This window comes from Rutilus rutilus (assembly GCF_951802725.1).
Source record: "Rutilus rutilus genome assembly, chromosome: 13".
Lineage (NCBI taxonomy): Eukaryota > Metazoa > Chordata > Actinopteri > Cypriniformes > Leuciscidae > Rutilus > Rutilus rutilus.
This window is the reverse complement of record NC_140218.1, coordinates 22519799-22807111: the sequence shown is the minus strand read 5'-3', so window position 1 is coordinate 22807111 and position 287313 is coordinate 22519799. Positions and strand designations below refer to the sequence as shown.

General features: G+C 38.0%; 19 protein-coding genes across 38 annotated transcripts in view; 15 read left to right on the top strand and 4 right to left on the bottom strand.

Annotated features, from left to right (window-relative positions):
* Nucleotides 1-3270, bottom strand: part of LOC311302464 (phosphatidylinositol 4,5-bisphosphate 3-kinase catalytic subunit gamma isoform) — a 10440-nt gene extending 7170 nt beyond the window's left edge. Inside the window, exon 1 of the mRNA XM_084428369.1 lies at nucleotides 3166-3270. The gene's annotated coding sequence lies outside the window, so the exon portion shown is untranslated. The remainder of the gene's footprint in view (nucleotides 1-3165) is intronic.
* Nucleotides 3271-6022: 2752 nt separating this feature from the next.
* Nucleotides 6023-7117, bottom strand: LOC311302982 (olfactory receptor 2AG2; the record flags this gene model as incomplete). The annotated part of the gene is made up of 1 exon (XM_084429185.1): nucleotides 6023-7117. The coding sequence occupies one exon, from the start codon at nucleotides 7115-7117 to the stop codon at nucleotides 6023-6025; it is 1095 nt and encodes a 364-aa protein (XP_084285311.1).
* Nucleotides 7118-16499: 9382 nt separating this feature from the next.
* On the top strand, nucleotides 16500-22996 carry tnnc2.1 (troponin C2, fast skeletal type, tandem duplicate 1). Its single transcript, XM_084428374.1, has 6 exons — nucleotides 16500-16642; nucleotides 18878-18932; nucleotides 19099-19242; nucleotides 19661-19775; nucleotides 21696-21832; nucleotides 22334-22996. Exons 1-6 carry the CDS (start codon nucleotides 16640-16642, stop codon nucleotides 22363-22365), a joined length of 486 nt encoding a protein of 161 aa, XP_084284500.1. The 5' UTR covers nucleotides 16500-16639; the 3' UTR covers nucleotides 22366-22996.
* Nucleotides 22997-24250: 1254 nt separating this feature from the next.
* On the top strand, nucleotides 24251-27600 carry tnnc2.2 (troponin C2, fast skeletal type, tandem duplicate 2). The gene is made up of 6 exons (XM_084428375.1): nucleotides 24251-24360; nucleotides 25498-25549; nucleotides 25630-25773; nucleotides 26415-26529; nucleotides 26617-26753; nucleotides 26840-27600. The coding sequence occupies exons 1-6, from the start codon at nucleotides 24358-24360 to the stop codon at nucleotides 26869-26871; spliced, it is 483 nt and encodes a 160-aa protein (XP_084284501.1). The 5' UTR covers nucleotides 24251-24357; the 3' UTR covers nucleotides 26872-27600.
* A 148-nt stretch (nucleotides 27601-27748) lies between these two features.
* taf13 (TATA-box binding protein associated factor 13) lies at nucleotides 27749-29105 on the bottom strand. The gene is made up of 2 exons (XM_084428377.1): nucleotides 28999-29105; nucleotides 27749-28885 (listed from the first exon to the last, which is right to left on the bottom strand). Exon 2 carries the CDS (start codon nucleotides 28882-28884, stop codon nucleotides 28510-28512), a length of 375 nt encoding a protein of 124 aa, XP_084284503.1. The 5' UTR covers nucleotide 28885; nucleotides 28999-29105; the 3' UTR covers nucleotides 27749-28509.
* An 881-nt stretch (nucleotides 29106-29986) lies between these two features.
* Nucleotides 29987-40369, top strand: LOC311302459 (solute carrier family 35 member C2-like). 2 transcript variants are annotated; one of them, XM_084428356.1, is made up of 10 exons: nucleotides 29987-30067; nucleotides 31263-31410; nucleotides 31556-31706; nucleotides 32090-32153; nucleotides 33087-33159; nucleotides 34652-34820; nucleotides 34963-35046; nucleotides 36722-36897; nucleotides 37074-37203; nucleotides 39493-40369. In XM_084428356.1, exons 2-10 carry the CDS (start codon nucleotides 31300-31302, stop codon nucleotides 39618-39620), a joined length of 1086 nt encoding a protein of 361 aa, XP_084284482.1. In that variant the 5' UTR covers nucleotides 29987-30067; nucleotides 31263-31299; the 3' UTR covers nucleotides 39621-40369. The 2 variants fall into 2 exon arrangements, with proteins under 2 accessions (XP_084284482.1, XP_084284481.1); XM_084428355.1 differs by having other exon boundaries at nucleotides 30022-30860.
* A 1358-nt stretch (nucleotides 40370-41727) lies between these two features.
* LOC311302083 (collagen alpha-1(XX) chain-like) lies at nucleotides 41728-67789 on the top strand. Of its 2 annotated transcripts, none has more exons than XM_084427671.1 (42): nucleotides 41728-41851; nucleotides 42791-42912; nucleotides 45963-46067; nucleotides 47758-47901; nucleotides 48951-49106; nucleotides 50416-50604; nucleotides 51219-51386; nucleotides 51707-51826; nucleotides 52953-53117; nucleotides 53636-53794; nucleotides 53890-54059; nucleotides 54344-54473; nucleotides 54894-55039; nucleotides 55142-55271; nucleotides 55609-55748; nucleotides 56316-56442; nucleotides 56526-56665; nucleotides 56786-56918; nucleotides 57005-57147; nucleotides 58921-59050; nucleotides 59185-59301; nucleotides 59416-59562; nucleotides 59655-59711; nucleotides 60026-60064; nucleotides 60584-60722; nucleotides 60807-60949; nucleotides 61064-61173; nucleotides 62594-62752; nucleotides 63313-63390; nucleotides 63495-63581; nucleotides 63708-63761; nucleotides 64235-64330; nucleotides 64416-64469; nucleotides 64558-64611; nucleotides 64706-64759; nucleotides 64851-64922; nucleotides 65059-65094; nucleotides 65175-65241; nucleotides 65374-65562; nucleotides 65661-65738; nucleotides 66198-66356; nucleotides 66464-67789. In XM_084427671.1, exons 2-42 carry the CDS (start codon nucleotides 42816-42818, stop codon nucleotides 66490-66492), a joined length of 4710 nt encoding a protein of 1569 aa, XP_084283797.1. In that variant the 5' UTR covers nucleotides 41728-41851; nucleotides 42791-42815; the 3' UTR covers nucleotides 66493-67789. The 2 variants fall into 2 exon arrangements, with proteins under 2 accessions (XP_084283797.1, XP_084283798.1); XM_084427672.1 differs by having other exon boundaries at nucleotides 41754-41851; nucleotides 42850-42912.
* An 88-nt stretch (nucleotides 67790-67877) lies between these two features.
* Nucleotides 67878-72835, top strand: dpm1 (dolichyl-phosphate mannosyltransferase subunit 1, catalytic). Its single transcript, XM_084427593.1, has 9 exons — nucleotides 67878-68092; nucleotides 68289-68388; nucleotides 68481-68514; nucleotides 68589-68665; nucleotides 69365-69390; nucleotides 69518-69613; nucleotides 69827-69895; nucleotides 69996-70110; nucleotides 70551-72835. The coding sequence occupies exons 1-9, from the start codon at nucleotides 67962-67964 to the stop codon at nucleotides 70653-70655; spliced, it is 753 nt and encodes a 250-aa protein (XP_084283719.1). The 5' UTR covers nucleotides 67878-67961; the 3' UTR covers nucleotides 70656-72835.
* Nucleotides 72836-73440: 605 nt separating this feature from the next.
* Nucleotides 73441-85800, top strand: adnpb (activity-dependent neuroprotector homeobox b). The gene is made up of 4 exons (XM_084427592.1): nucleotides 73441-74043; nucleotides 77127-77242; nucleotides 81659-81751; nucleotides 81860-85800. The coding sequence occupies exons 2-4, from the start codon at nucleotides 77135-77137 to the stop codon at nucleotides 84671-84673; spliced, it is 3015 nt and encodes a 1004-aa protein (XP_084283718.1). The 5' UTR covers nucleotides 73441-74043; nucleotides 77127-77134; the 3' UTR covers nucleotides 84674-85800.
* A 21459-nt stretch (nucleotides 85801-107259) lies between these two features.
* On the top strand, nucleotides 107260-152320 carry camkvl (CaM kinase-like vesicle-associated, like). Of its 2 annotated transcripts, XM_084427851.1 has the most exons (12): nucleotides 107260-107459; nucleotides 135223-135247; nucleotides 141704-141810; nucleotides 142003-142134; nucleotides 142523-142597; nucleotides 144156-144294; nucleotides 145148-145268; nucleotides 145360-145435; nucleotides 147052-147188; nucleotides 147303-147381; nucleotides 147460-147547; nucleotides 149933-152320. In XM_084427851.1, exons 2-12 carry the CDS (start codon nucleotides 135242-135244, stop codon nucleotides 151256-151258), a joined length of 2286 nt encoding a protein of 761 aa, XP_084283977.1. In that variant the 5' UTR covers nucleotides 107260-107459; nucleotides 135223-135241; the 3' UTR covers nucleotides 151259-152320. The 2 variants fall into 2 exon arrangements, with proteins under 2 accessions (XP_084283977.1, XP_084283978.1); XM_084427852.1 differs by lacking the exon at nucleotides 135223-135247 and having other exon boundaries at nucleotides 107300-107459.
* A 3118-nt stretch (nucleotides 152321-155438) lies between these two features.
* uba1 (ubiquitin-like modifier activating enzyme 1) lies at nucleotides 155439-176076 on the top strand. 4 transcript variants are annotated; one of them, XM_084429096.1, is made up of 26 exons: nucleotides 155439-155698; nucleotides 161677-161793; nucleotides 162032-162090; nucleotides 162200-162368; nucleotides 163074-163208; nucleotides 163357-163463; nucleotides 163545-163635; nucleotides 163754-163886; nucleotides 167947-168044; nucleotides 168140-168286; nucleotides 168445-168621; nucleotides 168745-168852; nucleotides 169015-169095; nucleotides 169417-169569; nucleotides 170284-170449; nucleotides 170558-170754; nucleotides 170859-170923; nucleotides 171014-171209; nucleotides 173023-173097; nucleotides 173194-173383; nucleotides 173487-173575; nucleotides 173661-173753; nucleotides 173843-174034; nucleotides 174123-174224; nucleotides 174887-174987; nucleotides 175076-176076. In XM_084429096.1, exons 2-26 carry the CDS (start codon nucleotides 161677-161679, stop codon nucleotides 175209-175211), a joined length of 3177 nt encoding a protein of 1058 aa, XP_084285222.1. In that variant the 5' UTR covers nucleotides 155439-155698; the 3' UTR covers nucleotides 175212-176076. The 4 variants fall into 4 exon arrangements, with proteins under 4 accessions (XP_084285222.1, XP_084285220.1, XP_084285219.1 ...); XM_084429094.1 differs by having other exon boundaries at nucleotides 155457-155698; nucleotides 173194-173395; XM_084429093.1 differs by lacking the exon at nucleotides 155439-155698 and adding an exon at nucleotides 159121-159472 and having other exon boundaries at nucleotides 173194-173395.
* Nucleotides 176077-177838: 1762 nt separating this feature from the next.
* Nucleotides 177839-190802, top strand: arhgef3l (Rho guanine nucleotide exchange factor (GEF) 3, like). Its single transcript, XM_084428354.1, has 13 exons — nucleotides 177839-178357; nucleotides 178558-178615; nucleotides 178732-178794; nucleotides 180195-180239; nucleotides 180488-180595; nucleotides 183153-183317; nucleotides 183795-183857; nucleotides 183931-184027; nucleotides 184106-184182; nucleotides 184353-184610; nucleotides 187552-187722; nucleotides 187834-188026; nucleotides 189398-190802. Exons 1-13 carry the CDS (start codon nucleotides 178302-178304, stop codon nucleotides 189643-189645), a joined length of 1602 nt encoding a protein of 533 aa, XP_084284480.1. The 5' UTR covers nucleotides 177839-178301; the 3' UTR covers nucleotides 189646-190802.
* Nucleotides 190803-193662: 2860 nt separating this feature from the next.
* On the top strand, nucleotides 193663-200636 carry usp21 (ubiquitin specific peptidase 21). Of its 2 annotated transcripts, none has more exons than XR_014629704.1 (13): nucleotides 193663-193843; nucleotides 194425-194617; nucleotides 194995-195048; nucleotides 195145-195262; nucleotides 196758-196872; nucleotides 197016-197138; nucleotides 197224-197288; nucleotides 197830-197933; nucleotides 198014-198100; nucleotides 198181-198259; nucleotides 198932-199062; nucleotides 199143-199257; nucleotides 199510-200147. XR_014629704.1 is itself a non-coding variant. In XM_084429348.1 (13 exons), exons 2-13 carry the CDS (start codon nucleotides 194462-194464, stop codon nucleotides 199598-199600), a joined length of 1215 nt encoding a protein of 404 aa, XP_084285474.1. In that variant the 5' UTR covers nucleotides 193663-193843; nucleotides 194425-194461; the 3' UTR covers nucleotides 199601-200636. The 2 variants fall into 2 exon arrangements, 1 of the variants encoding a protein (XP_084285474.1); XM_084429348.1 differs by having other exon boundaries at nucleotides 198932-199039; nucleotides 199510-200636.
* A 1014-nt stretch (nucleotides 200637-201650) lies between these two features.
* Nucleotides 201651-219890, top strand: ccdc30 (coiled-coil domain containing 30). Of its 5 annotated transcripts, XM_084427847.1 has the most exons (30): nucleotides 201651-201704; nucleotides 201832-201924; nucleotides 202206-202349; nucleotides 203503-203682; nucleotides 203849-203969; nucleotides 207009-207199; nucleotides 207548-207616; nucleotides 207803-207877; nucleotides 208358-208511; nucleotides 209435-209506; nucleotides 209647-209762; nucleotides 209860-209934; nucleotides 210056-210120; nucleotides 210214-210406; nucleotides 210492-210581; nucleotides 210685-210810; nucleotides 210963-211100; nucleotides 211232-211410; nucleotides 211522-211744; nucleotides 212022-212144; nucleotides 212306-212476; nucleotides 213123-213332; nucleotides 213411-213568; nucleotides 215177-215342; nucleotides 215427-215548; nucleotides 216629-216770; nucleotides 216849-216985; nucleotides 217072-217189; nucleotides 217275-217339; nucleotides 218848-219890. In XM_084427847.1, the coding sequence occupies exons 3-30, from the start codon at nucleotides 202335-202337 to the stop codon at nucleotides 219059-219061; spliced, it is 3708 nt and encodes a 1235-aa protein (XP_084283973.1). In that variant the 5' UTR covers nucleotides 201651-201704; nucleotides 201832-201924; nucleotides 202206-202334; the 3' UTR covers nucleotides 219062-219890. The 5 variants fall into 5 exon arrangements, with proteins under 5 accessions (XP_084283973.1, XP_084283975.1, XP_084283974.1 ...); XM_084427849.1 differs by lacking the exon at nucleotides 207803-207877; XM_084427848.1 differs by lacking the exon at nucleotides 201832-201924 and having other exon boundaries at nucleotides 201658-201704; nucleotides 215430-215548.
* A 1969-nt stretch (nucleotides 219891-221859) lies between these two features.
* Nucleotides 221860-230885, bottom strand: znf362b (zinc finger protein 362b). The gene is made up of 9 exons (XM_084427587.1): nucleotides 230752-230885; nucleotides 228859-228925; nucleotides 228362-228593; nucleotides 226114-226218; nucleotides 225713-226034; nucleotides 225381-225605; nucleotides 225211-225289; nucleotides 224523-224681; nucleotides 221860-224447 (listed from the first exon to the last, which is right to left on the bottom strand). Exons 2-9 carry the CDS (start codon nucleotides 228919-228921, stop codon nucleotides 224331-224333), a joined length of 1302 nt encoding a protein of 433 aa, XP_084283713.1. The 5' UTR covers nucleotides 228922-228925; nucleotides 230752-230885; the 3' UTR covers nucleotides 221860-224330.
* Nucleotides 230886-233979: 3094 nt separating this feature from the next.
* LOC311302042 (tumor necrosis factor receptor superfamily member 1A) lies at nucleotides 233980-239568 on the top strand. Of its 4 annotated transcripts, none has more exons than XM_084427588.1 (10): nucleotides 233980-234218; nucleotides 235315-235390; nucleotides 235482-235589; nucleotides 235695-235817; nucleotides 235940-236084; nucleotides 236894-236949; nucleotides 237035-237214; nucleotides 237391-237431; nucleotides 237532-237661; nucleotides 238946-239568. In XM_084427588.1, the coding sequence occupies exons 1-10, from the start codon at nucleotides 234189-234191 to the stop codon at nucleotides 239248-239250; spliced, it is 1194 nt and encodes a 397-aa protein (XP_084283714.1). In that variant the 5' UTR covers nucleotides 233980-234188; the 3' UTR covers nucleotides 239251-239568. The 4 variants fall into 4 exon arrangements, with proteins under 4 accessions (XP_084283714.1, XP_084283716.1, XP_084283717.1 ...); XM_084427590.1 differs by having other exon boundaries at nucleotides 237056-237214; nucleotides 238946-239431; XM_084427591.1 differs by having other exon boundaries at nucleotides 237056-237214; nucleotides 237394-237431; nucleotides 238946-239406.
* A 5133-nt stretch (nucleotides 239569-244701) lies between these two features.
* On the top strand, nucleotides 244702-251567 carry ttc34 (tetratricopeptide repeat domain 34; the record flags this gene model as incomplete). Its single annotated transcript, XM_084429182.1, has 7 exons — nucleotides 244702-246359; nucleotides 247242-247464; nucleotides 247576-247768; nucleotides 248116-248282; nucleotides 248666-248939; nucleotides 249094-249308; nucleotides 250750-251567. The coding sequence occupies 7 exons, from the start codon at nucleotides 244702-244704 to the stop codon at nucleotides 251284-251286; spliced, it is 3267 nt and encodes a 1088-aa protein (XP_084285308.1). The 3' UTR covers nucleotides 251287-251567.
* A 1510-nt stretch (nucleotides 251568-253077) lies between these two features.
* Nucleotides 253078-258171, top strand: LOC311302230 (putative oxidoreductase YteT). 4 transcript variants are annotated; one of them, XM_084427934.1, is made up of 15 exons: nucleotides 253078-253303; nucleotides 253554-253620; nucleotides 253743-253847; nucleotides 253947-254031; nucleotides 254125-254198; nucleotides 254355-254414; nucleotides 255517-255624; nucleotides 255714-255770; nucleotides 255856-255986; nucleotides 256310-256364; nucleotides 256482-256574; nucleotides 257014-257152; nucleotides 257246-257343; nucleotides 257432-257593; nucleotides 257690-258171. In XM_084427934.1, exons 2-15 carry the CDS (start codon nucleotides 253618-253620, stop codon nucleotides 257825-257827), a joined length of 1308 nt encoding a protein of 435 aa, XP_084284060.1. In that variant the 5' UTR covers nucleotides 253078-253303; nucleotides 253554-253617; the 3' UTR covers nucleotides 257828-258171. The 4 variants fall into 4 exon arrangements, with proteins under 4 accessions (XP_084284060.1, XP_084284058.1, XP_084284059.1 ...); XM_084427931.1 differs by having other exon boundaries at nucleotides 253098-253303; nucleotides 257014-257148; nucleotides 257242-257343; XM_084427932.1 differs by lacking the exon at nucleotides 253554-253620 and having other exon boundaries at nucleotides 253084-253303; nucleotides 257014-257148; nucleotides 257242-257343.
* Nucleotides 258172-269345: 11174 nt separating this feature from the next.
* Nucleotides 269346-275469, top strand: errfi1b (ERBB receptor feedback inhibitor 1b). Of its 3 annotated transcripts, none has more exons than XM_084427312.1 (4): nucleotides 269346-269520; nucleotides 272420-272612; nucleotides 272715-272797; nucleotides 273093-275469. In XM_084427312.1, exons 2-4 carry the CDS (start codon nucleotides 272557-272559, stop codon nucleotides 274037-274039), a joined length of 1086 nt encoding a protein of 361 aa, XP_084283438.1. In that variant the 5' UTR covers nucleotides 269346-269520; nucleotides 272420-272556; the 3' UTR covers nucleotides 274040-275469. The 3 variants fall into 3 exon arrangements, with proteins under 3 accessions (XP_084283438.1, XP_084283439.1, XP_084283440.1); XM_084427313.1 differs by having other exon boundaries at nucleotides 269348-269520; nucleotides 272715-272801; XM_084427314.1 differs by lacking the exon at nucleotides 269346-269520 and having other exon boundaries at nucleotides 272389-272612.
* The last annotated feature ends 11844 nt before the right edge of the window (nucleotides 275470-287313 follow it).

Below are 287313 nucleotides of genomic sequence, written 5' to 3'. Positions count from 1 at the left end.
TTGAAAAATACCCAACTGTGTCGGATACGGGTGCGGGTCGGGTCGGACAAGGGGGAAACACGGGTCTAAACACGGGTTTAAAACAATCACATGCAAACGTAAAAAATATATGCATATTTTTAGGAACACAAAAATATTCCTGTATTTCAAGTTGATAAAATAATTTAAAATCCACATCAGTTTATTTGTGCCCACGCGCCACGCCCTCCCAGACTCTATAACGTTACCTAGGTTACTTTCACTTTTAAAAATTCCTCATAACCGCGCGCGCGCGATCTGCTTGCAGTCGTCGAGATGGATGCTGAGGAGTTGAAGAAAAGAATAGCTAGTGGAGATTGTAAAGTTGTCGACAATACGTCATCAAAAATCAAGTCCAGTGTGTGGGAGAAATTTGGAGTTATCTGAAGAAAACAATATTGTGAAAGGCTTTGCTGAATGCATTTTCATGTTGGATAGCCGCAAATGTGGAACTTCATTGCCGAGGAAGCACGCAGATAACTGGTAACAAACCAAGCAGTTCTATCGAGCAGTATTTTTCACATTTAACACTGTTCAGTAACTTATGTGTGGTATGCAGGGCGTGTTTGAACCCAAAATTGTCAGATGTAGGCTAGACGAAATTGCGTGGCAAATATAGTGTTGTAGCCATAGATATCATATAAAGGCTAGATGTCTTAAGGCGGAGTCACTTCCGGCATCACCGGCGGCCATCTTTACCACAGGGCTCTGTGAATTAAGGTAAGTGAGCAGCACGCACACAAATCCTCTTATCTCTGTGAAATCTTGACGGATTTACAAACGGTTTGGTTTCTTACAAACGTCATTACCGTGGCTATAATTCTTTCATACGGAAGTCCATTTGTATAATTATTCATATGTATGCAGTTTCATAGCTACATCTCTGACGTTAATAACAAACCAAACCGTTTGAAAATCGGTAGAAAAGTTATGGTTATTTAAAAGTACATGCACCATGTTACGAGTGAGTGAGCACCCTGTGGTAAGATGGCCGCCGTGTGCGGACGTCGACCTCCATTGGCCAGCAGCGCGGACGAGACATCTAGCCTTTATATGATATCTATGGTTGTAGCCGCGTACTGTTACTCAGTTTTGTGGTAACGTTAGCCATGTTCTTCATGTAACGTTAGCCTACCGGCCTTTTGACAGCTTCGGCTGAAGTTGTCCTTGTGTTAATTGTCGTTATAACTTCTGTATGACCTGGCAATAAACATTTTTGTAATTGTGTCTATAATGTGATTGGCTAAACTGATTTTATTTCGGGTGCGGGTCGGGTCGGGTGCGGATTTGAATTAGTGCTGTTGACGGATAACAGGTCGGATGCGGTTTGAAACACTGCGGGTACGGGCGGGTGCGGATTTACAAAATCGGACCCGTGCAGGACTCTGCGTCAGTATATGACGCCCTAAGATGAGAATGCGTTGGCTATTCCGCCATACATTATATAGTTATAGTTATCCTTTTTACCTGCTTAGAAAAGCGCCACGTTTTATTTTGTGTCACCATACTTGGTCGTGTAACTACTCGTGTAACTGTATTTAAATAGGGAAAACGTGGAGGTGTTTGGTCGCTTCTAGCTTCATCTCTGTTTGGATCCTAATGAATGAACTGGGCTAAGCTAAGTGCTATCAAAAAAGTGTGCCGCGCGCCAGAGCGATTGAGTGCACGCACTGAGACGAGAGAGGTATGTATCAACTCGCCTTAGTTAAGGGAATAACATAGTTTAAGATGAAAAAAACGGTGGAATGTTCCTTTAAGGTTAGTCTTTTCAAAACAGGGAGTGGCTTGTGCTTTTTGTGGTACAGAAATGAATTATATCAACTAGCATCCAGGTTGGGATGAGGGGTAAGTTGAGCCAATTGTTTCAAAGAAAACGGTGAAGTGATTGCTTGCACTTGTTAAACTCTCTCTCATGATGCTAAGGTGCTTTGAAAGAGCAAAGGCCAGGGCTGTTTCTTAAGTTGATTTTAGGGTGTATTCACACCTGTCTTGTCTTGTTTCCTGCGGATCTTTTGGGCAGATTGTGAATACAACAATCACACTCAAGGTGCGGACCAAACAAACATACCGAGACCCAGCTGAAGAGTTGGACTAGCGGACTTTCCTGGTGTGAATACACCCTTAGTGTTTTGCTATGCAGTTACAATATTGAGCTACTGTAGAAAGTTAAAGGGACCAACAAATCTGAGTTTCAAAGAGAGTGACTTCTGTAATATGATCACGTGTTTTAGCATGTTTTCATAAAATAAAATATTTTAAACCAGTTGTTGTTGTCTTGGTGGACTATTTTACATTCCTACAATGTTGCTGGTAAATATCAGTGTTGTTTCCTCCTTGCATTTCTCTATCTTTGTGAAGCTAAATATTTTTTTGTTGTTGTTAAAAGCAAAGTTGATTTTCTGTATGATGTAAAAAAAAAAAACATTATATTGGTAAATTGCCAACACACACATACACACACATGTCTTGTTCACTATCTTTGTGGGGACTCTCCATAGACTTAATGGTTTTTATACAGTACAAACTGTATGTTCTGTCCCCTTACACTAACCCTACCCCTAAACCTACACATCACAGAACACTTTCTGCATTTTTACATTTCCAAAAAAACTCATTCTGTATTATTTATAAGCTTGTTTACCCATGGGGACCTCTATTTAGGTCCCCACTGTGACACGAGTCCCCATGAGTCTGTGTGCATTCAGGTTGAAGTCCCCACCGGGATAGAAAAACAGATACACACACACACACACACACACACACACACACACACACACACACACACACACACACATACACAGTATATATATATATTGACAATTTACCGATATGAAAAAAAACATCATACAAAAAAAAAATATATATATATATATATATATAGGCTATACAGAAAAAAAATATATATATATATGCATATATATACAAGGAAGATAGCTACAAAGGTTTTGCAACACACAAACTAGTTCTGCTAGCCATTCAAGAAGAATGTATCAGTCTTGAGCATTTTCTCGCTGAGCCAAGCCAAGAGAAGCAACAGTCATCTGTAAGTACTGTATATTCCTCACAAAAGGTTTTATAACATATTAAAAAATACCAACTAAATGTCAACTTATGTTGCATATAATGAATCAGTCAAATTGCACTTACCTATACAGTCTCTGTGTCTTTGGTTTCAGATCAGTTTCTGTGGCTTGTGTGTGAGTGTTTGAGGAACAGTTCCATTTCCCTTACTACAATGCATCAATGTGAAGTGACTGATTGCACAACGACTCATCACTTCCTCATTCCTTTGTCTTTATGCACCTGAGAGGAAGAAAGTTTTAATCATTCCAGACTTGTTTTCTCTTGTGTATTTAATTTAATTAAGAATGGATTTCCCATGACCAAATAATTTTTATGTTTAGTAATTTTTATGACATATACCATCTATCTGTGCATAAACCAAAATTTAAATATTAGTTTTAAGTGTTTGTCAAGAACTCTTATCATTAAAAAGCGCATCTGAAATGCTTAAACTGAGCAATGACTCGATAGTAAAGACATGTTACTCTTTTGATCCACTAGAGGGCGAATAAAAATATTAGTAGCCTAGTTGGTCAGCAAGACCAGATGTAAATTACAAAGAAAAGTGCAAAAGCAATTCTTTAGTCAAGGTTTCTCTATTCTCTCTCATTTAAATGAAAGAGTTAGATTTCATGAGCTACTCACTTTTGTTCTTTTTCCTATTATATGCATGCTTCTGTAGTGCATGTAGAAAAAGAGAATGTGGATTTACTCTTTCGGTTTTCACACATTTGCCAGAATGATAATGGACTTTCAGTATATATAAATTTGATTTATTGCAATTTTATTGGAAAAAAAGGTTTTAAAAAGTGTCAAATGCTGCAGTAATGTAACATGTTGCCGTACAGGCTGTGGACACAGTAAATAATGACAATTATCAAATGTTCCAGTAGATCAAATTAAAAGAGTTTTACATTTCTGAAGAAAATGTGGGTGGTAATTGGAGTACAAATGTATGCCATGCTAGGTGTTATGAATGCAAGTACCTTGCTATGCAATTACGGCAGAAGATTCCACACGCTATATGATGTCTTTGTGATTTTCACAGGTTCCTTTTTTTAGTTGGTGGTTTTTTGCAGGTTTATTAGCCATCAGGCAAAAATTGTACGTCTAACTGCTTAGAAAAGTAATAGCACAACTCTCCTCAACAAGTCACACATGATCATTCATGTATGTAGAACAAATGTTATTGGGACAGGTACAGATCAAAGTTGAATATATTCTTCATGCAGTTCACATTGGAAACAATTTGTCTAAGGACCACTTTAGTTACACATGGCCTAGAATATAAGGTAATAGTCTGAAAAGTAGGAAGGTTGCTTTTAAACACTCACTATATAAAAAGGAATAAAAGGAAAGGAAAGGGATGTGACATAGTCAAGTATGGTGTCCCATACTCAGAATTAACCCATCCAAGTGCACACACACAGCAGTGAGTATTGAACAAACGCACACACGTAGCAGTGGGCAGCCATTTTGCTGCGGCGCCCAGAGAGCGATTGGGTGAAGGTGCCTTGCTCAAGGGCACCTCAGTTGTAAAGAATCTCATTCACTCCCCCCATACAATTCCTGCCGGTGCTAAGACTCGAACCCGACTCTCTTAGGCCACAACTGCCCCTGTATTCATACTAATATTAAAATGGATAATATATGGACAATTATCCATTTTATCTTAAAATCCAGATCACAAAAGAAGCAGCAGGGCTTTTGGTTGTTGATGTGTCTATGCTATTTGTACAGTCATTAGGATTTGGACACCATTTCCAACAGTTTATTAAGCACAGGAACTAGAACTGTAGATTTCTGATGTATTTTAATAAGATTATGAAGTTGCATCACATACTTTTATTACTTTGCACCAAATGATAATATCATATCTTTTTATTTCTACTCAGATTTAAAGTTGAAAGGATCAACAATGTATTCATAATACATCGTTAAGCTTTTTTCATAGATGGCAACATTGAACTTGACTTAAATTCACATTTTTGTCACAATAAATATAAACTAAATAATACATATACATACACAAATTTATATAAATAAATACATCCATACATATAAATACACATACATTCATATAAATACATAAAATGTCATATATTGCATATACTGCATATTGTATTCATTTATGATCAAACTCACCTGCCTTTAGCTCTCTAGTAAACCTGAAGAGCTTAATTAGCTGGTTCAGGTGTGTTTGATTAGGGTTGGAGCTAACTCTGCAGGAAAGTGGCCCTCGAGGACCAGTATATGCATTCTTCTGCATTAAGGCTGTTAACACTGTATCCCTTCAGATCCTATTTTAAGAGTGTGATCATGATTATATTTAACTTTAAGAATATGTTGTACCTTGTCATGGTTATATACCATCTGCTCAAAGCTGTTGTAGATTTGTAATTTAAAAATTGTAAAACCATCTGTAAAATTCAGACTTTGAGAAGCTAGTTTAATTCCTTTCTCATAATAGTAAGCAATCAATGATATATCGTATTTAAATATATAAGGTGATAGGCCTACTTTACAATGAGCCTCAATTTTACAGAATTTTCATTCGTTAATGCTGATTATCTAACACATTTTTATAAGTAAAAAAAAAAAGTATTATGAATTTTTGTTAATTGTTTGTTCCTGATACCTAATGCATTAACTAATTTTAACAAATTGTTATTTACCTAGAAACTAGGCATGTTTTATGTTGAACAAAAGGCTCGTTAAATCTGAGTCAAATTTACTGTTTTGCATTCAAAGCATTTTGCATTAAAGTTTTGCATTGTGCGTTATTATAATCTCACAATAAACATTCACAACAATACATACACATCCCATCTATCCATCTTCCTTCAGAATGTTGCCTGCCACTGAATGTAGACTGAAAATTCCCTGAAACATCTCGCAGGAAAAGATGAAACGACCTGCATGGCTTTAATCACGGGCTCACTCAGCGGTTCTCCCTCCTCCACCACAGCAGCCTGGGCAGAACTTCCCTCACCTCCCTGTTGCGCAGACCGTAAACGAGTGGATTAATGCAAGGAGGCACCTGAAGCATCACCAGCAGCATGATGTGGAGAGTCCCAGCTGACGTCCAGTCTCCAGGATGATCCAGCGACTGGATCATGGCCATGTTGCCTTCGAGTTCCCACAGAACATCCGAGGCTATCTTCAGCAAGATGGGGAGCAGCTGAAGCAGCAGCATCGAGCAGTAAAACATTACGGTTTTGCGCGCCCTCACATTGACCTGCTGGAAAGGCTGAACGGCGTTGCGCGCCTCCTGATACATGCGCAGGTATGAGAACGAGTAGGAAAAGATGCAAAGCAGCGTTACCACTAGCCCAACCACTTTGCGAAACACCGCAACAGCCCGTGGAAAGCCCAGATGGGACTCCAATGTGTCCGGCTCACAAAGGAGTCCTGTAATGGGTTTGCCCAGCAGTGAGTTATTGTGCCCTAAACTGAGCAAAGCTGTGATAATTGCCGATAAACACACTGAAATAAGCCACGTGAGCCCGACTATGAGGTAAAGGCGCTTGGTGGTTAGTATACTGATGTAGTGGATGGCCAGGCACACGTACAGGTAGCGCTCCAGAGCCATGCAGGTTATAGTAAGCATAGTGCAGAAAACACAAATGGTGTTAAGAAAGAACTGAGTGACACACCAAGCTCCGTACGACAGCGTGGTCTTCTGCAACAGGCAGTATATCACTGTTGGACCTTGGGTGACAATGAGTAGAACATCACTCACTATGAGGTTTTTCAGCAAGGCAAAGCGTGGCTCCCAGGATAAGTCTTCTGAACTGCCGAGACTAAACAGAGTGCACCCATTGATACCAAGTGAGATAATGGTCATCACCACAAAGACGCACACCAGTACCTTCACAGCTGTATCTGAAGGCAGGATGAATCTGAAGAGGCAGCGTCCATGGTCCAACAGCTGGAGGGTGTCTAAAGTGATGTTGCGCGCATCCTGGTTTGGAGCCGGACACGCGCAGTCTGCAGTCCATAATATGATAAATGGTAAAGCACGCGTGAAACGCATCGGGACGAGGACGAGAGCATTTATGGCAGCTTCGGGATTTTGACAACTCTGTGGCTGAAGATCGCGTTTGTTGCGTCTACATGTGATTTTACAGAACATAGCCTATGTGGGCAGGCGAGTGACTTAAATAAAGGTGGAGCTTAAGTTAATTCAAAGAGACATATCTCTCGTAAAAATAACCAGTAGAAAGAGTGCCTTGACTGCACTGTAAGTTAACCGTTCAAACTCATTTTTTAACCATGAGGAGCCTATTAGAATGGATTGTAATAATCATGGATAATTCCTTTCTGACCTAGTAAAATAAAATAAATAGGCCTAGGTCTAAGTATTTAAATGTTTTAATGTTATTCGGTCTGTGGGTGTTTGTATGGGTAAAATAGCTTCAGACATATCAATATATATCCCACAACTGTTGCATAAACCACTGATGCATTTTCGAATGTACCGTTTGCACACACACACCTTAAGTTTTTTTTTTTTAAACACCAAATATAATCACATCTTTATTCAACCTCTATTTCCGTGAGCGCTAAGCAAGGTGACACATTAGTCAATGCTCATGACAGTCAATAACAATTTAGCCTACACTTCGTGTTTTTTCAAGAGTGCTGGGTTTTTTTCTCCTTGCAATGGTGCAAGCTTGATGAATTCATTAGGCCTACTCAAAAGTAATAAGTGTCTTGCGAAGAGAAAAATACAGACTGCATTGCCATTGCCAACCAAACAAAAACACTTATTATTTCCAAGTCGCTATCTGGCTGATATCATATCGGAGTAACGCGGGGTGACGGAGTTCAGGAAGTGAATTCCGAAGGCGTTCCAGTTCATATTGTAAAATAATAATAATAATAATAATAATAATAATAATAGGGAAATTAAGGGATTTCTATAGCCTATGTTATTCTCTCAATAGACTACAAAAGCGATACGAGTTCAGTATAAAAACATAGCGCAATTAAATTGCATAATTAATCCTTGAAATATCGCGATCTGGTTCCAAACACCCACGCGATCAGTGCTTGAAGTGGGCCGGTATCGCACCGGTATCGCAGTACCGGCACTTCTATTCTAGACTTTAAAAAAAATAAAGAAAAAGTTCAAATGTGAGCCATCAATGGTCTACCTGTAATAATATCCTTATTGTAACAAATGCTATAGCCTATTAAACAACTACAAGAATCAAGAGCTTTAAAGTATGGACCTTCTTGAATTAGGCTATTGACTAATTGGTTTTCCTCATGTATAAAATGTGTTCTGCTAATATGAAAGATATGCCTTGGGAAAATAAAAGATCATCTAATTAATGACAGTAAACTAACATTAAAAAATAATAATTAAGCACATTTAGAAAATTTTAAGCAATGATAATTTGACTATGGCACTTTGTAAACAGGTTATTGTTATCAACCAACTTTGCATGTGTGGGTTGCATTGATTTTGCAAAAATAAAGCAAAAAACAAATAAATAAACCTCATGAGGGAGCATTTTCTGGTAACCTAATTTAAACAGTTCACACTTTAACCCCCCAATGTTCAAACCCAAACTACAGCCTTGCAATCTAGGGGGACAACCAGTTCTCTCATCTCAAACAGAAGTGAACAAAATAAGAGCAAATCACCTTTTGAAAGTAACTTGATGCTTCAAATAAAGATTGTATCATTACATTGTTACACCAGTAGGTGGAGACAAGTGACTGTTAAAAAATTTTTTTTACTTGTCATTGAACCATTCATTCAAAAGATTTGTTCAAAAACGCTGATTCATCTAGTAATGAAACAAGTGGCATCTTTATAATTGAATCCTTAAATCATGTATTTAAACCGATTAAAAAAATTAAATAATTACAAATGTTTTTGTACACTGTTAGACATTTTATTGTATTTTTGCAGTAATTTACTGGCAGCACTATTGCCAGTAAGTGACTGTAAGTTCTCCTTTACAGTACCTTACCTGTAAATGTGTTTTACCGTATGAAGCCCTTACTGCAATTTAATTTTACAGTAGCCTATGATTCCCTTAATGCAATTTCATTTTACAGTATGATGCCCTTACTGTTACTTATTTTTACAGTATAAAACAGTAATTTTACTGTAATTTATTTTACACTATTTTATTATTTATATTTTACATGAATGCTATTGAATTTAATAAATTCCCAAAAAAGTGCCTTGTGTCCATGTACATCAGCATATTCTTTATTCACTGTCACAATCAATTACATCCATTTTATTTATTTATTGTGAGGCAACATTAGGCAAGGCAGTTTTATTTATATAGCACATTTCATACACTTTGGCAATTAAAAGTGCTTTACGCAGTAAGGAATTAAAATAATCACAAAATAAAAGCAAGGAAAATTAAAGTGCCCCTATTATGGATTTTTGAAAATTACCTTTCATGTAGTGTGTAACATAGCTCTAAGTGAATGAAAACATCCTGCAAAGTGCACCGCATATAAAGTTATTATCTTTCAAAAGTAAGAGTCGACTCTGAGTCAATGAAATGAATCGTTTTTCGTTGTGACGTCAAGACGAAACATAACCCCTCATTGGCCTCGAACACTGCAGCTGATTCCTGTGGGTACTGGACTACTGTCTATGGTACTGGACAGCATCATGTTGAGAAGACACTGTGCTCTACAATGTGAAGGTAAAGTCCGTAAGGTAAAGTTTTTTTCACTGCCCAAGGACGAGCATGTGAAGAATCAGTGGTTAAAATGAATTTTTACCATGATGTCACAGCAGTATCAAGGCTTGAAATTGCGACCATTTTGGTCGCATATATGCTCCTGAAATTTAATCTGTGCGACCTAAAAATAAATGGTAGCATTTGGGAGTATTTGTGCGAGTGCAGGTGCGACCTGTTCTCATTTCTCTAAAAAACATTTGCAAATTACTTCAGTGTGTGTGTAGCCTACCTTATGTGCGCTGGCTGATACATAAGCACGAGAGAGAGCCCTGGCCGCGCGCGCGCACTCTCACGTCTTCAAACAACACGAGCGCTGTCTTGCCCTCTCTCCCTCGCGCTCTTGCCGGTCTTCAAAACTTGAGAGCCCTGTTTATTATTTACTTTCTTCAAACATTTAGCTATATAACTGATATTGGTAATGGTTTACTTTGTAAAAGTAACTTATAAAAGCAATTTGTTCAGTAAAAAGTACTTACCTCAGAAAAACTCGCGATCCACTCTCAGCAGGGACGTCCGTTATCCAGTAACCTCAGTGTACATTCTGCCAGGTTGTTGCGCCGGGCTTTGCACGCGATCAACAATTTAAATTTTGTGAGGTGTAAGCAAAGTATATATATATATATATATATATATATATATATATATATATATATATATATATATATATATATATATATATATATATATATTGTCTTTCTAAAAAAAAAAAAAAAAAAATTGATCACAAAAAACTTTTAAACATCCAGCTTGTGCATAGCTTATAAATGGGAATGCAGATTCATGATTTTCAACTGCAGAACAAGATGGGGAAAAAACTATAAAACACTATCATATGACATTTTACTATGCCTAAAACAAATACATTTACCAACACTGCTCATTTCAGATTAGATTTGAAAACACCTGATCGCTAGTTTTTCCACAGTCTGAGGTTTTCTCAGAGAGGAGAGCTAAATTTGTCAATTTTGAGCTTAATCAAAAATTATCAGCTAATAATGGTAAAACGTATTATCATAGTCTGAGTTGGGTTTCCACTGAGTTATCAGTTCCACTGATAATTGATGGAATCATGTCCTCATGTACTGATATCAAAGACGTGATATTCAACTTGTATGAAATTAGTTTCTGTCTGCTGGTCGAACGGGGACAAACTCAATTGCGTTTGCAATAGGCCTATTTGAAGCTGTATTATATATTTTTTTAAATAAATGTTATATAGTTTTATTAATTGGGTTGTTAAATACACACAGTATGACTGTGCTATTACTGTATTATGTTTAATATAGTATCTTCAGTTAAAAACAAACGCATACTGTCCACTCAAGTGGACATCTGAAAATCTAAAAAAAGTAAAAAGCTGAATGCATAATTCATGCATGAAAGGGTTAAAATGCCAGTACACTTGACTTTATTTAAGCACAATGTCCATTCAACATCAAAGGTAGACTATTAAAATAAAACACAATTAAGATAAAGTAAAATAAAAAAAATAATGCCTCTATATGTGAACAGCCTAACGGAATAAATAGCTCTGTAAATACAGTTGTCATTGCAAGCGTTGATCACATGCATATTCTGAACATGTGGTTGTGGAAAGATGCAGAAAGAGTTGTTACAGCATGAGGTAAGGGATTGTTTATATTCCTTTGAGTTGTGATTGACAGGAGTAGATGAACATGCCCCTCCCAAACTCCATTAGAACTTCTTTTGTCTGCATGTACACACACACACACACACACACACACGTTTACTTAGCTAAATGGGGACATTCCATAGACGTAATGGTTTTTATACTGTACACTGTATATTTCATGCCCCTACACTAACCCTATCCCTAAACCTAACCTTCACACAAAACTTTCTACATTTTTAAAAAACCTTTAATTACTTTATTTGTATACCAGATTTTCAAATGAGGACGTCCCTAAAGGGAGGGTTTTGGAGATTTTGTCAGGGTTTGGTCACTTCTGGGTGCAAATTTGTCCCCAAAATATAGTTAAGTTGGCACACACACACACACACACAATAATTCTGGTTCGAAGGATGTTGATCAAACATAATCATATAGGCCTATTATTGACTGGCTTGTATTAGCATTCAGTTGTGCAGTTGTAGAATCAGTGACCACTCTGGATAGTTTTGAGGAGAGGACAAGAGCGAGGGTGTATGCTCTCTCCTTATTTAGCTTGCTACACTTCTAGTTGTTCTCGAAGATTCAGCTGCTGTCATTAAGAATGTCCAAGAATAGAGCGAAGAAAAAAGGAGGAGTATTAGGCAGAGAGACAGGAATGAGAGGTTGACAGTTGCTGCTGTCATTTACCTCAGCTTAAGTGTCTTGGAGAGCTTGTGGTGACATAAGGCACTCACAGAGAATACATGCTTTTTAACTTAGCTCCCAGAGATGACCTATATGTGCAGGTATGGTCACCGTGATTTTGCCAAGTAAGACATGTTCCTGGATCAACATATTTTGTTGATCCTGGAATAACATTCCTGTCCCAAAATTTAGTCCTTACCTGTCATAATTCCTGTCTTGTATTCCCCTTGTCCTGTGTGGCCTTTTGTCATTTCCTGTCCTGTGCCATGATGTTTTGCAGTCCTTTGTAGTTTTTCTTGTTTATTAGTCTTCCCAGGTGTTTCTGATTGGCCCTTGTTATCTTGTTAAGCTTGTTTGCCCATCATTTAAACCCTGTGTCTTGTTCCAGAGTCTGAGTTTGTCAAGTTTTGAGTTTATTTAAAAAAAGACAACTGCACGTGGATCCTGCTTCCTCTTATGTTTCAACCTCATCGTTACACTACCCCTAAACCTAACCATAACTTTTCCCTAAAATCAGAGGGAAATGATAGCTGAATAACACTGATGTTGAAGCACCTCACCCTGGTTCCAAGCCTAAACTTGACATAAACTGTAAACTTGTCCCTCAAATCTGATTGGTTGATTGGAAAGTTGTTCTAGGATCAACAAAGATGTTGTTTTAATTGTTTTTGTTTGTGAAATTTCTGCCTTTATGTGAACAAAACAGATGAATGTGGGAATGTCTGTCTGTCTTTCTGTCAGAGTTTGGTGAAGGGATGAGGTGAGGACTCAGTGATGCAGAGAGATGGGCTTTATTAATCACAAAATAAAACAAAACAAACCCTATGGGGGGAAACATGACTGGACTGGACTGGACTGGACTGGACTGGACAAGGCTACAGATGACTGGAACTTTTGACGACAGACTGGCACAGGACTGCAAACACAAGGAGAATAAATAGGGAGCAAACAAAGCAGGTAATGATGAAGGACAGGTGGGACAAATTAACCAATAATCAGATAACAAGAAGGGTGGGGTTACACAATAGACATGCGAGCACATGGCACACCCAAACAGACATGACAAGTCGTGCTCAAACTAAACAAAACAAAAACAAGAGCACATGGCCAGCGAACATGTGCTCAAACAAAACAAGACACAAACACACAGCTAATGAGAACACATAAGCATGCATCTGATGTAAACGGACAGAAGTGGACAGAAGAGTATACGGCCTGAGTGAACAACTAGACAGAGTGCACAGAGAATGAGCGAATGCTCATCCCATGGGCTCACAACAGAAGACAAACACATTATGAAAGTCCGAACCCCGACACAGAACCTAAACCAAACTAGACCGAAGTGCCAGGATCCGAACACCATGCTCTGCGCACAGAGTAATTCACGTGGCCAGAGGAGGGCAGGCCCAAGCTAGCTTGGAACCGCACACTCTCACCATGACAAGACAAGACAAGAAGAGTGTCAGAGCCCTGTCACCAAACCAAGAATAAACAGACCGAAGTGACAGAACCCTGACAGTCTATCTATTTGTTAAATGCGACCAGATAAACAGATTTGTGAACAGGTTTTTATTTTTATTTTTTTTATTTAAATAATATAAGTTTATTTGTTTGATTTCTTTTACAACTTTGGCAACTGCATTGACCACATCTGCCTCTAAATCAGCTTGTTCTTTCTGATGTCACAGAAGAACACGTGTGTCTGATGCCTGACCCTCAATTAGTCAAATTTAGTTAATAATAGATAATAAGAAGAAAACCGCATGGCCGTGAAATAATGGACAGCCTTCCTTACAAATGCGATTATAAAAAAAGTGGCCATTCATCACCTTTTTTGTCGGAGGCATTGTTGCTGGATGAGCTCAATGAGACATACCCTTTTCTTAATTATACCTAAATGAAAGGGGTCCTTGATCATGATTTAAATTTAGCTTGTGTAATGTTGCTGTTTGAGCATAAACAACATCTGCTATGACGCTCAAAGTTCAATGTAAAATGAGATATTTTCTTTTACACACAGCAAAAACTCCAGTGTTAAATTAACTCTCCTGGGAGTTTATTTGGCTCCACGCTCAAGAGTGTTAAAGTGTTTAAATATGAGTGTTAAATTAACACTCAATAGTGTTAAAGTTAATGAACTAATTAAGTGATTCATTGTGTGATGATTGAGCAGAATCACCAAAGGAGAAAATCAGTTTTTTTACGCCACCATTATGGTGATCGGTGTTTGCTTTAGTTGGGCTCTTGACCCTTACACTATTAACTTTACATTTTGTTTGGCTGTTGTAACTGAGTTATAACGGTCAGATGAACAAAAAGAAAAGGTTATTAGTTGGTGTTGGTTATGTTTTGTATTCTTGAACATTATGACCTCAACATTTGTCTGTATGCTGCACATTTTACGGAGAACAGCTTCCAGAGGAAAGTACAATGCAGGCTATACGCACAAAAGCTTCTCCTGAAAGACTTAGCCATTCCCATTTTGTTGGGACAATCTGTTTTTTATCACAACTTATATGTCTTATTATTTGTATTTGTAACAGTTCCATTTATACGTTTTATGTAGTTGCTATGATAGATATGATGTAAACGAAGGGCAAAGCTTTGTCTCCGCTAGCCTTCTAACTAACGATACAGTATTGATGTAGTGTTTACTTTAGCTTTTGTAAGGCTGTTCAAAAAATAATAATTAGCCATGGTTTTGCAATCGATTACTGTTTGTATTACCATCGTTTTCCGACAAATATGATGAAATGGTGGTGATGGTTGTGATCTATCAAGAAAATTACACACAAAAAAATTTCACTCTGAAACATCCTGTGAAATCCATGCTTGCAAAGTCCATGCTAGAAATCCGTTCTGGACGATCCTCTTGTTCATTAACATTGTCAAGTTCGAAATGGTTTGAAATTGACGCCATCGTTAATATTTACATCTAAGTAGAGCTTGCGGTTATGAAGGGGCGTGACATTTTCGAACACGCGCTAAGCAAATTTGTCTGATATCCAAAAGCAAGGTTTCAGTTTGTGACTTTAACTGGGACCATGACACAAGTCTACTTTTGGCAATGACATCTTTACACATCATGATGACTTGGATTTTACTGTATTACAAGTTGAGTTACAAGTGTTTTTAAGTTATAGTGTGTAGTTGTGTTAAGCATGTGGTTCAAACTACTCTGACTTGTCCTGGGAGTAGATATATTTGCAAAGCCTATGTAACTCTAGCAGTCACAGGATTATTAGGAGAAACTGGATAAGGCATGGAAGAGTAATGATGACAAGCCTCGAGAATCTGACAAGGTCACTCCTTGTTCTGTTCTGTCACATCAAAGAAAATACAAACAGTGATTTTCTATCATACAACTCTTTACAGCAATTCAGTAACATCAAGGCTATAATGTGATTAGCTATCAAGGCATACGGGATCCAACACTCTTTTTTGGTTCACCAAAGAACCTTGAGATCAGTTCTCAAAACAACCATTTTGTCTTTAGTGTGAAGAATATTTTAATACAATGGAAAGATTCCATGGATGTTAAAGGTTCTTTATGGAAACATAGATGCCAATGAAGAACCTTTATTTTTAAGAATGAAGTTGACTGTTAAGCTTCTTTAAGGGTACAGGCATTTTATTCTATTTTAAAGAATCTTTGGTAGTACGTCCAGATTTCATTCATAAACACATTAAAAGCATCCAAAATCATATACTGTTTGAGTAGGAAGACCTTCTGCTGTACATTTTATAAAGAATGAACTTCACAACCCTTAAAAAAAGTAGGTTCTAGTAAAAATGAAATCAGGATTTCTTATAAAATTGCAATATTTTAGGTGTAAAGTAAAAAAAAAAAAATTCTGCGAAAGTAGTAGGTTTCAACTCAAAATTTCAACTCAGTAGTTAAAAAAGGTAGTCGGATTGAAAAGTTAAAAATCAATACTTTATGTCCACATGTTATTTATTTGGTGAGTAACAGTGTAACAAACTGATACAATGACTGACTTGCTTGACACATGCAAAGCCACCTCTCATTGTCTTTGTTTGGATGGACAGATTGACAGATAAGGGTGAATGAGGGTGAAATGTGGATGAGGGCACAAATCCTACCCTTTATGTGGAAGTGAGTTTAGCCTACATCTGTTTCTGGAAGCTGTTTATAGACTACCTAAATAACCTCTCATTATTATTATTATTGATTTATTTTGGAAGGGAAATTTGAGACCATCCTTCAGCTAAATATGGGGCAATGGAGGGCAAATAGAGGTGGCGATGGATTAGAAAGGGATGAAGAAGAGGGGTGGAGCTTTTTGAAGGCTACGCAGACATTGGTTGACAAGTTCACTGTCTTGAGTTTCTTGTCCAATCCTGGCCATTTTCTAGAAAGGTGAGAATAATATGAGGTCTTATTAGAGGAGTCTGGAGACATTTGTCCATCAGCGCACATTTAGGAGAAAGGCTGCTGGACAGAAGACCAATACTGTTTTCAGATACACACTGATCTCACTAACAAGCTGTCAGTATGGTAAGATATCTGGAAAGTGGATATGGACAAGATGCTTCAGTCAGTCAGTGATCTTTATATGGATGCATACTTATGACTGGAATATGTTCTAGAAGATCTAATGAAAAAGTAGATTTGTGCAGGTTTTACATTTTACAAGGAGTAATTTTTACTTGATCTAAACCTCTAACCCATATACTTGCTCTAACTTAATGGCATCAAGCTGATTCAGTCATATTAATTAATAGTCTTACTTCTTACATATACATATGTTACATATAAAGCACATTTTTTGAAGTGTAGAACGGTATGTCAAAACTAAGCCTGCGGATTATAAGGCTTGAATTTGAGTTGTTTGGCTTGTTGTGTTTGCAGGTATGTTTACAGTTCAAGTAAAATTCATAGCAGCGCAGTAGTAATTTATTAGTGAACTATCACTACTGTTAAGTATTTAATTCACATGCTACAAGTGATTGACTCCTCTTCTTTGCCTGTCATCTTTGATAGTGTTTGGCCTTGTTTGTGGATGTATTGCGGATACATGTGGTAATCCGCATTATCAAAAAGAGGGAACATACAGAGTTTGTTCAAATTGCTGAGACTGTCACGGTGCTTTGATATTTGCAATGCCATGTTGTGGTTCCTCGTAATCGTTTACAGTACATGTGGACAAAAGGGATTCTGGCTCTATATAAGAGGGCTGTATGTTCATGTAGGTGTTAGTTTTTTACTTAAAACCAATGACCAGACAAGAGAGACAATGGGTATTTGCTCCACAAGATAATAAGAAACAATGCTTATTTGATTAGAGCTTTTGTGCCCCACCAATTAAAAGACCAGACACGAAAAAAGACCAAGAGAAGATAGCGACGGTGAACATGTGTGATGCAGGAGGTGTTAGTTAATGACATTTTTCCTTCGTAGGTATTTGTTACTGCTATATTTAAGCACTGTGTTGTTCAGAGATGTTCGGCAGATGTCTTGTAGTTAAGTAGTTCCACTTCCATTTCAAAGATCTGTACATGAATCTCACATGGTCCAGAATACATTTGATAAAGAAATATTCCCAGTACAAGAACACATTATTGCCACTAAAAAAGAGAGATCAGGTGCTTATTTTGTATTCCAAGAACATAATATTGAATCTAAAGTGTATACATTTTATACAATTATATTTAATGTTAGTGTTTAATAACCTCCTAAAGAAGGCAATGTAAAAATGACTTTTCCATACATGAGATGAGATGTGATCTATGGCTACAATACATTACTGAATTTGTCATTAATAATGTGTTCTTGTACTGGGAACATTTGCAATATTTCTTCATCAAATGTATCAAATGTATTCTGGACCATGTAAGATTAATGTACAGACCTTCATGAAATGTCACATTCACATTTCTTTGTGATGCTGAGCACGTCTTTATTTTATTAAATCAAGGAGTTCTATACATGTTGTTTCATTTATTTAATTTATTTACTGCATATCCATAACCACAGTTGCTTCAGAGATGTTGAAGGAAGGAATCTGCTTCTCACATTTCTCTCCACATTAGTTCAATAATATTCAAGTCAGGTGATTTAAGCTGACAGGGTAGAAGTACATCTTGGTGCTCCAACTGTTTATGATCACAACACCATCTTTTTCACATTTTAGCAGTGGTGTCTGAGATTTGTAGCAATTGGAGCACTTTCATTGATGTTGGCTTTGTGAAGTTTTCTGTGGAAACACATGGTCTTAAGGGTGAATATTGAGGTTTGCTGTCACTTTGCGGCAGTTGTTCTGTGTTGTTATCCTTAACTACAACATGAGGCATAAGGATTCATGCATGGATAACAGCAGCCTTAACTGTTTGTACATGTTTGATAGTTAATGCATTAATTAACATTTAGGGGTAAACTAAAAATGTATAAATGTGATTGCATCCAATAACAAAATATCAAACTAGTTAATTCGTTTAGCTAATTATGATAAAAGCACGAGTATCATTTGTTTGCAAATGCCATCTGATTTGATATGTTAGTTAATTGTGTTGATGGTCATATACTTTGTGCTTAAAAAAAAATAGAAAAGAGTTATCAAGTTATAAAGTTATCAAGGTTTTCATCTTGTTGTTCCTGTGTCTGCTCTTTATTTGTCATGAATATTTCTGGAAATATATTTTATATCTTTATTTCCAAAGTCATTTTAATTTTCAGTCTGATGTGTTAAAGCCCCATGAGGTTCATATTATATAGTAATCTCTTTCTTATTAGCCCACTGATGCCCAGGCAGATGCCCGGTCTTTCCTCAGTGAGGAAATGATTTCTGGTGAGTGTGTGAAAATTTTCCTCATTAAAGTTGACACATTTTATTCACACTGCTTGCTTTTCTGAGGTCAAGTGTTAAAATAAAAGGTTCTGCTCACACAGCCTTTCACGTCCTGTTTTGAATTGAATTACTATTATTTGTATCTTTTTATCATCTGAAATCAAAGAATTCAAGGCTGCCTTCGACATGTTCGACACCGACGGTGGTGGTGATATCAGCACCAAGGAGTTGGGTACCGTCATGAGGATGTTGGGTCAGAACCCAACCAGAGAGGAGCTGGATGCCATCATTGAAGAAGTAGATGAAGATGGTAAGTCGAGCCCGATCTCACGGGAAAACGTACAAATTCTACAAGGTGGCTTATTCGTACGAATTCATACGACCTGACTCGTACGAATTAGTATGATTTTTTCAAAATCGTACATATTTTACGAATTGGCCAATTCGTATGAATTCATATGAATGACCTACCCCTGACCCCGCCCCTAAACCTACCCATAGACAAATCGTACAAATTCGAGGTCGTACGAATTAGTACGAATTAGCCAACTTTTTATCATTCGTACGAATTCGTACGAATTGGTCGTGAGATAGCGTTGGAGGTAAGTCGCAACACAAAAATGCTTTGTGCCAACCACACTTCAGAAACCAAATGCTCAAAATTGTTCTCTTTTTATTCCTCTATGCATTTCAGTCTGTCCCATCACATCTACGTTTTGCATCCTCAGGCAGTGGCACTATCGACTTTGAGGAGTTCTTGGTCATGATGGTGCAGCAGCTAAAAGAAGACCAAGCTGGCAAATCCGAAGAGGAGCTATCTGAATGCTTCCGTGTCTTTGACAAGTAGGTCACCCTCCGGTCCTACTCGCCCTTATTGATTCTCTGCAAATGCAAATTCATAGTCCATTTCACGCTTTAATTAATTTTTTTTTATTTTTTTATACTGGTAAATATCATAATTGGGCAGTTGTGGCCTAATGGTTGGAGAGACTTGTGAACTTAGCCTTCACATCATGTCAATTGTCACTTAATACATTTTTGCCAATTAAACAAATAAATTGCCAAATTGTCAGAATACACATTCATTTTTCAGTGCTTTTTGCTCCCAGATGGTGTAGTTACAATATCTTGCATTGTTCATCTAGCTAGCAAGAAGTCAAGCAGTCACTGCAGTGAAACCTCTACATGCAAAAAAACGTAATCTATAATTTTATAGAAAATTGCAACCAAGAGTCAAAACCACTTGTGTCTGGGGAAAAAAGTCAGGAAAAGGGGGAAAAAGACATCACTTTCTTATTTTATTTATCTTAGTTTTCTTATTATTCTTCCTGAATGGGAGTCTATGGCACCCCTATCAGCTGTAAAATGATGAAGGGTATTGATAGAGGTGGTCCTGAATACTAATCTGACCTACTTTGGGGGCTCTATGACATTGGCACAGAATTTGATTCCCCTTGTGTTGCAAATCAAGTTTTTAATGTTGTTTGTATGTCTATGTGGTGTTTTTAATATGCTTTAAGACAAACCATGTGCAAATTCATAAGTCAGCACTAAGTTTGCTGAGTATTTTCTTCTTAAAACTGCAGTGAACCAAAGACGGTCTCAAAATCGCGGTTTGAAATCGCTGGTGTTTCTGATGTCACAAACTACCTTGTTACCAATCACGTCAACAAATGGGTATCTGGGCTGCTGTGAGTGGGTGGAGGCGGGGCTAATTTGCATATTCATAGATCCACCTATACTAAATGAGGCAAGAGTGTAGAGTTACATTCAAGCTATTTTAAGGCCTGAATAATTTTTTTTTTCAAGGAAAAAACATTTAAATATGTAATTTTGGTGATCAAAGATGAGTTTTAAGGGATGCAATTATTGACTACAGGGGGGCTTTAAGGTACCTGAAATGTTTGAACATGGCGCCACCTAGAGTTCAGAAGATATATCTGAAAAAATACCTTTTTTGAAAATGATGTCTGAAATTCATTTTCCTGATGTCTTTACGTTCCTTGGTTCATGACAATTCCATTGATCTCAATTGTCAATTTTTTTCTCCAAAATTTTGCTGTATATTTAAAACTGTTTTTTTTTTTTTTGTTGCTGCTATTCCTCCTCCTCCAAATTTTGTCCAAGTTTGTCCCAAAATCATCTCAGATGAACTTTGGACCAAGCCACACAGAAATTACTGAACAGATATTTTTTAATATTCACTACTGTTTTCGAGAAAGTCTTTCAAAAGTCAACCGTGCCTGTGTTTGTTGTCTTATACACTAGGCTACTATGTTATCTTTACATGCTGGTTGGTTAGCATACTAACCATTGATCATTCTTTCTAATGTTGCTCTTTGGCCATCAGGATGAATAAAAGATAAGTTTGCAGCTAAGTTAGCTTAGCATTTTAATCATTTAGAGTGCTTAAGACAGTGCTTATTCGTTTATTCTCACACTGAAAGCTCATCCTCGGGATTAGCACAGACTTGTGTCCTCTACGTACCCGTGTGGAAAACACCTCAGACTTCACATCAGAGTGTGATGTATTCTGAGCTTAATGAAACAGGCCTTTGCATATGGATTCAAACTTATAATTAAGTTATAATAAAGTTATATTGATATGTATTTTTTGTCAAATGTATATGGTTCAAAATGATGTGCTTCTATGTATGACACAAAACACATTAAGTCATCAGTTTAATAGAGGAACAAACACATCCTGACAACACAAGACAATAATGTTATTAAAATGTTTTTAATGTATATTTTTTTTAACAGGAACCAAGATGGGTTCATTGATCGTGAGGAGTTTGGGGATATCATGCGTGCCACTGGCGAGCCGTTGGCAGAAGAAGACATAGATGAACTCATGGCAGATGCAGACACAAACAAAGATGGAAAGCTTGATTTTGATGGTAAAGCAAATCTTATTTATTCTATTTTTATGTGCTACTGTCTTGTGGTAAATAAAGGATCCAAAAGCTTAAAGGTTTTCTGTAGCGATGCAATAGAAGGACCATTTTGGATTCCCCAAAGAACCTTTCAGTGGACAGTTCTTTAAACAGCTGTTTTCCTCTTTAAATAATCTGAACCTTTTTCATTATGAAGAACCTTTTGTGCAATGAAAGGTTCTATTAATGTTAAAGTTTATTCATAAAACAATCGATGCCAATAAAGGACCTTTATTTATTTTATTTTGAGAGTGTATTAATGCATATATAAATACAATACACGGATACTCATTGTGATTCTCTTTCTTGACCTTCGAGTTCTTTTGAATCCCAAAATTTGAGGGAAGAAAACTTTTAATCACAATAACTGAATGCTAAGGATGTTCAGATTTGTGGAGAGTGTGTGAACAATGCCAGGAAATGTGTTTGTATGATACTTCATCTCTTTTTCCATTTTCATTCCAGAGTTTCTTAAAATGATGGAGAACGTCCAGTAAGAAAAACATACATTCCATCCCCTCCAAATCTTCATGAAAGCAAGTCAAGATGTTGAAGAACAATTCACACTGAGATCTTTCAAGGAAAAGAGTGCTGAGGACACAACAACACCCTAATTTAAATCACCAACTATAAAAATGGGCTGTAATTTGCGAGGGACAGAGAATATTATAGATCAGTGCCCTCTCCTTGGCGATGTTCCTGAGGGACCACAATATGATGGTCTCTATAAATAACTATCCAACCCTTTTAAGAGGAAACCACTTACCCCCAGCTGTCCCCTACCACACCTGCTTCTTCCCAAGACATTCTCCAACCTTCCGTCAAGCCCCTTCCCCTCTCCCTTTACAGTTTCAAAATAGCCCTGCTACAGTATTTACCTTAGAAACTGACTTAATGTTGTGTTGTCATAGAGATAAGAAATCTCTTTCCTTTAGCTCACATGTTAACAGTGTTTCTGTAAATCTATTAAAATGGCATGTTTTGGCAAACTACCTACTTGTTCATTTGTGATTGTATTATCTAAAATGATCTCCTTGTGTTAATATTATTAATCTCCTTGTGTGTGAAAATTTCAGCTAATTTACAGATAAAAGGAATTTCAGGCTAAATGTTTCATTTCAAGCTATGACTGAGACTCATGTGATCTTATCAGCCACCTCGCCTATAATTTCACTACACCCCATCAGAAAAACAAGATCATCCCAGCATGTTGGTTTCCAGTACCCCATGTCCAAAATAGACAACATTTTGGCCATCTAGTAGATCCATAGTGTTGCAGTTTGTATTTATCTTTTCGTCTGTTAGTCTCTTCCGATATTTTTCATACTTACCCTGCGTTTAGGACAGAGTTTTCCCATGGCCAAGAAAGGTCATGAAAAAGATCAATTTAGAATCCTTAAGACAATCTTTTGTGCCAGGAGCATGCAAGTTATGCATCATTTATGTTCTGATCAGAGACAGAAGGTCAGATTTCCATGTTTTCTTCTCATGGTGGATGATCCTTTTACCTCGTTGTCTTCAGGTCATACTGATGGAGGTATTATTTCATGCCAGTGCTGTAAATGCAATTCTCCAGAGCTGCACTCATATGCAAACTGCACACCCGACCTCTCTGCTCTCCTCAAAATCTCTTTATAAATCACTCCATTTCTGCCTGAAAGTATATAGTCTGCAACCCCCTCCTCCGAGATCCCCCACATCCTTCTCCAATCCACGTCCTTACGATTCCTCGCTCAGGAAACACATGCTATACATGGAAACTCGAGTTTAGTTTGGGGTACCTGTGTCGCCATTGCAGACTTTGGGTGGGGTAGAGTGGAGATCTAAATCATCTGCTATTCAGGGCGCACTGAAGATTTGCAACACAGCACCTTCCCAAGAGGTTTAGGATTTCTCGGCTTGACTAAAAGGGGGGCGGGGGGTGCAGAACGCTATTGGATCTCACCATTTTAAAAATGAATTTCCATCTGTACAATTAAGAAAAAAAGATGACTTATTTTAAATTATTATGACATTATTAGCTTTAGTTCATTTAATTTAGTAGACTTAGTAGGAATTCTGAGGGGAAAAAGCAAAGTCTCATGATGAAAGACTGCTAGGAAATCATGCTCCAACATTAGTGTGGCCAACATTAACATTTCCACAATTACTTTTTACCAGACACAATAAATAATTATGTAATTGTGTCTTTTATCAGTTCTTCCAATAAATACAGGCTTTCTGATAGTAAACACGGCCGAATAACCATTTTCCTGAATTCGTGCAGACTGTTCTTAAAGTGTACTCATTTCTCATTTCTATTGGCTTATGGGAGCAGCCGAACCCTAAAAGTTCAGGATTCTAAATCTGGAGGCCTGTGGGCGGGTCTTGGGTGGCCTGTTTAAAGTGTGTCAGAACTGTCACTTGATGTCTAGTCTTTCTGTTGGGGTGTGAGTGCATTGACCACTGCTTTTCTCGTGGATATAAGTGAGGGAGACTAATCCACAACCATGGTAAGAGTTTAAATAATCTAAGCGGTCAGTTTTGCTAATAGACGCATGAAAACGAAAAATGTGCAGATGGCCTATTAGTCAAAAAAGTATTTCAAATGACATCTATAAGTAATATATATGTCATTATTAAGAAAGGATATTATAATATTACAGTAGGCTATTATTAATAGTTCCCTTGCATTTATTATTTTTTTTTTTGCAAGCATTATAATAAAAATAAAAATGGGTCATTCTTCAGGTAGGGTAACTTTTCTTGTCCATAATGATGATTTCAAAGAAAACAATAGTACTGTAAAAAAAAAAAAAAAAAAAAAAAAATCATTCTAATTTTGAAGAATAGATTAAAATATAATAAAAACTTTTTTTTTAATGTACTTTTTCTCATTTTAAAGAAAAATTGCTTTATATTGGGCTCATGTCTGTCTGGGCAGAGATGTCTGACATAATCTGAGAGTAACTTTATTAGGTGTATTATTTTAGATGCTATTTTATATACTTTGAAAGTTAATTGACTGCTAGTTAACTTTTGCTAGCAGGACCAAAGCTTATTTGGTTTAGTTTTAGTTTTTTCAGTACCATCCCACAGCAGAATCCACTGTAAAGTAGCTAACGGCCATGATTTTTTCTTTTAACTATGCATTGTAGTTTTAACATTAATAAGTTGCCCCGTTTAATTACGTAAATATAAAAATAAATATATATATAAGAGTAGAGTGGTAGGCCTACTAATGGGTGTTTAAAATAAGGGATGGTGGTCAGAAATCAGTAAGTGTGTGGAGATTAACATCCTGCTATTTGATATGAAGCTGGTCAGCAGGTTAGGTTAAATGGGTTACCTTAAAGCTGAGGCGACACATTCCAAGGATCCTATTTCGGAATTACCATGTACAGTCACTGACTGAGGGGATAACGTGTTGAGTCTTAAAATAGTTGCAAAATTGTCCTGGAAGGGTGTTCTGGGCACCATCTGCTGTTTGCAAGGCCTAAAACCCTGTCTTAATTCATACAGATTAGTAAAACAAAAACAAATTACTCTCCAGAAGAACCAGGATTCCTTATTTATCAAATGAACACGTTGTAGCCTACTGTCCATGTCTGAAACTAACCGTTCCTAATGTAAGCGCTTTCACTTCACAGACTGACGCGCAACAAGAGGCCCGCTCATATCTGAGCGAGGAGATGCTTGCCGGTGAGTGTACACTCAGAAAAATGATATATCACCAATATCCACGTCTTTCTGTCCTATTAAACTATGCGTCTATCTTAAAGAGTTCAAGGCTGCCTTCGACATGTTCGACACCGATGGTGGCGGTGATATCAGCACCAAGGAGTTGGGTACCGTCATGAGGATGTTGGGTCAGAATCCAACCAGAGAGGAGTTGGAAGAAATCATCGAGGAGGTCGATGAGGACGGTAAGCAAAATGCCACAGATACATTGCACAATATAACTCACAATGGACCGAAATATACTACGCGCAAGCTTATTTTTCGTGCGTTCTTGTGTTTCGCAATTTGCTGCATTCTCAGCTCTGCCACAAGGGGCGATACAGTAGACACTGGTTTAGGCCATAGACGGTTTAGGCATAATGTCTTTTACGGTCAGTTATTTCTTTCAGGCCAAATGATTAGTTCACTCCAGAATTAAAATGTCCTGATAATTTACTCAACCCCATGTAATCCAAGATGTTCATGTCTATCTTTCTTCAGTCGAAAAGAAATGAAGGTTTTTGAGGAAAACATTCCAGGATTAAATTCTGGAGTGGACTAATCCTAAAGCAGAGCAACAGTTTGAAAATAATCTTGCTGACTGAAAATTAACATCCCGTTTAAAGTAAAAAATATGTGAATGATCCTTCACGCCAATGGAAGAGAACACATCAAGTAGGCTATGTTCAACATCTGTGTTTGCATTCTTGCGTAAAGTATTTTTCAGGTCCATGTGATGATGTCTATACATTTTGACAGATTAATTATAAGATCTGTTTGGTTAGAAGCATAAAAATGTAAAAATATTGATTGTAATAACTAAGGTACTTAATACTGAAAATTGTAGGCAGCGGATCCATCGACTTTGAGGAGTTCTTGGTCATGATGGTGAGACTCCTAAAGGAGGACCAGGCTGGCAAGAGTGAGGAAGAGTTGGCCGAATGCTTCCGCGTACTGGACAGGTATGTCATTTGATATCTTCCGTGTACACCTGTTTTTTTAATGTGACCTAGTCTTACTTTAGCATATGAAATGCTGTCAATCTGCAGGAACGGTGATGGCTACATCGACAGAGAAGAGTTTGCTGAGATCCTCCGCAGCACTGGTGAAACCATCTCAGAGGAAGAGATTGATGAGCTGCTTAAAGATGGAGACAAGAACAACGATGGCATGCTGGACTTTGATGGTATGATGCGGTTTATACATTTAATTTCATTTTACTTGTAAACTCTGATCAGATACTGAAGTAACACAATGTCTCTTTCCCCCCAGAATTCCTCAAGATGATGGAGAACGTGCAGTAAAACAGAGACTCACGGACATTCCTCTCCCCTCTCACCCCTGCCCACTGAAACCCTGCCCCCTCAATGCCACTCAAACTCACTTTCCCCTTTTGTCCTCTTTCTGCCTCAATCTCACCTCTTCAGCAGACAGACAGATAAACACCTGCGTGGGGTTTGCCAAGGTTGGGCTCCCACTGACCCTCATGCAAGACCCAAGGAGCCAAGCTGTGGTGTGGTTCACAGGTTCATCATGTTATGATGGCGCTCAGTTTGCTGGAAGCATATGACATGGTAGACCCCACGTTTGTGGGTGTTTAGTCTAGATCAGCAGCTTATTATCGCTGCGTAGACCAATGCCAAACCCACAACCACTTCATTGTATTTAAGAACACGTGCTTGAAAACAGAATAAAAAATAAAAACACATTGTTTAGTTGGTCTGACATTTTGATTTGTATGGTTTTGTTTTGAGTTGATCAATTAAACATTCTTTTTTTTTTTCTCCAGAGTCTCTGACCCCAATTAGTTGACAATTTCTGTATATACTAAAGACTATTACTGTTTATGTAGAAGCAAAACCCAAACCTTTTACAAATATAAACATGATAATTCACTTAAAATATGCCGTTCAGCGTTATTCGACAAACTGTAGGAATAGCTTTGCTTTTCTATTGCACATTTAGATTTTTAACATGACATTCTTTGTGTGCTACAAGTGTGGAGATCAGTAAATTGTGTCTTGTTTATCTGGTCAATGACTGCTGAGTATTATTTGCAAATTAAATGGCTGAACACTAATAATGCAAATAACTGAGAATTGAAAGCTGGTAAATTAAATCCATCCCTCATTTCTCTGACATGCACTGGAAAAAACTAGAAAAAGTTAAAAGAACAATGAATGAGACAAATAATAATCCAGTTTATACTGCAAGATGCATTAATGTATTGTATACACTCATGTCTAAGCTATGAATAGAATGCATATAATGTGACAAAAATATCCAAAGCAAAAATCTCAATTAGTTACATTTACATTATTAACAAATTGCAAATGCTTTTTTATAGGCTACTTCTAAACACTATCAGGCACAATTTACCAAAGCAATTCCTTTTACACTTAGATTAACCCTTCAATTTGCAATAATTTCAGTTTTTCTTCAATATTTAATATTAAAAACAAACAAAAAAATTAAATCACACACAATGTATCTTCATTGTAAAGGGCACATGATGGTCTTCTCATCACATGCTATAATATTTGTAGGACTATCTTGCAGCATACAAAACATTTTAAGGGAAATTAACATTAGCATATGCTAAACTATCATTAAAGATGGTATTAAGGTTGCTTTACATGTCATCTTATAAATAAGAAATTGCCATGTTTATTGAAATTTCAAGATGTACAGAAATGCTTCTTAAAATAATAAAACCTTTTGTCTTCCATTAAAGGTTTACTATATATTTAATGTTCAACAACTGAAAAACTATAATGATGTTACAAATCATCTTTGAAATGAATTGTGAACTGTCTTGCAAACGCAAAAACACTGAGAAATTAGAAAAGTGGGCTTAGGTTTATAACAGGTCCATAATTTACAGTCAAGAAGAAACGCTTTTATCGTCGATTGAACAAATAACATAGCAACCGATGGCCTTTTTAAGACCCATAATTGGCTTCGTCAAAGGCTTTGCGAGCCTTTTTCAACTCCTCGTTCATGGTGAGCAAGTCCTTCACTCTCGCAAACTTTCTAGGGTCCTTGCGGATGAGAAAGACGATGTCCTCCACCTGCACACGGCCCTGACGTCCTATAGACATCGCCTTGTGTGTCATCTCCGTGATGAACTCGATGACCAGATCCTCCAGTATGTCCACTGATTCGGTGTACGGATTTTGGTCGTCTCCAAACCCATACATCATGCAGCGAAGCTCCTTCGAAAAAAGCCGCTTTCTTTTACCTTGGCCCGAATCTACCCCGTTACCTCCGTCGTCTAAATCCTCGTCAAAACCAGGATCTTCCTCTTCCTCAGCCATTCTTTAAACGAAATGCAATGCGCTAATTAGAAACAGCCATACAAACACAAGAGTAAAATATTCTATTTTATAAAAAGACTAACAGGCACCGTGTTAAGGTATAATATAACTTACATGTGAAAAATCGAACGGCAAAACAAAACACCCCAACCAGCAAATGCAAAGACAGGAAATTTTGTTCATTCATAGAGCGCCTAAAAGTCCCTCCCCTCCGCTTCCGGCTCATGGGACCTTATTTCGGAAAAAATATGTATGGTGAGAGACAACTTATCTTTTTATTCCGTCTGAACTGTGCCCTGAATTACACATATGATGTTTGTCAATTTAAAAGATAATTATGAAAGTCAAGAAAGTCGCAGTTTGTCATAAAACAGAAGAGTAACATTTAGTTTTATGTGAAAATCGCTCAATGAACTACATCTCTCGTCTCGCACTATGTACGTCACCAACATGCATCGTATGTGTGCAGTCTGGTACAAAACACTCAGGCATGACGGCGTAACGTTACGATTATAACGTAAGACTATAGAAAAAATGACAGACGTTAGCTTCAGTAAAGTTAGCTTCATTCATTGAAAGAAAAGGTATGACGTCACATGTGCGCCTTTTGGGTTTGTAGTCTTTGTAATTACGTATTTTCACAGTCTTATACCTCAACAGTTTTACATCAAACTGCGACTTTCTTGACTTTAAAATGTATCTTTTAAATTGACAAACATATGTGTAATTCAGGGTACAATTCAAACGAGATCAAAATATTTGTGGTCTCTCGCCATTGACTACCATACAATATTTTTCCGAAACAAGGTCCCGTGGGCGATATTTTTTTTTCCGAGGATGGTAGGGGAAGACTCGTGAATATTCATTAGGGAAGTCATCCCTGATTGGTCTGATGACCTACCCCTAACCCCACCCCTAAACCTACCCGCCACTGAGGGTCTGATGACCTACCCCTAACCCCGCCCCTAAACCTACCCGTCACTGGGGTTAAGACGAATCAGGGATGACTTCCCTAATGAATATTCATGAGTCTTCCCCTACCATCCTGGGAAAAAAAATATCGCTTCCCGTGCGTTTATATCGGAAGGGGAGGGACTTAGGCTCTCTATTTACATCTAACACGACACTGATGGAGACATACAACCGCCAGCGCCAACCTAGAGTTCTGGATGACGCATACAGTGTAAAGGCCGAAACATTTCCCGGAAAAGTGTTTCTTTTACGTCACAACGTGGCATTCTTTCTTTGTTCCAAACAAAGTGAACCGTAAATTTCACATGCACAAAAGCAAAAGGAATCATTTTAAACTGTTTAAAGTTATATACGGTTGTATGTCTTATTCAGTTTATTGACTCTATGTGTAGTGATAAAAAAGTCAATTTTATTTTTCTTGTATTTGCTAAAGAGTTAAAGACAATTGTATAGTAAAACAGTGAACTGGCTTTTTTTATTTAATCGTATTTTAGATTTTTTGATGAGTTGTCGGCTCAGTTTGATTCAGTCCGATTCGAGAACAATTTGTTTGGGTCTAGACCGGTTCAACTGATTCACCAAAAAGATCCAACACTAAAGAACGAATCTAACAGAGCTAACGCGTAGCTCATAGCAGCATTCTGCGATATTACTCGCTCAGTTCACAGTTGCTTGGGCAAATAATTGGAGATTTTGAAGAATATGATATGAATAAATATTTGATTTCAAAACATCTCGCGTAATCTGCTTGGATTTCAAAATTTCCCGGGATTGCAGTGCATGTGTCAGCAGAGCAACGTCCACGTCATAGCAGAAGTAACTACACAGGGGTGTTTGACTGACTGACTAGGTTAGGTTCACAAACAAGTTATTTGAATCGCACAATTCTATGGCAGATTCGCGCGCTAATGTCACCCTGGTGCTGTGAGAAGAAGCACGCCAGCAAATGATGGTTACATAGTGTTTAATGCTACCAGCTTTACAAGGACTATGTAAACAGTGAGGTAAGAACATATGTGATCACCGACCTTAGCTAGTACTGGTTAGCTGTAAATGGCACAGTCAGCGTGCTCAAACTGTCAAAGCATCAGTGAGGTAACAGGGTTTTAAGTGCTCGCGAGGGCTTAGGAAAACATTTTATTAAAAAAAGAACCCTAGCATTTATTGCTTAAATATCTAACAAAACAAGATTTGTTTCAGCAGGCACTTTACCAGTCATTGTAACGGTACAGCTGTTGCACTCTTCAACAAGTGCTTCTCTGATCAATACGACACAATCGCGCACATTGAGAAATGTTGGCCCTGCATGTTCTTATCAACCTACTCAGAGTTAGATTTTCCACATGTTAACATACTTAGTGACTGGCTCTGGTTAATTCTTATTACCTTCCTTTCTTTTTTTACAGTGCCTAGCGGCGCCTTGTTGTATCCGGGTTGTCCAGGATGGCGTGGCCGATGCAGTTCCTCTGTAGGGCGCTGCGCACTGTGGGCCTGGTGCTTTTCTACTATGTGTTTTCCATTGGCATAACTTTCTACAACAAGTGGCTCATGAAGGTGAGTTGTAGTTCATTTGCATAAAAATCCGCCTTTTCCTTCTTGAAACTTGAATTTGAGTTGTTTTGTTTTGAAGAGAGCACTCTTATTTGTTCTGTTTGGTTTTGTATAATGTCTGTTTTTATGTTTTTGTCATTTGCCCCAGGACTTCCACTTTCCTCTGTTCATGACCCTGGTCCATCTTGCTATAATATTCTGTTTCTCTACACTGACACGCTTTGCCATGCAGTGCTGGACGGGAAAGCCTCGAGTTATCCTTCCTTGGAAGGTTTACCTTTCTAAAGTAGCCCCAACAGGTGAACATATTTCTTTTTTTTTTGTTTTGGAAAAAGTCCAAAGTCGTCCAAAGACCAAAAATGTGTTTGAATGTGTGTCATAATGGTTGCTGAAGAGATAAACAAAAAGATAGCTGGTTTTATCCAACACAGTTTGGGAGGGTGAAGTCCACATTGATTGTGTCAAGAACGGAGAGAATCTAATTGCTTGGTTTTCTCTGCTTGAATATTCGGGGGTCCATTATCTTTTGCTTGCTATTGATTAACCACGCCCTCAGCGTCATACATTCATGATCAGTTCATGTTCAGGTTTTAATATAGATTATTTCATCCTGGCTAAAATTTGTATTATTGTGAGATAGTGTTTCATAATATCTATTCAACTGTTTGTCTTTGTCCATCAGCCCTAGCGACAGCGCTGGATATTGGACTGTCCAACTGGAGCTTCCTTTTCATCACTATTAGTTTGTAAGCATGTTGTTTTATTATTACCTACAAAAAAAAAAATCCCGTAACACTATGTACTACAGTCACACAGACAATCAAACATTTTTTGTAGATATTCTTAGTCTTAGATGTGCAATCATGCTTTTTTTATTGCATTCTTGATTCTGATTGGTCGGTCATTTGATTGTGCAGTCAAATATTTCGTGTAATGACCATTAAAATTATAAAAATGTATGAATCAATGTATATATTAGTGTTGTTTCTGACAATCCATTATCTCGTATGACACTTTTTCTCACAAAATCGGGTAATTTAAAATAAATTCATTTCATTTATTAATATATTTGGTATTAAGTAGTTCTATGATTAATGAGAAAATGTAAAATCAGCTGGTCATTATTGCAAAATAATCCTCTGACATTGTCTGATAAGATTGTCTTAAAATTTGCATACTAAATTGTGATTGGTCTTCTGTGCTTATATTTAAACAATTCAGATCCACCTTGTATGGAGGTAACAAGAAACTAAATGTGTGCTGAGCGCCATGACAGCGGTAAATCGGCTCTGATGTAGCATTTATTTTAGAATCCTGAAAGATTTTTAAACACTAGGCATCATACAGTTGCCATCTTTGTAAATGGTTACAGAGACAAACTGGGCATCACTAAATGACTGAGTATCACGTACTACCAGACATTTAAGTCATTCCAAATGAAACAAACTCACGAAGAAACATGCGTCTCATTGTTAGGAGATGCATGACCATGAAAACTTTAAAATATCGAACATTGATTTTCCCTGAATGGATGGGATCAAACTCTGAAGCTAAAAAACTGAGTCATGTAGTTTATTCCATGTAGTATGCTATTCTTGACCTGTGTTACAAGTTCTGGCGTTTGCTTCAGGAAATGCAAGTTAAATTAAAACTACTTGGGATTTTTGGGTTTCCTGTAGGTACACCATGACCAAGTCTTCAGCTGTTCTCTTCATTCTCTTTTTCTCCCTGGTCTTCAAACTCGAGGAGCCGGTAAGTGTGTTTATACACTTGATTCTTGAATAAAGGAGTAAAGAAAAGGAAGCTATCGTTCATAAGAAGCTATCTTTACTTCAGACACATTAAACATACATTTTGCATATGTAAAGTTTTCATCAAGGTGCAGCAACGACAACGTGCAGTATTTCAGACATTTGAAGACTTCACATGCAAAAAGTCCATCTGACATTTTTCTTTTAAATGAGCATTTTTATCAGGCTCTAAGTTTAGGTTCAGTAATTTCACTTTAATGGCAATGAAAAGGTCAATTATTGAAATGGCTTATTATGCTCATTGCTCTTATTATGCTTACAATCATATATTATAACCACTGATCTATATAGAATGACTATAGTCATGAATGAATGAATATATAAGATGTAAGAGCTTTTTGAGTGGTCACACTGAGAGTGTTACCCCCTAGTGTGTTTTTCTTTTCATATTTTTCTGCATTTGGCTGAGCAGTTTGAATGGCAAGAGTTAGATCCAAGCTTAATTGTACAGCTGTATACCTAAAGAAAAAAGGGACTGTACTTTACCACCCACTTTTCATATGTGAAAGCAAAAACAAATGAACGAACAATACCTGGACCGTAGGCCAACCGGCAGTTAGTATCACACTGGTTCCCTTTGTAAGAGCACAATTATAAGCATATTGAGGTTGCAAACGCAGACTGAGCTAATGATGTCGTAGAATAAACCGTGAAAGTGTCTTGAGCTAAGTCTTGGTGTGAGGAGATCATTGAAAGTTTCTGAAAAGTTCACTGAACTGTGTTAGCATTCACAAAGTAAACGGATGCCCGTTCTATTTACGATGTACTACTTTCCGCTCGTTACTTCTGATACGAAGGTCAAATGGATTTGCATGACAACAGTCACGTCCGGTGTATAGGGTGACCACCTGTCCCACATTTTGCTTGAGCCGGTCAAAATTAACTGTTTATTAGCGATTTAAAAATGTTATCATCCAAATTGAATGGCAAATATACTTTCCAGCTAATGTAATTCAGTCTTTACATAAGTAATAATAGTAGTAAATTTATCTCTCACACGTGTCCCGCATTTTCCTGCTAAATCACATGGACTGTCCTGCAACTGAGCAATAACCAGGTGATCACCCTACCAGTGTAGACGCGGTGTAAGGCTCCAGTCACTGCCACAACTGAAAATACACATTTTTTTTTTAGTCTGGACAGTTTAATAGGATAATAATAATATTTGTAGCTTTTTTATGGCAAGCAGTCAGTATTGCTTGCAGGTGCCAATCCATCCAAGTGTTTTAAGGGTAAAATCATGTCAGTATATGTCAGTATAAATCAGTCCAAGACCGCTTTTGATTTTAGCTGCATTGAAGACCCCATGAAATGTCATGAATGCAGTTTTATTTTTTGTTGAATAAATTTTGGGATGTTGGGGCGAGAGATATCGAAGGACTTGGTGTTTGTTGTAGGTATTGTGTATTGCCTTACTCTTTTGAACCCAACAGAACCCATTCCTGATCCTGGTGGTGTTGCTGATAGCCAGCGGTCTGTTCATGTTCACTCTCAAGTCAACTCAGTTTAATCTGGAGGGTTTCCTTATGGTCTTGTTGGCCTCTTTTATCGGAGGGATCCGCTGGACTCTCACTCAAGTGCTCATGCAGAAAGCAGAGCTTGGTAAGTCTTGGTGTGAGGAGAACATTGAAAGTTTCTGTTAAGATCGCTGAACTGTGTTAGCATGTTGTTATGACCTGTGTTTGGTCTGCATGGTGAAGTGTTGAATTCTCGTGACTCTTATGTCCTTCTCTTTGCCACACAGGGCTTCAGAACCCCATAGACACCATGTACCATCTACAGCCCCTGATGTTCCTGAGCCTCTTTCCTCTGTTTCTTCTCAATGAGGGTCAGTCAGCTATTTTAGGGTTATCTCACAAAGAAACGTCATGGTTGTATTTCACCTCAGAATAAAAAATAACACATTATGTTATTGTAATGAGCAAAAATCTCATCCTGTCTCTAAACTATTTTTTAAACTAAAATAATCTTACAGGGTTTCTGCCGGTCTTAAAAAGTCTCAATTCATCCTTGCACAAATGAAGGTCCTAAATTCATAAAGTCATGGCATTAAATGTAGACTGGGTAAACCCAGCCCGATCTGCTGGCGATTTGATTTCGCCCTGCAGCTCAGGCTGGAGACCTGTACATTCTTCTATCCTGCTTTCGTTACAAATTTGCGGGGACCAATCACAAACTGGCTTATCCACCTGGCGCGCTATTGCCGGGTTTAATCCAATCCAGTTCCTTTTAACTTCTCGACAATGCTCAATGGCTTCTTTAGTTTAGCGAACAAATCGCTCGAGTGGGTGTAAATACCACTCACTTTCATGGTTTTTTTGCACAACCTGCAAAAATCGCTCGATGCCATTGCTGCTTCTGCAAACAGCTAATCAATGCTCCAAACCAACACGTTTGTTGACACGTTTCCTGTCTGGAGTTTTCGCTGGATCGTTGGTCTGATTGGTTGAAGGACTATCCAATTGCGTTCAGAGTAATTTGAACTATGCCTGTTGATCACGCCTCTTGTGCAGTAGAAAATACAGAGCAGACTCCCCAGACTAATGTTCAATCTTAAAAGATTGAGCTTGGTCTGGTGATAGCCAGACTAATTAAATGTTGCATGCATTGCAAAAAAATGTATATCTTCCTCAGTATTTTTACCTAAACATCTTTAAATCAAGATACATTTACTTGAGATGCTAATGTAAAATGTCTAGAAACATTTAACCGAATTAAGTGAGTTTTTGCTTCAAACAAGAACAAATATCTGTCAATGAGTTACGAATTAAAAATATAAATTAATTAAAATGAGTTCCCTTAAAATTAAGTCGATTTTTCTGAGCCCATTGGTAGATATTTGTACTTGTTTTAATCATAAACTCAGTAATCATAGGAAATTTTCACAGGAAACAAGAAATCATCAAAAAAATATAATTTTGCATCTCCTGTAAATGCATCTTGATTTAGGAATCTTTAGACATTTGCACTGGAAAACAAGACACGAATACTGAAAAACAACATCACTTTTTTGCGGTGTGATCAGAAGGTACTGTAAAAGTTTTTTTCATATTCTAGTGGTTGGGAGCAGAGCGTTTCATGCTACTTTTTTTGTATAATGAATTAAAAAGCAGTGGATGTCTGGATATCCACATTTACATTTAGAGAACATATTGACGTATTGGGTTCCCTTCAATTTATTCCTTACGTTTTCTTTACTTGGTCTTAAAAAGGTCTTCAAAAACATTTTATGAACCTTGCAGAAACCCTGAGCTTTGATTCAGTGCGACTAATATTACCGTAACATATACTTATAGTTATACTTTACAATACCCCCTTTGAAATGAAATTCACAAATACATCTTAATGGTTCTAAAATACGTTTCAACTACGTCATTCAATATATAATTAATATTTTCTCTTGGGGTAAAATAAATAAATCACCTGGACCTTTTTTGCCAGTGCATTTGTGTCTCAAGTAACCTGTTGCTTGCCTGTTTCTTCATCTTGTCATTCATGAGTAGGACTGAGTGTGAGCACCACAGAGAAGCTCTTCAGGGTCAGTGAGCTCTCACACCTGCTTTACACTCTGGTGACTCTGTCTGTGGGCGGCATGCTGGCGTTTGGACTGGGCTTTTCCGAGTTCCTGCTGGTGTCCCGCACATCCAGCCTCACGCTATCCATTGCAGGCATTTTTAAGGTGAGAATACATCTTAAGGATTTTCTTATTTGCTTTTACATACCTATAAGTAATATAAAAAGCTGCAGAAGCTCTTTGCTTCTTCATCTTAATGTCCATTTCTCATTAGCTCTGCTAGGTTTTCAAGCCTTCATTCATATTCTTCACAAAGACATTCTCTCTGTCTCTCTCTGTAGGAGGTGTGCACTCTGCTGCTGGCAGTGGAGTTCATGGGGGATAAAATGAGCACAGTGAACTGGTTGGGCTTTGTTGTGTGTCTCTCTGGCATAACACTACATGTTAGCCTCAAAACATTCTATAACAAAGGTAAGACATAATCATAATCCTGATTATGCCTGTAGATGTTTGTAATGCAGTGATTCATACAGGCGTTTGGGTATAATGCTAAAGGCAACTTTAAGTCGCAATGAAATGGAAGTAGCAACACATGTTTTCTTCCCTATTTTGACATACATTAAAGTGTAACAGATTATGTGAGCGTTTTGACATAAGAGGTCATAGTACTATAAAAATATACTATAAGTTTCAAAGCTCAGAACCTTATTTGTACAAAAACAACTTTTAGTGAAACCAAGCTCAGAAAGTGGCTTGTTTGGGAATTTTCACATTGTTACGTCATCGTGTTACGAAAGACCGCCTCTGCAGAAGAACATCATTGCCTCTTTAGCCCCGCCCACCGATTTGCGCATGTCATGTAGTAGAAATACGAGACAGAAGAAAACACAGGATTACTCCAGCATCAAAACGATAGAGATGCCTCTAAGGATTACAGTATATTTTGAAATGCCAAGTTGTGGAAAAACATCCTTGTGATCTTAACATTAAGAAAGCATGGATTAATTTTATTTTTAACAAAGTTCCAGTCATGTCACGTCAGTCGTTTGTCCGGATTTGTTTTTAAACTAGACACAGTTTGACGCAGGCTTTTCAGAGAGACTGAATAAAAGCTTCAGTGAGCAACATCTGTTTTGTCATCAGTAAGACATTATAACACGTTTCATTTGATTTAAAACACTACACTGCATATGACAATGTATACGTTTTCACTTTCCAAGTACTTAAACTTTATTTGCCACAACCAAGACTTATAAATATCTCTCTCTCTCTCTCTCTCTCTCTCTCTCTCTCTCTCTCTCTCTCTCTCTCTCTCTCTCTCTCTCTCTCTCAAATTCAAATTCAAAGGGGCTTTATTGGCATGAAAGTTTTTGAAACAATGTTGCCAAAGCAAATACAAAATATTCAAATAAAATATATATGTAATATATACAAATATAATAAAACAGTTGTATGAACAACAATAAAAAAAAAAAAAAAAAACCTTTACTATATATAAGTTATGAAACTTAACACAATGTTTGGATATATTGTGTGTGTGTGTGTGTGTGTGTGTGTGTGTGTGTGTGTGTGTGTGTGTGTGTGTGTGTGTCGGTCACTCACTGCCCCTCAGGTTGTGGCATGTTTGTACATATTGGGCAGCAAGATAAGTTCTGTCTCCTTCTCCCAGGAGAAAGTTTAATTTAGAACTTTCATTCAGGTCACATTCTCTCTCTCTCTCTCTCTCTCTCTCTCTCTCTCTCTCTCTCTCTCTCTCTCTCTCTCTAAAGAGAGGGTCAAAAACAGGATAGAATATAGCCTATTACTTATATATTAGGATTTTTTATTTTTTATGTAAACATCTGGGTAACATTATAAGTGGACCTCAGAGAACAAAATTAAAGAAAAATGCAGTTCATGACCCCTTTAACCATGTTGTCGCACACCGTTCTCATTTCTGTAATGTACATTTTTTACTATTACTATATTTATTTATTATTATCAGCACATTTTAAGAGAGACTTTCACATATAGCCAGTACAACAGGACCTCTTCTGGCATGATTGAAGGCGGAACTATCGCCCGACAGGTGTTGTGATCGTAAACAAACAATGTAAACAAAAAAGCAGCATGTTTTGCACTGGATGTCTTGTCCTCAGAAATGCCCCAAAAAGAAAGAAAGAACCTGACAGTTGACACGTTCCTAGATTGCATGAAGAGAACAGTATAGAATCCTCCAAAGAGAACTTGAGGTAACATATTTTTATTTTTAGCCAGCAGTAAAAATAAATGGAGCCTAGTCACTGGATTGCTGAAGCGTCTCCGCTATCGTTTATCTTTTTTCACTCTGTCGTGGTAGTCCCTCAAAGAAACATCATAAAGGCAGGAGTACTGGCATAGCTCCACGAATCTTTCCTCCATTGCACAAATACTATCGTCTCTTTCGTTTCGGCATGTTTGAAAGCTGTGGAAGACCGAAAAATAATGTAACATACTAGTCTTTCGGTTGTGAAGCATCGCAGCAACTATGACACACTATACAAGATAAAATGATCGATTTTTGCGTCCCGACGCCCATTGTCGTAATCCCCACAATACCCTACATCAAACGGATCATGCCAAAATCGGGCTAAAATCATGTTGTCTGAACCAGGCGTTAGAAGGCGCCAAGCTTCTAGAAGAAGAAAATGCTCAAAGCTTGTTTTTGAAACACTAATTGTTTTGTTGTTTTGAAGACCAGGTATTGGTTGCTCTAAGTGTGTATCTCTGTCTTTTTTTTAGGAAATGGCCCCATGGTGAGACAACTACCTGTCAGAGACAACCCAGACCTTGAGCTTCCACTTCTGCAAACAAAAGACGACTATTGTGAAGACACCAATGATGAAGAGGAGCATGAGATTCTTTACTAGTTTGAGAAAGACATGAATGTCCTAAATATACTCATGGAATGTTCTGCTATAAAGGCTCATATCGATGGTCACATTGACCACAGGTATTGAACAAGCCTCAGATATGTAATGAATAAGCATGAGAAGAGACTATACAGCTAATGTATGGGGGATACATTTGTGTTGTCTGTCTCTCCATGATGCTGAGAGGACACTGCTCTTGGGAAGAGAGGACTCTTAAAAGCCACTGGGTGATTAAAAGGATAGTTCACCCAAACAGTTCACTTCTGTTGTCATTTACTTACCCTCTTGTCATTTCAAACCTGTATGACTTTTCTCCTGTGGAACACAAAAGGAGATGTTTTGAAGAGTGTCTTACATAGAATGACAGTGGATGGGGACCAGGGACTATCAAGCTCCAAAATTGTAAATCCAAATGAAGTGTGTGCAATATTCCAAGGCCCCTGAAGCCGTTTGATTGACATTCTACAATAAATAACTGATTTAGCCTTTGAAGAAAAAGTCACACATGTTTTGGAAGACACTAGGGTGAGTAAATTAGACTAGTTTAATTTATAGGTATATGTGGCATCAGTCGCAGCACAGGACCAATCTCCAAGTGGCCTTATACATTTGTTTACATGACTATAAAGGATTTATTGTGTTGCCCACAATAATTGTGTTGCCCACAATAATGATTTCACTAATTATGACACAGAATGTGTTGTGTTTTTTTTTTTTTATTAATAAAATGAACTTGATTTCTTCTATCATGAATTCCTTCCCTTTTAACTTTCTGATGGCAGCTTTATGAATGACATGCATTTACTTCATCGCTGAGCAAATGTTATCAACTCTTAGAGAGGGAGGCAGAATTCAGCAAAGCAGATTATATAGCCTAATTAGATTTGTTTGGAGTTTTCATTCAGGTGGAGGGAAGTCTATAAATTCATGAACCTGATTGAGTTCGAGTTTGTTTAGTGGATCAATTATGAAGTCAAAGAGGGCCTGTTCAGTTCCAAATAGTCTGAAGATCAAGAGAAAGTACAGTTGTTTCAGGAGATGGAAATGAATTTGCTTAAGTGGAATTTATCCTTTGGTCTTGCGCACATCTACACGTACAGCCCAAGTAAACTTTATTTAATTATTTTTAAACACATTATGCAACACTCATTTACATTCGGCACCTCATGGTTGCTTTACTGACTGACTGATTTTTTTTTTTTGGTGGGATTATCTACGTGTTCAAAGCTTCAATAATTTGGTTAAAGACTGGTACAGTTTCCATTGCTAGTCCCCTCCTCTGATTGTTACTGCCAAAAATGGCAGTTCCCTGACAGTTCCATTATAAGTGCAGTAGGGCGAGACCGGGTATGGTTGTAACACTTTTTGCTTCGGCATCTGTAACTCAATAAATTTATGAGCTTGAGTGCTCAAACTTTTATAGAAAGTAGGCACATTTGTTTACTACAAAGCCTGTAAAGAACATGTAGGACTAACAAAAAAACAGTGTAAATTTGTGTGTCTATGTGTGAATATTCTCAGTCAGAGAGTAACAATAGTGAAAAATCTGTGTTTTTAACAGAAACTGCATGCATAGGGCATATTTTACCCACACATCCTTTGGCTTTGAGTTGCTAAATGGCTGCATACAGGCAACATAAAAGTTTTCATTGTCTGAGGTCTCAGAATCCTCACCACTGGCTTTCAACATCGTCACAACTGATCTGACTGACCTGAAACCTCTTAAAAAAAAGAAGAAAAAAAAAACACTGGCAGGGACACATCTGTCTTTCTTTTCCACCTTCTATGCATTCTGTAAAATCATTAAAAATAAACTGGTTTTAGTTATATGTTAGGTGGGATGGTTGTTACACTTTTTAAAGATCTGTTACTGTTACCTACCCCACCCTGTCAGCCATGACCTGAGCTAACTGTATTAGCATAATGGTTTGAAATTGGCAGGTTAAAAATGCATCACAGAGAAACTACAATTTAATCGAAGTTGTATGATTTTATTTGCAAAAGTCTTTGCAGAACAGCTGATATAGGCCTACCACCCTGAGTATATGTATATTCCCCGCCTCTATTACTAGAGGAGGGCACTGCACCCGTATCAGATTTCACACCTAACCCAACCGAAGTAACGTTAGAGCCATAAACGGGAGCGAATGGGAAGTGAGTGACCGGGACTCAATGTGTTAACATCCCATACCTGTGTGGAATGCGTCAGGTACACGCTTCAGCTTCAGGTAAACTACTTTATTTCCAATAGACCCTTATCAGAGTCAGATATATATTATGAGTGTGTTTCCTAATGCTTTGCTGGTTAAAAATGAAAAATGAAAAGTTGAATTCGCTTTGACGCGCTGTAATTGCCTCTAGTGATTCAGGTATCTAACTGAGTTGAGTAAGTTAGCCTATCTAACGTTAGTCATGTAATGCTTGAGTTAATGAGAAAGACAGTAGAGTAATACGCAGTTCATGCAGGCTGCTTCAGTTCTAGGTTTCAAAATGCGCTTAGCGGTAAAAGCTTTCGACAGCTCACTTTAGGTGTGGTATCACAACAGATTCGACGATTCGGAGCTTTAAAGTTCCCCATATCATCTGTTTCTATTGTATTCAGTACAACAAGCCAATGCATGTAAATGCCGTCTATTATGGCAAAAGCACGGGGATGGAAGGAGTCCAATTAAAATAGGTGTCAAATAATTGCACTTCTCACACAAAATATTTGTGTGAATCAGACCAGCACTACTGAAAAGATTTGCTGTTCTCTCCATTGATTTTTTGATGTGGACAGGTGGGATTTTAATGAGTCGGTTCACTTGCTGAATACATGCTTTACTTTAAGGTTTGCAGACATGTCTGGTTATAAATATATAACAGGTGTTCAGCTTTCCCTCCCTCTTCTTGTAATTGTCTTCAATGGGCCTGTAATGACCACTTCTGGTGCAGCCTTTTTTGTAAATGTCCCATCTCTTTCTGTCTCTCTTTCTCACCCCCCTTATTGTTTAGGAGGGTATATTTAAAGCTGTGTTACATCAGGGTTTGGAATACTCTCTGTATGCAGCTTCATCAGAGAACATCAGCTTTACGGTTATTATGATCACCTCGCTTTGATGTTTATTTGAAGTGAATGAAAGTTACACTCATTTTTCGCATTGCTCACAGTGACTATTTTCCCACAGGTCTTTAACTGATACCAGCACAATCATGATGGCCCACATATCTCTTCTCGTCCTCCCAGAGCGAACGACACTCACCCTGGTGACGGTTCTCCTTATGCTGGTTTCTGAAGTTCATACCCAAGGTTAGCCTATATGTTGCCTTTTACCTATACACAATATTACAATTCTGGTTGATGTTGGGAATGATTTTGCATGTTGTGACTGATAACAGAAAAATGGCTGATGTACTATCAATGGCTTAATACTATTTTGTCGAAATATATGAAAAGTAAAGCACGGAAAGGTAATCGAAATGGTCATGCACAATTAAAAATAAAAAAACAGCAGATAATGATAAACTAAACATAATCTATTGTAAGTCCCTAACACTTAAAATTCGGCAGTTTCTGTTTGTTTGTTCCTGTATTTTTACGTATGTCTCTGCATCCTTGAAAATGTTCAGAATTTAAGAGCCATGGATAATTGCTGGTGCCTGGTGCTTCCATAATTAGATGTCCTCTTTTCTAACCAAAATGCAAGGCCTGTGCACTTCAAAATTAAATAAAGGGTCAAGTAGCACTGTAGCCTTCATGCCCACAATATAGCAATCCATATATAGCTCTTTTTGTGGGACAGGAATACATTCGCTTTTTCATTCATTCAAAGGTCAAGTGTATAATTTTATAAAGTTAATGTTTCTTACATGGTAGTTATATTCTTAACCGTTAATTCAGATATTAAAAGGAAAATCATCTTAATTATATCCCCTCATAATTGTGTCTTTTCTGAATGGTAATAGTTATAATACTAATAGCACTAATACTATATCATATTTGCCTTAAAGAAATAAACTATTTTTAGTAAACTATTATTAGTAAAGGCATTCTCAAATGATTTGTTCTGTCTTTGTAATTATGATGGTATCTGAAATACTGCCAGAAAACACACATCTTTTGTTTCGTTTGTGAAAGGTCAACTGCATTCCTAAAAGTCTATCTAATGGGACCGAATTTACAACCCACAAAGTGTGTTGTAAGTAACCCCACAAAACAACGAAAAACCTATAAAAGTCAGAAAGACATATTTAGACACTAAAGACACCTTTAGCCAAAATCAAATGATACTGATTCAACTCTGTCTAAATTGTAACTTTCCCCAAGGAAAGGAAATCTTTGGTTAGCAGCACACCAGAATAGAATAGTCTTTAGAATGCAGAATTCCTGCCCGAGGCCCTTGTGCAACATTGCGGAATCCTTAGACAACTTCACATAGCTCTTGGTGGACATTGCTACATTTGGGAAAGAAATTTGCCTTAAAATGCTTGGAATAATTTATGTCCTTTCTAGGCCTCTTGTTATCTCTGTCTTCCCTAGAGGATACATGCTGTGCGTGTGTTTTCCACACTTTTTTTTGTCTGAACGTTTGGCCGCACATTTGTTGACTTCTGGGTTGGTGGTGCTGCTGTGTTCGGCCAGAAAGCTTCCTTTTGCCTTTGATCCACTGCCAGTTAATGCAGAGCATGGATATTTATTTGTTGCCACTGTAAAAATGTTGTTACCTTAAAGGAGCTATTTCTTCCAGATTTGACCCTTAAAATGGATGTTTATTTGTGTTATCTAATGCAGTTATTGCCATATTTAATAATAATGATATTGTATGATAATAAAATGATATAAAATGATAAATAAAATAAATGACCTTTACCTCATGAAGCATATTTTTTATACCTCATATTTTTTTTCTTCTAATGCATAATGCCAAGCATTTCACCATTCATTAGAAATGAATGAATTCATATTTTTTATTTAAAGTTAACCTGTTCATTTAGATTTTACCACATGAAGCATAATTTGTATACCCGATAAAACATGTTTTACAGTGCATGAAAGCCAATGCTCCCCTGGTTTTATAATAATAATAACATCAATGATAATAGTAAATAAAATATCTAAATTAGCAGGTTTAATTCAAGTTGAAAAAAAAAAAACCCACATGATTTTTTTATTTCTTAAAATTTTTATTCTTGATAAAACCTTTTTTATAATGCATGAAACCAATTATTTGACCATTCCCCTCATTTTATAATAACAATAAACTAAATATTTTGGCTTAAAATTAAACCTGATAATTTAGATGTTACCACATTAACCATCATTTTTATACCTGATAATATTTTTACAGTGCATGAAACCTAGGAATTCAACATTCCCTCATTTTATAATAATAATAATATTAATAAATAAATGAATACCTGAATTAACCTGCTAATTTAGATATTTATTTATTGTTATTATTGATGTTATTATTATTGTAAAACCAGGGGAGCCTTGACTTTCATGCACTGTAAAAAAATGTTTTATCGGGTATAAAAATTATGCTTCATGTGGTAAAATCTAAATTAACATTATATATATGATATCTTATATATGAAGCATATTTTTTATACCTGATATATATATATATATATATATATATTATAATTTTTTTTACAGTGCATGTAACATTCATCATTTCCCTGATTTTATTCCCATATAACATAATCCGGAGCTTAAAGACACTACAGTAAGAGGGGACAAAGATCTTCATGTTTTTGGGGTCATACCCATTGTAAAACTCATCTGGGCTATGACGTTACATGCATGCATCCCCTTCAGGCTGACCTTCAACCCCACCGAAAAGCAGATTTCCTGTGGTCCTCAACCTCCTGTTACCCTGCGGGGCATTACAGGGCCTGCTTTGAGCGCTCGCGGACAGCTGGGGAGAGGGAAAGACGGAGCAGGAAACATGAAAGAGGGGATTGTGACAAGCTGGCATGTGGAAATTATGCAGATAAGCTGAAGACAAGGGCAGAGTTGAGCAAGAGAACAGTGATGAAGGAAAAGGAGGAATGAATAAAAAAACTTCCCGTTCAAATATTAGATGGGTGAAAAAAAGCCATTGAGAAGCTTTTAGAGGAAGACTTTGATCTTTCAAGACGTACATATCTTAGTCCCACATACAGGCCTCTTTTCCCATGATTCTCTCTAGGAGTTACATGCTTGTCCCTCATCTGACTTCTACATGGAGGACACAAACTTATCAGGCATTTCGATTGTCTATCAGTCGTAATAGATCTGTTTCTTTGCTAATAATGTGTTGTGAAGTTGCATTTCCACAATGCTTGTTTTGTTAAGTCTTTGAATGCAATTTCCAGCCCGGCTGAAGCTGACTGTTCTGTCTGAAGATCGACTGCAGATGAAATGGAAGGAGGCGGAAGGGCCAGTGCAGGGTTACAAGGTCCGTGTGCGGCCCATCACAGGTGAGACCGCTTTAGGTATTGGTATTGATTAAGATTACATCATTACTTCTTACTAAAAGTACTATGTTAATTTACCTTTTTGTTACTTTTTCTCACTGTCATATGCTTGACTTGATGGCATTTTTTACATTTGAAGTGCTTTTTTGTTGTTGCTGTGGACAAAAACTTTGCATGCAATAACACAGGTACACCCCCGTTCAACAGTTTGGGGTCAGTATGATTTTTTTATGTTTTGAAAGAAGTTTCTTATGTTCACTGAGGGTGTATTTATTTGATCAATACAATACTGTGAAAACAGTAATGTTGTGAAATTTTATTACAATTTAAAATAAGTGTTTTCTATTTGAGTTTATTTTAAAATGCAATTCATTACTGTGAAGGCAAAGCTGAGTTTTCAGCTGCCATTATTCCAGTCTTTAGTGTCAAATTTCGTATTACCAATATTGAAAACATTAGTGTTTTCTGTCATTTTTTAACATTTGAATGCATCCTTGCTGAATAAAAGTATTAATTTCTCTCTCTCTCCAAAAAAAAAAATCTTACCATAAACTTTTGAACAGCATTGTATGCAATGTGCATTCATAATGTACATCATTTCTTAAAAAGGTGCACACTGATTGAACAACAGTGAGGCGTATAGCAGCCATACCTGCTGGCTCCAGGGCACATTAAATACTCCGCTGCTCTGAGGAAACACCCAAATTTTGGCCGCTACACATAACAGAAACTGGATTCCACTGAAGCACTGACTCACCAGCAGCATTTTGACACTTTTGAAACAAACTTTTCAGTAAATAAATCAAATTATGTTACTTATTTTTAAAAGTCGTCATGAAACGGAAGTTTCGATTCCCTATTGTGCCGTGTAAACAAGTAAAACGGCTTCTCGAACAAGATTTTTTTTTGTCCATCAGGAATTGATTGGATCATTGTTTCTATTTTGATTAAAGAATATGAGGGCACAGGAATTAAAAAAAAATTGGAACGTTTTAGTACATTCTTATCTCACTGAGTAAGCATTCAGAACAGGTGAGGAATGGGAAAACAGGATTTTTGAGAGATGATGGAATGAGGATAGTCATAGCCTTTGCTCATATCACCTCTGTCTGACATTTCATCTTGTTTTTTACCTCTCTGTATTTGTCTGTGAAACCCCTTCTCTCTCTCTCTCTCTCTCTCTCTGTCTTTATCTCTGTCTCTCTTATCTACTGTTCCGCCCTTGTGCTCAGTTAGGTGAGTCCAGACAGGTCTGTTGCAGTCTCGAGAAAGTTCACACAGCAAAACAAACAGCACGCATGCCCCACAGTGCTCCAGGCAGAGACAGACAGAAATAGGCAATCATGTTTCGTAATAAACTCTCACACCCTGCCGTCTTTTGATATCAGTTTTATAATGGTTACTTTTCTGGAATGAGACACCCTGACATCCCGGTTATTTATTTTTTTAGCCAAAAACTATTTTTTTTTCATATTTTTTTTCCAGTTTCCACCCTCTGACCAATAGTGAATTGCAGGTTTGATGTGGAGTCCAAAGTGAACTGTATTTTAATAACCACGTACTTCGATATCAGCCACTTTGCAAAGCTGCGTTACATCGTGAATTTACAAAATAATCTTCACCGACACATGCTGCTCCAACTGTTAAGATCTGACTGAAATGAGCTTTAAATCTAAATCTTTTTCTTTTCCAGAGGTTCAACAGCCAGAGCTGATGCTGACGACTACACGCGGCCGGGCCACGGTAGCGGGCCTGGACTCCAGACAGGAATACCTCCTCCAAGTCCTGGTGCTCAATGGGACACAGGAGAAACTCGTTGCAAAAAGACGTTTTACCAGTAAGAGTGGAGGATGACAGAACGTTGCTATGTGGTTCCTGTAACTTCTATTGAGTTTTTCACCCATTTTATCATCTGCCAGGCTGAAATAATAAGTGTGATTACTTTGGGAAACTAATTATACATCTCTGCACATCAAGCCACATGATTTGAGGAATCATTCATGTCTGTATCTAAAAGGGTAGAGTACACCTCAAAGTTTAATATCAGAATTAGCGGTTTCCCATCTAATTGTTGTTGGAGGTAGGGGAACTTTCTGCGAGAAAAAGAAATCTTTATGTCATAGTTCCCAGCGGTCAGAAGCTGTCAACACAGACCCAAAGTACAGAAAGCATTCCTTGTTTTAACACATCACCAACTACACACACACACAGACAGTGTTCAGGGAACTGTCTGTAATTGACACTGTCAAATGGTGGATTCCTGCTGGATTACAGGCTGGGACTTACTCTTGTGTCTTTACAGGCACAAAACACTTTTGGAATTCCCTTTAAAACACAGTAATATTCCACCGAAACGACCACCCTGAAAGAAACCTGATATCAGATGATGAAATGCCTTAGTTATGAACCTGCCTTTGCATTTGAAATTGTGAATGTGCTAAAATAAGAACGTAGACTGGACTTTATTTCATAATAGCTTGGTGTTGTCAAAAGATGCAGACTATGCCAAATATCTGTGAAACGTTGGGATTAGAGGTTGGGAGAGTAGGTTACTATGTCGAGCGTGCAGGTCTGGACAGGTTTGGATAGAGGGTCATGCTTGCTTGTCTGAGGGGGATTATTCCATTGTTCCCTCATAAAAGCCAAAGCATCCACTCAGTTTTTCTATGTGGATCTGCTTATATATCAAAAAGGTCTTGGTGTTAACAAAATAGTGCTTAAACGCGTTTTACTTGTTTTATGTAATCTGATTTGCCCAATAGTTTCCAATAAATAAGCAAAAAAAATGATCATTAATTTGACATTTCACGTATACACACGCTTTATCTATTTATTTTCATATCCTCCCAGTCATCTTAACTTTCCCTGTTCCTCATTGTCTCACAGTCGATGGATTGCGTGAGGAAGAGTTGATCCGCAGCGGGAACAGGGAGCAGAAGAAGAAAATTCCCTCCATTGGCTCTGGCTCTGGAGAACTGGATGACGTGACGGAGGCTCTAGCGGCCCTTCCCACTGTGCTCTACCGAGAACCAACGACTACAGGTAGAGGACCCGCAAACATTGTCTGCCAGTTATAGTTAACCATATATGTGTTTGTCAATCACAACCGTTTCAGCACTGATAATAATAAGAAATGTTTCGTGAGCACCAAATCGGCATATTAGAATGATTTCTGAAGGATCATGTGACACTGAAGACTGGAGTAATGAGGCTGAAAATTCAGCTTTGCCATCACAGGATTAAATGACATCTTAAAATATATTAAATGAGAAGTTATTTTAAATTGTAATAATATTTCACAATTTTACTGGCTTTACTGTACTTTTGATCAAATAAATGCAGCCTCGGTGACCATACCTTAAACCTTAAAACATAGTTTATATTTCTTAATATTGTGTTCTTGGCCTAATTATGCACCATTATCATAAATAAAACATTTTCAATATATTTACATTGAGGACGTCTGTTAATAAGTAATTGACATTAAAAAAAATGGCATTTTCAGTGTGAAATATCTGTGTATGCCTGCTTTAGCAGTTTTCACTCTAAGCTCCAGATGTGTGAAACGGTGTTACTAAAATGATGAAAATTTCTTAGACAAACCAAACATGCTTCTGCCCAACCAGGTGTACAAAGCCAAGGCACTCTGTGCCGACCTTTTGTCCCACGGCCTCTCTGTCATTATGCGTTTTTTACTGGCGGGGCTACAGATAGTTGAACTGGCACCAGCTCCTTCACTAACCTATTAATAAGAGTCCATTCACCCCCAAACACCTGTAATCAATGGTGCCTTAATGGGACAGGACAGGACAAGGAGGGGATTCTGTCCACCTGTGCGGGGTGTGGGAATACAGACACCATCACTAGCTCTACTATGTATTTTGATATCCCTCAAATATTCTTCTGAAACCACTTAACATACATTCAAATTTTGGTTTGCAGATAATTTAAGCTTTTGATATTATGTAACTGTTTTTTTTTGTGTGTGTGTAAACTTTACTTTTAAATACATTTAGGATTAAAGTTTAAAATTCTCCGACTGTGATGGTGTCATACTAATAATTGTATACTGACTTGCATATGGTCTTCTTGCATTTCTCGTATACTTCATTGTGATTAGTCTCGCATCTATTTAACCATTTATAAACACAATTATATGTACAAATGTGTTGATTGTCATACACATTTCTGAGTCAAATTCACCCACTTTTAAGGTAATTCAAACTCAGGTTCACAGTTATTGTGAATTTTGGATCAATCTGAGACAAGATTGCTTTTTTTAGCTGCAGTACATTTAACATTTTTATTTAGCTATCTATCTTTCACTCGTAATGTCTTTCTGCTACTATAGAGCCTCCTGCTGTACCTGAGCTTGAGCCAGAAGTTGACAGAAGCCCTAAAGAAAAGAAAAAAAAAGACAAGAATCGATCCAAGACTGAGGATAAAAATGATCAAGAAGATAATGGAGGGAAGTCAGTGAGAGAAGAGGTTACCAACACCAACAAACCAAGAAAAACCACCCCAACCCAAACGGTCACAGGTAATAGCACTCACATTTCAGATGGTTTAAATCAACCAGATGGACAAACAGCTATTGCAAAGATAATGTACAATGTTATTGACCTCATACATATGCAAATATACATGTCAAATGCACATTGACTCAAAGAGTCTCCCGTGGTACAGGAACATGTTATGGTCAGTGTTTAACAGAGTTAATGAGCTGTGTTGATGTTTCCTGTGTCTGTATAGTGAGGGATAATAACAGAATTAGGGACAAACTGGAGTTAATGACACTGTAGGTTGTTATCAAGGCCCCTCATGTGCCCTCAGGACTGAAATTTGTTCCCTCCTTCCTACCATCTGTAAAAAACACACGCATAGATTGGAATGCACTGGAGGAACACACACATACTGTATATGAATTGAAAAAAAAAAAAAAAATCTTGCAAAATCATTTCACAAAGTGCCTGATATAGGAGCAGAGAGGATTGCTTAATGTTTGCAGGTGTGAAAAGACTCATGGATACCCCTCACAGCAAAATATAATTGCAAACATGCACAGGCTAAGAGACATTTAAAGACATTCTCACACTCAGTTTATGTTGCCTTATTAAAATAGCAGAGTTTGAACCTTGCCCAATGTGTCTTAAGCTGTTTCCACACGAAAGCCGTTTGAATGCAGTGCTGGCATTCAGGCAGATCTGGTCCTTCTGGTGGACGGATCCTGGAGCATCGGCCGCACAAACTTCAGAAAAGTGCGTGACTTCCTGGAGGGCCTGGCTGTCCCCTTTTACATCGGCCCACAGGGCGTGCAGATAGGTGAGATGCAGAACAAGGCTGCATTTATTTGATCGAAAATACAGTAAGAGCAGTCATATTTGTGAAATATTATTACAATTTAAAATAACTGTTTTCTATTTTAATATATTTAAAAATGTAATTTACTCCTGTGATGGCAAAGCTGAATTGCTGGCATCATTACTGTCACATGATCCTTCAGAAATCATTCTAATAAGATGATTTGCTGCTCAAAAAACATGTCTTACTATTATCAATGTTGAAAAAATTTATTTACTGTCACCTTTGATTAATTTAATACATCATTACTGTTTAAAAGTATTCATTTGTTGTTGTTTCAGCATTATCTCAGTACAGTGGAGATCCACGCACAGAGTGGCATCTTAATAACTTCACCTCTAGAGAACCGCTTTTGGAGGCCATCAGGAACTTCAGATACAAGGGAGGAAACACTTTCACTGGTAACTGTAGATATTTTACCCTTAATATTTCTTACTAACCTGATATTAATAAATATTATAAAAAGAAAAGTTTAGACTTAAATGCACCCCTGTGAATGCACATTATATAGTAATGTATTATGATGCTGGGCAACCATAAATACCCATGAGCATTTGTCTGTAATTTATCGGTCTAAATACACTAAACGTTTCTCAGTGATACGCTACTCAGTTTGAGGTACATGTTTCAACTGTAATTCCTCACCACATAACAAGAGTATGTCCATCAACAAACCGACATGTATTTTTCACATTTATGCTGCACATGTGGGAACTGTATTAACTGTATTAATAACGGTGTATAAGTTTGCCCAGCACCAACGTGAATGACTGATGTAACAAACGCTTTTTTTACTCAAAGTAGAAAGAAGGAAAGACAATAGACACAGTTTTAGGTAATAGCTGATTAGCAGAGGTATTTCAGTACTTTCAATACAGAAACTTACACAAGTTGTGATTCTGAGGAGCAAGCTGGTCCAAATAAACTGGGCACTGACCAATCTTTCAGGAGCAAGTGTTTTGCGGATCCCACGTTGAACTGACGTTTGAGGGCAGGTCAAGTTGTTTGCAGGCGGACAACGTACAACATAGGTGGGCATTATGCAAATGTATCTTCTAGTGACGAAAAACCGTAAAGCAGTGGGATTCGAAACCCAAACGACTCGTAAAGGCGGTTCAGAGTCGATTCTTTCTTTTGGGAGACAATAACTCTATTTATCGTGCACTTTCGACTTTACAACTTTGCAGAAAGTTTACATTCACTAACAGCTTTATTACACACTGCATGAAAGGGAATATTTGAAAAACCATAATAAGGGGCACTTTAATATCTATTGAACATTTATGTCTTGTATCATATTGTCATTGTCACCATTTATAAGCAATTATGTTTCCTGTGGTAAAGAGGGTTTCATCATTCCAAAGAACACCTCTTGCCCATTGTAAAGTCACTGAAATGCACAGCATCTTGTGTCTTAATGTTTTTTGTCTAATAATCTTAGTCCGCTTAGTCCAGATTCTTTTATGAAACCAATAATTGAATTTGCATGCAAATGTCCATTTTAACATCATGATGTCTGTACCTAAGGTCAGGCTTTAATCCACGCTCTTGAGAACAATCTAAAGGAGGAGGTAGGGGCACGGCCCAACACCCCACAATTCCTGCTGCTGTTGACTGATGGGAAATCTCAGGATGATGCCATTGCTGCAGCCAATAGGCTGAAGAATGCTGGCGTGGAGATCATTGCTATAGGTGAGAGCCTCTCTTAGCAAATCGCACATGGAGTGTAATGAATTTAAGAGAGGCTATGAAGATGAACACTGTTTGCTAATGAATACACTACCGTTCAAAAGTTGGTGGTTGGTAAGATTGTGATGTTTTTTTTTTAAAGTCTAAAGACTGCATTTAATTGATTAATGCAGTAAAAACAGTGATATTGTGATATATTATTACAATTAATCCAGTCTTCAGTGTCACATGATCCTTCAGAAATGAATCTAATATGCTGATTTTCTCCTCAAGAAATTGTATTCACTATTATTAATGTCTTAACTGTCACTTTTGTTTTGATCAGTTTAATGCATCATTGCTGAAAAAGTATCTTTTTAAAATAAAATACTGTCCCCAAACTTGTGAATGGTAGTGTGTGTATATGTGTATGTATATACAGTATATATATGCTATTACATATTTAAAATGACCTTTGTTGTAGTTATGTATATATACACATATTTATGTTTTTATTTTATTTCTTTTTCACTCATGTCCAGGTGTGAAAAATGCAGATGAGGCAGAGTTGAGGCAGGTGGCGTCTGAACCACTGGAGTTGAATGTATATAACGTGAATGATTTTCCTCTGCTCAGTAAACTGGTGGGCAGACTAGCACGCATCCTCTGTGGCAAGATTGAAGACCGTATAAAAGCGAAGAGTAGGTCAATCACACACACATTTGTTTTCATTATTTTGATCCTACAAATTTCTTCTATGTACTTAAATGAAACGTCATGCATCTTTTGTAAAAAGGAATGGAGCGACCCACTGAGGACCCAGTTCTGTCCTATCCCAGCCCATCTGATCTGCAGTATGTAGGACTAGGCTCGCGAGAGGTGCGTCTGCGTTGGACGGCTCCCAGCAGAGGTCCCCAACAGTACAGAGTCGTGTATCACACAGCTGAAGGACAGAGTCTGAAAGAGGTGAGCCAAGTGTCCAGCACTAAAATGTCTGCGTAGGTTAGACTAAGAGTTGGCATCTACCGGCCATTGATACACACTTGAGGCTGTTTTCCTGTAAATATGTAAAAAGCTATAATTTCTTGTATCAGATGGCAGTGTTTATTTTGTCTTTGGAGCACTAGGAATTGAGGAAAGGTTGGTTTGTTGGCGCCACCTACAGGACATTGTCTCTGCTGTAGTTATAATTGCATTCAGAAAACTCACTTGCATGCATGCATGGTAGTCATGTTGTTGATTGATCTCAGGTGGTGGTGAATGGAACGGACTCCACGGCACTGCTGACAGGACTGTCCTCACAGACGCAGTACCACCTGTCCATCTTCCCCGTCTATGAGAACAATGTGGGCTCTGCTCTCAGAGGCACATTCACCACGTGTGAGTTTCAGCATTGAAAATGCTCATTGATAACATTTCCTTATATATGCTGTTCCAAGACCACATTGAAAATCTGGGATTCAAAACGTGGAAATAAGGAGGAAATTGAAATAAATAAATGATATGATAAAAATGTATTCTGCACTATATCTAGGTCACTGATCAAATAAGCACATTTGTGACATTGATCATGTGAGCTTTTGAACCTTCGGTCAGATATGCTTTCTTCTACTGAAGCTTCTGTGGATCATCTCAAATCATTCTGAAGAACATGTCCATCAGGTTCCTCACAAACTTGTGGAGTTCACGCAGTTCTAGTTCATTAAAGTTGTTCTGAAAATTCATGCTGGTTTTTCTGAAACTTTTTGCTCATATTTTTATGCTGCTAGTTTGGTTTAATGAATGCTCTCCTTTTTAAAGTACCATTGGCGATACCTGAAGCTCTAGAGGTCACCGCCTCCTCCCCCAGCAGTCTGCGGGTGCGCTGGCAACCAGCCGCAGGAGCCACACAGTACATGGCCTTATACTCAGCCCTTAATGATGGAGAGCCTGATGATGCCAAAGAGGTGTGAGTCTGGAATCCTGTGATGTCTCACCATGTGGCTCAGGGTCTCTAATTATGTTACATTGTTTTGATGCCTTTCCTGTGCTCTTGTATTTTGTGCCAGGTGAAGTTTGGACCTGCTCAGACGGACGTGGAGTTGGTGGATCTGATGCCGTCCACAGATTACTCAGTCACACTTTATGCTTTGTATGATGAGGACCCTAGTGACCCAATCACAGCCATCGGAACCACGTGTAAATATCGATTCATTATCAGCATTTACATAGAAATGTATCTACTTCTATCTGAGGTCTGTGCACAACTGATTTTTTTCTGCTCACACACACTTTTATCCTGTTCCCACAATGAATTTTTTTTCTAGGGCGTCACAAATATGGTGTGACAGGTCTTTATAAAATGCTAAATTATATAAACATTTACTCACCATCATGTCATTCCAAATCTGAATGACTTTCTTTTTTTTTTTGTGGAACATAAAAGAAGATATTTTGAGAAATGTCTTAAACCAAACTGTAAGGAACGTCTCATTCCATCTGTTCTTTCTCTCATCTGTCTATTTTTTTTTTTCAGTCCAATTGCCATCTCCTCTCAGTTTGCAATTTCCCATGGTCAGTCATAGCACTCTGAAGGTCACATGGGTCCCTGGAGCTGTCGATGTTCCTGCCCACCGCATCATCTACAGCACCAATCACGGCAGTGATGTCAAGCAGGTAAGCAGATCCCAAAAGTCTTTTGATGAGGTTCTGATGTCCCAAACAGCTTTGAGTCTTTCTTTCTTGTCATGTTTTAGTTACACTAGTACAGGCTAAACTACCATTTAATAGTTTGTGGTCAGTAAGATTTCTTTTTTTTCTGGAAATATATATTTTTTTATTATTCAGCAGGGATGCATTAAATTGGTCAAAAGTGAGAGTAAACATCATATTGTTACAAAAGATTTCCATTTCAGTTTCCACAAAATCGACAAGAAATATTTCTTGAGCACAAAATCAGCATGTTAGAAAGATTTCTAAAGGATCATGTGACACTGAAGACTGGAGTAATGTTGCTAAACATTCCATCACAGGAATAAATTACTTCAAATAGAAAACCGTTATTGTACATTTTAAATTGTAATAACATTACACAGTATTACTGATTTTACTGTATTTTTGATCAAATAAATGCAGCCTTGGTGAGCATAAAAGACTTCTTTCAAAAACTTTTTTAAAAAATGTACCAAACTCAAACTTTTGAGCTGTAGTGTACAGTATGTACTCATTCTCTCTGTTTCTCAGGTGGAGGTCAAAGGTGTGAACACAGTGTTGCTGCAGAATCTGTCTTCCCTCTCCAGGTATCTGGTATCAGTCCAGTCACTCTATGAAAAGGGCCTGTCCACTCCTGTCACAGCCAATGTCACTACCTGTAAGTTACACACATTTTTGACTAGTTTCGTTTTTTATCTCCAGTTTGGAAGATTGTTGCTTAAATGCTCTTTGATATTTCAGTGAGGGTCCCGGCTCCCTCAGATCTGAGAGTCACTAACTTCTCCGGCAGTGACATAACAGTGCGATGGGAAGCCGCGGCGGATGATGTGGTCTCTTATCTCATCAAATGGATCTCCCTCAGTGGAGGAGACCTCAGGCAGGTTCGCTCCAACTCTAGCTACTAGAGATTCTACTGATTGAAATAGTTTTGATGACTACCTGAATTTAGTAAGAGGCTAGAGTAATTTGGTAATAGATGGTCATTCATGGGTATATTCCAGCTGACGGTAGATGGAGAGAGTGAGGGGGCAATCTTGGAAGAGGTTGAGGAAGATAAGGAATATCAGATTTCACTCTCTGCATTATATGCCGATGGGGCTCAGAGTGAGGCTGTGGCCATACGATACAGCACCTGTAAGTATATAAACTCATACGCATATAAACAAAACTTTGACTACAATATATAAATAACTTTGTTGCATTTTTTTGCACTGCTTTAGTGTCTGGAGGTGGTCCGAGCAGTTTATCCATCTCAGAGGAGACAGCAGTCAGTATGCTGGTCACCTGGGTTCACCCCAACGCCCATGTGCTTCAGTACCGTGTGTCATACACTCCCATCAATGGGGAAACGAGGGAGAACACAGTGAGTGCTTTTTGAGGAGTGAAACATTTTATTTTGTATTGCCTTTGTGTAGTTGAATTGCTTTCTCTCCATCGACATACACCTTATTGAGGGACCTGTCATAGTGTTTACCTGCTGAGCGACCTGCTGTAATTTGTATTATACAAATGGCTATTATAGGAACCACTCAGAACAATGTAGTAACCATTTACAAAAGGCACTTAAAGGTGTATGTGACAAAAAATGTTTTGGCCTAAAAAACACGTGACATCACTTAGAGCACCTTTAAAACCACTTACATTGCCTGAGCAACCGCATAATAATAATAATAATAATAATACATTTTATTTGTGAGTGCTTTTCTGAGCTTTTCTGAGATCATGTGACACTGAAGACTGTGGGTGCTATTTTAAAGATCTAAGCCGCAAGTGCAGTTAGGGGTTGTCCGAATCCAATTTTGCTAGTTTAACAATGGGAAAAATGGTCTGCGAGCCCAGCGCATGGTCTGTCTTTATTCTCTTAATGAGTAATTGGTGTGTTTTGGGCGTAACGTGCAATAAACCAATCAGAGTCTCATCTCCCATTCCCTTTAAAAGCCAGTTGCGCTAATGCCATGGTGGATTAGCTATTTACATGACGAATTTACAAGCGGAAAGACTGAACGCTTCTCCGGAGAGCAAACGGATCTGTTCGTGCACGAAGGTTAAAAGTTTTAAAGGTTAAAGCGCGCAAGCAGACCATCTATGGGACAAGCTGGATTCCACCATATCATTATGTACACAATATTAATACATTGTAATCCTTTTATTTTTAATATTTGGCAATTGGCATGTCTGTGTGCTGCTGCGCGTCCATGTATGTTTAATAAGCAGAGTGTACGCGCATTTTGGACCCGCCTATAGGCGCATATTACTAACGGTACTACAGTTTATTTCAGTTGCCTCAAAATAGCAACGCACCAACAATGCGCCTGAACACACCTCGTTTTCAGACCAGTACACCCATGGGCGCACAAATGGGCGCAAATGCATTTGCTATTTAAACAACGTGGCGCAGGACGTGAAAATGATAACTGCATCGGGCTGAAACTAGCAAAACACTTGCGTCGCGCATGGCGCTGCATTCCGCCGGGTGTATGATGGGGCCCACAATGTAGTAATGATTTTGAAAATTCAGCTTTGCCATCACAGGAATAAATTACTTTTTAAAATATATTCAAATAGAAAACAGTTATTTTAAATAGTAATAATATTTCACATTATAACTGTTTTTACTGTATTTTTAATCAAATAAATGGAGCCTTGGTGAGAATAAAAGACCTCTTTCAAAAACATCTTACTGATATGTTTACTCTACTATACTCAGTCTAAAGTATTACTCTACTATACTTTAGTGTGTGTATATCATATATTAGGATATTATTATTAAGATATTAGATATTTTTTAATATTTTAAATCTATTTAAATTGTATAACTTAATATTTTATCATTTTAATTTTATAATTATAATTATAATTGTATAACTTTTGCAGCTCTAAAATACTAAAAATAAAAAAACTAGAAAAGCATTGATTAGACTAAACTGAACCAACAAAATCACAAATTAAAATAAAAAATAGAAACAAATAATGAATAAGTATAATCAACCAAAGAATAAATAGATTTAAAAATAGAGGTAAAAATTAAATTCAAAATAATATTAACAACCCTGGAACTTCTCACTATTTCTTAATTTGTTTGTTGTGTTATAAATATGGTGCAGTGTAATGTTGTCATGTTGGTTATTTTTAATAGGTGTCATTGCCAGGCAGCTCTAGGCGCGTCCTCCTGCAGAATCTGCAGCCTGACACTCGTTACAGTGTGCTGGTGACTGCTGAGTACCGCAGCAGAGAGGGCGGCAGTGCCTCAGCCCAGGGGAAAACCAGTGAGACACACAAACACACACATCAAATACAGTATCTTTAGTGTGTTCTGACCAAGTATGTACTTTGCACTTCACACTGCACTGCCAGACAGTGTCTTGTTCTTAATCTCCTATGTGTTTCTCCGCGCAACCAGCCAGCCTGCGGGTGAGCAGCGTGAGCGTGGTGCGGTCTGACCACTCCAGTATATGTGTGTCCTGGAGGCCCGTACCAGCAGTCAGTGGTTATCGCGTAGTCATCCAGGCCCTCAGAGGTACCAGCTCTGAAATGAACCATCATAATGCATCATGAACTTTTTTTGTGTGTGTGGAAAACTAGGCAGTTTGTTTTGTGTCATTTATTTCTCACTCTGTACGTTTGTGCTCAGATAAACAGACTAAGGAGGAGATAGTTGATGCTACCAGCAGCAGTCACTGTTTCTCTGAGCTGCAGTCTGAGACGGTGTACCGCATCAGTGTGCACTCCCGTCTGGGAACAGTAGAGGGCGCTGCTGTCACCATCCTTCACCCCACAGGTCAGAATCCTGTGTGACACATATTTTAGCCCCAAAAAAGAACTGATGTTATTTTTGTCTCAAAGGTAATAGCATTTAATTCTCTCATAAAGCAACTGCTCCGGTGAGAATTCAGGTTCCTCCTCGTCTGCATCCCATACAAAGAGAAGGTAAGAGTTAAGGGCAATTTATACTAAACACAAATATTTTCATTAATATTCAGTGCAAAGAAGATTTTGAATAGAAACAGTGCATACCTTTTTGATCTATTCATATTAAACCAATTAATTTGACATCAGAACAACGCTATTTTTCTTTGGTGAGTGGATTATTCAAGCTATGGAAACTTACTACATGCAAATGTACCGCAAGCAGTTTGCTTTGCTTTTCCGCTTCACTTTTGGTGTGAACAGGCCTATACGCTGCCTTTGGTAAAAATGCAGCTTTCTTTAAACATAACATGCTGTATTTCTTTCTTTCTCAGTGTGTCCTGAGATGACAGTCAGAAATCATGTGATTAAAGGTATATTCATATTTTTGCATACTTGCATTGAATTTTTGGTGTACATATGATCAATTCATACATTTCCTGAGAACCAAATTCATGACCTCAACAACCAAGAAAGAAGCCTACTGCCTTTCTCAGAGAGCAATATTATGCTAATGCAGGGCTCAACAGTAAGATTTTGTCTGTTTGCCCAGTCAGGCCAATATTTTAGGTGCAATATTTTTTTTCATTTCTCATTTTAATATAACTCATTTTTTTAATAGATTAATATAATATTTTGTTTTAAAAAAACTAAATACTTTAAATACTTTAAGTATTTTTAACACTTACTTAATTTGATCAAATATAAAATTTTCTTTACAAATAAAATTAGCTGGAAATTATAGTTCTTTTCATTGTTTTAACAGGAAGCTCCATCCTTATATTCATAAACTCTCTCATACAAACCTCGACTTAACAGGCTATCCTTTTTGTTTAGCCCTGAACTGTGTTAGAAAACATGAATTTGTGTGTGTGTGTACATGTGTTTTCTAGGTTTCAACATGATGGAAGCATTCGGCCTTACTCCGAGAGCTCACTCTACTATTGAGGGTGTGGCAGCTGAACCTTTCATCTTCAGCACCTTGCCCAGTTACACCCTCTATAGAGACGTACAGCTGACCCAGAGCACAGGGTAAGAAACACAAGCACACATATCATTAAACAGCCCAGTTACACCCTGCAGTCACCGCTCACACCCTGCGTGTGTCTATCGCAGCTTTATCCACCCGACTGGATTTTCTCCAGAACACACCATCAGCATAGCCTTTAGGCTCTTGCAGGATTCACCCCGGGAACCCTTCGCCCTCTGGCAGCTCACGGACAATGACTTCCAGCCCAAGATGGGGGTAGTGCTGGACCGTAAGCGCCTAGACATTTTGTAGATAAATTCAAGAATGGTTTGAATTCAAATTATTGAATTTTTAAATCCCTAGTCAAATTCATTAGATCCTTCTTCTCTGTTCTGTTATTTAGCTGAGAAGAAGCTTCTGCTGTATTTCAGTCTGGACTACAGAGGAGAGATACAGGAACTGACCTTTGACCAGCCACAAGTCCACTCGGTTTTCTACGGCAGTTTTCATAAGGTTTGTGCGAAAGTTACTGGTTTCTGATGCTCAGTCAGACAAGCTTTACAGAATGTCCCACTGGTTTCTAACAATGATTGGTTATTATTTGTACGTGTGCATTGTGGCATTTCAAAGCATTGGTATCTGCCATTTGTTTTAAAATTGAAGGTGCAGTAAGCACATTTTTTTAGATATTTGAAATCACCAAAACAAACACGCCCCTACCCAAAAGGATCACACCCCTGGTCTGTGATCAGCATCTTCATAGCTCTCTCCCCAAATTCAGAAATGCACTATATAGGCTTGTTCGACTTGAACCGGCGCTGCATAGACCGATTGGTGAATTAAATCAAAGTACCGCGAGAGCGATTCGAGAGCAGACGGCTCCGTACGCCGGTTCAAGTCGTGTAACACAACCCTCTTATGAGTGGACACGCCCCTTACTACTGATTGGCTGAATTGTGTTTTGGGGCTCGGTCCTATCCACTTTCAACAGCGTTTCTCAGAAATCACTTACTGCACCTTTAAACAATAACTTTCCCACTGAAGCTAAGCAGGGCTGAGCCTGGTCAGTACCTGGATGGGAGACCTCCTGAGAAAAAAACCAGGTTGCTGCTGGAAGAGGTGTTAGTGATGCCAGTAGGGGGTGCTCACCCTGTGGTCAGTGTGGGTCCTAACGCCCCAGTGTAGTGACGGGGACACTTTACTGTCAAAGAGCACCGTCCTTCAGATGAGACGTTAAACTGAGGTCCTGACTCTCTGTGGTCATTAAAATCCCAGGATGTCCTTCGAAAAAGAGTAGGGGTGTAACCCCGGCAAATTTGCCCATTGGCCCCTGTCCATCATGGCCTCCTAATCATCCCCATATACTGATTGGCTTCATCACTGTCTCCTCTCCACCAGTAAGCTGGTGTGTGGTGGGTGTTCTGGCGCAATATGGCTGCCGTCGCATCATCCAGGTGGATGCTGCACATTGGTGGTGGAGGAGATTCCCCCCTTTCATATGTGAAGCGCTTTGAGGACCCTGAAAAGCGCTATATAAATGTAACAAATTATTATTATTATTATTATAACTTGAAATCAGAATGGAGGCAAATGCTTGTAAACAGCAACAAAAAAGAGAAAAGCTTCATTTGAAAGTTTAGGGGTAAAAATTCAGCTTATATCCTTACAGATTATTAGCGTCCCACCTTTTACTGTTTTTTTTATTTTTTATTTGTTGAGAATTTCAATAAAATTTAAAAACTGTCCAAACACACTAGAAAAGAGCAAACGCTTGTCTGAAAAATGTTAGATAGCAACAGTTGCTAAGGTAGCATTGGTCAGCAATGGTTTAAGGCGGGACTTGGAGAAGAGTCTTTTAGTAAGGGAAGAAAAGAGATACAAAACTAAAGCTGCCACTGATTCTTTTTCTCTCTTTATCTGATTTGATGGGCAGATCCATTTGTCAGTCAGTCAGGTGAGCGTATCACTGTCTGTAGACTGCCAGCGGGTTGGTGAGAGGCCCGCGCGTCCCTTGGGAACTTTGCCTACTGATGGCTTTGAGATGCTGGGCAAACTAGTGAGGACACGTGGACCTCACAGCGGATCTGCAGCTGTGAGTCTCACTTCATGACCACAAACATACTGTTCAATTCAAATTCAAATATGATATAAAAATATACAAACAGTACATACACTACCATCCAAAAGTTTGGGGTCGGTAAGATTTGGGGGCGAAGAACTGCATTTATAAAATAAAGACAGTAAAATTGTGAAATATTATTACAATTTAAAATAAATGGTTTCTATTTAAAAATATTTTGAAATGTAATTTATTCCTGTGATGGCAAAGCTGAATTTTCAGCATCATCACTCCAGTCTCCAGTGTCACATGATCCTTTAATTGTGCTGCTTAATATATTTTGGAAACCGCTATTCATGTTTTCATTATTTCTTTGATGAATAGAAAGTTCAAAAGACAGCATTTATTTGAAACATAATTTTAATTTAATAAAAGAAAATTGTAACATTAAAAATATCTTTACTGTCACTTTTGATCAATTTAATGCATCCTTGTTGAATAAAAGTATTAATTTCTTTAAAAAAAACATCTTGCTGATCCCAAATATAACACACACACCATGTGTGTGCCATGTGTATTGTATTTTTCTCTAGTTTCAGCTGCAGTCCTTTGAGATCGTGTGCAACACTACTTGGGCATCAGAAGACAGCTGCTGTGATCTGCCCTCACAGGTACACAATCAATCTAGGTTGAGTTAACATCTCAATATGGATGGCACTGACTTACTTTATGTAGTGCAGGATGCCTTAAAGTTGCTTCACTCTCTGTTCTCTAGAGAGACGAGGAGAGCTGTCCAGCCCCTGCTTATGCTTGCACCTGCACCACCGACGTCCCTGGAGCACCTGGAGACATCGGGCCACCTGTGAGACTACAAAGCTGCATTTTCAAACCGACGCTGACTTTAGATAGCTTGTGTAATCATTTTAATAGTTGGTTGGAATAATTAGTGTTATGATAATTAGTAGTGTTATGATATGCCTGTTTTCAGGGGAGACCTGGCCTTCGTGGGGAGAAGGGAGAAAAGGGAGAGTTGGGCCAAAAGGTAGGGCAACTCGCTTACAGACTTGGTGGGGTTTGAACCTACAACCCACACCACCACATTTTGCTTATCACTGATATTGCACTATGATACACTACCGTTCAAAATGTTTGGGGTAGGTGAGATGTTTGAAAGAAGTCACTCATGATCAACAAGGCTGCATTTATTTGATCTAAACAGTAAAATATATCATATTGTGAAATTGTATTAAAATTTTAAATTCCTGTGATGGCAAAGCTGAATTTTCAGCATGATCCTTCAGAAATCATTCTAATATGCTGATTTTTTTTTTCATTTTCAATGTTGAAAACAGTTGTGCTGCTTAATATTTTTCTGGACACTTAGATGATTAGAAAATTCAAAAGAACATTTATTTGAACCAGAAATATTTTGTAATATAAACATAAATGTCTTTCCTGTCAGTTTTAATCAATTTAATGCATATTTGCATATGACCATTTTCTGCATCTCTTCAGGGTGAGGTCGGCCCACCTGGTAAACCGGGCCCTGAAGGCGGCTTTGGTACTCTTGGACCTGCTGGTCCACGAGGAATAACCGTAATGGGCAAAGTGGTATGTCTACAACTTGTTCTACAGAGAAGAGCTAATGCATATGAGCATTTGGAACTGATTAAAACTCTCTCTTTGTCTATATAAGGGTCCACCAGGAGCAAGAGGGGAAAAAGGAGAAATCGGAAGGCCTGGGAGTCAGGTGAGCTTTTAGACCACGGTTGTAGCAGATCATATTAGAAGTGTTGATTTCTGGTATATCTCACTCTTTCTTCACTTTGTGTTCACAGGGTTTACCAGGGCCTCCTGGTCCGAAAGGTGAAGAGGGTATCCCTGGTCCTAAGGCAAGTCTCTGTGTGGCTCAAGGCTGTTATTTTCCTATGTGCATTTGAAATGTTTAATCTGTCATTCCTCTTTCCGTCTATAAATTTCCCACAGGGGACTAGAGGAGTGGAGGGTAACATCGGCAGCCCAGGAATCACAGGACCAAGAGTAAGACAGCTTTACCTATTTGCATTCATTGGAGTATCTAATGCATGCTTTTATTGCACTCTATTTTACATCCATGTTTACACTTTTGTAGGGTTTCCAGGGTTTGCCTGGTCATCCAGGGCCAGTGGGAGAGAGAGGGCCTCTAGGTCCTGTAGGGCCCACCGTGAGAAACTCAATTACTCTTTATGTCCTTGATCCACATAATCCAGCCAAGATAGAACTCCAGAAAAGATTTTTTTATGTAATAAAAAAAAAAAAAGGTTAATGTTTAATACCACATTATTTTTTCTCTCTCACAGGGTCTTTCTGGAAGTAAGGGTGAGAGAGGAGAGAAGGTAGGTTACAAAATGACATGTTTGCTATTTGCAAACGTTGAAGCAGATGATTAAATTGTATTGATTCTTCTGTTTATTAGGGCGAGCCACAGTCTCTTACCATGATCTACCAGCTTGTTACACAGGCCTGTGAAAAGCTTGTGCACAGTATGTAGTACACTGACTACATCTGCTTTAATTCAGTCACAGTAAATGCAGAATTTAAAAAGCAGCTTTGATGGAAATCTTGGCCTGAGTAACTGCATTTTAATTATGAGTTGTTAATAAATTGTGTTCTAGATGAAGTGCTAAAGTTGGATGCTTTTCTGAATGAGATGAATCGGAAGCCAGTGCCCATCCAGGAACCAGTAGCGCCACCAGGAGAGCCTGGTATACCAGGGGGAAGAGGGTCACCTGGACACCGAGGCCCTCAGGGTCGACAAGGAAGCAGAGGGGAGTCTGGGAAACTTGGGTACCCCGGTGAGCAGGGTAAGCCTTGACATTTTCTTTCTTAGGCAAACTCTACATCTGATGGTAGTCGCATTTTGAATTTAAATGATGTACTTAATTCTGTGATTAACTTCTAGGACGTAGAGGTATGCCGGGTGAGAAGGGGTCTCCAGGACCAAATATGGTGGGACCACAGGGAATAAAGGGTTTTGCAGGTATTGAAGTATATTTGTGTATCGCACAGCTGTGTTGGTAAAATTGTTTAATGGGGTCGTCATCATTTTTATCATCATATTTAGGTTTCCTGCACCAAAAGTGTAAAAAACACTGAAACAAATTGTTTTTATTAATCAGTGTTTTTGTCTCGTTTTCCTAAAAATATCTAAACGTTTTTAAAACAAGATATATTTATCCGAGAGGCACAATTGTTTAAGATATTAAGACTTACACTATCATTCGGTCTGTTAGATTTCCACATTAATATGTGGAAACCGGGATACATGTTTTTCAGGATTCTGTGGTGAATCTTACTGACCCCCTACTTTTGAATTTCAGATGCTTTTCTGAAAATAGGTCTTATTGTTTTACATACCTTTGCTTCTGCACAAACCCAAATAATGTGTTTGTAATGGTTTAAGTGTTAATTGCACCACTATATGTTTCTGCTTCACCAGGACCTCCAGGTGAAACTAAAACAGGGGAACCAGGTCCCAAAGGAGAGGATGGTAAAGTAGGACTTCCAGGTATTCCAGGAGCTTCAGGTCAGCGAGGTGAAATCGGACCCCCTGGTGTATGTGACAACAGTGGATGTTATCAAGGACCCCCGGCTGCAGGTGAAGAAATGCAATCACGACCACCGTGAAAAACAGTGTAAGCTTATGTTTGACCATTTGAGTCTGTTTGGGTCTGACCAATTGTCTGTTTTCATCATTTTTTTCAGAGGATCCATACAACGGATATCAGCCTTGAGTTGAAAAGTTGCTTTTTTACTTCAGCACTGCAGAATCCTCCTTTGTAGAAAGACATTGCGTGACATAGCAGATAAAGTGATTCTGCCAGACGTTGACTTTGAATGAGCCTTTCGATGGACACTTTTAACTTTATTTTCTCAAAGTGGTTGCTGAACTCAGCTCAATACACCCATTCTGAGACCACCAAAGCACTGATCATCCTTGACCCTGTCTGTGTTACCCAGTATTCAACCTGATCTGCTGCTACAACACAACAGCAGATTCATGTGCAGAACTATTTATTCAGCACAGAGGAACTCACAACACACTCAGACTCTATTTTACAGAGACAGACATTTTGGTATCCAGACGAGGAACTAGTGTTACTGAACAATATCCGCACTAAGAATGTTTCAACTATTTTACTTTATGTATTTTATTGTATTTAATGCACTATATGTGTTTTAAATGTATATTGTTGAAGGCATATTACTTTCAATATTTTCCATTCCAGTTTCTGGATCTCTTTCTGGTTTTTGTATCAAGTGTTTTTAAAAAATATGAAATAAGAAATATTTTGCAAGAGCAATCTGTTAATATGAAATACACTGTGATATTATATTAATTGTCTTTTACATATGCAGAAATGCTGTTCATACATAGTATTTTATAGGATTATATTAAGTGAAATGGTCTTTTGTTTTTAATACGTTTATGTAAACCTGAATGAAATGAAACTGTTAAAGATCAAAAGTTGACTCACCTCAGATCTGTCATGCTGTCAATGAAAGTTACTGTTCGCATTCACCTTGGTTTCAGACAAAATAACTAGTTATCACTGCTGTTTACAAAATACAATTTTCACAAGCATAATTTTAGTATGCAAGCAGTAGTGAAAACATTCGTAACATGTAAGGTCATTTTCATGAAACTTTTATTACCAAGCATATTTTTTATATTTACAGTAATATATTTTCAAATGACATGCTTAACAGATCAAATCAAAATAGCACAAATTCAGAGTATTTCAGGAGGAAAGCCTTTTATCTCAGTGTAAATGACAGATGTCAATGCAATTATTTGTCGTTATAATTGCCAGGTGTACAAACTGCAAATAAATATTTGTTCCATTATTTTTTAACTGTGTGTGCCCAGTAAAAGGTTAATTACTATCAAATGTTGTGTATTTAATTAGTATTTGTAACATTTTGCTTACAACTTCGTACAGTATTGATTTCTTAAAAACTCCATTCCCAATGTAAAGTGTATCCAACATCCAACTTTACTGCAAATTAAAGCTTTAAACCTTTATGCCTAAATGAATTGTATTACACGAAATATTGTACAACTGTACAAGATCATTGTTCGATGCTTTTCACTCACGCTTTTTGCGTTATTTGCTCCGGAACCAAAGAATGGAGGTAGGGATTTCCACGGACAGCGTATCTGATGTGAACATCCGGTGTTTATTTTGTCGGAGACGCCAACATGGCGAACCGGAGAGGCAATGCGAAGTCCGGGGAGCAGTCTGACAAATATTCTGTTTTGCTGCCAACCTACAACGAGCGAGAAAACCTCCCATTGATTGTGTGGTTGCTGGTGAAGTACTTCGGCGAGAGGTAACATAAATTGTATTGTTGTAATGAGCAAGAACCGGAAAACAACCACTTGTCAGATTGTAGAAGTCCTACTGATGAGCTGTCACTGACATTACACAATAACATTATCACCTGATTAGAGAATCCCTGAGAAGAAAATATATTTCGTTTGTTTTAAAAAGAGCATTCTTATTCAAATGAACATGTTTTAATGCAGTGGCTTCAACTACGAGATTATAGTCATTGATGACGGTAGTCCAGACGGAACACTGCAGATCGCCGAGCAGCTGCAGAAGATATACGGCGCTGACAAGATTGTGAGTTATGCATAATAATACACTCCACGTGATTGACAGCTCGTCGAATGTTGAAAGAAATTATGAAAATATGGCATATCTCTTCGTTTTAGCTCCTGAGACCGCGAGCACAAAAACTGGGATTAGGTAAATTGGCTCATATGTCTTAATACTTATTTTAGAGCTACATTTAGAGCTGACTTAAGTTCATGTCATTTCAGGAACGGCTTACATCCACGGCATTAAACATGCGTCAGGAAACTTCGTTATCATCATGGATGCAGATCTCTCACATCATGTAAGCGTTCCTGGATACAGTTTTGTACCTCCTAGAGTAAATCCTGGTATTTTGCCCGCCATTATAAAGCTGGAAATATTTGCAAACGTTTGTGTTTTCCAGGTCTGGAAAAGTCATGGAAATTTATGTCATGAAAAGTTCTATAATGCCTTAAATATTTTTCTAGTTATACTCTTAATTGGTTAAATATTTATCTTGGATATAGTACATGCTTACAAGCCTGAGCAATAGTGAGTAAAATTTAATTTTTATAATACGCATGCATATATATATATATATAATTATGACAAAAATATTTATGACATAAAAATATTTATTTATGAGAAAAAATCATTGTGAAGACAAATATAATTAAAGTTGGAATTATGATAAAAAACTTTTTAATTGCATAACAAAATGATTTTATTTTGGTCAATTAAGATTTATTTATCAAATCTTTTTTCTTCTTATGTAGCATAAATGGGCTTCCTTAGAATCAAAGTGGTTCACAAAATTAGTCTGAATGGCTCTGAGATCTGTTTGAATATGAATGTATTTTTAGAACCACTGAAAATGTCTTAAATTAATTTGTCAAAAAGTTTTGGATTGCTTCAAGCATGTTTACTCATATTTTCATCAATTTAAATAAATCATTTGTTTCTGCTTCACTGAGTGAAAGCTTCATGTACAATGAGTGTTTTTTCTTCTTCTTTCTCACAGCCAAAGTTTATCCCACAGTTCATTGAGTAAGTATTACCTCATGGTTCTGCTGTTAAAATACCTTTTTATCTGCTCATTAGTTAGTTTTGCTATAATAGCATTATCACATGCACTTGTATAGCAGCCACTTACGTGGATTTGTTCTTCGATCAGAAAACAGAAAGAGGGTGGATTTGACCTGGTGTCTGGCACAAGGTACAGAGGAGACGGTGGTGTGTATGGATGGGATCTGCGCCGGAAACTCATCAGGTATTTGGCTGGAAATTTCAGCTGACCGAGGATGTCAATTTTGTAACAATTGCCAAATATATTAGAAACTTCTCATCATTTTGAAACCCTATCTATATTGTTTATTACTGCCACTTATACACATATTCTGCCACACATCAATGTTCATGTTTAATGGATTTTATGGCACCACTAGATTGCTTAGTTTTGTTGTGGCGATTATTTTATTTTTAGTCGTGGGGCAAACTTTATCTCACAAGTGCTGCTCAGACCAGGAGCATCTGATCTCACAGGGAGTTTTAGGTAAGTGCATGTTAATAATTATTATTATTTTTATGTATTTTTTTACATCAGGTTTTTTATATGACATGATTGTATTACTGCCTCCTATCATGTGTTTCAGGCTTTATAAGAAAGAGGTTCTTGAAAAACTAGTAGAGCAGTGTGTGTCAAAAGGCTATGTGTTCCAGATGGAGATGATTGTGCGTGCGAGACAACTGGGCTATACAGTTGGGGAGGTCAGCACACATCTCTCATCCTGCATTTCCTATAATGTTGTTATTAAATAAAAAAAAAACCTGGTTTCACAGACAAGGCTTAAGCCTAGTCCCAGACTAAAATGCATGTTTGAGCTTTTTTAACTGAAAGCAACTTGTACTGAAATATCTTAAAAAATGTCAGTGCCATTGTTTTGTCTCAAGAAGCACACCTGCAATGTTTTTTTTCTCTAAGGCACGTTTAAAAATCTACTTAAATACCCTAAATAAACTCAGGTTTAATCCTGGCTTAATCTAAGCCCTGTCTGTGAAACCGGGCCTAAATGTTTTGAGATAATGCATTTACATAATATTAAGACTGTTATTACTGTGAACTATTACTTTATCTAATTTAAAGTATCAGAGTGCTTTGTTTTATGGGTCTGGGTCTCTGAAAGTGGTCTTGTCTGTCTATTACACAGGTTCCCATTTCATTTGTGGATCGTGTTTATGGGGAGTCCAAATTAGGTGGAAATGAAATCGTCTCCTTCCTGAAAGGACTGCTCACTCTTTTTGCCACTACATGACCTTTGACCTCATTTGGTTGTGTTTAGTGTTGTGATGTATGATCAGCACTGATCAATGTTGTGAATCAAGAATTCATGCTTTCCTAATAATTAGCTCGTTTTGATGAGTTATATGTCGCATATCAGGCTACACTAGCTTTTGGATTGCTTGGATTTGCCACCTTCCATTTTTCATTTAGTTTGGTTAATCATTTGACTATATTTTGAAATGTAAATTAAAATGTCCAAAAAAACTAAATTTTAATAAAAAGGACCAAATTGAGGAAGCTGGCTTTTTTCTGGAGTCGGGCGTGCTAAGGCTTATTTTATATACACTGCATTTTCTAGGCTATACTCTTTAAAAAGTTTCTTCCATTGGCATTCTTCCACAAATAACTTTTTTACATCCATGGAAGCTTTCCATTGCACAAAAGTTTCTTTATAGTAGAAAAGGGTTCTTTAGATTATTAAAACAAGGCTCCAGGCATGTGCTTGCGTCCTTTTTTACTGCCACTGCGACCACGTTGCCCAACTAATAAAAGAGCTGCCGTTTCTGTTTCTGCATACGAGAAACATCAAACGGGAAACAAAACGAAAGCGGAACAAAACTGTGCTACTCGTTGGACCGTTTATCGGCTCGGAGCTGTAGTAGGAAACGCAGCATGAGCTCAGAACAGGCACATGACTAGTGGCTGGTCTGTGTGTGCAATTCCACAAACCTGGAAAACCTTCTTATATAAGTAGTAGGCTTTTCTTTAGAAAGTAAAAATGTAAAGATAAAAAAATCAATAAATGAATAATTTGCTGCCACTGTGAGAATAACATTTAATCAATAAAAAAGTAACTGTAGTCTGATTGAGTATTTTAAAATCTAATACCATCTAATTACAAATACTTAATTTTTGGAATCTGATGACGTAATCCAGATTACAGATCCAGATCTGATAGTAACTGTAACCATGGTATTGTGGCAAATATAGGACCCTATTATAACAATCTAAGCACATGGTCTAAAGCGCACGGCGCAAGTGCACAGACTGTAGGGCGTGTCCGAATCCACTTTTGCTAGTTTAACGACGGAGATAATGCTCGGCGCATGGTTTAAAAGGGTTGTCGCTATTCTCTTAATGGGTAATGGGTGTGTTTTGGCCGTAACGTGCAATAAACCAATCAGAGTCTCATCTCCCATTCCCTTTAAAAGCCAGTTGCGCTCATGCCATGATGGATTCGCTATTTACATGACGAATTTACAAGCGGAAAGACTGAACGCTTCTCCGGAGAGCAAACGGATCTGCTTGTGCGCAAAGGTTAAAGGTTAAAGCGCGCAAGCAGACCATCTACGGGACACGGCGGATTCCACCATATCTTTATGTACACAATATTAATCTTTTACATTGTAATCCTTTGTGTGCTGCTGCGCGTCCCTGTGTGTTTAGTAAGCAGAGTGTACGCGTGTTGTGGACCCGCCTATAGGCGCATATTACTAATGTGCTCTTTAAATAACAAAACAAATATTGTGCCATCGACTTTAGACCAGGTTTCAGTTGGTCAATGGCGCAGTCTCAAAATAGCAACGTGCCAACAATGCGCCTGAGCACACCTCGTTTTCAGACCAGCACGCCCAGGGGCGCACAAATGCATTTGCTATTTAAACAACGTGACGCAGGACGTGAAAATGATAACTGCGTCAGGCTGAAACTAGAAAAAACACTTTGTTGCGCCTGGCACTGCGTTACGCCGGTTGAATGATAGGACCCATAGTGTTTTTACATTATTCATTTCAGGGTTCGTGCAACCTTTTGAGTGTGAAATTCAAGCACTTTTCAAGAACTTTCGAGTGCTTCACACAACTTTTTTCCAGCACTTCAAAGCTTTAAATGTGAATAATTATGTTGCAGGTTGATTAAAGGTGTGCCTCTAAATTTTCAGTAAGGGGCTACAGTGCTCTTAGTAAAAAAGCCCTGTAAATTGTTCTTCACAGAAAAAATGGTTCTTTTAAGAACTATTCACTAAAGGTTCTTCGGTGAACCCAAAATACTGCTTCTATTGCATTACTCTGAAAATAGCCTTTTGAAACATTTATATGTTTAGTAATTTTTTTTTTTAACAGCCTGGGAAAACCCTTCAGAATGAATGTTGTACTTTTATGAGTGGCTTTAAAGATGCATTTCATGAAATAAACATTTAATGTTGCAAAATTATTTTGCTTATGCAATGTTTTTGGACATAATAATCTGGATGTATAATATTTGTACAATACTTTTAACTATGGCTTTCTAATCAAACTGGAAAATAAGGCTGTATTATGCACTGAATTTCACACGAGTCAACGTCACAGTGTCGAAACCATAGGCTACATCCTATGATGAGATACTGCCATCAATCTAGTGTAGTAAGTGTCTACACTATCATGACTATCCAAAAATAATGATTTTCTCCCATCTGGGTTTAGAGTGTTCAGTCCCAATTGACACCCCAAACTTGTGTAATGTAAGGAATTGCTCTGGATGAGCTTTCTGCTGCCACCACCACGGGGGTATAACTCTTGAGCTGGAGGCCCAGAGGGTGGGGGAATCACCATGGCTCACAGTCTGCAACCCCAGCACTTGACATGCAGAAGTAGTCCCGGTGAGTTGCGCATGAGCGCGGTACAGCGCCACCACCCGAACTCATGATGCTCCGATGCTGGCTGAGTACTGAGGCACTGTATACATCCGACTCTCTGCGGGGGTAGATACCAGATGCAGAATTGACGCATACACCTCTACCCAATCAAGTTTCAGCCGATGGCGCCCCCTATGGATTCATTCCATGTAGCTGCACCCTGGGGCTGTTTACACCAATTTCGGGAGCATTTAATAAAAGGCTATATGCAAGCACAGACACACTTGTGCATTTCAGGTAAGCTAAGGTAGAGGGTTAATATTGGATTGGTGGTCGTTTGGCACCTCTCACCTCATGATCCCACACCCAACGCCTCTCCGTCGGCACAATGCTTTTTTATGCTAATCAAACACACATGTCACTTCCGCCCTTTTTCACACGCCATTTTGGATAGTATAGGTACTGGACCGGGTCGTATTGTTTAAGTGGATGGGGATTACGTTAATTGCTGTCAATTATACCGTTCTCGCGCGCCTTGTGTACTGTGCATCATCTCAAACGCAGCACGCGCTCGGCGGTTCACGTTCCTTCTTCTTCCAGGACCACCGTAGATAAGCACAGGCAGTGCTAGATGAGTTGGAGCAGCTCATTCCCGGCAAACAGACAGCTCTGGGTCGGCCCGTGACAGGAGTCGAGCTCCCTCTTTCGGCGTGGTGTGTCCGCCCGTGAAGCGGAGGACGAGGCGCTCAACTCGGGAGGCGGGAAAGTGACATTACGGGCTGCAGCTTGCGGGAGCACGGGCCAGGTAAACTCTCTCATCGTTGTGTGTTTTGGGAAAAAGAATCCGAATCAACTGCTAAGAGACCTGCTAATTCGCTTCTAAGACCCGGAGGAAAGCTGGAGGGAGTAAACCCGACCCTCAGGTGGAAAATGTAGCTAACGTTAATTGATTGTACCATACAGTTGTTGAGCAGTTCTGTCAGGTCATGAATTAAAAATAAAGTTTTTATATGTTCTTACCGTTGTAACTGTACCCGAGGTTCTGGTAGCCGAACGGGGGTTATATCATTTATACAGACCCTAAATCAGACTCACTCACTCCAGTTTCACTATTAAAAATCCGTTTGCTATGACAGTTAGGCTAACTCATCAGGAATAGCTCGCGTTGCACCGAATCAATTCTTAAAGGGACCTTCACCAAAAAAATAAAACCAATTATGTCATCGTTTATTCGACCCCATGTTATTCTAAATCCATTTTCTTTGATATACTAAATGAAATATAAGATGTTATGTTAGAACGACAGTCACCGTTCAGGTTTATTGCATGGGAAAAGATGCACTGAATGGTGACTGAGGCTGTCATTCTGCCTGACAGCTCCCTTTGTGTTTCACAGAAGAAAAGAAAGTCGTGTTTTTGGAACAACATGAGGGTGAATAAATTATTTGAATCTGATTATTATTATATATCGGTGAACTGTCGCAGTTTTACAAATAACGAACCAAAGTTGGCGCTTACTGGATTTGATGGCGTTTGACATGTCAACAAGCCAAACAGTTCAACGTGTGACTGTTATTGGACTCTAATTGGTCAGTTGTTCTCCTCGTCAGTGTGTTGTCATTTACTTGTGTATTTGGTTTTCCTCTATGCAGTTGATGGTTGGTCTATGTATTGTCAGTGTGGACTTTACTTTAGTATTTACCATCCTTGGTAGTTGTAGAATAGATGTAATTTAGCAAATAGCAATGCTTGGATTTATTTATATATATATATATATATATATATATATATATATATATATATATTCAGTTTTTCTTTGGCAGTTGTAGCTGTGGTGTTGAGCCTTTGATGAACAGATGATGCTGAATGTATTTGACAGCATTATGTTTTTCTCATTAACACAGGATTCATGTTTTTGGATATGGACGACCATCAGATAATTGCAACGTGACAGATGACATATATTTTAATTTTCAGTTTTATAAGTTGAGTTTTGCTGTGTATATGTGTATATATACCAAGTCATCTGTATTCTAGGGGATCATCAAATAACCTCCACACTGCAGAAATGGCTTCCCATGCACTGGCCTCTGCTGTTGCCTCAACAGGAGGCGCCATTCCAGGGTTGTAATGCAGAAGCCTGCACGAAAAAGGGAGTGGAAAAAGGGCAGGCAGAACAGGGAGAGGCTTATATAACATGGAGGAAGAGCTGTTCTCTAGCGCCATCTACAAAGGATGGGAGAAAGTCAGCGAGGAGATGAGAAACGCCTAACCAAAGAGAGCCCCCATTCAGTGCCGAAGTGAAACTGCTGCTCTTTGTTCAAGCAGGGTGTACTGTGTGATGCTTGTCATCAGTGAGGCCAACAGCTGATGCAGGTTTTCCATGAAGACAGGTCAGATAGGTTCATGACCTTTGACCTTAGTTGATCTTTGACCTCATTTCTGAAGGCTGCAGTGGGCAGTTATTTAGCGTTGCGGTTGTGCATGTTTATTTATTCATTTACGATATATTTGGTAGAGCGCAGATCTGCAGTGCTAATGCTGTAGAATGTTGGCCACAGATTTGTTGGATGTGTTTGTGTTTTTCAGTTGTGCCATCATATTTTGAAACAGTGCCATCCCAACCAGGAGTACATAGCCATCATGTATTGAAGCACTTTTACATACTTCATGTTTCATTTCAATTTTGCTTTGTTATTATTACATGTGAAACAGATATTATATGTAAATGATGTACACTGTAAAACATTATTGTTGGCTTAACTTAGTTGGTAAATGCCTGATGAAGGTTATGAGACCAAAACGTTGCGATAGTGTGTGCGATTTTTCTTTTAGGTTTTTTGGTTTGTTTAACTTTTTAAAAAAAGTAAGTAACCTGGTTTCCTTAATTTGAAGTTCATTGAAATTCAAAAAAATTAGTTAATACAATGTAGGAGATTGGTTTGATCAGCAGAAACTCAAAATATTGTGTTATCTGAACCACATAAATTAAGTTGATTTGACAAAAGAAAAAATGTTGCGATAAATCACAAAAATATTTTTTTACAGTGTATATTATACCATTCAAAAGTTTTGGGTCAGTAAGAGAAAAAAAAAAAAGAAAAAAAATGTTTTGAAAGAAATTAATGCTTTTATTCAGCAAAGATGCATTCAATTGTGGGAGTAAAGATGCATCAAAAGTGAGAGTTAAGACATTTTTATTGTTAAAAAAAAAATTCTATATAAAATAAATGCTGTACTTTTGACCTTTTTATTCATCAAACATTCCTGAAAAATAAAGTGTCATTGTTTCCACAAAAATATTTTTGGAACACAACTGTTTTCAACATTGATAATAATAAGAAATGTTTTTTGAGCAGCAGAAAGCTGATCAATCATGATAAGGCCCTTCTCAGTCCATCTTTTAAAAGTAGCATCCCAACTAGGGGGTAGTTTTAGTTAAAATTAGTTTCCAATGGTGTAATGTCTCATCTGAATGTCATTCATGTTAAAATTTGTTGTTGGTGGTGGTGTCAGTGAAGTCATAAGACATTAAAAGTTGGAAAACACTGTTGTACAATAAGCGATATTGTATGGTGTCAAAAGTAAGTTAACTTTTTGCGTTTTGTGATAAGCAAGTTAATTTTCCCAGGCTGTGATGAGGACTTAGAGAAAGAAACTGACTCATTTGTTGTGCTTTAGACCTTTTTCTCTCCTTTTGACCATTTCTCTGACATGAAGCTTGTGTTTATGGTCTGGATTAGGGTACTGTATTGATGGTCGTGTCACAGTGAGATATTGACATAATTGATATAACCAATGAATGATTTTTTTTATTGTTCTCTGAAATCATTCAAACAATACAAAATGTGTACCCATTTGTGATGGTAATAATGTGATTTATTTCAGGTGACAGAATGTTTCAACTCCCAGTGAACAACCTCAGCAGTCTAAGGAGAGCTAGGAAAAATGTGAAAAAAGTGCTGGGTGACATTGGCTTGGACTTTTGCAGGGAGCACATTGATGTAAGTAATTTTGATGTTTGACTTGTTATATGTCTACATAGGCAAGGAAGTACTACATACTCACTATCATGGACCATATGATTCACCTTAAGACAGAACACAAATTTTGTGTTTCCATTTTACATTCTGTGTCACAGTGGTACTATTTTTTTTTTTACTAAGGATGCTCCGGTCAGTTTTTTTTTCGCAGGCGATACCGACTACCGATTTCTTGTCATCATGATCGGCCAATCCCGATTATTCAAACTTTATAAAAGTTCAGTTCACATTTATTTGTATATTGCTTTTCATAATACATATTGTTTCAAAGCATATTGTTTCTACATTACAATTTAGAGTGATCTGTTATCAGAGGTCACTGTCCAAGTATATGGTAATACCATATTTTGTAAATTTATAGGTCTACGATTATACAAATCATGCAGTTAGGTAACATCATTATTAATTTAAGGAAGAAACAATGAGCTTGTTAAAGTGCTTATTGCAAGTTGTGAACATAATGATTACAATACATAGAACATTTTCCAGTGGTGCCAAGTAAGTGATATTTAGGTATCGTCAAGTACATGGTCTCATTTGATAGAAAACCTTTCAAATTTTGAAGAAAATAGATACTGATCATGTTTGGAGGTTCTTATGTAACAACACTGCTAAGAAAACCCCTGAAAAAGCCATGCAATTTATTGATTTATTATGTTATTATTCATGCTTGACATGATGACTATTAGAAAGTATGACAAGTCATAGAATTAGTTTTGGGCTTGTTCACAATCATGTCAACGTCAAATTTTGTGTTGATATGTTAAAGCAATCAAAAGTTAAGACATTTGGAACCAAGATAGCCTTTTTATCAAAAGTTTAAAAACCTCTAGTCTCCAAACAAGTGATCTGAGTATTTTACTGAACATAAGAACTACTTACATGTGTCAACGCCACAATAAAGCATACAAATATTTATAATTACATAGAATAAGAATTAAAAAACAAACAGAATAAGTAACAAATAATAAGATCCTGGATGAGTGATCTTCCAGCACTGTTTCAGCTGTACGCTCCTGTTCTATGGCACATGGTAAATCAAGACCTGTCAATCTGATCGATTAATCCGAGTGCGCTCCAGCTATAAAACAGTGTCCAAATGTTCTATACACATCGTCCCTAGTCATACCAGAGACTTAACTTTCAAATGATGTTGGAAAACATTATATCATTATGTGAGGATTTTCTTAAGATCTCCACAACATGTCATGTTGTATATGGGCTCATTTGAATCAAAATAACCTGCTCTAAATAACAATGTGTGGTTTTACTATGGTTTATGAATGTTTGGCGAAGTTAAAAAGCAGAACGTGGTGCAATGGTCTGTAATCTGTATACTGTTTACATGTGCGTGGGTGGCGACTTTTTACAGGTTTTAAATTGCGATAGTTTTGTGAGATCGGCCATATTTAGTGACTACCGATCAAGGGTGTACTCACACTAGGCGATCTGAGCCGTGCTCGAGCACGTTTGACCCCCAAAGTCTGGTTCATTTGACTAGTAGTTTAGTTGGGCTGGGGCGCGGTACGCGGTACCAACTATAACTAATTGGACTGTATCAATTTTCAAGTTTAAATTAAATTAAATCATTTGAGTACATTTAGCTTTATAACAGGTCTAATTTTCACCTTATCAATCACAATCATGCCAGGCCACGGTAGATGGTAGGGCTGCACGGTATATATACACTCGATTTGCGATGTCAAGTATAGGGATCGTAGTTGATCGGTTCCTGTTTGATTAATTGCAAAGTTGAACCATCATAGAGTGAAAGTTTATCATTTGCATGTGTTTAAGTCCTGTCAGTTTAAACATCAAGTGCAAAAAGACTGGAACTCACGCAGTGTTTTCTGTGCGCGCAAACAGAGCCGTGCAGACAGCAAGTGAACACCGAATTCAGTTCTCTTTCTCTAAATTTGAGTTTGAACGGACATGTGCACGAGAAATTAAGTCAAAATGCCTGTCTCGGATAGCCTGGCTAACGTGAGACCTCGTGGTCTGGGAACCACATGTTCATTTTCTCATATTTGAGGCGTGGTTTACGAATGCCCAGAGCCGTTTATTGGGCGCTACGTATGTCTATCAAATGCGCCTGTACGTAGCTCATAGCCAATCATTTCAATTATACCAGATGACCTATGTAGAGCGACAGAAATTCGACGAGGAAGAAGATGAAATAAACTTGTTCTAAACTACTTAGAACACTATCTAAGGCTGCATCGAAAGGCAACTTCGCGTCTGATGCCATGTTGGATCCTTAGATATAAACAAACTGCTTCGGTGTGTCGCATAGACGTCGTCATCGTCTTGCTGCTCCCTCCCCGTTCTGTGATTGGTTCCCTTTTTGAGGGGAAAATCTGGTCCATGGTGTCCAGGCTGCCTAGCAGCGTGAATAAAAGCGTGCTGCTCTCAAGGCAGCATGGGGAAACCCAGGCTATGTCTCGGAAAGTATCCTCGTAAACATAGTCGGTTATGAAAATCACTTTTGTAGCTTTAACAAATATATATTGTGTCAATTAATTATATTTAATTTATAAAGTGAAGGCTATGCAGTGTTATTTTACATTTGATTATTCAAAGTACCGGAATACAGTTAGATTTACCTGAAAAACAAAGCACTGCTTATTTTATTTGTCTTTGTTTTGTTGTATTTATCTATGCTTGTAACTTGTTTATTTTGATAATAAAAATAATTGCACATTCCTACAAAATCACCCCAATCATTCTAGAATGATTCATTCTTTACCAATAGTGCTATTCAAATCATCTGGTGAAATTATTTTCATATCGCTATATATATATATATATATATATATATATATATATATATATATATATATATATATATATATAGCAGGAAAACTAAATATCGCAATGTAAATTTTTTCCAATATTGTTCAGCCCTTGTACAAGGCAATCATGCCTAGTGTGAGAACACCCTGTGTCTCAGAATGTGATTATCAGCCGATACCGATCTGCGACCAATCGTCAACTTTTATTTTTTTACCATTTATCTTTTAATTAAATTTTTTTTTTTTTTTTACATTAACAGTACAGATACATCAATACATTTTCTGCAAGCACATAGTGCAGTTTATTTTGATTGTAATGTAGGGCCAAGAAAACAGGTTTTTTTTAGATTTGAGATTGACAGAAAAGCCTTGTTTTTAATAAATTCCGTACTTTTGTTGCATGATATAATTACTATGTCTGCTGTTATGGTGCGTTCAAGTCCTCCTGGGAAGTTTGTATTTACTAGGTGGGAAGTCGTGTTTACGACGGCATGCGTGTTCAAGTCCCTTTTGTCAGAGTAAGATTGCGGTGTACTTTCTCTTATTAAATTACACAAAAATAGAGCACGGTTCTCAAACTCTACTTCTAGAAAATGAAGAACAAGGAATATGCATCAGGTGTGTTTTGCTTTTTTATGTTTTTAATTAATCTATGAAGCCACTGTATACTTTATCGTTACATATTATATTGTTATTAGGAATGCACCAATACCACTTTTTCCAGATCGAGTCCGATACCGATACTTTCATTTTTGGTACTCGCCGATACCGATACCTGTAATTTCACTGAATTTGTCATTTTTAAATATATTGGTAGAGAAAACTAAATAATGTAAATCATATTAGTTGGCTTAATTTGTTCATCAAATAAATATTTCATGCTTAATTGAGCTTGCTAAAATGCATTGTATGAGCTTCTGTTACTTTCACTCTTCATTCTATTGCTCTATCATATTGTATCTTTTATTTAATAGGATTTAGAATCCGTGTATCATTCGTTCAGTCGTCTTTTTTTTTATTTAATATTGAAAGTAGAAAAATGAGAAAACAGTCTCAGGTTTCGTTTTTTTATTTTTTTCAAAAAAAACAAGAATTCAGCTTGATTTTTCGTTTTTCGTTCTGAGGTAGAAAAAGTAATAAACAGCTTGAATATTCGATTTCCATCTTTTCCAATATTATGTAGACAGAACATCATAAAGGCCGGACAGTATATTGAATACTTAAGATTTATTTAAAGATTTATTTGTTTTTTGCTGATAAAAATTAAGCAACATTGTGGAATGCAGTTTGATAATTCCTTATTCATTTTGGCTATTTGCGAATGCTTCCTCTTTTAATCAAGACATCAATTCTAAAATAATTGTTTAGCTTTATCACCCAGTCCTACATGTGAACCGGTTCTAACACTACTCACTGTACTTGATTTCCAGTGTCTGTTTTTTTTTTTTTTTTTTTTTTTTTTTTTTTATGTACAAAAGTATATGATGCAATTCTTCTAAAATACTTGATATGGTCTTAATCTTTATTGTATTGAGACAACCATATAAAGTCTTTTTCACTCTTTATTTTTATTTTTCCCATACAGGACTATAAGGACTTTGTTCCCAATGAGTTCTACATGAAAAACACTGCATGGGACGATGTGTGTATGTGGGATCCCTCAATGACCAAATCACAAGTGAGTAGTATCTTAAGTGTTACTTAAAGAAAGGAAAATAATATTTTGTCTGTTTGTTTTTGAGCACATCTACATTTTTCCTTACCCATTTGTCTTCTGTCTTCTTAGGACTACCGCTCCAAGCCTTTCTGTTGTTCAGGATGTACATTCTCCTCCAAGTTTTTCTCTGCCTACAAGAGTCACTTTCGTAATGTGCACAGTGAGGACTTTGAAAACCGCATTCTCCTGAACTGCCCCTATTGCACTTACAATGGGAACAAAAAGACTTTGGAGACACACATTAGACTGTTTCATATGCCCAATGTGGTGCGCCAGAATGTTGGAGGACCTCAGGGAGCAGGGGTTGGTTTGAAAGATGGTGCTCGACTGGATAAGACACGTGATAATATAGAGCAAGCAGTGTACTACTGCAAGAAATGCACTTACAGAGACCCACTATATAATGTGGTGCGAAGGCATATCTACCGGGAACATTTTCAACACGTAGCGGCACCGTACTTGGTGAGGCCTGGTGAGAAGATAACACCACCCAATGGGACAACAGCAGGCTCTGGTACAGGGAGCAATGCTGATTCTGGTGGTGCCAACAGTACGAGCACAGCCATCCACTGCAAACGGTGCCTCTTTGTACCCCGAACCTATGAAGCCCTCGTGCAGCATGTCATTGAGGACCATGAGCGCATTGGTTATCAAGTTACTGCCATGATTGGACACACCAATGTAGTGGTACCTCGGGCGAAGCCTGTGATTATGGTGTCCCCTAAAGCTCAGGGTGATAAGGGCCTCATTGGTGTAATGCCAAAGGGTACAGTAGTGACTGGGGTACGGCCTTTATCCACTCAGCAGCTGAGCCGAATTGTCATTCCTAAAGGAAGTTTGAACTCAAGTGGTCTCCTGTCAGGTGTTCACCTGAAACAGGGGGCATTTGGTCTGAAGCCAGGGACTACACAATCCTTGACCATCGGAGGACAACAGGTTCAGCTCTCAATCCCACAGCAGTCTCAAACAAGCAAACCACAGCTTTCTGCTAGTCTCCGCAGTTCGGTTTCTGCATCTGCATCCACTTCCATACTAAAGATCCCTCAACTGAACTCTCGAGTTCAGGCAGCAGCTACTACGGTGTCATCTGTTACGTCCAAGAAGGGCAACTCTGTCATCGGCACATCTTACACTCAGAAATGGAAGATCTGCACCATCTGCAATGAGCTCTTTCCAGAAAACGTGTATAGTTCTCATTTTGAAAAGGAGCACAAAGCAGAAAAGGTACCGGCGGTGGCCAACTACATCATGAAAATTCACAACTTCACCAGTAAATGCTTATACTGCAACCGTTACTTACCCAGCGACACGCTTCTTAACCACATGTTGATACATGGCTTATCTTGCCCGCACTGCAGGGCCACATTCAATGATGTGGAAAAAATGGTGACGCACATGCGAGGGGTACATCCCAACGAATCCGTCGGGCCACGGACAGACTCCCCACTTACTTTTGACCTCACGCTTCAGCAGGGAAATCCCAAGAATGTCCAGCTGATCGTCACCACATATAACATGCGGGATGCCCCAGAAGAATCTGTGGCATTCCATGCCCAAAACAACGCATTACCACCATCATTGCAGGGGAACAAACAGGTTACCACACAAGTCCCAAAGATACCCTCAGATGCCTCAGACGCCATACCAGCTAAGGCTACACCTCAAGCGGCTGTACCTTATAAGAAGGATGTAGGCAAAACACTTTGTCCTCTTTGCTTTTCGATTCTTAAGGGGCCCATCTCAGATTCTCTAGCTCACCACTTGCGTGACCGCCATCAAGTTATACAAACGGTTCATCCTGTGGAGAAGAAGTTGACTTACAAGTGTATCCATTGCCTTGGCGTCTACACTAGTAACATGACTGCTTCCACTATCACTTTGCATCTAGTGCACTGCCGGGGTGTCAGCAAAACTCAGAACGGCCGGCCTGCTCCTTCTGCGAGAGTTGCACAGGCCCAGGGGGCTGGTCTTAAACGGGCAGGTTTAGCAAATTTAGACCAAACTGAGCCAAAGAGAAGAAAATCCGGAACCGATGACCAGACTGGTCATAGCCCACCACTTTCAACTGACAAACAAGACGACCCTGTAGTCTTTGCCTTGGACCCGAAGGGTTACGAGAATGAGTCCTACGAGACACGAAAAGCTTTCCTCACTCAGTACTTCAACAGGCAGCCTTACCCCACTCGCCAAGAGGTGGAGAAGCTTGCGTCAAGCCTCTGGCTTTGGAAATCTGACATTGCGAGTCACTTCTCAAATCGAAGGAGGAGATGCATGCTGAATTGTGAAACGTTAAACACTCGGGTCCTGCTGGGATTTAAAATGCAAGACATTGTAGATTTGCATCAGCCCATTAACTTTGACTCAAAATGCTATTTCGAGAACCATAAACATGACCATAAAAGACGAACTACTAAGTATCGCATAGGCCGATCTGCAAATGCCATTCGCTTTCGGCAAAGAGCTATAACCAATGGTGACCTGCAGCAGAAGCATGGGACGCTAACAAGGGGTTCCGCCAAAGCCTCGCTTTACTCAAATGGTCAAAAGGCCATCATAGGGAGCAACTGCAATGATTCAATGAAGAGCACCTTAAAACCTGGAGCACTTGCCAATTCTGAACCAATTGCTGTCGACTCGGACAGCGATAATGAGGTGAATGCGCAAAATGCTAGTCTAAATGCACAGTCGCTTAGTGAGGAACCAGAGACAAATGATAAAGGGGATGGCAGTTGCTCTGACATCCAGGAGGATGCCCACAGCGAAAACGGCTATGGGTCGAAAGACTTTTTAAATGAAACAAGGCAACAAAAGGGCGAATGTCAGTCAGGTATCACAAACAAGCTTGAACAATCAGAGACAGAATTAACCAAGCAACAGGTCTGATTTCTGGACAGGGTTAATGCACATGTATACTTTTGCTGTACTTTGATGTACACCAACAATGCTGCCTCATTGAACTTCTGAATCTGGACCTTGGTTACCTTACAGATGGTAACTATAAGGATCTGCTTTTCCCTCAACACCTAAAGCCATTTGAGAAAGGCAAAAAAAAGTCATGTTTTACAGTTTGAAGTATGAAGATGAATGCAAATTGTTTGATTGGGAAGCTGGGGTTGACCTCCTCAGGATAGGCAAAGAAAACACTCAACATTCACCAAACAATACATGATTTGCCTTCAGTTTGTTTCTTTAACACCCAGAAACATAACCATACTTGTTCATGTTCATTCAGCCGCTATTGTGGCTAAAGGAGTGATTATTAGAACCAACAGGTATTATTACATTTTATGTTATCCTTTAGCATTGGTAGTGTATATTTGTACAGTCTTTTAGATCTGTCTAAGGAGATGTGTAGGTGTACTCAATGATAAAAAAAAAGAAGATTTGCTATACTTTTTGTGCTCACACTTAACGTTTATATGCTCTACATTGGTTCACATAGACAATGGATGTGGCTTCGGTGGCTGTTTTTCCCGTTTACTTTTATTAACAAAAGTATAGCATTTTGTTAAAAAAAAAAAAATCCAAGTATAAATAATGCAAAATAAAAGAACCTAATCCCTTGCTTTTGTTTTGCCTGTTTATAATTGAAGCATAATTTTTTTTATAAATATATTCACCATCCTGTAACTTGTGTTTTGCTTCCAGAGCAGCTTTCCATATATCCACATGATCTGCCCTAACGTAAGAGTATTTGGCATTTAAATTGACCACTGTAGCATTGTGCTAAGTAGACTAGCCTGTGTTTGGTTCAGCCTCCGCTGACTGCTATATTTTTCTTTTTATAGCAGTTACACTTTTCTTATTTAATTTCCTCCAGCTGGACTCTGTTGTGACCTGGGGTCCAGAATGAGCATCTCTGTTCAGTCTAACTTTCTGTATGTTTAAAATTTGTAACCTTCAGTTTATGTTGTTTTTCTTTTGTTTATCCCCTTTATTCTATTTTTCTTTGTCACTGCAAGCATTTCTGAACAATAAAGTGCTGTATTGTCCATCTCACAATGCTTCTAACCCTGGTCAGTCTCTATCATCTTTTTCTTTTTCTACTTCCCTTTGACCTTTTTGCTGGTTTGGACTGCTGAAAACTACACATTGCAGGGTTAACATTTTTTTTTTGTGAACTAATGGAAAGTATGATGTATAATATTCAATATTCTCTCTAAAAAGTTGTGTAGGTTGGCCTGATAATTTGAGCAACACTGTTCTTAACCTCAACCCATAACACTTCATAACCCAATTCTCTGATCTCGCTTTTCTTCATTTGCTTGGGCACAGAGTTTGTAAGGGAGTTGCATATTTTAGTTATTAGAACTTGATACTTTCTGGACTAAAAATACAGTAATGGAGATTTAATCACATAAAAAAAAAAAAAAACAGCATAGGTTGCATGTGTTCACTTATCTAAGAATAACTTTTGCTTAACACATCTTTATAAGTCAATATAAAATATCGTTCACAACCTATTTTACCACTGTAATATAGCATTTCTAAGTAGGATATATACTGGATTGCTAAAAAGGGTCTTTTAAAGGGATGGTTCAGAGTAATCTCAACCTAGGGTCCCAAACAGGCTTTTCCCAAATCACGGAAGTGACCTCAACGTCTGGGTTAGCGGTAGCATAAGCCATCAGGCAAGTTTTATTTAAATAAACTCCTGATGTACTAACAAACTTTCCAATGCCTTGTTTTATGAGTACAGAACCTATTTGTACTACTGTAGAAGTTTGGTACCATTCCGGGCATTATTAGTGGGGTAATTTACGAGATACAACCTTGGATCCATTAGCGCCTGCACTAAGCCATTCGGCTGATATCTCTAAATAAGCTCTAACTTTAATAATGTTGGACCAAGAAAAAAAAAAAAGCTTCTGGGGGGGGGTGCTTGGCTCGAGGTCATGGTTCAAAGGACCCTAGGTTGAAATTACTCAGAACCATCCCTTTAATGACAAGTGGAAAGAGGGGACAGGTTGAAAAACAGAGAGGCTTTTACTTTAGACTGTCCTCAACTCACTAGGTATGTTTATATGCACTAATTTTAATTTTTTAATTTATTAGATTGCAACTAAATGTTGATTCAATGAGTCAATGATTGGATCATTATTGCAGTGATTATTTTGTTGCTAGCATGTTATATGTTTGGCAACAGTTCTTGTAACCCTAACTGATGGAGTGTGTAGCTTTTCATTTCTTAAACAACCATGTAGGAAGACACATCATGGCCATATTCCAGGATGACAAAGCCAAGATTCATCAGGCTCAAACTGTGAAAGAATGGTTGGAAGGGAGCATAAAGAATCATCTTCACACATGGATTTGCACATCTGAGTCCAGATCTTAAATTCATTGAAAGTCTTTGGGATGTGCTGGAGAAGACTTTGCAGAGTGCTTGACTCTTGCATTGTCAATACAAAATCTGGACCATAAATTGATGCACCTCTTGATGGAAATAACATCACAACATTTATTTCATAATTTTTTTGACAATTGCAGTCTGGATGTCATGGATTGTACTGATTGTGACCTGGAGGTCAAACAACTCATGACTATTAAAATAATATAATATATTGTAGGGGGTTCAAAATGGAGGGATGCTATGACTGTGCACTGTCACTCTCAAAGAATTACCTTTTTCTGCTATGCAAGTCCGAGGGAAAGAGAGCAGCATGTGCTCCAGTTAGTCGGTGTGGAAGGGTTGGGGACTGGCGGAGAGAGACTGAAAAGAGACCTATAAGGCTGGCAGATGGAGGCCTGTGCATGTCCACAGAGCAGGATCAAAATGGGGGAGGGGAACACGAGTCTGACTAGAGAAGATCATGAGAAAGTCTGTGGGGAAACTCTATAGTGCCTCCTACAGTTACAGAGGAGCTCTGCCACTTCTGGTGGAGAGGTCCTGACTTTCAGTACTGAAACACTGCTGCACATGCTTGAAATCTGATGTTTCTTTTGAGCTATCCTTTTGTTAAGTCTGACATCATACGCCACCGCTTCTGGATCCAAACGCTATATCCCAAAAGTGAAAAAAAAAAAAAAAAAAAAGGTGCTAATATACACTTACAATGTGATGTAGCCTAATGCTACCGAAAAATCCTGATCCTAACCTTTATCTCCATACTAGTATCTCAGATGGGCGGACAGTGATTCATCTTTTATGAATTGTTAAAATATTGGTGTATGAACACGTGGACTGTAGTGTACACCATACGTTTTTAATAGCTTATGTGTTTCATAGCTTATGTGTAATAAATAAACTGAGTTCATAAACAGCTCTTGAGATCGTATTCTCAAGTGAAACGAGTATAAAGGCTTGGATCCAGAAACCGTGTTCCTTACATCACGACTTAACAAGCGGATTCTGTGATGTCAACGTATATGGTGGTCATGAATTTATATTAACAGGAATATGAACACAAGTGACCAGTGTTGTGGTTGTTCATTTAAAGGGGACATATCGTGAAAATCTGACTTTTTCCATGTTTAATAATTGCGTCCCTGGTGCATCTACCAACCCAGGAAACTTGAAAAGTGAGAACCCAGTAACTTTGTTTTGGTAAGCCTTTCCCTGCAAGCATGTCAAAAAATAAGCCGATCAGATTTCGCTCCCCTTCTGATGTAGGAAGGGGTTCTTATTATAATATTACCACAGCAACTCATTTGCATTTAAAGGGACACACACAAAAACTGTGCGTTTTTGCAAATTTGACAAGCTATAATAAATGATCTGGGGGGTATTTTGAGCTGACACATTCTGGGGACACTATAGATTTATATTACATCTTGTGAAAAGGGGCATAATATGTCACCTTTAAACAAAACAAAAATTAAACAAACTATTTTAAAATTCATATGAAATGTTGTCATGGCAACACTAAAAAAATTCTAACCCTCCCAAATCAAAAATTTCAAGTGACCGATAACATCTAAATTTTTCAATTGGCCCAAGTGAAAATCTGTAAATTTAATTTGATAATTTACAGAATTTCACTTGGGCCAATTGAAAAATTTAGATGTTATCAGTCACTTGAAATTTTTGATTTGGGAGGGTTAGAAATTTTTTACAGTGAAACTGGAAAATAAATAATAAAATAAATCGAAATATATATCTAAAAAACAATTACAAAAAGTCAAACTAAAATTAAATTGAAAACATACAAACAATAATTCATAATAGTAGCGTATAAATAATAACACTTGTTATTATTGACAATGACTATTCAACAAGACCTTCAAAACCCAGGCCTCTGGAGTCAATATGATGGATTCATTAAAAAAGTAGCCTATTAAATGTCAAGAAGATAGACATATTTTAAAATAATTTACCACACAGTGACCTATTATGTGGAATGTTGTCACAATAAAACCATTATGAAGCAAATATGTTTTGCTTCATAATCAAAACAAAATCACCAAATTACCAGCTTTTGATTAAAATCAACCTTTTTTTAAAAATACAGTTATATAGTACTTGTCTGAATATATGTCAGTATAGTTTTAGTATGTTCACATTTAAATATATTATTACATTAAAGTTTTTTATATATTTTGTTGCAATACTTCCACACTGAATCTCCAAAATAATGTAGAAACAACTTAAAGACAGTATATATAACTGCATCTTTTTACCACTATGAATGAAGAGCTGTATCACTGATACCAGTACTGATACTGATGGGACTGTTTAGATTTTTACCTGCCTTGCTAAAATGCATTAAAAAAGTTGCATTTAGGCATGTAGACATCGCCGAGACGGTCTAAGTTCAAACTGAGCATCAGAATGAAAGGTAAGTGACTTTGTACCTGGTTGGTGCCAGACGAGCTGATCTACTGGGATTTTCATGCACAACCATCTCTAGGGTTTGCAGGGAATGGGCAGAAAAACAGAAAATATCCAGTGGGCAGCAGTTCTGTGGGCGAAAATGCCTTGTTGATGCCAGAGGTCAGAAGAGAAGGCCAGACTGGTTTGAGCTGATAGAAAGGCAACAGTAACTCAAATGATCACTCATTACAACCCAGGTCTGCAGAAGAGCATCTCTGAACGCACAACACGACAAACCTCGAAGCAGATGGACTACAGCAGCAGAAGAACACACAGGTGCCACTCCTGTCAGCTAAGAACAGGAAACTGAGGCTATAATTCACACGGGCTCAATAGAAGTAGACAATAGGAGATTGGAAAAATGTTGCCTGATCTGATGAGTCCAGATTTCAGTCAGTCATTCAGATTGAGATCAGATAAGAGTCAGGGTTTGGTGTAAACAACACGAGAGCATGGATCCATCCTGACTTGCATCAATGGTTCAGGCTGCTGCTGCTGGTGTAATAGATATTTTTTGGCACACTTTTGACCCCTTAGTACCCATTTAAATGCCACAGCCTTCCCGAGTATTGTTGCTGACCATATCCATCCCTTTATGACCACAGTGTATCCATCTTCTGCTCCATGGCACAAAGCTCAAATCATCTCAAACTGGTTTATTAAACATGTCAATGAGTCACTATACACTCAAATGGCCTCCACAGTCGCCAGATCCCAATCCAATAGAGCACGTCTTAGGATGTGCTGGAACTGGAGACTCGCATCATGTTTGTGCAGCTGACAAAACTGCAGCAACTGCGTGATGTTAACATGTTAATATGGACCAAAATCTCTAAGGAATGTTTCCAGCACCTTGTTGAATCTATGTCACAAAGAATTAAGGCAGTTCTGAAAGCAAAAGGGGGTCCAACTCGGGACCTTCAAGGTGAACCTAAAGTACCTACAGTAAGTGGCCGGTGAGTGCATGCATACAGTGCTATGCATAAGTTTAGACACCCATACTAAAGTTGACTAAAAAGAGGAATAAAAAATCATCTTTTGGAAACTGAACTTAATGCCTTAATTAAAAAAAATAGGAAAAATCCAACCTTTAAGGACACCAATTTTCTTTGTGAATGAATAATGCATCGCAAATAAATAAATGTTCTTCCTTAAAATACAGGGTGCATAAGTCTGGACACCCCTATGTTAAATTCCCATAGAGGCAGGCAGATTTTTATTTTTAAAGGCCAGTTACTTCATGGATCCAGGATACTATGCATCCTGATAAAGTTCCCTTGGCCTTTGGAATTAAAATAGCCCCACATCATCACATAGCCTTCACCATACCTAGAGATTGGCATGGTTTTATTTCAGTTAGCCTAATAGCTAGTTTGATTTGCATTGAGAGATGATCTTATGGAAATTACTCCATGCCAATCTCTAAGTATGCTGAAGGCTATGTGATGATGTGGGGCTATTTTAATTCCAAAGGCCAAGGGAACTTTATCAGGATGCATAGTATCCTAAAAAAAAAAAAAAAAAAAAAACTTAAAAATAAAAATCTGCCTGCCTCTATGGGAATTTAACATAGGGGTGTACTCACTTATGCACCATGTATTTTAAGGAAGAACATTTATTTATTTACGATACATTATTCATTCACAAAGAAAATTGGTGTCCTTAAAGGTTGGATTTTTCCTAATTTTTTAAATTAAGGCATTAAGTTCAATTTCCAAAAGATGATTTTTTATTCCTCTTTTTAGTCAACTTTAGCATGGGTGTCTAAACTTATGCATAGCACTGTATATGAATTTGGGTTTAAGGGATTTGTGTTTGTTTATTTGGTTGACTTACTTTAGTCTTTTTATACCTTATGATGACCTCATGAAAACCTTACCAAAGTCACCAACACACTATTCCTTGAAAGGTATTGTTATTGACACGTTAACATTTTCATGGCTGTTGTGTTTTTATAGTTTTTTTGTGGGGGGTTTCTTTTTGTTTATTTTCAGAAGAAACTGAAAGATGCATTAATGGTTATCATTTATATAGCTCTGTCTTCTACTTGGAAAAACATGCACATATATTTGGGGAGCATGTTGTTTCAAATTTGAAAAAAATGAAGAAGTAGAAGTGATGCCTTTTGGTCATGGTCAGAGCACGGCTAATGTAGGACACAAGAGAGTCAGGGACTGGGTTATAAGGCTGAACTACTGTGAGGGAAAAAGCTGGCAACTAACCATTAAAAAATACTTTGAAAGGAAACAGACAGCATAAGCTTTGCTGAATGCAAAGAGGTCTTTTGACTCCTCAAAACATTCAAGGACATGCTCAAAGGTTGCGCTAGCTCAGAACTGTGTAAAAGTATGTTATAAAATCTCGTAAAAGCTTCTTCTTCTTCAAATATGAGTCAACATTTGTGTGCCTGATTCTAGAGTAAATGTCACCAGGCTTATTTATTCAAATTGAGGATCTGCATTTTAAAACACATATTTCCCAGAGAACTGCATTGTTGTTATTTGTAAATATTGTTTTCAGTAATTAACATTTAAGTAATTTACAATTATATAAAATAAATGAAATGTAAAAAAAATTTTTTTTTTGTAAATTTAGGTTATATATTCAGCATTTCCCTCCAGTTATTTTTTATAACTAGCCTATACTGTTTTCTGTAAATAACATTTAAGTAATTGCCATTTACCTTTTTAATTATTTTATTAAAATTCTACATAGGCTACATATAAAATAAAATGGTATTGTGAATTTAGATGGTTTTTTAACATTTCCTGCAGATTCATTGTTATTTGTAACACTAAACACTGAAATATTGAACTGTAATCGGTAATCTTTGAATATTGAACTGTAATCTTATATGTAAATATTGAACTGTAATCTTATATCTTTCAGATGTAAAAATGTCAGATTCAGGATGAGGTTGTTGTCTATATCACTAGATGGCAGTGTTATAAAAAGGGTGTTGTGCAGGGCCAACGAAATCCTGCTTTTGCAATGCAAGGCTGAAAACTAAAGCAAAAGGGAAAATAGGAAGAAAGAAGGGTACTAAAATAAAAGAGCTGATGTTGAAATATGTGTCAGCCTCATGCCCTTATTAAACGAGCAATTGCTGACTCGCATTTAATATTGTTTCATTCATCAACATGCACAACAGGTAAGAAAAAGTTACTTTTCTGCTGTGTACATGGTATGACAGTATAAGATTTGAATTGATACATGTAGCACTTCTGTAAGATCACTGGCTGTACTGATGTCCAGTGGTGTGTTATAGTGTCCCGTTGGCCAGCACTGAGGCTGGAGTGCTTATGTAAGGGGGATGTCAGTGGGGCTTTCCATTACACAGTCGGAACGTTCTCCACTCTGCTCCTGTTTTGGTCCCTAGCCACAAGAGCAATCTGTGCCCCGCTCCGAGTTCCTGATGGCCGGAACTATAAACATGGCCTGTTTACCGCTTCACCTACTAGGATTACATCCACCACATATTTGATATTATCTCTGTCATCGACAAAATGTTTTAAAGAATCCCTTTGCTGTCATTTTGCAGTCAAAAATAAAATGCTGCTAGATATCAGTGAACTTTTCTATTTGTAAGGTAAATCAATAATTCAAAGAGTTTTTCAATTCATGCCTATTGATTATTCATTGCATTTTATTCAGAGAGGAGAAGATTGAAATGGAAGCAATGCAATATAAAAAACATTTTTTATTGAGTCATGAATTATTGATCATTTTTTCTCTTTAAAATTATTCACTATTCACAGCTTTTGCTCATTATGCAAAATTTGTCTGTAACTCGGAGGTGGTGATTTGTTTCCATCTTTGTTCATATATCACCTCCTTCATCTAATCCTTCATTTTGCAAATTAGGTTTTTAACCACAGAGACTGTGCATGTGCATTCATTTCATGGACAGTGCCTTGATTATAAACCGTGGTGATATATATATATATATACAGTAGGGTTACAGTTTATAGGTCTCTCATATCTGGTCAATAGAAACCAGTTTCAGTCAGTCACTCTCATACTGCCTCAACATGACTCCGATCTTCTTCAGCATGAAGCAGAGTCTTTATTCTCTACATAATAAAGCTCAAGGTCAGCGGACTAGTTTGAGGGAAACAACACACAAAAGCAACGGAGAGAGAGAGAGAGAGAGAGAGCAGTAAAGGTTAGAGATTTTGCTTGCAAAAAATGTTATGAGCCAAACTGGAGACAAAGGAAAAACCTTGAGTGGGACGTGTGCAAATGAAATGTTTTCACGCAGAAACCTGTTACAGACAAATGTAGCATAATATGAGGAAGAGACTGATGCTGCCAGTGAATAATTAACATTCATTTCTAATCTATGTTTAATATAGCCTATGTAGTCAAGTCAAGTCACCGTTATATAGCGCTTTTTACAATACAGATTGTATCAAAGCAGCTTCACATAATACAACAAAGTTTGTTTCTAGAAGAAAATTGCATCATCGTCCACCTTAAGTAAGGCAGATCAATAATATTACTGAATATTAAATGCCCCCAACTAAGCAAGCCAAAAGCCAAGGCAACAGTGGCAAGGAACCAAAACTCCATCAGGTGACAGAATGGAGAAAAAAAACCTTGGGAGAAACTAGGCTCAGTGGGGCCAGTTCTCCGCTGTAGGCTATATATAAGCTAATATATGTAGTCTATATATTGCACACATCACTTGAGGCCATGCTATATTGAATATAGGCTAGTTAATATCTAAAATCAATCACATGTTATAGGCTATTCTTAATTTGTAATAGCCTACTGCTTTGAATACAACTGCTAAATGAACAAATGCAAATCTAAAGGGTGTTTTAAGCATCCCCTGCCACTTTATCTATAGCTATGTAGGCTACACAATAAAGTGCCTTAAGTGCTTAAATTGCTTTTGTAAAACGGTCACCACATAATAAAATTAAGGACACAACTTTTCATTAAAAATGTTACTGCTTTCATACATGTCATATCCGCGTCTCTCGTTTTTTTTATATCAAGGTAAATTAAGGCGTGGTCACAGCAGCAAAACTTTTTATTAGGCAAAATAAGTCCATTATTCATCATCAGTTCATAGTTTTCATGTGAAATCACAAACTTGATCGTCCATTTTTGCGAGAAGTTTAGCGAGCTAACGCAAAAAAAAAAAAAAAAAAAAACTTTAAATATGTATTTATTCCATCTCGTATACTTTCCATTACCATGTCCCCTTAGGGACTCCGTAGAAAATTGGCGAAGACGCTTCTAAAATCACCCTGACGATGCAGTGAGACGAACTAATTAGAAAACTAGCTTTGGCTGGTTTAAAATATTTTACATAATATAATTTATAATGTCATAATCGAAGTTTATTTTTTGATGCACCTGCTGGGTGTACATTTTTTTCATCCCCTTCTTATGATATCATTTTAAGTAGCCTAAAGTCTGTTGTTCTATCATTTTAAATTATGTTACTCGGTCGGAGTTTAATTAAAGTATTGGAGTTTGAATTTATCTTCGAAGAGACAGACGGCCAGGGACTGAGAGGTAAGACAATTCACTGTGCTATTTTTAAAACTTCAATCTTTCCAGTTGTGGGGGGAAACAGTGAGCAATTGATTTCAGGTGTATCTCTTATAATGGGGCTGATGGTGCGTTCAAGTCCTCCTGGGAATTTCGTACGTACGAGGTGGGAAGTCGTGTTGACGACGTGAGGTGCGTTCAAGTCAGTTTCGTCGGAGCAAGATGGTGGTGTACCTTCTTTTAATGAATAACACGAAAATATAGCAAGTTTTGTTAACTCTGCTTATAGAAAATGAAGAACAAAGAATGCGCATCGGGTGTGTTTTTCTTTTTATGTTTTTAATTAACTTATGAGGCCAATGTAAATTAACTGTATCATTATATAATTAGTATATAATTGTTATATTACAAGTAGGCTATATCATATTTTGTGCAGATAGCTTACTTTGTTATAAATGAAAAAGCCTTACAATGTCACTGCTAAACCTGTAAGTGATACTATCACTTTGCTCAACTACAGACGTTGCATTCATTGATTCCGCCATGTTTCTCACTGACACGCCCCCAACTCGTACAGATCGGGGCTTAAAGAAAATCCCGAGCTCCCCACTGGTATTTACGACATTGTGGTGGCGTTCATGTGCATTCAACTCGTAAATACGATCTATACGAGATGACTTGAACGCACCATGAATGTACATTATCATTTGCTTGAATAGTGCATGTATGAAACATGTATGAAACAACCTCTAAAATCTGGGGGAAAGACTGCTCTGGGTATAGATACATTCATTTTCTAATACAACCTGTGTGTTCTGCATATCATAATACAAATTAATAAGGAGATGAAATTCCAGAAGGTACAGTAATCAATTCAGTTATTCTGGGGTGGGTGGTGGGGGTTCCTTCTCAATATCTATGGTAGAAGTGGCCCTGGTAAAGTTGCACATGTAGGCCTATTTGTTTTTATCTTGAAATAGACTTGTGGTCCTCATTGCCCTTTTTTTTCTTCGCGTCTCATTTAAAGTATTTGAACAAAACCGATTGACTGTTTATTAATATTTGAAAAAGCTTTTATTTGCCAAATCAAAGTCATGTGAAACATAGGCTGCCCCAGAAATCGCATACTTCCCTACTATAGGTGAAAAACAGCATGCGGCAAAAGAAGTTTCAATTCACAGCACAGGTGAGATTCTGAAGTGTGGATACAATGGACATTTTACTATCCCATGAGGCCATGGGAGAGGATTTGTAAATGGCAGTAAAGTGACACAATTATTACACATTATTGCTGGTAAGAATGTAGTGCGCTCAGATTATATTCAAACTGCTACACACATTCATACTATATGGAACATATTTTTTTAGCAGTCAAAAACAAGTACCTACTCAAGAGAGTATCCGATTTCATTCACAGAAAAAGAGATGTTTTGATTGGCGAGAATAAGGGCACATCTAGCTCCTATTTCAGATGTGCAAGCAATATACGTGTGCGCGTGCGTGTGTGTGTGTGTGTGTGTGTGTGTACTCCGAAAACTAGATTTCAATGGCCTCCAAGAGGAAAGAGCAGGCTAATTGGAGACCTCTGTCTGAAGATAAGACAGCTTTTGAGCACAAAAGGCCTAAAAATAGTGCCTATTTTTTAGGTGCTCATAGAAATCCCAATAAAGCCACCAAAAAAAATTCCAGTTTTCAAAATAAATTTCACCTTTTCCAAAATATCAGCCGTCACAGAATGTCCCATATTTCCCCTCGCCATTATGTCAATTTGATTAATGAACTCCTCCGACTCACTTCAGTCAATGTGTGCTGGGACAGAATCGCTTAAACCAGCTTTCACTGACCAGCCAATTAATGACTTTAAAGTCACGCTCACACAAATACGCCACTGTCAGTGTGTTCATTTATTGGATCAATGACATTCAGACACAGATGCTGGACTGGACATATCACTTCATGATTTACCTCTATACTCAGTCAATGTCAGAGTAATCCCTGCCCTACATCCCCATTCAAATATAGCTTCATAATTAAGGCCATCTAGTACACGTGACCAATAACCCATTAGCCAGGGAACGATTCATTTTAACCGTATTGTACGATCAGAAAACCTGTACCAGACTAAGCATATTGCGTAACTTATTCTGCATCTTTTTAGATTAGAAAATAGCCTTTTTCATATATATTCTGTAGAAGCTTTGCCTTTACGTAACTAAGTTAATTCAAGGACCTGCGATTTCTATTTGTGTTAGATTTGTATTTGAAGACCGTTAGTTTTACCCCGTTTCAATGGAGCATATTGTTGAGAATTACATCCATCTGCTCTTGATCTCTCCAGCACACACCATTTCAATCAGTGTTGTCTTTAAGCTACTGCACATCTCACAGTTGCTGCACATTTTTATTATATATTTTTGAAGGATATTATTTTTCTCTGAAGAAAGCTTTGTCACACAAACCCAAGGCCACAGTGTGAACTCATGTGGGCGAAAGCCAAATTTCACCCTGAAAGGCTATCTGAAAATGACAAATGCATGTTAGTTCCAGCACGGGAACTAACCGTATGATGAATAGCATTGCAACCGCTTGCTTCATCCTTTGATCCCTAATTCAGAAATACATGAACAGATCGGTGTGTGTTTGTAAACCACTGCTCAGATTTCTTATTTATGTGCATTGAACAGATTGTTGTTTAAGTCGTGATCTTCTTCGATTGCAACTACATTTGGGCAATATAATGATTACAATTAAATGGTAATGCATGATGCAGGGACACTGTGTGGCTGGTTCAATGGGTGTGCCTGTGGTCCAATTATAGGTTGTCTTACACAGGCCTGTGCCAGTGGGGCCATTTCCTCCCTTCTTAAAACCCAATACTTAATTATAGAGCTTTTGATTTTATGGACCATGGGTCAAAGACAAGTCTGACGTAAGGCTTTGTTATATTTTATTTTGGTGTTTTATGTCTGTGCATTCAATGGAACCACTAAAGAATAATAGGGAACACTTTATTTTACAGTGTTTTTGTTACACGTTACTTGTAGCTACTATAGTAATAATAAATTATACATAATGACATGCAACTAACTCAACAAACCTAATCCTAACCATAACCCTATAAGTTCACATCGTTAATTAATATTACTCAGTACTTGTCACGGTTCATGAGTGCGCTGCTTCCTGCTTGTCTCGTGCATTTGTTATTGTTGTCTGTGTGCCATGTGCGTGTGTGTGTGGGTGTCACCGTATCAATTAGCAGTCAATCATCTCATCTGTAATCAGCTCGGCGCCAGCTGCCACTCATCTCCAGTTCCTTTAAAGACTCACTGAATTCTTCTCTCATTGTCAGATCGTTGGTCGATGTTTGTGCTGTGTTTCCTGTTTCCCGTGAGTTGGTTTCTTCCTGGAGTCCTGTGCTGTGTGTTCTTCGTGTCTGGATCCTGTCTTCACCTTCACGCCGTTTCACCGCCGGATTCATCGCGGCCATCTAGTCCCTGCGCCACCCTGCTTCAGCCGTCTGACCCTCACCATCTGCCTGAGTCTGCACTTCTGTGTTTAAGTGTTTAATAAACATACATTCTTGAGATCGCCTGCATTTGCTTCCTTTTTCCAGTGCGTCATGACAGAACGATCTGACCAATCGATGGAAGCAGCAGGCGAGACCCAGATATCGATGGAAGCTTTCATTGGCACGAGCATTCAACGAATGGACGCTCAAGAGGAGGGGCTTAACAACAACGGACGTGCCATACAGGCACTGGTGGCGCAGGTGTCCGAGCTAACCCAGCAAATTCAACATCTGCGCATGCCCACTGCGCCACCCACGCCGTTCGTGCCCCCCGTTCCTGCTGATCCGCCCTCCCAGTCCGAGCCTCGTATGCCAGTTCCTGAGAGGTATGCTGGAGAACCTGATTATTGTCGTGCTTTCATTACCCGTTGTGAGATGCATTTCGCCCTACAGCCACGCACGTTTGCCACGGAAACTTCTAAGGTGGCATTTGTCCTCACTCTCCTGACTGGGAGGGCGGCCCTTTGGGGCACGGCGGTGTGGGCGAATAGAGACCCTTGCTGCATGTCGTTCCAGGCACTCGCGGAAGCCATGAGGAGCGTCTTCGACCGCGCGGCGGCCGGGAAGGAGGCTGCTAGGAGGCTGGCGGAACTCAGACAGGGTAATCGCTCTGTATCGGACTACGCCATTGAGTTCCGCACCCTGGCCGCCGAGTGCCAATGGAACGACACGGCGCAGTGGGACATGTTCCTGCATGGGCTGGCTGACCGCGTACATCAGGAGATCTACGCCCTGGACCTCCCGACGACCCTCCATGGTCTGATAGAGCTGGCGTTGCGGGTGGACTCCAGGCTTGGCCGGATGAGTCGACGCGCGCCAACCGAACGTCCAGTCCACTTCCTCGACTTCCCGAGGTCCAGCGGCACCGACGCGGTCAGCCCCATCCACGACACCGAACCCATGCAGGTGGGAAGAGCTCGGCTTTCCCGGGAGGAGAAGGAGAGGCGGAGATCCCTGGGCCTTTGTTTGTACTGTGGAGGATCTGGACATTTTCTGAACACGTGTCCGTTAAAAGGCCCAGCCCGGCAGTAACTATGAGGCTACTGTCGGGTGGGATCTCCGCTGCTAAGACCTCAGGAACACCATCAGCGACATCTACTCTCCTCCCGGTTAGACTTAGATGGTCGCATCACCAACACCACTGTCTTGCACTCTTGGACTCAGGGGCCGAAGGTAATTTTCTGGATCATCACTTCGCCATCAAACACCACATTCCTCTACAACCACTCACCCAACGCATCTCTGTCCACGCACTCAACGGCCAAGACCTCCCCGTTATCACCCTGTCCACTGCTCCCCTCACACTCACCACCTCCGGAAACCACACTGAAACCATCACCTTCTACATCATGGACTCCCCCCTGGCCCCCATAGTACTTGGACACCCCTGGCTCACTCAACACAATCCCAAAATAGACTGGCAACACAGAACTATCAATGAGTGGAGCACTGAATGTCATAAGTCTTGTCTTTTGTCTGCCTGTTCGTCTGTTTCCGTGTCTGTCTTACAGGAGAAAGCAGCGGACTTGTCAACCGTGCCCGAGGAGTACCACGACCTGAAGGAGGTGTTTAGTAAGTCTCGAGCTGCTTCTCTTCCTCCTCATCGTCCCTACGACTGTGCTATAGATCTACTGCCAGGTAAATCTCCGCCTAAGGGCAAGTTGTATTCACTTTCTGCTCCAGAAAGGGAGGCCATGGAGAAATATATTTCTGATTCTCTGGCAACCAAGTTCATTCGCCCTTCCTCTTCTCCTGCAGGGGCGGGGTTCTTTTTCGTGGGGAAGAAGGACGGATCCCTGCGACCTTGCATTGATTACCGAGGACTGAACAACATCACGGTAAAGAATACTTATCCTTTGCCGTTGATGTCTTCAGCCTTCGAGAGGTTGCAGGGAGCGACTCTCTTCACGAAACTGGATTTACGCAATGCTTATCATTTGGTCCGCATCAGGGAGGGTGATGAATGGAAGACCGCCTTTAATACCCCCCGGGGACACTTTGAATATTTGGTTATGCCCTTCGGGCTTTCCAACAGTCCAGCGGTCTTCCAGGCACTCGTCAACGACGTGCTGCGAGATATGGTAGATCAGTTCATATATGTTTACCTGGATGACATATTGATTTTTTCTTCATCTCTCCAGGAACACGTGCAGCACGTCCGACGAGTGCTTCAGCGGTTGCTAGAGAATGGGCTTTTTGTCAAGGCGGAGAAATGCGAATTCCACGCACAGTCGGTTCAATTTTTGGGGTACGTTATCTCGTCCGAGGGGATTCGCATGGACCCTGACAAGGTTAAGGCTGTGATAGAGTGGCCAATTCCAGATTCCCGCAAGGCCCTGCAGAGGTTTCTGGGATTTGCCAACTTCTATAGACGTTTCATCCGTAATTTCAGCCAACTAGCCGCACCTCTGACCGCCTTGACCTCCTCCCGAACTACGTTCAGGTGGACAGACGCGGCTGGCTCCGCGTTTGCCAAACTCAAGGACCGCTTTGTTTCGGCCCCAATTCTCATCGCCCCTGATTCCTCACGTCAGTTCGTGGTGGAGGTCGACGCGTCAGAGGTGGGGGTAGGAGCAGTGTTGTCCCAGCGTTCCCCCACGGACGAGAGGATGCATCCTTGCGCGTATTTTTCACACCGTCTGTCTCCTGCCGAACGTAATTATGACATTGGTAACAGAGAGTTGTTGGCCGTCAAACTAGCGTTGGAGGAGTGGCGCCACTGGTTGGAAGGGTCGGGGGTACCTTTTATTGTCTGGACCGATCATAAGAATCTGGAATACATTCGTACTGCTAAAAGGTTAAACTCCAGGCAGGCTCGGTGGGCACTTTTTTTCGGTCGTTTTGATTTTACTCTCTCGTACCGCCCGGGTTCCAAGAATATTAAACCCGATTCTTTACGCGTCTTTTTGATCGTTCCGAACGCCTGGTTACTCCCGAGTGCATTTTACCGGAGAGTCTATTTGTCTCCACACTCGTATGGGAGGTCGAATCGAAGGTCAAGAAGACCTTAGAAGGGGTAACGCCCCCGGTCGGGTGCCCGCCGAACCGTTTATTCGTGCCGGAGGAACTACGGTCTGAGGTTATTCAGTGGGGTCATTGTTCCAACATAGCCTGTCACCCAGGAATCAATCGCACAAGGTTTTTGGTTAAGCAGCGATTCTGGTGGCCACGGATGGCCCGCGACATTCACGATTTTGTATTGGCTTGCTCGGTATGTGCCACTGGTAAGACTTCCAATCGCGCGCCAGATGGGTTACTCCAACCGCTGCCAGTCCCTTCGAGACCCTGGTCCCACATCGCTCTAGATTTTATTACCGCCCTCCCGCCCTCCCAGGGCAACACGGTTGTTTTGACCGTGGTGGACCGGTTCTCGAAGGCGGCTCATTTCATTCCCTTGCCCAAATTGCCGTCAGCCAAGGAGACAGCGGTTGCCGTCATAGACCACGTCTTTCGTTTACATGGCCTTCCGATTGACGTGGTCTCTGACAGGGGTCCCCAGTTTGTGTCCAAATTCTGGCAAGAGTTCTGTAAATTACTGGGCGCGACTGTTAGCCTGTCCTCTGGGTTTCACCCTCAGAGCAATGGCCAGACCGAGAGAGCCAACCAGGATTTAGAGAGAATGTTACGGTGTTTGGTTTCCAAGAATCCGACTTCCTGGTGTCAACAACTGTCTATGGTGGAGTACGCCCACAATACGTTACCAGTGTCATCCACGGGCCTTTCTCCGTTTGAAGGTAGTGTAGGATACCAGCCACCTGTTTTTCCCAGTCTGGAATCCGAAGTCGCGGTTCCCTCCGCACACGCTTTTGTCCAGAGGTGCCACCGCACCTGGACTAGAGCCCGTGAGACTCTACTCCAGGTGGGGGCGCGCACTAAGGCTAACGCCGATCGCCACCGGTCTAAGCCTCCCGTTTACGTCGTCGGTCAAAAAGTGTGGCTTTCTACTAAGAACATTCCTCTCCGTTCCGTCTCGAATAAGTTAGCACCCAAATTCATTGGCCCGTTCACTGTCACCAAGATTATTAGTCCGGTGGCAGTCCGCCTCAACCTTCCTCCAGCGTACAGGAGGATACACCCCGTGTTCCATGTCTCCAAAATTAAGCCTGTGTTTCGATCAGCAATTAACCCGCCTGTACCGGTTCCCCCACCGCCGCGTCTTGTAGATGGGGAACCGACGTATTCGGTTAACCGTATTCTGGACACCAGGCGGAGGGGACGAGGATTCCAGTATTTGGTGGACTGGGAAGGTTACGGTCCGGAGGCGAGAAGTTGGGTTCCTGCGAGAGACATACTAGATCACTCCCTTATTGATGAATTCCATCGACAGGTAAGGGAGTCTGGGGACGCCAGGAGGCGTCCCTAGGAGGGGGGGTACTGTCACGGTTCATGAGTGCGCTGCTTCCTGCTTGTCTCGTGCATTTGTTATTGTTGTCTGTGTGCCATGTGCGTGTGTGTGTGGGTGTCACCGTATCAATTAGCAGTCAATCATCTCATCTGTAATCAGCTCGGCGCCAGCTGCCACTCATCTCCAGTTCCTTTAAAGACTCACTGAATTCTTCTCTCATTGTCAGATCGTTGGTCGATGTTTGTGCTGTGTTTCCTGTTTCCCGTGAGTTGGTTTCTTCCTGGAGTCCTGTGCTGTGTGTTCTTCGTGTCTGGATCCTGTCTTCACCTTCACGCCGTTTCACCGCCGGATTCATCGCGGCCATCTAGTCCCTGCGCCACCCTGCTTCAGCCGTCTGACCCTCACCATCTGCCTGAGTCTGCACTTCTGTGTTTAAGTGTTTAATAAACATACATTCTTGAGATCGCCTGCATTTGCTTCCTTTTTCCAGTGCGTCATGACAGTACTTAAATGTATAATTACACTGTAATAAGGACAACTTAAAATAAAGTGTAACCAAAAAAATTGTATTGAAAAGTCTTTATCCAAGACAAAAAAAACGTGTCACTATCAAAGTCACACTGTATTGGCTTTATACAACAGTTTAAGTCCTCAAATCTGATTGGCTGAGCGGCATTTCACTATCTATGTACACGTTCCAGACCGTCAGACTATATGACTGTGTCCGAACCCAATCGCTCAGTTGTTCACTCATTCACTATTGTATTTTTTCACTGTTCATTTGTCACACATTTATTGTATGTTCATAATAAAGAGAATAAAACAACTAGTTGTCATGTTTATGATGTTTATTATATAAAAAATAGCCTACACTGTCTTATTTTATTTGTTTAATTTGTAAACAAAATAACTATTAACAACAATAAACAAGTGTGGGTCATTGACGAATAAGGTTTTTAAAAGTGTAAATAGATATAACTATATTTGAAACCATTTTTTAGTTTACCTAGGTGTTAACAATAAGATTTTGTGGTTTTAACTCTGTTTTTTGTCATTTTTTACAAGATGGATAAAATTTGTCTCCAAAAAAGTCATTCGGTTTAACCACTGATTTGAAAGTTAAAAACTGATTTGACATTGATGTTGAGATAGTATATAGTGTGTACCACAGAAGAAATATTAAATAAAATTATCACTGATCTCATAAATGTAATTATTTATTGGACTACTCTAGACACTCCAACATATTCAAGTAAAACATTGCACAGGGAAAGGAGAAAAGGGGAAATGTAAAAAAAAAAGAGCCTTATCTGCTTTATATTTGTATTATTGTAGTTCCTTTAGTTATTAAAAACAGTATTATTCCATTTAAATATTTACTATATCGCTTTTACCGAATAACCTTTTGACACTTCAAAATCTTTAAAATACCTTTATATGTAGTAAAATATAATTAAAACCTTTTGGATTCAGTAAAAGAGATCAAGTTGTACTACCTTACATACTTTGGATATTATATATTTGTTTTTTTATTATTAAAAAAAATGGGTCAAAACGGGTCAAAAAAATGACCCGTCACGTCATTGACCCGTGTATAAACATACATTATGTACACAATACTGTTGAAAATAATTATTGTCAATCAATCAAACTGTATCATTTCGCTTCACAATATCTTCATGTACTTCAATCTGTAAAAAGTTACTCTTACATTTGTAAAAGTCTTTCACCGTCTCATGTTGCAATGTGGAAAATAGTCTGTTGCCAAGTGTACATCGATTGTACACTTGAAATCAGAGTGCATTGTCTGTAAAGAGTATAGGAATGTAAGGAAATTATGTTGTTCACTCAGAATTCAGACACCACTACAAAACCCGATATAGTGCACTATATAGGAAATAGGGAGCGGTTTCGGATACAGCAAATGTGTCAACCGATTCATTCAAAAAAGCTGATTCATTTTATTTAGAAACGAAAACTGACTGTCTTTATGAATGAGTCACTGAATCATTCATTCAACTGATTCATTCAAAAAAGCTGATTCATTTGATTTAGAAACGAAACAACTGACTGTCTTTATGAATGAGTCACTGAATCATTTGATTTAGAAACGAAACAACTGACTGTCTTTATGAATGAGTCGCTGAATCATTCATTCAACTGATTCCTTCAAAAAAGCTGATTCATTTGATTTAGAAACTAAACAACTGACTGTCTTTATGAATGAGTCACTGAATCATTCATTCAACTGATTCCTTTAAAATCGCATTTTCTCTTGCTTCATTCAAACACAACTGCTGCCATTTTGTGTCTCAGTTATTGAATGAAGTGAAGATGACCTCAGAGGACTTCACTATTAATGTTATTGTCTTATTGATGGTTGTTTTGTATGCCTAAAAGATCATTTTTCTTATCTGAATCTCAGATTAATATATGTACAGGTAACATTATAAAATAGTTTGAATCACTATTCATGTACACATTTATTTGTTTATGTATATTAAGTGTATTTATCATTATTATAAGCAGCAAGATAATGTAGTCAATCGGTCACATTATCACAAAATAAAAGACATTACATTATCCCTTACATTTACAGTTATTATTATTATTACATATCCATATCTTAGATATCTACTACAGCTCTGTGTTGCTAGCCATGATGAACTCCTTGAGGCTAAAAGTGTGTGTTTAGCACAATGAGCTTTGATGTTGAATTTCTTTCCACATTATGTTGCATTACCATCTAAATTAGAGCACATTAAAATTTCTGTTCTGATCTGTCATGCAGTTATCATGGAATGACATGATAGTTGTTTTCATGAGAAAACAAGAATAATTGAGCATATTCGCATTCGAAAAGCGGAAGCTACATACGCACAGGGTTAGTTCCTGCGTAATTACACAGCCATCTGTCCGTATCCCATTGGCACACTATAGACCTTGTACAGCATCGCTGCCCTGATCTCTGTTTGGTTCAATGGTTCACCCCATTAAGAAGAAACTAGCTCTTCTCAGAGAGACATAATGGCTATAGACTGGAAGAAAGGACTTCTCATTTCCCAGTCTGACTGATGAACTTCATAATGGCGTGAGACCATGCAGATACCAAACTCATTGGTACATGCTGAGATGCCAGTATTATTTCATTTGTGGAAGACTACTGGTATGTCTAAAGCTTTAATGACAACATAAAACCCCACAGAAGTCATTAAGAAACTCCAATATATTACCTTTTGTCAGAGCGAGAGCCTATAAAATATTAACGTAAAAACAAAACTGGACACAAGAGTGAGAGATTTTCACCACCCCACCATGCTTTTCATCTGATGCGCAGATAATGAAATGATGTTTGTTGCAGTTTAATCCGATGTAGTAATCCTGTCGCTTGCAATCTGCTAGTGCTTCTCAATCCTAGTCCTGGAGGGCCCCGGCTCTGCACATTTTGAACGTGACACACCTAGTTCTTGCAGTCTCTACTAATGAGCAACTGATATAAATCAGGTGATAAATAAAATCCCAAATGTGCAGTGCTCAGGTCCAGGATGGAGAACCAGTGATTTAGTCACTGCAAATCCGTTCGGATGCTATTTAATACTTACAAACTTAAGCATACTGTCCCATCGATTACAGAAAAACAAGTCAATTCAGTCAAATTTGATATAGGGCCTATGTGTGTGTGTACAATTATGCATAAAAAGAGAGGAATGTGTATAATGGTGTATTGGACATTGCATGTTTGTTTTTTATTGATTTATTTATTTTTATGAAGGCTCTGCTAGATTGCGGGGGCCCATTGATTAAGGGGCCCAAAAAGATCCAATAGAGTATAGCCAACTCATTTGGTCCAGGGAAGAGAAGGTCCATAATATGTAGTCCCGGGCCCTGTGAATTTTAGTGATGGCTCTGGCTGCAAGCAAAAATAGTTGGCTCTAAAATCTCATCCGTTGTGGGGGACCGGTCAATGCTCACAAGTAAAATGGCTCATGAAACATTTTTTCAATTATGATCTAAAAATGTAGAAATGTTTGTGCGAGGGTTTATGAGAACATATCAACAATGTAAACACAATAGAAGTCAATGGAAACGTCTCTGTCTGTCTGTGTGTGTGTGTGTGTGTGTTTGTTTGTGTGTGTGTGTGTGTATGAGAGAGAGAGAGAGAGAGAGAGAGAGAGAGAGAGAGAGCAAACTGGAGGGAGGGAGGGAGATATTCAGTGATCCAGATGAAAGCAGAGATTATTTATTTCTCTGGGGAAGAGAGAAAGAGAGAGGGAGGGAGGGATAGACAGCAGCATTGCTCGCATATAGTCTTGTCAGAACTGCGCCGATCTAATGCGTCTCTCATAAACGAGCCATTAACAGCCGATCAAGGGCTCGCAGTCTTCAAAGTTTGGATTTCCTCATCCATCCCGTGCGTACTCTGTGCCAATCCGAGCAGGTAAAACAACTTTAGATCTTTTGGTATATTGTCTTTGATTTTTGTTTTATGTCTTTCCTCTAAAGCGTTTCCTCTTTATCGAATAGCACCGCAAAACAGGCGGAACATCTGTTGAAACAAACTAGGACATCATGATTTCTGTCATTTCGACCCATGTTCAAGTTTACAGATTGCGGTAGAGTTTGTGAGGGAAGCAGTCGTGAAGATGCCGAATAAACATCCTACCTGTCGGTGAACGGTTGAGATGCTGTTTCTCTGCGCGCGATTGCCTCAAGTGTTGCGTGTTTTAATTATTCCTGTAGTAGCCTAATTAGAGCCTTGACCGCATTTACACCGAAAAGTTGTTTAACACGTGATTTTCAGGATACCCTTTAAAAAAGAAAGAAAGAAGAGTGAGAGCGCAAGAGAAACAGTTGAGCTTTGCGATTAGCGACGTTGCATCGTTGCGTGAGATTTTCGAAACTGTTTCAAGAGCAGGTGATAGTGCCGAGTAATGTAACGATAAAAAATCCATTGAAAATCAATGCGAGACGGGTTTGAAATAACAAATGAATTATTAATAAGGCACATACTATGACATCACGTTCCCTAATGGGTTTATCAACTTGTTTTTGTGCTTAGTGATCATTACTCATGCATGGCTCTTTTTTGTTCTTGTCGCATTTTTTCCTATTGTCATGTTGTGAGATATTCATCCATTTATTGTACAAGTAGGCTTAACTCGAGAGTGCTTGTTTGGGGCTGAGAGAAATTCAGGGTCAGTAAAGCCTGTGTATACAGCTTTGCTATACTAGAGGGCCAAATGAAATGACCTCACAATAATATGACATAACATGTTTAACAAGTGGGTTTGAAAAGGCTATTTGAAAGGCTCAAAACATTTCCTTCTAATAAAGTCAACCTGTTTTAGGGGTAGTGTAGGTTTTATTAGTATAAAACATTTATGTGAAGGTTTCAATAATAGATTCAAAAGTCTGTGTGTGTGTGTGTTCTGAATGCATAATAAAATATCCACAAGCACACACTGACATTTTGATGACATTTTTAATTTTTAAAATAAAGTTACTGACTTTTCCAAAACAGGTGCAACTCCAATGGAAATAAAAATGGGGTTTTGTTACACTAATTCAAATGTATGTTTTTCAAACCATTGTATTTTTGGAATCCCACACATGTAGTGCTCTGTCAATAATGTTTATTATTGTTTTCAGTCATTCATAATAACCAGAGGTCTTCAACCTTATTCATGCAAAGGGCTATGGTGTTTACATTGCGAAGGCATTCAAATACTCATTACTGCATTTTACTTTTGGTCGAAGTTGTTTAAATATTGAGGTTTTATCTGATCATCATGTCATATTTTTTTTTATTGTTTTATTTTTTACAAAACTTAAGTTAATTAATCAAAAATTGGCAGACCCAGTATGGTGCCATCACTACAGTAGAATAACATACTCCCTGTTTAAAACCTCTGGTCTTTTTATTATTATTAGCCCATTGAAGCTCTGTGGCACATCAAGTTCTTTATTAATCGGTTCTGTCAATTGTTAGACACACTGAATGAAATCCAATGCTTTGTAGACGGAAAACATTAGACGAATTACATCTGAGATCTTTATTATATTAACATTTAAGCTAAACCTTATAAATGAAATCATGAAAATGAGGGATTTGGTATGTGTTTAACATTTATATGCAGAGCCCATCTATTTGATAACAGTACTTCTGTTCAGTAACATCCTGCCTTGCTGTTTGAGGATGCAAAGATCACTGTCGAACCTTCTAGAGCTTTCAGCTGCAGGTCGTAGCTGCTGAAACGGAGAACGTTTTACCCCGTGCCACACTTAAATAGCCTTTGCAGCCAGAGAGGTGTTTGTGAAAGTGACAGACGCACCCACAGGTGAGCTGTGAACTCGACAGAAATTTTGCACATCCTTTTAACACATAGCAGCATGATGCTGGAATTCCTAGCTAACACTCATTTACAGGATTTCACAAATGCTAAGCCTCAGAACAGATCTGTAATAAACGGTTAATGGCCATGACGGACTCCAATTTAGAATGTGCCAAAAAATGGAGGTTGAGTGGAAAAGCAAATGGGCCACAGTGGATTAGCAATAAAAATAAACAAACAAAACAAAAAAAAATTGGTAGTGTGGATGCAGGATTGCATTACAAGAATGAAACAGGGGTCAGCTACGGGGTAGAGTAGTAATCTCTGCCAGGATGTTTTTTGGCCTTTTTATTTCTTTTTCTGAAGGTATATTTTGTCCTTTCTGCCATTATTTGAATAGGATGGTGGATAAGAGAGGAGAATAAGATCAGAAAAAAGGACCCTGAGCCAGGACTCAAACTTGGGTAATGCAATCGGAGTGTGGTTGCCAGGAGTTCACCATAATAAATGTGGTGACAATGTTTCAGTTATTGCAGGATGGCATATTGTACACTCATCGGCCACTTTATTAGGTACACCTTGCTAGTACTGGGTTGGACACGTTTTTGCCTTCAGAACTGCCTTAATTTTTCATTGCATAGATTCAACAAAGTGCTGGAAACATTCCTTAGAGATTTTGGTCCATATTGACATTATAACATCATGTAGTTGCTGCAGATTTGTCAGCTCCACATCCATGATTATGAATTTCCCATTCCACCACTTACCAGAGGCGCTCTATTGGATTGGAATCTGGCGACTGTGGAGGTCATTTGAGTGTAGTGACTCATTGACATGTTCAAGAAACCAGTTTGAGATGATTTGAGCTTTGTGACGTCCCAGCTAACAGGGAACGTTCTCATTACTTTCACTAAACGTTATGTAAAAGTTAGTAAAAAACTTGCCTGAAATAATGTTTCTGGAATGGTCTTATAATGTTCTTTATTATATTAAAAAAACTTGTTTAAGAAACATTCAGAAATAACGTTTTCATAACCTAATGGGAATGTTAGCAAAACATTTGCTGAAGTAGCTATCAGGGATGGACATGGTCTACAACAATACTCGGGAAGGCTGTGGTGTTTAAATGATGCTCAATTGGTACTAAGGGGCCAAAAGTGTGCCAAGAAAATATCCCTACACTATTACAGCACCAGCAGCCTGAGCCATTGGTGCAAGGCAGGATGGATCCATGCTTTCATGTTGTTTACATCAAATTCAGTCCCTACCATCTGAACGTTACAGCAGAAATCAAGACTCATCAGACCAGGCAACAATTTTACCAATCTTCTATTGTCCAATTTTGATGCACTTGTGTGAATTGTAGCCTCAGTTTCCTATTCTTAGCTGTCAGGAGTGGCACCCGTTGTGGTCTTCTGCTGTGTAGCCCATCTGCTTCAAGGTTCGAAGTTTTGTGAGAGATGCTTAGATATTCGTGTTAACAAACAGTTGAACAGGTGTACCTAATAAAGTGGCCGGTGTGTGTATATTTTACTTAAAACCTTATCCTCTGGTTTCACAGACAGGGCTTAGATTAAGCCAGTAGTAGTAGGCCTTAGTTAAATTAGGACATTCAAGTATCTTTTATAAACCTGACTTAGAAAAGATCATACCTGTGCTTCTTGAGACAAAACAATGGCACTGACATATTTTAAGATATGTCAGTGCAAGTTGCTTTCAGTCAAGACAACTCAAACATAGCCTACATTTTAGTCTGGGACTAGGCTTAAGCCTTGTCTGTGAAACCAGGCCTATATTTCATTAAATTATATAATCTTACATACCAAGCCTACTTGGACTATCAATAACAGAAAGCCACATGCTGAATTCGAGTTAATCATAATTGACCTGTATATAAAACATGGCCAATATTCCTATAGAGACTGTGCACTTGGTCATACACACAAAAATAAAAGATGCAAAACATACATGATGCTGAAATAATGCAACAAAGATTAACTAAATAACATAAAATGTCACACATTGGATCTTCTGGGAATGTCCTTTTACTGTTTTATTTTACATTAAATGTTATGGCAAATGTTATTTTTATAAAAGATAAATAAATGTGAAAGTATTTTACAGTAAAAATATATGTAATGCAATTACATAATTACACGTATGGTATAGTAACTTACAATAAACCAATTAACAGGTTTTTACTATAGCAATTTTCACAGTTTTATTTTATTTTATTTTTACAGTGTACCTGCTATAACTCACCTGCTATATCTGCCAATCACTTCGACGTTGTGTAGTAACACTAGTGGTTGCACTTGGGAGCCTCAAACACCTCTAATACTTAAGGAAAGGCCAATGAGAATTGGCGAGTTGAATTTGCATGCCACTCCCCTGGGCATATGGGTATAAAAGGAGATGGCTTGCATCCACTCATTAATTTTTTCTTTGGGGTCGAGAAGACGCATCTGTGATTCTCTCTCTATTCACCTCTGCCTAGAAGCATTGTTGGATTTCTACGACGCATTTCAGCAGTTCTCTCTCCCATACGCATAGATAAGTGCAAAAGAGTTCCCCTGCAGGGTGGTTTAATAAGAAACTAGAAAGAGAAATTTCCAAAAGAAAATATTCTCTAACAAGAGAGTTTCTCTATAAAAGAGAGACTTCTTCTAAAAGAGCAAACACTGACAAAGAGCATCTTTTTAAAGCTGCTTTATCGTGCATGTATTTCTGTATGTGGTCGACACCCATCTCCATCAGTTGGCTGCAGTTTGGGCCATGCCCAGGCTGGAACAGCTTTTGTGGATGGTACATGCACACATATCAAGAGTATGACCATGGGAACTTTGTGGTTGTTACTCTTGTGACATTCCTGCTTTTCTAAGCAGAAAGTCACCTCGGTTGAGGGTTTGTTTTTGCCTTCTGATGTGGATGACTCACCTGGGCCCCACCAACAGGTGGTTGCACAGACTGAGTCTGATCCTGAGATGGCTGCTGTGCTTGCCCGGGCTACCACAAACATCGGGCTCGAGTGGATTCCTCCTGCCCTGAGAGTTCACGATTAGATTATTAGTTTCTGGGCTTGGAGCGCCGCTCCGCTCCAGTTACTTTCTTCACTCTAAAAAATTCTGGGTTGTTTTAACCCAACGTTGGGTCAAATATGGACTAACCCAACGTTGGGTTAAAAATGCAATTTAAAAATGGACAAACCCAGCCGTTGGGTTACATTTTTAATGTAACCAATGCAATTTGTCCATTTTTTAATTGCATTTTTGTCCATTTTTTATTTTGTCCAAAATGCAATTTGTCCATTTTTAAACTGCATTTTTTAACCCAACGTTGGGTTAGTCCATATTTGACCCAACATTGGATTAAAACAACCCAGCATTTTTTAGAGTGTTCCTAGTGGTGCACGAGGAGCATAGTCGTGGAAGGTATCTTTTTACTGCCAGAACACACTTCACAGGGTCTTCCAAAAATGCATTTTAATGTGCGTTCACCATCAAGATTGGTTTGCGGTGATAGACCTGAAAAGACATGTACTCTCATCTCTCGTTTCTCCCTCTGTACAGACTGTCCCTACGAGCATATCAGTACAAGGTCCTCCCCTACAGGCTGTCCCTGTTACCTCACGTCTTCACAAAAGGCATGGAGACTGCCTTTGCCCCCGCTAAGGAAAGTGGGTATTCGCATTCTCAAATATCTTCGACGACTGGCTAGTTCTAGCGCACTCTCGAGATTTATTGCGTGTGCACAGGGACCTGGTGCTTAGACACTCAGCCGGTCGGGGCTTCAGGTCAACTGAGAAAAAGCAAGCTCTCCCTCCTGTAGAACTCTCTCTTTTTCTCTGTGTGAAGTTGGACTCAGTTACTATGATGGCAAGTCTCATTGCAGAACGCGGAAAGTTTAGGCTGAACAGCCTGAACTTATTCAGACAGAAAACTGCGGTCTCACTGCAACAGTTTCAGAGGCTCCTGGAGATTATGGCATCCCCGTTGACGATTACTCCGTTTGGGTCGATGCATAGGAGTAGGGCTATCACTAACGATTATTTTGGTAATCAAGTAATTGGTTGATTATTTGGATGATTATTCGAGTAATACAAAAAATAGACCAAAGCAAAGACCTAAGCCTTTAAAATGACTTAAAACACATATATAATTACAATAAAGTGATCATATTTGGTTAAAATAAAGTATCAAAAACAAGTAGTCATATGGTTTAATAGAACAAAACTGTTAAAATACATAATATAAACAATCATCGTATGTACATTGTACATTATGCATTGCATTGTAACAAATGCCTGCAGAGGTGTTGTTACACTTTACAGCAGATTAAATCCTTGTTTAAAGGCCCCCTAAAATCTTTTTTTAGTAGATCTCATTAAATGACAAATTAAACCCAATGTACTATTGAAATTGTTTTCTGGACATCATAATGTTATTTGTTATTGTACACATATATTGTACATATCTTAGCATTGTATAGCAACCTCCTCCCCCCCACACACCTATCCCACCCACTTTTTAAAACAAAATTACGCCACTGGTTGGAGATGTGTGTTCGGTTGCTCGAGTTTTATTCTGTTTTCCAACTGTATTCCATGTTTTCCACATTTATTCACACCTTTATTATTGAATCCAAAGTATCATCAGCGCTCGGATTTGCTTCCATGGTGCTGTCAAGTACTGACTACCATCTTGCAGTCTGTGAGGTAAACTAAATGCTATTGGCTATTTGAAAAGGGGGAGGAGCCATTCAATATGTCCCACCTTAGCGTCCTGTTTCAGTGGAAATAACATCAACGCATCATACAAAGCTGTGCGTTCCAAGGCCTTTAATATTGGCCAAACAACATTTGATTCAAATATTTACTCAGTCTTTAATATTTGGCCACTTCTTTACGATAGAAATGCTACAGCCATTGTAATTTCATGAACAAGAATATGTGGACATAAAAACATGCAAACTCAGAACAAGGATTTAAACTTTTATTTTGAAAACGGGATGAAGTTTGCATATTTAGAAACATATTGATGTATTCTTGTGTGTTGGTGTAGGTTTATAAATAATTTACCTTACAAATCTGATGAAATGGTGCACACTGCATTCCCAGATGAACGTTATAAGCAACCCAAACTCACAGCATATGCAGAGAAGGAGTCTGAGACACACTCCACACATGTGAATGATAACAGTTCATGTAGAGCAGCATTTACTGTGAACGATCCCAGGCCCAGTTCCAGAATCAAATCACTGAGGATGCTTCTGAAATTTCTGAGGGTGATCTAGTACAGTGCAGATGTAGGCTAAACAGCTCCACCACAACAGTGTACAGTGAGACTTTTAAGATTATTTACAAGTCATCACTTGTATAGAATTTCAAAAACATTTTGCTGTGAATATATTTTTCTAGTAATCTATTAGTCTGCATTTATATTGCTTTAATGCATTGCTATTTTAACGTCATATTTCTGTCCCATACAGATTGAATCCAGCATTCATATGTAAATGTCACTTGCAAAACTTTGCAGCATGCAGTTGACCGCCGGACCTTGTTAGCAGCATGAAAAACAATAGTTTTAATCATTGGATTATATAGGCTGTAGCTTCGAAAGCGAGTCAAGACCGCTCCCTTTACAATCACTTAAACGCTGTCATTTTGTCAGTTCATCGTGATCTCACAAAGTTCCGTTATAATCACTGAAGCTGCCAACAATGCACAATAAATCTCTTACTTGCATCGTGTCTACACCTTGTTTGTTAATGAGATGTTTCGCGAACCTGCATAACTCAGCACTGAATTAAAACTCTGGCATTTTGAGCGGTAAGTGGATTCTGACTAACTTAAACACCTCTGATTGGCCATTGCGTTCAAGAGATCAGTAACTATGTCTGTGATTGGCCTCATTGCTCACCACTGCAAAAACACGTTGTACATAGATACATTTGACGTTCTCCAGCTCGCTAACAGAAATATGCACTGGAGCATTTGCCAAATCTGTTTCGCCAATATATTATTACAGTATCAACTGAGGGTGCTCTTGCTTGCGTTTGGGGGTGTTTAGCCCTGACCAGGCCTGACAGAGCCGCTCTGAGGTGATCGCAACCTACACGCATGTAAATAATTAAAGCGCATATATTAAACCCGCAGGGCATATATTTATTTAATTGAATCACAGTCTTTGTGAATTCACAATCGTACTATGATATAGTATGATTCCCTTAGAAAAAGTGTCTTTGAAATATGCAACGTGCATGCAGAATCTATATGAAACGTCCACAGGACCTCGACTTCGTTGGCACATCAACTGCCTCGAGTTTCTGGCTGTATTGCTGGCCCTGTGGAGGTTTCAGCTGTTGATCCAGGGTAAGCATATGTCAGTCGGGACGAACAACACAGCGACAATAGCATATAAATCACCAAGGTGGTTTATGCTAACGTTGCATGTCACACCTCGTCTGCCATCTCCTTCTTTGGAGTCAGCAGTGTCTTAAGTCACTGCGGGCCACTCATATCCCAGGCAAACACAATCGTGCAGCGAATGTGCTGTCACGATGGGTGACACTTCAGGGAGAGTGGAGACTCCATTCCCAGGTGGCCCAGCTGATTCAGAGTCGATTTGGAGAAGCACAGTTAGACCTGGTAGCTCCCCCAGGAATCCTCCCACTGCCCGCTGTGGTATTCCCTGACTGAGACCCCTCTTGGTACAGACATGCTGGCACAAATCTGCGTTTTCCCCAGTAAACCTGTTTGCATGGACATTGTACAAAGTCAGGGGGGACAAAGAACAGGTTATGTTGTTTGAGCCGTTCTGGCCCACCTGAAGCTCCTGACGACAGACAACCCCAACCCACCCCTACCCCAACTTGAAATTCAATGAGGGAGGATCTTTCTTTTCAGGGACAGGGCACAATTTGGCACCCACACCCAGACCTCTGAAACACTCCACGAGGTGGCTATATGCTTCAAAGGGCCGTCTCTTCGCGGATGGGTAGTTAGATCAATGCTTCATTCCTGCAGAAGAGGTTGGAGAAGTGGCTGTCCCCTCCACCCTAAAAGTGCATGTGACTGCTATAGCGGCACAACACAATGCAGTGGGCAGTAAGTCCTTTGGAAAACTCATGCTGAATATCAGGTTCCTCAAGAGGCGCTAAGAGGTTAAGTCCTCCAAGAAAAAGGCAGTGCTGCCTTATCATCCTGTAGTCAGAGACTGGCTCCACGCTGATGCTAAGCAGTCTTGAGCCTGATCATTACATGGGTAGGAGATCTTTGTGAAAAACCAGGTGGCTGCGCCTTATTCCCTCCTGGGACCTCTCTGTAGACTTGATGGTCCTACATAGAGCCCCCAGTTGAACCTTCTAGAGTCAGTCGAGTTAAGCACCCTCTCATTGTAGATGGCCCCCCTGACTGTGCTCACTTCCATCAACAGGGTTGAGGACCTGCAGGAGTCCTCTGTCAGCGAAACATGCCTGGAGTTTGGACTCTCACGGCTTGGGTACATGCCCAAGGTTCTCATTAGTCCTTTTAGGGATCAGGTGTTTAACCTGCAAGTGCTTCCTCATGACAATGCAGACCCAGCCTTATCGTTGCTATGTCCAATATGCGCCCTGCGTGTGTACTTGGACCGCACAGAGAGCTTAAGACACTCTAAACAGCTCTTTGTCGGTTTTGGGGGACAGCAGGGAGAGCTGTCTCCAGACAAAAAGAGAGATTGGCCCACTGGATTGTGGATGCCCCCTGGGTCCACGAGGAGTGTTGCTTCCTCCTGGGGACTGACAAACGATGCCTCTCTAAACAGACATCTGTATGGCACCTATACAGATGTCGACACCTTGCGAGATGTTACAATATCCAGGTTGAGCCGGTTTCGTCACGAGTATTATCAGGTATGAACAGGTAAATTTCGGGCAACTGGCCGGGAGTAGTGCTTGCACAGAGTTCCTTTCCCCTAATAATAGCACTTTTTTGGCCCACATGAGTTTCCTGTTCGGCAAACCCTGTACATTTTTCTAACCTTCAGCACCTATCAGCCACCAAATTCAGCAGTGGAATTCACAACCAAGCCCATTACTCTCATAAGTGGCGTAATTTGTTGAGAGGCTGGAGGTAATAGAACCCAGGATAAGGGCTGAAATGATTCAGAGCTTCATCCAGTAGAAACACATATAATGATGCTGACATTCGAGATATCAGCAGACTCTGGGGTTCTTTTATATGAATTCAATGCACCATTATGTCAGTATAACAGTGAATGGGTGTCTTGCACAGTCTAAGATGTTTCATTTGTTTTGATCAGGTCTAATGTAATTTTAAGCCAAAATCATCAGTCACTGTAAAAAGATGGAGTGACGTTCATAGGCATCTTGGAAACCTCAGCTGGGAATTTAATCTTGTCTGGTTGCTTGTCTTGACTTGATTTCATTGCCACCTTTGTGAGAGTCCCCCGATCAGACAGATTTAACCCTTTTGGATGTGAGGATATGCATCTTTAGTGAGACGGCTGTCATTTGGAGCACTTAGCCCAATTACGCAGACTCACCTGAAAAGGGGTATAACATGAGTAAGTGCTGGCAACCTTGAGCTAGACAGAGTGGAGAACCTCTGCGAGGAACATATGCTAGCGAGTTCACATTTTTCAAATGGCTTGTTATCAGTGTGGAAACATTACATACTATAGTCTCCATAACACTAGTGGAGGGAAATCACAATCAATGAGTCACAAATAAAGCTCTATATGCAATCGGTTATTTATAAACATGTTAATGCCTATTAGCACTGTGACACACAACATTGTTTCCACCTCTTGGATGCTGCCAATTAAGTGGTTACTTAATTTTGGAGACTCATCACAGCAGTTACCCTCAAGATCTGAGATAAATATATTCAGCGAAAAATAATGCATACAATCCACAATATGAGCAATATACAAAGCCTTTCTGTGCAGTTTCTAACCAGTGAGCATTCAATCTGACTCCTGTGGGCCACCTTGATGCTAGACTACATATAGCCAACACTTTCAAGTTAGATTCGTACCTTTTGCCCACACACAACACACCTCCCACAGATGCGTTTTGTAAATGGATGGGTGTATTTCAGTACTCCAGGCGTCTAAGTCTCTTGTCCAACATTCAGCTCATAAGCTCATCGCTGTTTGCAGTTTTAAGCAAATGAAGTAAACACGTTAATCATATCAGCCTACAACCAATGAGCTATTCTCCTTGATGGATTTGTAATCTCTATAAACACCCTCCTATAATGATGAATGAAATAGGATTCATAAGAAGCTTGTGAAACATATTCTCATAGGTTTTATTGCTCATATCTAATCAGCTTTACAATAACTATTAATTTGTGATTGGGACTATTTTATGTGCAGTCTAAATAGATACAGGGTGCTTTAAGAATAAACTTAGACAAGCACACTTGCCACTCTGATCTCATTAGGTATTCATACGAAATGGTGACATATGCATTGTTTGGATATATATAATGAAACATAATTATATGGATGTATATTGACAGCATCTAAAACATAAATGTCTTTAGGAATGTAAATTTGTGTCTTTACAAATCCTTTATAATATATTTATTTGTTAATATTTTTTTATTATATTTAAATGCATGTGACTATATTTCTATAGTGTACTATTATTTAGATACAACAATAATAATTTTATAATAATAATAATATTGTTATATTCAAATAATAAATTCTATATTAAATTACAAACAAATAACAAATAATAAATTGATAATAATTTGTTACAATATACTATACATTTACAGTATTTACACATTTTTAAGGAAATACAATTAAAAATAAATTATTCCGTAATGTAATTTGTTTTAAAAGTTAGGCTTGGGTAAAGTGATGGAATCCTTCAAAATGAGTTACACTACTCTAGAAATAAATATATAAAGGTGTTGAACAAATTCAGTATTCTATTAAACTAAAATATTCTACTGTAACCTTTTTAAGTCAGTAATTGTTAGTTCATAAAATATTTGTGTTTTAGATGTAAAAAAAAAAAAAAAAGGAATCCACACCCCAAATGGTAGATAGACTGAAAGGTTTTTATTATTATTATTATTATTATTATTATTATTATTATTATTGTGCACAGTCACTTTTTTGTTAGTGCACTATGGTATTTTGTTGTGCCTTTATATGAGAATCTTCAGTAAAATACTACTTTTCAATGGATCTTGAACTTTGCATTTTTTGGTGTGCGGATTCCTTTTTTAGTTTTTTCATGTTTTGTAAACTGAATCTGCGCACCCAGAAAATACTTTTCATGTACAAATTATTGGCACTGGACTTTTTCATAATTTTTGTCAGTTAGATGCTGTCAATACATTAATAATGTAAATATATGTCTGCTAGAACAACACTTTACATACAAATACCTGTGAATACTAATGTCGCATTATAAACACATCCGCACTCATTTACACTCATACACGCATCACCAATTAGCGCGTGTTAATTAATGGACACGAATGATGTATGTTTTAATATTCCTGTTGCTCAAACAGTAGAGCAAGTTGCTAACAATGCCATGGACATGGGTTCAATTAAAGGCATGACAACTGATAAAATATAGAATAAGTGTAAGTTTGGATAAAAGCATGTTTGTATGTGCATTAAGAGAAGAATAATTCAGTGGTTCAGAGAGGCCAAGTAGGAAATGTATTTCTTGATCTTGTTAGAAGATGTTAATTGTTGCTTTTAAGTGCCCCATTACCCCAGCAAATGCCCTCATTCATGCCAGCTGAGGTTCTTTTCCACAGCCGTCAGTGAACCCTCTCTGGGGTCATAAAGAGTTAAGCTTAGAGCTACAGCACTGCTGAGATGCCATGATCTGCTGTGTGTTGAACACCAATAATTTCCACCCCCTGTTGCACTCCTCACAATCATATTAAAGAAAGATAATATAACATAATTGTTTTTACTAATATGCATATGTATAGGCTAAAAACAAAGAATGAGTTGCTCCCCTTAAGACCACCACAGCCAAGCCATAGAAGTGTCATGATAGCCCCTTTAGCAGAAAATAACACAGGAACAGAGTGGCAATTATATTGTAATTGAGATACACCGACAACGAAGCCATTACGAGGGTCATGTGAGTCTTAACGCTCAAACATTCTCTTTCTCTCCATCAAATTTCTTTAATCATCTATAATTTGAAGAGCGCTTTCCACCAACTCCACCTTGCTTAGGCACCTTTTTTTAGCATAATTTTGTTTCCGATTGCATTGAAATAGGCAGAGCAGCTTCCACTTCACCATTTGCCATAAAACAAAGCAAAAAAAGAGAGAAAAATAATTGTGGATGTTGGGGGTGCAGGGCTTTGTGATCGAGATATGCAAGTTGAGGCATTCAGCATCACAATGAAGACTCGCGCTTTTGTGATGGGCAATGCTTTCTATTTTATTCAAAGTGCGGTAAATACATGCGGGATACGGGAGCAAACATAAATCAGTGATGAGGACCCTTCCCTGTAGCCTCGTTTTGTCCACCATTACTCCCAACTTGAGGATAAAGAGAGATGGAAAAAGAGAATGGAGAATGAGATGAGGAACAAAAAGAGATGAAGCCTTTGCCATTGAAATCTTTATTCTCATTATGACAGCGGTGCCGGTGCGCTATACGTACTCTTCATTTTAATGCTGCCCCACACTGAGCCACTAATCTTCCTCTTTCTGTTTATTTATCTTGGGAGGGGGAAATAAAAACATTGCAGAACTGGAAATTTAATTACTGCTGTTGGTGTCATAATATAAATGTCTGATAATCTAATTCTATTCATAAGAAAGACAGTGATAAATCACTGCTCTTTTTTTTAAACTGATATCATTGAACGGGCAAGGTGTGCTATTCAGCTTATAGCAAACCACAAAACAGAGCTGTGAAAGAGCACAATTTGGAGCATTTGTCCATGTTTTAAAAGAAGATTTGGTAAATTGTAAGCCTTCAAATTATTAAACAGCAGTATAAATGAATTTTTGTGTATTTCTGCACCTTTGTTGGCACCAAACAGAACTGACATCGCCTTAAAAGGAATAGTGAACATTCATACCTTATCAGCTGTTGCCAGCCAGCATTTTTCTTAGACAATCTTTGCTCTGCGATTTAAAAGATATTTCCAAAGATACATAATCTTTAATTCAGACTTTAAATAAAAGGTTTATTGTCATAGATCAGTGTTATTTTAGGGATGCACATCCAGGGCACGAAGCTCCCGTTCCACCACATCCCAAAGATGCTCTATTGGGTTGAGATCTGGTGACTGTGGGGGCCATTTTAGTACAGTGAACTCATTGTCATGTTCAAGAAACCAATTTGAAATGATTCGAGCTTTGTGACAACCATGTCACAAAGCTCGAATCATTTCAAATTGGTTTCTTGAACAAGCATTATCCTGCTGGAAGTAGCCATCAGAGGATGGGTACATGGTGGTCATAAAGGGATGGACATGGTCAGAAACAATGCTCAGGTAGGCCGTGGCATTTAAATGATGCCCAATTGGCATTAAGGGGCCTAAAGTGTGCCAAGAAAACATCCACCACACCATTACACCACCACCACCAGCCTGCACAGTGGTAACAAGGCATGATGGGTCCATGTTCTCATTCTGTTTACGCCAAATTCTGACTCTACCATCTGAATGTCTCAACAGAAATCGAGACTCATCAGACCAGGCAACATTTTTCCAGTCTTCAACTGTCCAATTTTGGTGAGCTCGTGCAAATTGTAGCCTCTTTTTCCTATTTGTAGTGGAGATGAGTGGTACCCAGTGGGGTCTTCTGCTGTTGTAGCCCATCCGCCTCAAGGTTGTGCGTGTTGTGGCTTCACAAATGCTTTGCTGCATAGCTCGGTTGTAATGAGTGGTTATTTCAGTCAAAGTTGCTCTTCTATCAGCTTGAATCAGTCGGCCCATTCTCCTCTGACCTCTAGCATCAACAAGGCATTTTCGCCCACAGGACTGCCGCATACTGGATGTTTTTCCCTTTTCACACCATTCTTTGTAAACCCTAGAAATGGTTGTGCGTGAAAATCCCAGTAACTGAGCAGATTGTGAAATACTCAGACCGGCCCGTCTGGCACCAACAACCATGCCACGCTCAAAATTGCTTAAATCACCTTTCTTTCCCATTCTGACATTCAGTTTGGAGTTCAGGAGATTGTCTTGACCAGGACCACACCTCTAAATGCATTGAAGCAACTGCCATGTGATTGGTTGATTAGATAATTACATTAATGAGAAATTGAACAGGTGTTCCTAATAATCCTTTAGGTGAGTGTACTTTTTATAAATTTTTTATTTCAGTTTTAGTTCTAGATATTTTAGTACAGTTAAACTATATGAAAATGAGAAATATTGCTTTGGGAACTAGCAGAAATAACATTTAAAAAATTAGTTTTTGTAATATTTTGTTTCAAGTAATAAAAAAAATATATTTTATGGTTTTAGTTAACTATAATAGCCCTGTCATTGTTGTAGAATATCAGATAAAACTTTTTTGCAATGTCACACTTTATTCCAGTTTATGTCAGAATACTATCCAATCTACTTTTACCATTTTATGAGCACATTTTACGTAAAACCATGCAGAAACCAATGTTTCTGTGTCGGGCTGTTTTCTGCATATTAAGCTGGGTTAGGAGAAAGTATTTAAATCAACAAAATGACACACTTATTTAAATTTCATTGAGTTAATGTTGCAACGTAGCAGATGAAAAATCATATTCCTTTTTCTTCCAGCTGTAAAAATAAATGATTGATGTTTTAATATAGCTGTACAGTCAAACAATGTATTGTTTTAACATTTTCACATTCTGACTCATGTGTTCTGTCCTCCTACAGACGTTCTTCGTATTCTGCCCTTTGGCCTCTTGTCTCCTTGTTTTTGATCACTTTGTTTTCCCTCCTCCTGTCCTCCTTTCTGCTGTCTTTCCCGACCAACTTCTCTCTTCAAAAGCATTTACCCATCTGTGATAGCAAGTCAAGCGCTGTAGCATCATACGCACAGTCATGCGCACATGTACGCTTTGTTGTTAATGTATTCTGTTTAAAACCCATTCACCCCTCAACACACTTCTACACTCTGTCCCTCTCTGGGCGTACTTTAAATAAACCTTTGATGTCTAATCTAATGTTCTAGATATGTACGAGGCTGAGACGATCAACTACTACAGTACTGACAGAGAGGAGTGCTATTGCACAACGCATTATTGAAGTATCAGGCGAATACAATAGAAGTATAGGGAAATGAGCCTGCAATGTCTTTCACTGACCTGATTTTAGATAATCCACCTACTTAAAACTCTGAATCGTCACCCCTTGGTCCTATATTTGGCTGCTTTGTAACGATGTGCCTAAGGTTAGAGTATAGGAGATGACGCTAATAGCTAAACTGTTAGCGCTGTGAGTTTTTGTGTCGGTGTGACAGGCGGCAATGACAGTTTACAGCGAGAGGAAGCAGCCAAACTCTCCAGATGGGCAATTTTCAGTGACTTTGGCCCGCTGATTCACTTTCCTCTGCGGTCGGCACTTCTGACTTCCAGTCAATGTGTTTTTCTTCATTGAGGTAGCACTGTGCTATTTTGCAAATGAGCTGTAGAGGCGAGCATTTCATAATATATCTCTTGAGGGGACAAACACCAGAACCTGTATTAAAACAAATTAATGAGTTAGTTAAGTACCCTTTGCGATAGTGTGGGAAATTTTTCAGCCCGATGGTTAATTTCAGTCTGTGGGCACAAAGAGGATAAATGACATTGAGAGGTTTCGCAACATGGCCACCATAATCTTCATTTCAATCATCAGCTCTCGCTTCGCAAGGGAGCGGATTTTACTGCTGAATATTTTACACTTGCCTTTCATTTTCCCGCTCTGGTGCTTTCTTGCAGCTTCTCTGGTCTTCGATCTCTGAAGCTGATGCCTTTAGCAGAGGACTTCTCCCTTCATTACACTCTTCTAACATGTGACTTCTCAAAAAACATTCTACTGTAAAGTTGGCTGCCTTTTAGATTTAATGTTACTTTTTTCTAATCTATGATTTTATTCATAAATATTTAAAATTAAAATGTTCATTAAAATCTGAGTGCAGTTGAGGAAATTTGCTGCACAAACCGAATTTGGCAGCCTGTTGATTGACATTTGTACTTTGATGAGGACAGGACACATTAGGACTGGGTAAAAATATAAATTTTCCAGTTAATCACATCTTGCTTTGAACAGACAAAACGTCTATGTACTGCAAAATAATGGGCATAAAACATGGTCTTTCTATTAAGTTGTTTTGAATGGCTGCATGCAATAGTATAAGGGTATATTGGAATCCGATTAATGAACAAATTACTCTTTTGAACTGGTTCTTTGTAGTGAATCAAAAACATATAATATGAGCTATAGCAGTATTGTAGAATATAGACCCTATATTAGTTCAGTCATGAAACTCTAGAGGGTGCAGGCTGATAGGTCCTTTACATGCAATCTGCAAGCAATCACATCATTACCACATGATACAAGCTGATTGGACTCAGCTGATCCTGCAGCCAATGAGATTGCTTGCTCAACATTTAAATACTGTGGTCAGGCCTGTCTCAATGGTTGTATCATCACTCTCTCACTGAATCATCTGAAGTGTTTTCTCAGTCAGTAAAACAAACAAACAGACAGTATCGAGATAACATCTAGCACTGTTTTCAGATTTAAAAACGTTTAAAACATCTAGAGATAGAGTAGGCTACACTCGTCCGGCAGTACCGTTGCTCTCACTGATGGTCCGAAAGGTGCCTAATAGTTAGGCTATGCCTTTGTAACTTATTAGTGATAAATAAAAACCCTTTGTGCGTACTGTCAGATGAAATCCTGCAGGCGTCCATGCTTTCTCCATCCATGCAATAAATGCACATCATTGAATGAGCACGGATTTACATGAACTTCTCAGGTAATATCTATGGTTTGACCCATTTCAGAGGTGGCCAAAATCAGACTAAATAAAGCTCTCTTTATGAACTTGATGTATATTTTTAACAAGCAAAATAATACAGCATCACGATAGATACACAGTCTTACTTTTAGCTATGTCTTTTAACTATGATAGTATTTCCGAAGGACAAAAATGAACTTTAACTATTGGCTTTACATCATCAAGTCAGCTGTCACTTTACTTTGGCGTGAGGCCCTGGGGAGGTGCGAAGCCCTGTACGGTCGCACACTTGGCACAGGCCTTGCGACTGCTCTGAGTCTGGTCCCTCTGAAACCCTCCACCTCCCCCCAGCTCCACCTGCTTAGATCTGCTACAGGATTTCAGCGGCAGCATATCTTACATGCTCACAGCAGCGTGTCTGTGTATTTATTGGCAGTAGCAAGCTCATATTTGCTCTGCAGCGGCACCAATAATCATCAGCAGCAGTGTAGCAGATCTAGTCCGCCAAGACCAAAAACATTGCCATATTCAATAACAATAACGGTTCATGTTTGAACTCTTGTGAGTCTATTTTGTAATGAATCATTAAAAAAAAACAAGTGTTCTTGAGTAATAGATTTATAACAATTTATACATTAATTAAACAAGAAATTTGCTATCCACAGAGGATGTTGTGTTTAGTATTATATATGTGGAAAATAAATATAAATAGCAAATGAACTGCATATAAAATTGTGTAATGTACCAACTTAGAAGGTTCCTTGCATAATACAACATTAGCTGAGAAATTTCTTTCATATATTAGCAAAATGAAATCAGATGAATTAGAACTGAATCTAATGGAATCAGAATCAAGAGCTTGTGAATTTGAATCGAATCCGGAAATCTGTAATGACCCTCATCCCAAGGACACATTTATACATGTTTCCTGTTATCGTTAATTTTAGGACATATCTCCAGTTTTCCTGCTTGGCACATTTCCAGAAGGCCAGCGAGATTTTCATTTGAAGTTTGGTCCCTTTGGAAGTCCCTTAATATTTCATACGTTTATTCCAGCCACTAACTAATTACCCCAGTACAGTGTCAAGCCCTACAGTACAGAGCGAGAGATGAAACTGTGCTTTTGAATGACTGAAGGGGGGATGGAGGAACACATCACCGTTAGTTTAGCTGGAGAGCTGTTGTAGCAGTTTGCTTTTGAAAGACATCACAAATGTCGATACTCTCTTGTGTAAACTTTAGTAGTGTAGATTTTTCTCTCTGTTTCATCTTTTGAATATTATTCCACATAAGCATCTCTACATCATTCCGATTTGTATAGATACTTTAAGAGTCTATGCAGTTACAAGTGTTCATAAACCTTAAATGATTAAAACATTCTAGGCAATAGTTTGCATGTCTTGTTCTGAGTTTAATTAAATTTATTTAGTGTTTTAAAGTTCTCATGATGTAAAATCTGCCATAAATGACCATACAAGAAACTGTAAGAAAATTAATCTTGCATAAAAGACAATACATTTCTAAACATGCCAGCAAAATTAACAACAGTAGTGAAAATAAAACTGACAAAAGGTCAGTACAGCCATATTAATTATGTATGCCCCAGTGCGTGCTGGGAAGAGGGTGAACGACAAAGCATTATTTAGATTAGAGATATTTGACCTAACAAAAAAAAAAAAAGCATTTAATTAGTATTATTATTTAAGTTGGTAGTTGTTCGAAGTAAACTGAAAAAAGCCTTGTATTGGTAATGTTTCATGGTTATTTCATGCATTTTTTACTTGATCTATGAATCATTTTTGCAGTGTAGCCTACATGTTTTTTTTAGTTCATTGTTGCAAAGACACTTGAAGGCAAAGCATTTAAAACAACAAGCATTGCACTGATGCTGAGCTGTTTTCTCTTGGTATCTTCCACCTAAATCATTTCAGGTATTTCTCTCTCTCTCTCTCTCTCTCTCTCTCTCTCTCTCTCTCTCTCTCTCTCTCTCTCTCTCTCTCTCTCTCTCTCTCTCTCTCTCTCCTTCATCCTTCACTTTTAAACTTCTACTTTGTTCCCTTATCCCCGCTGTCTTCTCTATTTCACTCGCTTGTTCGTGTTCTTGCTCTTTCTCTCTCTTTTTCCCTCTGATTCTCCCAGGAGCCCAACTGACCTAATTCTCCTCCGAAGACATGGCTGCACTCGCATGGGCGCGCACGGCTGTTTCTCACACTTGCATCTTTCATATCCCAGATTCACCTCACCTTGTGAAAAAACAATATTTTTTTTATTTCATCAGCTGCAGTAGGTCCATGCAATGTCCTCATTAAACTACCACAGAGCCATTTTTTCCATTCACAGCAACTTTAGCAAGGTGTTAGCAGTATAAAACTTTGTTTCTGTTGTGAGCTTACTTCCTCAGTGGACCCATTACTTATGTTTGTAGCCAAGTTCTTCATTAGCTTGAAGACCCTTCTGATAGGGAGGTCTGATTAATGAAGATTAAGTTCTAATTTGGTGGGTGACTCACAAACCAAAATGGGTCACAAGTCTGTTAGTTGGTTAGAAAAATAGTTAGTTCTCAGTACTGTATCGTATGTTTTTTAAAGTCACCATGAAATCAAAATTGACAACTCTTATTTTTTTTACAGAATGTTGCAGACAGTGCTTATTATAGGCTAAGTGATTTATCTATGCACATCATTATTTTTAAAAATTCATGTGCCCTCGTAATCTAACCTCCCCTTCCCCTCAAAACGACATCTGTTGTCTTCATGACGTGTGTCGGCGGAGGGTGGGGCTATATATCCTCCAGTCCACAACTGATTGCAAACTGGCATTCAGATCTGACACCATTTAGTTAGCAACGCCCAACTTCCTACAATCCAATCAATTCCTGAAGGAATCAAATCCCTTCTTACATTTTTCTCATTCCAAGGCTGCGTTTAACTCCACTTTTAGACATACACTCACAAACTTCTGTAAGCACTTCCCCTTGGGGGAATCCCTGCTGCTATTTTGAAATGTGTTCAACTTCGTCAAGTAGGCGAGGGAAGTTTATTTAGACAGACCCTTGACCCCTCGCATAAAGAGAGGCCTATAGAATGGCTCGTAAAACAAACTCACAAGGAAAAAAAAAACTGTAAATAATAAATCAGCTCCATATCGGATTCCAATTGATCAAGGGCTTAGGACGTTCCATTTAAACACATTGCATGGGTTCTGCCAGTAGTGGGCACTCGTGCAACATAAGCAATGACGTACATCCAAGTGAACGAGACAGAAGGAAGTTAGTGAGACCCGAAGCCATTTCACGTGGATATACATAACAATAGGGAAGAAAAGACTAACGTAACTTCCATTTCATGCTGACTTGAAATCATGGAGCTTTTCAGTAGCCAAGCTATTTTATTTCATAAGTATCATGGGGGTGCTATTAAACTCTAAGTCATGTTTTTCTTAGGAATATTTCAGCAATAAAGTGTTCAGAATTAGAACAAGCGATGTCCGATTCGGGAATGGATGACTCTTTTGAATCTGTTCTATTTAATGAATCGGCCGATCCTTTTGAATCATTGAAGTGATCCACTCACTCAACTGAATCAGTTGGGCGGTTCCTCCAACTGCACAGAGATCGCCTCTCGCAGCCCCTGTAACAACTTGTGCTCTGATATCCAGTACAACCTGAGTAACAGCTCATCCTCCCCATGTCTAAGGACATTGAGTCACCATGGTCACACCTTGCCAATACCGAGTTGTATGAGATTAACAGAAATAATCAAAATAGGTACACTGTAAAAAATTTGCTGTAGTTATGCAGCTGTTTGCCAGTAACTTACTGTAGATTTAAATTTATGTTATTTACTGGCAACAGTTTGTTCAAAGTTAAATGAACATTAAACATTAACAAGTCTTTGTCTTTACAGAATAAAACTATAAAATAACAATCTAATGCAAAGCATTCTGGGAACCAGAAATCTTCATCAACCTTTTTCTGTTTTTTTTCCTTCAGATTTTGGTTCCCAGAATGCTTTGCATGAGGCTGTTATTTTAGTTTTATTCTGTAACGATAAAGACTTGTTAATGTTTAATGTTCATTTAATTTTGAACAAATTGTTGCCAGTAAATAACATCAATTTAAATCTACAGTAAGTTACTGGCAAGTAGCTGCCAATAATACTGTAATTTCTACAGATTTTTCTAACAGTGTATTAAAATGTTACCCTCTAACTCGAAGATAAAGTACATTTACAAACACGCACTCAGGTGAGGTAACAACAGGTTTACTGATAAATAGTTAATGCACTCCATTAATATATAGATCTGCAGCACAAAATACATTTTATAGAAGTTTAGAGGGAGAAGCATTGTGCATTGGTAACATTGGAGATGGTAACATGTTATTCATACTCTCTTAAATACTATTCTATAGTATGCTGTACTCCAGTCTTGACAGAATGCAACCATGAAATAAGTCCACATTATTACTTTATCCCATCAACAATCAGTAATGCACTTTTTACTTCTCTTTTAGAGATTTTATGTTAATTTGATTGTTTGTACATATATAGTAGTTTGTAGCTTAGCCAGCTTTTTGAGTAGCTTGCCCAACACTGTGTTTGTGTGTGGTTTTTGGTACTGTGTTGATGTCTAATGTAAAACTATGATCTTGGAGCTATATGATCTTGAATCTATGATCTATATAGCATGTTCAGAAGTCTCACTTCTATAGCAAGCAAGCCTGAGGCTCATACTGCAGATGACCAGCTTACAGCTGCTGCATAGCTGCTTTTTGAGATCATTCTAACTAATTGGCATCATTATGGCTGACATATAATGAATGAGGTATTTACAGTATTTTACCTGTATTGGCCGTATTTCTACAATTCTGTTTGTGCATCATATAATTTAGCATTTTTGTGATTGTTACAAACGATGAATGACATAATTTTTTAATTGGCTGTGTGCATAACAGATGCTCTCCTATTCTGTTGCCAAATTTGACTTGTATAATAACATTCAACACAATGCCTTTGTTCAATGCTGTTTAAAATCAAAAAAAAAAAAAAAAAAATCCTAGATTGTGTCCTTTATTTGCTCTTTCTTTTTATGTGTGTTCTTTCCACATTTGAAAACAGAGGCTGAGCACGAAAAGGGGGAGCTGGGTAAATGAACAATAGTATAAAGGATCAAAGCTTCATTAGAATAGAGAGATATAGCGTGGAGACAAACTGTTTAGAGGACAATCGCCAATTGGGGTTTGAGGCGAAAAGAATATACCACAGCTTCTGTAATGGTTAATTTTACATGAAAATAACAAAGTAGTGCAGAGTGGAGTAGCTGAGGCATTTTTCAAACAGAACCTTGAACAGTCTGCAGTGTTAGTTTAGCATCACAGCTGGTGAAAGAAAGTGCCAGAAGGATGTGTGTGTGTGAGAGAGAGAGAGAAAGAGAGAGAGAGGCAATGCATAATGTCTAGGTGAGCTGAGTGTTGTGACACATTATGTAATTAACGATCAGTCAACCTCAACATTATATACCAGAGAAGGTTTTTATAAATCTCAGATACAAATCGATAATTATTACACCATAAAGTCTTCCTATTCACCACTAAATTTATCAGCTGACAGGCCCATTTAATGACCATAGTAAACCAAGAGAATCTGAACCAAAAATACTGACACATTAGAAAGCAGAGCGCTTTAGGTCATATTTTTAAGCTTTGACAAAACTTTAAAGTTTTTATTTTATCATTTTGAATGTGATAGTTATATGAATTACGTGCAATTAATTATATAAAAAATAACCAGATGAAAAAAAAAATCATGCTCCCTGACCTGTAAGCAAATTTAACATTTTTCTTCCATCTGAAAGTAGCACCTTACTGTTTTTGTCGGTCTTCAAGCTGTTCCTTGCTGTAGGGTTGCACATGCGGCCTTGCATAACATTAGAAACGAGTAGGTGAGGTTTATTTTTAAAGGAATGATCTGGGTTCAGATTTATCGACAGCATTTGTGGCACTCGGTCTATTACAACAGACAATTTATACTCATCCCTCAGCTTTTAAAACAGGTGTAAATTATTTTCTGTGGTAATTGACAGTATGTCACCAATGTTTCCGATAAAGCTTGATTTGTACTTTCTTTTTAACAAGGTGCCTGATCGCATCAAGTCTAACCTTTACAGTTTGTGACACATTTTAGTGCGGTTTGTTTTGTGAACCTGTTGCATTTAATGGTAAAGGCTGTTTTATAACAACTATATTAGACCTGACAGCAAACCCACAACCCGTTAGGATTGTTACTCATGTCACATTTGAAAAGGGCATTCACAGATGTAAGACAGAGAAGCAAAAAATGTCCCATTAAAATGAATATTTTGGGTGAAGAGATTAAGCACTTATCCTTTAGTTTATAATAAACAAAGAAAATGTGTTTCCGTCACTGCAGTTACAATCAGCGTTATGTATTATTAATATACTGTTGTTGTAGTATTTATTAATATTTTGAATTAGCTTTTATTTTTATGTTCAGGTTTCATTTTTAAGTTTTAGTAATTCTGTTGTGTGATTTTTATCATTTTTATAATAAAAAATTCTCAAATGTTTCGAGTTGCCGAGGCAACATTTCACATTTTTGCTTATATTTAATTTTAGATTGTATTTTATTTCAGCTCTATTTCAGTTACTGAAAATGATTTTTAATAGTTTTAGTTTGCACCATGGAAGATTTTTTTTTAGTTAAATGTCACAAAATGCCCATACTGACGATTATATAAAGAATTAAGAATAAATTGTTGAAAACAACTACCATGAAAAGTATCTTGCAATAGAGTTGGCGATAAAGAGACCACAGTTTCGTATTCGGGCGATACCATTTAGTCTGGTGCTGTGATAGACTTCCCAAAGTGCATTATTATAAACATGTTTTTTTGTTTGTTTCCAACTGAGGGACACAATAAAATGTCAAACTACTATGTTTTTGGTTTTGAAAACCTTAACATTATAAGTGAACATAAGGGGAAAACATACAGTGATTTTAAATAATATATGACTCCATTTCACTCATCATACTGAAAGTTTGGATATAGTGACTGTGGGTGGTTTTCATTTCTAAGACACACAAACCCCCTTTTCTTACAAACATAATCATTAGACGTTCAAATTGTCAGTGACCATGTGTCTGTATAAGTGCCTGAATGTGTGTGTGTAAGCATGTTGTGTGTATATTCAGCTGAGGAAGACAGTGCATCTCAGACCAAACCACTGAGCAACCCAAAGGTTTGTTCATAATGCTGAATTAAAGTCTGAGTTAGTCGGTAAGGAAGAGTATCTTTGCTCATTACGGCGATAAACGTGAGTTACTGCATTTCCTTTCAGCGATAATCCACTCAATGCTAATGCATAATTCATAAAAAAATAGCAAGCGAACACGTATTAACCCTCTCAAGTCTCTATCACAACCTGTTTTTGTTCCTTATTCCAAATGTAAATCTGCTAATCAATCATCAAACAAGAATGAGACATTACGTTTTATTACTCCTCTATCCTTCCTGTTTTTGTATCTCAGTTTTAGCTGTTCCTCACTCGCCAGATTGATTTTTGCTTCAGTCAATTGCTGCTTTTATCCGTAGGTGTCCATTGACCAGAGGTGACACACACCAGCTCCTGTTTTAGCTCCACTCTCTTCCCTCTGGGAGATAGACAGTATCTATAGCTGAAGAACGGCCTGTAGGGAGACAGAGAAAGGTAATGATGCGGATGTCTTGTATGTGGCCCTGGCTGTGCGAGACCCCAGGGACCTCATTTAGATTATGCTAGGACACAGGCATCTGTGTTAAAAAAGCGGCAGAATTGCTGAAAGAAGGGTCTCATGAAGGGCCCTTTTACCACTGCTGCCAGCATGCTTTAAAAACTCGTTATACAGAAAACCGGAGCAATAGCCACATCTCCTGCTGTACCGGGCCGGCAAGAAGCCTAGCTTCTTCTAGCTTTAAATGGCTTTGGTTATGTTTGATTTCCGCTAATGGCTTTAATGTAGCTTAAAAATATATATTTTTTGTTGCAAAGAACCAGGACCCATTCACAGCTCTGTGTTTCTGCCGCAAAGCAAATGGCACGGGCATCATTTCATCGAAATCCATTTACAAGGCTTCATTTGCATTTGTTTTGGAGCTTGGTTTTAAAATATGTCCATAATTCTGACAAAAAATAAATAAATACACCCGCTGTTCCTCCCTCAGACTGATGTTGTAAATTTACATCGGCGCACTGAGCAAAGTTTGCTTATTAAAAAGGCGGGTGCAAATAATTTTCTGCTCTGTTGTTGCTTGCAGACAGTTCGGTGATGAGGGAACTATGAACGATGTGGAGATCGCTGATTGTAATTGGGAGAAGAGTTCGCTCATGCAGCGAGCAGGCAAACGGCTTAAAACGTAAATGCAACATTTGCATTGGCTTCTCACACGCAGAAGAGTGTGCAGCGAGCAGCAGGAGTGCCTCATTATGTAGAGGCAAAACCACAATGAAATCAATTTGTGTCATCATTGGTAATGATTCCACTTAATATTAAAGACAATAGGAGCAGATTGAAGTCTCAGACAGAAAGATGAATGAATGCTTTGATGGCTTCTGTCTTTCTAATGAATAAAATCAGTCCTCCCACAGTCTTCTTGTACCTGTGGTCTTTTAACACAATGAGTTCCTTTCCTCTGCCTACACAAGTCTCAAAATACCATTATGGATACTTTAACATTCCTTATGAATCATTGAACCGATTTTTAGAGTATATTTAGAGTTTTCATATTATTTTTCATTCCCTTCCCACTGGAGTTTGATGAACACATCAGTGGCATGTAGTGAATTTTGTTCTATGCTATCAACAAGAAAACAATATTATAACAATAATTTTTGTATTACATAGTATTTATTAAAATAGTATGTTCCTGTAGCTTAAATAGTAAGACATTCTAACAATGCCAAGGTCATGGATTTGATTCCCAGGGAACGTATGATCTAGTAAAATGTATATCTTGAATGCAAGTGCCTTAAACCCGGGCGCTGTAACAAGGAGGCTAAAGACTGCAGCCGCTAGCGTCAGTCGCTAGCGCACCTCTTGAGGCACAGGACTTTTTCCCCCAAACCCATTCAGTGGAAATCCTGCACTGCTGCCGATTCTAAAGATTTCATTGGTCATGTCAATCACTGTACTGATTGCCTACACCAAACACTGATCCCTAAACATACCCGTCACTGTAACCTTAACCAATGAAATTAGCTGCAGGGCGGGATTTCCACTGAACTGGTTTGGGGGAAACATCACGCTCTTGAGGACAGGGGAGTGAGGTTTACCTGCACAGCTCTTACTAGCTGGTCTCCGTTACACCCACCCCCCTAAACCTCACTCCCATCCGGGTCACGGCACCAATGTAGCCCCTCAGGTCCTACTCGCCCTGCTCTGTGCGGGCCTCAAACCCGGGTCTCCGGTGTGGGAGGGGGGCACGCTAACAAGGAGGCTAAAGACCGTGGCCTCTAGTGATCCTCTTGAGGCTTGGGGAGTAAGGTTTACCTTCACATCTCTTCCTAGCTGGCCTCCGTTACACTCACCCCCCTAAACCTCACTCCCATCCGGGTCTCGGCACCAATGTAACCCCTCAGGTCCTACTCGTCCTGCTCTGTGCGGGCCTCAAACCCTGGTCTCCGGTGTGGGAGGGGGGCGCTGTAACAAGGAGGCTAAAGACTGCCGCAGCTAGTGTCAGTCCCTAGAGCGCCTCTTGAGATCAAGGGAGTGAGGTTTACCTGCACAGCTCTTACTAGCTGGCCTCCGATACATATACAATGAAAGTTAGTGTAGACCAGTGTTTGTTTTTTTACACCATTGTCTTTCATTGTATAGACAGTTGAAACATTTCTCAAATTATCTTCTTTTTTTTTTTTTTTTTTACAGACGACAGGTTTGGAACGACATGAGAGTGAGTAAATTATGGCAACATTTTCATTTTTGGATGAACTACCCCTGTTTTTGACAGTGTAATAAGCTAATCGCAGTGATGTGGAGGCACTGCCTCCTTTCATGTGACTTTTCACCATGCTTTAGGACATTTAGTCTTCTCCTTCATCTTGTGCTGTTGATTATTTTCTCATCCAAATCTTACCCCCGGTAAACATTTGTGTATGTCACAGGTGGTCTATTCTCTCCCAGTTCTTTTCAATCTATTCTCCTTCCTGTTTATGCTCCTTGTGTCTTCACTTATGTGCACTTAAGCTCAGGGATCAGGCAATCATTCTAGTCATGTACATCATGCATGACCTACAGAAACAGGCAAATCAACATCCATGTCTTCAGCATCAGTCCTGGTCAATTCGTAGCATTCCACCTGAAGGGTAACAGATTGATTTAATCCAGGCCTTCACTGCCCTTCCTGTATGGAAGCTGTCCTTTTGCATCAGCTCCAGATTTCTGAGCCTCCCTCCTGAGGAGCAGACAGTTTGGATGAGCATCTTGTGTTTGAATGAGAGCCTTTCCCTCCTCCCTCCTCTTATCTGTGGAGCATCCAGCTGCTCCAAGCAGCAGCCCAGCTGGACTCACTCAGTCTGGGTGGGGTTAACACTGCCCCGTTTACATTCATGCCAAAGTCAATTCCAAGAATTCAGCACTGAAGTCGGACATGTTATTGATTTTGGAGTCGGTCCAAACCATGGATGGGTAACAAATCCAAGGCTGTGTTTACACTTGGTATTAAAGTCTGTCTCGGGTGATCCGTTCACAAGTGGTCCGAGTCAGACCAAAAGAGGTCAGTGTGTTTCTGCATGTTGATATAGCAGAAAAAAGTCTAAAAAGTAGATTGACTGTTGCTTACAATATAATTCAAAAATGTAATCTCACCACAAATGTGATGTTTTAAGTGTAAATTGGTTGACTAAATGAACTTGGGACATGAGTGTCAGTACATTATGATATCTTTTATATAGTCTTGTGTATGTTTTAGCAGGCAAACAAATTGGTCACTCTTTTTCAGACAATTAAAATGAGTAAGGAAATGGAGCTTTCAAGCTTTAAAAGGACAATAATATGATAAAAAGTGATCTGTCTATATATGGCTCATGAACTATATTCTTAATCTAAAGTCAAATGAAAGCTTTGTAAGACAATTAATACTTTAATATCAACGCTTTAATATCGTCAACTGCACTGACACTATCAGATGAGAACTAAATAATGAATCTGCAGAGCTGCCTTACAACTACATTTTATTTGTTTCATAATTAATGGATTTGGCGACATTAACAATGTTTTTTTCACAATTTGTATTGTTTGAAGCACTATATAAATAAATGTGACTTGACTTGTGTGAGGAACAGGCTGAAATTTAAGTCTTTACCATCAAATATTCACCCTAGTTCTCCTTGGCAAGTTTATGAGAGAAGTAGCAATGTCCAATTTGTGAACTAATCATTCTTATGAGTCAGTGAATCATTTGATTCAGTTCACAAAAAGGCATAAAGGATGGGTAAATTAATTAGCATTTTTGAGTTGACCACTTGTGATCGAATCGGATGTCGGAGGTCGGCATGAAATGGAAATTCACTGTATCTATTTTCATAATGTATGTTATCGATCTTATTATGAATGATTCATCCATGCATGTTTCTTTTTTTGACCTTACAATTTTTATTGTAAGTCATATGTCTGAATTCTCCAATCATTTACTTTGCCCCTGTCTTACAATCGACAACAAGCTTGCATTCAGATCTGCATCCATCCACTCAACAACAGATGAAATTAACCAAGTCACCTCCATACTTTTTTTTACCCTTTTCGACAATTCTCTCAGATTTAAGTCAGAATACGGAAGTAAATATCTGACGCTATACTTTCATTACATCACAACTTTAATACTAAGTGTAAATGGGGTCCTGTTTATATTTCTCTTTAAAGGAAACTTTGTTGATTTCACATGAAATGTAATGTAACAATTAAAGAAGCTGAACAGAATATTTGCTTTACTTATTCAAATGAGTCTTTTCTAAAAAAAATTTAACTACATCTGAGGCTTCATCTGAGGCTGAGTAGCGCTTAGTAGTGCCAAAATTCTGTTTCAGAACACCAAATGCATAATAAACCCAGCAGGATGATAATGATTATGGTGTTTGTCTGTGAGAGGTGGATGTGAAAGCGGGACTGCATGCTATAATTTAGCACCAGATTAAGCAAGGGGAAGAAGGGAGGACATCAAACTTCTACGCTCCATGCTGTGACTTTTGAACTTGTTGCTGTGCTGGATTGTGAGGAGGTGTGTGTGTGTGTGAGTTTGGGTTCAGATGTGTTTGGAGAACAGCACAGCTCCTCTCATCCATCCTGTGGGATTGGCTTTGGTGTTTAATGTGTGTGCCTCTGGAGATGAAGATTCATTGCTTTAATAAGAGCAATACAGACAGGAGAGAGGAGAGCGTACCATTACAGAGAAGTGTCTTGGGGAAGGCTGATGGTGAGGGTCTTATGGTCTTTAATGATGGAGGGAGAAATCTGTTGCAAGCTAGTCTTTGTAGAAGGCACCCCTCAAACCCTTTGTTGTTTCCTCGTCTTTTGTCTTGTATCTTTCTTGAACTCGGTCTCCAGGCTAGGGGAATGTTACAATGCTAATTTTGGATTGTATGTAAGGGGTGGGCGTGTGCAAAAAATAGCCATTATGAATATGCATGGACCCTCAATTAAAACACACTACATTTTTGCCAGAACTGATCTGAGAAATCACAAGCTCTGAGACAGTAATCCTTCATCCCACCGCATCCCATAATGGTCATCTCTACAAGATTGCCTTTTTTCACACCGGAGAGAGGATGTGCGTATTGAGTGTAACTAATGAGCGAGGACTGTCAAATGTGATCCATCCTTCCAGTGCAAGGTTCCCATCAAAACATGCGCATCACTACCCTAATGTAAGCATGTCACCTTCTGTATTTGCATCCAGCTCCGGAGGGAATCCAAGCTCGTTGTGAATATATCTTGTCAGCGCGTTCATACCATACGGAAAGAGTGTTAGAAAGTGCCTGTAGGAGGGAAGTAGCAACTCTGGCTCATAACTTCCTGCACTACAGTGGCCTACAGTCATCCAACAATGACAAGTCATATTTATTCATATTAGCTATTTATTATCGTAAAAGTATGTGTTATAAATAAATATTTGTTTGTTATAAAATTATCCAAATATGTTTTAAATACAATAATTTTTGGACACACACTGGCCACTTTATTAGGTACACCTTGCTAGTACCGGGTTGGACCCCCTTTTGTTTTCCGAACTGCCTTCTTCATGGCATAGATTCAACAAAGCGCTGGAAACATTCCTTAGAGATTTTGGTCCATATTGATATATTAACATCACGCAGTTGCTGCAGATTTGTCAGCTGCACATACTGTGTCCAGTTCCAGCACATCTCAGAGGCGCTCTATTATATTGGGATCTGTTGACTGTGGAGGCCATTTGAGTGTAGCGACTCATTGACATGTTCAAGAAACCAGTTTGAGATGATTTGAGCTTTGTGACATGGCGTGTTATCCTGCTGGAAGTAGCCATCATTTACAAACCATTGATACAAGTAGGCAGGATGGATCCATGCTTTCATGTTGTTTAGGAAAAATTCTGACCCAGCCACCTTAATGCCGCAGCAGAAATTGAGACTCATCAGACCAGGCAACATTTTTCCAGTCTTCTATTTGTCCAGGTTTGCTGCAGCCCTTTATATTTCAGAAGCAACGCACTACCCTCTGTGCCACAGCTCTGAAATGAGTGTTGCATTTTTAAGATGACATGTCAAGTTAAAAATAGTTTAACTTTTTAAAACATGTCTGTGTTCTGTTTCACTGTGCTGCGTCTCATCTAGTTAAATTTGAATGCAAGAAGACATCTTATGTAAAAAAACCCTAAGAAACATGTCTGATTGGGGTCAAGAGATCCCGAAACCAGCCGATTCAGGAAACTAGTCAATTGTAAAAATCCCTACTTTTCATTTGCCTTTCCAAAGAAATCTGTCCATAGCAGTTCCTTATATTTTTTGTGCATCTTTAAAAAAATGTTTTTTTTACTGTTGCAACATGCACATGAATTATTGTAACATTATGTTCTCATCTTGACTAGATCTTAATTTAGACACAAGCCCCATGACTATCTGGCGCTCTTTGTAACATGTTTTTAGTGTTTAATATTTTATTTATACATAAATTTTCTAACAGGCCTGTCACATACAAGTCATTGTGGCACAATTTTATTTGAATACAATTTTATGGAGTTGTTTGCGTGGTACCAGAAGGCAGGTAACAGAAATAGCTATGCAAATATAACAAACATGATATCTCAGAAGTGTGCGTAACAATGCCATGTTGACTTTGCTGTGGGATGAACAGCTGTCTAGCAAAAACTAGGAAGTGCCTCGATGATTTTGATGTCTTCACTTCCTTTTCTTAGCAGACAAAAACTCACGATTTAGATATTAAAAAAGATATCACAGTTTGTATTTTCATATCAGATTCTCAGCATAAATTCAGCAAAGTCCTTCACAATGTTCCAGTTATGTAATATTTCACTTGTTCCCGATCTCTCCTACTGTATCCCGACCCCTCCCGTGCATGGATCCATGTGAGGGATTAGGGATTAGGGGCAGGAGCTGGAGCTGGAGCTGGATTACACAGCTGACAGTCCAGTGCTCTCTCTTCTGATAAAGATGCTGTCACTCTCATCACGCTCTTCCACACTGATACCATCAGTCTTAAAGATCTACTGTTTCCCTGCACTGAGAAACATGTCCGCCCAACCATCTGTTGAATTATTTTCACTTGAGCTCTATATTTCTGATTTTGAAATTGTGTGATACATCAGAAACACCTTTTCACAAATGAGATTTTTTTGAAACACAATAAAGATACAAATCGTGTTGTTTGGAGTGATAACAATTATCTATTATCAACCAAAAACATGATGTCCTTGTTACTGCATGATTTTCTCCCTATTAAAAGTGTGTGTGTGTGTGGTCCTGGTAAACCCTACGTTATGATCCCCACAAAGATAGCAATATCCGAAATCCTTGTCCTTGTGGAGACATTTTTGGTCCCCATGTGGAAAACTATAAATCAAAAATGGTGTTTTGTTTTGTTGCAGAAAGATTTCTGTGATGAGTTGGTTAGGGGATAGAATATACAGTTTGTACAGTATAAAAACTAGGGATGCATGATGTATTGGCCATCATATCGGTATTGGCTGATATACGTTCATATATGTTATCACATATGTACATATGATATATATTATCGTTATTGGCCCGATAAGAACATTTTTACGATATCTTAACGATTTATCTTGTACGATAAATAATGGACTTTTTCCGTCAGCTGAGACACTTCTGATGTGCACTGTTCGCCATGATGATTTTGAAGTGCTTTAAATATGATTGGAAGTCTGTCAAAGGGGTTACATAAAATTATAATGAGAACATTGTTATTGTGTGCTTGGGACATGGCTTTCAATAGTGAGACTTTTGTTTTTGTAATCAGGCTCTCAAAAATGAGATTTAGATTTATTTGCCAATATATCGGTTATCAGCTTTTAAATATAAAGAATTATCGGTTAACGGTATCGGCCAAAATGTTCATATCGGTGCATCCCTAATAAAAACCATTATGTCTATGGAATGTCCCCAACGTGTGTGTGTGTGTTTGCCAATTGTGTGTGATGTTGCTTTTTTAATAGGGAGATCAGTTCATTGTTAACCACAAATAGTTATATGGAAACTATAAGTTAACTAACTATATTATTAACTAAAAACTAACATTTGGTCCCAAATTAGCCAGCCACTGAGTAACAGCTTAATTTAAGCAAATTCTGCAATCCTCTGACTTATAACCCTGTCATCCATTGTTTGTTTGTTTGTTTATTTATTGATTTATTTCTTCACTTGTATGTTTATTATAAAATATATCGCAACATTTTTAGTTAGACCACCTTTAGAAACATTTTTCTGAGGGTTAAACATCTCCTTTTATTGACTCTTGTGGGAAGTGTCCATAATCAGTGGCCCTTATTCATAAAGCACAAACGTGATGAAACGTTTTTTTTTTTTTTTAAACGCAAATTGTTACATTCCATTTAATGGGAAGAAATGGACAGTTTTACAAGAATGTGTATGTTTTACACAGAAATTGTTCTGCTTGTGGTGAATGAATAATGTCTAATATTTCCAGTTGATATTTTCCAGTTTATATTTAAAAAAATAAAAATAAATCTCCTCATTAGCATTTCCCAATTTCTGTGTAAAACCTGTCTTGGTGAGGCTAGTTTGTGAAGACACATGCTCCTCTAGAGTGAATGGCATTAGTTTTATTGAGATTGATAGCTGTATGTGTATGTGTACGCTTCTGGTTCTCCTCTGGACAGGTGGATGCTGTCATGCCATTTGGGTGCCTTGCTCTGCGAGATGGGCGGACATACAACAGCCTGTCAGACGTCACTGACAAATACGAGATTGGACAGGTCCTCAAGGCGTGAGTGTGCATAGATCTGCCATTATAGCCTTAAGAAAGCCAATCCATCACTTACAGACATGTGGTCTCACTAAACATTAATTAAGAATGCTTTTCTCCCAATACATAGGTGTTTATCTCAGCAGTGTAGTTCTTAATATAACCGATAAACAAACATAAAATGCATGCAATCAGTATAATTTCTCTCTACAGGAAAGAATTTTGTGAGCTGTGCCTGGTGAAGGAACGGCAGACGGACAAGGTCTATGTGTGCAAGAAATTCCTCAAGAAAGATGGCAAGAAAGTGCGGAAGGCAGCCAAGAACGAGATCATGATCTTGAAAATGTACATGGTGACTCAAAACATCAACAGATGATGTAGGGTTTTGTGAGAGTGCTGATCTGAAAGGACAAAGAGAACATTTAAAGGGATAGCTCGCCCAGAAATCAAATTCCGTCCTTGTCATTTCAAACATCAAATTCATCTTTCATCTGTGGAGCACAAAAGTAAAAATATAGCTGTATGTTTTCATTTTTGGGCGCGCTAATCCTTTAAGGATAGTGGGGTGGAGAGAAAGATGGAGAGGGTAAGAGAAGCTGAATGTATCACTCGTGGTGGGATTATTTCTGTCCTTTCTCACTCTTTTTGAAGCATTATTTTACTCTTTTTATAACGTGAGATGAAGAAACTATTCAGCTTTTTGCTGTCATGTGTCATTGTGTCATTATTCCAGGCTCAAACACCCAAACATCTTGCAGCTGATTGATGCATTCGAGACCAGGAAAGAGTTCTTCATCGTACAAGAACTGTGAGTCTGACCTTGCGTTTGCCGTGATCAGTCACGATCCCTTCCCAGTGCAATTCAGTAGGCCAAGGACACATCTCTCCGCACCAGAACATCACTCCAGAAAATCCACAAATATCCACATCTAGCCAGAGCTAAAAATCTATTAAAACCCTGTCATCTGATTGTGCATGAATGACTGTGACATGCTATTACAGCTGTTAAGATTACAGTAATGAGTGTCTATAATAGAAAATACAGTTTCTGGACATTTTGCCATTTACCATTTCTGTTTTAATCTTAAATAACCTATAGAATGATGTTAGCTTGTTGGATTGCAGTTGCATATCTGGCATTCTGCAAATAAAATATTTGAAGTGTTTGAAAAAGTTCAAATGGTAATTTTGGTGGCAATGGTGTGCCAGAGTTACCCTAAAGTAGGTGCATAATAAGTCAGATGTAGAATTACATACATAGGTTAATATTATGTTTACTTTGGGGTATTTTGTTGAAATCACAGCATTTTTAACAGTCTGAGAACATATTCTGAGATTTTACAGTGTCACATTTGTGCATTACTGTACGTATTGGCAAAATATTCAGATCCGGATTGAAATTTATGACGTTTAGTTTTTAATTTGATTTAAAATGTAAAATAAAACTGCACATTTTCTTAATGATTTAGCAAATTTGGGCAGGCCTTCATGTAATGGTTCATCAAAATCCTTCTAATATAGTGATATTTCACTATGTTTTACAATTCTCTAATCGTTTTATATACTGAAATAATCCTATAGTTGCCAAAAGTGATGTCCAGAGGGGATTTTTTTTTAATGACCCTACAAGTTTGATTAAACCAACAAAATATGAGGATATATAATAATTTAAATATAAATATAACTATTTAAATATGAGGGAAGAACAAAACTAACTTAATTAAGGTATTTATCTGACAAAATTATTTGGCAAAAAATGGTCAAACTACAGCTACAGGTTTTATTTGTATGCAAAAAATGATTATAAAAACAAAACGCTCACAGAAAAAAGTATACTGACTATAACATAGTTATTAATATTTCATTGGTACTCTCTTGTGTGTTCATAATTTCTTTGTATGACAACCTGGCCAAAAATGTTGTCCGCACATTTTGGCATGTTTCATTGCGATGATTTCATTTTATCACAAATAAAACAATTTACTTGAAGCACAACTATGCAATAGTCAAATAATATTAAGGGTAAAGAAGTAAATTTTCCTAGAGGGGACATCACTTTTGGCCACTACTATATATGTCAAATATATATATATATATTTGAATATTCCAAATATATGCGTGTCAAACCATTACAGGGCTGTTGTTTGCAGTACCTTGTTTCCAGCTGTCAGTCCACCTATCAGCTCAAGGTCCCAGTTAGTCAAAGGCCCTGGAGCACTGGTCCTATTGCCCTAGGGCATATACTCCATCCCTGACCAACCTTACTACCAATTAAATAGAGTTTAAATTAGAATTACACACCACACACACACATATCCAGATCTCCCTGCTTTTATCTTATTTTTTTGACTGTGTGTTCATCACAGGGCCACAGGTGGAGATGTGTTTGATTGGATCTTAGACCAGGGGAACTACACAGAGAGAGATGCCTCCAATGTGATCCGTCAGGTCTTAGAAGCAGTGGCGTACCTTCACTCCCTCAACATCGTCCACAGGAACTTAAAGGTTGGCATGCAGTCATAATTTGATCATTTGTATTAATGGAAAGTCCATATATAGAATAGAATAAGGGAGTGCAAACCCATATGCACCATAAGCCGGTTTAATATCTGAACATGCGACTCAAAGGCTGTAACTTTAAACGTGTTAATGTGCATGTGTGTGCTGGGGATGTTTCTATTTGTGGAGTATTAAATGATAATCTTCAGTTATATTAATCAAATGCCTAGTCCTCTTTGACTCATAACACTGTACAACTGTAATATTGCAGGTGCTCCCTGTGGGTGTCATTAATGTTCAAAACAAATATGAAAGGAATAAACAGCATTGCCAGCTCCTGTGGTTCTAATGCTTCATCCTAAAGTCATTAAGGTTATGATGCTGTTAGTCATGAGACAACATGTGTTTATAGTGCCCTCTAGTGCACGGCAGCAACACGCTGTGCAGGATATTAGCATCAGGCATTCTCTATGCATCTCATTTGCTCTTGTCCGTAATGCATAATTCTGTGTTGCCTCCTGGGAGTTTTTAGATATAACTTTGATGCATTTCCTTTTAGGGTTTGTGCTTGAAATATCACAGACTGAGATTCATATAATATAAAGAGTAGGTCAGCTGTGGGTTTTCAGATTTATCTTTTAAAGACAGAACTCATTGTTCACATTGAGAGCGGGTGAAGGGTGTGTCCTGTCTGGTCTCTACCGGCCAGATGAAAGACGAATATCAACATCATTTGGGACGCAGCAACCTTTTATTCAATCATACTTGGGCCTAATGCCATCTCTTTCCTCCTATCAGTGGCCTACTTATATATTAAACTATTGATTTTTTTTACCCTCTGCCTGTTCTGTCATTTCAGCTGGAGAACTTGATGTATTATAGAGAGAGTAATCACAACAAAGTAGTGTTGCGGGATTTCTACCTGTCCAGGTTTGAGAACGGCTCAATCACTGAACCCTGCGGGACACCTGAGTACCTGGGTATTTATTCGTCACCATGATCTTTATTTTTCTTTAACTTTGAGTATGCGAAGCAGTAATCTTCACATTTGTTTGTCATATTTCCTGTCAGCTCCTGAAGTGGTTGCACGTCATCGCTATGGAAGACCAGTCGATTGTTGGGCGGTGGGGGTCATTATGTACATACTGTAAGTTGGTGTTGGTTACACTACACTCTCAGAAAATAAAGTACATAATTGTACCTTTAGGGGTACAATGGCTTGTCACTGGGGCTGTACCCTCAAGGGTACAATATTGTACCTTAACCTTTAAAAGAAACGGTACATACAGTATATGTACCTTTTAATGCTTTTTGACCCTCAAAAAGGTACATATATGTACCTTGAGGTCCAATAATAAGCCCTATGGGGTACGTTAGTGTAGATTGTACCTTGGGGGACAGAAATGGACTCCTACTGTACCCCTATTTCTGACAGTGTATGTTAAGATTCAATTGGTCTGTCAGGGATTCTTTATGTGTTTGGTTTTTTAAAAAAAAAACAGGGGGCTGGAGTCAGAAATCATGAGATTATTTAAAATATTTTGTTAAATTTTTAATTCCAATTTATTTGTATAGTGTTTACAGTCTACCCCACATTGTTCCAAAAATGTATTATTTACAGTAGTGGCAAAAAGTGATGTCAGGAGGGGATATTTCTTTTTAATGACCCTACAAGTTCAAAAGCCATCAAAATATTTTATATTTTTTTTAATGTTTTAAATATGAGGGAAGAACAAAACACTGAACTTGGTTAAGGTATTTATCTGACAAAATTATTTGGCAAAAAGGGGCAAACTACAGCTACTGTCAGAAGAAACAGAGGATCCAAGTGCAAAGGCAAGTTCTTTCAATAGTCTTTAATGAAGAATTAACATAGACAGTCTGTCATGCGACGATACAGAACTGGAATAAACTCAAAGTAAGTGTACTTTACAGAAGGTCAGCAAAAAGCGAAAGACTCCTGCCTTGGTAATAGTTTGCGCAGCTGGTAATTCACGTGGCAGTAACACAGTCCTTGTAAGTGGCTACAAAGCCGCAGAGAGAAGACTGTAGAAGGCCACCAGCAGCAGGATGACAGGGCAGAGAAAGCACACAAGACGAGCACAACTCCTCTAGACTAGACAAGATAATAAAAGGTAAATCTTCATGGAGATAACATATCACACAGGCATGACTCACGTACACAAGAAATAATCCAACAAAGAACAAGGGGAACAAATGAAGTAGAGAGAGAGTGATGAGACTAAAGTGAGAACAGGTGTCACAGAGAGGCAGGGAACGCTAATTGCAACGATGAACAGGTGGGAAAATAGACAGGCAGGACCAGAGAGAGAGAGAACAAACCCAGCTCATGACAGCTACAGGTTTTATTTTACTGTGCAAAAAAAAAGCTCACAGGAAAAAGCATACTGTAATGAGTGCACAGCTGAACATAACAAGTGTCCGTGACAACAAATGAATAATGTAAACTAAAATTATGTCCGCACAATTTAATAAAAAATATATATATATAACACAGTATTAATGGGGTTTTATAAATAAGAATATATATCTTCCCTTATATTTTAGGAAGGGGGTCCCTCGCAATCATATTTAGACGGTTCTTTGGCACCAAAAAATTTGAAATTGAAACCCCTGATTTAAACACTTAACACTAATTTTACAGCACTTTTATACCTTAATTCATACTCATGATCTTGTACCAAGGAACATGTAGTACAACACAGCAGAACATAATACAAATTGTACAAATCTCATTTGTAGGTTGTCTGGAAACCCTCCCTTCTTTGATGAAACTGAGGAGGAGAACACCGACATGCACAACCGGATCATCTTCTGCCGCATTGTTGGTGGAGAATTTGAATTTGATTCACCGTACTGGGATGACATTTCCCCTGCTGGTACTAAGATCAGGAACTGAGAAGCTCCTGATCCAAACTAGTAATATTTCAAATGTTTATTTTATTTTATTTTTGATGCTTTACCCCTCAGTCTCTTTCTTCCATGTCATGAAGCAAAAGAGCTGGTCTGCAGACTTATGGATGTTGACCAAATGCTGAGAATTACTGCACAAGATGCACTTTCGCATGCATGGTAAGTCTACACTCAAATAGTTGATTTATTTCAGAGACAACACCTTTACTTATTTTTATTTATTTATTTGAAAACTAGGATCGCTGGAAACGGGGCTTCGGAAAAGAATCTTAAGGCAGGAGTCTGTGCTCAGTTTGAGAAAAACTTTGCAAAGGCAAAGTGGAGGGTAAGAGGAATTGCATTACTCCCTTTTCTAGCAAACAGCACAATAAATAATCAGATAATGGATAAGGACAGTATCTGTAAATATGATAATGGCAAATTAAGCTGTTGTTTAATAAAGGTTCTGATGGTTATTATTTTAATGTTTGCTTTTTCCTTGCATGTGATACCCAGGAGTTGAAGGTACTGTTGATATTTGCGGGGCAGCCTAGAGGCAGAGATTCTTTTCTCTGTATAACAATCTTTGACTTGGACACTCATATTTCCTCTAGCATCATACCTAGTGTACGATAATACATGGCTGCAGTGTCTCATGGCCTGGCCTGATTCTTCAAGCTACGATCATTCAGGAAATATGTAGTTCAAGTCGGATTGTTGGAAAGACTCTCGCTGTACTTAAGCCTCCCTGTATCTGCACACCAGTAACTAACAAATTTATCACTGCCCAGCTGGTCCCATGTGCATTCAGTCATATGCCGTCTGGCTTTTACTCACAGTGTCCTCAATATTCCAGTTTGAATTCCAGTTAGCCCTTCATTCACTCAGACAAATCTCCAGATTGACTATTCATCGTATTGTATGTGTATGAAAAGTTGTCCCTGTGTTTGTGTGTGCCAGAAAGGACCAAAGTGGTTCTTATGAAAAGAGAGAAAGAGAGAGTGGTTTGTCCTTTGAGAAAGTGCTTTGTCCTCAGATGACTTACTGTAGCCCTGATTCATTTATTCACGTCATGCTTTTGCCAATGACACATACATATCAAATTGTGGGGGGTCATCCTGTATGTGTGCTAGGGATGGGGACGAGCAGCAGAGCATTCGAAAGACAGCAATTATCGAGAATGAGAATATTTGCGGTACTTTACTTTTTTAATATATATAAATAGCTGAAAAATAGGGATGCATCGATATAAAAATTCTGGCTCAATACTGATAAGCTGATAATTATGCAATGGTTGGAAACAGATAAATGACCGATATTAAAATTCTGTACTATTTTTTCTAAATAAATGTAAAATAAAACACACACAAAAAACATCTTAAATGCTACAAGTAAATTTTAGGCATCGGAACATGAAAAAAGAATATTCATTTTAAGATTTGCTAAATATTACATTTAACAGTGTTATTAAATTAAAGGTGGTTTTAAAGATTAACTTTAAGTGAGCTTTAGATGATGGCAAAGGTAATCTAAACGTAAAAATTGACAAAATGAGCATGTACAGTTAAATATCCAATATCACCTGATACCAATAAATATCGGCAAATAATCAATAAGGTACAGTAATATTCTGTGCATCCCTACTTAAAACATTTCACTCAGATCAACAGCCAGTTACAACTAATTTCATTGTTTGGTTCAGACATAATTTATCTTGCAGTTATTGTGTAACTCACATTCGAAAAACAGCTAGAACCGAACATATCAGAACAGGGATTTGAAAAGTTGAACTATTACACTTAGCTACGTTCACACTACACGCGACCAAGCGACGCGATACCATTCATTTTCAATGAGGAGCGGGCGACTTCCAGTGACACGCGCAGTCGCGACCGTTGGCAACTGGATGGGGCGTGTCTGGCGACGCGACAAAGTTGAGAAATGTTTAACTTTATGCAAATGAAGAGCGACTTTCGGGAGCGACAACCAATAGGAGTGAAGTCAGTGGAGCACACGTGATCCGTCACTCTTCAATGCTGCGTCAGACTGAGGCAAGATGAATGAGAAGTTTATTTTAGCAGTCCGAAACTGTCCAATAATGTATGATATGTCTCCGTGTACATACAGTGGTACTCGCCGTGCTGACTCCGAGCCTGAATGGTTTCGTGAACTCAGAAAGACCAGTATTTGCCCATTTGCTGCAGTTAAATAGCCGCGATAGCACAGGGCACTCGCTGTTTCTCATTCATCTTTAATATTATGCATTTAATATACTGATTCCATTTATATTTAGACTTTTCCTTCCAAAATGTTAGCTTGTAGAGGCAAGAAAACAGATTTGTTGTCTACAACATGGAGTAACATCCGTGAATGTCACTCACAAACATTACTAGGCAACCAGTAGTGGGAACGCCCACTAACGACCTCACCGCCAGCCACTGGCGACATGCAGCGACAAAGTCGCTTGTAGTGTGAACGGGGCTTAACTCTTAAAAATTGTTTCGATATGCTGAAAAAGCGATATAATGTGACGCCTCCCTCTGACACAACAAAATTACTAAAACGCCCATCTCGAATGTGTACGTCTCATGAAAGCGATAGAGAGGGAAACCTGCTACCACCGATTGCCACACTTTTAACTATGCATTTCACCTCCATAGCAAAGAAGACCTTACATTACTTGATAATTCACCGGGTTCTAAGTGTTGGGTGTTTTTCATTTCACTTTCAGAAAGCGATTCGTGTCACCACATTCATGCAGCGCCTCCGAGCCTCCGAAGCTGGATCGTCTGATAGTGCAGTAGAAGCCCATGGCGAAGGGGTCAAAGCAGATGGATTAGATGGTAAGGGGACACAAAAAGACTCAGGTGGCGTTTCTACTGTGAGCATGTCCCATGAGGTGTCCGTCGAAAGCAGACCCGTGAAGAGTCAAGAAGAAGACGAAGCAGGACACAAAAAAGTAGAAGAGAAAGAAGCAGAGACCCTTGCCCAATCAAACAGCTCTTTAAAAGTACAAGCAGAGGAGCCGAATAAGATAGAGACTAACGAAAGCACTTCTGAAAGGGAGGACAAATCATCAACGGGAGCGAGCCAGAAAGCAGCACCCATCCAGCCAATCAAGACCTCTGACAGCCAAGAGAACCACATCCCCACAGAGCCAGAGGCCACAACTGTTGGCAATGTTGAGAAGAAATCACCTCTCCCTGATACTCCAAATCGACGCAAGATGGCTGCAAATCTCTCAATGGATCATAGCTCATGTTCGTATGCCAAGACCGGTACCTTGTCAGTGGAAAAGGAAACACCTCTTCAATCAGAAGACAAGAAAGACACGGCCCATGATATGGCCGCAAGCAGCTGGTGTCAAACACAGCTCCCAGAAGCAGTTGCAGAGAAGCCAGCAGAGGTTGGGGCCACTTGCGAGGTCAGCCCCAATAGCAGAGAGTTGAAGAAAGGACGACCGGACAAGGGGAGCCAATCGGCGAAAAACATCCAGTGTACGTATGCGGGATTGGGATCTTCAAGTCTCGGCCATGATAAAACGGTATTTGAGCAGGAGCTGCAGGAGATGGTCCATGGTGCATCAGGGTACGGGAGCCCATACTGTCCAACCTACTCTGTCGGACAGTACAGTGGTCTTGAACCAGGAAGTGGAGCCAGCGCGGACTGGCAAATGGATTGTGTAATCGAACAAATTGAGAAGCAAATGGCTGCCGTGCTAGAGAAGATCGAGGGGGATATGCCTTCTTTGCTGGAGCAGATCAGCGATCATCCTGAGACCCTTCCGAGAGCAAAAAGCGCCAGCTCTTCCCCATCACCCAGACCTCGCTCGTACCATCATTCGACCCCGCCACCCCTTCCCACCACACCTCGCCCAGCAATGCCTTCTCTACCACACCTGACCATCCCGCCTCCCTCGTACCCGCCACCTTCCCCACCCAGTCACGTCCAGGGTCACAGCCATCCAACTGGTGACGAGGGTAACAGCGATGGCCAGAAGTCTACAAAGCGGTCTGGCCGATCACCAAGGGGAAGTGTGTCAGGAAAAGGCTTGTAAATATGCTAAGAGGATGTGAAGGCTCAAGAATGAAGTAGGTGCACCATGTAACAATAAAATCTTTGGGAAATGGATTATGGATCCATGAGTACAGCATACCTTTTGGGGCTGTACAGTGATATTTGGGGCTTAAACGCCAAGAGCCTTGTTAATGATTGTATGTGATGGATAAGAAGCTTTTTTAATGTGTGAAGAGGAGAGTAACTGAGCATTTTGTATTATTAGAGGAAACAGTTAAGGTAATCCCACTTGTAAATTGTTATGCTCTACACTACCAGATCATAGCAAGCACTAATATGTTTCCTAAATAACAATTTCATAATTGTAATGTAGAATCTGTGGAGAGTTTGGATACAAAAGTTTATATAACTTTAGAAGAAAAAAAAACACCTTTAATGAAACTTGTTCCCTTAAAACAAGTTGGCATCCTGCTCTGTTTTGGAGAACCGCTGTGCATTTGCTCTTCACCAGGTACTGACTTTGGAGGGTGTTATGATTTTTGTCACTTCATCCATCTTGGATTTTTGCTCTGAGATAGGAAAGTTGAAGCAGTGCATCTGTGTCCTCTCATCAATCATTTACCTTCTGTAATGTTTCCAATAAGACTAGTTCATTTATCATTCTTATTGTATATTCTCACATTGTACAGTAGTTTCTATAAGTCTCTGCCAAACATGACAGTCTTTCATTGATTGAGAATGATAATGCTCAGAGTGCGATAATTGATCATAACTTTGAGACTACTTTACAGCTATATTCTCTTTCCTGGCCCCCTTTGTTTCTGTTGTATATGTCCATATACATGTTTGTTTAATTCTCATTATCTCACTCTCTTTTCTCAATTTATGATGCATACTAGTATATCTTTACATTGTATAATACTTTTGCTAATATATCTTAAAGTAAGCTCTAATGTCTATATGTAAAGTCCTTGCAAATGTGAATTGTAACTGTGGCTTCCACCTCCTCAAATATTATATAGTTTTTGGTGATGTGAATATTCTTCCAAGTTATTTTTTGCACTCTCTACACAAATATTTCAATAAAATTCAGATCAAACCATCTTGTTTTATAGGCTTTTCTTTTGACATGACATCTTGGATTGGTAAAAAAAAAAAAAAAAAAAAAACAGTTGTTACATTACTAGTCTAGCATCATAGTAAATATTACAATTCCATAATGACTTTGCATCAAGTATGCTAAAATTACTTAAAATAAATTGTGAAAGGGCTAACAGATAATTGCCATTTATCACGTTTTTTACCCTAAGTATATAGATGTTGCTAGTTCAGCAAGGATATTCCAGTCTAAACTGAAGTATTTGATGATATTCAATTCAACTTTATTTCCAGACTCAGGGTCCATTAGAGAAGAAACCACAATAGTCAATACAAAATACAATACAAAACAGTTAAAAAGACAATTATACCAATATTTTCTCATAGGTGACTGGGATTGCACCACACTATTGTTAGGGACAACACCATAATAGCATTCTGTGAATCATCCAGCTGACAAATAAATGTATACATCAAATTTTAGCCAGAAACTCATTAAAGCCAAAAAATATTTTACTCTTGCCTTACAAAATAGATAATTTACACTGCTCCACCTTAGTTTTTTTTTAAGTTTTTTTTTCATTGTCATTGTAGGTAAGCTTACATAGGTTTCACTTTTTTTAAACTTAACCCACAAAGATGAATTCATATAGACATTGAAAAGGGCTGGTGAGAGTAGACCCGACAACTTATTCTTAATTCTGCGAGACCGCACGAGTCCCTCCCACTCTCCGACATCCCTTGTCACAGCCACCACAGAGAAGATGAGCAGCATTCACGACACCGGTCCTACCTTCATTGGTGACAGCCAGGTAACAATCATGTTTCCCCTAAGATTTGGCACTGTTTGTCACCGCTGTGAAATTAAACCACTATTTAAACATCTCAATACACCCAGCCTAACTCTGTGAGGTTAACAACAAGCGAGCTAGTCTGGCGTTGACGTAAAATAGCGTTGTATAAGATTCAGAATATGAATTGCCCTTGTATGAGTTCTTGTATTTTGTGTTTATAAGTGATATTCATTTTACAACAGTTCAAGAAACAAGTTGATTATATGAATTGACAGTTTTTAGACACAGCACAACATTGTCAACTTTTACTGTTTTTGCTCAATTTGTCCAACGAAAATAGTTCAGAAAAGTTGCGTCTCCCAGCAACACACAGCTGTGTTTCATTATTGAATAATTCACAATTTTTGAATAAATTGGTTATGTCAATGATTCAATGACCCATTCACAAAGGTTGAATGATTCACTTATTACGACTTGCCGCCACCTACTGGTGGGTTTAGTTTCAAAATATTAGCTATCATTTCATTGTTCCCATTTCAGATTTCTATATTCAAAATGTTATATTTAGAACATTAATCTCATAACATTATTTAGGCAATTGCAGTGTATATGGATTTTGTTGATACTGATTTCATTCATGTCGGCTACTGATTTCCCAGTGTAGTGTTAATAGTGTAATTCATTAAAAAATTATTAACAATATAACTTTATCTTTTGTAAATAATTAAGAGTGGAGCCATTTTTTCTCTTGCACTGCCCTTGGTCTATAGTTTCCAAACTTCCCGCTTTGCTAGCTTTATCCTTGATAACAGACAACAAGGCTACCGACAACAGACGCTGTCATGAAGAACCGTCCGCAATCCTAGGGCTCCCAAACTTGAGGTGTTGTTCAGTCGTAATTTGATCTAAGCCACCAGCCTTCCTATCTGTGAGCTGAATTATTGCTTGATAAACTTCATTAGTTGTAATGCTCCATATCAGCACAGAAGACCATTACCACTTTATAAGGCTCATTCATTACACAGTTAAAAAAGCCAGAATAAGGTTGTCGCCACAGTTTAACCAAATCTCGGCTCCAGAAACACCCTCTATAGCATGGTAAGGTCACATTGCTCCTATTTAGTGCTCTTATATCTTTCCAGATATAATTTACATTATAACAACGCTGGTTTTCTGCCATTGAGTCTGCTCTCATCAATTGTAAATCAGATGTAGATGCCACATAATGAATTTCCACTGATTGTTGGGTAGAAGCACCAGCATAAATAGTGGTAAAGCCATGAGGCTGATGTGTGCCAGGCTTTATTTATAAGTTATCCATAAGAGCAACTGACTGGAAAACATGTTGATTTAACAAATTAAAAGTGTTTGTTATGTTTTCACTTTTCTACAAGTTTTTTTCTACAGTCCATCTGACAGTCACAAATTCACCTTTGTCTTAGCACTTGGTCACTTGTCAATACAACAATTGTGTTACAACAGTGTTACAACAAAAGCCTCTTTAATGCACTCTGCTACAGATGCATTTAGCTACTTTTTACTACAATACAATGTCTTCTTACCTCAGGAATACCCATTACTTAGAACATTGTTTATCAAATTTCCAAAATGGTACATTATTTACCTTTGTGTTTACATAATCTATGCCTGTGATTTGTTTGCACAATCTATTGTTTGTATTGTTCATGTCCTGCAATCTGAGGCTTCTCAATGCCTAGAAACCCCGGCTTTGAAAATGACAAAAGGGCAGTTGACATGAATTGGTTTGACATGCAATGTGGTTTGACATGCTACAGTCCATCTTAAACTGTTTTTGCACACATTTGAATTTTAAATGCTTTATTATGCAAGTAGCTTTTATGAACTCGTTTACTGAAAAGCATGAGAATTTGTTGCAAAACATTTCATGCACTACCGTTTCAAATGATTGTGAGAAGAAGGAAAAACAAATGGTACGATATATTCTTTTATTTTATTTTTTTACATTTAAAATAATTTTAACCTAAAACTTGATGTCGATGATAAAAGTATCATGTTCAACACAAAAGCAACTTGACGCACATTTCAACGTATAAAACTACTATTCCCATAGTGCATATCGCAACCCAAGCTTTGGGCGGGTCTATTTTGTAACTCAATGGGGGGATATCAATGGTGAAATTATGATTTCGACAAAATATATTAAAGTTTTTTATTATTACCCAATGATGTTTGTTATAAAATATTACTCGAAACGTTTGACATTGGGCCATCTATGCAATGCCTGTATCTGGGGGTCTACTATGAACACAAGTTTGTGTCATTTCCCTGTATCTTGAATAATAGAACAATCTCAACGCAAACTCTGCACATGTTGGTTGTTCTACGCTCATGGACTGAAGAATACTTGCCGAACTGTTAACGGTACAGGGAATAGCCGGTCAGGCAACCGTCCAGCCTCCCCTCACACTGGAAAGTCACGGAGCTCCCGCCACTACTGGGGATAAAGTTACCGAAACGGTTTGATTTGACCTTTTTGTTGTTTATCTTTTGTCCGCGAGGTATTTCTGTCTTCAGTACCGTGGAGAGGCCAAGTAATATCGGATGTGGTGAGTTCTGCATACTTATGTGCCTAGCTAATGCTAACTTGCTAACGTGTCCACAAGAACACAGTTACAGCTAGTCAAAGCCAAGTTTTAACGCTCAAGCTCAGTTAGCCAGGCGCAACAATTTGCCTGTAAAAATTTCAACTGGCCACTTTAGGAACAGCCAGCTAACGGCATGCGCGAGACAATGCGCTCCATGCGCGCATCACGAGCCGGGGATGAAAGAAACCAACTCATTCTTGCGGAAAAGTTGGCCAGTTCTCCCGTCATATGGTTTAGGTTATTTTTCAGAATTCCTTCATGCTCTGCAAGAAGGTTGTGCTAAGCTAACAAGCTTCGTTTTTGCAGGCTAACGTTATCGCAAAACGTCCTCGCATCGTTTCCAAGAAAGCTAGCCTGGATAGATAGCGAGACAATCTTGACTGCCCATATATCTGCACAACTGCTTAGATTATAGTCTTTAAAACTATCTCAAGATTCACGTTAGGAATAATAGACCAAATACTGAATCCAACTTGCAAGTTAGGGATGTGGGGTACCCGGTCATTGCTTTGCTTTTCTGGTTAGATCACCGATCATTAAACCTCAAGCCGTTTATGTAACCCTGTGCATTGTTAGCGTCTATTTGCTATACTGTAAACTGCAGCTTCTTTAAATCCCACGTTGCCCTCTTTAGTACGCATATAACTCCAATCTGAAACTATGATCTTAAGATGGTGTTGTGCAGCGAGCTAACTGGCTCACGCAACGCGTGAGGTTTTGACCATAAGTGCAGGTGCGTGAGCGGCAGAATGATGCGATGCGTTGGGGGTTGTTTACATTATTTGTACCTGCTGTAAAGGTAACTCACACAGGGGACATTTGCTTCTTTTATGCACCATATGCGAGAATAAGCGGCCCACTTGGGCCTTTGTTACAAGTATCACCCCATCCCCCAACGCTTATTCCTCTCATTTACAAGAAAGCCCATGCCTAACCCCTCATTTTAGCAGTCATTGCTTTGAAAAGACATTTTCTATGGGTTTGTTGGTTTAGCAGAGGTAAACTGATCCATGCAGGGCAATGAGGGGATGTTCTTCAGAGGTTATGAAAGCATCATCATTACCTTTAAGTGCATTTAAACTTTAGTGCATTTAGAGGCTATTATTGTATGGTCATATGTTATTGCTTTATTTGACGCCACTCTTTATGAAATATTTTACCCACATGGTTTAAATCAATTATGTCTGCTCCTTAGTATAATATTTGTGACCTACTTAACAGTGTCAGCTGTCAACGAGCAGGTTGTAAGTTTATATTAGATAGAGTGAATAAGTGCAGCACCTGCTTTAGTGTTTTGGTACTTGATGTCTATTAAAACATCTAGCCTAATATAAGCATTTGTTATTTTGCAGCACATTACGACTACGTTGTCATATTTTTCCTCAAAACATTGTTTTTACATTCAGTATCGTTTGTATCTCCCATGTAAATCCTTTAGGATATAAAACCCATTTAAAAGAATAGTTCACCCAAAAAAAGAAAATTGTCATCATTTTCTCATACTTCACGTCATTCAAAAACTGTTGGGCTTTCTTCTGCTGAGCATGTTGAGTAACCAAATCGTTTTGGTTAGCATTGATTTCCATTGAATAGAGAGAAGAAAAAAACATACAATGCAAACAAACGCAATTGTTACTGTAAACGCAAACGCATTTGTTACTGTAAACCTTTATAAATATACAGTTGAGGAAAATCCACAGGTGGTGTATTTGTTATTTGTTTGTGAGTTAGACGGTAGCAACAACAAAAAGTAATCAGTCTGATATGGATTTAAAAAATATGGACACATTTTAATATCTGGTTAGTGGTTCTCATCTATGGCTTTAATATTTTGCAAATAACATAATGGATTTATGTAATAAGAAATAAAACCATTTTTAACAATGTGAACATGCATTCTTTCTGGCGATGCCTGAATGTTTTGAAGTATTTGACTGGCTGTTGCCACATTATAATAGACATCCAGTTTAATATCATATCTAACAGAACTACATTACTCTGCATTGTGAAGAGCCAGTGTCAAGGTCCAGCACACTTCTGAATGGTTGGTGTCAGTTTTCATAATGCATTTCAGAATGGTAGGTGTCACTTTATAATGACACCTGTGGCATTTTCTCTCATGGTAATTTACAAAATAAAATGCCTAATTGGTAAGTGTCAATTTGTGGTGGCACATACCCCTGAATGATCGTTTCACTTTTGTGGCCACCTATCTAAATAGTGTCTTTATTCTGTTATAATTCCAAATGAGACAGCTGAACTGTCAATCTTATGCAAATAGAGTTTTTGTTTTGTTTTTTGGTTATCTATACAACTGTGTATTTAGAATATGTATTTAAATACATTGTAAAACTGCTTTATTTTTTTATTATAATAAATATAAATACAGACAACGGGGCACGAGGCAGATATTAAGAACGGAGAAGCCTAATGGTTGTGGTAACAATACATTCTGGGATACAATAAACCCCATGTTTGAAAGCAACATATTATAACACATGTTACACCATCTACAATGCATGGCAGAGAGTGACATGTGACACTCGGCCAGGGGTTTTCAAACCTGTCCTGGACAGCGCAGCACTGCATTTTTTATGTCTCCCTCATCTAACACCTGATTCAACTCATCAGGTCATTCATTGAGACTGCAACACACGAATGGGTGTGTCAGATTGGGGAGACATTCAAAATGTGCAGTGCTGGGGCTCCTCCAGGACAGGTTTGAAAACCCCTGCACTGGGCTATTAGAGGTGCCGCAACTAGGGATGGGACCCGAAACCCGGTATTAAACGGGCCTCGGGGCTGAATTTTGAAAGACCGCTGTATCGATAAGCTCGGACGTTATCGGTTCTGTTGTCGGTACTGGAGAAGTTAAGAAAATATATATACATACTATTTATTATTGCTATAAAGACGTTATTTGAATTTTTTTTTACCTTCCTGAAATTAAAGCACTGTGTAGGCCTATATAATGTGTATCTTTGTTTAACACGTTTTAGTGGCACATGCCATGCCAGTGACAACTGGATGTGCCACTAAGCACATCGGCATGCGGCAATGGCTTCTGTGCCCAAGATGCCATGCCACTTAATGTTAATACCACTTCTCAGAAAAAAAAAAACCCCTGAGACATTTTTCAAAATAGCTTCTTTACGCTTCACAGAAGAAGTCATACAATTTTTGGAACAACATGAATTAAGAGTAAATGACAATTTTTGGGTGACTATACTTATGCAACATGGGCTCAGTGCTTTATTCACAGCATATTGACAGTTAGGATAACGTGGTTCAGTTCATGCACATCCTAATATCAATTACAGAACCCTAAACTCCCGGCATATGCCGTGTACTTACTTGAAGTGGGCGGGTTTTTCCGTAAAGTCATAGGTAGGGCAGCCAATGGGCGACTGCGGAGGATTGCAGCACTCTTGGCGAGCCCACCTTTTCCTGTTCCTCTTTATCCGAGCAGCTCCGCCCCTGTGCCACAGCTGCCATTTTGGTTTTGTTCCGTTCGCTGAAACAAAACCAGAAACGAGATATACAGGCAGGCAGCAGACTGGACGACACAGTGACTCGGCAGGATAGTGAAGGGGGCTTTCTCACTGCATCTCGCCCAGCGCTGTTCCTGTCCGTTTTTTCCTCGAATCTACATCATCCCACAATCCGCACCATCTAAGTTAGTTTCACACGAGGAGCGGTTTGCTGACACTGAGAGTGGACTGAGAAGGATTATTGGTAAGAGGCAAACCATTACACTAGATGCTAACTCGGTGCAAGCAGCTGTCTGCTTGAATAGAGCTTTATAGCGAGTAATTCCTCGCTTATGCTCGTATAATTAAGCGCTTTTTGATCGGCATAAATCAGATCGTTGTGTTTGTGCAGGTGCGGAGTTCTTTCATTCACTGGTTAGCATGCGAACTTGACTAGTGAGCTAGGCCTCAAGCTCAGTAAACTGCCTGCACCAACTATTACAAAGCATGTAGCAGGCTAGCAAGCTAACTTACGTGTCTAAAAAATCCTTTCGTGTTGCCTGCTAACTGATCATCCGGTTAAATTGATCAAAACTAATTAGCGGGACGAGACCTGTTTGGATTTCACCTGGCGTGTCTGTTTAATTTAACATTTGATGTCTTGACATACTGCAGATGATCGTCGAAGCGGAAGTGAAAATCTGAAAAGTACAAAGCAGGTGTAAGTTAACCGTTGATCTTTAACGTTAACGTTACGTGGTAATCGAGATTGTGGATGTTATATTTTTTTGCTTATGTCACGCTCGGATTTATTCACGTTTCGGTTTTCGGTCATCCCAAATCAGAGGATGGGCACCTCAATATGCTCTTACCGTAATTTTGGTGTGCAAGATTACTTAACATCTGTACGCTAATGGAATTTGTGGGCATTCTTCTGATTTTATTAAAGGGACAGTTCCCCAAAAATACATTCAGTCATCATCTTACCGTCACGTTGTTCTAAACCTTAATGACTGACTTTCTTCCGGGTGGGAAAATTGTCAGGCAGAATGACAGCCTCAGTCATTAACTTAGTACTATGGAAAAAATGAAAGTGAATGTTAAGTGCCGTTATTTTTTTTATTTTTTGCCTAATAATTGTTATAATGTTTCACAGAATTAATTCAGGGTTAAAACAACATGAGGGTGAGTAAATTATGATAGTATAATTTTTTTTTGGTGAACTATCCCGTTTAAAATTGAAACATGTACTGTTGACAACGGCACGATTGAATGCGGAATTTCCGCTCGAGCGCAGCTCGGGAGTTTGTCGTCATTCTAGAATATACGGTTTGATTCGAGGGCCGTCGGACTCTATGCAAATAATGAGCCTTATAAAGTTTCTTTTCTTTCCCAGTTAATGAGATATCTTAACGTAAAACGCGGTATTTTGGATGGATGGGCAACCGTAATACCATAAGTGTTGATGTTTGTGCTGCACGGAGCCGGTCTTGGGATTTGACATTCACTGCAGCTTTGTTTTAATGAATCAGCGGTTTTGTTAAGGCAGAGTGGGTGAGCCAGTAAATACACGAGCCATTCACCATAAACATAACGCTTCTGTCCTCGAGCTATTTATAGCCGAAGAGCTTAATCTTGCGGCAGAAATCAGGCTCTCCTTGTGCTGTGGATAGACAAACCTTGATTATTGTAAATCCTCACATAAGTGATCTGAATGTAGTTTGGTGCTTTCCTATTCATCTTATTTTCTTTACATAGTACAAGCTCATTTATTTGCAGAACATTAGTTGCCTTGTTATAATAACTCTGCCTTGGTTTTATAGACCAGAATTTCCCTTTGCCCTTTTGATTGACAATGACTTCACTGCATTGCTGGTACAGTCATTTTTTTTTAATATACTCTTGAAGGAACTGTCCAGTGCTGAAATGACTATTTATCTACGGTGTATATACTGGCATATTTCAGCATTCTCCTCAATGCACATTGCATGTTTAATATACGGATGATCATTTCTCTGTTTTCTTCTAGAAGTTTTAGTGTTGTGCTCTTTTGTTCCATCTTGGCTATATACCCTGATCATAAAACATGTTTGTTCGTTAATGAATAAAAGTACAATCAGTAGAGCAATTTTTTTTCCTCAGGTGCTTGCACATTAAATAATGTATTCAAACCATCTGGATGTTGCTATTATTGCTCATTTGCACCACTGCTTTCCTGTTGTTTGTGGGAGTAAGACAAGTGCTTTTGGCAAGCCCTAGAGCTAATAGCCTGAAAAGGCTTTTAAGCCTCTACTAAGATATTCATTGATTTGTTTAATTTAGGAAACTGATGTTCCACCAAAACTAAGTGACCTGTAAAACAATTATCTCTGTACTGTAGTTGTTTAATGTAATCGTAATATTTAGGCACTTCAAGCTCATAATATTTGCTTGTAAAACTCAGAGATTGAGTTTTCTTTCTTTTTTTAGATGTCCAGCTCGCCGCTGTCCAAGAAGCGTCGCGTGTCAGGATCAGAGACGAAGACGGGATCCCACTGTTCCTCCTCTAACTCTGTCAGAACTGAACTGTCTCACACACCAGCTAACGTAGGTTCAAGTCAGGCTTTTTAAAGCCATCTTGTTTGGATATAACTTGAACATCTAGATGATCTAAATTTATATTGATTGATTGAATTGATATAAAATATTCAGATGTGCTTTTTTTTTTTTTGGTTAAAATCTTCATTCTTTACTGCGCCTGGATGTTGAAAGGCAGCCAGTTTAATAAGTCATGTGCTTGACTGTCTATTTATAGTCTGTTAACTGTGGTTTTCGGTCTCTGCAGGGCATGGCTAAGAATGGAAATGATGCTGAGATCGACGAGGGTCTGTACTCCAGACAGCTGTGAGTTTGGCCTTCATTTCAGTTTGATGTATCCTTGTAACGTTCTTTTTAAGCAAATTAACTGACTTGATCATGTGAGTAGTGGCTAAATTTAGTATGTGTCTCTCAGGTACGTACTGGGCCATGATGCTATGAAGCGAATGCAGAGCTCCAATGTTCTGATCTCAGGGCTGCGAGGTTTGGGTGTAGAGATTGCCAAGAATGTCATTCTGGGCGGAGTCAAGAGCGTCACCCTGCACGACCAGGGCGTGGCCGAATGGAAGGACCTTTCATCACAGGTCAGTGGATGGGGCATGATTTATAATTGCTTGTAAGCATTGAAGGGGGGCTAAAAATAACTTTAAAATGTTTTTAAAATAACTAAATCTGCATTTTATAGCACAACAATTAGTGAACAAACTCCATCGCACAACAATTGAATTAATAGTTTGTGGTCAGTATTTAGCAAGGATGCATTAAACTTGTCAAAAGTTATAGTAAAGACATGTTAAAAAAGATTTCTGCTTCAAATAAATGTTGTTCTTTTGAATCATGTTCTGTTAATCAAGGAATCCTGAGAAAAATGTATCACACAAATATTAAGCAGCACATCTCTTTTCAACATTGATGATAGTTACAAATGTTTCTAGAGAAGCAAATCAAAATATTAGAATGATTTCTGAAGGATCACGTGACACTGAAGACTGGAGTAATGATGCAGAAAATTCAGCTTTGCAATCACAGGAATAAAATATATATTAAAATATAATACAATTACTTTCAATTGTGATAAAATATTACCCTTTTAATATATTTTTTGATCCAGTAAATGCAGCCTTGGTGAGCATGAGATTAAGAAAAAAAAGAATAGCAATGTACATTAACATAGTAAGACAGAATTGTATAACCGTGTTCAGTGAAGTAAAAAATATGAATACATTTGAAACCTAGCAGTATAGTAATAGTAGTAGTAATAATAAGTGTTTGTTACATGTCTGTCTTAGTTTTACCTGCGCGAGGAGGATCTTGGGAAGAACCGTGCAGAGGTCAGTCAGCTTCGACTGGCAGAACTGAACAGCTATGTGCCTGTAACTGCCTTCACTGGCACCCTCACCAACGAATACCTGACCCAGTTTCAGGTACTGCCATTATTCTCCACTGGACTACACCCATCAGCTGAACACATGGACTAAATCCTACTTTTCCCACATACATATGGAACTTTGCATTGGTTAAAGTTTAACTGAATTTGAATGAGTTGCCTAAAAGGTGTTTGTGTTTGACCAGGTTGTTGTGCTCACCAACTCCAGCCTCGATGAGCAGACACGCTTCGGGGACTTCTGCCACAATAATGGCATCAAGTTGATCATGGCAGACACACGTGGGCTGTTTGGGTAAGAATACCCCCCCTTATTTGTGTTGAGTTATTCATGTTTTTTGGATAATAATCTAATGTATGTTCTGTGTTTGAATAGGCAACTATTCTGTGATTTTGGGGAGGAAATGTTAGTGTTTGACACCAATGGGGAGCAGCCGTTGAGCGCCATGATTTCAATGATCACAAAGGTAAGAGCCTGTGTGATGGTAGAATTAAACCTTGTTTATTGTATTAATAAAGTTGTGTCATTAGTTACATTTCTGGCTGTCTACATTTTTTGCTTTTTTGTATTGTGTGTGTAAAAAGGACGGCGCTGGTGTGGTTACATGTCTGGATGAAGCACGCCATGGATTTGAGAGTGGAGACTACGTTACTTTCACGGAAGTGCAGGGCATGACAGAGCTCAATGGTTGTGAACCAGTAGAGATCAAGACACTGGGTAAGTTATCAGGGGTTTTCTTCCTGTAACAGACCAAGGAACCCCCACCCAGACTCTGTCAGCCCAGGAACCTCCAGAATACAAAATAGTGAAAAAAAATGTGTGGTACTCAACCTTTTGAACTTCAAGCCCCTCCAATTTTAGAATTCCAAGAGTTTTAGAATTGCTGACCTCCAGTTTCACAGACAAGGCTTAAGCCGAGTCCCAGACTAAAATGCATGTTTGAGCTGTCTTAACTAAAAGGAGCTTGCACTGACATATCTTAAAATCTCAGTGCCATTGTTTTGTTTCAAGATTCACACCAGTAATGTCTTTTTCTAAGGCATGTGTATATAAAAGCTACTTAAATGCCACAACTGAACTAAGGCTTAATCCTGGCTTATGCCGAGTTCACACTGAACGATTTTAGGCCTGATTTTCGCTCGCCGACAGGTTTTGTGAGATCGCTGACAAATGCACGAAATCACAGGCAAATCAGTGCTCGTTCATGTGAGTGACAATCACGCAGTGTGACTTATCAAAGACGTGATCTGAAAGAATCGCAGAAGCCCGTGAGATATTTGCCATGTTAAATATCTGGACCTGTCGCCGATTCAAAGTCCTGCTGTGTGAATGTTTCCTGACTGAAAACTACATCGGCGATGACCTACAGCCAATGAGAGAGCAAGATACAGGGCAGTGGGATGTTCGGGGAGGAGTTATAGACCAGAATATCAGTATTTTAATAGATATATTTACAATTATATCAAACAGAAACAAAGCACAAACATTTGCTTGACCAGCAGCACATTGCAAAATAATTTATTTACAGTTCTTTGCAGAACACACAATCCTTGCTCCCCTGGGGCCTCATTTATAACCGTTGCGTACGCACAAAACAGGCCCTGAAAGAGGCGTACGCCACTTCCGACGCACAAGTTGTGATTTATAAAAACAAACTTGAGGGGAAATTTGCGCACCTGCACGCAAACTCTGACCCATGCGTACAAACGTTTTGGAGATGGAGCAGTTTGGCGACACCGATGGTGAGCTGGAGTTAAATGTCTTTTTGGTCACTTTTAGACAGAAAATCTAAAGAAAATTAAATCTACACAGAAAGATAATACAAATATAATTTCACTCACCAAGCCTATCACTTGAAGCAAATATCCATCCCTTCTTAAATGTCCGCGCCAGCGAGCGCGTTGGGCCGTTAGTGAAACTGATGCAAATAACAGTTTAAATAAATAAAATAATGATTTAAACTGTTTTACTTCTGATAAAAACATTTAGATTAAATATGCCATTCAAATTAATGGAGTTAAACACTTAAACATGAAATCATTACTGAGAAGTTAACACATTTTTTTTATATTCAATCAATAGAAATATTTGTTGTGGATGCGATTTTGTTTTTGAACACTTTTCCTGTGGCGTGCTGTTTTTAATGTTTTAACCACAGAGATAATTGCTTATCATGATAATACCAGATTGTCTGAGAAAATAGTTTCGTGCAAATAATGCCCAAGGCCTATCTGTTTCCATTAAAAATATAAATCAATTAAAAATACAATTCGGCCAGTGAAAAGATTGAGAAACTTTCTCTGAAATGTATTTTACACTATTTGATTTATGTAGGCTAGTACCGTTAAACGTTATCGCGTGGATGAATAATCATATGCAAATGATATGCAGATGAGGATCTGCATAGTAAAACTAGGCGTTGTAAGCTCCATATATGGTTATTTCGGGGTGGAGACGCATGTGCGCACAATCTTCCGCTGACTGGGATTTATAAAGTGAATTCTGCGCAGGTTCTGGCGTACGAACAGTTTTATAAGTCTGAATATTTTTTTGCGTACGCCATTTTTGGCTTTCGGGCGCACGTACAATTTTACTAAGGTTCCTACGCACAGTTTTATAAATGAGACCCCTGGTCTCCCCAACCATTCCCGCCTGTGTAATGTTTTTTTTTTTTTTTTCTCCTTTTTGCTGCAAATCAGCGCACAGACAATTTGGATCTTCTTGCAGGCTATCATTTTAAATAACAGTTTCAGTCTCCCGCGAGAACTCCGGTCTCATGCACGCGTGATCTTGCGTTATTTCCTTATTTCCATGCAGTGTGAACACAGCAGCAATTGAATGTTACCCCAGATAGTCGTGCTGTGTGAAAAGAATAGTGACCCGGCTACTTAGAAAATCATGCAGTGTGAACTTGGCGTTAGGGTGCTTTCACACTTGCACTTTTGGTGCGCACCCGGGTTTGATTGACGTCAGAGTTCGGTTCGTTTGGATGATGTGATCGCTGTCTTCCCAACTCGGGTGCGCACACATGAACCTTACCTGAGTCCACTTAAAAACAGGTGGTCTGCGGTACGGTTCATGTGAACTCTGGTTTGGTTCGCTGCTGATATGAACACAATCGTATTAAATCGTTGAAGTGAACCGCTATTAATGACGTATGATTTGTGTCTTTTACTCACTTTCCTGAAGAGTGTATACTGTATGCAGAGAGCTTTATATCTCATTTCTGCTTGCCTTCAGCGTACTTTAGAGCATTGACAGTAGATTCACGGCAGATAAACGCCAGTGCTGTTACGTACTGAAGCTTTGGAAACAAAACCAATGGTTCAAAAACAATAATATAAAAGTGAGGTGAGCAACGCTTCGCAATTTGCCGCCTTCTCCTGTGCCGTCGTTACCAAGCAACAGGGTGGTAAGCTGCTGCTTTGATGCAAACGCACCACGGTTCATACCCAAATGATATAATCTGAACACAGTCCAGCAGGGTGAGGGGGGAGCAATCAAACTCTGATTTCGGACCTGGCAGTCGAACCAAGTGTGAAAGCATACTTAATCTTAGCCCTGTCTGTGAAACCAGGCCTGTGTTCAAGCACCTCTCTTTTTAACCATTATATTTACATGACTCTATTCTAGTCATTCTGTATTTACTATATAAGAATTAAGGATAATGATATTTTTAGTTTTAAATGTTTTGTTCACAATAAAATCTTTTAGGCCTGGTTTCACAGACAGGGTTTAGATTAAGCCTTAGTTCAATTGGGGCATTTAAGTAGCTTTTATAAATGTGCCTTAGAATTTTTTTTTTTTTTTACTGGTGTCCATCTTGAGACAAAACAATAGCACTGATATATTTTAAGATGTCAGTGCAAGTTGCTTTCAGTTAAAACTCTGGGACTAGGCTTAAGCCTTGTCTGTGAGGTTAGTGTTCTGAATTGCTAGAAAAATCTGTATTCGTTATATAACTGCACATGGCATTTTATGATTTTGATTAATGTTCGTGACAGATCTTGAAATTACATGTAAATGTAGGCTCCCTCAGACAGTGGGATCCCTGGTTTTTCATGGTGTGAAATAAGTCTTGAAATAAGAGATGTTTTTAGTTGTATTAGCTTAAGGCAAAACAATTCTTTAAATTGGTTAAATTAGACAATATTAAATAGTCATTCTGAGGTCCCAATGGAAGTTTAACATTACTACACTATAAAATACTTAATTGAGCAAAAGTTGGAAAGCTAGATATTATTTATATGTAATACAAAGTTGTGTACATCTTCTCCACAGCCCCCTGATTAAAAACTAGTTGTAGATGTAAAACAGGTTATTTAATAATTTTGCTAAGTGACATTCAATAGTTGTTTATTTTGCTCTGCAAAGAGCTTGTTGACAAACTCAAGTACTCAAACTGTGTTGCCTCTATCATCTTCCTCACTGTGTGTCAAAACCGTATGCATCGGTGTCTTCATCCTGGCAAATTTAAAACCGTTCAGTTGTCTAGAGATGTCTGGTTGTTTGACAGGATTTACTGCTGTTTATGTTGGCCTACTTTTTAAAATGTAACTGGATCAGCATTGGACAACATGTGTCAATCACTTAAGCGACTGATTACATCAGTCAACTATCTCTGTCCTGAAGGAACAGGATCTGATGAATAACAGAAATAATATCCTGGAGTCTAAGTCCAAAACATTTTATAACTGTTAAAAGGTTTGCTGTTAACCGTACACCGTTTTAAGATCAGTGAGCTGTTTTATGTGACTGTGATGTCCTCTGTCATCAGGTCCTTACACTTTCAGCATCTGCGACACAAGCTCATTCTCGGACTATGTGAGAGGTGGTATTGTCACACAAGTGAAGATGCCCAAGAAAATTGCCTTTGTAAGTGGATGCCCCTGCTGGGACTAACCTTATGGTACTCATAGTGATTCTAGTATTCTACTAGATTTCATATGCACACTTCTTTCTTTGCCCAGAAATCCCTGTCCTCCTCCATGGCTGAACCAGAGTTCGTACTGACTGATTTTGCCAAATTTGATCGTCCAGGCCAACTGCACGTGGGCTTTCAGGCGCTGCGTGCGTTTGAGAAGAAGCACAGTCATCTACCGAAGCCCTGGAGTCAGGTGCAGACTTTTTTTCTTACTCCGCGTATGAATCAATCCACATTCAAGCTTATTCTAACCAAGAACTGCCAAGAATGTTCTCAACCTATACAATGTGTTGAGTTGTGGGCCTCAGACTCTTACTCAGCAGTGATGTCTTTCTCTCTGCACTGCTGCAGTCGGATTCGGACGAGCTTGTGACTCTGGCTGAAGAGGTGAACGCTGCACAGACCGGATCTGCCAAGCAGGAGCAGCTGGACCAAGCACTCATCAAAAAACTGTCCTGCGTGGCTGCTGGAGACCTGGCACCCGTCAATGCCTTTATTGGTGGGCTTGCTGCCCAGGAGGTTATGAAGGTAATAGTCTCCCATTATTATCTTTGAGCTTCAGATCAGTGAGATATATATTAGGAACGTGTTGCATTAGCCTCATCTGTTCATGGTCTGTTAAATGTTTCCTTTTTTTCTTCATCTGCTCAGGCCTGCACAGGGAAGTTTATGCCCATTATGCAGTGGCTGTATTTTGATGCTCTGGAGTGCTTACCTGAGGCTGAGGAAACTGTTCTTACAGAGGAAGAGTGTGCACCTGTGAGTACCCCTTGTCAATCACCTTCATTTTGCAAGATATTTCCATGGCATCTGTATTTGTTTGATATTAGTTAAGTTGATATTAGTCAAATTTTGCAGCTCCCTGTGAAGATTGTGGCTTTCATACAAAGAATAATTTATTCATTCATCTGTTTTCTACAGAGGAACTGCCGGTATGATAGCCAGATTGCTGTCTTTGGGTCCAAGCTTCAGGAGCTGTTAGCCAAACAGCGATATTTTCTGGTGAGGAGCTGAAACTGGCCGTTTATCAAAATGGGAGACAATTACAACATGCCAGTTATACAATTGCCCCATGCTTGCTGGAAAAACAACTTTTCTAATTTTAGTTAAAATGACTAACTTAAATAAAATGCAAAAAAATAAATTCAAACTGTTTAGAAATATAAATGACAAAAGCACATAAATTAAGCTAAAAAGAAAACTGAAAGTATAAAAACCAAGCTAATTCAAAATATAAAAAATTCTAATGGTTTATAAATTATACAAAAAAAACTGCTTCACTCTCTGAAGTGTTCATTTTTGTGACTTATTTCTTGTGTTCAGGTTGGTGCTGGAGCCATTGGCTGTGAGCTGCTGAAAAACTTTGCCATGATGGGGTTGGCCAGCGGTAATGGCGAGATCATAGTCACTGACATGGACACCATAGAGAAGTCCAATCTCAATCGACAGTTCCTCTTCAGGCCCTGGGATGTTACGGTGAGATTGACCTGACACATTATTAGACTGGAGGAGAGAGTTTTGGGGAGAGAACTTGATAATGGCGTAAGCCAGGTGCACACTGTATGATTTTTTTGGCCACGATTTGGCTGTCTCTTGAGACAAATTTTGTGAATCCTAAAAGATTTCCCTGATCCTAAGCCAAAATCTGAAGTCTTTGATCGCTAGTTGAAGACAGCCAATTACTGACCATTGCGGGCAAATTTTACCTCCAACAAAATTCTGGCAGTGTCAGAAGTTTAGCGGCACAGTCCTGCAGTGTGACGACAACTGTCAAATCAAAAACCAATAGGAGCACAATTAGTGAGAAAACAAGAAACCACCTCTTGCTCCACACACATCTTTTATTATTATTATTTTTTTTTTTCAGTTGTCTTTTCAAGAATAGCCATGATCAAAATAAATACTAGAGATTGTTTTTGTTTGCTAGGTGTCATTTCTATCCCGCATGTAAATTTAGCTCAGTCACCAAACGGCTTGATGTGAAACTCTTTTTGCTTGCGTCCATTTTTAATGCTGCTTCACTGCCATGCAGTCTTGACATTGACAACTGAGATCCTACAGTGTGACGTGGCTTACAGCAAGGGTCATGTTGGTACAGTCTGACAAGCAACAGCTGTAAAGGACTATTCTAGATAGTACACTGTGCACCCGGCTTATGGTTGCTGATGACTTTGCCCTTCCTTTGAGCAGAAGATGAAGAGTGAGACTGCCGCTGCAGCCGTGAAGCAGATGAACCCAACAGTCCGCATCACAGGCCATCAGAACCGTGTAGGGCCGGACACAGAGAAGGTGTATGATGATGACTTCTTTGAAAGCCTTGATGGAGTGGCAAATGCTCTTGACAATGTAGATGCCCGTAAGTTAGAGTTTTAGAAAGTAAAGTGGCTGGTCATGTAGGTCACGTCAAAATGTTATGGTCAAATAGCTGCTTGTGAAATCGACTCGGCATGCTTTGATTTTCCAGGTATGTATATGGACCGGAGATGTGTGTACTACCGTAAGCCATTGCTGGAGTCTGGTACTCTAGGCACCAAAGGGAACGTGCAGGTGGTCATTCCCTTCCTGACAGAGTCATACAGCTCCAGCCAGGATCCTCCAGAGAAGTCCATTCCCATCTGCACGCTCAAAAACTTCCCTAATGCAATCGAACACACCCTCCAGGTAACAAGTAATATTGTGTTGAACTTCTGTTGTCTTGAGCCTTAAGTACTTTCATTGACCTAAATTTACCTTTTACTTGTTTGTCCATCCTCTCACTCTCTTAGTGGGCTCGTGATGAGTTCGAGGGACTTTTCAAGCAGCCTGCTGAAAATGCCTTGCAGTATCTGACGTAAGTTCCCATCACACTGAACAACCCTGTAAGTTGCCACTCATGGTGCTGTCAGTTGTTTTAAAATGTAATGATGTTATCCCTCCCCAGAGACCCAAAATTTATGGAGCGCACCCTGAAGCTCCCTGGAGCTCAGCCGTTGGAGGTCCTAGAGGCAGTATACAAGAGCCTGGTGACAGACAAACCACGCAACTTTGAGGACTGTGTGGCTTGGGCTCGTAACCACTGGCAGTGTCAATATAACAACAACATCCGTCAGCTCCTGCACAACTTCCCCCCAGAACAGGTGAGGCCTGCCTGTTCTCATTTTATCAGCTGTGAGTGGAGTAATTGAGGCATAAAGTCAAGATTGTCTAGTAATACAACTGTCCTGAGATCATAATGAAAAAGTCTAATGGAAATTTGTGTTTGTTTTTTGTCAAAAGTTCAGTTCAGATGGTAAAATGTCATATGGTGTGACACCTCCCCAAAAAATTATTTTGTAATAAAAACTTTTTCTTTTCTTTTTTTTTAAAATGGTTAGGATGTGTTCAAGTGTACATGTTTCGTATCAAGCTTAGATTTCTGTATCAAGCTTAAATAATTGTAATTTTTTTTTTTTTTTTTTTTGTGATGTAACAGAATTAGTGACAAGTCATTTCATTTGAATTGTGACATAAACAGATCCGTGAAACGGATTATTAAAAAAAAAGTGTGGCAGGGACTTGGTTCTATCCATCAGTTTTTAATTAGAGGAAGATTGTTGATTTTCAATGCTGTAGCCTTTGACGATGTTGAGGTGACTTTAACATTCTATTGCTCCAAAAGGTAGAGATTTGTTACAAGATCCTGTTTAGGATAAACCCATAGGAGTTTTCAGTTTCTTTCTTTCCTGAAACTTTTGAAAGGCTTTTTTTAATTAGTGATTTTACCTCTATTTTTGACAAATTAAGTTAATTTACCGATTAAAAAACATTCACCCAAAAAGTAATCATATGTATCCCTTAGTTTTAGAAGATATCCTGTTTTGAAGAATGTTGAATCCCCAGTTTAGTGCTGTCCTGATTTACATCTTTAAGTCCATTCAATTTCAAATCTTGCTTTTTTTGGATGTTAAGTGAGTGCGGTATGCCTTATGATACAGGTATGCTCTCTGTCCAGCTCTGTAAATGTGCAAAAAGTGCAGAAGACATTTATAATGTTAAAAAAAGCATTAATTTAAAATAATTCACAATTCGATTTTCCATTTCATATTTCTATTTCAATCTTTGTTCATCAAAAATACACAACAGATCTGATTTGACTGGATTGTTGAAAATATAAATATCATTAGTTTCCAAGGAGCAAAAAAGCCATGTGAATAGAAATATTGAGTGTTAAATGCTTTAGAAATTTGGCATTGAAACTTTTGTGTAGATTATTACAAACAGCAGAAAAACAGCAAACAAGAAGCATTCATATACATTTTTCCAACGGAAAACAAAAACAAGAAAAAGCATATTGTCATGTTAAACTGTGTCTAAATGCAAGTTATTTTCACTGAAAGTTCGGCAGTTGCGCTACAGAAAGCTGACAGACTGACATTATTGATACTGAAGTAAATAAGCATTGCTATGGAAATGATACACTGTTGATTCTGTTCGCATTGGTTTAAACTGGCAGGTTACACGTTCTACTTTGGACGCACACGACACATTGCGTCAAAAGCACATAAAGAAACCTTTATAATCAGTGATTTTGTCTACACTGGATGTGCTCCAATTCGCAGACGGATACTACGTTCTATTTATAAAGCACTCGATCTGCCCGCTTGCGCTACTGAAAACTCATTTGGAACGTTCATTTTGTGACCAAGGACACGCTAGTGCAGACGTGCGCCTGTTATGATGTTGCAGACCATTTTCTTTTGCAAGTGGTAACAAGTTTTCTTCTGCTAAATCTCTTAAATCTTTGCCATTTACACTCTTTAAACAAAAGCCACCCAAGATCACTTCAATCTCCCTGTTGAGAAACGCTAGTTTTTAAAGGTCTATAACATGCATTTAAGAAGTAGTGTACATTTCCATGAATTTACAACTTTGTTGAACATTATTGTAATATCTTCCACTCTCTTTGTCCAGCTTACCAGCTCTGGTGCGCCATTCTGGTCGGGTCCAAAAAGATGTCCTCATGCATTAGAATTCAGCACTAACAATGTGAGTATTCACTGTGTGAAGACTCAAATAAAACTGTCTCCTTTTGAAATTTCACATGGTGAAAATGAGTGATCGTGATATTATTGTTATTGGCAGGATCTTCACATGGACTACATTATGGCAGCGGCTAACTTATATGCCATTTCATATGGCCTGCCAATGACAACTGACCGCCCGGCTTTGACCAAGCTGCTGCAGGAAATTAAAGTGCCTGAGTTCACACCCAAGTCAGGAGTCAAGATCCACGTGTCTGATCAGGAACTGCAGAGTGCCAATGCATCAGTCGGTAAGAGAAGAGGTGATTGAGAACATTTAGGTAGACGTAGATTTAAAACAGTTGAACGGTAGTGAAACGACACTATTATTGATGCAACTCTGTCTCTTTTCAGATGACTCTAGGCTTGAAGAACTGAAGACACTGTTGCCTTCTACAGATGCGACTTCTCAGTTCAAGCTCTGTCCCATTGAATTTGAAAAGGTGCCGCTTATAACTCGACCCCAATTTCCCGGCCAGTAGAACTTCTTAACTTCAGTTCAAATGCTAATTATGTTCTCTTCCTCAGGACGATGACACAAACTTCCATATGGACTTCATTGTAGCTGCTTCTAATCTGAGAGCAGAGAACTATGATATTCCTCCTGCAGATAGACACAAGGTGAGAGGGCGGCTGAAATGGTTTTTCAACTGTCTTGGGAGTTAAGTCCCATCATCGCAGATCCTCACCTTTTTGTTTTCTTGTTTCAGAGCAAGCTCATTGCTGGGAAAATCATTCCAGCCATCGCCACGACGACGGCTGCCGTGGTGGGTCTGGTGTGTCTGGAGCTGCTGAAGATCGTTCAGAAACACACGAAGCTCGAGTCCTACAAGAACGGCTTCATGAACCTCGCTCTACCTTTCTTTGCCTTCTCTGAGCCCATAGCTGCCCCCAAGCATAAGGTACGTGGCATCGTTCTCCATTACAGCAGCGATGTTGGCATCCCTTTAAATGACTACGGTATTCTCACACTCTCGCCTTCTTTCACAGTACTACGAGATTGATTGGACGCTTTGGGACCGTTTCGAGGTGAAGGGCATTCAGTCCAATGGAGAAGAAATGACACTCCGACAGTTCTTGGACTATTTCAAGGTAATGTTTGATGTTTATTGTTGCATTTGAGTACTCGACTGATAAATCAACCGATTTCTTTGTTATCCAGGACTATGAGTGACACGTTTTTAAGATGAACAGTTTGAATTGTTAAAAATAACCGTTTGGTGTAACTTGAAGAAATTATGATAAATTATATTATTATTGTATAGTAAAATGTACAATTATATTATGACTCTGAGAAGTACAAGAAATATCATGTAATCAAGACATTTTATAATTGTATAAGGAAAATCCTACAATCCAGACATTTGTTTTATCCATGTTTAATTTATACTGTAAAGTATGCAAGTTTTTTTTTTTTAAACTAATTGACAAACTAAATGCTATTTGTTGTAATTAAATTATTTTCATTAGAATACTTAAAATATTTATTAAATTTAGAAAGGTATGAATTAATTTCATTAGATGCCATTTGATTGTTTAGATTAATTCTCGAGCAAACGTGTGGAATGCTTTTCCTTCCCCATTAAAAGTATGACATGAATATTGTGATTAAATATTTATATGACATGGGGAAAAAAATATTGTGAAATTGGGCCATATCGCCTCGCATTATTCGTGCCCATCCCTTGTAGAAACAGGCTTTTAGGGTCTTTTAATCTTGTGTACTCATGGTTCACGCTCTGTTCCTCCCTCAGAATGAACACAAACTGGAGATCACTATGCTCTCTCAGGGAGTTTCCATGCTCTACTCTTTCTTCATGCCCGCAGCCAAGCTTAAAGAAAGACTGGAACTGCCGTAAGTTGAATTATAATCATATGGGCATAAATGAGGCATATAGAATTGCAGAAAATGAAAATTGTTGCCTGTGTTTTGCTCTTCATAGGATGACTGAGATCGTGACCAAGGTGTCCAAGAAGAAACTGGGGAAGCATGTTAAAGCACTAGTCTTTGAGCTCTGCTGCAATGATGACACAGACGAGGATGTCGAGGTCCCGTACGTCAGATACACCATCCGCTGAGAGGGCTGTTGGGGTAGGGAAGGGGACATGTCGGAGGAGGGAGAGGGCGGCCCACTGGGGATGGGGAGCATCAGTATGCCTGGAGAGCCCAAAGAGAAATCAAATTTTTTTTTTTTTTTTTTTTTAAATCAGTTACTGAATAATACGAGTATTATATCTCAAACACCCCTTTCTCTATTGGTTGAGCTCACTAGGGTGTGATTCTTTCAGGCTGGTTATCATTTGGAAATATGGGGAGCATGTGAATCTTTGGCTCTAACTTATTTGAACTGGTTGTTGTAACACGGCTTCAGTGAATGAATTAATCTGTACACCGATTGTCACTCCCTCCCTCTGAATCTCTTTCACACTGATCTCTGTTCCTGTCCTCATGATACATTTGTGGGCACCACCATCTTGCTTTGTATTCTGGAGTAAAATTTTGACTAATGCCAAAAAAAAAAATGGAGTACTAAGGAAAAATATCAGTTATGTTTGCATTTTTTTCCTTTTTTTCCAAATCGCTGCCTTGGCTTGATGTCACGTTTAAATGTATCTTGAAATGCCCTTTTTGGCCAAGGTCTTGGAGCGAGTTGGTCCACTTACTGAACTCCTGCTCTCCCATAGGCCCAGTGGGAACATCCCTTTGCCTCTCTGGCGAGTTGAGTTGGGTTGGGTTCAGGAACTTGCACATAACTTTTTTTTTTTTTTTTTTCTCTCCCTTTTTTTTTTTTGGGGCGAACTTCTGGTGTACACCTTGTAGAACATAAACTCTGTATTCTTTCTACTTTGTTAAACTCCAAAAAAAAAACATTACAGTACAAAAAAAGTGATTTTACTCTGTAATGGGAGCACTTAGTGTTAGTGAATAAAGTTGAAAACATTTCTTTGCTTAATTGTCTTTTCTTTGCTACTGTTGTTTTTAAAATGTATCTATGAAGTTAATAAAAAGTATCTGCAGTTAAGCAAAATGGTTATCAGGAATATTTCAATGTTTCTGTCACGTTAAGTTGCACAGTACACATTCAATCCATAGGATTTTAATTTTTTTATAGAAAGGGGAAAAAAATTCTGCCACTTGTTTTTACTAGTTTTTACCACTATTTTACAGCAATAAGAAATGGCAGAAATAAATAACATTTCAACAAATTATATTTTCTCCAATCGTTGACAATTGCTTGAGTTTTTATATGCTGGATTGTGAGTCACCCAATTTAAACTGTGCCATTTCATGACATCATGACTGCTTTTTGGTTTAAATTTACTCCAGTTTGGCTGTTAAACTGAGTCACTATCTTGTAAATTAAATTATTCAACTCCATGCAAAATTATAGCACATTGTTTTTCTGTTTAAATTGTACTTTGTCCCCCTTTTCTATTGATTTCTCTCAACCCCACTGCAAAAAAGCTCAAAGTGTGATGCTACCACCATTAGGCTTCACATTTGAAACGGTGTATGTTGGTGTTTTACTCTTGCTGTCATCACATTACAGAAGTGTTCTCCAAGTTCTTGTTGGCACACTTCATGTGGTTTTTATTTATGCACTTTTCAAGAGGAGTTACGGTTTGGTGCTTCGTGACTTTTTTTTTGTTGTTGTTTAAGCATTCAAGGCACCAATTACATGTGTTTTTGTTGTGGTGGTTGTTTAAAATTAACATAGCATCTAAAGTAGTGAGTTTTGAATACAATAAATGTGTATTAAATGAGCATTTAAGCAGAAAGAAGAGTAAATCTCATTCCATTTTCTCTGCAGTTTGTTTAGTGCTGATTGCAGTTGTCAACCTCAACCATTCTGTTATTTTGAGGAAAAAATATCTATTTAATATTTTGTATTTTAGGGGATTTTATAGTGCTAAATTATATTAATGGAATTATGATCCATTTATTACCTGTTAAATCACTTTGAGCATTGTCGTAAATAACGAATACTTTTGAGAACTGGCTTAAGTTTGGTCAGGGGTGGGGGTGACAAATTCACAAAATTTGTATGAAAAATGCATACAAATACTATTTAACTTTATATGAAATATATATTTTTCAAATATTTTTTTACTCTAAAACTGAGAAATCCATAAATCTAAAGTTGTGTTGAAAATTTTAGGTTGATATCTCAAAAAATGGCCTTTCAGTAAGTTTTTGTTTAGGTGTAGTACCAAACGTTTCCACTAGATGAAATTAGTTTCCAATGTGGTCATTTTTATGTGTTCATATAGCAAGTGCCAAAACCTTTACAAAGTTTCATACCATTCCTATGATTGCAATTGAACATTTTAGAACAGCACTAAAGAGTTAAGGGAAATGTGAGTTAAACAATTACAAACTAACATTTGGTCTCAAACTAGTTAGCCTCTTCTGAGTGACCACTAAATTAAGGCTACATTTGCAACCATGTTACTAATTCTGTCTTTATTATTTTGATGTTTATTTAAATTCATTAAGGTTTTACATTTTGGTAACAGGGCTGCAAAAATGTTCAAACCTGATTTAAATGAATAGGAATTGAAACTGCTCATATAGTAAATAGTTTGACCATCAAATAATTTCTAAAGGTTTTCAAAGAACATTTTAAAACAACCTATTTTTGTATAAAATAAATAGGCCGTCATTTTTGCGGATTCTTTTTTGAAAAACACTTTCTTCCTGACATGCTTCACGACAAGCCAAATTTGACACGTGAGCATCTTTGTCATATTTCTCTGTCACGAACTGTGCTAGCCATGATCTAATCAACCGAGCAGTTGCCGCCACTGTTTAATTTTCAGAAATGGGTCAGAAGATTTGGTTTAACTTCCGTCCTTTTCAGTGATGGAGTTAAGTATGGCTGTCGAAACTACACAGAGACTCGAGAATCTGTCAGAGACGTTAAAAGAGGTTAAACGTTTGGCTTCGCTCTGCCTGACAACAGGAAGTACACATTTTTTTCTTACACAGGATGTGGTTTCAGACATGCAAGTGTAAGAGGAAGAGGGGAGGGCTGGGAGAAGAGTGCACATTAAGTTTTTTGTCTTTTCTTTGAAAAGTTGGAACAGGTGCTTCTAAGATTTATGGTCTGATTTTTAATGTAATACTCTTTTATTCACCGGCTTTTCTATTTATAAGCACAAGATGCTATGAGAGAGGAAAAGATGGAACCTGAAGAGACGGAGGTTGATTCATCACCTTCCTGGTACGTCTTCTTTTTTTCACATATCATAAATAGTTGCTTAAACTAAACATTTAAGACGTTTTGGTGTCGAAATATCACTCTGATCAGATGTTGTACCCGATACATTCACTATAGTCTAATATCCGATTATTAACGACTTAACCGATAACATATTCATGTCTTTTCAGTGTCATTATACCACTTATTTGGTCATTTTTCAGGTCTCCTGTATCTAGAGAGAGACTCCTCACATGTGCCAACTTGTCAGATTTTGCAGGGGTAAGATTTGTTTCTGTCATAAATCTTATACAACAAATTTTGATGGACAGACCTTGTACTGTAGGTCTTGCTCCTTTGAGGGAGACCAATGTGTTATCTGTTGGTTTTCTGAGCAGAAGAAAAGAAAACAAGACCCAAGTAGTGATGCTGAGAATTCAGCCCGAATCTTGGAGGACTGTGTAAGTTGTCTATGATATAAGAAACAACATGTCTGTTGTAAAACGTTTTGAAATTGTCTTGTGGAATACTTGATGTTTGAATGTGACCATTTTGAGCATCTGTTGCAAAACAGCCGCGATATTTCCTGTTAGTCTGTCTTGAGGTGATCTAAAGATGATCTACTCAGAGGTTAAAGCTCCTCCTCTATTATTTTAAACTTAATCATTGATTATTTACGAGGAATCTAATGTGGTGAAAGTGGTCTGCCTGTTTGTGCTCTACAACGGAAGCTTGTTCAGACCGACCAGGTGACTCTATAACAATCCACTTTTTACTGGTCTATTACACAAGACATCTAGAGAAGATAGCACCCATTATTCATAGCCATTTTTTCATAGAATTGAAGGAAGGTTACAGTAAAAGAATGAAGCAACTTGTTCTCAGCTTCGTGTAAAAAGCTTACAGGGAAAAAAAGCTTTACAACTCAGTTTCCTGTCTCAATCCGCTACATGCACACGCTCTGAGTGAAAGTGGTTCAGTCTCATTTGATGTTGGCATTTGCATTTCTTCAACTATCGGCACTTTAAAAAAATCAACTCTCCTAAAACAGACTTAATGATCGATTAAAAAAAAAAAATGATCGGCTGTGGGAGCTGCGCAGGTGGAATTTAACATTTCTGTTTTAACCAATTAGCATCTAGGACCTGAACTATGTGTTTTCTAAATTGGGTCTGATCATATTCTGTGGTGGAAAAGGCCCAGTTTTTGTCTGGCTGAGGCTAATTGTATAGTTAGAATTGAATACATGCTAAAAATGCACTCAATATTTTACATGTTAGGAATGATTTGGCAAAATTACAGCTTTACTGGAAATGACGCACAATAAAAATATTTCTCATCTTCCCACATGAGTTCATGTTTCATATCAAGCTCTTCACTAACGTTGTCATCTCCTCGGTAACAAAATAAACACATTTTTGATAAAGCTTTATGTTCTTTGATAAACAATTAAATGTTGCCGTGGAAATTACATCATTTGTCTAAAGGTATTAAGATATTGATATAAAGAAAATAAATATGATTTTTCTTTTAGGTTATGCATTTTACGATTTATATTTTACTTTACAACTGAAGTCTGGGTGTGAGGCAAGGGTTAAACAGTGAAATCAAGCAAAAGCTAATTATAAAGGCTGTTAAAACAGTTTCCAAAACCAAGATAAATTAATGCCCGTAGCTGAAGAAACACCCACTCTGTTTGAATGCAAATGTCTGTCTCATTATTCTCTTACTGATACTGATGTATTTACTGATATTCGGAATAAACCATTTATATATACCGTATACGTTTACTGCTTTCATCTGATTGGTTGTGGTTATATGCTCGTGCTGACATTTGTGCTATGCTTCACGTCTCTTTCAGGAAGACGATGACTTTCCCATCAGTGACCACATGCAAGATTCTGAGGTACAGAAATTGATATGCATCTTTGTTCCTAGTACCCTTCTGCTGAATACATTAATGATCCATCAACCTTTATAGAAGTAAAAACATCACGATCAAAGTCTGAGAAATCTCAAATTTCATAGTTGATCTGTGCTGGTTAAATTCCTCAGTTTCAGTGAATATCTTGGTGATGCATGCTAGGCATTTCATGGTCAAACATGTACATTTTAACCTTTAACCCTCATTCTCTGCTGCTGGCCTCATATTAGGGTCCATGTAACAAAAGAGTCAAACCAGTAGACAAAAGTGCTTCAGTCACTGGTATCATAACACCGGTGAAGACCCCTGCACTGAAACGCTTGGGCCAGTCCATACAGGTGAGTTATGCACACATACCAGTCAGCTTTTTCTCATTCATCTTATTTAGCCAAAATCTTTCAATCTTTCATAGTTTAACTAACATCAACAATAACAGTGACAACTACATTTTTGTGGGTTTTGCTAGGTTTTTTTCAGGGCCTTGTGTGGAAGAGGATTAGGGCCAGGCAATAAAAAAAAAAAAAAAACATCTCGAGATTAAAGTCATTATAATGCGAGATTAAACTCGTTAACTTTCGAGAAAAAAAGTCGAAATACAATCTTGAGAATAAACTCATTAAATACTGAGAATTAAGTCGTTGTGTTTCGAGAAAAAACTCGTTAAATTTCGAGAAAAAAGTCGAAATACAATATTGAGAATAAACTCATTACATTTCGAGAATAAAGTCGTTGTGTTTCGAGAAAAAACTTGTTAAATTTCGAGAAAAAAGTCGAAATACAATATTGAGAATAAACTCATTACATTTCGAGAATAAAGTCGTTGCGTTTCGAGAAAAAACTCGTTAAATTTCGAGAAAAAAGTCGAAATACAATATTGAGAATAAACTCATTACATTTCGAGAATAAAGTCGTTGCGTTTCGAGAAAAAACTCGTTAAATTTCGAGAAAAAACTCGAAATACAATCTTGAGAATAAACTCATTAAATTTCGAGAATAAAGTCGTTGTGTTTCGAGAAAAAAAGTCAAAATGAAATGTAGAGAATAATGCATTGGATCAGTGTTCATTATAGCCTACTGATAGAGGACATGGCAGAGTTGGATCACTTAGTCAAGCTATATTTTAGACTTTCTTTCAGTAACAAAGAATAGAACATTCTTAGGTCGGCTAGGTCTTTTTAGAAGAAAAAATCAGTCCAATTTGCGCGATGTACTCGCTTTTGTCCAACATGAAATTCAACGAGGTTTCGTGGTTTCCCAGGATACCATAAGACGCATTATTAAACTTGTTGATCCTCAATGTGTGGAATTTCGACGAAGGAGAGTAGGCTACACTTGCGCTGGCCCAAATGCACTCATAGACAGCTATGATATACAGGCATATAGACAGCTATGATAAATTAAAACCGTACGGCATTGCCATTAATGGCTGTATAGATGGTTACAGTCGTTACATTCTGTGGATGGAGGCGTACACAACCAACAACGATTAATAATGCGTCTTATGGTATCCTGGGAAACCACGAAACCTCGATTAAGGCTAGGCTATGCAATGAACACTGATCGAATGCGTTATTCTCTACATTTAATTTCGACTTTTTTTCTCGAAACACAACGACTTTATTCTCGAAATTTAATGAGTTTATTCTCAAGATTGTATTTCGAGTTTTTTTCTCGAAATTTAACGATTTTTTTCTCGAAACACAACGACTTTATTCTCGATATTTAATGAGTTTATTCTCAAGATTGTATTTCGACTTTTTCTCTCGAAATTTAACGAGTTTAATCTCGAATTATAATGACTTTAATCTCGATATTTAATGACTTTATTCTCAAGATTGTATTTCGACTTTTTTTCTCGAAATGTAACGAGTTTAATCTCGAATTATAATGACTTTAATCTCGAGATGGTTTTATTTTTTTATTATTGCTTGGCCCTAATCCTCTTCCGTAGTCTTGCTAAGTGTTTGCATACATAATATATATTTAAATTGTGTATATATATACTGTGAAAAAGTCTTATGCACATTAGTTTTAAGCCAGTTATATCTTTTGCTGTAGTGTGTCAGTAGGAAATATAAGTTTACATATCTAAACATTCATTTTTTGTAATTGTGATAATTGTAATAATCCAGTGACATTGACAACAGCGGTATGATCTGATCTCACCATCATCGAGCTTCATGATTACATGAAGAAACAGAAAAAACTGAGACAGACTAAATCCAGAAGAACTGCCGCAACATCTCCAAGATGCTTGAAGAAACCTTCTTGCAAAGCTACCTGAAGAACTATGGGCAACAAAAGTTTTAAACGCAAAGGATGGTCACATCAAATATTGATTTGATTTAGTTCATAGAAGTTAATCGATCAATAAAATCTATTTATGACATTATTTTTTTTAAGCATCCTGACCTTACAGCATTTTTACACAAGTGCCTAAACCTTTTCACAGTACCATAGCTTTGCAGGAAGGTTTATTCAAGCGTCTCTGAGACGTTACCACAGTTCTTCTGTATTTATTCTTGTTTAAGTTTTTTCAGTTTCTTCATGTAGTCCCAGATAGACTCTATGATGGTGAGATCAGATCTCAGTGTGGATCATACCGGCTGTTGTCAGACGCCTTGTGCATCCAAAAATCTCACTGGATTATTACAGTTAATGGCAAAATGAATGTTTGGAAATGTAAACTTATATTTACTGACATACAACAGCAAAAGATATAAATAACTGTCTTAAAACCATTTTTTAGGGTGAAAATACTAGCGTGCCTAAGACTTTTGCACAGTACTGTGTATATATATATATAGCCTCATGTAGCCTACATAAATATATCAGTTTTTCTCACGCTCTCTCTCTCACATAAATATATAAATATTTGTGGGTTTTTTTGCTCAGCGTTCAATCAGTTTCCGAACAGAGGCCCGGCCGTTGCCCCCAATGCCAATAAGAACACGTCAGAAGGCCTCTTCTTTTCCGCGGCGGCGGAGCAGCCAGCTGTGGAGTGATACAGTGGACACTACGAGCCACGAGCTCAGTACCAAAGAGATCAAACGACAAGAGGTGTGATAAAACAGCTTGAATTAATGCCACAACACAACGAAATGTTTCGTACTCTAAATGTAGTTTTGCATGATGTAATTCAAGTCTTAATTCGTTCAACTTCTATTTAAAGTTACGTTCTCGTGATTGGGCTTTAATTACAAGATTCAAACTGGTAGTCATGTACCTTAATACCTTTTTAAAGAGCTTTCAGCTGCCCAACTACCGCACTACTTTAGTTGTGAAACAGGATGTGAGCTGGTATATGAGGCCATGTTCTCTATTTCAGTGTCAGAATTTCCTCTGAAAGACACTAGCTCTACCACACAGTAGCAGTTAGCACAGTCAAAACTGACTGGTAACTTGTGGCAGCAGCACAGTTATAAATGTGTGTGTGTTTGCGCTATCTTCTACAAGGCTTCATGAAAACTACCTGTACACTTTATAGCCTTCATTTATGTATGATTTAGCCTACCTTTTTATTTTCTTCACCTGCAGGTAATCTATGAGTTAACCCAGGGAGAGAAACAGCTCATTGAGGATCTAAGTCTAGTGAAAAAGGTTTGTCCAGAATTCAACAGGGTTATTTCTTCTGTCTTTATTGGATAGATTTTAATTTCAGCTGTCCTCGCAGGTGTACTATGAACCAATGCTGAAATTAGACATCTTGACAGAAAGTGAGCTGGGACAGATATTTGGAACCCTTGATTCTTTAATACCCCTTCATGAAGGTAAATGTCAGTGAACTCTTTGTAGGCGTTTCTTTGAAGTGTAATGATGCATTCACTACTATTTGCCTGTGCGATCAGATCTTTTAGCTCGTCTTGAAGGTCTTCGTGGAGCAGAGAAGACTGTGCAAGAGGTCGGCCCAACCATGTTGGATTGGGTCAGTCTTACATTAGACAGCCTAGATAATAACAAACCATTTTTTATAGTCCATATTTCATTCTTAAATCATTTTTTCATTCTTAAATCATTATTGACGCAGCTGCAATTTCACCCGAGTTCACCAACATAACTCAAAGAACACGTATGCTCTTGGCTCTCCTTTCATAGTTTCCCTGTCTGGAGGCGTACATCACCTACTGTTGCAACCAGGTTGGGGCAAAAGCTCTGCTCGATCAAAAGAAGCAAGACCGGCGGGTCGAGCATTTCTTGCGGCTGTGTCAGGAGTCATCCTTCAGCAGAAAGCTGGACCTGTGGAACTTTCTGGACTTGCCCCGCAGCAGACTGGTGAAATATCCTCTGCTGTTAAAGGAGATCCAGAAGACCACCCCACCTGACCATCCGGACGAGGAAGCGTTGCCACAGGCTGTGAGTTTAGATGCTTCCACATACAAACTAACAAGTCACTTGTTTTGTTCCTGAATGAATCAGTGTTTTGAACAAATCGGTTGAGTGATTGATTAAATGATTCACACTTAAAGCCAGTGGCTTGATTCTGAATAGCATACCAGCATATTCTTACTATATGCACCATCTAAATATATGGGAGAAAAGAAACGCTAGTATGCTACTTGAATTCAGCCGGTCGCTCGTTTGGTTCATCGAGTTATTGTACACTAAAACTGAAACTATGTTAGGGAATAAAATGGGGGGGAAAATTGGAATAAAAATAAATTTAAGCTAAATAGAAATATATATATTTAAAACTAATACTAATAAAAATGACAAGCACATTACAAAAAGTATAAAAGGCTAATTCACAATTTTAATAAATACTATAATAGTATATAAATAATAGTAAAATAACACTAGTTTAGTTTCTAAATGAATTAGTGTTTTTAGCGGGGCAGTAATTGATTTCTGAGAAACACCACTGATATTTGAAATCGACACCCAAACAAACACACCCCTCCCTACATTGCTCCGCCCCCAAAATACAGGCAGGCAATGACAGCTGGCGCATCACACAGCTCCAGCGATTATGGATGAATCAGATGTGATTCAACAACAACAACAGACGCATTCAACAGCGTATCTTTGTTCTGTGAAACAGCAAAAAACAAACTTTCTCACGTATTGATTAGAAACAAAGCAACATCGTGTCCATTTTCAGAATTTCCCGCAGTCTAATGTCTCTCTCTCCAGTGCTGGAAAGCTTTTCCAATATAAATGCAGATCCTGGCTCTTGCCTAATTCTTCTTCCAATTCTATTCCTCAGACCTTTTCCGCTTTGGTAAAATTTCAGGCATCTCTCTTTCTACAGCAGGGAACTACACTGCGACCTTTTGAAATGCCATTGCGACCAAAATTTTGAATGGGTCGCAAATCTATCACTGATTATTTTTGTACCTATGTTTTAGGCAATATGCTACGAATTACTATGAGCATTTATTAAAACAGAAATGTGTATTTTAAGAATACGTTTTATAACGTGCTCTGAGCTTTCAACACATCAGTTGGCTTCAGCCCCGCGACCGTTACTTAAAACATGTATCTGCGCGACTCGCGAGCTCTCTCTCTCTCACAAATACGGACGCGCGGGCGCACACAGAGAGAGAAGATAATTGTAAAATGAAAATTGACGGGCTATAGTTTAAATTTTGTTCTTGCTTGTTTTTTTTTTTCTGTCAAAATGTCGGAAAGCATATTGTATTATCCATCCGTGTTTTTAAAATTCGTTAAATGACGGACGTTTTACAACACAGCCCATTATATGTCGGATTCGTCAAACTTAGCCTACTTGATATTATTTTTAGAATACGTGATTCGTTACGCTATTATTGGACTCCTGTCTATTCATTGTCAACTGTTTTCTATAAATATGTTTGTATTGGCTAACATTTATGCAGCTAATGCCTGTCCTGTTTAAAATGCGCAATGTTCAAATGCAAAGACAGCACGTCACAAATAGAAGCTCTTTTCCCTGTGCTATTTAGTATCATATTTGGTTATATATTGGAATAATAAATTAAGTAGCCTATCTTGACCAGCACACATTATATGCAATTCAATGCAATATAATGCATGTGTGTCCTATGTGTGACATATTTTGCACACAGGTAAAGGTGCCCAACATAAGTCATTTCTAAAGTAAAAATAAATAAAAAATAAATAATAATGTTTCAATAATAATTGAAATATTATTATAAAAAATAAAAAATAATTTCCAAATGTTTTGGAAAATATCTCTTTATTTGATTATCAGTAAATTTGTTTTCTATACAGAGATATCAATATCGGCCATAACAGCAATATTAATATCGGTTATTATCGATATCGGCCACAATTTTCACATCGGTGCATCACTAGAGTTCAGGAGTCTGCCCATCTGTGCCAACCATAGCATGTTGAAATCCATTTGGCACTTTATTGTGTACTGTATTTTCTATTTCAGTAAATCTATCCCAACTAATGTTAAAGAGAACAAAAACAAGAAGGCATGTGGTTTAAAAGATGGCAAGTAAAAAAGCACATCTGTATGCAATACAGTTTCATTATTGTTCATTATTATCCAGAGCGGCTTACTATAAACAATTTGTGCGACCAAATCATGTTTTGCGCCAGTAACTGAAAAAGTTAGTAGCGCAAGTGCCACCAGTGGAAAAGGTTAGTGTAGTTCCCTGTACAGTCTTTCTACAAAAGAAAGACTCACTCTTTCTTCACCCTCTGTGTATAGGCCCTCTATTGCTGATTCTACATTGCTCTATTGCTCTACTCTACTCTATTGCTCTAAATCTACAAGAGTGCTTTTGTGCTCTGTAGATGATCCACTTAGTTTTTTGTCCTATTTACACAGCCAGGACTATGTACAAACACACCAAATTGGCACCATTGTGCCAGATCACGTGTGTGTGAAGCAGACCCTGCAAATGAGCGGGAATAACGCTAAGAAAGAGAGAGAGAACAGACAAATATTCACAAAATTGTTTGTTTAGGTGATTTAAATTTTCAACAGTGTTTCTCCGAAATAGCTTACTGCACCTTTAAGTGAATCGGATGAGCGTTTCAAATATTCACTCATATATACAGTCATTTTTTTCGCCAGCTACTAGTGTAACAATGCAACCAGCTGAAAGCGTCTGAAAAATATAACCATTAATGCACTTACTGTCAGTCTTTCAGCAATGCGCAAACACGGACAAGCGGAGTGATACAAACCGTGAAAAGGTCGACAGAGTTGTTGGACTGTATAGCAGTTACTCTTGGAATGCCAATCAAATTCAAAGACTAGAACTAAGTGTTGTATAATGCAGTTTATAAATGAAATGATCTAATTATTAATGCATTCTTTGATCTCTTGTTACCTCAGATGGAACTTATCCAAAGGATTATAACAGAAGTCAATCTTAAAACTGGGGAGGCTGAGTGTCAGTTTTACAGACGGGGTCTGAGCTACTCAGAGGACAGCCAGAGGGTTGCAGAAATACAGGCCTCTCGGTTTTTGTACTGTCACGGTGAACTGAAGAGTACTAAAGGACAGGTACCTCATACATTGTAATCTGTTTACAAAAGAACTTTTGAATTAACAAAGCAGGTCTAATAACTAAACACAACCCACACTTATATGCTAATCCTCCTTTCTCCTCTGTAGAAGCTGCACGTGTTCCTCTTTGAGCTGGTTTTGGTTTTGACTCGAGCAGTGGCGCAGGACAGGGAAGGACCGCTCATGTTCCAGGTGTATCGTCAGCCCCTCCCAGCTGCTCACCTCCATCTGGAGGACCTTCCCGATGGAGATCCAAGCAGTTCTGGATCCTTTCGTGGGGCCTTTACAGGCAATGATAAAGGTAAAGGCATTGCATCTTACACATCTTATTGTGTTTTTTTTTATTTTTTACTTTTACTCCATCAGAATGGTAGGAAACTTGGTGACCTTTGTCCCACTTGCTATATAAACAAAACAATGGGGACATGATTCGAAAAAGCTAAATGGTCTTAAAAAATAGCTTCTGTTCACTGTCAAAAGTGACCGCTATAGGAAAGGAATGGGAAATATGAAAAATATGAAAACAGAGCATTTTCTTGTCACAATCTTCAAATCTGCTACAGTGCAAAAAAAAAACTGGTATGTGAATGGGTGTGTACTTTTTCACTCTTGATGTTTTTGAGTTTAACCCTTCATTGTTGTGTTTTTTTTTTTTTTTGCACTGTAGACTGTGACAATTTGTGAGATAATATCAATAATTCAGCCATAATGCAGGAAAAAGCACACAGAAATTAAGGAGTTAAGCACTAAACCATCAATAGTGTAAAATAGACACACACACATACAGTTTACACACAGAAATGAACGGGTGGGACTGCAACAAAGCATATTTGGAGAATTTGTGAAATAAAATCCATAATTCATCCAAAATGCAGAACACATATACAATAATGAAGGGGTTACATTGTAAAATATCCAAAATGCAAAATTGTAACATCCAGAATGCACAATGTTCAGGTTTGACTGTAATCATAATGCAAAAAAACTTTAAAAATCTACATTTAAAAAAAATACTAAACTTTGAAAAAAAAAGTTTGATAATGATCAATGTCTTTGATAATATCTACATATATATCCAAATACAAAACCTAATAAAAGTAAGTAAATATGTCTAAAATGTTCTTATAAGCAACTACACTGCCCTATATATAGGCATTTAGTGGTCACAACATGATATTACATCATATATTTATATGTATGTAATGTTTATAATTGTTCCCACCAGTGGGCACTAACCTCCCTCTATTCATTGGATTTTAAATGTATTTGCTCTATTTGTAACTTAAATAGTGCACTAATGCTTAAAAATGTTTTTCTTTTCTAGAAATAATAATGGAAATAAATACATTATTTTTTTATTGAACAAATGGGTCTCAATATAGAGATATATATTGTTTATTACAATGAAATGCCCTCAAAATAAAAAATATTATGGAAGAAAAATATAGTTTGAGCTCAACTCAACAAGTGTGAGGCCCAAATGAACAGTACCAAAGGGTTATAAAATGAAATGTTTTTGATTTAGCATTGCTTTTATAATGCATGCAATGGATCGAAAGTTTGAATTGTTTATTCGTCTCTTTTATATATCCTTTTTATTTGAGATTGAAGACTTTCTGATTGCTTTTTCATTTCGTTCTAATTCCACATTTTCTGCTTCTGCCATCCCCAGTGAAGAACTGTTTCCGTGTGAGCACCACAGGCCGCTCCAAGTCTCAATCCCACAGCCTGCAGGCTAATGACTCCTTCAATAAGCAGCAATGGATTTCTTGTCTACGCCAAGCAATGGTCCAGTCACGGGACAGACAGGCTCTAAGCAGCCACTGCAAACCCTCCGAGCGTTTAAGCCCTGACCCGGCCCTCTATAACAACATCGCTGAACTGAACCTTAACTCTGATGTGGAGATGCCGGACACATAGGCCTGGGCTACCGGTGCTCCCTAGGTCACAAACACAGGATTTCACTTGTAATGTGATTGTGACGGTGACAGCCGACTTTCTCAGGACAAATGAAATCACGCAGTTGCTGTTTCACACCCTGTCTGGGAACTGCGAGAATAACGTCATGTAGCCATATTTGTATACTTCATATGTGAATGTTTGTTGGTGTCATGTATATTAGAGGGAATATTTTGTATTACATTTTTGCTTCTTGCTTCTTGAGAATTGTGAGAGATATCTGTTGAATATATGTGAACCATCTATCGGTTCCTCATTCCTTTAAATTGTGTTTGAATTGCGTATCATTCCTCTCCATCTGATCTGGTTAATAAACAACAACATAAGTGCAATCTGAACGGTAACTAATCTTATGTGTGGCCAGGCTTTTTGTCATTGTACTTTGGCACCATTTGGGCAAATAGTATTGCAAGTCTTTTATTGATATAACCTGAATGTAGCCGAAATGCTTATTTTGCCATTTCTCTTATTTAAAGGTACTCTGGGACATTATAAATGTTCCCATTTTCCTTTCAGTGCACAATGGTTACCGTTTTGTTTTCAATAAACTGACAACTTTCATAAATGTGGACCTATTTAGTTTTTAACAAAACAGTTAAGATTATTATCTAAATGCATTGTTACAGCATAGACTAGTGCTAATTGTCACACTTTTTACTCCAAAGTATATCACGGTAGGTTTATATTTTACAGTCAAATGCACATACCGTAAAGTATTTTTCTACATATCAATTTTATTTCCCAATAATGGGGCATGCTGTCATACTATATGGGGTAAGTTTGAATCTGGGATAAGTTTGAACCTTGGATCTGCTATAAATCTATGAATTATTATAGGCTTCTCAGTTAAATGAATCAGGAGGGCGACCCCTAGGTGATCTGTGATGGTAATACAGTTGGCCTGCCAATTATTTCTGTTCTATTATATTCTATTATGATTTTTCTTTCCGTGTTTTAACTGTTATACGGTAGGTGGCGCTATTACGCATTTTCTGAAAGAGTAGAGAATCTCTGGATCAAAAAATAAAGAAACAATCGATAAAAGCATTGCTTATGCACGTTGTAGTCTTTGGGAAAAAAAAGAATGCACGAAACTAGAATAAACCTTTTTTTAAGCAGAGGCTCTGATGTTTTAATGTTCCTTGATGTTTACTTTTAATGTTAATAAAGTTTTTTTTTTTTTTTTTGCATAAAAAAAAATATAGGCCTATATATATATTAGTAGAAAAACGAAAAGACATACCAATTTATGTATTTTATTATATATATTTTTTTGTATCAATTTAAAGATTTTAAAATCAGACATTCCTTCTCATGTACTCTCTTTTGTAATATTTTTGTTTATTTTCGACCCTCAATCTGACCCTCTGTCTGAAATGATCTGTTTTAAGTGGGAGACTCCTTTGAAGGGGTGGTTGATTATGATTTGACTTTTCTAACTTTAGTTAGTGTGTAATGTTGCTGTTTGAGCATAAACAACATCTGCAAAGTTACAACGCTCAAAGTTCAAAGCAAAGGGAGATATTTGCTTTTACAGAAATCGCTTAAGGACTACAACAAATGGCTGGTAGAGACTACACAACATTCCTCCCGGGTTAGTGACATCACCAACCCTAGAATTTACATAAACCCCGCCCCCGGAACACGATTTATAGATTATCAAGACAGAATATGCTAATCAATGACTAGAAGATAACTACACATAAGATACATAAATTCATCAACTAACCATTCAGAAATGTCCTGTTGCTCTACATGTTGTCACTTCTTCTTGAGTCTCTCCATCATTGTCTGAATCCGGTTTGAACATGAAAGGCTGAAAGTTTTTGAAATGTTCAGTGCATGTCTGTGTGAGTGCAAGCTCTTGAAGCTCCGCCCCCTGTGCCGGGAGCAGCAGCTCATTTGCATTTAAAGGAACAGACACAAGACGGTGCGTTTTTGCTCACCCTCAAAAAGTGACAACTTTAACATGCTATATAAAAATATCTGTGGGGTATTTTGAGCTAAAACTTCACACACACACACTCTGGGGACATCTTATTTTACATCTTGTGAAAAGGGCATTACACCACCCCTTTAAGGCTTGTCAGTAAACGGCCACTGTTATAATTGGCTGGCTAACCTATTGCACATGAAACAGTATCAAGCCCTCGCTATTGCAGTGAGTAAGCGTTTTGAGAACATTATCGATATAAAATAGACAAAGCATTTCCAGACAAAGCATTATAAAATCGTTCGCTCTGCGGTGTATCTGCTTTCAAATCCAATACAGCTGACTGCCTCCTCTGTCAAGAAAAGTTTCTCTGCAAACTCTCCATTACACATGTGCCTCGTTTACATTTGATCCACTTGATCAAGTCTCTACAGAAATGCGCAGATGAACTGTTTAATAAAGGGGCATCTGTATCCTGTGGGTATCTGCAGGTTGGAGTAATGGGCATGACAAAAGTTTGGGACGTGGAGAACGGTCTTTATTATTGGTTGCAAAAGCTGTCTATCAGGGTGTGGGCTAGGGTTAGGGTTAGGGGTTAGTTTCTGTTGTAGCAATTCACCTTTCAATCCGACCCGCAGCTGTAGCCTATCTATCATGTAGCCTACTGCCTCAGTGTTATAATGGCTGGGTTCTATTTGCTTTTGACGTGACGCCTTCATCCAGTGTAGACAGTGTCAAGCCCGTTAGCAACTGAACGCCAGTTGAAAACTATTCAATGTCTTGCTCTGGAGACAGGCATATGCAAATCTGTATTTGCCCATGTGACGTCACAAATCCCACACTATCCAAACGAGACGTTTTTAGAGCTTGATTTAATAAATGCTTTGTTTAGAATGATGAGAATTCGGGATGTTTTAAATACTTAAATGTTAAAAGATCAAGGCAAATTTGATTTCTCATGTCATGCCTCCTTTAATTATTTTTTTTTTTTTTTGCAAAGAAAGATATATTTAACAAAAATAAAATATTGAGTTGAATAGATAAAGCTAAATTTTATGCATACATAAAAATACAAAATCACTGCTAGAGAAAATGCAAATAGGTGTAATTTACTTTTGACTCGGACCTAAACAAATATTGTGATTTTCACAACTTTCCAGTGACAACTAGCCACTTCGTACACTAATATAGTAATTAAGACTATTAGGGGGAGAACAGGTATGCTTGTAACATGGGGAGAGTTGTAACACCACCAATTCCACCAATCAGGGATAGGCTAGGAGTCATATGATTTACCCACTTCCTGCTTTTGGAGATAGGTATTGGAGAGAATGGCTGGAAATGCACATGCACATTTACTTTATTTTATAAAGTAAAAAAATATATTTTGTGGTAAGAATGTAATTTTTTTGGTCAAAACTATATTTTCTTTGGTACTTAAACTTTTACATATAAAATCATTTAATTTATATTAGATTTAATTGTAGTTTCTCCTCCTAATTTCAAACCATTATGCTAATATGGCTAGCTAAACAATGGCTGACATGGATGGGGTGTTGAAAAAAAATAAATTTGGGTGAACTGTCGCTTTAACAACATTCGTTTGTAACCATTGTGAAAGATTGAGAATTTTCACACATAGACACAAACCTGGTAGTGGGGTAGATTGTAACAAAGGCACACCATGTATTTGACATCAACTCATAAGGGCTGTGATATTCTTACAGAGGTTTGAATGGGTGCCTTTTATAGTAATCAAAAGTGGGTACTTTGTATAAAAGTTTGAGCACTCTAGCTAAAAAATTACAAAGAGTTACAAATGCTGAAGAAAAAAGTGTTACAACCTGGTCTCCCCCTACTCTTTATAAACTTTGAAACTGGCATGCTTTCCAGATTTTTTCTTTTAAACGTGCTTCAGTTTAATATAGTGACTGTGAGTTGCGTGTAAATGCTACTCTGAGTGTCAAAGCTGTTCTTAAGCAAAGGAGAAGACATGGCTAATTATAGAAGGTCCTACAGAGAGAGAGAGAGGAAAGATTAGCCATGATTAAAGCTTGTTCACAAACACAGCGACAGGACAGACAGGTGAACAGCGGCTGTAATGAGAGGACAATAACGTTTAAATGCTTTAAAACTGGGCTTGATGTTTAGACCGAAACACTGGCGCTCACTGACCATCAATCCAAAAAAAAAAACAATAGCTGAGACGATACTGGGTTTCTAAGGGTGAGTACACGAAATGTTTGTGTGATCGTTTTATGTAATTAATGCAAAATCATTTAATGAGAAATATACCTTTTAAAAAATAATACATTTTATGAATGGTTATGCTATTTTAATGTTTCTAAAAATTATAGCCAAGCATTGAAACACTGCTGAATTCTCTATAGCCAAGTGAATGATCATCTCTCTTTATATATATATATATATATATAAAATAGTTCTTGTCAATAATTTATTAATCAGTCAAAATAGATGACGTTGCAGGCATTTTTTTGAGACGTAAAAAAAAAATTGTCTTGACTGAACTTAAAATGTCAAGTTCCCATCACTGCAAAACTGACATGCTGTCAAACAATGTGACCATATTAAAATTTCATGTTCCAGTGCATGCTGGGAAGAGGACTGAATCAAAAAACAATTTTTTCAGCAATATTTACTATCTTAAGAATGATTTGTTTTATGATGTAGACTCTTTCCATTTTGATTTAACACACGGCACACTGTGACAATCAGTATAGCCGCTTAAAACACTTAGTAAACAATGTATTCAAAATAGTTTTCATTATTCGTCATTTCATTCACAGGTTCCTTGGTGAGGTTGCGTGGCATGAAGACGTAGTAATGCCAAGAGCTGAATCCACTGCAATGGATAACTCGTGTCAGGCCTTGTGCCGCACCTTAGTGTCTCAAAACGGCCTTCAGCCACAGAACGTTGACATTTCACAGTCTGTACTATACACGTCCATCATGGGACTTCTGCTGGTGACGGACAAAGAGGTGAGAGACTGTGCTGTGCCATTGACACAATCTGTCTTATTAGTGTGTTTGACACCTGGCACGTATTATATATAGACCTATCCTGTCAACACATGTTGGGAACCAAAGGCTTAATAATTCATATAAAAAAAGATGTGTTTCGGCACCTGTAAAGGTGCTCACCTCCGTTTCTCCAGTGAGTTAAGTATATCTGGTCTTAACCTCAGTGTCATATGTGATAGTGTCTTCCCTCCCTTTTTTTAATTGGATCAGAGATCTATAAATGGACACTCAATCACTGTATAGGAGGGACGGTAAATGACAAACCAGTCACCGCTTGTGATGTAATTGAGGAAGTCACCCTGACAGTCATTTGCTGTCACTTTTTTATCCCACAGAGAGAGCTGCAACTGGGAAATGGACAAGTTGGATTGCGTAACGTTGGAAATACTGTATGTTCTAATTAACAAATATGACGTAATGCTTATGTTTCAAAGAAAAATGGTCTTGTTTTCCATGCATATTCACACATTATCTTTTGTTTTAAGTGTTTCCTCAATGCCATCGTGCAGTGTCTCTCCCACACTCGTAGTCTTCGGGACTACTGTCTGATGAAAGCATTTCTTCAGGACAAGCACTCCAACCAAGAACCTGTGCTTATGAATGGTAGGAACACTTCAGCTGTCATTTAAACATTATGTTTTGGGGTGTAGTGGTACAGAAATTCTAAATTTGAGTGCCATGGTTTAGGTTAGGGGTAGCATGATTATAAGAACACAAATGTATTTACACTCACCTAAAGGATTATTAGGGACACCTGTTCAATTTCTCATTAATGCAATTATCTAATCAACCAATCACATGGCAGTTGTTTCAATGCATTTAGGGGTGTGCTCCTGGTCAAGACAATCTCCTGAACTCCAAACTGAATGTCAGAATGGGAAAGAAAGGTGATTTAAGCAATTTTGAGCGTGGCATGGTTGTTGGTGCCAGACGGGCCGGTCTGAGTATTTCACAATCTGCTCAGTTACTGGGATTTTCACGCACAACCATTTCTAGGGTTTACAAAGAATGGTGTGAAAAGGGAAAAACATCCAGTATGCGGCAGTCCTGTGGGCGAAAATGCCTTGTTGATGCTAGAGGTCAGAGGAGAATGGGCTGACTGATTCAAGCTGATAGAAGAGCAACTTTGACTGAAATAACCACTCTTTACAACCGAGGTATGCAGCAAAGCATTTGTGAAGCCACAACACGCACAACCTTGAAGCGGATGGGCTACAACAGCAGAAGACCCCACCGGGTACCACTCATCTCCACTACAAATAGGAAAAAGAGGCTACAATTTGCACGAGCTCACCAAAATTGGACAGTTGAAGACTGGAAAAATGTTGCCTGATCTGATGAGTCTCGATTTCTGTTGAGACATTCAGATGGTAGAGTCAGAATTTGGCGTAAACAGAATGAGAACATGGATCCATCATGCCTTGTTACCACTGTGCAGGCTGGTGGTGGTGGTGTAATGGTGTGGGGGATGTTTTCTTGGCACACTTTAGGCCCCTTAGTGCCAATTGGGCATCGTTTAAATGCCACGGCCTACCTGAGCATTGTTTCTGACCATGTCCATCCCTTTATGACCACCATGTACCCATCCTCTGATGGCTACTTCCAGCAGGATAATGCACCATGTCACAAAGCTCGAATCATTTCAAATTGGTTTCTTGAACATGACAATGAGTTCACTGTACTAAAATGGCCCCCACAGTCACCAGATCTCAACCCAATAGAGCATCTTTGGGATGTGGTGGAACGGGAGCTTCATGCCCTGGATGTGCATCCCACAAATCTCCATCAACTGCAAGATGCTATCCTATCAATATGGGCCAACATTTCTAAAGAATGCTTTCAGCACCTTGTTGAATCAATGCCACGTAGAATTAAGGCAGTTCTGAAGGCGAAAGGGGGTCAAACACAGTATTAGTATGGTGTTCCTAATAATCCTTTAGGTGAGTGTATTTATTATTGTAATTTATTTTTTTATGGTTGTATTTATTTATTACATTTTAATTTATTAATTTTTTTGTATCAATTTAAAGATTTTAAAATCAGACGTTCCTTCTAAGGCACTCTCTTTTTAATATTTTTGTTTGTGATTTACTCATAGAATTCTCTAAAGTTTTGGCTGGCCTGTGGGAATGTGATGGTGGGGAAACCACTGTGAATCCTGGGAAGTTTTATCGTGTCTTTAAAGAGTCTGTGCCTTATTTCAGTGGCTATAGGTATGTTCAATCCTAATTACCCTCTTACACTCTCTGAAAAACAAAATTTAAAATATGTGTTAGTGTATTAGCATTTGTCGATAATATCAGCAGTTGTTATGTAGTGTATATAATATATAATCCCATTTCTTTCTCTCACACAGTCAACAAGATGCTCAGGAGTTCTTGCGGTTCCTCCTGGACAGGCTACATACAGAAATTAACCGTCGCCCGTCCAAACGTCCCGCAGTTATTCAAATGAAGGAATCAACATACCCACGATTCAGGTACGCCATGAAGAGACAGATCCTGTGAGGAACAGACTGAGCTGGAGGCATTCAGATCCTCTAAATACCTCATTCTCTCCTGCAGGATTTCAGAGGAGGCCTTTGCAATGTGGCAGAGGCATCTTGACCGGGATGACAGTAAAATTGTTGGTAAGTAGCAGTGCTGTTAATATAATGAGGTATGTTTTTGGTTCTTTAATAATTTTAAGTGCCATCTGGAGGGCATTGCAGCTGTACATCTCTGTGCAATCAACAGTAAAACTGACTTAATGTTTAAATATTTTGTTTGAATAAATCATACACTTTTTACTTCACTGATGACATAACTTATGCTTAACTGAACATTTTTACAAAAACATTTGACACATCTTGCTTATTAGCTAAATGTGTAAACCGAACAATTAGACATTAGACTATTATAATTTGTCATTTACTACATGCTGTATTCAACTTCAGGCACCTCACATATTATTATTATTAACATAATCATTATGTATATTTTTTGTTTTGTTTTTATTGTTTAATGATTATTTGGTTAAAGTCTGCATGAAATGGAAGTTGCGAAAGTCTTTTATAGTGTGGTATCTGCTGTAAAAAAAAAAATATATATATATTGATATGTTGTGCTATGTTTGCATGCTTGTATCTCTTTTCATTTCTGTCCATCCTAAACATTCTTCCCTTGTCACAGATTTGTTCTCTGGTCAGCTGCGCAGTTCCTTGCACTGTTCAGTCTGTTCCCATTACTCCAACACCTTTGACGTGTTTTGTGACCTGTCACTCCCCATCCCAAAGGTAACAATCTCAAGCCCTGTCCTCACCTTCTGGTGTTGTGTGGATGATGTGTCATTCTTTTGTGTGTGTGTGTGTTGCAGAAGAGTGATTATGGGCGAACTGTCACTCTGAAAGATTGTCTAGACCTCTTTTCACAAGAGGAAAAACTTGATAAAGAAAACTCACCGGTAAGTGAAAAGCATGGCTAGTTTTCTTGCGTTGAAAATTGTATTTTATGCTGATACGTGTTGATTTGTATGTGTCTTAGATGTGTGAGCGGTGTAGCCGTCGCACTGAGAGCACAAAAAGACTGACCATCCAAAGGTTTCCTAGAATCCTGGTTATACGTATCCTTTTCAGTTAGTGCTGAGTTAAAAGGAAAGTTGACATTTCTGTCATCATTTACTCACTCTCATGCCGTCCCTGATGTATATGGCTTTCTTCAGATAAACACTAAGGTTTTTAGAAAAATAATCAAACTCTGTGAGTCCATATAATGTAAAAATGGTTGAATAGGCGACCGTGACAGTAATCCATACGACCCTTGCGGATCAATCAATGTCTTCTGAAGCGAAACAATTGGTGTGTGTAATATTTGTACCTTTTTTAACTATAAAAAGCTTAGAAGTGGCGGTTCTCTGTTCTTCCGCACTTACGTCATGTGTCACACAACATCCCTCTCATGATTGTTACAGTAGGCCGGAAGCAACTATTAATAGTTTCAAAAGTGAAAAATATTATAATAATTTTTCTTACACACACCTTTTGTTTGCTTTAGAAGACATTGATTCATCACTGGGGTTGCTGTGTGTGTTTTTTTCAAGCATCAACCGAGCGACACCCATTCAATGGCATTATATGGATTTACAGAGATGGATTATTTTCCTAAAAATCATATACATCTGGGATGACATGAGGTTGAGTAAATGATGAGAGATTTTTCATTTTTGGGTGAACTATCCATTTAATCAGAGTACATGCTTTATAAAAGAGACTTTTGACTTAACCTACCATCTCAGACTTAAATCGATTCACCATGTCAAGGTACTCAATCTCCAAAAGCACAGTGTCCGTTTCCTTCCCGCTGACCGGGCTGGATTTGGGGCCATTTGGACCTGTTGACTGTGGTGAGAACAAGAATGAGTATAATGTACTAACTTTATACATGATAAAGTTTGAATATTGTTATGTTTAGTGGTGTATGCAATATGACTGAATGTTTGTTTTCAGGTCCAGTGCTGTATGATCTGTATGCAGTGTGCAATCATTCGGGAACAGTAAATATGGGTCACTACACAGCCGCGTGTCGAGAGGAGGAGGGCTGGTGCTACTATAATGACTCGTGGTGGGTGCAGTTTTTGCTCTGACCTTTTCTATACAATAAAACAATGGTATTTAAAGGGCAATTCACAATACTGATAGAACTGAAAGAAGAAATTCTCTCACAAAACAAGAATAGTCATTTGCTCCTATTAGAGATGATATAGAACATTTTTATTTCTTTGTTCAATGACATTCAGGTTTTTTTTATCGTAAAAATTAATTAATAGTTATTTTGATTCATTGACCCGAAGACAATGTTCTGTTCTTTTCACAGCGTTGATGCAATATCAGAGGATAAGCTTCAGTCCAATCAGGCATATGTTCTCTTTTATGAGCTCAAAATGTGCAATATCACCAGAAAATGAGGGCAGAGAATGTATGTTGTTATGAGAGACTTCAATGATTATTTGGCAAACTTCCACTGGCAACAAAGTTGCACTGTGATACGTGTTGAAAGCTAATGAGCAAGTGTGGTCATTTCACTTCATTGTTAAATTTCATTATTAAAGCCATGTTATTGAGGTATTCTTTTTTTACTACTGTAATTATTGTTTGTATTAACTTAATGCACATTCTTTTAGATAAAAATGTATGTTATAAAAAAAAATCTGTAGATGTGTTAGGAATTGTTTGCATCAAAATTGTTTTTGTTTTACTTTTCTTGCATGTTCTTATTCTGCAATTAAAACCTGAATTGTTGTTTAATTAGGAATGTAAAAGCAGGGCTAAACTAAACAGGGGTAATTAATAGTATTGGATAATATAAAACCTTTGTCTGCCTGTGTGAGCACATGACTGTACTTTATGTCTGGCTTTACATATATGAAGACTTCCATCATTTTAAAGTTTTCATGCTTCTCTCTTGGAATGACATGTAAAGTACTGTGCCATAAATGAATGCCCAATTCCTTCAATTTAAGCCTGGCGTAGAGGTGACCGTAGCGTCACCCGTAGCGTGCGCGTGCGCGCGCGCGCGTGTGTGTGTACATCTGTTTTTCTATCCCGGTGGGGACTTTAACCTGAATGCACACAGACTCATGGGGACTCGTGTCACAGTGGGGACCTAAACTGAGCCTGAGATGTAAATCATACAGAATTAGTTTTTTTGGAAATGTAAAAATGCAGAAAGTTTTCTGTGATGGGTAGGTTTAGGGGTAGGGTTAGTGTAAGGAGATAGAATATACAGTTTGTACAGTATAAAAAACATTAAGTCTATGGAGAGTCCCCACAAAGATAGTGAACCAGACATGTGTGTGTGTGTGTGTGTGTGTGTGTGTGTGTGTGTGTGTGTGTTATACATGTGTAAAAACCGCTAATATTTGTTTTAGTTTAAATGTAGAAGAATTAGTATAGGGAGTATTTTACTGCAGGCCACCCACATAATTTAATAAATAAATATTTAATACATCTGTCTCCAGTTCACTTATTTTAATTCACTGTGGTACTGCATTAAAGAAATCTGAGTTTCAAATATATGATTGATTTTACAATAATAAAATTATACACCCACACACACACACACGTGGGTTGGGTTTTCATGTGGGGACTTTAGACATTTTGTCCCCACAACATAGCGTTTAGGACCACAAACAAACACACTCATGTTTACTTACACTAACCATACCCTTAAACCTACCCATAACACAAAACTGTCTGCATTTTTACATTTTTAAAAAGCCTTTAACTACTTTAGTTTTAATTTTACAAACGAGGACATCCCTAAAGGAAGGTTTTTGGAGATGTTGGTCACCTCTGGGTACAAATTTGTCCCCAAAATATAGTTAAGTAGGTACACACACACACGCACACACACACTCAATGTTTACAACAATATTTGCAGCTTGTAATATTTTTGTGGAAACTGTAATACACTACCATTCAAAAGTGTGTGGTAAATTAATTAAGATAATACTTTTATTTATCAAGGACTTATTAAATTGATCAAAACTTTTCTTTTTCAAATAGACTACATGCTACTCTTTTGAACTTTCTATTCATTTTATTTAAAAACAAACAAACATGTTTTCGACAAAATATTAGCAAAAACTGTTTTAACATTGATATTAATAACAACCATTATTAATAACTTAGTACCAACGATAATCAATAATAATTGAGCATCAAATCAGTATATCAGAATGATTTCTCAAGGATCATGTGACTGGAAACTGGAGTGATGATGCTAAAATATTCAAATTGAAAACAGTTATTTTACATTGCAATTTCACAACATTACTGTTTCATATACATAATGAATGAATTACTTTAAAAAATAAAATATTAATTGAATAGTTGAATAGTTCATTCATTCACGGTTGCTAATTGATTTCTAGAGCAAACACCGCCATCTGCTGGGATGATGTGTAACGTCTCAACGCAGCCTTCTCTCCCCTCTCTGTCCATAATGGTTTAACCCGTTGCCTAGGCACTCGGTCCAAGCTATTGAGAGCAGCTGCAACAAAATACTTGGTAGGCCTCATGAGATATTATAACACTCTACTGTTGCATCAATATTTGCAAACAGACAGGCTTCATTAACAGTGTCAAATCGATGTTGAAGGATTGCGACAATCTTAATTTGTTTTATTTTTAATAGCTGCCTGGAGGATATGAAAAGAGGCTCGTGCGTAATACCTGCGAACTAACGTTAGCTCGCTAGCCAAAGTTAGCGAACTGGGACTCTGCTCGGGTTAGAAAACTTTTTATATTGCATTAAAAACCCAAAGAAACATTATTCCTGTCAAATATACGCTTGACTGCAGATATATTGTGAATATGAGAGAGAAATATTAGATGACTGATGATAGTGGATTTTGGATTAGGCAGAAGATCATGTTTAGTCATTCGTTACATTAGTGTAAGTTATATAAAAGTTGTTGCTTAAAGCTGTATTGTGTTCATTTGCAGGCATGCAAACTACGGTAACACGTTGATTTCTGTTTTATGCCTTTCTTTAAATTTATAATGAAGTGATGATTAGGTCAGAGACTGCCATGGGCGGACGCAAATGCTGGAAACCACAATCCAAACTTTGTTCTCATAAACACTCTTGGCTAATTTGCAAGTGATGCTCGGACTCCAGTTCAGCTCTACTCGGCCATGGAAAAAAGAGAGGTATGGTGTCGTCGTTTTTGTACTTATAAATATGATAAAAGTATGAAAGGTTTGTAAATAGAGACCATATGTAATATGCTTAAAATGGCCATTGACAGTGCGACTGTATGGCAGTTATTCAACACACACACACACACACACACACACACACACACACACACACACACACAATATCTCCTCGTGGACGTTTGCTTAAATTGTTGCAAAAAGTTGCTTCCCCTAAACTGTTATTATCAGATACTAATAATCTCAAGATATTTAGTGCATTATCACGTTTTCCTGATGTAATAAAAGTTCAGTGTTTCTCAACCTTTTTGTCTTGATGTGTCTGGTACTTCCACTGTAATGACAAAGCTTTTTTTATTCACAGAAATTACACAGTCAATCTAAAGTAATTATAAGGAGAATTATATATAATATTAAAATAGTTAAATTCTGTTATTTCAGTAGATTGAAGAACTGAGTCTTCTTCAGGCTCAATAATGAATTTAAATGACTATGATTGTGGGATAAAGTTTTTACAATTATTTTTACTTTATGGCAGTTTCTCTGCAAATCCTACATATAAGAATGTCATCATATTAAGAGCTTAATATAAAAATAGATGCCCACTATGGAAATTTCCATGGCTTTATGATGTTATTAGTTTTCGTAACTTTTCCATGTCTAGAAATCTCACATTCAAAATGTCCTCATATATGCACCAAGGGAACCTCAGTTCTTAAAAAAAAGACAGTTTTTGAGGAAAATAATAAAACATAAAAATATGATGTCAGTTGTCATCTTGATTTTTAGCTGTTTTAGCTTATTTAAAAGCTTGCTTTGTCTTATCTTAAATAATTTTTTTGCAATCCCCTTTCTGGCCCCCTGGTTGAGAATCCCTGATCTATACACAGATAAAAACATGAATTAAATTGAATTTATTTTGATGCATTTAAAAAAAAAATTGCAGCCCCTTTAGAAGTTTAGATGCCCCCTAGCCCCCCATTTAAAAACTGCTAATGAAACAGTTACAGTATAGATAGATATTAGGCACCTTCTGAGACGGGCTTCACACCGAAAGAGTGTTTTAAGACGGTGTCGGGTAACCCAGGCCTCATTTACACTGTTCAAAGAAAAAAAAAGAAGGCTCATTGTTTTGTTTCCTCTGAAGGAAAAGGAGCTGGACGAGATCACCCTGCGCTTGCACAGGGACGGTGTGTCCCCTGAGGCTTCAACAGAGGAGCGTGAGTGGCACCTGTGGCGTTTGCTCCAGAGCAGTGAGGGCAGCCTGACTACCGCCACTGAAGACCTGCAGAGTTTGCGCACACAGCAGGCCAGCGAGATGAGAGAGGTGAGCCAGCAGATGGCAGGCCGGGCCTCAACCCCAAAGAATAGCTAATCATGGTCTCTCTCATCAACATTGTAACATGACGACACTGTTTCCTGACCAAAACAAGCTCCTTCTGTAGCTAATGCCTTTGCTGTGCCGACTGGTTGTTTGATGGGTTTTTTTCAAGGTGGAAAATTACGTGGAGCATATTCGAAACATGCTGGAGGAGCGGGAATCTCTTACAGCGGAGTACGAACGTGACAACGAACAGCTCCGTGCTGAACTCGCTCTAATGAAACACCAACAGGGTGAGGGTTTTTATATTGATTAAATCATTTGATCATCCTTAAGATTGTGTTCGTAGTAAACACTGTGCCTTGAAGTTTTGTCCTTGCGTGTGTTTCGAATAGCATACTTCTCATACTCATTTCTGCATTATACATACTTTTCTGTATCCTTAGAATAGTTTTCTGTATACAGTACTTTGGTCAAGAATAGTTTTCTACATTTATCAAATGTGCAGTATATAATAGAGCATTCTGTGTAGAATACTGTATCCCACAATGCAGTGTGCTTGACTGGTCCTTCCATGGTCCAGAAGTAATATCAGCCACAAATTTCTTAACTCATTTCATCTGACAACCAAGAGTCAAGGTGTTTTTACCAATGGCATTTACACGACACCGTTTTTCAACTAAAAACCCCCCAAAAATTATGCAATTGTTTGGCCGTTCATTTACATGACAATGGTGTTATAGGGGTTCAAGTTTTTGAAAACAGCATACTGGTTTAAAGCGGGGCTCAGTAGTTTCGGGATTTCTTCGCTGTATTCTCGATTTTTGCTCGCAGGTTTCTCTCTAGAGCTCCCCCCACAGCTTCGGAATAGATATTTGACAACACTGTTGTAAAAACTCGTTGGTGATTCTCAGACACCAGAGGCTAGTAGATCAACGACATCAAAGCAGATGGGACATTCTTTAAAACGTCTTCTTCATTCGGATTCGAACAGCGTGAGGGAGCGCAATAATGACGGCATTTTAGCAGATTTCTTTTGGCCGTAAAGCAATTGTTTACATCGCGAGACCTGATATCACGCGATACTTCCTGACGCGGTGGCCGGCGGCCTGCCGGCTCAAAGTTGCAAGTGCGAATTTTCCGCTCACGGGCACCAGGGGGGTGCGAAACGACCACCATTCAACCCGAAATAAGTAATATAACCATTCCAATGACTCCGAAGCTGTTCAGTTAAGGTAAAAAAGTTACTTAGTTCACCTTTAAATCGCATTCCGGGGTGGGGGGGGAGGGGTGCTACAAAGTGACATCGCCACCTACTGGACTGACATAAAACAGCATTATTAGTCGTTTTCGCGAATCTATGTGAACGGGGATCGTTTTGACAACGTTGCCGTCTTTACGCAAAAAAGTTTCCGTTTTTAGTATGTTGTTGTGTAAATGTACTCTTAGAATAATTGATATATTATTGTAGTATTTATTAATATTTTGATATTAATACAATTTTATATTAATAAATGTTTTAGAATTTCATTGTAATATTAGCTATTATATTATTATATTTTCAGTTTTCATTTATCTTAGTAATTTTTAGGGATGTCCCGATCCGATCCACGTCATCGGTATCGTGCCGATACTGGCCCAGAACGCTAGATCAGATATCGGAGGGGAGAAAAAAATATGATCCGATACCTATAATCCGATACCTATGATCCGATATTAGGGGTGGAACGGTACATGTATTCGTATTGAACGTACGTTCGGTACGTGCGTCACGGTTCGGTGCATGGATTTACATGGAGAATACACGGTATAAAAATAAATAAAACTCGCTTGCACATTAATTAATGTAATGCGGAACTACTGTTAGATACGCGCATAGACATATGCAGGTTCTTTAGGGACACCTAATCTGTAGCCTCGCCTTAGCTCTGAACCCTATGCTCTGAACGCGCGTCTATTTCGCTTCAAACGCTCGCTTTATCATTATACACGCGCGAATGGATTCAAACTGTTCAAGCATCGAACTAGACGCGATATACGCGAATTTGACGCTCTATTCGCGTTTGGTGACTGTGAACGCAGCAAAATGAACAGGCTGCGATGTCAAGATTGCAATGCTGGAATGTGTGTGTGTGTCAGAGAGAGAGAGGCACAGGCGCGATCGTACAGTGGAAACATAAAAACATACTCCGTCATTTTGTTCATACAGGACATCATTAAAACTGCAAAAAGTGTTTAGCCTACTTATATTTGTGTAAAACACAACATTGTGCTTTTGTCAAACTGTAAACTCTTGTCAAACTGTAACCTACAACTGTCACCCAACCAAAATCTCTCACACACACACACTGTTTAAAAGCAAAAATTATCTCATCTTTTGGACATTCATCATATTGCATTGGTTTTCATTTCTTGTCCTAAAACAGAGCACTAATCTGTTTATTTTGAAGTTACACATTCTACATTGATTAAAAAAGAAAATCAAATGTGTATTTAATGGTAGTATTATTTTATACAGAAATAAATTATTTATAATTCAGATGAGAATGACGTTAAAGTTAATTAAAATTTTAAGGAAACAAATATATTGATCTGAAATATAGCAAATTAATTTTAAATTCATTAAGGTACAATTACCAAACATATCTCAAGGTCTTTTGAATAAAGGGTGGCAGTCTTTCATACTGGAGAAGTATTTGTTCTCCATTTGAGTGAGATGTTTTTATGTGGCTAATTGAGCAAAGTGCTTCCATAAATTGTATTATTAGTAGTATTAGTTCAAGAATAAAATAAAAAATATCGGATTGATATCGGTATCGGCAAATAGCCAAAGCTGCGGCATCGGTATCGTATCGGAAGTGAAAAAGTGGTATCGGGACATCCCTAGTAATTTTATGTGCTTTTGTCATTTTTTCCATTTAGCTTTAATTTATTCTTATTTCAGAGTTAGTTTTAGTATTTTTAGCATTTTCAAGTTAAACTTATTTGATTTATTTAGATGCCTTTTTTTATTTTAATTTGAGTTTTGATTTTTTTTTTTTTTTATCTAATAGTTATAGTTTATTATATTTTATTTTAGCTTTATTTCAATTAACAAAAATGATACATTTTTAATAAACAGTAACAACACTGTTTTTTGTTTGTTTGTTTTTTACATAGAATTTGATTTAAAATGCAGAATAGTGTGTTTCTTGCTATATTTAGTGCATCTAGCATATAGTAGTATGCTAGTATTCCATTCGCAACATAGTTCTTGCGTTCTGCTCAGTGCTCATCAACTTGAACCCACTTATAGTCCAGTTAGCGGTCCTTACTTACGTCGTGTTTGTCAGACTCCCAGTGTAAGGAGGTGGTGGAGATGCTGGAGCAGGAGGGTCTAGCGGACATCAGCCAGAGCAGTGCGAGTGAGCAAGTGGCCTATCTGTTGGTGGAGAGAGTCACTCTGCTGGAGAGACTAGAGGCTGCTGAAAGAAAGCTGGACACCCAGACCCTCACCGGCAACCTCAGAGAGGTGCATCTGCAGGTACTATGAGAAATAAAGCCTAACTTCTGTAATAGTGTTCTTAAAAGTGTAGGTCAACAGGTAGACCATTATGCAAAGGCTATATTTAATTGCATTTCATATTTAAATATTATTTAATTGTGTGTATTTAGGATACAGAAAAGGCTTTAAGAGCACATATCAACATAAAATGTATACCTTGAATGAACGTTGGATAAAAGAATGCATAAAATGTGAATATTTATGCTGTAATAATGGCAATATACTGTATGTGTTAAAAAATGTGAAGTCTTCTCTTGATAGTGACACCTCACTTGCGGCTTATTAGTTTTATGGTCATTTTAATATCTCCTCTTTTATGGAAATCAGGAGGAGCTGGATCATATCCGTCACGCATTGGAAGAGGAACTTAGACAGCAAAAGGAAAACATGAATGAGGTGAGAAGATCTCAGTGTGTCCCATAAGCGGGCAGCAATTTCAAAAGCAGTGTGCTAAAGTCATGAACTCAAAGAATGTCCAATATCAACAGTGTCTCATTTATATTTAAGTGTTTCATTGTCCATATCTCTGTATGTTGTGCATCATAATTTCTCCTGATTCTTTGCCCCTCCCTAAATGGACAGGAATCATCAGTTCAAAGTCCTTGGAGGAAGTTCTTTGGTGCGCGCAAGGCGACACTAAGAGCACAGAACCTTCCTGTACGTTCCCGTACCTTTCATAACTTGATTGGACTCACATGAAGGTTAAATCAAGAGAGGCGGAACCTTCCGTATTGTCCTTGAGAGGATGATCCACTTAAAGCAGATTAAGGCAGCTCCATGAAATAATGCATGCCTCGGTTGAACTCAAAGCAGAGAATAACAACATGCTGAGCCTAGCATGATAATATTAACACTTCTTAATTTCATTCTAGACCCTAACAGCACTATGGAGCGCTTTCTTTCAGGGTGGTTACTAACCAAAGGCTGTTTGTCCCAACGTTACTGTTGTCTCTGATGGTTATAAGGGAGAGAAGGCACATATTAAACTCCGTTCACACTGGAACATGATCCAAGTTCAGCTTCACCTGTGTTCTGTGGCTCATGCATGTTAAAAAACGCATGGAGGCCGACATGCTTCTTGCTTGTCCACCCAGTGCAATCAGGTTTAAGTCTCACTGAAAGCTCTGTCCCCTGTAGGCCCACAGTGAAGAACTCTGCAAAGAACGCACAGAGCGGCAGAAGCTGGAGAGGGATCTGGAAGAGGCATCGAGTCGTCTTGCTATGGCACATAAAGAGATTCGCCACCTGACAGATGAACTAGATCTCGCTCGTAAGGTCCAAAACTTGTCTGGTATGTGAATAACAATTCAGATTTTGATATCAATAAGCTGATCATTATTTTCTTATTATGGTAATATTAAAGTAAATGTACATACATATATGAAAAATAAAATGCTAAAAATTAAAATCAATCCTTTTTAATGCTACAAGTGAATTTAGGCATCACACCGTTATAATGGACAGTAGGCAAAATGGAAATTATTTTGAGATTTGCTAAAGATTACATTTAACCGTGTTGGTAAATTTTCAGTCATTAGAGTCAGTGTTATTTTAGTATTATTTATATACTATTAATATAAAAACATTTTGAATTAACTTTTATTTTTATTATTAATATATTTTTTTTCCGTTTTAATTTTAATTAATTTTAGTAATTTTATTATGTGCTTTTGTCATTGCTCATTTTTTTTAAATTATTATTTAGATTTATATTCATTTCAGTTTTAGTAATTTTAGCACTTCAACTTCAGCTTACTTAATTTCAGTGAGTTGCCTTTGGAAAATGCCTCATTTTCATTTAACTTTTAGTTTTTCCATCTAATTTTTATATTTTTAATTCGATTAGCGGCACTAGTCAGATGATGGTAAATGTAATTTAAATGTAAAAAAAAAACTAAAAAAACTGAGGAATTGAGTACGGAAAATTAACTGATTCCGATTGACTGATTAACTGATGATCACTTTAATATCAACTGATAATTTTTGAATTTATTGTGCATCCTTGCTTATTTGTTATGCAACTCAACTGACTCTTTTCCCCTGGGAAATTATAAAACACACAAAATCACCCTGAACAACCTGGCAATGGTGGTGGTGACTTTTTCATGACCAAGCATTACTCATGCGGTCTTTAGAAAAAATATCAAGTTTTAGATTACTGTTTCTCTGACTGTTTTGTCTTAATGCATAATGTAAACCAAATTTTCGTTTCAGTACCTGACCTGCAGAAAACTGGGGAGGAAGTGGAGCAGTTAAAACAGGAAGTGGACAAGCTTAAACAGTGTGGTGAGATTTTGTCTGCAGCAACATATCGTGTCACACATTTGCAAGTTTATTTATAAAGACACTTCAAAGAACTACAGTGTAGACAAATCGTGGAAACATTACAAATAATGTCTTCTGGTTGTAAACTCTATTTTTTACAGATATGGTGGAGCTGCAGAAGGCCAAGGAACGCAATGAACGACTGGATGGGGAGATTCGTGCGCTGAGGGATAGAGTTCGCTCATTGGACACAGAGAGAAGGACTCTTCTTAACCTGGCAAGAATCATCAAAATTATCTTGGTGCCATGACGTTAGATATTTGCAACATGCAAACACAGAAATAATATATTTTGCAATGTCGGTTGTGCCACAGGTTGAACAATCAAAGCTGCACTCGGCTCAAGGGATCAACGAGACATTAGAGCACAATAAGATATACTCTGCACAGGTAGATATACATTCTACTACAATCCTCTCTTGAAGGGGCTAGTTTGCATGTATTGCATGACACAAGTAATTTAATATTTGTATAGTTTCCTCTCAGAGCTTACAGATGCTTTTTTTGTCAGGGTGTTGGGAATAATGTTAATGCGGATTCATCAGTGGCTCCAGACGATGAGACACTCCACAAAAGGTGAAGCTTTGCCCTCCTTTATCTAACTTAAAGATGTACATGTCATTGCTTCCACACTTTAAAGATGCTGATATGGCAGTTGTATTTTGGCAGGTGTCGGAGAGAGTCTGAAGATAAGGACAGCCGCCTGCGAGAGCTGGAGAGGAGGTTGCTGAAGCAGCAACGGGAACACGAGGAGTTGGTGGAGCGGAACGAGGAGCTGGAGGCACTGCTTGGGGAAGCGCAGAACGCAGCGAAAGACGAGCGAGAGCATCATGAGTGTGAGATAGAGGGGTTACAGAGAAAGGTAAGTTTTTAGTTGTGATGTTATGGGGCTGAATTTGATAAATAATCACCTGAATTTTTGAGGATGACTCTGAGTTTGGTTCTAGATTAAAAGTATTGAGGAAGAACTGAGTAAGAGGGATATCAAGAAACTTGAGAAGAAAGATGAAGATCAGGTTCGAGGAACTGACTCTGAGGTAAAGGTCGAAGGCCTGTTTACACCAAGGAGAATAGCAACCTCATAAAAATCACTTGCACCCTCTGATTATGGTAGAATATCTTTGATCTTTTAATCCAAAGCTTAGTGAGAGCATTCAAGAAAGGCTGAAGTTCCTCGAGGGTCGTCTTGCTGAAGAAAAAGGTTGGAGGAAACAGCTGGAGGTGGATCTATCTGTAGCCAAGGCTGCGCTCAAAAAGGAAAAAGAGGTAATATCATTGTCACGCATGACTCGTTATAAAATACACAGTTTAGAGTCGTGGAAAGCCCATTTTTCATATTGCACTATGCATTTGTTTAGAATAATAATAATAATGTTATCTGAAACCATGAACTGCACATAAATGCTACATGTGGACAGGTCATGCAAAAAGACCGTGAGGAGCTGAAGAGATTACGTGTGGAGGTCCAGAGACTAGAGGTAGAATGTCGACAAGGGAAGACACTCAACAAGAACCTCACACAGATTAAAGGAGAAAAGGGAATTTTGGAAGAAAAGGTAATAAAAAATAAAGGTCATTCAATTATATGTTTAAATCACAAAGAAAGCAATCCATTTATTATTGGGATGCTGTGATTTTCTTCCTGTATCTTGCAAATTCTCACTGAGGCTATGTTTGTACTCTACAGGTGGCCCAGTTGGAGCGTGCTCAGACGCGACTCCAGGACAACCTGACACATCAGACAGAGAACAGCCGGGCTGAAGAGGACCTGAGAGACAGCAGGGGACAGGTGATAGAGCTTAAGTCCATGGTGGACAAACTGAGAACAGAACTGACTCTACTAGAGAAGGAGCACAACACTCTAAGGTTAGGCTCTCACAGAAACTACAGATCAACTCTGTATGACATTAAAATGATAAATAATTAGCTCCTGGACTCAGTAGAAAGCATGTGGTAAGATGCACTTTGCTTGTTTAGGGATGAGCTGATGGAGAAACGTGGGCAGGTGATGCAGCTACAGAGAGAGCTCAGCGAGAAAGCCCACGAGAGGCTTCAGACTGACGGGGAGAAAGAGAGACTCAGTCTGGAGCTCCTGCATGTGAGACAGCAGCTCCAGTATACCAGAGAGCAGACACCCAGAGCATCACTGGAGCAGACGGCCAACCACAAGCCTTCTGCACAGGATGAGGGGGTTTGTCAGGTAAGGCCTGTTTCACACTGGATGCGTAAGGGCCCATATGAACAGATTAGAGCATTCACACTGCACGCCGAGTCTATTTTTGCTGCGCCACTCACTCTAAATTAAAGCCACAGTTCATTGTTCTTGGTCAAAATTCATCTGGATTAACAAGAAGAATAACACATTTCACCATAAAATCATATAAGTGAAGTGTGCGTTTCACATAGTCACCCTATGACTTTCAGCACTGTGACAAAAAAATTAATAAAATACCCCAAAACACATGCTGCTCCTCTAGCTTGCCTGTGTGAAGTCAGAGATGAGTAAGCTACACTCCACCCTGGAGGAGGAGAGACAGCTGGCTGGCCAACACCAGCTGGCCCTGCAGGCCCAGATCAGTGAAGCTCAGGCCCGGGCTAAGGTCAGCCCTGCTCTCCAATCTTTACACACCCACACGAACATATTCACATTCATTTTTTTATTTTCATTTATGCACAAAACATTTGTATAACCTGCTTAATTGTATAATAACAATATTGTATTATATAATATATTATGTGGCCATTATGTGGTTGTGCACAGGCTCAGGACTCACTCCTAAAACAGAAGGGAGAGGAGAACAAACAGCTGAGACAGGACCTGCAGAGAACTCAGCACCTCTTCACCTCTGCTGAGCGAGAGCTACGCTATGAGAGAGAGAAAAATCTGGACCTTAAGAGACACAATGCACTCCTAGATCAGGAGAAGATCAAGGTAAAACTTAAAAAAGTCTCTTAAGTTACATTTGAAATTGATGTAAGTTATTGCATTAGATTAGATAACAACATATGAACCAAGTGGCATTTGTTTTAAATAAATATAGTGGATGACATTTACTTTGATATTTATTTACATAACGCATAAGGAAATGAAGTGTGAAGTGTGGCGTAAGTGTCCAAATACTTTTTTGGGGTCAGTAAGATTTTTTTTATGTTTTTGAAAGAAGTCTCTTATGCTTAAAATAACTTTTATATTGAATATATTTTAACTCCAGTCTTCTGTCACATGATCATTCAGAAATCATTCTAATACGCTGATTTGCTGCTCAAACATTTCTTATTATCAATATTGAAAACAGTTGTAGAAACCATGATACATTTTTCAGCATTCTTTGATGAATAGAAAGTTCAAAGTAACAGCATTTATTTGAAATAGAAATCTATATGTATTATTATAAATGTCTTTACTGTCACTTTTGATCAATTTCATCATACTTTAGAATGTTTTAGAAAGTAGGCCTAATTTTAATTGCTAATTTGTTTGTTTTTAAATTATGTCGAACATGGGCTTTCCCTAGTTAGATTTACACAGGACTAGTGTTAATGCTCAGAAACCTTATGTTTCTGCTCTTGTTCTTTAGCTGTGTGCGGAGCTGAAGCAGGCCCAGGCCAAAGTAGCCCAGCAGGAGGGCAGCGCAGCGGGACAGGTGGCAGAGCTGGAGAGACTCCAGCAGAGAGCCAGAGATCTGGAGCTGGAGATGGCCAGAAGCGCTCAGAACCGACAGACTAACAGAAGCTTGATGGAGGAGCTCAATTCAGAGAGGGCACGTGTGATTGCTGCTGACAAGAAGGTGTGTGTTCAGAGCAGGCTGAAATTCTCTTGTTCAGAAGTTTAACAGTTATGAAGAATGTCTTCAACATCTCTGCAGGTCGTAGATCTGCAGCAGCAACTGAAGAACGCTCTGCACCAGATACGCCTGGAAGAGGCCAGAGCAGGAGAGACCAACAAACTAGAAAGAGACACCAGAGACATGTCTGATAACCTGTCTGCTCTCAGAGCCCAACTGCAAGAGGATCAACTACAGAGGTCAGACGGGTCACTGCACCACAAGCCACTATTAGTGGGCGACCGATAAATATACCTTTTATTGTGCAGATGCAGAAGAAAGTAAAAAAACAAAAATAAGATATTGTATAAGTATAAAGTATTATAGCGTTGGCCTTTCTAGCATTAGAACCGTTGCCATTCAGAAATTATGCATCATTATCTTTTAAACATGTTTTTGAATGTATAAAAAACATTTAACTCCACGAACCTCGCAACCTTTGGCAAATCTTCTGAAGTGTGTGTTTGTAGCCTGCTCAAACAGCAACATTACACACTAACTAAAGTTGAAAAAGTGAAAAAGCATAATATAACCCCTTTAACCTGTTTAAAGTCAGATGAGACAGCACTGACAAACAGGAGAAACGCTGTGTGCAACGATACAGTCAGAAGGCAAATCCCCATCATTTACCATGGATTTACTGTAGTAACACTAACTGCACCATGGTATTGTAGCAGAAATGTGGGATATTTATATCGAATTTTACTATATTATTAATGTAGACGTATTAAAGGTATTAATGGAATATATTACTTATATAGCTATAGCATTTGTGTATGTATTAAAAACCATAGAAACAATTTTACCATGGTAGTGAGATGCTATATGTTTGGTTTTTACTATGGTTATCATGATCTAAATGTATTTTACTAAAGCCCCTTTCACACAGAGATTCCGGAAAATACACGGATAAAGTGACACGGGATTTGACCCGGGTTCGTTTGATTTTGGTTCATTCACACTGCCAGTGATTTTCCGGAATCAGAGAGTGCGTTCACACACAACACGTAAAAATCCCGTAAAGACACGTGACATAGCCTACGTGACGTAATGTCTCAGGAGCGTCTTAAGTTTGCTTATGAGCTGCGATTTCTCTCATGGGAAACCACACTTGTGCATTTTTTGCTCTGATTCGATCATAAACTTGCGCATTTACGTACCGTTTCACAGCTGGCGAACGATCCCGGCTTCAGCGTCATCACTACGACACGGCATTATTACGGCTTTTGTTCACACAGCGCGCGTTCCGGGACTGAACACGGTAATGTTACTAGGTCCCCAACCCGGCATCGATGCCGGCATCATTCCCGGGTCGTGTTTGCGTTCACACAGAAGGCGTTCTGGCAATTTCCCGGCAATTTCCCGGGATCATCGCGCTGTGTGAAAGGGGCTTATGGAAAACCAATAGTTAATTTTTAATAAAACAGTCAAAATATTTTAATTTTACCATATAAAAATAAGGGTGTTACAATGTTTACAGATGTACAATGCTGCCAAATGTTTGTCATGTTCTGACAATAAAGAGTAGTTTCTACAACTTTCACTTAAGAGCAAAAATCTGCCTTTAAACTAAAGAAATAAATATTTTACATTTATCATAATAATTATCGATATCAACTGATATGAAAAAAAAATTTTTTTTTTGGCCATATCACCCAGCCCTAACAATAAGTATATTGTACCTAATACTTTTTTTATGAAAGTGCATGGTAACTCACTTAATATAAAGTGTGACCACTGCAGCAATTGTTGCATGTGTTACTTACTATATAGTGGACTTTACAATGACTTTCTGTGTTTTCTGAAAGGAAATTACTTGAGCAGAAAGACGAGGAACTCCAGCAGCAGGTGCGCTCATTGCGGGCGAAGGAGGCGACTATGACACGCACCAACTTGGAGATGTCACATCGCACACAGGAGCTGGAGACGCGGCTGCAAGTGCTGGAGAGCGAACTTAACACAGCTAGAGAAGAGGTTTGTGAGTTGAAACTATCATACTAATTGCTGAAATGATACACTAGTTGAGCTGCTGACCATGAATACCAATGTGTCCTGCAGCAGAGAGGCGGTCAGAAGAGCTGCCACAGGCTGGAAGAACAGCTTCTGTCTTCCCAACATGAGTCTGAGAGACTGCAGGAGGAACTGAAGCTGGTTGTTCAGCAGCTTGACACTCACATTAGGTATCATTATTCACTGGGTGGACATTATACTCTTAAGGCTGGAATACGAGACTTTTGCTCAAAATTGTCGCCCTGATTTGCAGTCTGGATGAGTCGATGCTAGTTGCCAAAAGATTTTAGGCAGTTGGAGTTCACAGATTTCATAGATATATCATTAACAAAGTTCAGGAGGAAGCACATTCAGATAATCTACCCAATCAGCAGGAGAGGAGGCCTATATAGCCAACTTACCTCTTTCCCATGACAGTTTTCCAGCATCCCTCCTACACCCCAGCTCCTCACTCTCAATTGTTCCTATCCCAACCAGGGATACGGGGGGAGTAATCTGTGTTCGGGCCAAATTCCGAGCTTGGAGCCCTCTTCTCGGACAGCACGCCAAATGTGCATTATATCTGGTTATATGTTAATGTGAACTAGTGAAAACCGTGTAGTGTAGGATGGACAGGTTTTTTTTAAGCTTCAGACTTTGATTCCATCCAGTTGGAGGATTTCAAACAGGTTTGATATTTTGAGCCAATATTAGAACATATTGTTTCCATTTGACACGTCTCCTTGCAATAAGGCACATGTTTTTGCATGTGTTCGTGTTCAGAACGACTTGAAAGTCTGGCAGTGTGTGAACAACCAAGTGTATGATGCCTAGTGTTTTAAAATCGGTTCCGATTTTTTAAGTATTGTAGTGTATAACAGCCTTTACTCTTTTTTTTTTTTTTTTTTTTTTTTTTAATTTATTTATTTGAAACAGGGACAATGTAAAATATACATTAACCTTAAAAAAAAAGGAGAGATGCATTTTACCAGGTTATAGCACTTGTGCTAATTTTCACCTGTAGTCCCTGGGCAGGCTGATGTTAACATATCAAAATCTTATAATAATACATGATACTTAATAATACATTAATCCCAAAAACAGCATTAAAGTTAACACACCCTTCATTCATTCTTCAGCATTCATTTACAAATACACTCTCACATACACATCAATTACAATAAATTATGTTACAGCAAATAAACTGTTTTAAAAGTACATATATTACATGCAATGTGTTAATATGAAATCATGAAACTCGTGTCCTGCAGGAGACACAACGAGAAACAGTCTCAGCACAAAACCAAGTTGCGCAGAGCTAAACAAATCTTCATGAAGACAGTCGCCCAACATGAGCACAGGATCCAGCAGCTGGAAAATGATCTGGATCTTGCGACAAGTCTCTCAGAGAAAGTGAGTGTTTTCAGACCCGACCTTCAACACTATATACTTAACATGTACTTCACCTTGAGTGTGTTCCACTATGAGCAGGAGAAGGACTGGATTAGGACTGTGACAGAAGAAAACGACCAGCTCCTCCTGGAGAGACGAGAACTTCTGCAGAGAATAAGTGAAGCTGAGGAGATGGGAAACAATGGACTGAGAACTGCCAGTTCCATCCAGCAGAGGTAAACATCTCATTACCCTGTACATCTACATCTGACAGGAAAGCACAGAAACATACTAACTGTCTCTTTGCCCCGTCTTCTCTTAGAGTTAAATTTCTGGAGATGGAGAATAAAGAGCTGCAAGAAAAAACTCTAACATTGGCCAATCAGATAGGAATTTTAGATCGTGCATTGAGAAACCTTCAGTCGATGTGTACTGTCGAGGTACACATTTATTTAGCAATTGTTCTTTTTATTATAATTTAAATAAGCATTTCAAATTTGCTTTTATTTTGTGTTTTTGTCTTAGGAGGTCAAGAAAATGTTTCCTTCTGGAGCTCATCATGATAGCCTGTTGCGGACATCAACGCCAAGGTATAATTCAGAACTTTTTTCAGTCTTCCAACCTACTCAATATATCTGTTCCCAAATATAGTCAAATCAAAAAATACATGGCTCACAAAATATGGTGTAATATAATCTATTTCAATAACTCTAAATCTATTTTTATCAATATTTTTCTGTAACTAATTTAAAGTTTAGTATCCAATATACACTTCCGTTTTAATGTATGCGGTTAGAATTTATTTTATTTAAAAAAATAATAATACTTTTATTCAGGAGAGATGCATTAAATAGACATATAAATATTAAGCAGCACAACTTTTTTCAACATTAATAATAAGAAATGGTTCGACCAAATCAGCATATTAGAATGATTTCTGAAGGATCATGTGACTCTGAAGACTGGAGTAATGATGCTGAAAATTCAGCTTTGCCATCACAGGATTAAATTACATTTTAAATATATTAACATAGATTTTTTTTTTTAATTGTCTAAATTGTAATACAATTTTTTCACAATATTACTGTTTTACTGTATTTCTGATAAAATAAATGCAGCCTTATGTTAAAAAACATAAAGAAAATCTTGCTGGCCCCAATTTTATAAAGGTAGTATATAGCCGCTTTCCGACCGGAGGAACCTTTTCACAGTTCCTAGAACTATTGGCTAAAGTACCCGGATGTCGGCGTGTTCGCACCGCAGGAACTAGGAACGATTTTAGTTCTAGGAACTCCATTTGTAGGAACTAATTTGGGTCCTACTTCAGAGTAGGGTCTAAACCAGCACTATAGGAACTACCCGTGACGTTAGTGTACGCTGATTGACCGAACGCACGCGGAACACCAGCACCCGCCATTTTTAAAACAGCTAGAATGTAAACACACAGATTATAGCCTATATTTACTCCAGAAACTAACTATACAAACATGGAAAACAGTGATAGATGGGTCTCTAAACCTTTATGCTGAAGAGAAAATCCAACGCAACTTTGAGGGGACCAAGCCAAACATGATTATGTTTATCTGCCCAGCTAGCAACACTGGACATCAACCACACAGCATAGGCTAATAACCTTTTTTCATATACTGTCTACTTTTATAACCGTTCTATCTAATAAGGTATTAAACAGTACTGTTAGACAGATTGCTAACTAATAAACACAGAGAATGCGAGCATTGTTTGCTCTGGCGTTCTCAGCGCCGCCAAAATAAAGGTCCGTTGCGCCGTCAAAATAAAAGTCACCGTGCTTGCGTCACGCCCTTACCCCTCCTACCAGTTCCTATGGCCACTTGGCCAGTGCGAACGCAAACAGCAAAACCGAGTTTGGGGGAGAGTAGTTCCTAGAACTGTTTAGAAGTGGACAGTTCCTAGAACTAAGTTCCTATAACTACTCGGTCGGAAAGCGGCTTCTATCTTTACTATACTTTCTATACTTGTCTCATCTGCCATTTAGATTTATTTTTCAGCTGAGGCTGCAGATTTTAGAATGTGTCAATGAACAAATGGTGACGTCTTACATTGCAACATCTTGCTCTAGTCCACAGCCTGGGCTCTGTGACTCATGGGGAATATTGGATGCCATTCGCAAAGTCAAAGTGGGTGAGTCTGGAGTGAAGAGCCTAGAGATCTCCTCGTCTGTGCCCGTTTCACAGTCCACTGAGATAGGCTACCTGAACCTGACCTCACCTGTGGCTCCCAACAGCAGGTTAGAGCAGGAAGAGAGTCTCAGTGCCACAAGCGATGAGGCCTGAGGGAGTAACAAAGACTTTGAAATTTGCCAAGTCACTGGATCAGTCAAGGTTTAAAAATAAGCGACTGTAGAAGGGTAAAACGTTGTTTAGGTGGGTAAAACATAGACAACTTGCTCAAGAAATAGTTTCTGTGGCACCATGACTGTGTCATGTTTGAAGTCTTCAGTTAATTTCCTTATACTTCAATTGTTTTTTAAAGCGAGTGTGAAGAGATGTATTATTGCTCTGGCTCATTTCACCTGCGTTGCATTGCCTTTGTGGCTCACATAGAGTCAGACTAGAATGCATGAGATTTTATATCATTCACAAACATGATACTTCATTGGATGCTATGGTCAATAGCCTTGTCACATCTGTAAGATGCCATATGTATTTTTTTATACATTTATCCTATAATGGTACAACTGTTGAAAAGCACTTAAAGCACTATTAATTTGTGTTCAGATGGTACCATCTACAGGTCTTTACAACTGAAATGCACTATTGCCTTTGGATAAGCAGTAAGTATTCGAGATTCGAGTTGTTTGCATGTGTCAGCAGACCTTTTCTCATATTCTGTGCTGATTTTACGTCAAAACCTGGTAAAATGTTACATGGAGCTGAGGGTACTACACTCCTTTAAAGCTAAAAGCTTGTACACTACCATTTTAAAGTTTTAGGGTCAGTAAGATGTTTTCTATTTTTATAATTTGAAAGAAATGTATACTTTTATTCACCAAGGATGCATTACATTTATAAAGTGAACTTTTACATTGTTACAAAATATTTCTATTTCAAATAAATGTTTTCTATTCATCAAAGAACCCTGATGAAATCACGGCTTCCACATAAAAAAAATAAAAAAAAGTGTTGAAAGTTGTGCTGCTCAATGTTTCCACCAAATCATCATATTAGAATGATTTCTAAAGGATCATGTGACACTGAAGACTGGAGTAATGATGCTGAAAATTCAGCTTGCCATCGCAGAAATAAATTACATTTTAAAATATATATTTACAATAAAAAATTATTTTATATAGTTCACAATATTACTGTTTTTTGATCAAATAAATGCAGCCTTAATGAGCATAAGAGACTTCTTTCAGAAACATTAAAAAGTCATACTAACCCCGATCTTTTGAATGGTAGTGTATCTGTGTTTAGTTCACAGTGTAAAGACAAACGCTGTAAAGACTTTCTCTATATGGATAGTTGATCATCAATGTGATGTTACTTTTACATGTCCACTATTTATTTCAGTTAGAGGGCAAAAACTACAGCCATGACATGTCAAAATATTTATTTAGACCTTATGTGTAGAGTATATGCTTTAAGTACTAATATAAGCAGTGCGGTTGTGATTTAATTTATGCTGGAGAAAGGTTGGTTTGCTGGTATTATATCCCTCTAACAAAAGGATTTGGCTACTGACAAGAAAACAGACCTGGTAGCATTAGCAACCTTACGGTATTGTTGTTTACTAATGGAATGGGTTGAAATGGGAGTTTTTTTTAAATATTCTTTTATTTTGCATTCCCTTTGTGTTTTGTATATAGTCCTCAGAGACTGAAATGACCTGTGATCTGGGAGCAAAATCATCTGACAGATGAGAAATTGTATCACTTTGAACTGTGGCAAAGGGATCAAGATCCTGCAGTTGTGCCTGTACATTATGAGAGCATCGCACATTGTGTCCTGCTGCTATATGATATTAGGATGCAAATTTCACAAAATATTCATATAGGGCTCATGTCATTTAAATTGCGACAGACATCAGTGTACATGGTACACAATGACAAAGCATGTATTTTCTTAATAAACTTATTTTCGTGATGCCTGTTTGATTGGTTACGTCAATCTGAGATAAAATTATTACTTAATACTCAGAAAGCATTCAAAACTACTATTAGCAAACAACACAGTCTTTTACTGAACTTATTGTTCTCAAAGCAACAGCCCAATTCAATTATTGGCAACATGATCAGTGTTGGGGTAACACATTACAAGTAACTCAAGTTACTCAAGTAATCGGATTACTTTTCCAAGCAACTCATCAAGGAACCCATTTGACCAAAATGTCTGACCCATTCAACCATACAAATAAGCAAAAATGGCTTTAGTTAAACATCACATTTGTTTTTTATTGCTGAAGCGTTGAACTTTATTCTTCTGTGAGCGAAATTCTTCTGCGAAAGGTCTGTTTGAGCTCCGCCATCTACTGTACAGATGTGAATTTGCATTTTCTTCAGCCTGAGGCTTATTCATTTCACTTTCGCTGTGAAAAGCCCTTTACATTTGCCAAAAATGGATCTTTTGTATTTTTTGTTATTAAAAAATAAACGAGCCAGCCCAGCCCAGGTGAGACAAAGTAAAGTAGCGATGCAATTAGTTACTTGAGGAGTAAGTCAATATTGTAACGCATTACTTTTAAAAGTAACTTTACCCAACACTGATAAATGTTTATGTAGGTATGTTATCCCAAAAATAGGTGTTTAATGACAGTAAATACAAAACAGTAAACAAGTGTTGCCACATTTTCTAATTCTTTTATATTTTTATAAACTTTTACTTTTATATAACTCAGATAAAATAGTCATGCCATCCTTCAAAAGAAAAAATCAAGACATTGGTGTCATGGTACTTTCTGTATGTTGTCATCCTCTGTATTTTCACACTCAAGAGTCATTTGGTATTTCCATCAACGTAAGGTCTTAGATCTCTAAAGACAAAAATGAATCAAGGTTCAATCTAAAATCCTAAACAGGATCACAACTGATTTTTTGACTCCAATGCGTCTTAAAAAAAATAAATACAGAGGCTCAGGTGTAACAGTCTGAATTTAATAAACAAGATAGAGATACAAAGTGTTCTTGACATTGATATTTTCTTAATTCACCTATCAGTCATGTCTGTGCATATTAAACAAAATCATTATATGGAACCACAATGCAAGACAAAGGAAAACGTGAAATATTTCAGAACATATGTAACAATGTCTTACATAATACATGTTAACAGTTAATTAATAACGATTACGGTGTTCCATGCGGAAAAAAGGCTTAAGAAAAAAAAACTGAAAAACATCGACATGGAGGAAGAAAGAGAAAGAAACCGGTCTTTCAACGATGATAAAATTAAGGCGTACATGTAAAAATGACAAGGATACCTATAAAAACAATGATCAGTACTTACAGAAAAACAAATATTAATAAGTTTAAATATACTAAACAGATACAAAAATGAACAAAGTACAGTATCTAAACCTTGCAATTTGCACTATTAATGAATACAGGGTATATTTTATAGTAAATGTACACGTCTTACTGATTTAAAGTGGATTTGAGGCTGAAAAAGCCAGGATTATACTGTAATGTAATAACCGATTCCTGGCAATGAGCTGAGGTTTTGTAGAAAGCACCAAGAAGTAGATCCTCATCAAATTGCTGTTATCTAAAATGGCGATATTGGTCACATTCCCAAATATTAAAGACCAAAAATCTGGTTTGACCCAGTTAAGCCATTACTGTGTAATAAATCACACATACTGTTTATATAAATCAATATTATATATATATATATTTGGGGGAATTTTGAGAGCATTTGAGAGCAACAACTTGGTCCTTTGCAAACAGAAAAAAAAAAAAAAAACGAAATATACATGAATTGAACACAATAAGCTTAACAAATGACTGGTATGAATGACCACAAAAGTAAATTAATGTTGTAGAGCTGCAGTGTTGTGGCCTGTTGACATCGCATAAATCACATACGCTAAGTATGATCACATATGAACAAATTTGGCGAGAATAATTTAATAGACCAAGTGTGCTTTTAGACTGCTGCCCACTCTGTTAAAAACATGTTTTATCAGCTTGTTTGCTGGTTTTGCTTGTCAAAGAAAAAAAAAAAAAGAAAGAAAGAAAGATAAACATACCAGATTAACAGTTATTTGTTTTGGATGAACTTACATAACAGAAATGCACTGGTGGAAATGAACACGACTACATTCAAAATTAGATTTTTTTTTTAACTTTAAACAGCATTACTGATGTTTTTGGTGTACAAACTTCCAATTTGACCAATAAAAACATTTCAAAATAGGTCACTGCAATTAGATTATATCATCTAAAAACGAATGAAAACTTTCAGCTATCCATCGGTGTAAGTTAATGTCTCAAGGTGCTTTTGTATCACTTGTCTCGGGAAGAATAGAGGGAATAAACACTTAACGGAGTTTAGAGGGCCAGCTACACCCTAAATGTGTAATTCAGTTAACACCACTGATCCCATGTGACACTTCTTCTGTTACATCACAACAAAAACCCATTTAATGGACGTTGTCATGATGCAATTATGACATTTAATTCAAAAATGGGAAAAAAGGACACTTTTTCTTCAAAATACTGTGATTGGAAACGATGCGATTTGCATTGCACACACACAAAAAAAGGCCTTGTCTGAAAAAGTGAAACTAGTAAAACATCTATGATGCAAACAACACAAGCCGTTATTTTAGAGAGCGTCATATCTTATTGACCCTCTTTTATGTAAACGAAAGCGTCTGGGGGATTATTATTTTTTACAATTCCTTATTTGGGTCTCTTTTGCCAGTGTAAAAATACTGGGGCACTAACCATGCTCATAAAATCCACAAAACAAAATGGACCTCAACTCTGCCACCTCACGGCATACAGAACTCAATCATCGCTTTTCATTTCTCAACCATGACCCAATACCCCTTATAAAAGGAATAATACAAGCTTAAAGTGGAAGAAGTGTCACATCCACAGTAAAACAACACAATATCCTGTTAAAACAAACGATAAGGAGTAGAAGTGGAGACGGAAACCGACAAAATCCCTCCGACTTTCTAAAACTAAGCTCGAGCTCTCATAGCTGCTCCCATTCTAAAAAGATTCATTTTACTTTGAGCGAAACCACAAGGCTGAAAAAGTGCTTAAAGAGTATCTTTGGAAGTCTCCCTTACACACCTTTGAAACAAAATGTAAAAGTGATCACAACTGTGACATTCTGTTTTTGGAATAATCAATCAAATCCTTTTTGACTGGTGTCTGTAGTTGAATTGAACCAATTCAGTTCAGTTCAGACAGCATTTGTTGAGTCTGTGGCCTAGAGGCTTAATATCACTAAGAGCTAAAAGGGGTAAAGACAATATCAGACTCAAATGTCCTCCGAGGTCTCTTATCACATTCTTCTTTTTTCTCAACGGAAGACCATCGCGGCGAACAAAATACCTTTTCGTGGAAGAGAAACGTGAGGGGGGGGAAGCTCAAATAAGTGAAATGCGTATGGGGATGCTGGGAGATTCTGTTCTCTGTGGGGAATGGTGGCTGACGAGATGCTCCACCACGGTGTGTTTGGACATGTGCTTCATAAGGTAGGTTTCCTGAAAAACAGAAGACGGTTTTAGAATATGACGAGAGAGGTGTTTTCCCGTACGTCGAGGAGGATCGGTACTCACTGAGGTGTATGCGCGGCCACACATGCTGCAACAGTACGATTTAGCGTTCTTGATGGCGTGTGCGGAGAGATGGATCTGCAAGGAGGCCGAGTCTGTGTAGGCTCGGTAGCAGTTTGGACATTTGTATGGCTTGTCTTTGTTATGTTGTCTCTGGTGAGACTGAACAGGAAAAGAAATAAGGAAAAACATTTAACACGTTGACGGCAATATAAAATATTACACGATTTGATTTATTTGAGTTTGGCAAAAACAGCAATGTGAAATATTAATTTATGTATTAATTAATACAATGATTTATAAATATGCATTTATTAATAGTGCAATAATTTATTTAATTAATTATTAATAAAAGCAGTCTTCAGAAATCATTCTAATGCTGATTTGCTGCTCAAGATACATTTCTTATTAACATCAAGCTTGATAACCGCTGTACTGCTTAATATTTTTATGGAAACTATGATATATTTTTGTTCAGTATTCTTTGATGAATGGAAAGTTCAAAAGAATAGCATTTTTTTTAAATATATATATATAAAGTATATGATATAAAGTATTTCCTGTCACTTTTTATAATTATTTGTGCCCAACAAAAAATATGTTGTCCTTATACATATACATACATATATATGAATACACTATTTCCTCTTTACATTTGTAGAATGTACTATTAATCCAGCCCTGTCCTCACCTGTAGGTTTGAGAGTTGTGTGAACGCCTTTTCGCATCCAGGTTGGGCACATTTATATGGTCTGTCACCAGTATGAATCCTTAAAAGCAAAGAGAGATATATTAACACTCTAAACTGGTTTCGTATAGTTTTCAGTTGCACGTGCACTACAGGCTGTGAGTTTTGCGGACCTGGTGTGCTGTTGGAGGTGTGATAGCTGGCGGAAAGAGTTCTCACAATAGGAGCAGTGGTAGGGCTTAATGCCTAAGTGAATCCGTAAGTGCTGTGCTAGGTATGAGGCGTTGGCGAAGGACTTTGAACAGTGAGGGCACTTGTGGGGTTTGGCCTCCGTGTGGGACTTGGAATGAATCTGCATCTCTGACTTGTTGAAGAAAGTGAGTGGACACACTTTACACCTGTTTGAAATTCAAAAATGAAATCACTAATTACTGAAATTAAAGTTGATGTGTAATACGAGATGTAATGCAGGTCGCAAATTATATGATTTATTATTGCCGGTGACCTGTATGTTTTTCCTTCTTTGGCGATGGTAACCGCCTGGTCAGGGCCTGAGGCCAGAAGCGGGTAGGGCAACACCAGCAGGGGGCCCGTGTTGTTCTCTGCTTTAATCTTCTTGCGGCCCCGTGGAGCTTTGGGCTGTGGTCCCAGCATCCCTATCAGACCTCCACTTTTCATGTGCTCCATGCCAGGACCGCTGGCCAGGCCGGAAATGGTGTTTAAGGAAGGTGCTCCGCCTAAACGGTTCTGACTGCTAGATGTCGGGGTGGTGGGAGTTATAGCCTCAGAGGTGTTGTGGCTTTCAATGCGCGAGGACAGCATGAGACCTGGTTTTGAAAATCAAAAAGAAGGTTATTAACTTGTATATGGCAAATAGAAACTTAATATGACTTTTGTGTCTACCACCTGAGCGATGGTTTGCTCTGGAGGCTTGGTCCACTGCTTGTCGCATATGCCAGTCTTCCCATAATCCTTTTGCCTTCACCGCAGTCTTGTCATCAATATTCAGCTCTGAAATTATGTAAGAAAATAGCACGGATGTCACTACAGGGAATTACAAGTGTGTCCAGGAAAAACATGTGCCAAATTCTTATAAATGTACACTTTGCATTTATGCTGGTTTCACATGGTTTTGATAAGTTACATTTATTTGAAGTATAAATATATCATGTACATAAGTATAAAAATGATTGTGTGGTGGTGTAACCATTATTAATTCAAAAATGTCATTATGATTTTGGGGAGTTTCACTAAATGACTATGATGTTTTGTTCTGCATATTGGTTGGACCACATGACTTTATAAAATATTAATAAGCAAATATTAATCAAATATTAGTGAAGCAGTTTAGTTAAATTATTATCATTTAATAATAATAATAATAGTAATATATAATAATTAATTATCTATTATTTAGATATTATTTTTTACATCACACAACTTAAGATTTTCTTTTTTTAAATATAAATGATTTTAATGAGTCATTTTTTTCTTATGATTTCAGGACAGTTGTATCACCACCATTTTTACTTTATGGCCTGATAAAAATTCAATAAAAATTCATTTTAATTTAGAAACTTAAACATTCACATCATAGAAGAGGTGTAAAAAATAATGACATACAGTATGTGAATGGCATTTTAATGCATTTTTAAATTAATACATAGTAGAGCTGCACGATTCTGGATAAAGTGATTCAAAATCTTGTTCATAGACATTCCGATTCTCCAACGATTCTGAATAGACAACTAAACAAATAACATGTAATTTACTAGAGGTTCCGACAAAATCTTAATTCCTGCAGTATATTTAAAGGGATACTTCACCTCTGGGATGATGAATGTGTATTTAAAATAGGTCATTTAAGTAGAAGAAATGTGAAGAAATTTTTGAATTTGGAGCTTTCTAGACTGAGAAAAGCCAGAAAATTTATTTTTGGCTAATCTGGATGAAAGACAACAACTCCCAGAATGCACTTGCTTCGCTGACTTAGGAGGCCACGCCTACCGGTAAGAGTGCGCAGTTTAAAACAACAAAGCTAGCCTACGTGATGAGTTTGCGAGGGATTTAGAGATAGCCCAAAATGTCCGGGATTCGGCTTTTGCGTTCTACAGTCGCCATTCATTCATCATGTTTACTGTAGCGAGCAGGACGAGGCTGACGGCCGCAGAAGAACAGCGCGAGGCCGGTGGCATGATTACTGAGACGCGCCGGGTCTCCCATCTCTCACGGAGGAGCGGGAATTTTTCTTAGCAATGGTAAAACGCACATCAACCGATCACTTGTTTAGCGTTCATGTAAACACTACATTCAAATTCACCAATCGGAATGAATTCAGTTAGATTGAAACAAAAGGTGTGCATGTAAACAATGAATGGCGACCGCAGAAAGCAAAAGCTGAATCCCGTACATTTTGAACGATCTCGCCCGCCGGACAAGTCCGGGAAAAGGAGGATGGTTACTTACTCAGCTTTCTCCTACTATTCAGCTTTCTCCACAGAACAAGAGCCTGCTATCTTAGCTTCCAAAGAAAGACGGCTGACACTGTGTACATTCTGTGAGTGAGATCCCACCCTGTATGGGCGGCCTGAAAACATGCGGAACAACGCCATCTATTGGCTGTAGTCTTTAGCCTCTGTCCAGAAAATCCTCCGATGACGCAAAATGACGATTTTTGCGTCATCGGAGGATTTTTTTCAGACAAAAAATACATAAATCTCTTGTCTCAGGGGGATATGAGGGTGGAAAGCATGGTAATTCTAAAATACTACAGGTTTTCTACTAATACAAAGCTTAATGCTAAATCCTGAAGTAACCCTTTAATTAATCTGAATGAATTAAAAAATATATATGACTCATAAAAGACTTCATTACTGGATGAATCAGCATTTTTTTTACTGTAATTACTGACAGAATTTTCATTTTTGGGTGACTAACCCTTTAATCGTTGTCATTTAGGTATAGCATTGTGTCGGTGTTTGAATTGAGATTGCAATCTTTTTATGATTAATCGTGCAGCTCTAATAGATAGGACAAAAATGCATCACATTGTTGACCCACATAAAAGATTTCTACATCCACAATACATAATGATGAAGTGTGAACATGTGAAGTCATTATTTGTCATGATAATGCACGGAAGGGCTATCGGTACCTGCAATGGTGCTTGATGCTGGGCGGGCGTGCAAGGCGATGTCAGGCTGAGAGGAATTGTGGGCCTGCTGCAGCTTGGGGAGAGACATTAAATGTTGCCCAACATCTGTAGGTGGAGAGGCCACCAGCAGGGTCTGCTGAGAGGGAACAGTGGTGGGCGGCAAATGCGAAGGTCTAATCTTTTCTGCCATCAGTTGCTCTTTGATCTTGTCGATAAGAACCAGGTTATCCAGCTGTAAAAAGTCATCAGGTAAGTTTGACCGGGGACATCAAGTGACATGAGACACTAAACCATCCGAACAAAACATAGGGGGGAACTTTTATCTAGGTTTCGGTGCATGGTTTGGCAAACCACATTGCTTTGTACAGATTTGCAAAAATGCCTCGTGTCGTGCTTTCTTACATTCAAATGCCACAGTTTCGCTCTGTAATGAAAGGTACAGTATGACTAACAGTCCAAGTAACCACTCTATACTTAAAAAAAAACACAATACTCACTTGACCAGGCATAGATGGAGGTGGTGGCCAGAAATATGGATTATTGAATCGAGGCTCTGCCATCCTTCTAATAAAACAGAGTGAAATCACAGGTTAAAATCACACATCAGCCTCAAAGCTTTTAGAAACATATTTCTCAACTAAATCTCAGTGCTAGTTAGGAATTAAGTCAATTTCTTACCAATGAGATGTAAATAAATCACGTTTATTTTAGTTTTGCTTTTTAGTCATTTAATTAAAAACAATACGTACCAGTGCAATATCTATAACATAAAGTACATTTAAAAAATATAAACCCAAAACCTCAGGTCTTTACTTAAGGTTGTTTTCAGTCAGATGATTTATTGAATTTATTTCAACTGTATGCGATACGCTTGCATGCTTGTTTCAGTTCACAAATTGATGAAAATAACAATTCTGTCCTCATTGTCATGTCATTCAAATCTTGCATGTCTTATTTTTAAATGTATTTTTTCCTTATAATGAAAGTGAATGGTGACTGTCATTCTGCCTTTTGTGGTCCGCAGATAAAAGTCAGCTATAGTGGTTTGGAAAGGAATGAGGGTGAGTAAATTATGACATAAGCTCTGGTTTGGTGTTAATTCTTCCTGTAATGCTTTGCCAAAAAGTTTCCTGTACATAAATTCACACTGTAATTACTTGAGTTGTTACTACTGTAAAACCAAAATAAATTGATTTGGGAGAAGCTTTCTTGTCATTAATCTTTTTTTTTTTTTCTTTTTTTTTGTTCTGTGGTGGATTAATAGGCAAGTAACAATAACTGTAGTAACAGATATTTTGTTAGAAACTATTGTTAATAGTGTCAGAAATTAACTTTTTTCTTAAGGGGCAATTTCAATAACCCTCAAGAATCGTAACTTACTCAATCTAAACAATTACCTATAAAGTGAAATAAAACAACATTTGCTACACATTCGACGACTATTTAAAATATCAGTTCTTTTTTTTACCCATTTCTGACCTTGATGGTTAACAGTGTTCTTATTTTTATTTGATGACAAATGATTTGAGTCATCATCAGCTCAAGTGAAGTGTCAAGAATTGTAATATTTGACATGTGACTCATAATCTGACTCGAGTTCAACTCTTATGAGTAAACATCCTGGCAAACATCTGAATTATACTGAAAACTATTTTAAACAAGTGACAGAATTCAACAGATCAGTATAAAGTAGAAAACAAATCCTGACGCCTCTTTAGAGGAAAACCACAGTCACAAAACTTCTGTGCTTTGATTCCCCATACAGCAGCTGCACGACATGGTTATCTCGGTATCTACTGATCACCAAGAGCCTCGGACTAATTCCTGCACAATTTCACCAAAAACATTTCAGACAAAAGAAAAAAAACAAAAATGGCAGCCTGTTATATTTTCATAAGGACGCCATATTCTGCAGAGCCTAAAAATTCACACTCAAGTCGGGCCATTTTTTTCAGGGAGGAAGCGCTCGATCAACGAGATGTTTGTGGTTATAAGTGTGTGTGTGTGTGTGTGTGTTTGTTTACGAAGAATAGCACCTTTGAATTGCCCGGCCCCCTTAAAAAAAAACTGACACTTCCGACAATCATGCCGTGCAAAAATGTCTTACAATTGGCGAAACGCTGCGCGCGGCTGTGTCATATTTTACAACATCTGCCGTCCCGATCGCTTTATAACAGCGCTATAGCGAATGCACATTTAAAACATAAGCACATGCATGTTCAATGCATTTAGATAATGCCATTTATAATGTTATATTCCGCTTTGTGCAACCTGTGGTAGATCAAAGGCGATAAATCGCTCCCGTCGAACACTTATCTCTCGTACAATGCAGTAATGTGCACGATTGCTCAGTGTGGGCAAAAAGAAAAAGACGATATGAGTGCACAAACCTTTTCTATCGAGCAGTCAGAGTGTTTTTTTTTTTTTTTTCTCGCAGGAGAGGCTTTAATAAAGCAGTGAAGAGGCTGGATGTTCTCTATGCGCCTCCAGACAGCACAGCTTCCGGGTCAGTCTGTTCACTTCTGGGTGCTGTACACCAAAATCTCTCATTTTAGCTGGTCGCCTTCATCTGAGGCTTGTTTTGCTTCCTTCTGATCATTGCTTTTAGGCTAAAGCAGTCGGTCAGGCATCTCTATCTGTTTTAGCTCTGCGCAGCTGCTTCTATTTATGAAAGAAGGGAGGCATTTAAGACACAGAATTGAGACTTTCCCATGCAAAATTTACTATAGTAACCAGATTTTCTATACTTAGGTCTATAGTTCCATATATAAAAAAATATTTTTTAACTTAAAGGCATTTTAATTAGCAAGTTAACCCAGATTGGTTTTATTTATGTTGTAGTAGCTAGTTTGGTAGTCTGTTTTGGTAAATTTAAAGGTGCAGTAAGCGTTTTCTGAGAACTGTTGAAATAGGGTGGTGCAGGTATGACATCACTTTTTTGGGGGCCAAAACGCAGAAACGAGTTAGCATTTTAGCACTTTCGATCCCATCGTCCCAAAGTCAATGTTTTTTTTTTTTTTTTTTGATTAAATGTCTTAAATAAAGTCTGTTGTGATTTTTTTAAGCTGTTATGTGTCTTGAAAAAGACAGTTGCTGACAATTGGCTAAATACTGCAATATTCAGTAAAAAAAAAAAAAAAAAAAATCTCCATTTGATTGCATGGTGACTGAAGTTTAAAGGTTTTACAAGCCCTACTAAAAAACAGAAAGACCATCAAATGAAATGTATTCTCATTGACATTCAGTCATGCCTACAGGCATTTGTGTGTTGGTGTGTTGGTGGTTGTTCAGTACAGTAATAATCTGCACATCACAAATTCAAACCCACAAGTGGTGATTCATAAACTTCAAAGTTATAGTATTCCCTTTTATCACACTGGTAACCTGAAGTTGTTACCTTAAAGGGACTATGTGTAGCTTTTTAGGTATTTTATTATCTAAAATCAATATTTTTATTAATAAATATGCCCTCAATGGTGTACAAATACCTATGACAATGATCAGACTAAACCTCGTAAACTAAGAATTTATTATCTTTATATACATGGGACGGGTAGGTCCACGGAGGCTTCCATGTAGTTCCGCCATCTTGAAAAACTATAATAGCAGAGAGGGACAAAAAGTACTAGACCAACGCGTTTCCACAACGCGTTTTCGTTCAGAGCCAGCGTCACGTGACTGAAGCCAGCAGAAGCGGAGGAGCAGAGCAGTGAGAGGCGCTTGTCACTGCCGCGGCTAGTTTAAAAGGATGCACTGTACGGTTATTTATACACCGTTCATTCATACATATGCTGAGTCACAGGATGAGTCCTCGTCGTCGAAAAAGTCCAAAATAGACCGTAAAAGGAAACGTGACCGGAGATTACAAAAACAAGGGTTAATGTCGGGATAGCTAATGCAGGAGAAAGCTTTCAAAACAAGAGATGCTGAAGTTAGTAAGGTAAGTCAATGTTACGGTCTTAATTACAAGCTTTTTTTTCATTGCTTGGTTGTGTATTTTATTATATAGACAGTAGAACATTTATAGTTAAAAGTTAAACAGGCTCTTTGATGAATAGCAGCTATTGAGTAAAGTAACGTTAGAGAAGGCTCTGATGATGATGATATCTAACAATGCACGTACTTCAAAAAATATAACGAGTAAAGAAGGCATTACTACTAACTACCATAGTTAATGTTTTTCACAGTCAGTAATTCATACTGTAACATTCTTTTTTTCGTTGTTTCAAGTTTCAGTTTGTTTTAAATAACAAACCTGTTAACCCAAAGAAAAACTCGAAGTGCTATTATAAGACATCCTGTCAGCTTTTTAGTACATAACGGCTACCGTAGATGCAACTCGCATTTGAAAAAGTGAGGCGCTGGAGAGCATTATTCGTTTGAATGCAAAATACAATTTCACCACTAGATGGGAGAAATTCCTACACACAGTCCCTTTAATTATTTCTACCTTAAAGGAGCCATATGTAAGATTGTGGCCAAAACTGGTACTGCAATCACTTTCAAATTACTGTAGAGCGGTGTATCCCCTCCCCCCTGACTCGAGGTTGCCAGATAGACTGCAGGATCCAGCAGGAACGTTTGTAGCTGCAGCTGTGGTAACTAGAGCTGAGCTGGCAACCCGGATGCCGAAACACTACTGACTTCGTGATTGGTAGATAGGTGGAGGGTGGCACTTCAGGCCAAAACACAACATGACAACATCAACATCAGTTGAGGGCTGCAACTTCACTTTTTAAATGACAATATCCTGGCCGGACTACTGTTGTCAGTGATATAAGTATTTGAAATGAACATGATTTCTTAATGTCTAGTGACATATCACGGCCATTTTATGATTAATTGAAATACATTTCTTACATACAGCTCCTTTAAATTTAGTTTTATCAGTGTAAACTAATGTATTAAGGTTGAATATTTAGACTTAGTAAAATCTTTTGCAAAGTTTACAACAGTTAGTTCCAGTTCTCGAATCTGATTGGCTGAACGGCGTTCACTCAGCACTCGGACTCTTCACCGATTGTATGACTCCGCTTGTGGCATTAGAGAGGTAGTGAGGTTTCTCTCTGCAAGTTTATTCGAACTTTACACCCAGTAGGTGGCAACAAGTGAATTGTCTTTGTGGGTGAGTCATTGAATCATACATTCAACAGATTTGTATCAAAAGATTATATAAATGTGTACATTTAAATGTTATTACATGAAGCACATTTTAGGCCTAAAGCAGACACCAAGCTACAGCCAGCTAGACCAAGAAGCAATTAGCCCACAACATGTTTACATACTAAGAGATACAAGAGAACCAAATTTGTCTTCTTTGCTTAGCTACAGTATAGGACATATCCCCTAGAAGTAAAAAACACAGAACAAACTAGCATAGTTTTACTATATCAAATCGAAATTCTATTCAAACTTGGGACCTCACCATTCAAACTATAATTTGGTCATTCATAATTTCATTCATTTTTATTATGTTATGGAATGTGATATAGCTTATGATAAAATTAATGAATGCATGGAATAAGTTTATTAACCAAACGATCTGATATTCAACTGTACCACACTGAGGTTATTGGTCTGACGTGTTTTCCTGTTTCTCATCTGTCACACTCTCTTAGATCTTGTACAGAAAGCTTTCTTGGTTGGTTACTCACTTTCCTGTCTGCACGGATACTCTGTCAGAGTGAGGCAGATGGTGGATGCCAAAAATGCTGACATGAAGCAGAGTTGGAATGTTTCATGTTTTCATCAATTCGTTAGTCTATGAATTCAAATCATACTATTACTCTTCATTCATGACTCTTTAGCTGAAACTGAACATCTCATCATGACTGTGTTAACACTGTGTTTTGATTTGGTAAGTCCTGATTTTTTACCTGCATTGCTTTTCCTTAGACATGTTGTGCTATAATGTGCTTTTGGCTAACTTCGAAGAGATCCTTCTGTCTGTATTTATTTTTGTCATCCTTTATGTTGTTCCAAACCTGTATTAGTTTCTTTCTTCTGTTGAACACAAAAGAAGATATTTCAAAGAATGTTGATGATGAAACAGTTGACGGTAACCATTGACGTCCATAGTAGGAAACAAATTCAATGGAAGTCAGTGGCTACCATCAACTGTTTCATCATCAACTTTCTTTAAAATATCTTTTTTTTGTGTTCAACAGAAGAAATAAACTCATACAGGTTTAGAACAACATGATGGTGAACTAAGGATGTGTTTATGTCAAGAGATTAATAATGTAATTACTGAAAAGCATGACATTAAAGGGATAGTTCACCCAAAAATGAAAATTCTGTCATCATTTACTCACCCTCAAGTTGTTTCAAACCTGTAAGAATTTCTTTTTTCTGCTGAACACAAAAGAAGATATTTTGAAAAATGTCTGTAACCAGACAGTTGATGGACCCCATTGACTTCCATAGTATTTTTTTTTAAACAACCTGAGGGTGAATAAATTATGACAGAATTTTCATTTTTGGGTGAACTATCCCTTTAATTATAATTAATCTCAACAATGTCTCAAACTGTTCTAAAATTTGCTAAAATACCGAAGCAAGTCAGATATTACAGTATAAACTCAATTATTTCTTATCAAATATGAGCTATGCTACTCACATTAATCTGACAGCTCTGTTCTCTTAGTGTATATCAACAGTTGTCTTTTATTTCAGGAAAAAACATGTTGATACTTCAATGTATATACTTATATTTGTAATATTTCTCACAAAAAAAGTATCTTTGTATATATGAACATTTACAAATATTTGAAACCCCCTGATTTAATACATCTATTCAGATATATGATGTCGGGTAGATATGATATTCAGATGCGGGGTATTCAAAATATGATGGTATTTCAAATGTTCAGAAGACATTGACAGGTTGTTAAACCGCATGTTTTATTTTATTTAATTTTTTATTTGATTGCAGTTAATTGTCTTTATTTCAGGTATTTATACTATTTATTGCCTCCCAATGCCAAAGTACAACAGTACAACCCATGGCAAATGGAAGTTGTTCAGCAGGTAAACAGAAGAGCCTCGCACTGGTAAAAATAAATGTAATAGTAAAACCACAGTGAAACTGCAATAAGTATTTTATCGTATTATTTTGCAGGATTTTACAAAAAAGAAAATGTCTGTGTAAAATGTGAGGACGGTTATTTCATGGACGCCATAAATCAAATGAGATATTGCATTAGATGTTACCATTGTGATAGTGGTGGTAAGTAAAATATTAGAATACACTCTTTGTTATTTATGTAATTGTACCAGGATGACCTTTTAAATCTTGATATACTGTAAGCCTCTGACAATCATGGTTTTACAGATTATGAAGTAGAGGTTACCTCCTGCACATCAACACACAACCGAGTCTGCGTTTGTAAACCTGGGTTTTACAAATCAGGTGGTTTTTGTAAACCCTGTCAGAATTGCCAAAACTGCAATAAATGTAAGTACTACTAAAGGAAGTTTACAAACTATTGACCAAGGGACACAGATGATGCTTTCTATTGTAATTAAAAAATGCTGAACATCTTGTGGCCTTTTTTTCCCCTTTTATCTGTCACTCAGGTTTGACCTGTACAGATAAATGTAACCGTCAAACGACTCAAACGACTCAAACGACTCAAACAACTCAAACGACTCAAACAACCACAGCAGTCGATTGTAGGAATGGCTATTTTCTGGATGGTGGACGATGCCAAAGCTGTGTAGAGTATGTGGTTGAAGATTCACATTTTTCTGTACTTTCTTTAAATCTTGATGGATTTTTGGTAAATGACTCTATTTATGGATAATAAGGATTTTTGAAAGTTTTGGTTTGATTATTCTAGGCTTTAGCATGTAGGTTAATGGGTTGTGGTTTTCCTGTGCATAAGGCATCAGAATTTCCTGCATTTGTGACTCTTTACTAAGGGTATGGAGAGGAGCCAGTATCTGTATTGGTAACTGTCTCAAAATTATTTGTATCTATATCTGTATTCGGATAAATCCGGAAGTGAGTGGGGCTTTAACCGGAAGTTCGTCAAATTATATGAGTAGGCCGTTTCAAATGAATATAGATTTGCTGTCGCAAGCTTTTCAATTCATATAGTAACTCATTCACTTCACACAGTAATCATTACGTAGTGATTTTAGAGGTTTATGCTGCTATAATATCGTGCTATGCTATCCTCTGGCTAACCTGTTATTCGGCAAACACGAGGAGTAACTGTGTCTGCCGAATAATCGTTTTAATTATTCGGTAGAATTCGTTATTCGTTTTGAAGCCATTATAAGGTATTCGGCTTTGGGCACGTTGGGCTCTATTGTTTACCCATGATATTAGCAATAAATCACTATTTCAGTTTCCACCTCACCAAAGAATAGAATAAATAGTTTTATAAGCTTGTAAAAATGTTTATGTGGTAAATACATAGGTAGTTATTTTAAAGTTGCTCCTACAGTTTGGAGACATTTGTCATGAAAGTGATTTAAGGCACAGTAAATGTTAATTGTCATATTGCTTAATGTAATTTGTTTCAGGTTTAGATGCAAGAGCGAGTCGTGTAAAACTTTTTGTACCAAAGTTGAAACAAAAGGTATCACAACATCCTAACATGCACTTAGAAATATTTATGCAAACTAAGTAAGAAATACTCATCTTATTTTTTTTTGTGTGTTAAGATAAATTGTCCGTTTCCTTAGGAGATCCTCAAATGGTGTTGCTGGTATCTCTCATCATTGTGGCCTTATTAGGTGGTCTTCTCTGTCTTCTACTCATCCGGTTCTGTAGATGGAAATGGCTTTGCTGCCAGTCCAAAACCTGCCATATTGGTGAACATCCAAACGTTCACATTCAACCAGGTTCATATACGCTCACATGTACTCAATTTGGATGGACGTTGGTTTTGTTTCTGTTAATTTTGTGATTTGAGACAGATTTCTTTTTTAAAATAGGAAATGCACATTGATTTAGAAGATCTGCATGTTGTTATATTTCAGATAATGTATGTAGTGACAAAGATTTGTGTTTGTTTTAGCAGATCAACCTAATGATGTAATCAACATTCCCATAGCAATGGTTTGTATTTTTTTTTACATTTTTCTGTTATGCACAGTGAAATCTCTGACATGTTCAAGTGACAGTCATCATCTTGATAATCATTTGTTTGTCTTCAAAGGAAAGATATACCTCAGCCTGCAATGAAACCTCTATCAAAACTTTACCAGTGACCAGCTTCCCACACAGCGTCTTCAGTGGAGACTTACAGAGCATCATGGCACCCCTGATAGCAAATGGAAACCCAAAATGTAATTATATAAAAAATTTCTCAATAAAGTGTAGCCTAGGTGTACTCTCTGTTTTAAAACCGTTCGAATCTTGTGATTGCTTTTCTGATCATTTTGAGTTTTTCAGTCTTATCCCTTTTGCTAATCGTGTAGGCGTATGCGAAATTGTATGCTAAGCCTGGAGCCTAGGTGATCACAATCAAAGTCAAAGAACTTCTGAGAACTGTCTAATCAGATAGCAATTGCTAATAACTCGCACACTTTTTAGTTGCTTCCTTGGCGGTGTGGTAGGAGCCTCACAACTGCATGTTGAAAGGGCATTAAAAATGAATGATTAAATACAGTAGATAATTTTCAGAGTAGATACGAGGGATTTTTGTTTTAGTTCTCATTAAACAGTCTTAATATTTTTTGTTTTATTTACTAGGCACACATTTAAAAAAAAAAAAACCTAAAATGATACAACTGCATATTACATTTGCAGTTAAAAGTTCTTATTACACGGCTCTCTGGAATGCTTAATTCTGATTGGTATATTGCAGTATCTGCTAAAACACTGTATATCAGTCGACTCATCCGGCGCTACTTTCATGTCTTTTGTATCACACTGCGGACTCGCTCTTTCTCGTTTCATAAAAACGCAACTTGCTTTTCTGTGGCTTATTTATTGTACAAAAACAGAGAAGGTACTGGTCATTTTCTGCCAGGGGATTTTCTGTTAAGTTTACGTACATTTCATTTAACCCTAAAACACTACACAATAAAATACAGGGAAAGCACCTGTGGAAAATGATTATTTTTAAATTAATATTAACACAGTACATTAGACTCTATTTAATGGACTTTTGTGGATTGTGGTGACAATGACCTGCAGAGGAATTCAGTAGGCCTATATTACTGTAATATTGTTGTAGTGTTTGTCTTGTTGCTAGACCGATTCTTAGCTTGTAATGGACTATTTGTTTCAACAACACTTCAAATCTCTGAAAAGCTTGATCATGAATCACCAATCTCGTGTTATTACGAGCTCTGATGCTTTCTCTTTTTGCCAGCAGACTTACCTCTATTCTGCGTTTTTTTTGTTTTTTTACGGGACTTAAATTGATGATGTTTTGACTCGTTATTTAAATTTAGTTCATTTTGAACGAAAAAAGTCGAGTATTTTCAACTCAGATATCAAAAGCAATCAACAGGAGATTTTACCTGACAGCTCGGGGTTTTCTTGACCTTTTACACTTAAAACCATTTTACTCTGTTCAATCCATCTCCTCTGTATCTAAAGGCCATATCTATATATTTCCCCAGTGATGCAGGTGTTGCAGAAGGAGTCCTGGCCAGCACCAGTGCTCTACACCATCATAAGAGAGATTCCCGTGACACGCTGGAAGGAATTTCTGCGACTGCTTTGCGTGTCGGATGATCAGATGGATCGTATCGAACTGGAGGCAGGGCCATCTTATCTAGAAAAGCAGTACATGATGCTACGTCTGTGGAGTCAGAGCAGTGGAGCGAAGCTGGAGAATATCTACTCAACATTACACTACATGAACCTGTCAGGCTGCGCCCAGGAACTGCAAGAGAAACTAGAGCAACTGCAGGCTAGCATGTAATCTGCCTCATCTTGACTCCATCTCCTCATGTGTGAGGGCTGCAGCTGAATTTCACAATCATTTACAGGGAACTCTGCAAGGCAGATGCAATGCCTTTGGTACTTTTAACAGGAAACGCTCAGTCATGGTTAAAATATTTTTTTTTAAGCATACTGTAAAATAAATACAAATTATAAAATGCATCAGTGGCTTTGTAATAACTGATTATAATCCTTGTCCTTGGTCACTTGAATCTGCCTTGTGTCACTATACCGTACAAATGTGAATATTTATAGAATAATTGACCGATTCTAACTTTGAATTAAAAAAATATTTTTTGCCTGGTTTCACAGACTAGGCTTTAGCCTAGTCCCAGAATAAAATGCATGTTTGAGCTGGCTTAACTGAAAGCAACTTAAAGCACTGAAAAATCATTGTGTCACTGTTTTGTCTCAAGATGCACACCAGTAATGATTTTTTTAAGGCACGTTTATAAAACCTACTTAAATGTCTTAACTTAACTAAGGCCTAATACTGGCTAAGTTTAAGCTCTGTCTGTGAAACCAGACTTTTATCATCCACTATCAATTTAAGGACGTACTGTACTGGTTTTCAGGATAAATGTAGGTGCTTACTGTATATGTTTCATGCTAAAGGTTATTATAAGCTTATATATATTGTATATATATATATATATATATATTGTCATATTGTACATGGGCTAGTATTACTTCACTCACATTGTCACACCAGTGTATATTTGTAACTTTTCTTAATAAAAACATAATTGATTGATGTGTGGAATATGTATGGTTCAGATCTTGACACTGGTTATAAAATAAAAAGTATGACAGTGAAAGTGGCCTTGCTGTGCAGAAAGAGAAAAGGTCTGACATTAAGTTTAGTGAATGTCAGCAAACAGTTGCTGTGGCCTCTGAGCGAGGAATTTCCCCTACTGTGGAGGTTCATCTGACAACTGTTTAAACCACATCATAAGCATTTTTTATTTCATTTTTCCAGGTTTACTACCACAACCTATTTATTAGTTGTCAGTTCAAAGAAATGTATGTTCTCTGAGAAATGTCACCCCTCAAACCCACTTTGGTGATTCCAAATGACACTATATTTATTCATTATTGTGATTATTAAATAAATGTGAGAATATTTAATTATATTTAGTGTAGGCCTACTGTATGAATTGCCTTGTTAAATGTATTTCTTTTCCAAATAGTAAACAGTAATACTTTTTACTAATAAAAAAACAAAACAATTTATATACAGTATTTTAATGTAAAATGTATTCTTCCCATGTTAAAATTAAAAACATTTTATTGTTCAAAAGGTTCTGTCAAAGTTATGAACAAACATTCTTGCAGTAACATCACATAGTGAATGCAGTCAAACTGATTCAAACCAGTAAGTTACTCGTCTCTTTGAACAAATCAGTAAAATAATTTTTTGTTTTGTTTGTGACTCAGACTACACTCGCGCTGCATGTTTGTTTTTCTGTGCAGGCCGACATGAAAGCTTAATTGTAATACTTGTTATTTTCCATTATTTTGTGATACACAGCCCTGTTAGCCTTTTATATGAAAGTAATATTTCTACATGGTACTTTGAAGTACTTTGGATGTGTGTCATGATCTGCATACTGACATAACCAGACAGGCGCTTTGATGCTTCAGAGTTTTGATGACTGGATGATCAAAATACTATAGACTACATGGATTATCTTTGAGACATAAAGTTTGCTTAGATAAGAGTTGTGTCATAATGTATTCATATTATAATGTTATAGGTGCAGTAAGCGATTTCTGAGAAACGCTGTTGATATTTGAAATTACTAAAACAAACCCGCCCCTACCCAAAAAGATCATGCTCCTGTCTTGACAGCTCCTCCGCCCCCAAATTCACAAACACACTATCCACACGCTCCCCTCTCATGAGTGGACACACCCCTTATTGCTGATTGGCTACACGTGTGTTTTGGTGCTTGGTCAGATCCACTTTCAACAGCATTTCTCAGAAATCGCTTACTGCACCTTTAACTAACATGCCTTGTGCCGCCTACTATTTCCTCAAGTATTGCAGGACACGGTCTATCAATCATTTGTCAGTGATGAAGAAATCTGACATTTGACTGATGAAGAAAAATAAGGGGGAAAAACAGACATAGTAACATTTTGTTCATGTTTCTGAGTTTTATTTTGTCTGTAAGTATTATAAAGACAGCTTTATAGATAATCAGGTCTTGCTGATGCTTAAGTCCAGTGTTACATGATTTTTCATCCTGTTTGTCTCTATTTCATCGGCACCTCTCTACTCTCTCTGCAGCCTGAGGACCCATTCCCTGAATCTGACCCACCAAAGAGCATTATCGAGATACTGTTTTTTATTTTTATATATTTTTATTTGATATAACCTAGGGGAAAGTGTGGTGAGTTGTGCCAGTTTTTACTCAAAATGACTTTAAAGTGAGGCCATGGCAGTAATGTCTTCAACTTAAGGATGTACATATATTTCAGGATGTGGTGCATCCCTGAGAACAATAACTTTGGATCTGAAATAAATTGTTTCAGAAATATAGCTTTTGGGAAAAAAGTGGTCTCATGGCACAACTTGCCCCTGGTGCGGGGGAAGTTGTGCCTTTGGGGGAATACATTGGGGTAAATTGTGCCAGTGATTTCTGAAGTAAAACAGAACATTTTAATGTTATGAACCGTAATGCTATATGAAAGCAAGATAAATTCAATACAAAATTACTCATTTAAGGTGTATTTAGATATTGTCACCCTGGAATACCATAGCATGCGTTTTTCCTACTATGGTCAATTGCATAGGGATTTTGTATTGAACATAACTCTGGATCACAGTGTCATAGAGACAAGGGGGCGGGCTCATTTTACTCAGACGACCAATCAGTCTCTCAGGATCATTGTGAAGCTATCAAGCTACGCCCTAGCAACCATTTAGAGCACCATAGCAACACAATATATGATATTTGTGAATCATTTCAGGCGAAAAGGCTTTGGCAATAGATGCCTGTTGACATAGCGCTTTCAGTCAATTATGTAACATATAAGAATAAAGTGACTAGGCTAATTTCTAAACATCCTATTGTGACATAGGCCACTTAAAAACGGAATAAAACTTCTCTTTAATAACATAGTGCAAACTCAAAACTGAAATCAGTGTTAGCTAAATTCATAGGCTAAATTAAACAAATAGCAGGCAGGCCTAAGTCAAACAATGATGAGGCATGCCCATCTCCTCACTTCTCAAGATTATCCCCTGTGAGTATGTAGGTCTAGGTGGTCTGGATCTGGCACAACTTAACCCAGGCCCTTTGGCACAAATCACCCCAGACCCACAAGTTTGAAAAACTAGCATGATCCAGCAGTTAAGAGCTAACATCATGCTAACTGTATAGACTCATTGTGTAGCCTACTAAAGCACTAAAACATGTGTGAAATGTTTTCAAGCTTGTCTATAATTATTCAGACACTACAATCAAAAAACCTTAATCATAGAAATTTTACTTTGAAAGGGAAAAAACAGTTTTTTGCACTAAAATGTGCTTAACTCTCATGCCATGTGTCTCTCTTCTTTGGAGGATGAGTAAAATTGATTGCTTTTCAAAATTATGTGGTCACATGACCAATTTCTTCTATGGTTTTCCAGAAACAAGTGGTGGAACTACTTCCCCCCTGGCACAAATCACCCCACTCTCCCCTGTACATTTTTACATTCTAGAGTGTTCCATTATCTCTACTATTTTCATTATTTTATGTTCTGTTTTATAATTGCTTTAGTCTAATCCTCTTTAACTGTCGCAATTTCAGTCATAATCAAGTTTGTGTATTTTAAAAGTCAATTTAAAAAACACTTTTGTGGACAATTTCGGTGCATAAACAACATGAATATAAGCAATGTTCGTGGGATAATACCCAATACCAACAGGATGTAGGCTACATAATAAGAACGTTTTCTAGAACGAAATTGTAGAACGTTTGTTTAACCAGAACGTTTTCAAAACATTTTAAAAAAAAAAGTTTTTGGAAATAACGGTTCTATAACGTAATGGTTAGGAAATGTTTAACTTTCTTAGAACACACATTGTTAGTTGATCGTTTCCATAGTGAACAGATGCAGCGCGAAGCGTGTTTGCCTAGAGCCAACGTTTTTGGAATTTAGATGTTACAAAGTCGCGCAACAGGTGACCGAATAAAGACCCTGAAGACTTCATTAAATTTTTGCCCTATACGTTGCTAAGATATTAGAAGATAAGTAGTTAATGAAGAAGACTGACGCGTTGTGTCACAGTCGTAAGTAATTATTAGTATCCTATTCTTACTAGAGAACAGACGAGCACCTGCCCAAGCCAATACATTCCCGTTTTACATTTTGTGTTTTCTCTGTGTTAAAGTGTTTTGTTTTTCTTTGTTTCGTCTTCCTATCGTCTTTCACTTATGGGGTCGGCATATTGAGTTTCAGCAAGATGCTTTTTCGGGACCAAGCTTTTCTTTAACCAGAAAGTCGCATCTTTTGACAGTTATTTTGAAGGGGGGAAAAAGTCTACAAAGATTAATATGTGGCCCATCTAAATAGTGTTTAATATGCGGTACATCTCAGAAAATAATGTTTAACTCGTTTAAGATAAGACAGGAGAAGCCGACAAAAAGTGCGTGGACTGTACCCTCTCTCTCAGACTCTCACAGACACAGAAAGGTGAGTAAATCATCCGCTGATCTCGATATTGTTTTGGTGTCTGCTGGAAGCCATGCTAAAATGTATTGCTTAGAACTGATAATCCATCATTGACTACTGACTAGTATCTGTTTCAAAAAAGTTTCAACAATTCATTAGATAGCCAGTGCTTATTCCTAAATTTGTTTAGTGGATATTAGTTCTTCATTTGCTGCTAGTCACTATCCGAAATAGAACTAGTAATATTTTTAATAAGATTCCTACTTGAACTAGTAGCCTGACTAGCCATTATACCACAAGGAAACAAGTTAAATGGGATAGATGTTAAATGGGATAGATATAGTTACAAGCTACTACTATCTAATAAATAAACTAGTAACGCTGGAAAAGATACTTGTCACTGGAATACTAGTAACTAGGGAATAAGTACCTGGTACAAATGGACTATTAATAGGTAGCCTAGTGAATATTGGAATAAATAAATACTATTGTCTATGAACAGTTATACTGATGAACAGAAAAATATACTTATCACTCTACTTTAAAAAATAATCTAGTAACATAAAAAATATAGCCTAGCCTACTATAAAAGCCTACTTTTAAATCAGCAATTTAGTGTCATTTATTTAACTCATTCAATGCATGATATTAATAAGAGCAAGAGAAAGATGCCTTTTAATAATGTGCTTTCAAATTCTTTCAAAGGTCTTTGAGGACCCTTGTGGAGGAAATGTCCAAATGTAAATAGCATTACAGAGAAGAGAGATGAATGGCATGCATAAAGGTGCAGCTGAACTGTGCAGAGAGGGGGACAAAATATTGCTCTCTGGGGACCCTGGCAGAGCTGCTGCTCTGTACACCCATGCTTTTGGAAATCATGCAGGATCCACTGTAGGACACATGCGTGGCCTTAACACAGGTTGCTTAGAGGAGGTGATCTCTACTCTGGAGGCCTGGCTTGATGGCGTCACACACAACTCAATTGAGGGCCTGAGCAAAGGTCTTGTTGCTGTATTTCTGTCTACATTATGCCCCAATAATATTTCTGCTTCTCTTTATAAAATGGAGTCTGTCCTGCAGGGGACAGGTCATGCCTCGGACGAGATTTTCGCACGGTGTTCCGCTCTTCTAGGGGGAAAACAAATGCCCCAACCTGCGGGTCACACACGGTTAGTTCTGGAGTTAACTAGAGCTCTAGCCTGCTTGCTCTCAGACCCTCAAAATCCCAAAGGTCCTCAGCTTTATCTGCAAGCCTTTAATGGAAATAAATCAGAAACTATTAGACTTGTTAAAGAAAGGCAAACTAAACATGTGGAACTATTAATTAAAGCCTTTTACCAGCAAATGTCTCTGAGATATTCCATACTTCATGCTAAGGGGCAGATAGAGAAAGCATCGAGTCCTACACAAGCGAGTGACGACATGGATCCCACCAAAACGGTTGAGTTTTTACTTGCCATTTCACCTAATGACATCCAGGTGAGAGAGCTTCAGGCTGCAGTCTTGTTTTCATCAGGAAAGTTCACAGAAAGTGCAGAAGCTTTGTCGCTGGCCCTTAAACTAGATGAATCACAGACTGATCATGTAATGGCACCAGAGAAAAGAGCTTGTTTACTGGTGGGCAGAGCAGCTGCTCATTTTTCAGCAGGAGGACGAGCAAGAGAAGTCTGCAAAGACCTGGGTGACGGCTTTGCACTTCATCCAGCGACAGCAAGACAGCAATTCCAGAGCCTTTTCTCAGACAATGGCATTGGGTTGGCTGCCCGCATCCAGCTGCGCCAACAGGCAGAGAAGGGTGTCTTGGAGTTCAGGGACACAGTTCTCATAAGGCCTGACCTTCGGTCTTCAAAAGGAGTGGAGTTGTTGGATCCCGTTATTGCTCAGCTGCGAGCTCTCTGCCACTTGGAGTCAGACGGAGGAGGTAGGGAACTGCGGGTGCGTCTGGCAGACTGCCTCCTCTTGCGTGGGGAACATAAAGAAGCCCTTTCCATAAGTAGCCAGCTAGCCGCTGCAGCTCCAGCCCAGCAGAGCTACCAGAACACCGTGCAAGTGCTCAGAGGGTTTTCCCGACTCTTCACCGAGGACCATAAAGGTGCTCTGGAAGATTTCCAAGCGGTTATTGAGCATAATACTCCTCACCCACCCAGCTGTGTCCGTGCACTCTGTGGCAGGGGTGTCCTGCGTATGATGGGTGGCTCACACTACCTTACTGCTCTAGATTACGTTACGGCGAGCCGATTACAGCTGCAGGACACCGCTGTAACTGTTCGGTGCCTGGTGCCATGGAACTACCGTGGGTTGCTGTGCACTGTGTTGCTGGAACAGGGAAGGGTTATGCTTGAGGGGACTGAAGAACAAAAAGCTGACTCAAATCCTACAGCAAAACAAGAGCATGAGGAAGGTCACACCAACAACAAACAGAGGTACATTTGCATTTTTCAGATTCTGAATGAAACTTAATTGTCTTGCAAAATCTCTCCTTTTGTCTTATACTGTGAATTGTAATATTGTCATGTCTAAATACACTTTGTAGCATTTAATTATTTTAGTTTTTGGTGTTGAATTTTTTATGTATTTAGACAAAATAGAATAGAATAATTATCGGCTTATCGGTGTCGATAAGCACTCCTGGAGGGCCTTCTGTCTGCAGAGTTTAGCTCCAACCTAACTGACTAGAAGTTTATAGTTGCTGTGTCTCATTTCGAAGGCTGCACCCTCCAGAGGTCACATTTGCCGGTTGCATACATTATGGAGGCTGACCCATTCCAGAAAAGTAACCATTAGATTCCGAGGTAAGAAGTAAATTACAGTAATTTACGTCTCACAAGCAATAACAATCAATTTTAGAATGGTTACTTTTCTGAAATGACGTATGTTTCCGACATATGCAACCTCCCAAGGGTGCAGTCTATGAAATGAGACACAGCAAAAGATCCTGAAGACCTTGATTAGCTGGTTCAGGTGTGTTTAATTTGTGTTGTAGCTGTGTTCACGGCACGCTATGTCATAATTACTGTAAATAAAGCTGTGTGTGCTTTCAAATTCGCTCTCGCGGTACTTTGATGTCGTACACCGATCGGACACACTTTAAATCTGCATTGGTCAAATCTGCACAAGTCATAGCTCTCAGAAAATCATGAGTTTACACATTTTAATGTTCAAGTTATACAAGCACGTGAAGGCTTTTTACAGTTCAGAATCATTACGGTAATTACGACATGGCCTGAACGCACCTCAAGACCATTGGCCTTCCCGAAACAGGATTGGACACCACTGTCTTATTCATTTTCCTGTGCTTCCTTCAGGTCTTCCGTTGGAGTGCACGCTCTTGCTCTTCTACTAATGGAGTTACAGCCCGGTGCCGATGGACCCCAGATTCTCACAGCAGATGCTCTGTACCAGTTGGGTCGTGTTGAGGAGGCTTACCGTCTTCTTCTCAACATTGAGCACACAGCCCCACGTCCACCGATTCTCGCACGTCTTGCAATACTGCAGCTCCATCGAGGCTTCCTCTATGATGCCTATCAGGTGCCAGATTATATTTCTTAGTTTTATCACATTTAAATCATTAAGTATTTCTATGATAATAGTTTATTTATTTTCTGCGTCATATCGAGTAATATCTCTGGTGTCTTACAGCTACTGAAAAAGCTGATTAATTCAGGAGACACCAGCTGTCTACGTCCCCTTCTCTCTGTAACATCTTTACAAGACCGAGCACTTCTAGAAAAACATTGTCACACCGCTTCCAAACGTATACTGTGTGGCCAACAAGCAGAAAGTGCAATAAGGGAAGCTGTGGCCTATTTGTCCATTGCCATTATGGCTTCAGGTATGTTAAATTCAGACACATGCAGTAATATATTAAGTTACATTACAAAATATATATGGTTATTAGGGTCAAATGGAAAGGAAAAAGTGCAAATGCAAAGAGGAATTCACACTTTTGATTGATATCTGATTGACGCAGTTTCAGCTCCTTTTCAGCTCTGCAATTTTCCTTTACTTTCTCCTGTAATTGATTTCCATTATATGATCTTGGCTTTTATGTTTCATGTAACTCTCATAATCACTTACAGCAATTATATTGTAAAGAAAGAGATAAAGGTAACTCAGAACAGAATACTGCTATTTTCTTAATTGAGTTCTTCTTGAGTTCTACTTCCGATTATTCTTTAGGTGGTGGCGCAATAGATTCCCTGCTGGAGAGAGCAAAATGTTATGCTCTATTGGGCCAATGGAAGACGGCTATCTTTGACTTCACTGCGATCCTTAAAGAGCACCCAGAACATGTGCAGGCTTTGTGTGGAAGAGGATTCACGTATCTTATGCTGAACCAGCAGAAGGTGTGGTAGCAAAAACAAAGACCTCCACCTATGGGAGCCAAAAAGTGTTTTTAAAGATGGGTTCATGATTCAATAACACATTACAATAAGGTTCACGCATAGTAAATGCAATAGATCACAAAAAAAAAAAAAACTTTGAATAATCTACATATAGTAATACATTTTCAGACATTTTAATTTATATTTATACATATTACATTATTTATATAAAAAATAACTTAAATGCTGTAAACTGTAATGCATTATTTAATGTATATGTCAAGTTGAGCTTAATTATAAAGTGTTACCAATATTTCAAGATCAGTGGCTGAAATAACAGACACTTAAAGTAATATTTCCTACATGCTTGTAAACTGACACTATTAATATCAATAATTCACCAGGAATGCACACTAGACATACTAGTTGCCCTTCAGTGTGGTGCTGAGGAGGTCACTCAGAGCATGCTATCACTTAAAGACAAAGCAAAGAGACTGGTCAGTGAATGGTTAGGTCAGCACTGTCGCAGCAGCCTGTCAGAGACTCTGTTGGCTAACCCTGTACCCTGCCGGGAGGAGCACCTCCGAGAGGCCTTTTTGATTGGTGGAGCACTAATGAACACTGACTGCAAGGAACCCAGGTGGCACCTCCTGTACATAGATACACTATTTGCCAAAGGTAAGGGAGCAGTATACAGCATAAAAGAGTCAAGTATGTGGGCCAGTAGGTTGTTTATTCTACATCAAATGTGTTAGACAAATAAAAAATATATACATTATGTCTATGTAAAATGTGTTTTATAAAGTTGGTGTTTGAAACTATGTTTTTAAAGGGGAGGTGAATGCTGCAGGAGTGCACCTGAAGCAGGTGTTTGGTCAAGAGCCTCGAGATGTCGCAGCTAAGGCCAGGTGGGGTGTCGTGAAGGCCTGGCAGCAGAACTACAAAGTGGCAACCAACTATTTGAGTGTGGTGGCTGAGAAAGATCCAGCAACTCTAGACTTTCTAATCAGTCTCATGCAGTCAGCTCAAAGAAAACGCTTGGCACAGGTAATCACTAGTCATGTGTGTGAACCTGGTCCCCACAAGGTTAGTAATACCAGTAAATTTGACCTTATGGGGACATATGTTTTGGTCCCTATGAGGAAAACAGCTTATAAATCATACTAAATTAAGTGTTTTGAAAATCTAAAAATGCAGAAAGTTTTCTGTGATGGGTAGGTTTAGCATAGTGTAGTGTAGTTTGTACAGTATAAAACATGGAAACCAGTGTGTGTGTGTGTGTGTGTGTGTGTTTGTGTGTGTCAATGTGAAACCATGGGAACTTATACAAACACAGGAAACAGAACTAACGCAAAAACCACCCACAGATACAGATAACCCATTACAGTTAAATTACACATAAATTACTCATTTTATACTTGAAAACGGAAATTATATTGTTATTGTGCAGCACTGGGGCCTATACCATGAAGCCGGTTTAGGTGACTGGCCAGATATGTTTCAGTTTAGTTTGCGCCAACCCTGGGTTTTAGGCACCATGAAAGTGGTTTGGCTTTTAGCAGTGTTCATCGCCATAGTGACTAACGCTCCACGGCTAAACTGGTCCGGGGCTGGTCATGTTCCAGGTAAGAGGTTGCAACCCGAACTTGGACCAATCAGCTGTGAGCAAACTGACACATGTCTGATGCTATAAAATCACTCCACCTGTTTCTACTCCAAATTAAAGGTCACTATATAGCAAATGATTTTTAAAGACAAAATCGTCTGGCTTTTAGTAACGCTTATTTAGAATAATAATTTTGTATGATTTAGATGTTATTTATGTAATTATTAATAGATCACACATGTACAGTTTTAGTTTATCAATTATTACTCACAGTTTAAAGGAATGAATATGTAAAAGGTAATATAAATACGCTTTAGAATCAATAGATAAAGCTATAAAATGACTACATGTGAGCTTAAATGTTCAATTCTCTCTATACCTTTATCAACTGTATAAACTAACTTCACAACTTTTACTTGCACTGATATAGCAAGACTTTTTCTTTTAGTTGTTGTGTTTCATAGACAGCTATTTTCTTCTTGCTGTGTAAATTAGTTTCAATTCCTAATGTTTTTCAATCTCGTAATATTCTGCAGAAGAGAGAAGTGAATCGCAGTTTCACTCTTTCTCAGCATGTGATTGGCTGTTCGCTACTGATGTCACACCTAAACTCCTAAACTCAGGATCAGATCCTGAGTTGACAGAGAAAGTTGATGATCAGCATCATGGTACTAACAAAGCCTGGTTGGACTGGTTTGGTTTTGTCAACTTGAAACTAATCCTGTAACCCTGAGTTTGTTCCACTACCATCATGGTGTAAGGCCCTGGCCTTGTTCACAGCCCTAGTACAAGTACTGTTTCTGTTCTTTTTCAATTTTCTCTTCTGTATTGATGACCTTACTTAACTCTACAGTGTCTCATAAAATGATTCTGTGCTTCCAGGCAGCATCCCAGCAGGCCGCCATTGTGTCTGAAAGTGGCCAGTGGGAGCACGCTTTAGCCCTCCTCACGCTAGCAGTGCGAGCGGTCAGTGAGATGAAGCTTCAGTACCTCAGGCAGCGTGCAGCCTGCCTGGCCCACCTGGGCCTCCATGACAGGGCTGTGTCTGATTTGAATAAGGTCATTCAGGGCCACAATGCAGATGGCAGCGAGGAGCCAAAGGTTTGGGCAGAGGACCTTTGCCGCCGAGGCCGTAGTCTGCTATTGTGTTCCCGTGAAGAGTCTGGCTTACAGGACATTTCTCAAGCCCTGGATCTGCATGAGGGACAGGCACTGCTGTGTGTGGAGGCTGGTCTGGGAACACAACGCCTTGCTGAAAAGTTCCTGCGCTTTGCCCTGCAGAACTATGGAGAGCAGAAACTTGACAAAGCTTGGCTTCTGACAGAGACCGGGCTTAAAGTGGACAGTGGCCACGCAGAACTGCGCAGACTGAGGGCTAGAATAAAACGAGAAGTCTCTGGTCCATGTACTGTCCACTAGAGATGAAACATGCTCGAGATGTTTAATTGTGAACTGATGGTGACAGAATGGCTCATGTCTTTATATTGATTTGTTTAATCAGGCAAACATTATGGCAAGAATTTTTATAGGGTTTTGTCAAAATTTGTCAGACATGTATACTACTGTTTGTTTGGGGCAGTATGATTTTTATGAAATGAATTAATTTATTTAGCAGGGAGTGACAGTAAATACATTTACAAGACATTTACAATGTTCCAACACAAATAACATTCAAATAAATGCTTTTCTTTTGAACTTTCTATTCATCAAAGAATCCAGATTTTTTTGTCTTCAGAAATCAGAAATGCTAATTTGCTGCAAAGACAACGTCTACTCAAGTTGAGTCATTATCGCTTTCTTTCTTGGAAAAGATTCCACCCTCTGTACACCACATCTGTCTCTCACCTCTTTGTACCTCTCTCGAATGATAACGCCCACCACCACTGTCCCGTCAGCAAATTTTATAAAGTGGCTGCTATAGGTGTCGTGTCTGACACACTTTGTGGGTGAGTTGTGAACAGTTAAGAGCTAAAAGAAATCCAGTATATGGCATAGACAGAGAGTACAAAATAAATGAGGTTTTATTTAACAAAGTTCGGGAGGAGCAGGTTCAGATAATTAACCAAATTATGCACAGCTGGAGATTAATCAGTAATCAACTCAATGACAGAGTATAAATTCACAGCAGACCTATCTCTGTTCATTGAAAGTTTGTCAGCATCCCTCCTCCACCCCATCTCCTCACTTCCAGTTCCATCTACACTTACCAACTGGGGGAGTACTTTGGGTTCGGGCCTAACTCCGAGCTCGGAGCCCTGCCCCCGGACGCGATATTTTTTTTCACAGGATGGTAGGGGAAGACTCATGAATATTCATTAGGGAAGTCATCCCTGATTGGTCTTAACCCCAGTGACGGGTAGGTTTAGGGCGGGGTTAGGGGTAGGTCATCAGACCCCCAGTGGCGGGTAGGTTTAGGGGTGGGGTTAGGGGTAGGTCATCAGACCAATCAGGGATGACTTCCCTAATGAATATTCATGAGTCTTCCCCTACCATCCTGTGAAAAAAAAATATCGACCCCCGGATAGCACGCCAAATACGCATAAACTTATTGTATTAATTATATGTAGATGTGAACTCGTGAAATGTGCAGTTTTCAACTGCAAGATTCAATTCGGAGAGCTGTATGTATCACTACGTCCACAAGAGGGAGTACTTCCTCAGGTGAACTTGATGCAAAACCCTACATCTCTTACATAAAACCGATACATTCATCCAGTTCACAAATGAACGAAGTGAAGTAATGATATGGACTGAAAAAGAAGCGGAACCCCCCCCAGTAAAAAACAGTACACAATAATTTTTTAAGAACATATAAACCCAGATATAGTTCGAGGGAGAAAAGGGGAAATACGAAATTAAATAAGAAAGAATAACTTGGACAGAACAACATAAATCAATGCAAATAGAGGTAAAAAAAAAACTTAAGTGCAAACGTCATTTAAGAGCATAAGCATCAACATAAACATACATACATCATCATAAACATCAACATTTTTCTCAAGATTTCAGTATATCGGTCTGTTCCTAACACAATTGGATTGTTACAAAGACTAATAATATAGGCCACGAACCGTGTACCGAAAGTGCTTTTAGGGTGTTTTTGTTGTCATTTTAGGCCAGGATGTTCTTAAAATTGTATGTGTTCCGTTGAAAAAAAATGACTTGGTACATTGCATGTTCTTTCGAGCGTTGCTCTTGCGTCATTTGAACGTCATCGCTCAAACGTAAACAAGGAAGGAAGTAACAAATCCATTGTGAATGAGCCGAGCGCTCTAGTCAAGACGCTGTCAGCCTAAACTGTCTTTGTATTTTGTTTTACATATATTCATATATGTAACCACAGGCGAAGTTTGCATTCATACACGTAATCAAGCACATATATGATCGTAATCCGATTAAGGACCAAGACGTCCGTTGTGAGGCGCTGAGAGCTAAGGTAACGCATGAAAACACGACGGCCGTCCCTTATTTCTTCAGATAATATCACAAGCGTTTGATCTGTTTACAAAAGACAAGTTCACTTTAAAGTCTCTCCTATTCACAATCACAGTCTATTGTTTGTCTCTGCAAAGATTTGATTTATCAATACCATGCAAAAATGCCTCTTTGGATTTAATAATTTACTGCAGTTTGGTAACCAGTATCTAACCTATCATAAAGTCACTGTACTTTATAACCCTGTGAAGTTAAAGGGAGACAAACCTATAAAGCAAAGTCCCAACCACAGATCTTCAGTCTTAAGAATTTTGCATGGTAAGATGTCAAATGCTATGTAATATACAGATCAAATTATGTACTGCTTATTTGGTTGTAGGAAGAATGAAACTATGAAACTTAAAAAAAAACATTAAGTCTATATGTTGTTAAATCTGCAGGGATCTGCTATAATGCCATCGCCTGTGGATGTTATCGTGGTTGGAGCTGGCAACAGAGGAGAAAATTATTCAGACTATGCTGTGATTTATCCTGACCGCATGCGGGTATTATTTGTGTTTTAATCTCATATCGACAGTATCGACTCTGTTATTTCATCACAACCAGAAAAAAATAAAATCCTGACTATAACTGTTTCCTCATAGGTAGTAGGAATTGCTGACCCCAGAGATTTTGCTCGAAAGAAGCTTCAGGCACATCACAAAGTAGCTGATCAAAACACTTTTAATGGTACGTGACGTCCAGCTTTGTTTCTCAGCTTTATGTTGTAACAATGTTGGATGTGTTTCTTTTTGGAAGTACATTTGTTTGCTTTTTACATAGATTGGCGTTCTATAGTAGAGAGAGAGAAATTTGCAGATGCTGTATTGATCTGCACTCCCGATCGTCTTCACAAGGTTCGTTTGGTCAATGTTCACATGATAGAGTTTTTTTTAAATCAGCATGGTGTGCTTAGCTATTTTTTTACTCGTTAATGAATGACATAACTTGCACTTCAAGTTGTCTGCTTTAAATGGGTTCAGTCAGTGTCCAATCATTGTTTTGTTCTTCAGGACCCTGCTGTGGCTTTAGCTAAGAAAGGCTACCATGTATTGCTGGAGAAACCAATGGCTGTAAGTGTATTTTTGCCAAAAGGCTCCATGACTGATTCTTTCAAAACGGCTTATTCATTCAGGAACGAAGCAAGTGACTGACTTTATGAATGGGTCATTGAATCATTCACTCAACCGATTCTTTCCAAACGCAAATTCATTCATGAATGAAATACCACTGTGTGTTGCTCGGAGATGCACAACGGTTCTGCCGTGGCTTTGTTTAGAACTATTTATCGTTGGCGAGATAGAGCAAAAAAAGACAATATTGTATCTAAAATGTGAGAAATTTTATGTTATCTTCTTGTTTATTGAACTGTTGTACAACCATGGGTCTATATATAGGCAATAGTGTGCATTTTTGAGGAATGTATGGGTGTGCATGCAGCCTGGGGCCCCTGGTAGTTAAATGCCCAGGGCCTCTGATTGGGTTAATTGTCCATGGCGACATTATGATTTTTTGTTTTGGACGGGATCTGTTGATTGATTTAAAAATTAAAATGCATTTCATGCACTACATACATTATTTGAATACACCTCTTCTAGTATGAGTTTTTAATTTCTGAATTAAATTAAAATTCATTTTGATATTTTTGGGGGGTATAAAGTAGAAAAATTGTCCTGCTATCATCATGAAGAAAAAAAAACTATTATCATAGTTTATAATATTATATTATACTATATGATTATTATTAAGTAGTTTTGTCATAAACTTTTATTTATTTTTTGTACTTAAAAAAAGATATATTTTAATTAATTTAGGCTGTAAAATGTAATGTAACAAACCCCCCCATTTGTATTATTATAAATAATTCACAATATTTGCAAAAAAAAAGTACTATGTGAAATATTTGTTATATATATACATCATCTATATTAATAAGTTGGAAAAGGTGCGAGGACAATTGATTGATGTTACACCACATGACATTTTTTAGAATCGCTAAATTTAAACTTCTCGAAAATAGGTTTTCAAAAGCATATTAAACCACCATTAATACGATTTTTCACTCTCTTACTATATTTCATTGACACACAAACCTCTGTGGTATTGTTCGTAATTTGTGTGTCATATTAATATTTGTATGATTATTTTATTATTTCTATTATATTGGTGTCTAAGGTTACAGAGGAGGACTGCACAGAGATTGTAGAGACTTGCATTCAGAGTGGTGTCATGCTCACGGTGTGCCACGTTCTCCGATACGACCCTGTGATCCACAAAATAAAAGTAGTTACGCTTTCCTTTGAATCCTAATAAACAATCATATTAGCTCTCAGGCACAAGAAAACATGTCCTTTTTCTTTTCTTTAATTCAGGTGCTAATTGACAGCGGAGTGATTGGAGATGTCATCCACATTCAACATTTTGAACCGGTAGGTTGTGTTTAAATAAACTTGCAGTGTCCGTGTGCGTGTGCTGCGTGCGGTTGTGTAGTGTCAGCCCTGTCTTCTCTGATAGGTGGGGTTCTATCATTTTGCTCACTCCTTTGTCAGAGGGAACTGGAGAAACGAGGCAGAAAGCTCTTTTGCTCTGTTAGCCAAATCCTGCCATGATTTGGATCTGATTCATCACTGGGCTGGCGGACGAAGGTACACTTAATCTAACATGACTTGCGCACGTGCACTGCTGAGCTGAAGACAAAGTAATAGTGAATTGGTAGAAAGAATGTATGGAATGTCTTATCTTCTTTTATCAGTGTTTCTCTATATGTTCAAACTGATTGCATGGGATGGGTCTTTTTTAACCTCATGTTAGTGGGTCACAAGTTTTAGCTCTGTATTTTTGCGTCTGCTTCTTTCCGTAAAACATAATTTTTCCAGCTTCTTCGTGTATGAATATTCACGACGTTTTAAGGTAGATCTTAAGGTTTAGATGGTTTCGAAATAATAGGTTTGGGGATTTTATTTTACAGGTGTTTAAAAGTTTCATCATTTGGGTCGCTTAGCCACTTCACAAAAGAGAACAAGGTTGGATTTTTTTTTTTTTTTTTTTTTTTTTTTACTATTAAATGAAAAACATTGTGAGATTTCTAAAAAAAAAAAATATATATATATATATATATAATTATTTCTCACTTTTCCTAGCCAGCAAAGGCTGCAAATCGCTGTTTAGACTGTCCTGTAGAAGGGGATTGTGCGTACTCTGCAAAGAAAATCTACCTGGATCGAGTGAAAAGAGTAATGTGTTTATGTGCACTACCATTCCAAAGTTTGGTGTCAGTAAGATATTTTAAAGAAATGAGTCCTTTGATTCAGCATGGACACATTAAATTGCTCAAAAGTAATGTAAGGACTTCAAATCAGCATATTAGAATGATTTCTGAAGGATCATGTGACACTGAAGATTGGAGTAATGATGCTGAAAATTCAGCTTTCCATCACAGGAATAAATTACATTTTAAATTGTAATAATCTTTCACAATATTACTATTTTAACAAATAAATAAATGCAAATAAATGCAGACTTTGTGAACATATAATACTTCCTTTAAAAACATTAAAATATCTTACCAACTCCAAAACTTTATTTACTCTGCTTTTTGAAGCTTATAATCATATGATGCATATAACACAAAATGAACATTTACTTTATTTATTTATGTTATTCATAAATCAGGGGAATGATGGCTGGCCGGTTTCAGTAATTTGCCGCAGCTCGGTTCCTGATATTGAATCTGTGACTGAAGCCCTCAGAACAGGACCTTATGGCCGCTGTGTCTACGAATGTGACAATGATGTGTGCTCAAACCAGGTTGGTGAAGCTCATACAGTTTATATATGCTTGTAATGATGTTTCCTGTCATTAACAAAGAATATTGTTTTATTATGAAATCATTTATTGCAGGTAGTGACCATGGAATTTGAAGGAGGCTTGACTGCCGCGTTCACCATGGTAGCATTTACAGAGGAAATATGTCAACGCAGAACATCTATCCATGGTAGTAAGGTGGGACTTCCTGCTCAGTTGTGTCAATATTCCAACACTTTGAAGACTGTATGGGGGTTTAACACCTATTTGTTTATTCTCTCACAAGGGGGAGCTGTCCTATGATGGACATGAGATCAAAGTGTTCGACTTCCTCACTAATAGGACCACAAAGCATACCGCCGACACGAGGGTTCCAGGTAACTTTGGTAAAGGAGGTCACGGCTCTGCAGATTATCACCTGATCGACTCTTTCATTGCAGCTGTGATGGTAAGATGATAGATCTGTAAGATCATTTTCTCTGTATTTGTTGTAGAATCTTGAGTAATCTGATCACTCCCAATGCTTCTCTCTTTCTCAATATAGAATAAGGACCCAACTCTGATTAGGTCAGGTCCTAAGGAGACACTAGCGAGTCATAAACTAGTGTTTGCAGCTGAACGTGCCCGTTTGGAAAACAGAGTTATGATTTGTGGGAACCCATGTGATGGCGAGAGCAGATAAATGTAAATGAGAGAACCAAATCTGCACGTTGTCGACTTCTTTTATATTCCGTCCTAGACGTCACTTATATTCTTTTGTGATTCATTCAGTGATTTTTAGAAATAGACCAAATGTGCTTTTTTTAACGTAATCATGTCTGTTTTATTTATTTAGAAGATTTATTAAACAGTACATGTTGAATCACATTTCTTGCATTTTATGTACCTTAAAGATACCTGTATTTATTCATGTAAAACCTAATGTTTCATATTAAAATTGATCTAGATCAAGTTATGTGACCATGTATTCAAACTAATCATGTGGAATTATGAATTACCTAAATAAAAATAATCATATTTTGTCCATTTTGTTCAGTTTGCATGGAATTTTGTATTTTATTTTATTGTTTTAATAGCCATTCAAAACTTGAGAAAACAAAATATGGATTTTACAGAATCAACGGCAATTAAAGTGGTTTCCTCCAATGGTCTTCTGTGTTTGTACAAGAACAAAAGATGCATAATAATTTTTGGTCATGCAGTGGACTATGTTAAGTGGCTTGTCTGCTTCTCTGCATAACGTAAAAAAAAAAAAAACTGTATTTTTGATTAAATAAAAAGTGAATATTTCTTAATTCAAAACATTTAGCACCATATTTTAAAACAATGGCAATGACAGAGAATCATTGAAATACATTGAAATGTAAACACTGGTGGTGTGATAGTGAAATTGTCTATAGTTATATAACAAACGGTCACTATATGTAAATGTTGTTTCAGACTGAGGAGAGGTGTAGTGTCACAGTGAGTTACTGTAGGGTGTCGTAACCTTGCAGTCTGTCCACACAGTTCCCAACCTTGTTAGTCTGGTGACTTTGTGGGCAGGTTATCTCACTTGAACAGATTACAAGAGCATTGCATTTGACGTTCACAAAGGTAAAAACCTTTTATGACTGTCTTTATGAACACCACGTACCACCTTTAAAAATGCTCTGTAAATAGGGACATTGTGACTGTTTAACAAAACATTTAGTTTTCTTACAAAAATCGTGGCTTTAAATATGGGCCTTGAAACACTGGCAGAATGAACTTCGTTAATCATACACTACATTCAGCAATGATGCATTCAATTGATCAAAAGTGACCTATAATGTTACTTTAATGTTTAGAAACTGTTTCTATTTCAAATATACTGTTCTTTTGAACTTTCTATTCAATGAAGAATCCTGAAATAAACCAAAAATGGCATGGTGTCCACTCACACACACAAAAGTTTTTATTTATGATAGTAAATGTTTCCTGAGCAGAAAATCAGGATATTAGAATGATTTCTGAAGGATCATGTGACACTGAAGACTGAAAATTCAGCTTTGCCATTACAGGAATAAATTACATTTTAAAATAAAATAAAAACCTATTTAAATTGTAATAATATTTCATAATATTACTGTTTTACTGCATTTTTGATGAATAAAAATGCAGCCATGGTGAACATAACAGACTTCTTAAAATCTTCTTTTGAATGGTTCTGTGTGTGTAAAACCATTCTCAAGTAAATAGTTGATGTCAATGCAATGGATGTACGAATGATTTACACAGAATACATGGTTGAGGTATAACTGATGTCCATATGGTAGAGCTCATGAAACTTTATTATATCTCTTTCCTAAGCTTTGTGGTTAAGGCTCACTGTTGAAGTCATTATTTCATTCTCTTGTATAGCGAGCCAGGAGAATAATCTTAGTGCATTTTGATACCTCTGCCCTAACTGACTCACAAAATATCAAATTAATACTCTCAACCTTACCACAATGTCTAAAATACAGGATATGCCACATTGCGTCACTCTGCTCAGTGGCCACTTTTCAACAAGCATAGTTTCGTTATGACTGTGAGGGAGGGTGAGCACTGAACTCACTGGTTGTGTAATGAATCGGATGACGGCTAGCTCCCACCTCTAACATGAGCATTGCACAGATGGATTTGATTATTTAGCCAACAGAAAATGTTCTTTTCTGACCAGTGAGGCCAAAACGTAGAACAAATGATTTCCACTCGAAACCAGCATGCATCATCATGAGCTCAGCTTTGAGAACCTTGTGACTCATAAAATACAGCTGTTGACTCAGACAAAAGCAGGCTTTTTATCCTTTGGAAGTACAATCGCATTCTTACTGAGCTGTGTGATATGCTTAGCTAGTTATCGAGGTTTAGTGATGTCACTATGACGTGTTGAGGTGCATAACTTATTGTACATTCAAAGTTGCACACCTATTTTTTCATCTGGATTATGTTGATTCATGGTTTCTATCGAGTACAAAAGTCATTCAAAACTATACTTTATTGTGAAATTCTGTTTTTAAACTGAAAATTGCTTGCTCAATAATCCTCAGATGGCTCTTTTGGCTCATTTAAAATGATTTATATTCATTTTATATATCATATTTTCTGTCATAACAGAGTTGAAACAGCAAATCATCCAGAAGTATTGTTTTTCTTGCGGTCAGTTCGTGGAAGCATGTTTTCTGAATAATTGGTTAGTGGGAGTTAAAAGGTTCAAGTATGGCAAACTATAAGCCACAGAAAACCCAAGTAAAAAAGAAGTCTCTGAATGACACTCAGAATCCATTCTTTTGATGTATGTAGGTCACGCTGATGGAATCAGGAAAAAGCCATGTCAGGAACTAATGTTACTGTTCAACATGACTCTGATATGGTGAGTCACAGGATGTAGCTTGTGAGGTGAGTGTTGGCTGAAAAACGTGGAGGCAGCAGCAGCAGATTCCAAAACAAGTTCCTGGCTGGGACCTCAGAGGAAATCTGTAGGACGGCATAGGCAGACCGCTTCCGTATTTACAACCGGATACTCCTTTCCACACATGACTAGTCAATGCCTTGCACTTTTTTAATCTCTTCTGGCCTTCAGTAAGGATAAAGCCATAAATGCTAGACGGTTTTGTCGTTATGATTTTTTGGAAAGTTGAAATGTCTCATGCTCACCAACTGTTTTCTAATTGAATAGATTTGTAATTTATTCCTATGTTGGCAAAGATTATTTTTTAGCATCATTACTCCAGTCTTCAGTGTCACATGATCCTTCAGAAATCATTCTGATATGCTAAAGAAACATTTATTATTATTATGTTGAAAACAGTTGAACTGTTTAATATTTAAGGAAACTAATCATTTCTAAAATAGAAAGTTAGGGTCCATTTCTCAATATTATAACTAACTATTAACTACAACTTTTACCTCAATAAACTCCTAATTACTGCTTATTAATAGTTAGTAAGGTAGTTGTTTAGGTATTGGGTAGGATTAAGGGATGTAGAATATCGTCATGCAGAATCAGGCATTAATATGGGCTCTATAAGGTCTAATAAACAGCTAAAATCCTAGTAGTATCCCAACTATGGCACATATGGCTCAGTTCCGGCAGCAGCAAAGGTCATATGGGCTGTATCTGGCCCACACACATCAAGCCGGTTTTAGTGTGAGTTGTGGCTTGCTGTGTGTGGCCCAGATGTGACCCATGTGAACTTTACCTCTAACTGACCCATGTGCCATAGTTGAATATGTATACCCGGATATACAGTGCAATGCATAAGTGAATACACCCATGCTAAAGTTGACTAAAAAGAGGAATAAAAAATCATCTTTTGGAAACTGAACTTAATGCCTTAATTTAAAAAATTAGGAAAAATCCAACCTTTAAGGACACCAATTTTCTTTGTGAATGAATAATGTATCGTAAATAAATAAATGTTCTTCCTTAAAATACATGGTGCATAAGTGAGTACACCCCTATGTTAAATTCCCATAGAGGCAGGCAGATTTTTATTTTTAAGTATAAAAAAAAAAAAAATTTAGGATACTATGCATCCTGATAAAGTTCCCTTGGCCTTTGGAATTAAAATAGCCCCACATCATCTCATAGCCTTCACCATACCTAGAGATTGGCATGGGGTACTTTCCATAAGATCATCTCTCAATGCAAATCAAACTAGCTTTTAGGCTAACTGAAATAAAATCATGCCAATCTCTAGGTATGGTGAAGGCTATGTGACGATGTGGGGCTATTTTAATTCCAAAGGCCAAGGGAACTTTATCAGGATGCATAGTATCCTAAAAAATTTTTTTTTTTAAATACTTAAAAATAAAAATATGCCTGCCTCTATGGGAATTTAACATAGGGGTGTACTCACTTATGCACCATGTATTTTAAGGAAGAACATTTATTTATTTACGATACATTATTCATTCACAAAGAAAATTGGTGTCCTTAAAGGTTGGATTTTTCCTAATTTTTTAAATTAAGGCATTAAGTTCAATTTCCAAAATATGATTTTTTATTCCTCTTTTTAGTCAACTTTAGCATGGGTGTATTCACTTATGCATTGCACTGTATATGGTATTGCCAGCCACACTCAGGTTGAGTCATCGCCGTCATTCTATGCGGTCGTGGGCCACAAGAATGTGGGAGATGTGGGCCACAACTGGGCCAGATGTCATTTGCTATCTGAGATGCATGCTAATAAGCAACAGTTAAAAGTGAGAATTGGACTCTTAACTAAAGTGTTACCAAAAATCGTTTACACCATGTTTTACTACTTTTGTCTTTACTGCCACTTGATCAGTTTCATGCATCCTTGCTGAATGTTATTAATTTCCTTTAAAAGTTCATTAAAATAAACACAAACGGTATGTGTTTCTTATTATTTCTGCCTTTTCAACATCAGATAGAACTTAGCTGAGTTGTTGCCCCACACTGGTCATGAAGGGTGACAATATATCAGGTCATTTTAATGTTTTCTGTGGTATTTTTTTTTATTTTATGTGCACATTTTTGAAGTGGTGACCTGGTGATGCCACGTCCTTAAAAGCACGACATTAATCTCAATGTTTTACACTATAAAACGAATGCTTTTTAGCAGTCAAAACACACGCCCCAAGTAACCAAATTCCTTATAAATGATCCAAGGAGTTTGTTCTCTCTTCTTATTCCTCTAGATCTGCCTCTTTTGTATTCCTCTCTGAGTTTGAGTCTCTGGAGCTCAGCCTAAAGACAAAAGGCACTTTTCGAGGAGATTAATGTGCTGGTCTTTTCTTCACAATGCACTGCGGAAACCTCCCCTCTGGGTGAGCAAACCTCACGGCCCCTCTGTTGCCTAGGACCACGGGTAATTGAGTGACCCGTCCTTCTATTGCCGTATCCCAGGCAAACAGCAGTAATTACCTCTTTCTTTTCTACGCTCATGCCTAAATGGCCTTTCATAGTTTCTGTTACCATGAAATCATTTGTTTTTTGTCCTCAAATCATTTGCTACTTCCTAGCACACTTATTCAATTAAATGACTCCCTTTGTCTCAGTTCCCTTAGCATCCTGGGAAAGTGTGCGTGACTTGAGAATGGATGCCCTTGTGTTCCTGTGACTGGAGCTCAGTGTTTGTGTGTGTGTGTGTGTTTGTCCCAGACTCCTCTTGAGAGTGGCCGTTGTGATTTTTGCAAGCTAAAGTGCTTTAATGAAAGGGGCAACAGATAAGCATTTTGCCTCATGTTTTTGTTATCTATAATACAACCACTTTTTTTAGTATGAGCAGCTGCTTTGGTATAAAAATACACATCTATACTTCCGTTTGCTCTTTGGTCCTGCTTGTGGTTGATAGTGCCGCACTTACTGTCGCCGCAGCTGCTCTCGCTGCTCAAGGTCACGTTCGAGTGACTCAGAGGAAACTGATCCTCCTCGCAAGTAAACCTGCTCATTTATTGAAGAAATTCCTGTGTAGATTTAAACGTCCTTTTCATTAAATCTTACAAGCCTAACAATATGTTGTCATGTGTTTCACGTTTTTTGTTGGTCGTTGGAGTTTTGCGCGGTTTGCACGTGGCAGCCTGACACATCCCAACAACCTTTGTTCAATACACAGAACATGATGAAATGCAAATATTTCCAAATCAACCTTTGGGACTATTTAAATGTCCAACTTTGGGATTTGTCTTACAACATATCCGAAAAGTGGGGCTGTTTTGTTCATTAATGAAATGAGTAATACTTTTACAGCATTGATCCTAATACGGGTTTTTAACATTTCAAGTTATTTTAAAAGAAAATGAATTAACAATCAACTGTATATGTATAAATAATAATATACAAGTATGTTATTTATGTATACTTATACTGTGCAAAATTTGGGTTTTGTAAAGTCTCTTGTATGCTCACCAAGGTACAATCAGTAATATTGTTAAATCTCAATCGAATTTAAAATAAATGTAATTTATTCCAGTGATGACGAAGCTTCATTACTCCAGTCTTCAGTCACGTGATCTTTAAGAAATCATTCTAATATGCTGATTTGCTGCTCAAGCAACATTTCTGATTATTATCAATGCTGAAAACAGCTGTGCTGCTTAATATTTTTGAGGAAACCGTGATGCAATTTTTCAGGATTCTTCAATGAATAGAAAGTTAAAAATAACAGCATTTATTTGAAATAGAAATCTTTTGTGACTTTGTAAATGTCTTTACTGTCACTTTTGATAAATGTAATGCAGCCTTGCTGATTAAAAGTATTCATTTCATTTTGAACAGTTGCGTATAACACAATAAGGCTCTATAGTCATGATCATATTCTGAGTAGGAAATTGTGGATCCATCTAAGGGCATTATTGAATTTCTCAGTTATTCGACCTCCTTTCATTAGATTCTGTATATTGTGTGTGTGTGTCCACAGTACAGTGGTGCTATGGAGTGACAGGGGCAGCCAGTGTGTTTGCATGACCCTGCCTTTCCAGTGAAGCTCACTGGTGCACTTGGTTACAAAGAGACTTACTCATAAGAAAAAATGCAGTGGGTGATCTGAGCCTCCGTGACCCATTAAAACAACAAGAGAGAAAGCTACTCAACAGCCCTGTCAGGTTCCTCCACCTAAACTAACTCAAGTCGATCATGTAAAAGGGGTAAGAAAAAAAAAAAGGTGATGGTATATTTGACAGACTACCAAACAAAGTCTTTTGCAACCAACAACTAAGCATTAATAGCAATAAAACATTTATTTTGCGCATCTCATTTGCAGAGATCTCCTCCTGTGCTCTAATGTCATTTCCATTCAGTTGTTTTCCTCTATTGCTCTTAGAGATAAAGAGCACATAATCAGGACAGAGGAAATACTATCAGTCACCGGGCTGTTCCTTTTTCTATTGCTCTCTAGAGAACACGCAAAGGATTCTCAAGCTGCCATCATTCATGTTGTGGAGAACTCAGCCGGAACATCCAGAACAGAGGGTGAAATGCATGTGTACGTCAAGGGAAGCACTCTGTGAATCGACAAAACATGCACCGAAAGCAATCATCCTTGTAAAACATTTGCCTTGCCTTGCATGTAATTCCTCCGTGTGTACACCAAATGTATGCAATATGATTCAGATAAGCATGGCTAAAATAGTGGAAACATTTGGTATTTTGCATCAGGAGATAATAGCATTCATATATAGAGTTCCTGTAGAAACACTTTGTGGTTTTCAGATATTACTCTGCACTGTGTTCGCCTACCTGGGAGCACTTCATTTTGACCACACACCCACAACTCATTTCCAGAAAGGCCCAATATTCCAGATAAGCTGTTTCTCAAGGCTGATTTTGGGGTTGTTAGAAGGCCCACGGGGTGCCTATTGTTCACGGCTTTCACAGGAAGTTGGTTAAATCTCAAGAGTATGATGATGGATTCTGTTCACAACTGCTAGCAAGGTTATATTATGCGATTTCAGATTTATATGCTTACATTACAGCCAGTGTTGTTATTGTTAACTTAAACTATTAAAAATAGTTTTCAGTAATTGAAATAAAGCTGAAATAAAATAAATAAAGCTGTAAATATTAGATGAAAATCCTTGGCAACTATAATGGAAAGAATTATGCAAGTGACATATCAGTGGGATTTTAGTAAACATTCAGATGTGAGTTTTTGTTTTGTTTTATTTCTCATATCTTTTTAGATAACTATCAATCTCAGACCAGTTTGTTAAGTAGTTTGCCAGGTTTTCTTATGTAAATCCCTTAACAAGCCTTTATCTGACCAGGTTCTTCTGTGCACTCACAAATCTTTTGACAATCACAAATCGAAAATCTCTACTCAGTTTTGGCAAACTATAATTTTTTATGCCTTTTGCAAGACACTGCACCATTTCATGCTTTTCATCTTCAGAAAGATCTTTTGCATGTGGCATGAGAACTGTGACTTGCTTAATAATGTGGAACAACCTCTTTCCATTTACATAAGACCTGACAAACTACTTAAACCTGTCTGAGATTGAAGTTATCTTAAAAATATAAGATAAAAATATATTAAAAATAAATGAGAAATAAAACAAACAAACAAACACTTTCTTTGAAAAAAAAAACTAAAATCTGAATGCTTATTGTACTAAAATCCTGATATGTCACTTGCATCATAATTTGGAATACAGTGTAAATTTTAAGTTAAAATACTAAAATTACTAAAAATAAAATAAAATAAATTAAATCTACATGAAAATATATATATAAAAAAGTAATAAAAATGCACATAACAAAATTACTAAACCTAAAATTAAATATAAGAATAAAAACTAATTAAAAATATATTTTAAAATACTGCTACAGTATATAAATAGTACAAAAATAACACTGATGACAACAAAGACTGCTTGTTATAGTTATAGTCACTGGCTCCGTCCGAAATCGCATACTCTCTTAGGTACTTATTTTGAACAAGTATTTACTTGATGACCGCTAAAAAAGTATGTTCTATATAGTATGAATGTATGTAGTATGAATGTAATAATCCGGACATATTCGCCATGTTGTCATTATCATGTGACCTACCAGCGTCAGTTACGTCGCTTCACTGCCATTCATAAATGTAATGAATGGCTGAGGCCTCTTCCATGGCCTCGTGGGATTGTAAAGTGTCCATCGAATGCACACTTCAGAATTGTGCCGGAAGTTACTCTTTTATGAGTACTGTGATTTCAGACATACTTGTTTTGTCACATACTGTTTTTCGCCTATAGGGAAGTATGCGATTTCGGATGCAGCCACTGATTTTAGCAATATTTTTAGTTCAATCCTTCCTGAGTGCCCATAATCTCCACCAGAGGGCACTCCTCCTGACTCCTAGGCTATAACCCATTGCCTGGACACGATTTTTTTTTTCCCAGGATGGTAGGGGAAGACTCATGAATATTCATTGGGGAAGTCATCCCTGATTGGTCTTAACCCCAGTGATGGGTAGGTTTAGGGGCGGGGTTAGGGAGGTCATAAGACCCCCAGTGACGGGTAGGTTTAGGGGTAGGGTTAGGGGTAGGTCATCAGACCAATCAGGGATGACTTCCCTAATGAATATTCATGAGTCTTCCCCTACCATCCTGGGGAAAAAAATATCGCTGCCTGGACTTATTATGTTTGGTTACTTACACCTGTGTCTCATTATCTTGTTAATGCCTGTCTATTTAAGTTCTGATTTTTCGATCATTCTTTGCCCAGCCTTGAAAGTGTCACACTGCATTTCTGAGTGCGTGTCCTCTGGGTAGCCATGTTTTGGGTTTGCCTTTTTGCCTGGTTTCTTGGGTTTGCCTGTGTTTTTCTGCCCTGTTGTCTTTTTGGATTATCTGCCCTGTGTTGACTTATTGCCTATTTTGTGACACTGATAGCTAAAACCATAATCATTTGCTGTTTATTTAGATGATTATGAGAGATTATGTGTCATTTTTACAATCACGTTGAGTATAACAATCAGTTCCCAATTAGATAATTTCAAAACATTCACAGTTCAAACTTCAATGTGTTCAAATCGAATTAAAAAAGAAATGGCATCACATACAATGAAACAACGAAAGAGTAAATATGTATTTTAGATTTCCTGTCACCTTCCTTATTTTAAATGTTATAAACTTCCTATCACAGAAGGCAGTGATGAATTATGTCATCTTTATAGAGATTGCCTGTAAACAATGATATTATTATACAGAAACATTCCTGGAAGAATTGTGGGTCAACTTTGATATAGTTATCTAAGGACGCTGTTCACATGGGATGCATGACACCAGCAGCTGTGTGGGACCAGGGACAGGAAATGAGTTGACCCTCTCCCTGGGAGTTCAGTCCCCCTGTGGCTCCAGCCTCTCTCAACAATCATCACAGGCTCCAGGGACACAAACAGCACAGCACATCAACTTGCTGGCTGCTGAGGGGGGTGTTTATCCACAATCATTTACGCTTCAAACATTCATCTGTTAAGTTAGCATGCTGTATTTCTTATTAGCAATGATTGTGACTCTGTTTCCCATACATGATTTGTCAGAATGAGTTATTCATCCACACTTCAGTTCAGAGTGAAGTCTGAGTCTGAATGTTTTATTCAATCTTATTAATGGGTTATGTAAAGCCTTCTGTGACTTCAGTGGACGTGATTCATCACACGTTAGTATAACCCTTTTTGTAGCCTCAGACTCAAGAGTTGTTTGCGTACTAGAGCAGTGATTCAAAACCACACATCTCCATATGGAAGAGAGATCCAGCGGAAACGTGCAACCGAACCTCCACAGAATATTCCACCCTCACACTCCCACTTTCTACGCCCACATGCTATGACAGCTAGACATGCCCACGTGTTCCTCCCTACTGCAGCCTGTGCATGTGGAGAGTTTAAAGAAACATCCGTACAGCGGTTTGGATGTGAGCAGTGTTTCCAGATCTTGCTAGAAAAATAAGTGACGTGGTCTGACTAAACATTTGCAGAATAAGTGGCTTGCCTCACCAAAAGTGGAGTGAGTTTTTGCATACCTCACATTTCTTAATATAATTGATCTGATTTATGTGAAGAACTGCATCTTTCTGGAAATAAATGTTTATGACCAAACGTAACTAAAAAGTTTCACAGTTTCATCGACGACTATCTCTCACGAGTAGTGAAGAATTGATCGGCAGAAAAATCTTTAAATTCATTCTTTAATGGTTATTCATCATGACAGTTCATTTGAATCATAGGTTTTAAAAAATGAACAAAAATGAAATATGTCAGCAAATAGTTGGAAATAGGAGCTGTTTATCTTGCTCATCTTAACACAACCCAAAATTATAGAGAGAAACATCTGATATTTCACACTGAATAATGACCAAGCGGTCATTTTGTGTTACGCAATTGTATTTCTGGAAATGATCCCACAAAAAACTGCCCATATTTGGGCTTTATTAAATAAACAAGCTCAAAGTCGATTATAATAAATTGAGCCACCGCAACATGCAACAGAATGTAAATAGCAGTAATGCTAGCTTATCTCAAAGACTATTTGGCAATTTATATTATTATCATGCGAGACTGAAATTTGGTTTTAGAATAATTTTTCAATACAGGGAATCTTTCTACGTATTAAATAATTTAGTACATATCTGAGAGGTGTTGCATGTCACAAGGTCGCACTAAACGGCCCCTTTAAGACAGTGGGCGGCGCCTATGGTCTGACGTAATCAGTCCTTATAAATAGTTCCCAGCTCTCAGCTTTCCATGATGAGAGCGATAAGTTGTTGAGCTGTAGCATCTTCTACCACACGTGCGTTTTGTTTAATAATAAATTGTGGTGAATGTTTTACAAAGATACGCTTGGATTACTAACAGCACTCGTTTAGTTATACTGGACATAAGAGAGCAATAAACACAAACCCTACGAAACATTTAACCGGTAAGTAGCTTTAAGTATTTTGAAGTTACTTATGTTTTGTTCACGTTTCAGAGAAATATGTCAAATTATGAAGTGTAATTCACAACTCCTTATAGGCTTATAGTTGTTCTTTGGACCGGGATATGAGATGAGTCGCACCTGAGTCAGAAAGGGTTTGTCAGTGGGTGTGTTGAAATATATGTAGAAAACTGTCCATATATCAGAAGGATCTTATTAGAACTGTAATTTCGTACTTTACAAGCGGCCCTGCGTCACTCATTATAACTGCTTACAAGACAACAACAACCAGTTGAGTACGATCTGTGCCGTGTAGTAGTAACCTAGTTTATCATTTACAGATGTCTGAGCTCTTGCACGTCTTCTGTAGTAATTCATCTCCTGTTCGCGAGTGCGCCTGACAACCTCGTGCTCCAGATGATCCTGCTTTTTCTGTAGGCTGGCCTGCCTATATATTTTCTGTTCGTATTTTTATTCCCCCCGTAGGCGTTCATCTTTGTTGCTTATAGCTTGCCATGTAGCAGGCCTACTAATTTGGAGGGGATTAGGATCTCTAGTTAATAATTACTGAAGAGGGAGTGTTGTCTTCTAGGCGTTAATGATATATTATTGCATATATTATTACGTAATTACATAATTAAGAGAAAAAATTAATTAAGGTGAGGTAAGGTGATGTATCAAAATAATTGAATGGAAAAAATGTGTACAAACACCATACAAAAATGTGTCTATGTGCAAACACCATTCAGGATGGAAGAATCAGCATATAGTAGTCATACAGTAGTTAGTATACATTTATATCTATCTATCTATCTATCTATCTATCTATCTATCTATCTATCTATCTATCTATCTATCTATCTATCATACAGTAGTTAGTATACATTTATATATATACATACAATTATTATTATTAAAATATTATATGTGTGTAACTGTGTATATATTATTATTATTATTATTATTATTATTTAGATTTTTTTATTAAACCAAAGTAAATGCAGACTTTGTTTGGACAGCAAAACATGAATTTATCTCCTCAGGAATAACTACTTCTGTTCAAATAGGATCTTCTAGTGAAAGCTGTATTTTTGTGTCCTTCTGTAGTGTTACTTTTTAAGATGTAATTTGCACCACTGTACTATTTGGCATGTTGATGGTGTTCCTCTGAGTAGTGGACCAGTGCGTCCTCTGGCTCCTCTCCCAGGCCCTGCTGGTGACGTCCTCCTACCTCACACCTCTTTCATGCCTTTATGGCAGGGCTGTAACCTCACGGATAAGAGCTGCCTGATGTTGAAAATGCACAGGCACTCACCCCAACGCAAACGCACAAAGAACCATTTATGCTTTAGCGTCGCATCTGCATTGAGGTCTTTACTGGGAGAATTGACGATTGTTAGTTTCTGCCTTTCACGGTTCTGACTGAGGCAAAGCAGAGGCAGAGCATGTGATAAGTTGCATAATGTAGCCTGCATGGGTATTTCATTGATTACATTCTGACTTGTGCCCAAGCATTCCAGCACATTTCTCACTGAATGGTTTTGTTTTCTAGCACAGATGCTTTATTGTGTTTTGGTGTAATGTCTTAAGGAACTGTTGCATCACCGCAGCTTCATAGCTGAGCTGTTTGTTACATGTGCCTTCACGTAACAATGGAAAGACTGCATATTCATCTAAAGGCACATGTGGCTTTTACAAGAAATTGCATTTCTTCCAATAATTTTTCTTTCTGTAATGATTTTGTCCTGTTTAAATGGGTGATTTAGATTGACATTAATTGCTTCGAGTGGAGATTCTTTTTGTCCGCACAAATGATTACTTGCAAAGGCTTGAAGAGTGATAGTTCCTTATTGCTATATATTATTATTATTGCTGATAATAATAATAATAATAATAATTTTATATATATATATATATATATATATATATATATATTTTATATTATTAGTGCTGGGCAATGATTAATTGCATCCAAAATAAAAGTTTGTATATATATATATATATATATATATATATATATATATATATATATATATATATATATATATATATATATATATATATATATATATATGAAATGTTTTCATGTATACTGTATATATTTATACATTATATATAAATATATTTTAAACAATTTTATATATATAAATAACACTTTTCTTAAATGTATACATGCATATGTGTGTATTTATATATACTATACAAAATAATTATACACAGTACACACACATATATTAAGTAAACAGAAACTTTTATTTTGGATGCGATTAATCGCGATTTATCGTTACCCAGCACTAATTTTTATGTATTTTTAAATATCTTATGGTCACCAAGGCTGCTGTTTTTTTATTATTATTAAAAACAATTACAATTTAAAATAATTATTTATATTTTAAAATATCATTTATTCCTGTGATGGCAAAGCTGAATTTTCAGCAGCCATTACTTGACTTGAGTGTCACATTATCTTTCAGAAATAATTTTAATATGCTGATTTGATGCTCATAAATCTCCTCTTTTTCTTCTACTTCATTTTATTTATTTATTGTCGATGTTGAAAACAGTTGTCCTGTTTAATATTTTTGTAGAAACTGATCCATTTTTTCAGAACTCTTTAAATAGAACGTTCAAAAGAAAGTATTTGAAATAGAAATCTTTTGTAAGTCTTCACTGTCACCTTTGATCAATTCAATGCAATCCTACTAACTCCAATCTTTTGAACAGTACTGTATATTAAACAGCTTAAAGTTTACAGGAGGGACAATGAAACATGTAACTAACTTTTAGTTTGTAATGGTCATTATGTCTGTGTCTTTCTTTCTCACCAAAAAGCTGTTGCATTAACAATAACCATTTTAAGATGACTGAAAAAGTGGCCTAATAATCCCCCTCCCCCATGCAGGTTTTCCCATTGCTGTCGGAAAAGTGGAGCGCAAAAAGTCCTGTCTTGGTTACCCATGGCTGGATTATGAGTTCTGCAGGATCAAGAATAGTGGAGACCCCCACAGGCCTGAACTAGCCTCCACTCTTCTAAACATTATGGCCACAGCCCAACCATACTGGGATCAACACCATGACCACGACACCATGGATAAGTGAGTGTGAAAGCAGTCCTCAACTCAACCAACTCGTGTATTATGAGAGACCTTCTTCTCTAGTCACCAGATTTTGACGCTTTCCATTTTTGTGTTTTGCAGGCTGTTTTTTGGATTTGGTTCGGAGTCCATGGATTACAGCTTGAGAATGTATCAGCAAAACTCTGCAAATGTGGGCTTTGAAAGTGAGTGAGTAGTGATATTGAATTATATCAGATTCAGCTATATCACAGTCTGGTCACCCTCTGTTCTTGGAGCATGATGCGGATGTTTCTCAGGAAGCGCAGAAGGTTATAGGAAGTTGTATGAAAGTCTGATAAGTGAATCCTTTGATAAGCTCCCTATGTTGAGGCTGGTGATAGATCCATCTCAAGAGATAGAGCCATTGAAAAATAACAATTTAAATGATGTTTATGACACCATTGAGCATGTATGTCATACGGTAGTTGATCATTTCTTTTCTGTATTTTTACTTCATAGGAAGGACGTCTGGCTCCTGTTCTCCTCCGTGTTTGTCTCCCAAGACTCCAAATCATACACAGCTGCTGTTTTCCTCCCAGTGCCACCCACCAGAGGGAGACCAGGTGGTTCCATCCTTACAAAAACTGTCTGTTTATGAGCACATACCCCCTTGTTCGCCCAGGAGAACGACTAAGCCCCTCCCGCCCCTCCCGGACATAGGCGACCTGTCCTCTGATGAAGCAGAAGACAATGAGGTGGAGTTTTTCTCCAGCACCTCTGAGAGCCAGTGTCTGGTGCCTAAAACCTCATCCTTCCAGTACGGCTTGCCAGGGAGGCGCAGTTTTCGGCGAAACGGTCAGATAAACTTTGCGTATTACGAAGGGCTACAGGAACATCAGAAACTTTGCGGGGTGAAGCCTCAGTGGGAGCAGGCAGTAACGCAGAACCAAGACAGACACCAACGCCGGCTACATCGCTCTCATTCCGGCCCTGCCGGATCCTTCAAGGCCACCAACTTCAGGCCAACCGGCCTTCACCATTCTCCCCACGGCCTCCAGCAGGAGAAACCCGAAGTCCCACCTCGCGCTCCAATCCGCGCTCGCCTCAGCGAGAGCACGGACAGCAGACGGCCATCATCCGATGACTTTGATACGGACAAACCCCCTAAAGTTCCACCCAGGGAGCCCATCCTTCAGGGCATACCACGTGCCATTAGTCCAAAAAGTCTCCCGATTTACATCAACGGGGTAATGCCTCCTACTCAGAGCTTTGCTCCCTATCCGGAGTATGTCAGTAAGGCTCAACACAAGCAGAGCTGTGAGGGCTTGCCGGCTCCTCGCAGCCCCTGTATTCTGCCCATCATGGAAGATGGGAAGAAAGTCAGCAGCACACATTACTTCCTCCTCCCTCATCGACCCGGGTACTTGGACAAGTTTGAGAGGTTTTTTAAAGAGTCAGACTCATAGTGATTTATTAGGGATTGAGCAGTTAGAATCTGAAATTATTGGCTTGTTTAAAGTGGAAATAAGGGAGGCCGGATATAAACTGATATGTTGTTTGACTGAACTGATTTTTCAGTGTTATGAATTACTGGTCTGTTTAGGGGTTGGACAGTATGTCCTCGGACTACACGCAGAGAAAAACAAAAATAATTGGTTTACCACTGCTGGAAATTGCAGAGCAACTCTGTTAAAAGTGTCCTTTTACTGTAGGGCTGCACGATTAATCAAAATAAAACCGAAATGGCGGAATGACTTGTCAACACAAGAGATTTAAGGTCACCTGCCATAAAAGCTAGATGGTTTAATTTTTATCCGATAAATTGCAATTAGAGTTTTCCCCCAAATCGTGCTGCCCTATGTATTGTTGTTTTTTTTTTACTATTTCCTTACAGTATGTTAAATTAGAATGTACAGTATCCTTTTATGAAGAAATTGGATGAACTGTGTAACCTGAGTATAAGCTGGTCTTATGATTATTATTTTTTTTATTTTTTTCTTTCCATTCTGTAAAATGGTTTGGGAAAGGTGCATGTTGGTTTTCTTTTTAAGAAATTATATACCAACAGTATAAATTCAGATATTGCTGAAAAATGACAACTGACTAGTATTAGCTATAGGGATCACCTGAATTCCAGATAATTAAAAGAGCTGTCAACATTGGATCATTTTTAAAAAGCCAAGACAAGGACTATGCCATGTGTTTTACAGCAATGAGAAGTGTGATGATCAAAACTACTTGATCAAGTACTGCTATAGTGATAAATGGAAGGGACTGGGCACAGGGGTTAGTATTCTAGTCTTCGTGAGAATATTAATCCAAACGTTTTGTTATCCATTGCTTGCTTTTTTCATTCAGATGTGACACAAATTAATCCATTAGAGTTTATTTTTTTTTAAAGAATGGCACATGCAGTTTCATTTCTCTGTTACAAGGGTAGAAATGCCACTGCCTTGCCGTTTGGTGTCCAAATGCAGGACACTGGTTGGAAGTGGGTAGTTGGTGAATGGTATTTTGCTGTATCTTTGTACCATTTGTCATTAAGTTGCTTCATTGAAGCATTTATCACAAAGGAAAATTATGAAAGGAAGAAATGGAAGCTCATGACTGGTCCTGACCTTGTATTTCATGTATTTCTCACCAAAAGTTGAGCACACTTGTTGTTGGTTTATGGTTAAACTTGTTATAATCTTGACATTTTTTTAGACCAGTAACTGTTTACGTTTCCAGCTACTTATGTTTTGTTCATCCAACAAAATGACTGTTTTCTGTGAGAAGGCTAATGTTAACTGACTTTGTTTCATCTGCTGAGGAAACATGCACTTCTAAAATGTACAGTATTGGTGTAGTTTTTCACACCAGACTATTTAAATAAAGTAACTTATTTGTACACAGATTTCTTGGATCATTTCAATTGCAGTGTGTTGTTGAGTTTATCACACCTTTGGTTTTTACATTCAAATTTACAGATCACAGCAAATCTTGTTTTATCAAAGAGATGAACCCAGATGCCCACACACTCACACTATCTATCTATGTAAAATCAGTGAATGATACAGGTACTTCTTTTTTTTTCAAGACAAGTCAAGTCTGGCGCCTACATCTTATCGGTATGAAGGATATGTAGAGAGGTGATATCCGTTTCCTTGTGATTGCTGTGTCTATCTCTGCTGTTTGCTCAAAGCTGTTATAATGAGACGTGCAAACTTTTGGAACTTCAGCCTGAGTCACTTCCTTTTAAAATACGACCGCATCAATGTGCGAAATGTTACAGAGAAGTGGAAGATTTCTAATGTAAGCTGCCTTCAGTGAGTCACCGCTGTCGTCTAGGGTTTGTGGTGTGGCGTGGACTACTAAAATTAGTGCCATTTCCTTATGTTATTGTCAGATCATGTGTGTGACCACATAATTATCAAATGATTCAAATATTGTCTATGCACATGGATTTTTATAGCTAACTATACCGGTCATCGCCTTCGTTTAGAGGTGAAACTGTAGATGAATTGAAAGCTAAACGTTTACCATTGCAAGTTGCGCCATCTACAGCTCATCAGCAATAGAGTTCTGAATTCTGGAGAGCCTTATTGAAACAGTCGATCAGCGCCATCTCTTGTCCTAACGTGTTGTGTGCAGAAAAATGGGTTCACCCAAAAATGAAGATTATCCCATAATTTACTCACCCTCAAGCCATAGGTGTATATGAGTCTTCCATCCATCCATCCATCCATCCATCATAAAAGTAATCCATACGGCTCCAAGGGGTTAATAAAGGCCTTTTGAAGAGAAGCATGTTTTTTTGTAGGCCTATATAAAAAAAATCCATATTTCTAACTTTATAAACTATAATCACTGGCTTCCGGTAATGACCGTACGTGAGTCGAGTTAGTGACCTCTGACCTGGCGTATGACGTATCACGAAGATGGAGCAAAACAAAACAAGAATTAGAAGAAGTCTAGAACGAGAATTTGAACAGAAGAGAAATGTAAGAGGAGCTTTAGTTTGTCGCCCAGCCCTGGTTGTTTGAACCGTTAGAGGCATAGATATTATATAGAGATGTCTATGGTTAGAGGCGTCTACTCTCACCTAAGCTTACCCTACTCCTACATCCTACGTCATACCCAACGACAGAGTTCAGTCATCTGCCGGAACTTGACTCGTACGGCCGTCACCGGAAGCAGTGATTTTAGTTAACGGATTTGGTCTTTTGAGTTTCAAAATATGGTACCATTCACTCCATTATAAAGCTTGGAATAGCCAGGATATTTTTTATATAATTCCTATTGTGTTTGGCTAAAAGAAGAAAGTTATAGGATGACTTGACGGTGAATAAATTATGAGATAATTTTGTTTTTTTCTGAAACGATTGGACATTTGTCTAATGTTGCTAATGATCCATAATGTTCAGAGAACAATCAAAAGTAACATTCTCATAATGTGTGAATGATTAGGCTATAAAATGGAATGTTTCCTTAACGTTCGTGCAACCCAGACAGCAACCATAGACAGTAAAAGAAATGGACACAGCGACCCCATTGGATTCAACGGAGAAAAGTGAAGTCACTTAGAAGCACTCACTTCCTGATGGCTGAGCGTACTGCGCAGACTCAAACTGAGCTTGACGACGTAGATGTGACGTGAGCAACCTGTCTGTCTTCTAGTAGCTGTGCCAAGAGAAATCCGAATCATTCCCTTCCGAAACTTGCAGAGACGGAGAGCGTGAGTAGGAGGTGTCCATGAGCTAGGAGCAGGAGCAACTTTTGCTAAGTATTCTGATTAATTATTTTGTCATTTTGCCTCCACGTCCCCCCGATTGCGCGCGAGCTTCTCCTCCTGTCCATACGGTAATTTCTCTACTGTGCGACAGAGAGTCGCGTGGTTATGACGCAGTCGTTAGCCTATTTTTACAAAAACTGCTTCTACGGGGCCATAACGTAAGATACAAGGTAATGGAGCCTTTTATACATTTTCGTGTTTCTTTAGAAATAAATAATGGACAAATGTAGTCTTTAAACGCCTCAGATGTAAAGTTATTCGCTGTCAAAGTGACGCCAAAATGAATGGGAGTCAATGGAATGCTAACAGCAGGTGATGGTCTGCTAATCAATGGCGGCCCCCGGGGAAGCTTCAGTTTTTTCTGAAAGATTACCCCCTTGACAGCAACACATATGTCAGTCCAGATCCGGCTTACATCTGGTACGCGTGGAATCCACATACCAGATGTGGCCCGGATCTGTGCCGACACTATAGCAGTCTGGGAAGAAAATTTTTTTTGCAAAAAGGAAAACTAGATGTTTTACATTTAGAAAACATTCAGAAATGTTGTTTTCATTACTTAATGGGAATGTTAGCGAAACACTCTAAGAACATATTTTAGTGAACTTAACTAGCTGTGTTGAAAGTGTAATAACCAGTAGGCCTAGGCTACGTTTACATGGACAACAATATTCCGATATTAAACCGATTAAGACAAATACTCTGATTAAGAAACTACCATGTAAACAGGGATTTCTGATTAACTTATTTAGCGTGACCATATTGTATAGTTTTCAGAAAAGAGAATTGTTTGCAGTGGGATTCGTCTAAGGCTAAACTATATCTCCGTAATTACAGTAATTGGACATTTTCACTTCTGAAATAAATCAAAACTGTGGGCGATTAGTGAATTTCTACAACTGCTGCATCAATGACTCAAAAGTTATTCCACGTGATTCTATCTACGCCGCTAGGTGTCAGCAAATAAAAACGAACTGAGTAAGCTTATGGCGCTTTTCCACTGCATGGTACGGTACGGCTCGGTTCGGTACGGCACGCTTTGGCGCTTTTCCACTGCATGGTACGGTACGGCTCGGTTCGGTACGGCACGCTTATGGCGCATTTCCACTGCATGGTACGGTACGGTACGGCTCGCTTCGGCTCGCTTTAAATGGTACCACCTCTGTTGAGGTTCCAAGCGTACCGTACCGGTACTAAAATGTGACGTGAAAACACTGAAGATCACTGATTGGTCAGACAGAATCGTCACTACCAGTGTCATTGTATTTGCGACACGAGACCATGCACGAGACAAACCCGCTAGATTTAAATAGCCAGTAGACAACAGCCAACGCTGTAGTGTCTTGCAGTTAAAAAGTTTCTTGTAAACTGTTTCTTGCAGTCAGGGGCGGCGCCGGATAATTTTTAACGCATGTGCTGAGGGCACACACACACATATGTGTGTGTATATATATTATTAATAAATGAGCAAAACTTGGCCACAAAATATTTAATATTCAATTATTTTAATGATCACAATTAAAGTTTTAATTTTATTAAATTGAACAAGCGCAAAATTCAGCATTCAATCAAATATTCAAAAAGACTTAATAATAATAATGTTATTTCTCTCTATAGGCGCGTTTACTACGAATATGGCGATCGTCAACTTCATCTTTGCCATGCACAGACAGAAAACACTATTTTATAAATAAAAATCACTACACGCGTCCCCGGATTTACAAACGCACATCTTGCTTGTTGCACGCACATTATGTCGAAATAACGAGATATTATGTTGAAATAACATTATTATTATTAAGTCTTTTTGAATATTTGATTGAATGCTGAATTTTGCGCTTGTTCAATTTAATAAAATTAGGCCTATATATAGCCTATATATATATATATATAGCCTACTATTAATAAATGAGCAAACCTTGGCCACAAAATATTTAATATTCAATTATTTTAATGATCACAATTAAAGTTTTAATTTTATTAAAACGCGTGCACTGATTTTTATTTATAAAATAGTGTTTTCTGTCAGTGTCTGTGCATGGCAAAGATGAAGTTGACGATCGCCATATTCGTAGTAAACGCGCCTATAGAGAGAAATGCACATAATGGATTACATAAGAGAGTAGCCTATTTCTTTTTGTTTTGAATTATTTCGTTTAAAGACATTTCAAGCTTTGTGTATTTGAGGATGAGATGCGCTCCAGTTAACGTACAATGCAAGTGACCGCTCGGGCGCCTCAATGATTAAATTGTCTATTTTGCATCTTATTCAATCCAGGCAATTGTTTGATGAAAAAATTATTAAAATTAAGATACAATTTATACAAAACGAAATTCACTTTAAAAAATGCTTTCTACAAAACAAAACTTAATTAAGTGGTCAAAATTATGTCTGACTCGCTCCATGTCTCTCTACTCGTGCTGTTCACTTTTCATAATCAACATAGGCAGATGGAAAAAAAATAACATAACATTAACTAAATGCGCTTTTTTAATGGCAGTAGTTTAAAACAGTACATTAGGCCTAGACTCTCTATTTGTAAAGATTGCTGCACATTCATTTAATTCTGAATTTTGCACAAAGTTGAAAGGCATTTGTTCAAATCAAGTTCACGGATAATTGTGCGTGCATTTATTAATCATTATGATACTAAAATCATAAAGTAGGCTATGCTATGTACAAAAAATCAGATGAGCCCAGAATATGAACGCAACGTTTAATTACACGTTAAGAATTTTCCTTCCATATAGTAAACCATTATAAGAACGTTTAATTTAAAAACATCCACATGCCGAGAATCAAGAGCACCATCCCCTGTGTTGTGCGTTTGAAATGTGGCGCGTTTACGATGATGTCATGGCAGTAGAGGCGGCAACTATAACGATCAGTCCCACCCAGTTTGAAGCGGTACTAACTGCAATGGAAAAGCAACCGAGCTAAAGCGAACCGAACCGTGCCGTACCGAGTCGAGTCGTACCACGCAGTGGAAAAGCGAAGCGAGCCGAACCGTTCCGCACCGAGTCGAACCGTACCGAGCCGAACCGTGCCGTACCATGCAGTGGAAAAGCGCCATTAGTTGTTGTCCTGCAGGTGCACGAGTATGATTCACCATGCTTTTATATTTGCTGTTGGTTTTCAAGTAGGCCTAGTCTAGCCTTCTGAAGTTACGATACTTTTGAAGGACTACGATCGAATTAGGGTTTGTAGTGCTTTTGGGAAAGGCGACGCTTAACGTAGCCTAAAACCGGGGCTAGCTGTCATACGAGATTATTGTTGAGTGTAGGCTATATCAGTATCTTAAATCAAACGTCCTGGTAGTACACAGATGTAACTTATATGTAGTTGTAGTAAATGTCTTAAATTAGATTGTTTTTGTGAATGATATTATACCAAACTAAAATTACAGACATATTTTTTCTTTAGCTGTTGGGCAAATAAAACATGATTATTATTAGACTAAGTGGTCGTTTTGTTTTAAAGTTTGTAATTTGCTTTCGTACAATTAAAAAAAAAAAAAAATTTGGCCAACAATAGTTTGATTCTGATGAATTAATGAATAGGCTAGATAATTTTTTTGTGACAATTTACAGTCGAGTAATCAGTGAACTTATTCTCACACAATCCTCCTCCTCATTATTTTTAATGTTGCATGTCCACTTCTTATTATCCACATTCATTCTATATTTGAGATGAACGGGCAGATAAAGCATACTTATTTAACTGTATTCAGTAATGTTTAATAAGATTCGTATCCTCTCTTACGAAACTCTCGTCAACGTCACTGTGCTGTGCATTTTTCCTTTATCCAGTAGATGGCGGTAAAACATTGTTTTATGTTCAAAATTCTCATGTTGTAGAGCAGGGGTGTACTGTCCAACCCTGCTCCTGGATGCCACTGTCCTGCAGAGTTCAGCTCCAACCCCAGTAAACACGACTAAACCAGCTAATCAAGGGCTGCGTCCGAAATCGCATACACTCTTGAATAGGTACTTATTTTGAATGATGGGATCGTATACACACTTCAGAAGTAGTAGGACATTCGGCTACTTTTTGCCTACTCTTTTATGAGTAGGCTACTGTGTGAACATTCGGACATACTTCTGTGGTCACATACTGTTTTTCGCCTACTATATAGTAGGGAAGTGTGTATGCAACCAAAGTCTTACTAGGCTATAGAAACTTCCAGGCATGTGTGTTGTTGAGGCAATTTGGGCACCTGGTATAGACAGTTAAAAATAACAACTATTAATAAATAAAGTTGAACTCTTCATAAAGCACGATATGAAATCTTTCTTCTTTAGAAAGTGGTGTAACATTTTAACCAATATTTGTCTGCTACAAATGAGAGTGAAAATCGGGTAGCAGCTTGTCCATAAAGTTTGTAATTTCATTTTAAATGGAAAGCGTGCTGTTGATACAAATGTTATAGTTATTTCATCCTGTTGATCATTTCTAATTGGCCAAACTGATGGTATTAACTTAATACTCTGTGTTATGGCTCTTTCTGTTCTCACATAATCAGACTTAAAACAGTTAAATCATAGCAAACGTAACTTAATTTATTGCTATGGCCATGCAAGTTCCACAAAAAGGGAAATTCTTTCATAATTTACTCACCTTCATGTACTTTCAAACCTGCATGACTTTCTTTTTTTTCTGCGGAAGAGAAAAGATATAGGAACCAGTTTTGGTTACATTGTATGGGGAAAAAAATTCTCAAAATATCATCTTTTGTTCTACAGAAAAAAAGATTTGGTTAAAAAATGGTTATGAGGGTGAGAATTTTTTTTTTTTTGGTGAACTATCCCTTTAAGGCACATATAACTCTAAGTCCATGTGTAATATATATACATGGATCTTTAAAAAATGACTAACATATTACATTTATATAACATCACTGATGGCGAACCCTATAGACTCAGTGGAATAGTCACATTTGAATTGCCAATGCATCAATCATTTCAAACTTGTTAATACTTTAAAATATTTCTACATTGCACTCTTATTTAGTGGGAAATTGACATTAAGACATACAAATAAAGCAAAGCCAAAGCATGCGGTAAATAGAGAAGCACCAGAAGCCATCTCACTATGTTAATCACCTATTGTGCCAAATAAAGACTGAAGATGTTATTCAACCATACAACGTCATTATCATGCATTCTGTTTGTGTGTGAAAAATCTGCAAATGAATAGAGACTTCAGATAATTATTTAGCAAACAAAATGCATCTTGCATGGTGGATCTGCAGTTCTTGATCAACAAAATGCAGACATTGATCCCGGAGGTGGCTCAGCCCCGCATGAAGGTCTCATGCTCTTCTGGATTCCAAGGCTGTCTGTTCCAGTCATAATCATCTATGAACAAACAACTTCGAGATGCTGGGATGACCTGATAACACCCTGAAAAGCGCAAAAAATACACCACCGTACTAAATTAGCTATGTTTACAACGCCTGCGCAAACACAAGACTGTGTGTTTAGTTGGCTTGTTCGCAAAAGTTATACATGAGTCCTGTCTCATTGCTATATGCACATTGCATCTGGTGATTTCTGCCTTTACAATGTTACAAATATGATTGTGATTAGTTGTGAGTGCAAACAAATGAAAATTCACACTTTGTATTGAATGGTGGGATTATTCACTGTCTCGGAGCCAAATATCTCACATTTACAATTTTTAAGGTGAGCCAAGACTATCATTTTTATTTAATTTTTATTAAATTTAAGGTCATTCAAGATTGTAAAATATGTATTTATTTACTTAAAGTCACTTTTAGATATTTATAAATGCATCTCTCCCATCTCTAAAATCAGAACTAAGGCCTTCTTGAGTTTTGGGGGATTTGGGAAATGTTCTTCAATTGGATTATCAATTGAACTAATATTTGCGTTTCAGTGTTGGCTGTAACCTCCACGCTACTGAACAGTGAATGACACCAAATTGAGGCAAATTTTGCAGAGTAATTTGATTGGATTCATCGTCGATGAGTGAGTTGGCATGCCTTAAACAGGGCGGACGAATTATGGTAAAAATGAGGATTAAATCAATGTTAAGGCTTTCTAGACATATTGATTTAGTTTAACAATCACTTTTTTCTTTTATCATTGTTACTGGCATGTTATGTGACTGAAATTACTCTTGAGTTGTTTAATCATAAAAAATATAACATTGACTAAAAAAAATCTGTGAAATGAATAGATTAAACATCAAGGTTCTTGTCTTTTCTGTCTTAGCCTTTTAGAAAGGAACTTGAGCGGTAAAGCTGAGGAATAGGTCGCTTGTTTCAAACAGGGGACTTACAAATCATTTGATAAAACTTGGACACTAGAATATCATACATCCTTTTAATGCTCTCGGTTTCTTTTTTTTCCATAAAATTTTAAAAGAGCAAGTACACACGCAAGGGGCAAAAGTCACAGTTAGGAGAGCCACAAGGGGCATCAAATGATTCTCTGCATGCCCTAGTCTTTCAGATTGATTTAGTGAAACCAATTGGGGCAGCATGTAAAATTGGGGATGTTACTTTCATCTACATGAAACAGAGCTCTTTCTTCTCTGACATTTTCTGAGAAGGTCCAGACAAACTGATTACGGCAAAAAACAACCAGTCTATCACATGCTGATAAAGCTTGAGACATGTCTTGTTAGAGGAGGTATAACCTCCACTCTCATTCTACTGAGCGGCCCATTCAGGTCTAGATTCCCCTCACCGTACCGCTAAACACAGAAGAGATTCAGATCATATTGTACCATAACATTTTTCTCAGTATTTATTTAAGTCAATTATGGGACACTTGTTCGGTTTTTCTGTTTGTCCTATCTGTTGATTTATTCAGTAATGCATTAGAAATGCAATTCTCCCATACAATGAAAGATGAATACCCCTTTTCTATGATGATCATGTGTTTAATTTCTGATTTAAAATTAAACATACTATTTTGACTATCAAGGTCAATAAGTCTCTTAATATAAAAGATAAATATAAAAAATCAAGGTTACTTCAGGTGGCAAAATGGGTTATTATATCATTAACTAAATCTAAAACCATAAAGCGTTTTTGTGACTTAAATGTTAAATGAACAAAAAAGCTATTAGTCTACAGCGATATGGAGTATTCGTTCTATGTTTATTTCAAAGCCTTTTATTATTTATCTGTTTTATCTGTTTTATGACTTACACTACTGTTCATAAGTTTGGAGTCTGCAATTTGCTGCTCAAGAAAACATTTTTTATTATTATCAATGTTGAAAACAACTAAATTACTAAAACTTTAGCTAAAATTGAAGTGAAAAAAGAAATATATAAATAAAATATATAAACTGATGGTATATCATGTGGTGTGACCCTAAACCGTATTATATTTATGAATTCATAATTACTTTTTGCTTTAAACAAATATTTTTAAATGTTTTTTTGAAAAATAAGATTGAGATGTGTACATTCAAATGTATTGTTTCCTTGACATTTTGAAACTTAAAAAGGTATAAAAGTTTTTTTTTTATTTATTCCATATTGATTTTTGTTTTGTTTCCTTTTGTATTGTGGATTATGTGTCACTGATGTGTCATTGACCCATAAACTTAAAGGTGCTCTATAAGCGATGTTGGGTGACGTCACTTCTTGTTGACGTTCAAAGTATTGTCAAACAAAACGGAGGCTAGCTCACTAACCCCCCCAACCCCCACCCCCAAATCATTCTTGTCGGTTATTGGCTGGAACACTGTTTGTTATGTTTCGTGGTCCAGTCTGGGCCAGTTTGTTTTTCTTGCCGTTTGTGGAGCATGGGCTGTCGCGGTGTTTTTTTACAGTGTGTTCAGGGGACAGGCAGCTAGCGGACAGTGAGGAGATGTTTGCTGTATGTTAAAAAAAATGTTTTGGCCTAAAAAACGCGCGACATGGCTTGGAGCACCTTTAAGTAATATTGTGCATTACAGTTTTAGGTGATTTTTCCTTTTTTTTTACTTCTCCATGGACACTCAGATGAGTCATTGACCCAAATAAGCCTGTAACTTGTCCTAATTTACAATATATCTTGCAGGAGTCCAAAATATGTCAAATGCACTGATTGTTCATCTAGGGTCAATTACCTCAACATGATACCAATACCAACATGATATTATTTATAAAGTCATGAGTGACACAAAGTGATTCCAAATCAGCTGTGTTACTGAGCCTGCCCATGACCCCTGATTTGTATGTTGTTAATAGTCTCAGTGTATTCAGGTTTAAGGGAGAAAGAAACTCTCCATGCAGCATGACCTTCCTGGTCACGACCTATTCACGCTCACACATGCCCCCCGTCAGACTTCACAGCACTCACCAGCACATGAAAGGGGAGCTGGGGAGGTATCATGGCAGAAGACGAGACACAAGAGTTCATAGTGCAGTGGTTTGGTGTTCCATGACAAGATCACATGCTTGGTATACGACAGCCTTCATGGTGCATTTTATGTCTGAATAAAAGATGGAAGGATAAAGAATAATAAATCTGCCATTGCACCAAACTTAAAATTCCATTATTTTATTGTAAGATGAGAGTTTTCATTTTCAACTGTACCTGCAAGAGAATAAAACCATAGACAGTATTGTAGTATTCAAATACATAATGTTTGAATTTTAAAGTAACAGTTTTTTGGATTAAATGTGTGGTAGTTTGAAAATAGTGGCATTCTTCATTGTGTACCATTCTTCAATTTAACCGTACTTTACAGTATTCCAAAAATCGACTGACTGACATGCTTGTGACGGAGTATTAGTTCTGCTTATTTCAAAGCCTTTTATTTTCGTGTTTTTTTTTTAACCTGATTTGTCTGTTTTTGCCTAAAAATATGTTTTATGACTTTCACTACCATTCAAATGTCTGTCTGTGAGATATTTAATGTTTTTATTATGCTTATGCTCACCAAGGCTGCATTTATTTGATCAATAGTACAGTAACATTGTGTACAGTTATGTGATATTCAACAATATTATTGATCTGACTGTACTGACGCTGTTGTATGAGAACTGAATTGAGCTGGATGGCGAAATATTTTTTTTGCAGAACTGCTTTATGAAATTAACTAATTTAATAATTTATGATCTTCAGCTGAACAACAGTCGAAATGCATCATTTTCCTGTAATTACAGTAACGCTGCTTTGAAACAATCTATATTGTATAAAGCGCTCTATAAATAAATGCGACTTGACTTAGTTTAAAATAACGCTTCTATTTGAATATTTAAATGAAATGTATTCATGTGATGGCTGAATTTTCAGCATCATTACTCCAGTCTTCAGTGTCACATGATCATTCAGAAATCATTCTAATATGCTGATTTGCTGCTCAAGAAACATATCTTATTATTATTATAATCATTGAAAACAGTTGTGCTGCTTAATATTTGTGTGGAATCATGATACATATACATATACAAATATATAGGATACTATTTAGAAAAGATGCATTAAAAGTGAAATTGTTACATTTTATATATGTGTGTGTATATATATATATATATATATATATATATATATATATATATATGTATATGTGTGTATATATGTGTATATATATATATATGTGTATATACATGTGTGTGTGTCAACATTTGAAGTAGATCAAAACTTTCAACAAAGTTATACATCAATTTTGAAGAATACCCGTTCTTGTCTTAGGACAACCTTGATGAACTTTTGATCTACTTCAAATGTTGACTAACAATTTAACTTTTGAACAATTGAATGCATATTTTCAAAGTAGTAGCCTATTATATATATTGAATTTTATTATACAATAAGGATTCATATATTTAAAACCCTTTTAAACAGTACTGCATAATTTAGCCAATTATGGTTTAATAGTATACCTCTAAAGACTGGATTTGTTATTTACAGCTGAGTAAAATAAAAAGGGTGTGAAAAGCTGCACCAGACCTCATCTGTTTTGCTAGTTATTTTGAAGTATCTCTACATTCATCTA

What these genes read in the sequence shown, in the direction of transcription:
- tnnc2.1 (XM_084428374.1), top strand. An exon ending in TGAAGAAGTAGATGAAGATG is followed by an intron (nt 19,243 to 19,660) that starts GTAAGTCGAGCC and finishes TTGCATCCTCAG; the next exon opens with GCAGTGGCACTATCGACTTT. An exon ending in TGGAAAGCTTGATTTTGATG is followed by an intron (nt 21,833 to 22,333) that starts GTAAAGCAAATC and finishes TTTTCATTCCAG; the next exon opens with AGTTTCTTAAAATGATGGAG.
- tnnc2.2 (XM_084428375.1), top strand. An exon ending in CGAGGAGGTCGATGAGGACG is followed by an intron (nt 25,774 to 26,414) that starts GTAAGCAAAATG and finishes TGAAAATTGTAG; the next exon opens with GCAGCGGATCCATCGACTTT. An exon ending in TGGCATGCTGGACTTTGATG is followed by an intron (nt 26,754 to 26,839) that starts GTATGATGCGGT and finishes CTTTCCCCCCAG; the next exon opens with AATTCCTCAAGATGATGGAG.
- taf13 (XM_084428377.1), bottom strand. Translation starts at nt 28,884, where the DNA reads ATGGCTGAGGAAGAGGAAGATCCTGGTTTTGACGAGGATTTAGACGAC.
- LOC311302459 (XM_084428356.1), top strand. Translation starts at nt 31,300, where the DNA reads ATGGCGTGGCCGATGCAGTTCCTCTGTAGGGCGCTGCGCACTGTGGGC. An exon ending in TTCTAAAGTAGCCCCAACAG is followed by an intron (nt 31,707 to 32,089) that starts GTGAACATATTT and finishes TTTGTCCATCAG; the next exon opens with CCCTAGCGACAGCGCTGGAT. An exon ending in TCTGTTTCTTCTCAATGAGG is followed by an intron (nt 35,047 to 36,721) that starts GTCAGTCAGCTA and finishes ATTCATGAGTAG; the next exon opens with GACTGAGTGTGAGCACCACA.
- LOC311302083 (XM_084427671.1), top strand. Translation starts at nt 42,816, where the DNA reads ATGATGGCCCACATATCTCTTCTCGTCCTCCCAGAGCGAACGACACTC. An exon ending in CCCACAGGGCGTGCAGATAG is followed by an intron (nt 51,387 to 51,706) that starts GTGAGATGCAGA and finishes TTGTTGTTTCAG; the next exon opens with CATTATCTCAGTACAGTGGA. An exon ending in CGTGGAGATCATTGCTATAG is followed by an intron (nt 53,118 to 53,635) that starts GTGAGAGCCTCT and finishes ACTCATGTCCAG; the next exon opens with GTGTGAAAAATGCAGATGAG.
- dpm1 (XM_084427593.1), top strand. Translation starts at nt 67,962, where the DNA reads ATGGCGAACCGGAGAGGCAATGCGAAGTCCGGGGAGCAGTCTGACAAA. An exon ending in TTTATCCCACAGTTCATTGA is followed by an intron (nt 69,391 to 69,517) that starts GTAAGTATTACC and finishes TTCTTCGATCAG; the next exon opens with AAAACAGAAAGAGGGTGGAT. An exon ending in CTGCGCCGGAAACTCATCAG is followed by an intron (nt 69,614 to 69,826) that starts GTATTTGGCTGG and finishes TTTTATTTTTAG; the next exon opens with TCGTGGGGCAAACTTTATCT.
- adnpb (XM_084427592.1), top strand. Translation starts at nt 77,135, where the DNA reads ATGTTTCAACTCCCAGTGAACAACCTCAGCAGTCTAAGGAGAGCTAGG. An exon ending in TTTGCAGGGAGCACATTGAT is followed by an intron (nt 77,243 to 81,658) that starts GTAAGTAATTTT and finishes TTTCCCATACAG; the next exon opens with GACTATAAGGACTTTGTTCC. An exon ending in CCTCAATGACCAAATCACAA is followed by an intron (nt 81,752 to 81,859) that starts GTGAGTAGTATC and finishes CTGTCTTCTTAG; the next exon opens with GACTACCGCTCCAAGCCTTT.
- camkvl (XM_084427851.1), top strand. An exon ending in TTCTTCATCGTACAAGAACT is followed by an intron (nt 142,598 to 144,155) that starts GTGAGTCTGACC and finishes TGTTCATCACAG; the next exon opens with GGCCACAGGTGGAGATGTGT. An exon ending in GGGGTCATTATGTACATACT is followed by an intron (nt 145,436 to 147,051) that starts GTAAGTTGGTGT and finishes TCTCATTTGTAG; the next exon opens with GTTGTCTGGAAACCCTCCCT.
- uba1 (XM_084429094.1), top strand. Translation starts at nt 161,677, where the DNA reads ATGTCCAGCTCGCCGCTGTCCAAGAAGCGTCGCGTGTCAGGATCAGAG. An exon ending in ACAACTTCCCCCCAGAACAG is followed by an intron (nt 171,210 to 173,022) that starts GTGAGGCCTGCC and finishes CTCTTTGTCCAG; the next exon opens with CTTACCAGCTCTGGTGCGCC. An exon ending in TAGCTGCCCCCAAGCATAAG is followed by an intron (nt 174,035 to 174,122) that starts GTACGTGGCATC and finishes CTTCTTTCACAG; the next exon opens with TACTACGAGATTGATTGGAC.
- arhgef3l (XM_084428354.1), top strand. Translation starts at nt 178,302, where the DNA reads ATGAGAGAGGAAAAGATGGAACCTGAAGAGACGGAGGTTGATTCATCA. An exon ending in GCTTGGGCCAGTCCATACAG is followed by an intron (nt 180,596 to 183,152) that starts GTGAGTTATGCA and finishes TTTTTTGCTCAG; the next exon opens with CGTTCAATCAGTTTCCGAAC. An exon ending in TGAAGAGTACTAAAGGACAG is followed by an intron (nt 187,723 to 187,833) that starts GTACCTCATACA and finishes TCTCCTCTGTAG; the next exon opens with AAGCTGCACGTGTTCCTCTT.
- usp21 (XM_084429348.1), top strand. Translation starts at nt 194,462, where the DNA reads ATGCCAAGAGCTGAATCCACTGCAATGGATAACTCGTGTCAGGCCTTG. An exon ending in TGCGTAACGTTGGAAATACT is followed by an intron (nt 195,049 to 195,144) that starts GTATGTTCTAAT and finishes TTTTGTTTTAAG; the next exon opens with TGTTTCCTCAATGCCATCGT. An exon ending in ATTTGGACCTGTTGACTGTG is followed by an intron (nt 199,040 to 199,142) that starts GTGAGAACAAGA and finishes GTTTGTTTTCAG; the next exon opens with GTCCAGTGCTGTATGATCTG.
- ccdc30 (XM_084427847.1), top strand. An exon ending in TAGATCAGGAGAAGATCAAG is followed by an intron (nt 212,477 to 213,122) that starts GTAAAACTTAAA and finishes CTTGTTCTTTAG; the next exon opens with CTGTGTGCGGAGCTGAAGCA. An exon ending in GCCAGTTCCATCCAGCAGAG is followed by an intron (nt 216,986 to 217,071) that starts GTAAACATCTCA and finishes GTCTTCTCTTAG; the next exon opens with AGTTAAATTTCTGGAGATGG.
- znf362b (XM_084427587.1), bottom strand. Translation starts at nt 228,921, where the DNA reads ATGGCAGAGCCTCGATTCAATAATCCATATTTCTGGCCACCACCTCCA. An exon ending in AAAGAAGGAAAAACATACAG is followed by an intron (nt 225,606 to 225,712) that starts GTCACCGGCAAT and finishes AATTTCAAACAG; the next exon opens with GTGTAAAGTGTGTCCACTCA. An exon ending in GTGGCCGCGCATACACCTCA is followed by an intron (nt 224,448 to 224,522) that starts GTGAGTACCGAT and finishes TCTGTTTTTCAG; the next exon opens with GAAACCTACCTTATGAAGCA.
- LOC311302042 (XM_084427588.1), top strand. Translation starts at nt 234,189, where the DNA reads ATGACTGTGTTAACACTGTGTTTTGATTTG. An exon ending in TAACACTGTGTTTTGATTTG is followed by an intron (nt 234,219 to 235,314) that starts GTAAGTCCTGAT and finishes TCTTTATTTCAG; the next exon opens with GTATTTATACTATTTATTGC. An exon ending in AAACGTTCACATTCAACCAG is followed by an intron (nt 237,215 to 237,390) that starts GTTCATATACGC and finishes TGTTTGTTTTAG; the next exon opens with CAGATCAACCTAATGATGTA.
- LOC311302230 (XM_084427934.1), top strand. An exon ending in ACATTCAACATTTTGAACCG is followed by an intron (nt 255,771 to 255,855) that starts GTAGGTTGTGTT and finishes CTTCTCTGATAG; the next exon opens with GTGGGGTTCTATCATTTTGC. An exon ending in CATCTATCCATGGTAGTAAG is followed by an intron (nt 257,344 to 257,431) that starts GTGGGACTTCCT and finishes TTCTCTCACAAG; the next exon opens with GGGGAGCTGTCCTATGATGG.
- errfi1b (XM_084427312.1), top strand. Translation starts at nt 272,557, where the DNA reads ATGGCCACAGCCCAACCATACTGGGATCAACACCATGACCACGACACC. An exon ending in GACCACGACACCATGGATAA is followed by an intron (nt 272,613 to 272,714) that starts GTGAGTGTGAAA and finishes TGTGTTTTGCAG; the next exon opens with GCTGTTTTTTGGATTTGGTT. An exon ending in TGCAAATGTGGGCTTTGAAA is followed by an intron (nt 272,798 to 273,092) that starts GTGAGTGAGTAG and finishes TTTACTTCATAG; the next exon opens with GAAGGACGTCTGGCTCCTGT.